At 39.9% G+C, this 288358-nt stretch overlaps 9 protein-coding genes and 1 long non-coding RNA gene across 15 annotated transcripts in view; 6 read left to right on the top strand and 4 right to left on the bottom strand.

Moving 5' to 3' along the window:
• Positions 1-51101: 51101 nt before the first annotated feature.
• On the bottom strand, positions 51102-158375 carry LOC125901636 (uncharacterized). The gene is made up of 3 exons (XR_007451003.1): positions 158254-158375; positions 157090-157221; positions 51102-51298 (listed from the first exon to the last, which is right to left on the bottom strand). It is a non-coding gene; the product is annotated as an uncharacterized LOC125901636 (long non-coding RNA).
• Positions 158376-167141: 8766 nt separating this feature from the next.
• cdcp2 (CUB domain containing protein 2) lies at positions 167142-173072 on the top strand. The gene is made up of 6 exons (XM_049598075.1): positions 167142-167208; positions 167466-167813; positions 168747-169088; positions 171995-172348; positions 172446-172624; positions 172767-173072. The coding sequence occupies exons 1-6, from the start codon at positions 167142-167144 to the stop codon at positions 173070-173072; spliced, it is 1596 nt and encodes a 531-aa protein (XP_049454032.1).
• Positions 173073-173130: 58 nt separating this feature from the next.
• Positions 173131-176576, bottom strand: tceanc2 (transcription elongation factor A (SII) N-terminal and central domain containing 2). Its single transcript, XM_049597384.1, has 4 exons — positions 176173-176576; positions 175947-176088; positions 173892-174085; positions 173131-173640 (listed from the first exon to the last, which is right to left on the bottom strand). Exons 1-4 carry the CDS (start codon positions 176269-176271, stop codon positions 173452-173454), a joined length of 624 nt encoding a protein of 207 aa, XP_049453341.1. The 5' UTR covers positions 176272-176576; the 3' UTR covers positions 173131-173451.
• A 1152-nt stretch (positions 176577-177728) lies between these two features.
• On the top strand, positions 177729-181929 carry tmem59 (transmembrane protein 59). Its single transcript, XM_049597380.1, has 8 exons — positions 177729-177956; positions 178194-178299; positions 178544-178638; positions 178722-178874; positions 178993-179065; positions 179946-180066; positions 180197-180314; positions 181191-181929. Exons 1-8 carry the CDS (start codon positions 177801-177803, stop codon positions 181341-181343), a joined length of 975 nt encoding a protein of 324 aa, XP_049453337.1. The 5' UTR covers positions 177729-177800; the 3' UTR covers positions 181344-181929.
• Positions 181930-185365: 3436 nt separating this feature from the next.
• On the bottom strand, positions 185366-187725 carry lrrc42 (leucine rich repeat containing 42). Of its 2 annotated transcripts, none has more exons than XM_049597379.1 (7): positions 186971-187725; positions 186741-186872; positions 186535-186653; positions 186345-186430; positions 186151-186264; positions 185931-186015; positions 185366-185827 (listed from the first exon to the last, which is right to left on the bottom strand). In XM_049597379.1, the coding sequence occupies exons 1-7, from the start codon at positions 187357-187359 to the stop codon at positions 185529-185531; spliced, it is 1224 nt and encodes a 407-aa protein (XP_049453336.1). In that variant the 5' UTR covers positions 187360-187725; the 3' UTR covers positions 185366-185528. The 2 variants fall into 2 exon arrangements, with proteins under 2 accessions (XP_049453336.1, XP_049453335.1); XM_049597378.1 differs by having other exon boundaries at positions 186535-186656; positions 186971-187722.
• Positions 187726-187874: 149 nt separating this feature from the next.
• Positions 187875-193731, top strand: yipf1 (Yip1 domain family, member 1). Of its 2 annotated transcripts, none has more exons than XM_049597381.1 (10): positions 187875-187923; positions 188271-188395; positions 188603-188760; positions 188876-188956; positions 189087-189174; positions 189351-189467; positions 189560-189726; positions 190644-190826; positions 191524-191630; positions 193016-193731. In XM_049597381.1, the coding sequence occupies exons 2-9, from the start codon at positions 188362-188364 to the stop codon at positions 191608-191610; spliced, it is 915 nt and encodes a 304-aa protein (XP_049453338.1). In that variant the 5' UTR covers positions 187875-187923; positions 188271-188361; the 3' UTR covers positions 191611-191630; positions 193016-193731. The 2 variants fall into 2 exon arrangements, with proteins under 2 accessions (XP_049453338.1, XP_049453339.1); XM_049597382.1 differs by having other exon boundaries at positions 187921-187966.
• Positions 193732-194267: 536 nt separating this feature from the next.
• On the top strand, positions 194268-195981 carry zgc:113691 (uncharacterized protein LOC503529 homolog). The gene has a single exon (XM_049597383.1). It carries the CDS (start codon positions 195053-195055, stop codon positions 195809-195811), a length of 759 nt encoding a protein of 252 aa, XP_049453340.1. The 5' UTR covers positions 194268-195052; the 3' UTR covers positions 195812-195981.
• Positions 195982-196159: 178 nt separating this feature from the next.
• ndc1 (NDC1 transmembrane nucleoporin) lies at positions 196160-206202 on the top strand. 2 transcript variants are annotated; one of them, XM_049597377.1, is made up of 18 exons: positions 196270-196365; positions 197530-197650; positions 197736-197837; positions 198614-198788; positions 198873-199008; positions 199214-199322; positions 199968-200019; positions 200120-200252; positions 200758-200850; positions 200937-201018; positions 201161-201322; positions 201404-201661; positions 202603-202715; positions 203308-203358; positions 203913-203976; positions 204071-204171; positions 205002-205162; positions 205267-206202. In XM_049597377.1, the coding sequence occupies exons 1-18, from the start codon at positions 196327-196329 to the stop codon at positions 205328-205330; spliced, it is 2016 nt and encodes a 671-aa protein (XP_049453334.1). In that variant the 5' UTR covers positions 196270-196326; the 3' UTR covers positions 205331-206202. The 2 variants fall into 2 exon arrangements, with proteins under 2 accessions (XP_049453333.1, XP_049453334.1); XM_049597376.1 differs by lacking the exon at positions 203308-203358 and having other exon boundaries at positions 196160-196365; positions 205267-206201.
• Positions 206203-209564: 3362 nt separating this feature from the next.
• Positions 209565-218769, bottom strand: dcaf8 (DDB1 and CUL4 associated factor 8). Its single transcript, XM_049598158.1, has 13 exons — positions 218515-218769; positions 217924-217997; positions 217716-217811; positions 216750-217387; positions 216479-216619; positions 216246-216340; positions 215802-215912; positions 214737-214867; positions 214054-214161; positions 213643-213773; positions 213209-213328; positions 212723-212839; positions 209565-211742 (listed from the first exon to the last, which is right to left on the bottom strand). Exons 2-13 carry the CDS (start codon positions 217958-217960, stop codon positions 211635-211637), a joined length of 1833 nt encoding a protein of 610 aa, XP_049454115.1. The 5' UTR covers positions 217961-217997; positions 218515-218769; the 3' UTR covers positions 209565-211634.
• Positions 218770-220707: 1938 nt separating this feature from the next.
• LOC125902404 (guanine nucleotide exchange factor VAV3-like) overlaps positions 220708-288358 on the top strand; it is a 69308-nt gene continuing 1657 nt past the window's right edge. The window contains exons 1-27 of one of the 3 annotated variants that reach the window (XM_049598713.1): positions 220708-221452; positions 226746-226862; positions 237095-237153; positions 237892-237957; positions 238512-238629; positions 240348-240440; positions 240901-240969; positions 241050-241153; positions 241769-241868; positions 242360-242455; positions 245943-246011; positions 246933-247019; positions 249184-249269; positions 249384-249516; positions 254306-254415; positions 259411-259512; positions 260055-260146; positions 260969-260991; positions 262714-262738; positions 266058-266188; positions 270333-270398; positions 270646-270680; positions 270831-270947; positions 276716-276803; positions 277338-277467; positions 285328-285381; positions 288094-288242. In XM_049598713.1, coding sequence (XP_049454670.1) covers positions 221249-221452; positions 226746-226862; positions 237095-237153; positions 237892-237957; positions 238512-238629; positions 240348-240440; positions 240901-240969; positions 241050-241153; positions 241769-241868; positions 242360-242455; positions 245943-246011; positions 246933-247019; positions 249184-249269; positions 249384-249516; positions 254306-254415; positions 259411-259512; positions 260055-260146; positions 260969-260991; positions 262714-262738; positions 266058-266188; positions 270333-270398; positions 270646-270680; positions 270831-270947; positions 276716-276803; positions 277338-277467; positions 285328-285381; positions 288094-288242 — 2523 coding nt within the window. In that variant the 5' untranslated portion in view covers positions 220708-221248. The remainder of the gene's footprint in view (positions 221453-226745; positions 226863-237094; positions 237154-237891; positions 237958-238511; positions 238630-240347; positions 240441-240900; positions 240970-241049; positions 241154-241768; positions 241869-242359; positions 242456-245942; positions 246012-246932; positions 247020-249183; positions 249270-249383; positions 249517-254305; positions 254416-259410; positions 259513-260054; positions 260147-260968; positions 260992-262713; positions 262739-266057; positions 266189-270332; positions 270399-270645; positions 270681-270830; positions 270948-276715; positions 276804-277337; positions 277468-285327; positions 285382-288093; positions 288243-288358) is intronic. The other 2 variants (XM_049598714.1, XM_049598716.1) reach the window with 2 other exon arrangements.

The raw sequence follows: 288358 nt of genomic DNA on the forward strand, positions 1-288358 counted from the left end.
GTCCTAAGTCAAGACTGGCAAGTCTTAAGTCCAGTCCCAGGTCCTAAACTTTAAGTTTTGAGTCCCAAACAAAGCATAATGCACTATTCATTAAACCTAATGCTATTTTAACAACAGATTAATAACCAATTATATTATACAAAACATATATAATATATAATATTATATATTATAATAATTTCTTTTAAAATTTGCATTTATTTTAGGGCTGTCAAAATAACATGTTCATTTTGATAAATTAATCACAGAAAAAATAACGCGTAAAAAAAATGTGTGTTCAAGGTGCCCTTTGACCCGGTGTGTAATTTAAGGCCACAGTGGCTTTGTCACATGAAAGAGGCAGACGAGATGACGCTGCTTGGCCCCATGAATGGAACATTTCCATTTAAAGTACGCCAAGATGGACCTGTTTGTGCAGTAAGGAGTTTTTGTACTATTAAAGTACTTCAAGCCTGAAATATCACTTTAATGCAAAGCATTTAGCAGCAAACCAAGTTCGAGCTAGCACAGCCTCTGATGCTAGCGCTAGCAGCCAGCCTCATCAAGCCACACTCGACCAGGAGTTCAGACACAAATTAAGTAAAATTAAATGTGACTGACTGACTAACTAACTCCCTTGCAAAATGGATTCCAATGGACTGCAGACCAGTTTTGGAGGTAGAGGACAGGGGGGACAATTGTGTCCAAAATCTCTTTACTATGACACCTCTGTGAAAATTAATTTGAACTTGCATTTTTTGAATACTTTCAATAGCTACAATTGCTGTATGCAGTTAATTTAGATTAATTAAACACAGAGCTTGTAATTAATTAGATTAATTTGACAGCCCTTATTTATTTGTTAAAATATGTTTGTTAGAAGTTGCGTCTCTGTTTGTAATTTTCGACTTGCACGTTTTGCATACTTCAATTAATTTTTTTGACCACTGCAGAGTTTTGGGAAGCAAACAAAGTTATCTTTGGTATCTTTATTTCCAGCTGGTGCTCAATAATGTTACATTAGTTCTTCACAGCTCTCTCCTGCAACCTGACTGGATGTTGTTGGATTGGCACAAAGTGGATCTGAAGAATTAAGTGACATGTTGGGGATTAATAGTGTTAAAGTTAGCTGCTTCAGGAAATTAAGGAAAATTAAGTGAGTGGCACAGTTTTTAAATAACATACTTTTTAACTGAAGGTATTAAGTACTTTAAACCAAAGACTCAAGATCACTTAAAGCCATGATACATTGGCGTTGAAGTCCAAGTTGAGTTGAATGTCAAGTCTAAAGTCATCAATTTGTGACACGAATCTGACTCGAGTCCAAGTCATGTGACTCAAGTCCACAATTCTGGTTAGTCATGTGTTTGCCTGCCGAGTAACATAAAATGTGTCACTGACAGCTTCAGTGCATGTTATTCTTGATCCTTGACCAGACCTAGCCATTCAAATCCTTCAAAGCCATTGAGATCAATCCATAGGAATGTAATGCATTCTTCGGTAGGGGCTGGCAAGTGGGAGTCGCCTGTTAACCTTCACGGTCACAGAATTTAGTCATTATGGTAAAGGATGCTGGCAGCCTTAATACAAAATCATGGCAAGCTGTGAGATTCCAGTGCAAGTGTGGGTGCTTTTCAGCATGGCCCCTAATCTCCGAGGTCTATTTTGGACACCACATTGGTCCCCAAGGTCCCCTTACCCCATGTCTCTCTATCTCCATCTGACCAACTGCACACTGTCACATAATACACTGTCTGCCTTTAATTACTGTCTGGAAGTATCAGGGTTAAGGGTCACACATTCCATTGGGAGCCTCTGCGTGCATGTGCGTGCTGCATGTGTGCGTACGTGCGACTCAGATGTGTAGAATGTCCTTTGTATGACGGCTGGAGTATTGAGGGAAGTGCTGAATTCCACAGCACATTTTCCCCTTGCTCATCACGTATCGCACACCCTTGACCTGCGACTACATCAGCCCCACGGACCCATTTTAGGAGTGCAAATGGTTTGCGAGGAGCCACCGCGAAGCACCGAGAATGTGTCGGGGCTGTGATTGCAAGTGTCTAATTTAAGTATGAGACAAAATTCTGAAATGATATCGGACACAATTTAATCCGCCGTGATATGCAACCCAAACCCAAAAAAAGGTTTGTTGCCCTTGAGGTTAAAGCTCTGCTATCCCCGGGGCTCAACTTCTACTTTCCCTGACAAGAGACAAGATTAGCCAGCTGTACTAAAGACCAAACCGCTCTCGGCAAAAGCAGCTAATTTGAGCCCTTATCTAAAAATGAAAAAGGTAAAATTATTTCCACATGGAGGTAAAAGCCCTTGGCTATTGGCTTTAACAGGACAACATCTCCATAAGTGCATCCTACACTTTCACGATCTAAACTGTTTGGCCAATGCTGTATGTATACATGAGGGTAGAAACAAAGGAGGCCGGTCAGAGATATGAATAAACCCCAGCACCACACCCTGTCATTTGATTACAGATATGATGACATAAATCAGCTGGTGGCCTTTCATGCTCTGCTGTCACCAGCAAGCCATCAGTCCATCATGGCCATAAATTAATGCAAACAAACTTAGGTGCCAGGCAACAGTAATTGGGTTTGCTGTCTGTTGTTATATTTTCCTATCTGGCGAGTTGTTATGCATAATCATAAAATTCAATGACTAAACATAATAGTGTTTTCATGATGCGAAGACAGGCAAGCACAGGGGTGGATTTGAATACACTTTAGCTGAGATTTAGCAGCTCTGCCTTCGGCGCTGTGACCAGCATCATTTTTTATCGAGTTTTTATTAAATGCTCAGAGTCGCCAGCGCAATTCCACACAGGCAGAAATAACATATTGTTGAATGCTGATGCACTGCTCCCTGAAAACATAATCTAGCGACTGGACAGAAATAGGCTGTTTATCATGGGATCTGTTGACTAAACTGTCTCAGACCATTAAGCAGATCCCTGAGATACTGATTACTAGGGGGGACAAAAACATAAAATGCAAATGCTTACAATGACTGAGGTGCAGGGCCATGATGCACATCCACTCAATCAGGGAAACAATGATGCAACACTTGATGATGGAGCAAACAAAAAAGAAGAAGTCTTCACACTCAAAGAGAAGTGTTGGACATTTTCATTACAAGGCGGTGCACAACAGGACATCAATCCCTCTCATAGGTTATTCAATACAATATGCATATATACAGCTGCTGAATTATAAATGATGCACTTTAAGAGAAAGCATGAGGGCATCTATTGATTAGACCTCTTACATCTGTCATATGACCCATAGATTATCACATGATCTGCACAGATTGCCTTACTCTCAGCGCTCCTCTGGCGACACAAAAGAGCAGAGGAGCCTGTCTTCCCATGTAAAATGTGTTGATCCACTGATGAGGTGATCCTTACTGTTTATCATGTTCCCTTGACCTTGACCATGGTCAGGAGATTATGCAGCTGGTAAAGAAGCACAGGCTATTAACCAGAACAACATCAATACAAAAAGAGGGTAAAGTACTCATTATGCAGAACCAGGGATGCAGGATAATATTGGCACGTCATTGGTATCGGAAGATAAAGGCTTTAAAATGAAATATCGGCATTGGCCTTGTTTCTGCAATTACGACAGGCCGATAAGATAACAATTTAATTAAGGAACTGTTGAAATAGGAAAAATGTGCCCTAGTTATGGCTGTTGTCAGGATTGTCTCATGGAAAGCACTATCCATACCTGTTCAAGTAGGAGGAATTTTACTGGGTTTTTACATGTTTTACATTGGATTTTTCTCATTTTGCCATGTGAATGTGTACATTTTGAGTGCACCATCATGCTAAGAGTAGGCATAACTATATATGTTAATTCCACTACAGGAGAGACTTGATGTCCTGTTGAAAAAAGTGCATATATCAGTATTGGCAAGTGGCCAAAGTGAGCTGGAAAATATCAGATATTGGCAAAAATCCATGCAGGATTACCCATCTTAGAAAAATATTTATTACTGGATTATAATTATTGATAATTATAACATGCAAATGTAACATACTGATTACAGATAAACTGCTGGGTACCTTAACCTTTAATATCATATTATAATTTCTAAGTTAATCTATAGTTTTGTATAATTCTGAATCTGCACAGTAACTTGTGTTCACTTGTAAAAACATAGAGTGGGCTAAAAAGTAGAATAGATGCATCTAAAATGAGGTGGAGTACAAGTATAAGATAGTATAAAGTGGTACTTAAATAAAGTTCTTGAGAATTTCACCACTGATATAAACAAGGAAACAAGAAATGTAAGCAACTGGCATGCTGCCATTGACGATGTGTTGACTGTATATCAACAAGGAAAAAGCGGAACTTCAAAAACTAGCATTTTTAAGGAAAGATGTAATTAGACAATCTTTTTGGTCTAAATTATGTTGGTGTTTTTTTTTTTTGTTTTTTTTTTTTACTGATGATTATGAAACATCAACAACTTGTCACAGTATCTACATGCAGGAGCGGTGGTGACACCAGGAGTAGTACATCCCGTCCCCATACAGACAAGGGTGAGATGATAACAAAAAACTATTTCCTGTGAAGTCCCATCTTGCAGATACAGTACACTGTAAGGCTGCCACTTCTTTTTTTCCCCTTATCCAACCAAGGCTTAGGTACCTTCTCTCCCACTGAGTTGCCTTATCCTCCTCAAGCATCTGTTTTTGAAGCCAGGCAGCTTAAGCACAGATTAATGGAGAGTCCTAGAGTTCTCGCCGTGAGGGCACAATAAAAGAAGTCCTGGCTCGAATTTTGGCATCGGGACCTGCATCCACTGAGTCGCCATTATCAGCAACATATCTGTTAGGCTGCTGAGACAGCAAGTTTGCTAACATTGCTGCCTTGACTTATCTCAGCGTTGTACTCTGCAGTTCTTCGGGCAGCGCCGCCTTAAAATTGAGTACCCATGGGTGTTCGCTGTACGGTAACTCCAATTCCATTTGGGCCATTTGCTGCCTTCTTTTGTTTTACTGGTGTGTGATACATTGGTGTAAATGTGCTGTAATAAGATAGTTGTCTTGTACTTTCATTACCACTTTCATTATCTTCAAGAAACGCTGAAACAGCTTCTGTTGTAGATGGTGCTGTAGTATGGGCCTACTGGCATTTATTACCCAATCAATACTCACCTTAATCTAATTTAGTGGGAAGTAGTGAACTCTTTCACTTTATCCCCTCCCCCCTCTCATTGAGCCGGGCTCTGGTAAAAAGGCCTCTCATTCTCTCATTCTTTTGCCAGGCTTTTCATCCTACAGACAGATACAATGTTCCCGAAGCCCTGCAGTGACTGTTCTCACGCTTTCTCCTTCACCGCTCTGAAAAAAGGGAAAAAAGAGGGTCTTTTCCACAGCCCTTTCTCTTTCTTTCCCCTAGGACAAGAGGGTTGGAGGAGTGGTGATGAGGTGGGGGTAAGGGGTGGGGGCGGCAGCGATCCAGCCCCACCCCTCCCTCAAGTGTAGCTGCGACCCTGTGCGCCGTGCTTGCTCCCCAATCTACCCAATCGTTGCAAAACGCGCGGAATGAAACAATCCCTTTTTTAGCGAGCCAAAGTGAGCAGAGTATGACACGGTAGCTGTGACACAGTGAACGTGCGTAGACTACCAGCCATGATGTTTAATCAAAGATTAAATACACACCGCATTACATTCCCCAGCCTGGCACAATGACAGCTCCCTCATCATTCTCTGCTATTTCCAGGAAATATAGACTGCAGAGAAGCCCCCTGAGGTCAGGTCTAACTATGTTTATATCTGTTGATTATCTTTTTTTCCCTGTTGCTCTAGTTGATTTATTTACCTCCTTTTTTTCCAAATCTAATTTGAAGTTTCCTTTCATTTGTTATTTCCACTCTCTACATCACACCAGCAATCATGAGGCCATCACTGGACCACATGCTGTGCGACTACCAATTCAAACTGGTAATTCCTATGCTAATCTTGTATTAGAAGTAAAGTCATTAGGCTTAATGCATTGGAAACATTCAAATATCAAACACTAATATCTCATCTCCTCTAATCTTGTAGACTGGTTGACTTGTTGACAATTGACTAGCTAAGAGGATGCATGGTTATTAGCCTGTAACCTCAGACTTTTAATGGCTTCGACTTCTAGGGATGGATGGGCCCACTGCCATAAGTCCATGTTTGCTGTGATATTTTCCTCTGTCTGTCTGTCAGTGAGTGTGTACATAGCAGGGAGCCAGACTCAAGAGTAATAGAAGCCAGCCTGAACACCATCTATCTACCCACAATGGCTAATTTTGCTTTCAGCCCCCTCCCCCCATGCCTTTATATGTGGCAATTTGCATTCAGGACGGAAGCATGCCAAAGTCTGATTTGGTCTGATTTTCACTGATTTTGTTCCCAACCACAGCACTTAGCGGGTGCTGATTGCAGTTCAAATAACCACTGCACACTATCATTGCAAAAACTAGTTACCGTTCAGAGTAATTTTTGAAAAATGCATTGAATGACATTATGGAGCATATCCCATTTAGGTTTTTAAATAATCAAGCTCAGTCTCTAGTAACAGATTGCCCTTGCGGTTGGTGTGACTGTGAAGTGAGATTTATGGCCTAGTGAAGCTGTTGAATGAACAAATCAATAGATTTGTGTCTGATATAGTGTGTTGCATTCAGAAACACCTCCATACGCCATTGTTCTCCGTCCACCTCTAAGACAGACAATTCCTCATTGTCATTTTGCGAGACATGACATTCACAGCGCACCTTCAACAATAGGGCTTTGTGCCTTTTGTAAAGCCTGAAAACACTTTGAGGCAGCTGATTTTGATATAGATATAAACGGTCATTCCTTTACCTACTTAAAGAGTTATATTATAAACCAGTGTTGGAAGGAGCAGTCAAATCCTTTAGTTCAGCAAATGCATCAGTCTAACAATAGAGTCATACTCAATTGAAAGTAAAAGCTTTACATTGAAGATTCTGCTTCAGTGTGAAAGCATTCATGAGAGGAAAATGTACTAAAGCAACAAATGAAATATTGCTTTTGACAGTTTCTTGGAAGTCCACTTTAGGTTTGCGCTGACTGACAATAATATTGACTAGTAATTATTTAATGAATGGTGGGACAAAATGTATTTCAACTGTATAAAATCAAATCAGTTTTCCTCTTGTTAGTACTTAGTGCTGTTGCTACAAACAAAAATGGGAAAGCTAATTAGGCTTAAAAAAAAAAAAAAAAAAAAAAAGGATGAACATGATGTCAATCACTGTGAGCCATTCTCCTGCAACACATTCTCACTCCAACCCGTCACATATCGACGCTTTGGTCATGGACTTTCCACATCCACATATGACGTGAAAGGTACCCTAGGTGCGTTGGTTGTTGACGTTGTGGGACATCGCGTCAAGTTCTGCCTGTTACATGCATTGTTTTCTTTCAAGATACACTTCCGTTTTCATAGGAAACTTCACTTTTACACTTGGACTTTCGCCACCTTATCTTCCGTCCCTGTCCCACTGCGATTCCCCTAGCGCCAGCCAGTGCCATTAAACTACAACAGCAACCAGCCGCATATCATGCCGACATTGAAGGATGCCTTTTTTCATCGGTTGCTGATGCTGCAAGTCACTGTTTAAGCACCGGATTTCAACGTCTTCGGACTGAGACCGTGCTCTCCAGCTAGTTACCAGAATCAAATACTGGTGTTGTTTTTGCAAACCATGAATATGTTACATTTACACATTTTATACGTATCGTGATGTCATGTATAGGCTGACTTTGTCATCTGGAGGTGAGAAGGAGTGGTAGATGGAGTGTCTGTCTGAGACATCTCTGTGTTTACTGCCGGATTTTGCCAACCAAACCGGGTATTTTAGGCCAAAATATGACCTTTCCCTAAACAGAACATGTAATGTAATAACATGTAATATTAACAGAGCTCTTTTTTCTGACATGCTTTCCACTGTGTGGGTAGTTAATATTATGCAACTGTTTAAATTCTGAATATAAATGAAAGGAAAACTAACTGTAAATACTGTACTTAAGTCAATGTAAACACCATAAGATGTGTACCCACTGCAGTGCAGATATTTGAACATGTCTTTACATCTGGCACGTAAAGGCATCCAGATCAAAATGCACCAGAGATGAAACGAGAGCACATCCATCTGTGGCATATACTGTACACTGTATACTGTAATGGAGCAGCTGTAATGCCTCCCTGTACCAGACACCCTGCATATCCCATCTCTATTAATATGCAAACATCTGCCTCCTCTCTTTACGAGGTGTGAATTTTAAGTTTCCTCAACAGCATCTGCAAGCCAATGGTGCTCAGTTGGGGTTTGGCCCGCTAAACATTTAGCAGCTGTTGACCCTACGGATGATGGCTGTGTGGAACAGAACACCATAAGAGATCACAACAGTTACCACACTGGTCCTCTGTGTCCACTTTCACAGGAGCCTCTTTATCCATTTCTCTGTCTTAAGCAGATAGACTGCTCAATGAAGAGAGTTTCTCCCATCCACAGATGTTGTGTAAGACACATTAAGGGACCTATTAAAAACTTGATTCCAACTCAACAGTTTTAAAAAGTTGGATTTAGATGCTCCGTCTCTAGCTACTAGCTGAAACTGTTTTGTCAAGGTCAGGTATTGCTCCTAGACATAATTATGTTGTACTCTTTTCTTTCCAAGTTGATGAGCGATTGCGTTATTGACAAAAGGCCAGAGATTGTAGAAGAAAAAAGCTTTGTGGTATCTTCATTGTCAGAGCAAGCATGTAGAAAGCAATACAAAGGGGCTCTATTCATTGGCCACAGTGACAAGCTCCTGTTCTTTAGAACCCAAAGGAAAAATCAATACTGTGCGAATGTAGCCCTCTGTCCCTCCACCCATCCACCTGTCCAGCCCCCTATTCTGTCATTTCTATCTCGGTCTGGAGAGTTTTGTTTGCACTCAGACCAGCTCCACTTCTATCATCACCCCCCCACCACACACACACCACCACCACGCCAAAGGTCTGCAGTGCTCAGCCCCAGCCGTCACCCACAAATTAGACCCAACATTCAAGTGCAGTTCCATGTACTTCATATTATGGGAGCACTCCAAGCTCCCCGCGTAGATCATCAAGATGTGATGAGCATGCAAAGCATATTAGAAGGTCTGTTAACTGTCTGATTGGAGACAATTTCTGCTATTTGTTGATAAGTATTTCTTGTTTGTTGTTCCTGCTGATTAGACACCTAAATTCACGACTCTCCGGGTTTGATGATGATGAATATGATGCACTACCAGCAATTCATCCTGGAAATCTATATGCTAATTCTGCATTTGAGATGAAGTAATTTGGCCTAATGCACTGGAAAAATCCAGACTTAACCCTTTCAAGACTCTAGCTCAAGTCTGATTGAGCAAGTAGAAAGGGAGAATATGGGGAATTAAATTTAAGGTATACAAAACGTCTTGTAAAATTAGAGCCACCTTTTGTCATTCCAAGTAATGTAGGGGGTAAATTCAATAACATAAACTCAATAATCAATAATAGACAAGTCTAAAGAAAAACCTGTGGAGTGGTATGTTTAAAGAAATAAAGGCAAGTCTCAGATAAAAAAGGGAATTAATTCAGTGTTGTTGCTTTACAATTACTTGCATGGCAAATTCAGCATTATTAACTTTCTGTTGCTTCAAGTTTCTTTGTTCTTATTAATTGCAGTTAATGAAGCTTGACACTTCATACAGATGAGAATTTCACAATATAAGCCCTCCATGAAAGGGAAGGGATCCTTCATAACCACTGAAAGGCTTTTAATGTATCGAAGTATACAGCAGTGTTGCATTAACAGCAAAAAACAAATCAACACAGCAGGAGCAGAACAGACAACATGGTGGCTTCTTTCTAAAATATGTTTAAATATACGCAGGTATATCAGAAAGAAAGTCATTCATGTTTTATAAGCCTTTCTGACATAAAGGCCTGGATTGTGGTAAGTCACAGCTCAAATGCAATTTGAGAATTTACAGTATCTACAGATGGAGACAATTGCCTCCATCCCATCAAGTAAAACAGTTCAGAGTTGGTCCTTTGAAAATTAATTAGTAAGCAGCTCTGTGGGCTCCAGCTGTGAGCCACAAAATGTGCCCTTACTCCAGTAAAATCACTTTGGTTGCAGTCAGTGTCCTGGGAGTCATTTCATTATACAAGCAGGCAGGTCAATGATTTGCCCCTAGACTTGCTCAAATTCACAATCAATACTATAGAAATGTTATATGAATCACATTAAGGTTGAATTTACTCTTTGCACGGCCAATTTATAATTATCATTATCAATCCAGCCTATTCACCATTCTGTGCCATCAAAAGCTGGTGTTTTTATAGCAAGACATTGGTGGCATTTCTAGTCGTGACTGTGCCACTCAAAGCGATGTTTTTAGTGAGACACAGGCAACATTTCCCACAGCAATTATGCCTCCAAAAGCAGGTGATTTTTAACAAGACATCAATGGCATTGCTAGCGGTGACTGTGCCATCAAAAGCAAGTGTGTTTTAGCAAGACATTGGCAGCATTTCCAGCAGTGATGGTGCCATCAAAACTGGGTATTTTAAGTAAAAATGTGGTCTTTTCTAAACCATAACCATGTGATGTTGTGCCTCAGCATAACCACATATTAATCACAGTGTTTTTGAAATGTTAAGAGACGTAATGTTGAAAATATCCACTACATAATAACGTACAAATGTTACATATCCGTGGTTTGCAGAAATGTACAAGGACAACATTTATTGTGTGGACTGTGATGCATCTATCAGCTTCATTTGATTTCTTTACAATGTGACTGCATCTAAATGAATACTTTATTTTTCTCTTTGATGTGTTATCAGATCTTGTGATAGAATGAATATCAGAATCTAATGTTTAACAAAACAATCCAAACTCAAGACCCACTTGCTATATTTTCTGGAGCTTTCAACTGCATTATCTGGCCCAAATGGAGTTTGCTCAGTTGTCATGCAGATGGATATGTTGACATGCAAACTAAGGAGCTGTTATGTCAGCCATAGTTTCTTGATCTTGACCTTGAAAGTAGTAGTTTGACAAAAAAAAAAAATCTTGACTTGAGGTCCACCAGCTCGCCTTTCCTGGAATGGTTGAATTCTTTGGAAAAAAGAAGCTGACCTTGAGATGGTTTTGTTTTGTCAAACTACAATCCCCAAGATCAAGAATGGTCTTTCATGCTTAGATTTCTCAAAGAGTAAGGGAGCTTTCAGGATGGAAGCTCCACAGCAAGAAATCTGTTTTTAATAAAAGTTGCTAAATTCAGATCTTGTCATTGTGGCGACACTATATGGCGTTTGATGTCATTTCAGTGTTTATGAAACTACCTTTGAATTAATTTTACTGTGTGCGCTGATGCACTACCTTCTTGGAATACAGGAATGCCATATGAGAACAGTTTTTGCACCACAGGGTGCTTCAGTTAAATGGCGTCATATTCCTTGGTGGTTATATGACCTTGCAGAGTGATCATCACATCTAATGTTTCCCTTGGCTGCTTAAATCACTGCAGATCTACCATGTTTAACAGCTGGTAACAGACTTTGTGAGCTGTTGGCATGCTTCGGCTTTTTCATGTCCACATATAGGGAAAATAGTAAAAATAAATCTTTAGAGCATATAATGTTTTTTCACTGCACAGGAGCCCCCATGCGTTATGCCTCTGAGACAAGGTTATGTCTTTGTCTCTGAAACAAGAATATAATTAGTTTTCAAATGGCAACTCTGCCATATGTGCCAGGCTTCTGAAGCTCACAAAGCAGCTTTAGATGAGATTTTGATTCAGCTCTGTGGTTATTTTTGAGGCTGTATTTTTGTGTTGTTTAGCAACTGTTCTGTTAAGTGTCGGTCTGTGTCAGAGTTTCAACTGGTGTTTCTCCTTGCTGACGCAGTTTGTCAGTCTTTGGCAGATGATTCTGAAGCCTGTGTCCCTTGTCACATTTTGCAGTTTCCTAAATAATGTTCCTGCAATTCCAGCATTGTTTTGCCTCTCTGGGACTCTTGTTTGTTGCCACTTATCTTTGAAAACTTTGAAAACTTGAATATAAATTGGTGATGTCAGACTTTTTAAAGTCGAAAGAGACAGCCTGCTGGGTGAGGCTGACTTTGTAATTGTGATTTATTTTTCCTCCCTCTTTCAGCGTCAATGGCGATAAGAATATGATTCATGTTTCGGATATGACAGTCACTTCTGTCCTTTCTTTGACCTGCTCCATGTCTGCCTTGTAATTGTGGTGCTGGAATTTTTTTAAGAGCTTCATTCCACGTCTCAGAGGAGGCCAAGAACCACCAAGGGAGTTTCCTCCTCGAAACACCACTGATCAGAAACCACATCAGAACTCATCGAATTTCACTGAAACACAGAAAAACAGAGGGCCTAGAATTACCCTTTGAAACGTTAACAATCTGGGGACTGAAATAACCTTTCAGGAGTTCCTATTTTTGCCTTAAGTTCTGGTTTAGATTGATAGTGGGTTAGATCTCATCAGAAGAGCTGTGTTTAGTGCTAGCATTTGTGCTTGTTTATTTGGCCATATGTTTTCTAACCTCACAGAATGTCCCTTTTTGGTTCCAGTAAATAGCTTTAAACAGTAAATCCACACAAAACAAGATTTCACATGCACTAGACTATATTATTCCCCATCCTTTTCATTATATTAGTATGTTCTTCTTGCTAGTAGTCATTAACAGTCATACCAGGTTTTCTTTCTTAATGACTCTGAACATTAGTCTATCTCATCTGTTGTTTTGTTTAGGTAATGATTTGCTTGGCACGTTTTATAGCTAAACTGTCAAATTTCAGAAAGGGTACTTTCTTCTAAAGAAAAGGATCAGCGACAGAGTGCGATGAAGAGGAAAGGTCAGCAGGAGTCAATTATGCAGAGAGAAAAGTTTGTCTACAATCACCTGATGTGTGTGCTTTGAACATTAAGCCTCCGCCGTGTTCATGGGTGCAAATGTTTTTCAAAATTGTGGCAACTTGCCTTTTGATCTTACAAATTAATTAGCTGACCTCGCTGCCTCAGTCAGTCTACAGACTGTGGCACTGATGTTTAGAAGCTGCCTTAATTCAAAGATACTGAAGCTGACCACTAATGAAAAACAGTTTCATTATTTAATGTTCAGGGATGAGAACATGGACGTTAAACTAAATTCTTTCATCACTGGTGATACCATGATTGTTTGAAGGGCCAGTGTGTAATATTTGGCATGGTTTATTGTCAATCTGAATCTGAATCTGAATCTTCTACCCATTAATATGTTTATACAAGTGTATAATCGCTATAAAATAAAATTCGTTTGGTTTTCGTAGCCTTATAATTATGCTTTTATATATATATATATATATAGCAAGGGCCTTGGTTTAGAGAGGTCGCCATCTTGCGCCGCCATGTATGTAAGGCAGCCCGAGCGGACAATCTAGCCAGCCAGAGAACGCGTTTCGCATGTATAAATGAACCAACGAAGACAGCGGAAGAAAGGAAGAAGGAGGAGGAAACAGCAGAGAGTGTTAGTAGTTCGTCGATAGAGAGTAGTGAAAAGTCTTTTTAGTTATAAAGTTTGCGAATGGACCACACTTACCACGCAACAGGAGAGAATGAGCCCAAACTGTCATCTGCGAGGAAAAGAAGACGCAACTTCACTCCTTGTGATGCACTCTCTGCAGCGCTTTTTTTCCTGATGATATATCTCCCCAACGATGGTAGCAGTAGCACCGAATCCCATTCTGTGCATTCAGCATTTACCCCCTGGAGTGTTACCGGAGTTTCTGGAGTGCTCAAATAAACTGGCCTTTTTCCCGAACGCTCCTCTGGTCTCCTGCTCGTGAGGGATTCATTACAATATTGTAACATAGCTTAGATTTCTAAATAAACATTCACCTCGTCGCTAGATAGACCTACTCCTGAAAAACTCGTGTGCACGGCTTTTTGTCCCCACGTGGCCACCGTCATTTACCCGATAGGAGGGGTGAGCGAGTGAGCCCTGCAATCTAGAATTTGACCACTGATGTCACTGTTTTCAACCCATTTTACACACTGGCCCTTTAAGAGGAAATCTAGTAAAGTCTGACTGACTGTCAGTGGGAGAGGAGTGCAGATTGCTGACAAATTAGAGGTAAAAAAAACAACAGAAAGTGCCTTTGTTAGCCACCAGAACAGCTTCGATGCTCCTGGGCATAGATTTACCACGTCTCTGAACTCTACTGGAGAGATGAAACACCTTTCTTCCAAAACATATTCCATAATTTGGTATTTTGATAATGGCGTGTTCAGGGACAGGGACCTTTGTGCCTTGTGGATGACATTGCTATCTTAAAAGGGTCAATTCACAGGATAGGAATGTTTCACAATAGAAATGTTTCATCATAGGGTAGAGGTGATCACTGAGAGTAACTCTGCAGTGATCCTCCCTCAAAGGTTGCGAATGCAAGTCTCCAAAGATACATGACAATGATTCTGCAGGTCTGCGCAGGGAGAGTTGTCCATAGGTTGCAAAGACCAGACATGTGGATCTGTGAGGCTGTGTTTCATTTTAAGTATGATGATACCAGTGCCTAAACAGAATCCTTAAAGAGATACTGATACCAATAGAGTACTTAATTTGACACCCATAATGTAAATGTAGTGGCATGTAATATAGCGTGTGAGCTCAGGGACAGTTGTGGGAGTTCACCTGGCCGCACACATAACCTCCACACAGTTCCACACTATTCAGTGTCGGTGCGAATTTGTGGTGTTGAATGTTAGCCGTTGCTGCTGTATTAGCTCGTGCTAACTGGTCAGACATTGAACTGACCATTTGCCAAGGAAAGGGGCTCCAGAGACTTCAGCAATAGAGAGTTTGCTGATCTGACAGTGAGTCGGAGCGCACTGGGATCAGACCCCCGGCACAAGAAGGACTGAATGCAGGCATCATTTCGCTACTTGTTGGTACTGGGTTATTTCTAGGGCTGCCCCCTAATAGTCAACCAAACGTTAGCTGACCAGAAAGGTCATTGGTCAGCAAGATTTAATAGGTTGCTTAGTTGCAGGAAAAAAAAATAACAACAACCTGAAACTCCGTAAGGGGCTGCGTCTTGTCAAAATAAATCAAAACCTATATGAATAGACCATGTCATAATTTAACGTGAAGGGACAGACACAGGAAGTGGCCACGCTCAGCAGTCAGACAGTAGGGTTGGGTCGGTTCTCGGTCGCCGCAGAGGTCCGCCGCGGAGGTCTGCCCGGTATAAGTGGACATCCGCAAGCCCTGTGCACGCAAAGCATGACTGCGCGGACTCCGCTCCGCGCACCAGTGTCACACAAAAGACTATTTGGCATGTATTTTTCACATCACGAGGATTTTTCACGGACATTTTTACACAGAGTCCACTCCGCTTATGGTACGCCCGAGTCTGTGAGCACATGTGTCTGCCTCTTCACCAAGCGCACAGCAAGCAGGAGAGAGAGGGGGGTGGGGCGGGGACTGAGCTAGGGGGTGCGAGTGCGCATGCTCCGAGGCCTCTACTGTAGCCTGGAGTTTGTTTAATAGTGACGGGGAGTCGACATTAATGACATGTCGGGCAGGAAATCCAAAGTGTGCGATCATTTTGAGAAGGTGAAGGACAAACCCAAGGTGATATGTAAACTCATCTTCACTGGTCGACTACAAACATGATGTATCATCTGAAACATGTAAATAGCTACATGCCCATTAGCCACTCAGCACAATCATTACTGCTTTGCTGACAGTGTCATTAACAGGCGGCTTGCTTAGTGTGTGACGTGCACTTGTAGATAAAATATAGGCCTATATTAATGAAGGTTCATTAGTACGGTTTTGTATTTCTCTGTAATGTAGCACAGTGTTAACAATGTCACTGATACATTCATAAAATATACATACAACCTATTCTTTCTCAGACCTTGAACTCAAACCATTGTGTTGCCCCGCCCAAAATATATAATTTACTAATTACATTAATATCGTAAACATGCGGGCAACTCCTCAACCAATGGCCCTAAATGACAACTACTGGTCGACTAGGAAAATTCTTAGACAGGGGCAGCCCTAATTATTTCAGTCAGTACCTTTAGAAGTATTGCAGTGCCCAGCTGTGAAGCTAAAACTGTCTGGTGTTTGGTTTGAAATGGAAACGCAAAAACACAGTCTTTTTACTTATAATCTGTACAAGTATAGAAGCTACAGCTACACAAACACCTCTGAATGATCACTGTGCATGTTCACCTACATGCACCCTGGGTAAGCAGTGGATTCAAACCATGCCAGGAAGATGTCCCTACATCGGTGACGTTTCTCTACTAATCTGTTTGGGTTTTTCCTTGAATTTGTCACCCATCTGTGTGTTTTGAAAGCTATGTGTAAACAGGGTCCACCATCACTTTTGAAGAGAAAGTCATGGGCCAAATTATCATAACGAGCAATGCTCCCCACAGGCTCAGTCTGCAGCCCTGCCAAACTTGGCTCACTAGTCTTTAATTTAGTTACGACATATGGATCATCAATTTTGAATAACGATCTCACTCAGTCTAGAAACAACAGCCTGAAGTTAAACAGCGCCATCTTGTTCTCTGCTGATTGACAGCTTTCCTCTGCAAATAGCATAAACATAACAATGTCACAGACCCATTTGAAAGACATATAGCGCCCTGATAATGTTCCATTATCCTGCAGCTGTACTGAGTCCAATGAGCATTTTCCTGTTTATGCCCTCGTGTTTTCTGATTTGAGTGGATATGTGAAGTATTCTCCAGCAGAGGTAATGGGTTCTGTCAGCGCATTCTTTCTCCAGCTACTTATTACCCTCAACACACCTGCCCATCAATATCAAAGATGTCACTGGTGAACAAAAATACACCAGTGAACTTCCTCAAATGTCACTCAAACAGCTTCAATCAAAACAAGTAAATATACATTACATCCCACTTTCCACGGAAAGACTGAGGCCTACAATTTTGTGTACAGATTGCGTGGGGTGTGGGGAGATGGGGCTCAGTGCCGCTCACAGATCACACAACACTTACCCAGTCAGAAATGTAGGTGAAACATGGTGTGAGATGGAGATCTGGTGATTGCACAGAACAAGAGGCTGGTGAGGGAACATGAGAAGTTTGTAAAGCAGGCTGCTTCACTCTCAATTAATCAAAACTCTGTGACAGAAACCGATTTGAAAATAGCTCCAGCAGAGATAATGAGCATGTTAGGAAAAAATCACGTGGGAAAAGAAGAAAAGAAGATTTGTCCAGCTACAGCCCACTCGGCATTAGGGAGAAAACAGCATCAGAATGACAGTAGTGATTTCCTTTGTTGCCCTGTGATTGAGGTTGAGGGACTTCTCATTAGGTCTTATTTCATGTGTGAGCACACAGCGAATTGATTCATTGACGTAATGACCTGGAAGCCCACCAGTGGTGTTCAGGTCACTTCTACAACTGTGATTAATCAGCTGCTCTGCATAGCTTGAAAGACATTACACCGACAGATTGCATAGAACAGGAAGAGGAATTTCCTCACCAACAACAACCTAATTTTTGCAAGAATGAAAGCATGTGACTGCAGGTACAGCATGAGTCTGTGTTCAAAAAGTCCTCCTTTGCTTATTAAGTTTATCGTAACATAATGTCACAGGTAATTTGTAAGAAGTCATTAATTCTGCATAACTGCCTGCTTTGAATTGTCATGCTCTACCCTAAATGTCTCTGATAAGACCATATGCTTGCTCAAAGAATAAATGTTAACGTTAACGTCATCTTCAACAGAGCAGTTAGAGCGGGGAAGAGGGGGAAAAAAGGCTTATTGCAGAGAGCCCATCATATCAGCAGAGATTCTGCCAAGATGAACGGCTCCGTCTCAATAAATTGTATTTTTGTGTCAGACAAGCACGTGGGACCCTTGCCTAATGTAGCGTAAAAGTCTCTTTTGTGGAGCCTCCAATTCATTGTATCAGCCTGTCAGAGCTAAACTAGGGAAATTGCAGTGAACAATAGAAAGAAAAAGGAAAGAGAGGTCAGGGCGTTGAGCTTGTTCCAGGAAACAACATGTGCTCTTTCCAAAGGATGACAATCAGAGCTCGGCTGAGACAGGGCTATTTTCTCAAGATTATTCTTGAGAGATACGATCTGGAATTTATCCAACAGTGTCAGTTTTGGGAGTATCTGGACAGACTTTTAATTGAAGGTGAAATAAACTTTGTGGAGCCTTCTTGAACATTTCTATTTCTTTATTCAAAGTGTGAAACTTTTATCTTTTACAGCCTTAAAGGGTAGCTCCACACTGGGTTTTAGAAAGGGAGAAAACACAGCACACTGGGTCTATGGGTTGAAAGGTATAAAGTTGTCAGAATGCGTGAAACAAACTGGATCATACGATGTGTCACCTGACCACACAGGGAGGCAAAAGTTTTTTTGTCTGTTCCAACCGTCCACACCCAGAGGTGAGGTAAAAAGGTTACCATCATGAAGAGGAGCCTTTATGGTGTTCGTACAAATGGGGATAACAGCACATACTTTTGGACAATGTTGAGGGGCATTCTTTCCAAATGTTTCTGACAATGTTCCTTCAAAGACATTTCTGGTGTACCTTTTGGGTCTGCAGAGGTAACTGTGTTTAAAGGTATGCTATGTAGGAATTGTTGGTTACTGTCTGTGAATAGTATTGCCAGCCAAAGTGAAAGCCAACACCAGCTTTGTCCACTTGGTTGTCCCCTTGCTATATTTTCGATTTCTTGACGCTTAGCTTCCTCTTGGATGCGTGCTGCTTAAGGTCTGGCACCTGGTCGCTATATTTTGTGAGTCCTGACCTCATCTGCGGGTTGTGCCAAAAAACATCCCACACACAGCAAAAGACAAAGAAAGTAAGAAAATATACACACAGGTCAGGGTCTCTCTAGAAATACGACAGAGAAATTACTTTTGTATGAGTTGAAACAATAATTTTTAGTAAAATCCTGCATACTGTACCTTTAAAGTAAAAAAAAAAGAGAAAGGCTTGACAGAAAAGTTTAAACCCTGCAAACACCTGGCAAATCACTGCGTCAAGTGAGCTTGATTGACAGTTATGGAAAGTTACACAAATTGTCAGGTGCAGGCCCTGCAGAATTGAAACAGAAAAGGTGTGGGTAGAGGAGGTTTAAGATGCCGTTCCACCATCCGACAAGCACTTCGGTTGGAGCATACTGACACCACATTGGACATCAGAGCTGGGTGTGGTCTATTGTACTTGTGACCACATCCAGCAGTGATGTGGCACGGTACTGCAACGCTACATCAATGCAGCACAGGGTGAGGAAAAAGCATGTTGTCGCCACCAGTTGGCAGTGGAAGCAGGATTATTAGACTGAGTTCAGTCACACTTTTATACATTCATTTTTTTTATGTATCTCTAACACTTAGTCAGTCCTTGGATTAAAGCTCATACCATATATTTCACACTTCAAGCAACAGCATCTGCAGAGTGATATTGTTTAGAAGTGGTGATAAAAAAAACTTAAATCACCAACTGGACTTGTGTGAACGTGCCAAATTGAGCAAATGTGTTCTCCATATTGTCATCTACTGACCCTCAGTGAAGTCCAAGACTAAAGGCTTTATAGAAAAGATAAATAAAACTCATCTTAATGGATTTCAGACTGAGAGGCATGCCACTAACATCAAATGCAGTTTTTTCCTGATATATAATTAAATAACTTTAATCCAGGGTTCTGATACTTGTGTTGTGTCAGAAATTCAGTCGATGGCACGGCCACATTAGCTTGTTCAAAGCGATAAGCACCAAAACAAACTGAATCTTGTCCAACATGACCCCCATTACAATTCCAATTTATTTTCCCACCCACAGTCTGAATCAAATTGAACCTATTGACCAGGCAGATAGAAAAGGACTGGTAAACAAAACAAGATGTTGCACACTTCCCCCTCATTAAATACTGAGAGTCCATTGAAAATCAACAACTTATTGATGGGAACATTCTACATGTTGCCAAACAGTCGGCTTAAAGGAATTAAACTTGAATTGCTTGCTGTTGCTGAATGCATCTTTAAGTCAGTGGCTTTATGGAAACAGTCTTCCTTTTCACTGAGGATCATGGTGAAATTACGAATCCTGCAGCCTATAATATCACTATAAGCAAGTACATGGTAGCTGCAGATCCCATGCTGCTGGTATTCCTCCCTGTCCTTATTATTTGAATATAAAACCCATCAGCTTAGCTCGGCATGCAAGACAGTGTTCTTTGTTGTGGGCGATTGCCGCCATGCTTGGGACTGATACGGTTGTACGCTTTTATTTTACCCGGCACTCCAGTGGGTCCGTTGTGATTCAACAGTCATTATCAATGCCCAACACATGTCGGCCTGCCTCTAACTGTCCTAGTAGCACACTGACCACAACAGGGAACCAAGCACACTAATCCATTGTGGTCTCAAAATGGATCCTGAACAATTGCTTGGCATTTGCAGCACTCACATGAGGTTGCTAAGAGTATGTCTTATTCTGCGCTTGGAATTAACAGCGAGGACAATGAATTCATCCTGTTCTGAATGCAGGATGGATCAATCTGATGATCCTCTTCAACAGTTTAACAGGAACTACACTCCAGTGCACAGGAAAATTAAACATAGATGTAATATTAATCAGGACACATATCAAATCACTCCATATGCAATACCAAAGGGGCCTTCATCATAGAGGACTCTACATATTAATGCATCTGACACCACAGACACTGTATAGAGCTGCCCTTCACAATCCATTTGCCCTGTTCCTCTCTTTCCGTTTACACATTAGGGAGGGTGTCTAAACTGAGCCGATTATTACACAAGGAAATCAAGCCATCTGACGCGCCGATCAATGGCCGCCTTGACTGATGGGTCTCCTATCTAGATGAACGGCCCCCTAGAGGGATGCTTGCTTGCCTCACCACTGTTACAGAGACTGAGGGGATGCAACAGCGCTGACTGTCAAGGTCACCGTGCAGCCACAGTGATGACATGATGCATCAGACCAACCCGAAGGAGATTATACAGCAAGATCTGACCACAGCTTGAAGGGTATGCAAAATAAGAAAGAAAAAGACCCTCCTTCCCTTTTACAAATGTTGATATCTTATGTGTAGGACCACGCAGGGCTACACTATAACGCATGATGACTACAGTTCATTAAAAATGACACATGAGAGATCGGGCAAATGCCCTCATGGTTTCTTGAAGACCCACTGGAAGCCCTCTGGGACAGACAGCTCATTGTGATCCCCTCCAGCAGCAGCAGCAGCCAGCTGTCCCTCATTCTGGGTAGGAAGCAGATATGTGGAGACTTTGACATTGAATACAGCCTGAAGATGTTTGGATGGCCCACTGATAATGCTGGTCATCTGTTGAACCGCAACTGAGAGGTCACATGGAACTACTCACAGTGAAGTGAAGTCAGTACATGATATATAACACACTGACGTATGCTATACATGTATGCACACGGGGGCATTCAAGATGACAAATAGCCAGCAGAGAATCTCTCAGAAAATAGCTATACATTTGTCCTATTTAAATCAAAATGTGTTTGCAATGGATCATATTTATTTATTCTAGCGGTGCGGCTGTAGAGATGGCAACCCCAGCCTGCCAGTCAGTTAGTTGAGACTGAAACATCTCAACAACTACAAAAGAAAAGCAATTTATTTACACATTGTTCACATATGCAAAACATTAAATACATTTTGGTTGGAAAAAGTTATCATAGGATGTTTTTTTAAAAGCAGTGCTATCATACTGGGAAAACCTCCAACCGGTCTTAGTCAAGATGAAAATTATCTGTTCAGAATCCTGAAAAAAAAATCACAAAAGCAAATAAGAGAAGGGTGGGAAAGAAAACAAACCCCTGGATTTAATAAAATTGAAAGGTGTAATTTGAGAAGTAATACTGATGGAGAAAGTGACTCACAAAGTAAAGAATATGGGAGATGTGTTTGAGAGAAGGTGAAAATTACACCTTCGTCATCAAAACGTATCAGAAGTTAGTCACCAGCCTGTCTTTTGACTGATGGATGACTACCACCACATGTACATAGATGTGTGAAGTATCCAGCCTGTTTGTCATATCCACCCCCTCATCCTCCCTTCCCCTTTTTTCATTTTTGTTTTTCAATTTTCCTTTTTGTTTTGTTGTTTTTTCATTAAGAATGTTTACGGCAGATTTTCATGTCATGCATTGTAAACATGGCAGCAGCTCAGCAGCATATAGATAGTGGAATTTTGACGGAAAGAAAAATGTTTGAAAGAAAATAAATATCTCAACAAGTATTGAAGGGTTTGCCTGGATATTTTGTATATTCAGGGTACCCAGAGGATAAATCTAAATGACTATTTGGAGACAGTGATCCCCAACCATTTTCTCTAGCACCATCACTAGGTTGTCATTTAAAGTTTTGGTTTAAATGTCTTGACAATATGGAATGGGTTGCCATAAAATTTGGTTCAGACACTTATCTTACTCTCAGGATGAATTTTAATTTTGGTGATCCCACAGCTTTACAACTAGTGCCATCATCAGCTCCGAATACTTTACTCTGTCAAGTATTTTGGTTTATGACCAAACACCTGGAAAACTAATGACATTAAAAGCATTACCAGCAACATTATCAGCCTTAGGTGCACTGTTTTGTGCTAACTGACCCTTCGCCAAGTCCCGCCCCCAGATGCAGACTGGTCAATCATAACGCAGCATCGGGCCGGCTCAGACCAAGGTCCAGCAACAACACAGCTGTGCTCCATTGGCTCTAATGCAGTCGTTTCAGATTTCCTTCATTTTCAGGCTGGTTTTGTGGATTTCGAGCTAAATTTATATATACATTGCTTTCTTGTTCCAAAACCAAAATCAGACTCTGAAAAGTGTAGGGTTACCTAGGTAGCTACTGAAGATATAGCTTACTGAATGAATACACATGCTGCTTTTGCTTTTTAATGATTATAACAGTGAAATAAGACTTACCCTGCTGTACAGGAACAAGTGAAGGGAAGCGGGGAAACTTTGCTGATATTCAAACAGCTGTGTGTCATCATAGTGTGCACAGATGAATGTTGTTTGACTTCCCATTGAGATGCCTGCCCCTCCAGAGGCAAAGGTCTGGGCGCTGGCAGCGGCACGGGGGCAAAGCCAAACACCGTTCATCTGCACACACTGTGTTGCCACACAGCTGGTTTAATATCGGTGAAGTTTCCCTTTATATTCATTGTCTTCTGTGGCGATCAGCAGTGATGTGGTGGTTCACTTTTACACTGTGATCTGTAGCCTATAGTTCGGCTTTAGCTTCTAACTATCTTTGTCTTTTTAACCTGTTGTTGCTGCTGAGTCAGTCTGACATCCTGGATATATCCTTCAAACACAGACTGTAGACCCCTCTGTCTGCTTCTCTCTGGAGCCACTGTTTAATTTTTCCAAAAATATGATAATATTTCTTCACTGTTAGTTACAGTGTGGGCTCCATGCTTACTCTGACTGCTTGTCAGACCATCACAAAGGGGCGGGCCTTAGCGAAAGGTCAATTAGCAAATGTTATCATGCCAACCTACTAAACTAAGATGATAAACATGGTAAATATTATACAAGCTTATTATCAGCATGTTAGCACTGTCATTGTGAGCATGACATTAGCTTATAGCTCAAAGCACCGCTGTGTGTGTGCACAACCTCATTGAGTAACTTGTATGGCTGCAGATTTTTAACCCCTGTTCACACAGGGCTAGTATTACCTTGGGAACTCTATTAATTTGTAATAACTGTGAAGGTTGTCTGTGATCTTAATGCCTTGCAAATCCACCATGTCTTTAACTGGTTGAATAAAAATTCTACAGCAAATTGCCTAACACATTTTGCCAAACATACACTTTTTTTTTTTTTTTTGTTGGTCCCCCCCCCCCCCCCCCCTGTTCCCTTATTTGGAACCACTTTGGGAGCAATTTTAGATGTCTCATCTCACTACACAGCATGGAAGTGGATGTTACGCAGAGCCTTGGCATCATATCCCCAGAATAATGTCTGTAAATTTGAGTATAATATAGACTTTGATCAGGTGCAAAGGTGCAGCACAAATCACAGACGTGAAGGAGTAATTTCTGTATCACATGAGGCTGCCTGGTAATACTAGTTCTGTGTGAGTAAGGCATTCGTCTTGTTATAAAAAGCAGTGAGTAAGAAAAAAAAATGTATGTCTAACGTGAGGTTTGTAGCCAACCCCTCTCAGAAATCAGCAAACAAATCTTCCAAGCCTGGACAGAAACCTTCAAAAATGCTGAGTGCCGTTGCCTTGATCTAACTGCATGACTGACACAAGGAGTGTTAACAGGGTGGAGAAGTGAGCGCACACTGTTTGAAGAGTTATGGTTTGGGACTCCCTCCGTTCAGCTCGGTACATCTGCTGCTTAGTAATTGACACAACATGAATTATACCTTATAGGATTCCAACAAGTTCAAAGCAGCCATCTTGGTACAAAAACAGGCCCCGTTACAAATGCACGCTGACACTACAAACATCTCTGCTCTCCTTCTCCTCAGCTTTTAATATGAGTGGATCTTCACTCCCTTACAGGTGCGTGTCCTGGTTGCCAGTGCTGCGGACCATGTTTCTTTGTTTCTCTTCTCCCTTTCATTCCCCATCAAGAATAAATACAATTATCTTATAATGGGATCCCCTTTGATAAAAAGCAGTCTTCTGTCATTCTGTTGGAGGTGCCAGAGTGTTGGATGGTGAGAAACTCCAGGTTAAGTACTTTCTTTTTATCACTGCTCCTTTTTATATGCAAATCATCCTGCCCGCCCATCTATTTACTGTTGCAGGTATTCAGACAGGGCCTCAAAACGTGCCAGCCACAGACCGCAGCCTGCCATCCGGCGCCAGCATGGGACTTGAAATAGATTTGATTAGGATTCAAAAATACGCCTTTGATCTCACGTTTGTTAGGCAAATGCAGCCACATGACAATATGCTAGAGAGGATGGAATGATTCTGCTGGCGTTTACAAAATAATGGACAATCTAATTGTACTGTAATGCAGGGTGTGCGCAGTTATTAATTTGTGAGGTGCAGTGAGCCAGAAACTGGGTTCATTTGCATCCAGTTCTGACAGGTTGAGAGAGAGGCAGTGGTTTGGCTTCAAACAAATATGCTGTTGCCTATAGATAATCAGCACTCTGTTGCTGTGTGGCACAAACTCACTACCTGCTGTCAGGATGAATAGACTGTCATTGTGTCAATAAATATGAAATACGGGGCAGAGGTTTTCGATAATTAGATTTACCATTACATACTGGAATGCTCACTGCTGACTACACTTCTGTAAAATCCACAGCACTAGAAATGATTTGGTCTTTGTGACGGGAAAAAAAAGTGGCTTTCAGCTGCAGTCATCTAAATTGAGGCGAGGATGCTGTCAAGACTGAACATAGAAGGACCAATATACAAAAGTGTAATCACTCCAGCAATCTTACTGCTTCCATTACACCATCTTAAAATTTGACACTTTTGCTGTTTTCCAGTCACTTTTGAAAACGCGCAGCAGACATATCAGAAATAAGCCGTTTGTTATTTAAATGTTGAGTCATACACCCAAAAGACCTCAATGACCCAGATCACGATCAAGCTCGACATACATAATTTAAACCGTGCGGAATATGTGTGATTTGAGAATTAACCCACTTCCAAAAATACAATCATGACGTGGACAGTAATCTGTAGCATTTTATAGCTGCTGATTTTTTAAGCATGATTACGTGTTTGCACTGTGCAGAGCTCTTTTAACTTTCATTAAACTGAAGACAGCCACAGCGCAGTGACTGGACCAAATAAGCCACTCCACATTCATTATTAACTACATTACACGCCATCCTCTGATGAGCTGCAATTCTTCTTGCATGGACACAGCTGGAGGGGCTGCACAAAGATTTTTACATAGCTAACTTCATGCTAGTTGGAATGTGCAGTGAGAGTCTATTAAAAGAGGTCTTCTACATAGGTAAACACTGTGAGATTAGTAGCAGCTGGCCAACTCACATAATTAAATTGTTGTCGTAGCACAATGACAGTAGATGTTCTTTTTCCATTCTCAGTCATGGGTAAACAAGAGCCTATTTTTGCTCCTTTGGGCGTGGGCTCAGGCTGACGGAAAGCTCCCCCTTACTTTAAGCTTTTTCGGGCTGTAATTGACAACACTTGATGCTCAGGCTTTGGAAAAGACCGTGGATTTCCCTGGATTAGAGTGTGAGGGGCCAAGGCTATTCCATCCTCTGCAACTGGATTAAATCACTTGATTGGTAAGGAAGCTAAGAAGACGGCTGTGGCGGATTGCCAAGATATAACGTGCTTGCTCTGCATCCAAGGTGAAAGGTTAACCGTCCTGTCCAGAAGGGCTTCAAACCGTTTGGCCTTGACCGTGCGGGTCAGAGGATGGCAGTCATAAATCACACGCCAATGAACTACAATCAAAGTGCAGCATCAGGCCACTTCACATCCCATTTTCACTGACAGGTGAAAAAGCTTCTTCCGTTCCTGTTTTCCAAAAGGTAATATTTCTAACACAGAAAAAAAATGGGCACACAGGCAGGTCTTCTCACACAAATATGCAGTATATACAGCACACACACAAGCACACAAGATATGCTCAAATACACCCAAGCCTCTCATTTCTTAACTGTTCTCACTCAGCAGTCACACAACCCTGACTTGTTTCTTCCACTTGAGTTCACAGTGTCATATGCCCCCCCTCTCTCTCTCCCTCTGTATCTTCCTCTGCACCACAGCCTCCCTAAGGCTTGAGGCTTTGAATAGCTTGGGTGCAAAAGTGGAGTCTGCTTCAAATCTCATTTCGTGATTTATAATGCAGTGGGTCCTTTAAAGTTCTAATCCATGATTGGTTTACAACAGTATTTCCACCAGTAGTCCAATATACAATTTCTGGATCATGCACAGTGTACATAGAGTCCACACAGTGTACAATCTCCACTACAATACATGGTCTGTTATTAAAATGTTGACCATGTGGACTCAGTACTGGACACTTGGGGCTTTAAAGAACCTTATCAGTCATGACGGTGATGTCAGTTTGTCTGTTTAATAATAATATTGACTCTATTAAGGACACATAGAAATGTCCATGGTGTACTGAATAAAAACAGACACAATACACATGAAATACAATATATAACAGGAAATACACAATACATTATGCAAGCTCACTTAAAAAGACAGAAATCAGAAAACTGCACCCACAAACTAGAGCGCCAGGGGCTCCACAGTCTTGATGAAAACCTATTAGACTGAGCTCAGCTTAGGGTTGCCAAGGCTTGAATAACACTATTTTCTAAAAGAGACAGTCTGCATGTATTCATAAGATTTTGTATGATGGCCGAGCAGGTAAGCACGACATTTATAAACTTTGGCTGGCACAAGACCATCGAGTGTTAGTTAGCAGAATATCTGAAATACATCAGCATTTAGTATTAATTAGGACTGTCAAAAAATAATTAATTAGTTAATTAATCGCATTAAAAAAAAAATAATTAACACCTATTAATCATGTTCTGTCATGCCCTTTGACTCGGTGCATCTTTTAAGGCTTTATCACATGATGGGAGCAGATGAGATGACGCTGCTTGGCCCCATGAATAGAACATTTACATTTTAAAACACACCCAGATGGAACTGTTGATGGGAGTACTGTTCTCTTTAATTCTGCAGTAAGGAATTTTTGCCCCATGGGTACTTTAAGCCTGAAACATCACCTCAAAGAAAAAAAATTGGGCGGCAAACCCGGACGTTCATGCTAGCACAACCTCTGATGCTAGCACTAGCAGCCAGCCTCATCAAGTCACACTCAACCAGGTGTTCAGACGCAACCTGAGTAAGTCTACCTGTGACCGACTAACTAACTCCCTTGCAAAATGGATTACAATAGTCTGCAGACCAGTTTCAGTAGGAGAGGACAGGGGGACATTTGTGTCCAAAATCCAGCAGCTTTATTTCAACACATCTGCCAAAATCCAATTGACTTGAATTTTTTTTAAGTAGTTTCACAGCAAAAATTGATATATGTGATTAATTTAGATCATTAATCACAGAGCATGTAAATAATAAGATCGATATTTTTAATTGCTTGACAGGTGAAATGTTAGGCCAAGAGTCAACCTACAAGTCATCACAGTTTGGGATACAGGGTACAAGTTTTCTCACTGGAATCATTTCATGTTTTCAGCAAATAAAACCCTCCAAAAACCCACTTTACACTGCCTGCCAAGAACCTAACAGCAGACAAAAAAATTTAGCTACTGGCTTGTAAACACAGTGGAGCATTTAGCAGCCAGAGAGCAGATATATTTCTCTCAGGAATTGGTGGAGAACAAAACAAAGCCAAAAGAAGAGCCAGTACTGGATTTATATTCAACGGGTGAAAACAAATACGACTCCAAATGAATGCTAATGCTGCTCTGTATCTGCTGGGTTTTTAAATAGGCAGCTGTTTGCTTACAGGTTTGTCGTATCAACTTTATTGAGACAATAAGTCTGTCTTGTTTTTACAGCTAGTTTCTGCTGCCCCCCAGTAGTCAACAAGCAGTTGATGCAGGCTTAAACGATCAAAGATAAATCATTTGACTTGTATCACATAATCAACTATAATGTGTATTTGGATTCAGATCTTCAAGGTACAGATTTTCTATGAATAAAAAAACATATATATAGCAGATGTTTCAGCTTTGGCAGAGGTGTAAGCTGAGTGTTTTGGGTTTGATGTCAAGGTGAATTGTTTGAATTTATCACAAGGGTTTTTGTGTTATTAAACCATCAAGTTTTTCTGTCAAAGAATTTGAGAATCAAGCAGCTGTCTGCCCCATTCACACTCCAGCGTACATGAACAATTACCCTTTTCTGCAGAAAATGAAGCAATTGCCACCACCGCTATTGACCCTCTGTCTTTGCTATAATATTGTTCATCTGTCATGAGTTAAGGAGACACACAGTAGTGGAAATGCCAGTGAAAACCTGACAGTAAACTCCCACGATGCCTCTGAGAGCCATTTTAACATCCAAAGCTACAGCGAGAGGAAGCGATCACACGGCCTTGTTTTGGCAGTTCTTATGCAGTCATTGTCTCAGGGGTGATAAACGGCTTCCATCACAGCCACAGCCAACCACAGCCCAAACTAATTACCGGAATGGCAGGTCCTGTATTCATTGTGGGCCTTGCAACCAACCGCACATGCCCAGTTTTCTATCTGCTCCTCATTCATGAAAAGGCCATTACCACAAAGCCCTTAGAGTTAGGTGAAAGAGGAATGATGTAGTATGATGTTTTCTTTGTAACAATGGAAACATGCCACAAATTCCTGCCATGTTAAATGCAGTCTATTTCTCTTTTTTCAATCTTGTTAGCACCTGAGAGAGAGCTAGATATCACACGGGTCTGACCTGCAAGCCATCAGTGCCTATTTACGCCTCACAGAACCGACGTTAGGTGAAAATCTTCAAAGGGACTCACTGTGCCGCCACTTAGACAGATAATATGTTCCACTATAAAAGGGTCTTTCATTGACATTTAAATACCATTCCATCCCCATCATTCTGCACAATGCCGAGAAAATGCGTTTCTCTAATACCACCTCTTCTGTTGCTTGGAGTTTTCAGCCGTACCAAAATATTAGTATTAAAGCCCATACTCATGGAGTATATAACTGCTCTTTTTCCTCCTCATTTCTTGTCGAGTCAGAGGCACCGGAAGAAAGTCACATTTAACTTTATCTTCCATGGTCAATCTATTTAACACTGTAAGCAGACTGAAATGGTTGGAGTGAAAGTGTCTGGGGAAATATCAGGGGCTGGGAAGACGTCCAATGATGCTGTGATTTATGGTTTCATTACTGCATCTACTAGGAAAGATCCCTGTGTGAATCTCTGCTCTGAACATCTCTGTGCGTCATACTGCTGATTAAGATCACTCACACAAGAAAACACGTGTAGGCCAGAGACGAATATATGCCACCCATACTCTTGGGTTACTTAATCTTGCTTATTTACAGAACTTTGTAGGCCTGCTGAACTAATTACAGTAATATTACATCATGCACACAAATGGTAATGTTGAGATGGTATTAAAATAGCAAACAATGCCTTGTGATCCCAGTTAGCTTGTCAAGATTCTACTTTATGATACAGTAGTTCAAAGTCAGAGGAGAGTAAGAAGAATATGCTAACTCCACGGTGGAAAGCCATTTCTGACAGATTGCATTTTTCTACCCATAAAACATTCATGCAATGAATCACTTAAGATATCGAAATACAGGAGGGCTGGGTGCAGAGAAAAGACTTCATTGCATTCCTGTGAAAACACACTGTCATATAACTTACTTCTGGAAATGAAAGGAGTGAAGAGGAATGCATAATGCATCTGAAATGGGCTGAACAAAGGGGGATACATATCACAGGTACTCATGCAGAGCTATTAGTTTCTTATTGAAGTACAGTATGTATCACCATGCTTCCTTCAAAAGGCCAATAGATAGTGCTGTCACGCTGATATACTGACCTATAATTTGGACATCTTGTCTAGACCATGTGATGAAATAGCTGAAAGTTTCCGAATGCTGGAGAAAATATTTCACTTAGGAATTTCATTTTCATCTCTGATTCTTTGTTTCCTGTGTTTCAGGAGATGAACACATGTAGATTTAGAACGCAACTTTGCAGTTTACCTCACCTCTGTGGGGCGTTTAGGCACCTTTCAGCTCAATGTTTTGGTTTTACATCCCACAGTTTTAATGTTTTGACTCAGTTTAACCATTCTCATCAACTGATAAACCCACACAGGGCACAATCTAAAACAGCAGACAGATATTACTGGGGAACAGAGTGGAGCATTTAGCAGCTAAAAGGAAAGCAGATAAACAGGAAAGACATTCCTGGTTGGCAGAGACCAAAACAGAACTCAAAAGAGAATATTAGACTTTCTGCTAGGGGTGTAATGATCCATTGATTTGGACATACATATAAACATAACATAAACTCAATGATCAACAATCCAATATCATTGATGCAAAGTGAAAACATCAATCCATATCATCATCTTTAGGATACGCTTTTATTTTGAAAGTCTGTGTCAATGGCAAACAGCAGCAGGTAGATGGCAAACAGCCAGGAGAAAGACAATGAGGATAACATTATTTACTTGGGAATAAATTTGCAGTGATGACATAATTTAGATTTGGGAGAAAAAAGGGTCAACAGACAGAACATATGGTGTATGTAAACAATGACATTACGAGATAAAACACAACGTAGTGTTACCTGCCTGAACGGCGATCTCACTCCGTTAACTTCTTACAACAGTGACTTTAGCTGCTCTGTTTTAACAATGTTCGGAAGAAAAAACATGCATGCAGACTAATATTCAACCGAGCTGTTTGGTCGGTAGATACAGAGACTTAAACCAACAGTAAGTAAGTAAAGTAAAAACATTACATGTAATCTGTTAAGCTATAAGTAGAGGAAAAAAGTCAGCTAGCAGCTAGGCTAATTTATGTAATGTAAACATGCTTAAGCTAATAATGAGTGACTATCACAAAAACAGCTGTTTTATCTACGAAACAGTTGACAGTTATGATTGAGCTGAATTTGATGCTTTTGTTAAACAATGTTTTTGTCAATCCATGTATTTATGGCTGTTGGGAGAAGTTCGCCTGCAGGGCTTTAAGCCAGATAGACCTGAAGTTGTATGAAAAAGATCATAGTTTGGGTTAAAATGAAAAGATTTCTTTTAGAAAGGTCTTTCTGGCATAAAGTCCTGAAGGTTACCTTATCCCATGTGCTGTTTTATGTGTTAGTGGAGTCAAGTTAAAGTAAACTTACAGTTATTTACGTCATTTATGTGGTGTCTTTATCTTTTATGGCCAAAGTCAAAAAAGAAAGGGGTGATAGGTTCTTTTGTAACTGATTGTGTTATATGGGCATTCAAATGGGCCCCTAAACTGCACTGAATCAAAACTGTACCATGGCAGACTTTGTAATATCGACAAATATCATATAGTTTTCTAAAGAATTAATATGATATCATATCGTGATGAAAACTGGTGATTTACACCCCTACTTTCTGCTACCTATGTGTCAGGTGGCCAGAAACATGACTCCAATTAATGCAAGTGTAGCTTTGTGCCTTTTGGATAGCTAAATACGCAAATGTTTGCTAAGAAACTTACAGCAACTAGGATAGTCCTTGATGTATGTAGAATATGTATGGATGTTACTATGGCTTGTATGTCCCTCCTCTTTTACTAAATTCCTTTTTCAAAGTGAAACTGATTATGCTGATTGTGCTACCGCCTTGACCATGACTCCCTGGAAGAAGAGATCTTGCATCTCCATGGGGCCTTCCTGGCTAAATAAAGGATAAACAAAATGAGGTGAGAATACGTAATGCTGGGGCAGCTGGGGCACTTTGCGCAAGTTTAACTAAGCATAGGTCTTAACACTATATTTGGTCTTATTGGCTCAAACAATGGGGTATTTTACTTTGTCCATGGTCCATTGTATCAACACATAATGAGTTTGTAGTACAGCATCATACTCTGTGTTCCCAGGAAACAACTAGTGCCATGATGTCACCAACTATCTTGTTGGGAGATGGCTGTGCCCTACTGGTGAAAAAAAATTAAATACTATTTAGTTTCCTAGCAAATCTAGGTGAATATCAAGTTTGATTGCAGAGTCAAATCTCGCCTAAGGTTAAAAAAATTTAAATCTCTACTTTTAGGTTTACACAGCAGGAGGAACAATAAATATGTTTCCTCGGTAAAAGTCCAACTGAAATCACATTTAGTCATTCCTTTGTGCAGTCTAAGAAAACACTGATGTGTATGATTACTACATGCATTATGTCTTATGACAGTAATATAGCATGACACATACTGTATAATTAAATGCGTTTAAAGGTCTGGTTTAACAATCCTATACTAAAGTTAGAAGTTATTATGACCATAACAATGCTTTCTGTAACAACAATGGACAGAGTGTTACAGTTTGCTCACTGTCAGCTTCGGGTAAACTAAGGGTGTACTGATACCCAGCGGATATTCTGTGAAGCTCTGACAGAGGCAGGATATGAACATCACACTATTTGTCACCGCAGGCACTTTGTTGATCCTGACAAAGGAGTCCAGGTTCAAAACCCTGAGAGATCATGACAGACATTCAAAGTGGAAATGTAGCTGTGCAGAGGAAACAGAACCACAGCCCTGTTTGAAGAATGTCTCTCAATTAAACTGAGTAGAAAATACAGCAGTGGCTCTGCAGGACCAACAGACACCACATCCTTACAGCAAGCATCAGTTATCAGTGAACTGCATACCTCTTTATACCTGGCTTTGTGTCTAGCTGTCTCCTTCACTGACAACACAGTGCATATTCATGATGACACTGTATGCTAATGAGTTACATTGTTACTGTCACTGTGTTATTGAGTGTAGGTCACCCACGTTTTACAGTGCTCAGAGCTCAACACGCAGTCACTGCAGTTGGGGGTGTTAAAACGGAAGAAAACTGACTTGAAACGTAAAAATCTTCCCTGGGTTGTGGATGCACGTGTATAGCGGCAGTGACTCGTGACCTGTTATGCAGCTTGTGTAGACAGCTGTATTAATTAAAGTGTCAAATGAAGTGTATCTGTTCTGTCAGATGTGCATGAGACAGACAACTGAAAAAGGCAGCTGAAACGCCTCCTGTGTAGTCAAGTCTTTAACCATTAGGCCTCCGGGGCACCCACTGCACCACAATCAATTAATCAGGAGAAGAAGAAAAAAGATTAATACTTGACAAAAAAGTTGATCATTCAAGTCCTTTACCAAACTAAAATGCTAAACTTTTGTTCCAGCTTCTCAACAGTGACTTTGCTGCTTTTCTTTATGCATACATTAGGATATCTTTGGGTTTACCCTTGACTATGGTATTATTAATACTGTATAACTATACTTTTACTTGAATTTCAGTAGACAAGGAGCTGTCATACAAGTATTATCGCAGGCTGTGTCCACACTCTTCATGTGGAGAAAAGAATTATAATGTTCAGAATAGGGCTGGCCATTAATTCAATATTATCATTTGCCGACTCTCAGTGGAGTTGTGTTGTGGGAATATGATAGCATTGTGCTATCATTTCAAAATTATTGCCTTGAACATCAGTTTGGCCCATAGCACTAGTTCATAACACTGTAAAGCCGTCCATACAAAGCTGATAGACCTAGAGTATAAGCAATTGTAACCTGACTTTATTGTGATAAAATCATGTGTAAGAACAATACAATGCATTATGAAGTTACACACAGACTTCTACAATGCATAATGCATGTCTCATGTGTTATAGAGGTATTAGATTACAGATACGAGCTTCAAACAATGTGATACTGCAGTTACTTGTCTGACCGCAGCCTACGTGCCAGACAAGACTCGCACTGTGAGACACTGTCTCGACTTGTCTGGCTTGGGAGGCTATTACTGATGCCTCCATTTTTAACGAACAGCTCCACCTATGTTCCATAAGCACATTTGTAAAGCCAGGCATTTGACTAGGGCATCAGCATGTCTACATTTGTCTAAGGGTCCTTGCAATAAGTCATCATTCTTTCGATATGAGCACATCCTTTGACACAAGGTTATGTTGGTTTTCCTTCCCCCTATTTAGCCCATAGCAGTGGATCCCACAGACACCATGGATATGTGTAGGCATGCCTCACTGTGACAGCTCCATCTGGACTCACCACACGAACTTTCTAATGATCACAGAGCAGGATACCCTCTCCAGGACCACTCCTTTATTGAAGACTGACCGGTGTCTACTTTGCTATGCCTTTAACCATGTTTTTTTTTTCTTTTTTTGATATGTAACTTAATCATTTTCAGCCATGAGGGTGAGGGATGTTAGGACCAATATATCTGGGGAGTTTAGGCGTTTCATCTTAATCTCTGTGAAATGTACACGACAGGATATTTTTTCCCCAGTCTGTCTGTCTGTGAGTGTGGGCGGTGGCTGTGCGGTTTTGATTGAGATATGCGACAGTAGTGCTAGTTATGGTGGACCATTAGATGAGTGTCCTTGGGCTCCTGGGCTCTTCTCATCACTCTTGGGTAGCTGGCTGTCCCTGGGCGTTGTGAGCGGTGCAGGTCCCTGCTTGGTTCCATTACTTATGACTCTGTCAGTCTGTCAGCTCCCTCCACCTGTGCTATTCAGCCTGCTACGCTGAATGTCAGTAGAATGTGCAGCAAAAGATAACAACAGTTGTTGACAGAAAAAAAAAAATTTCAGCTGATCCGTATAAGAGTGGATTTTAGAAATTGGACCTCTGAACACAGAATCCTGTTTCCTCAGGGGTTTTTTCCTGAGTAAGTGATCCACAAAATCCCAGTGCATGGAGAGATAAAGGATGGGAGAGAAAAAAAAAAGAAACAGGGAGTGTGGCATCGGAGGTGCGGGGGGTAAGGGGAGGAGAGCAGAGTGTGACATAGGAGTGCATTTCAGCTCCACTGCCTCCCATCGTGTGCGTGTGACCGTGGAGGATCTGAAAACCTCAGCTTCGCCCCACAGCAACGGCAAGGAGAGGAATGTTCTTGGAGAGACTAAATTTAGACCCAATGTGCTGTACCATCAATCCCGATTAAGCTAACTGAGGAGCCGCACTCGTCGTGGGAAGAATATGGCTGAATGTTGAATCCAGGTTACATAAGTGTTACTTTGTGTTTGGCTCATCGTGGATTGGAAATGAAGGAACTTAAATATTTCTGAGAGCCCTGTATTATGCCTCTTTAAGTACACTATAGGGCTTTATCAGCGTTTCATGCACTAACTTAATATCTGCACGGAGAATGTCTCTAAGCTTCTTCAATATTTTCATTGTACTGAAGTAAATGGTACAGATGCCTTAAGATTCTGTTTTCTAAAGGCCCAGACACACCAAACCGACATCAAAGAACTAGCGACAGCAAAGGCCGACTGTTGTGGTTGCCTTGTCTCGGCTTAAAAGTTGCACCTGAACACACCGCAAAGATGGCACCCAAGGCCAACTAGCATATATGGTATGTTCTGTGCCTGCGTGAGGATATAACTCTCCATACTAACAGGCGGCAGTAGGCTAATAAGTCATGAAGAAAAGGAAACCGCAACACTAATAGGATGGAATCAAGGTGCTAGTTAGATAGTTAGCACACAACCTGATGTTGGAAGAACAAAGGAAATTTATTGTGCACTACCAAACAGTAACACAGACAATTACAAACCATTTCTACTGAAATACTCAATGGCTAAAAGAAGTCTTACCTAATTGTTTGTGTCGATCTCATGCCCTCTTGACTTTAGTGACTTGTTTGCTTTTCTCACCTCCGTTTCTCTTCTCATTCACTGAGTTGCATGCAAGTCAGTGTGATTTCACTCACCGATGGGCTCCACCACCTCCAGCTGAATCGTTGACTAAAACAGCCGACAATAGCCGATTAGGGGTAATGGTGTAGGACACACCGCAAAAACTAGTCTACTCACAGACAGCCCAATGTTGAGCAACCATCGGCTTGGCGAGTCATGTTATGTCATGATAACAAAAATATCTTGTAGTTGTGGTACGGATTCACATCAGCTTATGTTTACGGTGTTGATCAAAAACTAATTTCACCTCTTCTAATGTGTCTTGATGGAAGTTCAGACTTTGAGGGTTTTAAAGGTTTACAGGGACATGTTCCAAGGTGTGTTTACTTTAATTGACAGGTCTCTCAGGTTTCAGCACTCAGCCATGATAGCTGCTCTTATACCCTGTCCACTTCAGCTCTACATAATTGCCCTAATTTATTTTTTTTTTCCAAAAACAGCTCAAAAATGCAGTGGGCAATAAATCAAAACTCCAGACTTCAGAATGTCCAGACTGCATATCTATGTTGTTTAACACTCAGCATAACAATATTTCTTATCTGTTGTTTAAGACTGTGTGCAAACCCCAGATATGTACGTGTAGTAGAGTGACATTCAACCTCTGCACTACACTGTGCTTTGAAATTTCATTATCACATCATGGCTACACACAATTAAGGCTTTGACTTGTGTATTTGCTCACGTTTTACACGAGAGGAGTTGTATCTTACAACCGTTCCGTTTTGTCCCAGATAAAGATGTGTATCAGTGTGGTCACATGCGCACACACACACACACACACTCATATTCATACAAATGACTACATGTTTCACTAAGAGCTGTATTACCTTTTTACAGAGGCTTGTGTCTCAGTCTGACATTTTCATTTTCATCACCTCATACATTATGAATGAATCATAACATAAATAACAAATGTCTGACAGGCATTTAAACATGACTTGTTTCATTTGATCATGAATTAAACTGACTCAGAGCCCCTGTGAAAACTATGATAGGATTTTATACTGTATCTCCATACAAGATCCCCTCATTTTAGCTCTTCTTTACACGTTTTTGTCCTTTGGGGGTTATGTACGAACTTCAACAGATGGTAATGTGTGCCATGCAATCTGTGTTACAGTTTGTACAGTTCAAAGCATCTCCACTATTAAACTGACTATTTGCATGGACTTAAAGCTGCAGTTGGTAACTTTTATTTAAATATTTTTTGTCATATTTGCTGAAACTGTCACTGTATTCTGAAAGAAGTACATGAGACAGATAATCTGTGGGGGAAAAAAGCAAACAAACAAACAAAGTCTCTTCCTACTGTGTCCAATGACATTTGCTAGAATCTACCGCACTGCACCAGAGTCAACCAGTCAGAGCTGACGAGTCTCCAACAAAACGGCCAATCATGTCAATCTTGGCTCATGAACTGCGGTCGAACTGTTAACCTAGGTATGATTTGGCTGATCAAATATGAATCAGGATTCTGTTACTGCATTGCCTGTTTCTCACCTCATATGTTTTCAAAAAACACATTTAAGTGTACTGTTTAGCAGTGTTAGAGCCATTTCTATTAAGTCCCAATTTCCTATTATTTTTTGTGTCACTTGAATGCACCACCTGATTTGGCATCTCAGGAACCTTTAATTAAAGGCAGGTCTGCTGAAGTAAGTGTGGGGTGTGGAAGACGCCATGAAGTTACAGTCTTAAACCGCTGCATATTTGGGTAATCTTTTATTGTTTGATGAAGTAGTTTAATAGCCCATTGATTTGAATTTTGTTTTTGTAAAGGCCTATTTATTTGGGCAATGTTTGGGGATTTTTGTTTTCCTTTTTTTTTTTTTTTTTCGTAATGTGACAGTCAGGTCAGTTTATAGCATCATACTGCAACTGTCTATACATCCTGTAAATCACTCAACTCTTAAACCAATTGAAGCACTCTGCGTCATCAAATGGTAAAATTAAACCACGGACAGAGATTTTATTATGTATCTGTGGGCGGCTGTTTTTGAACTTATTTGGAAGCCACAATAAGTTGTAAAATGAGAAATTTTGTGACCCAGCTGCCATTTTGGATACAAACGACCAAAGTACCAAGTGCCAGACCAGTCTTCTTATTTTACAGCTAAACAGTACTCTAAAATATGTTTCTGAAAATAATTGAGGTGAGAAATAGACAATGCAGTGACAGAATCTTGATTCGTATTTCAACATTTTGTCATACCTAAATGTCAGAATAGGTTGATTTGCCCTGATTTAGGACCCCAAAAAGGACATACATTATCATTCTAACGATCACTGTTTTAAACATGTCCTTAACGTCTTGAAAAGTTTGCAGTTTGGTCAGATTTAGGAAAAATTGTATGATTTGGCAAATTGGCCAAATAAATGCTTTTGTCATTAACGTAACGTTATGTATGTCACGTGACATATGTCATATTATTACTGCCGTAATAAGCTTCTTGCACAGTTGACTTATGTGGTCATTTTTTCATTATGGTAAGAGTGCGCTGCCTAGTTTGACAGTCTGACCACAATTCACGAGGAGTGATTGACATGATTGACAGCTGCGTTCAAGACTCCTCAGCTCTGATTGGTTGATTTTGTTCACCTGCAGTAAGGGCCATTAGAAATAAATTAGGCAGAGGAATGTGATTTTGTCTGTCTCATTCAGGACTGTGTGAATATAGTGACAGTTTCAGCAAATATGACAAAAGTTGTTTTCATAAAAATCACCAACTACAGCTTTTACATATCAAATATTGTATGAAAATTTGAACAGTATAGGGAAACTTTGAGGATAGGTGGATAGATGTTTTGCCACAGTAAAATTCACCGTGACTATCTGAAAGATAATGAAAAAAATTATGTGACAAATTAAAACTTTATCTGCTTTAAACTTGATTTATTATTTCAAAAATAGGGCCCTCAATGCGCTTTGTCAGTTGATCCGCTATTAATACACACGAGCCATCTGGGTATTTAGAGACTGCAGCCAACTCATTTAAGATTCAACCATTCTCCTTCAATCACTCTTTACAAACAATTACCAAGTTATTAATTCACAGCGTATTGACGGCAAGTCTGCTCAACATGTAAGGGTCACCATGGCAACATGGCAGGCCAACAAAAATGGGGCTTGGAGTTCGTCCACAGTCTGAAGTATTTCTTAGTTTTCATTGTAGTGCTCCTTTTCTGTCCTCTCTTTAATCCCACACTCTTTACTAAACACTGTTGAGTTGCCTGTTGTTCCACTAATCACATTTTCATGTCAACAGGCGTGTCACACAGACATATCAAAAACAGCGTGTTAATGTGATTCTCGGTTGAGAGTGGCTCTGCTGGCATACGTAGAAAAGCCTCCCTCATTAATAGCAGAGTAAATGCCATTTGCATTAACCAAAAATTGTGATGGATTTTTCTTGTCAAACATGCATGTATTCTGTTCCAGCTTAATCAAATATTCATTCAAATGCCTTGTTCCTGAAATAGTGCAATAGTTAACGCTTCACTTAGTGGGGGGAAATACAGTATTGATTAATACCCCTTGTTTCATTTGCATGCAGCCTACTGCGTCTTGACTTGTGCAGATGTAATTTTCCTGAACTCTCTGAGCTGATGGTGGCATGATTCATCATATAAATAAATGCATCAACATTACAAACCTGTTTTCATAGAAGACATTTATAACATGAATATATTAACTGAACTTACAGTGTCACTTTTGTTTGCACTGGGCTTGTCAAATTACCTGTCTGCGTCATTCTTTATACAAGATGTGCTCTCGGTTGCGAGGGCATCCTTCATCCACAGCCACTCGAAAAATCTGAAATTAGAATCCAGCAGGGACACCTATTCTCCCAGCTCGGCAGGACCTTCTCCTCTCCCCAGTGGTATGGAGATGTGACTGTCTTATGAGGCAGATGGAAGAAGGGATACAGTAACTCTCTCCTTCCAGGTCAGGGCTGTCCCTCTGTGGAAAGAGCTCCTGCATTGTCACATTCTGACTGATGGATGTGCAGGTCAGAACAATCAGTCAAACTGAGTCCTGTGCCTGTCAAAGGCCTGAGACCTATCAGATCACTATCCATTAGTCACATCATCCTCTTGGTCTTAGCCTGTTTGGGTCAGCAATTTAGCCCACACAAGGCTTCTAGAGTCAAATAAAAGCCAAATGAATGCTGTCTGTTGTAAGAAAATCCGCAAATTTGTGGGAATAGTAAAATATAGCTTCTACATTTCATAAGACTGGAAGTATTATGCAGTGACCATGCAGTGTTTGGTACAGTTCCAGCTATATTATACTTCATTTGATATGGATATTGCAGTAGCTTTAGAGTTGTACATTTATGCACAAGAACCAGATGCCCTGTGTGTAGTGTACATAAACATTAACATGCAACACCTGTCCACAGAAGGCCTTTTTGAAAATTTAGAATAGAAAAAAGTAAAGAAAATACATCTACAAGTACACACACACACACACACACACACACACACACAAAATACATTAACAAATCCATACACTGAAAAACATCCACACAAAATATAAAATACAGGTGTGTCTATACTTGTATCACTGCTTTGTTTTTAGAGTTTTGTTCTGTGTCTGTATTTTCGTATAGTATACAGAGTATTCCCCTGGTGTTCAATGCAAGGAAATACATTTCTTTATGGATGGATAAACACTACTGCAGAAATGGCAGGAAAGTTAAAAATGTTTCTGAGTGCTGTCCAGTCTTGTGGAATATGCGTGTGGAGCAGCACAGAGACAAAAACAGGACTAATAATCCATGGTGACAAACAGTGTTGGGCAGTCACACATCACTAGTAATGTCTTACAGTAATAATACTACTTTTTCTTGTAATGAGTAGTGCCACTAATTACTAATAACATTTCAGTTAAAATATTACGGTTATCCCAGCAGCTGATAACTTGTTAAGGTTATTAAGTTATTACTCCACTACTGACTTGAACAATCACATCAGTAGGATGGAAACACTCACCTTAAGTGGCAGGAACTATTCCCACTACTTCGACTTTTCTCGTCAGGAAAGATGACAAGAAGACTACTGCTGCAAGTGGTGATACTAAAACTCTTTCAACTGCGAAAACACGTCTTCAAACCTCCAGTCTGAAACACCTACTATGGCGGCACAAGAAAATGAAGCTCCAGGAAATACAAAGGTGAGCCCTCCTTGGCCATGGAGGTTGGATGCAGCCCAACAACTAAAACTGGATTTTAATTGTGGACAGCTGCAGGCTACAAAGAACTAATGAAGCTTGTGGCTGGATACGTGGTGGATAAAATGTTGCGTCACATTTTACTCACCGTCTTTCAGACAGAGCCTTGGGAACATACCTGTCACAGGCAACGGAAAACATTTGCAAGCTGTCTAGCCTTAGCCACACTCACTGGCGATTACCCTGACATACACACAGAGGTGTACATGAGAAGAAATAAGTAATATTACTTTTGAAAAGAGTAACGAGTCAATGGAACAGTGCATACGGTCTTTCAGAAAAATCCTGCAAATGTTCAACTTTTTCAACGTAAACGAGGAAAATTCTGAACTGAAAAAATGGAAGGAGGAGTTCTGTAAACACGTTATGGATCACAAAGGTTCTCATAGGAATGAATGGACTTGTGGTTGACTGGCAAGCACACACAGAGCTATGTTGAAATCGGGCGTTAGGTGTAAGAACAACTCTTTTAGCCATGATTTAATACCTCTATCAAAACACTGAAATTGTGTAGCATTTTCAATTCAGTCAGTAGACACAGTTTGGTAGGTCTGCTCCTTTAACAGGGTAGCCTGATTGTCCAAATGAGGTTTTGCGTAATGCACTTTGACAGTTACCATTTGTTGAGGCCTGTGTGTTGACTCTTCTGGTGTACTGGTGTCATCACTTGGGTCTCTCCGGTCCTCACGTCAAAACGGATCAGCTGAAATGTAAAGCGCAAATCAAACTGGATCATTAATAGCCCAGACTTGCTAATTCTCAGTTTGACACATCATACATTCATGAAAAACTGTTCAAACCCAGCGTATTCTTCAACATGGGTATTTCATACCACAAAGCTTGAGTAGTACTCTGGGGAGATATTCTCTTTTTTTAATTTGCATCTATGCCTCTGTAAAAATTGCAAAAATATATATATAAAAAAAGACACTCAAAGAACCTTCAGGCAAACCATTATTATTTTGCCATGATTTGATTTTCCAGACAGAAACAGTAGCAAAAGCCATCTCATTACAGTACACATTTTACATTTTAAATCTGCCTCTGGCCTATAGACTAACTAGCAGCAGTGGCAGTTGTTCTGTCATCGTAGCGTGGCCATGGTATCAGCAAACCTTTAAATCAAAAACCCTAATGTGCAATAACTTCTTGCCTGTTTGAAAAGGAGGATTTGTTGCATTACAAGTTCTCTCTCCTAACTCAATAACTACATTTGAATAATAGTGTATTTCTATAGCACTGAGAAGCTGCTATGACTATTTAATTAATCAATAAGCTGTAAACTATTAAATTAAGCAGAAACTAATTTGATAATCAATTAATCAGTTAAAAAAAAGATTCCAGCTTCTTAAATGTGAATAATTTCTTTTTTTTTTTTTTAAGATTTTTTTTGGGGCATTTTTAACCCTTTAATTGATAGGACAGACAAGTGTGAAAGGGGGAGAGAGAGAGGGAGTGACATGCAGCAAAGGGCCACAGGCTGGAGTCGAACCCGTGCCGCTGCGGCAACAGCCTTGTACGTGGGGCGCCTGCTCTACCACTAAGCCACCGACGCCCCTAAATAATTTCTGGTTTCGTTACAGCCTTGTGACAGTAAACTCAATATCTTTGGGTTACGGACAAAACAATACACTTTAGGACATCTTCATGGATGTTTCATATCATTTTCTGACATGTTGTAGGCCAAACAGTTGTGTAGGCAACAGATTAATCAATGATCAAAATAATCGTTGCAGTCCTAAAACACTGCCCCAATGGCGACAGGTTACAGGTTACAACCCAGGACCTAAATGGGGCTGGGTCCAAATAATAATATTCATTCAAATCAGGTTGGGTAGAGTCCTGTCGTGTCTCTGCAGGTTTGGAGTTATTGTGTTAATATGTCTAATATCTGAATGGATTCCAGCAGATGTCCTCATAATCACTGTAGGAGTTGGTTTTTTTTGTCCTGCTCTATACCACCATGGCTGCTCATTAACTGGTGGGACATCATGCTGCTGCCAGTGCTGGTGTCCTGTCTCTTTTTGGGTCTGTCTGGGTCACCCACATTTTAAATCAGGTCTATTTGGATTCAGTCTGACTGTCCACAGTTGTCCATGGGTCCATTTTGGTTCAGGCCCAATATGTGAGGTCCTCTTTTATGTGCAAAATGTTAGAGGATGATTGCAGTCATGAATAATGGTTACCAATGTTGACTTTTTAAGAGACTGAAATGGTGGTCTTCACCATTAAAGTCAAATGCCTAGCCCCAACTCCACAGTTTATGTTTTTTCCATACTGTGAATAAGGACGGCAAAGAACTTCCTGCTTTGGCACTGAATGCACGCACTAGTTGTTTAAAGCTGCTTAAATACACAACAATGCATTTTTTTTCCCCTGGAGAGGACAGTCTCAATATTAAATATGATTTATTTCCCATAAAACATCAGACGCAGACAAAGTGTTTTTAAATTCAGTTGGCAAGAAAGAGATACTGTGTTTTGAGAAACGATGGAGTCTGCTCAGTAATAAGCTCTGAAAGTGGTATCCAGTGTTCTCTTTCAATAATAAAGTGCCTCTTGGAAAATTAAAATCTGGCACATGTAAAATGGATTTTGTTTTGATCCATATCCTTTAAAATCTACAATGCAGAGGATTAAAAAGTGAATGTAATTAGGCAGCAGTTTCTATAAAGAACACTCTGATCAGCTGTTCATTCTTTTCTGGATGCTTTTTGTTTTTTGGTAACATTTTAACATCATTTTTTAATACACTTACTCACTTATGTGTCTAATACAAAACTTATTCTGCATGTTTCATGTTTGTTTGCCCTATACAGACGGTTTAGAAGCTGCTTCTGCAGCTGTTTCTGCAAAAGTAGTAGCTTCTAACTGAAACCGTGAAATAAAGGCTAGAGAAACACCACTGACTTTCTGGCCTGCAAGGTACATGTGTACACATGTACAGTATGTTGACAGAGGGGAGTGAGGGTTAGTTTGGGAGAGCTTGTTAGTTTCCCCAGGAGGAATACAAAGTGCAACGGGACCAGTAGTACCCCTTTAGCTGTCATGGTAACATTGCTAAACTGCATCCTCCAATATATAATCCCATCTTAATCCCAGTCCCATCAAAACGTGTCCTAAAGCAACAATTACAATGCTATGATTTTTTTAATCCATGAAGATTTTACATTTACAAAACTTCCCCAGAGCTTAGAAAAAGGAGTTTTATATCCATGATGCCATCCTATGTTAAGTTTACGGGCTAAGCAGGACAGAGTGGAGCAGAAACACTGACACCCATGTACAGTGGACCCCACAACAAGGAAGCATGCATGAAAGAGAGGAGCTTTATCCCTATCTTTATTCAAGAGAGTGGTCTGTCAGTTTGAGAGCATTATTTATTGATTTCACATTCAAAAACCCTGCCCTCGCACTCAAATAGCCTCTGCTTGCACTTGGATCTACTCTGTTTCTGCTCAAACTGTGTGCTCGCACTCAGATACCATTTGCTCGCACTGATTTCCTGCTCAAGCTTCAGCTTTTCTCCTTGCGCTCAAACTGTTTCTGTTCACTTGTGGAATTTCTGCTCTCAGATTTCTGCCATGCGCTTGGATTTTTTTGTGTAACAACCCTGTCAAAATCCCCCAACCAATAGAAGAACAGATTTACTGTTGACCAATGAAATGATCCCTGCCTCCTTGTGGGCGCGCTTGCGTTAGTTTTACAGCGTCCCATCTGGGCGGGTACTCTTTAACCGGGTTCATCCACTCCCACCCTCCAGGGAAAGCCCTGTAAATGAAATGTTCTTCTCTTGCTCTCTTTACCTCTTTTGGAATAAAGGGACTGTTAATTTACACACACACACACACACACACACACACACACACATACAGTACAGGCCAAAAGTTTGGACACACCTTCTCATTCAATGCGTTTTCTTTATTTTCATGACTATTTACATTGTAGATTCTCACTGAAGGCATCAAAACTATGAATGAACACATGTGGAGTTATGTACTTAACAAAAAAGGTGAAATAACTGAAAACATGTTTTATATTCTAGTTTCTTCAAAATAGCCACCCTTTGCTCTGATTACTGCTTTGCACACTCTTGGCATTCTCTCCATGAGCTTCAAGAGGTAGTCACCTGAAATGGTTTCCACTTCACAGGTGTGCCTTATCAGGGTTAATTAGTGGAATTTCTTGCTTTATCAATGGGGTTGGGACCATCAGTTGTGTTGTGCAGAAGTCAGGTTAATACACAGCCGACAGCCCTATTGGACAACTGTTAAAATTCATATTATGGCAAGAACCAATCAGCTAACTAAAGAAAAACCAGTGGCCATCATTACTTTAAGAAATGAAGGTCAGTCAGTCCGGAAAATTGCAAAAACTTTAAATGTGTCCCCAAGTGGAGTCGCAAAAACCATCAAGCGCTACAACGAAACTGGCACACATGAGGACCGACCCAGGAAAGGAAGACCAAGAGTCACCTCTGCTTCTGAGGATAAGTTCATCCGAGTCACCAGCCTCAGAAATTGCAAGTTAACAGCAGCTCAGATCAGAGACCAGATGAATGCCACACAGAGTTCTAGCAGCAGACCCATCTCTAGAACAACTGTTAAGAGGAGACTGCGAATCAGGCCTTCATGGTCAAATAGCTGCTAGGAAACCACTGCTAAGGAGAGGCAACAAGCAGAAGAGATTTGTTTGGGCCAAGAAACACAAGGAATGGACATTAGACCAGTGGAAATCTGTGCTTTGGTCTGATGAGTCCAAATTTGAGATCTTTGGTTCCAACCGCCGTGTCTTTGTGAGACGCAGAAAAGGTGAACGGATGGATTCCACATGCCTGGTTCCCACTGTGAAGCATGGAGGAGGAGGTGTGATGGTGTGGGGGTGTTTTGCTGGTGACACTGTTGGAGATTTATTCAAAATTGAAGGCACACTGAACCAGCATGGCTACCACAGCATCCTGCAGCGACATGCCATCCCATCCGGTTTGCGTTTAGTTGGACGATCATTTATTTTTCAACAGGACAATGACCCCAAACACACCTCCAGCCTGTGTAAGGGCTATTTGACCAAGAAGGAGAGTGATGGAGTGCTGCGGCAGATGACCTGGCCTCCACAGTCACCGGACCTGAACCCAATCGAGATGGTTTGGGGTGAGCTGGACCGCAGAGTGAAGGCAAAGGGGCCAACAAGTGCTAAACACCTCTGGGAACTCCTTCAAGACTATTGGAAAACCATTTCAGGTGACTACCTCTTGAAGCTCATGGAGAGAATGCCAAGAGTGTGCAAAGCAGTAATCAGAGCAAAGGGTGGCTATTTTGAAGAAACTAGAATATAAAACATTTTTTCAGTTATTTCACCTTTTTTTGTTAAGTACATAACTCCACATGTGTTCATTCATAGTTTTGATGCCTTCAGTGAGAATCTACAATGTAAATAGTCATGAAAATAAAGAAAACGCATTGAATGAGAAGGTGTGTCCAAACTTTTGGCCTGTACTGTATATATATATATATATATATATATATGTACAGTGGTGGAAAAAAGTTTTCGGACACCCCATGCATTTGTGAAATATATAGATTGGTTACATAAAATACATAAGAAATTTTGAGTATTGGGTCATTTTGGTACCAGTGATGAAGGTCGTTCTTTTTATTAAAAGACACAATTTTTGTTGCCAAGCTTCGTGTCTATATAAAGCCAGCACATTTGAAAGTTCTTCAGACACAAAAATGGCTAAAACAAGGAACCTAACGCAGGAAACACGCCTGAAGATAAAGATTCTCAGCCAGGAAGGGTACAGCTGCCGCCAGATAGCCAGGAAGTGCAGATGCAGTCCTTCAGCAGTTGGATACACTCTGCAGAAATACAGACGAATCAACAGCTTGGAAGACAAACCAAGATCTGGGCGTCCAAGGGTTTCTTCAGCAAGAAATGATCGCATCCTGATCCGCATGTGCAGGCAAAACCGCTGAATGACATCACAGGAGCTTCAGCAGCAGTGGTCAAACCAAACTGGTGTCCAGTGTTCCACCCGCACTGTACGTGGCTGACTTTTAGATCATGGCTTAAGGTCCTACAAGGCTATCAAGAAGCCCCTGATCAATGAGAGACAAGGGTTAGCCCGGCGTCGTTGGGCCCAGGCACACAAGAACTGGACAGCCAGGAATTGGAAGAAGATTTTGTGGTCAGATGAGTCCAGTTTCCAGCTTTATCTTCCTCCTACTAATGTGAGGTGCAGAAGGCCAGGCGAAGCATTATCTCCAGCATGTACAGCACCTACTGTCAAGCATGGTGGAGGCAGTATCATGGTTTGGAGACGCATGAGTGCTGCTGGTGTTGGTCATTTCACTGTCTGTGATGGCACATTGAACTCTACCAAGTATTGTACCATTCTCGAAATCCACATGCTCCCTTCTGCGCTGTTCACTGCGCTGTGCACTGTTCCGTCGAGGTAAAAACTGGATGTTTCAACAAGATAATGCCCCTTGCCACACATCCAAGACCAGTAGAACTTGGCTGCAGGAGCACAGTATCCAGGTCTTAGAGTGGCCAGCTCAATCCCCGGACATGAGCCCCATTGAAAATCTGTGGTGGATTATCAAAAGGTCTGTTTCAAAGCATAAACCAAAGAATTTAGAAGAATTAAAAGCAGTAATTCAAGAAGAATGGGACAAGATTACCCCTCAACAGTGTGAAAGGCTCGTGGGGAACATGCCAGCCAGGATTAGAGCTCTACTACGGGCCAGTGGCAGGACTACTAAATATTAATTTGATGATGTGATGGTTTATTTATTTTTTGTTCAGTTTTGAACACATTCTCTGTTATTTGTTGACTTTGATACCGACAATGTTGAGAACTGACATATTGAAACTGTCAAGAATTTAGTTTTGTTAGTTTTTCTTGTAAACAATAAACAAAAAAATATAATTTGTATTTGTTTGTATCTGTCTAATGCAGCCACACCTTTTGAAACACAAAAAAGATTTTTCCACAAATATTTCATGATAATATTTGAGATTGTGTAAAATTTTAAGGGTGTCCGAAAACTTTTTTCCACCACTGTATATGATATTTTTAAATTGAATACTCTTTTGTTCCAGCTCATCAAACATCTCTGTTACGTCGGCTTTGGGTCGGCCCAAAGCCGTAGAATATACCCGCCCACATACGGAAGTCACCACAGAAGGCAGAATTTCATCTCCGAGGTGTTTGTTTGGAACTGAGCTCGCAGGACACAGCATCTCATCGCAGTTGGTTTCAGGTAAGCTAACTGAAATAAATTGGCAGAAAATAGCTTTGTTGTTTATTCTGTCAACGGTAAAAGAGGTTTCTGGTGAGTGACGAGGCACGACTGGGTGTATATAGCACATGTCCCCACCAGCTAACATTATCTTTCGTTAGCTGTTAGCTAGTTCAGCTTATGTTAGCTAACAGGCTACAGGCTGGTTATCGTGAGCACTCGTTTTGGGTTAAAGTGGAAGTGCCTGGAGCTGCCGCCCATGGTCCCGGGCAGGGCTCGAGACTTGGGATCCACTCACCTATGGTCCCGCCCGGGCCTGACCTCCGCGGCCTGAAGTGCGGCTTGGTGGAGCGGAGAGGAGTGCGGAGGTCAGGCCGGGAGGGCCGACACTGTGTATCCCAGAACGGGTGCTCAAGTGTGGGTAAGAGGAATGGAGAGGACCACGGAGGTCAAATAGTGAAATTTAAGGATGCCATCAGTATGTTGTTAATGTGATTGAAACTGACCCGGTGGCTACAGGTAATCGCACAGTTTTGAAACCGCTGTTTTTCCGAGATGAAGGACTGATTGTTGAGCTGCTGTTAACAGTTAATGGAGTTAACGCTGGATCCCGTTACTTAACCGTTTCAACAATAAATTAAGGAGAGTGACGGACCCAAAGCTTTCAATCTGGCTTAAATACAGCTGAAATGCTAACAAAAAAAAATAAAAAATACAGTGGTGAAGTTGTTGGATTTTTTTTTTTTTTTTTTTGAAGTTACGTGCTCATCGTCTTTTCTGTCGGACTGGCCATCAGATATTGTTTGTGGAAATTTGAAAATAAAGTTTGTCAAATTGACTTTTGTCTCTTCATTGTGCGCACTTACACACGAAATATGGTAACAGTCAAGCTAGTTTTGAATGTTAGCATTGATTTCTTACATTGAATGGTGAAATATTTGTAGTTTGAAAAGTCCGACCTAAATGAATAAAGGTCGTAGATAACGAAGCATATGAATACGTTTGAACATTGCATGGTGGTCATTTTCGATTAAAGGCCGACGTCTCAGCGACGTTTTGGCAATGAGCCAACATTCTCCCTGCTATGTGTTAACGATCTAAACTTGATACATCGGGCCAACATCGGCCAGATGTGCTATCTGGGGTGAGTGCTGATACAGAGTATAACATCACTGGGACATGTAACAGTAAAATCACTCCGCTCACAGGTGTTATAAATATAAATACAACCGTTAATTAACCAACTGTCACACTCGTTACATTGAGGCAAACTGACACTATAGCGTTACACCAAGAAGATGGATATTTTCCCCAAATTACATTTGAATTAAATTAAGAGTGGTCGTCAGGAGAGGACGAGGAAAAGGAAAGCCAGGACTCCAGCCGTGCCAATATCCAGGTTTGAACTGGACGAAGTTACACAGCTGCAGATCAATGTAAATACAAAGTAGCTTGTGAGTTCCTGGCATGTGTGCTGCGTTTCCTTGTCAACAGACCGGGGGAACTGTTTTGTTTTTTTTCGCGGAGCTACATAATATAATTAAATCATTTATTTCATCACCTTTTGTTAACATTTCCTTAAGAGGGTGGGAGTGGATGAACCCAGTTAAAGAGTACCCGCCTGGACGGGACGCTGTAAAACTAACGCGAGCGCACCCACAAGGAGGCAGGGATCATTTCATTGGTCAACAGTAAATCTGGCATTCTATTGGTTGGGGGATTTTGACAGGGTTGTTACACAAAAATATCCAAGCGCATGGCAGAAATCTGAGAGCAGAAATTCCACAAGCGCACAGAAACAGCACGAGGAGAAAAGCCGAAGCTCGAGCAGGAAATCTGTGCGAGCAAATGGTGTCTGAGTGCATGCACACAGTTTGAGCAGAAACAGAGTAGATCCAAGTGCAAGCAGAGGCTATTTGAGTGCGAGGGCAGGGTTTTTGAATGTGAAATCAATAAATAATGCTCTCAAACTGACAGACCACTCTCTTGAATAAAGATAGGGATAAAGCTCCATATACATGCTGAGGGGCTAACTTTCATTGAAATGTCTTGTCGCCATCTTAAGGTCTGGCACCAAGTTCATATATTACAGTGGCAACCAGGGGTGGGGGAAAAAATCAATACAGCACAGTGATACTGGCAATACTGTATCGGTAAAGGGACAAAGTATTGATCTTTTATTATATAGCTTACATCATTCGTTTTTGCAAGTACACATTTTAATACAATGGCACTAGAATAATAAAATCAATTGCATTTTCGATCCACTAGATGGTGCTGATATTTTTTTTCCTGGTGAGGTCAGCAGAGGTCTCAGTCAGCAGCATTTGGCAGGAAGTTCTTCAAAACAAAGATGGAGACATTGGAGAAAGAAATCAGAAACACGCCCTTGGCGTTTAAAGCCTCTGGAAACCCAAATCCACAATAGCCTTCTAACTATGTAATTTAGGGTCTTATGTACATAATATTAAACATGTAAAAACAATTAGAAATCAGTTTCCATCCAAATTCGAAATATCTGTCTTTAAGTTTTTGTACATTCTTGAAATTGGGTTTGATTTGGCCTTGGTTATCTCTGAGATTTATTACGCAATAAATTCCAAACCAATATAAATCATCTGTCAGTTGTCTCATCCTGCCCCCCAGTGGCAACAAAACCTTTCTGCTCCAGCTAAATCTGCCTCTTTGAGTCAGAGCCAACAAACAGCTTTCTAGTCTGATGTTTAGAAAATACAGATTGTAAACTGGCTGAACCACTCGGCTGCGACCCAGCGGAGGCTCTGCCTCCGGCGCGCTCCCAGCAGCACTCGAATCAGGTTGATCGGCTCCAGAGCCTGGACAATCCGAGCCTTTGCAGCTCGTGGAGCTGCAGGAAGAGGTGGCTTGTGAGCAGCCGGGCTTGCCCCCTGGGCCCGGTGCCGGTGTCGGCTCACGGGAAGGGGACGTAATGTGCACCCTTCCTCATCCCTAACCCCAACCTCAAGCAGTTAGCTTTGCTACGCATAAACATATCCCCAGTTGCGGAGGTGACGCTTCGGGAAACAACACAATTTTAGCCAGAGAGGAACATTATTTGAGGCGGGCAAATACTTCTACACAACACCAGAGAGACGGCTGGCTGGCACCGGTCTCTCCCGCTTTGAGGGTCGGTGTGTGTGTCAGAGTAAAGACATATTTAATCTATTTAGACTGGATGTGTTTGAATGAAAAAGGCTATTATCAGAAAAACGGAGCAGATTTATGTTTTCAATGAAAACGTATCTCAATGAAGAAAGGCAAAGCGCTAGCCTCCCGTTGTCATTCATCTCAGCTAACATCGCATGTAAAAGTTATGCTAACTATTCTACGAAGTAACATTAATATGAATCACAAAATATTTTGGAACTTACCATTCAGTGACCACCTGAAAGGAATCATTTTCAGCTGGCAGGGCTTCTGCTTCGTCCTCTGAATCATCAGAGGGCTCAAACATGACTTTGATATAATATATGCATTTTTACTATTTCAAGTTGTGTTTCCAAAGGCTTTAAATCAAATATCTGGACTAATTTTTCATTTTTTAACACCGGAGGAAAGAGGGACTTGGATATAACACATGCGATTTGCAAGCAGTGTGATATGAGAGTACTCCAGGAATACCACGAATATGAGGTCTCACCTCACACAACACCATTCAGAGATAACGTTAGCCGCTGATGGCCAAGCTGACGCTAAACCAGCTCTGCCTAAAAGTCAACCAACACTGGACACACTTAGCTTGACAAACTACTATGCAACTCTGAAAGAGCGAAGAAAATAACAGTCCATCACCAACTTCATGTGCAAAGATCTGAGGATTTTGTTACATCTAAAAACAATGGAACTCAGGTATGTGACTCCATGCCAACATTTTTTCACTAACACAGCTGTACCCAAGCTCTACCAAGAAGTGAAGCATGAAGTTGAGGAATCTTTGAGTGCAGCAGGAAGGGTAGCATTAACTTGTGACTCCTGGGCTTCAAGGTCAGTGGATTCAGATGTTACTATATAGGCATGATATCTCACAGAGAACTGCCAACTGCTGTCTCACGTTCTCCTAACTAGAGCAGTACACAAAAGTCACACCAGAGCAAACACTGCAGACCTCCTGCAAAATGCAGCACAAGAATGGGGGATTGTGTTTGTAACAGACAACACATCTAACATGGGTGTTGCCATTCAGTTAGCAGGATACCTGTGTGTGAAGTGTTTCATTCACGCTTAATCTGGGCTCGCACAGGGCGTTAAATCTGCCAACAGTTCAGTGTGTCAGGTATATGTATTTCTGACAGGTTTTATGACAGTGTTGGTAAGTCTGTCTGCTTTTAATCACACTTTGCTGCAATAAAAATGTTTAAAGTCAAACATGAAAATTGATGTTGACAAAGTTTTCCTTTGGAGAACTAATTTGCATTTGGAAAAAAAGGTAATAAATCACAATATATCACAATATATTGTATTGTGATAATATCACATCGTGAGTCCTCTGGCGATTCCCACCCCTAGTGGAAACATCCCATACTTATCACAGCTATGGATCAAATTGATCATAAATTGATATAAGTAGATGCTTATTTTAACCAATTTTCCCTTTCTTTACTTTTCATGTAGATTACCATCTAATTGTAATTTGTATATTTATAACATGAATATAAAGTAATGAAACAGCTTCCCTATTTGCTGAATTTTAATAACTGTTTGAAAATGCACTCCAGCTGTTTCATTATGAAGGCATTACGTGACAGGGCATTATCAATCCACATGATGAGGGTGGCTGTAACCACAGGTGCATTCGCTGTGCACTCTCTTTTTCCATTTCCATCACTCAGCCGTGGCTGTTTGTCTGAGCAGACTGAGGAACACCAAGTTTTGCTGCTGCATCTCATTGGCTCATTTTTGGCAGTTTGTCATAAGCTTTGAGGAGACTTCATTTTTCAGTTTTCAATGTGCACGCAGCAACAGCCTCAGGTAGCCAGCTGGAAGCAGACGGGTTACCGCAGGGCAAAGTATCATGGGAATAAAGTTGAGGGGAAAAAAAAAAAAAAGAACTGCCTCAGTTTTCTTCTTTTTCCATATGTTGTCACATACGAAAAGACCCATAAAGAACACTGTAAGATAACTACTTGATTACTATTAGCTAATTATTTAAACAGCATTTGTATAAGAATAATTCAGTCCCAAGCTTTTTGATCCATATAAGCAGTTTCCACTTTACATCCATTCACATTTCTGCTGAATGCAAAGGGCAGTGCTATTGAATGCCAGTGGTGGTAATTTGCTGTAATAGCATTTTGCCAGCAGAATAAAAGAGGAGGCCCTTATGCATATGTAAACAATGCCAAGTTTCAAAGCATTAATTAATAGAATACATTCAATATAGTATTTGTTGAGCCTTCCGGATGCACAGAAGGCATTTGGGTGAGAATTATTGAATGTAAATAAAACCATGTTTGTTTACAATGAGAACTCCACAGGGTACCTTTAAATAAATAAACCTAGATATTCCTTTGAAGAATGTGACACTTGGAGCAGTGTGATTAAAAATAAATCCATATTCTATTGTTGTGTTTCTAATCTGGGGATATAATCATTATTTATTTAAAAAAAAAACAGAGGGGAGACATTACCTTGTCGCCTGTGGAAACCCTACTAAGGTTTTATAGACGAAGGTTATTAACTCTAATGCTTTTACTAAAAAAAACAGTATATATTTGTTCTTAATATACTCATCAGGTTAGATTTTACCCGTAAAAGTCAATACATAGACAGCATAGGGTTTGGGGATAAAACCGTTTAATTATACCCTTTTTCAAATTGTATTTTGCAACCAATTAGGCTCACCTACTATTCTTGAATGCAAATTTAAAACAACTTCTCATTAACCAGTTTAATGATAATTTCTAGGGGGTCATGAGGCCAACACTCCTGATCTCACAGTGAATATAAATACCAGTGAGGGGGGCTAATCAATGATAAATTAATGCATAAACGACTTGATTGCTCATTTCCAGTCTGGAGGCTACATTTCATCCTGGCGTACTGTATGTCTTTGACAATAAAAGGCTATCTATTACCCCCACACGTGCTGCCACCCTAACCAACACACACACACACACACACACACACACACACACACACACACACACACACCCCTGCTGTTTCATCTAGGGATGTTTCTCTGCTGATAGACCAAATAAGTTATGTTCCATTGTATGATGCAGCATCCCAGAGGCTGCTAGTCAAGGTTATTGATCAACACTCACCTCCATAATTGCATTGCCGTCTATTTAATTTGCTGTTAAGCTCCTCATTAATTACCCTGCTTTTCATCTGGGCATAGCTATTAATCTCTTAGTCTTTGATCTGTTTAATATGCCTTGTGGACTAGACTTGACATCTTCTAGAGTCGTCTGAGCGCATTCGGAAGTCCACTGACTTGCTTTGATGGACTAAAGAAAGAGAAACGTACTCAAGCAGAATGCAAAGGAGAACCAGTTGTGTATATTTGGAGAAAAAAGAGAATACTTCTGATTGAGAGATCTTTGAACTCTAACAGCAGAGAATGCCCCAGTGTTTATCTGTAAACTGGCATTTACTAAACAAAGTCACAAGAGCGTGGAATTCATCTAAAATTGAGATTTTCTTTGAGATGTTTCACACTTGAAGGAAGAAGGAAATGTAAAAAAATTAGTCTGGTCTGTGTCCAACCTTTCTTGTGCCAAATCTGAAAGCATCTACACATCATTTTGAAAACTAATCTTGAGTGCCTTATCCACGGTGAAAACTGACTTTCAAACTCAATCTCCCCAGCAATCAATCTTACCCTGGCAGGATAAGTCTGTCGAAACTAGGAGCCGTGACTATGAAGAAAGTAACATTTCAATTTCTCTCTTCAACTCTTAGTGGCACCCAGCATATGTTAGCCTTGGCACTGGATGGAACCATTACGAATGGGCGACAGGGGTGTTCTTGTAGAAGGAAATGGAGGAATGAAATATTTCATCTGAGCTCTCTCAAACAGGTAGATAAGAAAAAAAGATCTTTAGGGGTTGCAGTGGCCCTCAGTTTACAAGAGGAGTTTGTGATTGAACATTCTGCTTTACGTTACCTGGAACTACTAAGAAAAGAATTAAAAGTAATACTGGTTTAAATGAATGGCTCTGAACATGTTATCTCATCTGTTGCTTGATAAAAGAAAGTACTTCACAATGTTCAGCATCTCCCAGTTCTGATTCATGATGCCTCAGGCCACCAGAAAATCAAAAAAATCTGATGACAGTGTCATGCTAACCTGAGTCCTGACAGCAGCTCCATGATGAGTTACTCAGTCATGTCTTAATAGTTTCTGGAAAAGAAGGGGAGGCTTTCATCAGAGCCACACTGGAATACCTTAGAGGGGCAACTTTAAGACCAACTTAAAAGTCATCTCCCAGTGCTGTTCTGCAACTTTCATGGCCAAGTCTTTAATGGTCATCTCACAGAGGAAGACGTAAATCTTTTTGAGCAATACCAAGGTGCTCCTGATAAAGACCGTGGATTTTAATCAACTGGGAAAACAGGTGCCAAATTAGAAGATTAGATGTTAATGTTATCAAATTATGCTTCTTTTAAACGTTTTTTTAAAAAGTGGTTGATTAGTGGTCAAAGCTGTCAACATTAAATTTTAGTGCTTAAATTTTCTCCATGTTTGCTGCTCTGCATGCCGCTGCTTTTTGATGCCATCTGTCATGTCACGTTGTCTGTCAGTTTACTAATTGTCTTGCATCATTGTTGCTCTTTGTGCATGGCTTTTTATAATGTGCTTATTGTCTATGTCCTGCTTGCTTGTGGCCTGTCAGTTTGTTCATGTGTTATGTGTAATCAATTGTTGATGTTGGTGCTGCTACTCAGTGTTGTTTTTTGTCTGTTGCAACTGTTTGCTGTTTGAGCTGAGTCTCTGTTAGCATGCATGTGTATGTATGAATTTTTGCATTGTTCTTTGTATTTTAATTCTTATTCAGATTTAGTTTTCTTATTCTTTAATGTATTATTTGTATGTGTGTAACTCAATCTTTTATATTCTTTTAGGGTGACTATTCAACATCAGTCCAGGGACAGCAGATGTAAAATAGCCTTTTGGCTAATTCTGGCATGTTTACTTTTTTTTTTTTTTAAATTTAAAAAAAATGTTTTATTAATGTGCATTGTCCCTGATCTCTAAACCTTAAATAAAAAAAATAATGTCAATAATAGATTGTCTGACATCGTCACACAAAATAACAAATTAAAGTTAGTCTGAAACCTCTCTGTTCATTTTCAGTTTCCACAGGGAGTTATCAATGCCCATAGATCAAAATGCCTTTGGACTCAATTGGACAGGCCAACAATCACCCATAGAGTTATGTGATGGACAAATGTGAACAAACTACAGAGATGAGCTATGATGGCTTTGGAAAAAGTACAACAGCAGAAAGTTCCACATCAGCTTTCGCCATCTTGGTTGTTTTTGCAAATGCCTCAGTGGAGCTCCGCTTTACTAAGCTAGATTTATGTTCGCCATATTGTCACTGGCATAAGGGTGCATGAGCCAAAATGATGTCATCACATTTTTTGCACAAGTTATCAGTCATCCAATTACAGTTGTAATTGGCCCAAAGCCAACCAATTCAGATATATATCTGCCTTAATAGGAGGGGGACCAGATGCATCTGCCAAAGCAAATAAAACATGAGGTTCCCATGATAGACCAAATCACCATGACATCATAGTGACACTGCCAGACAGACAAATGGCAACTGTTTTGAATGGTGCAGACATGGGAAATCGGCAGACTTGTTTATTTCTGTTTAAATACACACAATTACAAATGGTGGTCTGACTAGGAATGGGCAGCACAAGCAAAAACACTATTCGAAAATCATGGCAACTATTCGACAATTTTTCCAATAATCACCCAAATCAAACTAGCTGGTAGCCCATCTCACACCGCTGCAGCAATCCTATACTGCCCTCGTGTGGTTAGGAGCTGAATTGCCAAATGTCAAATAAAGGGGGTAAATAAGATGGCGAATAGTAATAGTCGCATTAAAAAAAAAAAAAGATTTTTCAAAATAAAACGACTATTCTAAAATTCGAAAATCATGACCCATCCCTAGGTCTGACCTATCTGATGTTTCTGCTGTTCTTATTTTATATACTGTGCTGCTTTGCTAGCATATTTGATAAACCAAATCTACCAGCACGGAAGCAAAGCGATGTACTGCTGTGGACGGGCCCTGCAGCAAAAATGTATTTTAGCCATGATAAAAAAAAAAAAAATGGAGTCTGGCTTTAAGGTAATGGCTTCCATTTCCTGTTCGAAAGGGCTTTCTGACAACAAGGTAAGCGGTGAAAATCTTCTGAAGCGTATACTGATATTGATTATTTTTGGAGTGTGGACCTTTTTTAGGTGGCTTAAAACTAACTAAATGAGGCAGCATCTGCTCAGCACCGTTTCATTTAAAGGGGCAAAAAAGTGAAATCGTTTCACCGCTAGGTTCGCTGTTGTGCACTGCCTGTATACCAAAACAAAGTGTGTCATGAGCCATTCCTCCCTCTACCACTGCTCTCCACCCCCCACCCCACTCGCCTCGTCTGTGCAGCCGAGCACCGCAGCTTCTCCACGGACTATTACATCCAGACGGTCCCAGTGTTTCTTCCGCAGGCTCCACTTCACTCAGCTTCACTCAGCTGCCCAATATACCCGCTGCTAACGGGGCTAACGTTAGCTGGGAAGCTAGTGGAGGCTAACTGGCTGTGCTGGCAGCTGAGTGAAGTGGAGCCTTAGGAGGAAGCACCGGTTAGCCCCAGTTTCACTACAGGCAGATTCACTCGCCACAGGGGCGAGGAAATAAAACCTAAACAGCCAACTTAGTTTAGCAGTTAGTGATGTCTTTCACTCACTCTCAGTCTCTGCTGTGTTTAGCTATTTCCCTGCTTTCCTGTTAGCGTTAGCACTACTCGGCTGCCACGCTAACAGACATTAACCCATGCTACGATTGTAACATTAAATTTAATTAAGTCGACATAGCGACATGTGCCTAACGTTACTGTAACACTAATTAAAACAGACATTTGACTTTATGTTGTTACTTAATGTTACCTGTCCAGGAGAAGAAGAGCTAGCTCTGAGTCAAACTGTAGCCCCTTTAGCTCTCACAGTGCTCGCCACCCTGGAAATGCAAGGCCAATGTTAATCCGAGTTCTGTCCCTTTCCGACAACTTCTTCGCCAACAACCATTGTTTCTTAAGAGGTAATGTCGGATCCTGGTCGTCTTCAGGTGGACGTTTTGTTCCGCTCTCCGCCATTTCACTTCGAAAATACGCGCTGCCATTGCTCACTGGCTGTAGCCTTTAATAGGGAGGGAGGGCCAAGGGCTCCGAGAGGGGGTGGGGGGGGAGGGGATTCAAATGAACGTACATGAATGCGCAGCCGGACCGGCTTGTAAACAAGGGGCTAGACATCAACACAGAGAGAGAGTGTGTGAGGTCATGCTATACTTCAGATGAAATTACACCTCTAGTTCTTCAAATAGCAATTTTTTAATTCCTTCAATCTAGAAATGATGAATTTCGCTTATTGCTCCTTTAAAGTAAGAGGGGATTTTCTACCTCCTGCAAGTTGTTGTAAACAAACACTGCAATTCGGTCCAGAAATATTCTGCTTTCTAATTACAAACAAATAATCAATTACGACTTCAGTGAAAGAGACCAGAATATATGCTGTTGCCTCGTGCCTACGACCGAATCACAGCCGTGACGATATCACATTGCAACATCACGAGCTCGAGTGTGATATTGCTTTTATACAACAGTTGAACAGTTAAATAAGCAAGGCTGATTAAGAAATGTTGAAAAATGAGGACAAAATAGATAATTTAAGCATTTTATTTGTCTTACGCCAACAAAAATAGTTCCCTCAGGACTCCGCTGTCACCGTTGCTATGTAACGCAGACATGGTGCGCCAGGCACTTATTCTTTGTACACATTTATCTGCATGTTTCCATTAATTGTGCAGCCGGTTAAATAAGTCTCTGATGACTGCATGGTGGACTGTGGCTTCACAGGCACAGCCAACTCTGCCTTCTGATCTGACAGTATGTTGCTTTTCTCCAAGTCATTGAGCTCCGCTGATGAAACACTGACAAACCTGGATGTGTGCTCAGATGGATTCAGCTTCTCCTCTCCCTCATCTTCCTCTGATGACCATTCATAGTTCAATTCAAAACTTATTTTAGGAAATAAATCCATATTTTTGGCTGTTTGACAGTGGATGAATGAATTAGCCTACAGCGCAACTGCTGACCTAACTGACACTAACCGTCAGTTTTGATTTGATTGTTGATTGCAATCAGCTGTGAGGCGGAGTGATACATACACAGTGAAATAACCGTGATGTTGTACTCCAATATCATCACGGTTTTACTGTCTCTCGACCAATCAGATTGCAGGGCCAGAACTAACTGTTGTATAATGTGCATTGTGACACAATTAATGGATTACAAATTTGATAAATAATTAATTATTGAAGTCATTTATTAATAAAAAAAAAAAGCCAAACAATTTGCTGGCCAGTTTTTCCGAAATGTAAGGATTTCCTGTAATCTTATGGACTAAACCATTATTCCAGAGATCAGCTGATGATACACAGTCACAAAATGCATCCTAAAGATGTATTATATATTGTAAGTAATCACAATCTACAAAGGATGCTATGCACCCAGGCATGTAGCTTTTACAAGGAATTGCTGTGTAAGGCTGAATTGTTAACTCTGGTTGGCTATCCTTGGTGATCAGCCAAATGTCAAAAGAAGCAAGAGAAAACCCCTTCCAGTATATCCATCTCAAAGGAGTGACAAAAATCAATGGGTGAGATGCTTATCAGGAGCATGTTAATAATTAATTGCAAGCCCATGGCAGGTGTATAATTGATCAAGGGGCGATAAGTTGTGGTGATAAATATTTCAAGGGTGGCTGTGAGAGAAAGCAGGAGCCCTCACTTGTCAACAGACCCAAAGCGTTCTCAACAGGAGACTGGTCTTATTGGGTCTCCCCAATTGTGCAGTCATTTTCTCTGAATGCCTGTGTGCTGATAGTGCTCCCAGAGATGATGGAGACGGCTCCCATGGTGAAGATCAAAGGGCTGGAACATGCACAGGCTAGCTTACAGTGTATTGTTAAGGTCTATGGATCAACTCTGACATCCCAAGGGCCAGACCCTTGGAATTGGTTGGGCTACAGGGGGGGGTTGCTTCAAGTGGACACACTGGTAAGAGATAGCAGTCATTTGTAAGGATTGGGGATTGTGACACTACTACTCACCGACTGTATTGTCTGTTCTGTGTAGGGAATTCATAACCAGTAAGAAATGGATATACTACCTCTGTGATCTACCAAGGCCATACTGAGGTAGAAAAAAAACACTCAATATTGTTTTTATAATGCTGCATTATGAGACTCTGGACCACTGGGGGACAGAAACACTAAAGCCCCTTGCCATTGGTAAAGTGCCATGCCTTCTCCTTGCATGTCTTGCAATACTGTCAAGGGACTCTGAAAGACCACTTTTCCTCTGCATGTGCGACATAGTCACCAGTAAGATAGCATTACTGTCAGCCCTGAATTTATGGATAAAAGTGATTCCTATATAGATTGAAAGCTTCGATCCTCTTTCACCTCTGACCATACTCAACATCACTATTGGTGGTCATCTTTTATCAAAAGTTTGCTTTGGTCCAACTGTAACTAAACCTAACAGCAGTGCTGGAGTGTACACCTGTACATCACTGCAGCAAAGTGAGACATTCAACCTCTTCTGTCCAATAAACAAACAAATTTCAGGAGGGTTACATTACTATTTAATATCTGTTTGAATCTTATTGGAATCATTTTTTCCAAGTTAGCAAGGCTGGGGCTTGCTGTAGCACTAAAAGCTAAGTCATAACTGACTGTAAGAGTGTAACTGATAACAGCAATACTTATTTTCATAATGATCTCAACAAGAAAACTGTATGTTGATCAGTCACATCACAGCTGATACCCGATTCACTTAATTAGACCAGTATCAACACCAGCACCAGTATCGATCTGGTGTTTAGTGCATCCCTATCTAACAGGTCCAGAATTTTAGACCCAGATCTAAAGCAGAGGAGAGAAAAGCCTGAAAAATCCAACATGTATCAATGTATCAACATGTATCAACCCAACTAAGGTTACAATGTGGGTTTTATAGAAACTAAGACGGCATTGAAGATTTCTTGTCTTGCAAAGCTGCTCACAGGGCGCCTAAAAAACAGATCACCTCTATTAAATGTAATATATTTTATAGCTTAATAGTTCTGATAATAGAGGCTGATCAAATGTATTGGTCTGAAATGAACTTTTAAGTAACTGAAATCCAGCCAATTTGGTTGCATATCATATTAATAAAAATAGTAACTTTAAATTGACATTCCTTAATTGATGATCTATTACTTTGCCAATTTTTAACTGGCTTTGTATCATATGTGTGATGAACTGTGGTAAACTTCCCCCCATCTAACCATCACCCTGATCTCCCTGTGCATTTCTCAGTATAAATCCAATTTTTGCTGACTATAGAGCTATTGCTCAAACTACAGATTTTTATTCCGCATTTTTGTATGCCCGCCACCACGGACACACAGAGTAAAAGAGCGGATTGAACTTAGATCAAACGCCTAAGCAGTGCTGATCAAATAAACCAATATTGTGTTATTGTATCTACTAATTTAGTGCACTGTTTGGCTGTAGTATGAGAATTTGTGAACAAGAACCTGGTGCTATACAGTTTCCTGTATGGTAAAAGTGGTTGCTAAAGGAAATGACATCAAACAGTAAACTAAGCAGTGCTAATTAAATATGAACCAACACTGTTACTGCTTTGCCTGTTTCTCAGCTTAAAGGTTTTCAGAAAGATATTCTAGCTTATTCTAACTAATTAGAGATTGTTTTTTAATTGTTAGTTCACAATTCCACAATTCATAATTTCCCCTCGGGGATCAATAAAGTATTTCTGACTCTGAGTCTGATTAACAGCCGGTTGCCATATTATTTCCTGGGTCAAAACGGCCAAGTTGCATTATGTCACCCCACAGCAGTAGCGTTTACTGGTTTGGTGCGGTACAGTGCACTCTGGTAGGTGTAGGTTTTCTACCTTTTGAGCAAAAGCAAATGCCACAGCCCTTTTCCTCTGTTTTCTCTGATCAAGTAGGACTAATGTCAAAACCACCTTTCTACTGCATAGAAACCCCAGATTTATGAAAAGATTATCTTTCCAGCAGTGAAATACTTCTTTAATTGATGATCTATTAAGTGTGAAGAAAACACATGAAGTCATAGTTACTTGATCATTTGTTAATTGTGAGCAGCGGGACTTTGCGATGCAGCCTGCATTAATTTTTGCAATAAATCATCATGAGTCATGCATTAGCTAAGCATAACTTAAGTATATGATTTGTACCCTTATTAAAAAGTTACCAATTACTCTGCAGCATCCTGAGGCAAAATCAAGTTGTGCTTCTTACAGAATAAAAGAGAGCAATCTGTACTGTACACAAGAAAAACTGATTACCGATCACAGAATGTCAAATATATCACACAATAAACACACATATGGTCTTTTCAGAACAGAACTGACATGATGGCTGTCATTTGTTGGTTTCCACTGCCCTTAATCAGTGCCAAAAAGATACATGACATGTCTCATAACAGATGATTTATTGCCAATAGACAGTGCAATGTGGTGTGAATGTTGAGAGGCAAATTAAAAAAATAAGCTTCATAGCACCTGTGAAAGCCTGTGTTTTATGTGGGAGTGCATAAATATTTATTTTTATTGAATTAAATTTAACACCTTAATCTATCGCCAGTGCTCATCAACTACAAAAACTATGAATATTCATCAGAGTACATCTCGAGCGAACAGAATTTAATTCATAAAGTTGTTTCTGAAATTTCCATTTTGATTAGTTCACACCGAACTAAACAGGGAAAACAGCAGCAGAAATGTAATTCGTTAAGGTGGAGATGAAATTAAATGAATATCATATCAAGGCAAGAAAGTGAACAGTACATTTGAGAAGTATTTTCTAAACACAGTTCATTTGGGGGAGAAAAGACAGCTTTTAAAATTTAAAAAGTAATTACATAATATGACATTATATAACCAGTTAGGTTAATATATTTGTAACTAATAATTTTGTCAAAGAAAATGTATCTTTTTTTGTCCTAAAATGACAATAAAATTCCTAACTTATGTCCTGACCTGAGACCTAATGTTTCATATAGCACCATGCTGACCTGTGATGGAACAAACTAATCCCTCATTGTTATTGGATTTACAAAGACACCACTTTCAATTTCAACTGGAGCATTCATTGAATGAATCATCCTTCATGAATTAAACAAATATAAAACAAACACTCATAATTAGGAGCCTGAATAACCATAGATTGAACCTGAATGTCTCCTTAATGTTTGTTTTTTAATCAGAATACATTAACAATGTTCAGCTTTCTTTAGTTTGAAATCTCTGTGGGGGATGGGAGCGTCAAATAAAATAGCAGAGGGGATTCTTTTTCTCTGGGAGACAAACAAAACTTTAAAAAAAAAAAAAAAAAAAGGCAACCCAGATGTTACACAAGCCGAGTTATCTTATTTGGTTCATGCGTTCTAAAAAGGACTTTTTGGCTGGTAATGAAGCACAGGATGAGTAAAAGCCGTTTTTCCAAACAAAATCTATCTCTCTTTGCACAGGCTTTGTTAATGGATGCTTTGACTCTCACATAGTCTTTTTAAGAGCACGTCTTTGGGGAGGTTTTGAATATCTTCAGAAAAGCCAAGGTCACCTACATATAATAAACACAATGCAGCTTTCAATTTTGAGAAGAAAATGTTTATCTTTTACTAGTCTGTCTATTATATTTAGAATATAGCTCAGAAGTCTGTACTATCCAGTGCAGTCACACCAGCTCCTCATCAGAAAATCGCCTAGTAAAGTCAAGTTCAGGGTATTCATGTTACATGTCAATAGTTTAAAATGCCTCAGGAATAAAAAGAAAGGATGCTGACTATGTAAGAAGAGGAGAACCTTGGGAATCAAGTGCAGTATATAATTCTTTATGGCACTTATTCTTTATGAAACATTGCCTCAAATCAAACATAATGGAAAACGATTAAAATTAAGATGAAATTCTACCCACATTCACATGCTCTGATTAATCACTTCCATATATTCACAACGCTCCAAGTGTGAAAATCTTTTAGATATAACTAAAACCTGCACTGCTTTCAGATACCACTGGATTAATTTCATATTCTAATCTGTGGAGTTGAGCATCAAGGCTAAGAATCACTGGCTGTCTCCAGCTCTCTGCCCACATTTGAATGACCCCCCACTGTGTAAGAGAGGATTAAACTGTAATATGAATCCTTTATTCTCCCTTTAGTCAATTCAACTCAATTATGCCCAACCTGGGCAAATTTTTTTTATGTTATAATATAATTGAGAGATCATAACTCAGCTGGAAGACGCAGATGGAGATTGTGAAGTACCTGACCTTACCTGATGCCTATTGACAGAGCTCCCTTTTTAAGATTGAATTATGGCTTTGCCATTTGTGCCTTGGATCCCATTTTCTAGAGCCATGGGCCATATGTTAATGGATGATTTTAATTAAATATTTCCAAGTTTAAACTTTTTAAAGACTTTAAATGACTTCAGCTATGCAGCTACAGGCAGAGTAATATTTTTTACTGCTGTTGGTGGGATATCTGAACCGCTGGCATCCTTCTGGGCAGGGGAATCAATATCTATCTAATGGGGGCACGTAATACGATAATATTGGGCAATTATCGGTGCAGGGGTATGATTAGTATCATCGTTTTTAACCTCTCAGCTTTCAGCAGAAAAAAAAAAAATCTGGCATCTCACTGAATATTTTCAAGGGTGCGCCACAGAAATGCAAGAGAAAAACTCATTTGACTCATCACAACATCTCGCTCACTCTCTGCCCCTGGATTTGATGCTGTAATTAAAACCTGAGAGCACCTTGTGCAGCTCACTTACTACAATGGCACACCTGAATATTGTTATCATTGTGATGCTGGTAAAATTCATATTGGCATGACTTCAAATCTTACTAGATTTTTGAGGCAGATACAGATGTTAATATTTAAGAATAATAAAACAATAAAATGGTCAGTATTTGTTCTTGCTTTTTTTAACACTAGGCTGATATATAAAATCGAAATATATTTAACAGATAAATATACAGATCTATTTACAAAGCGAACTTGGTAACTTTTTTGATTTCATCCATTTCAGGACTTCTTGTCTATGATGACTGACAGGTTAAAGGAATATTTTGCCATTTTTCAACCAACTGTGTATCATAAAAATGTGAGTAGTATGTGTAAATACATAGTGGTAAACTTCCCTCAATCTTACACTTTGCACTTCTGCATATTTGTATTTGTATGTTTTTAGACACATATTTTAGCTTACCATTTAACTCTTAAATGAAACTGTTTATTACCAGCTGGTAGTGTTTCCTGTGTCACAACTGCCAAGCTCGCACTATGTGATCCACCACTGGGAATGTTTATTGGTCCAGTGCAGCACCATGCATTCTGCTAGTCATAAGTTTTTCACCTCTTAAGCAAAAGTGAATCCCACAGCCCTTTTCCTCTGTTGTCTCTGCTCATGTAGCACCAATTTTAAAAACATATTTGTGTCTTTCTACTGCATAGACAGCGCCATTTTAAAAACGAATATCTTTCCAGCAGTGAAATAGTTTTTCAAGCATTCAGGTACACCTTTGATTTTGAAAATACTAATTTGACAAAACTTTACTGATAATGATGTACCCCAGGGTTCTGTGTTAGGTCCACTGCTATTCTCGATTTATATCAATAGTTTTGGTCAAAACGTGATTGGTGCCAATTTTTTAGGCCGATGACACAGTGATATATTGTGCTGGCTCATCCATCACAGAGGCTGTGGCCAAATTGCAGGCTGTCTTTTGTGTTATCCAGATTCAGCTTTCACAACTAAAGCTGGTTTAAAATGCTATCCACCTTATTTTCAAACACAGAAGTAAATAGTGATCAACTTCCGTTTTTTTTGTGCGTGACTTCGGGTCAGCCGCTTTCCCTCATGCTTTCCCTTACCGGAGCTAACGGTGCAAGCTATTTTTTTTCCATTTTCAGTTGTTTATGTTAGTCAATCAGTTAGTTAGTTAGTCTGTGTATTTTGTATAGATAACTGTGCCCACGTTTCCGTTATAACGGAAATTTATTCCCTCTAAATGCGAATAAATCGCACGTCAATCATAAACTATGAACCAAAAAAGCACAATCTATCCCGAGTGAGACAAACTGCTTGATCCCTGTCTCCAGTGTACCAGCAGAGAACCTGCAGAACCGAATCAGCGAAAAAACACACCAGGCTAAGCCTCTCTACCTGAGCAGCTGAAGCTGCGGCTCGCACCCTTGACACACAGATGGTGCTTCTGCATGCCAGCCAAACGTGTGCGCAACTGTGAGAAATAAATATGTGAGGTGTACACTGCTTCTCTATCTTTTTTTCCCTTTTCTTTCTTTCTTTCTTTCTTTCTGTCAGCGACATACAATCCTAATACAGGACGGGTTGTTTTTATTGACTGAGTTGATCATTAAGCCATAGTGATGCGCGGATCGGCTCTGATAGCACCCGAATCAGCATGTACGCATCAACCATCCAGCCGTTACAACATGATTGAGCTGGCAAAGCAGTTTTGTGTTGCTATGTGTGATATTTATTCAGTTTTGGGAAATCACGATGTCTAGAAAGCATTAGTAGCTGCAGCTGACAGGGACAGCTAACGTTAACACTAGCAGCAAAGCTAACATCAGGATCGTCATCCGTTAAAAGCCTCCCGTTGTCGGATACGACATGAAACTACTCCAATTAGCTCAATCATGTTGTAACTAAGACATCCACTGGAGAAAATATTTTTTTCACAGGCCACTTTGTGAGTTTAGTGAGTTATTACAGACACGGGTAACAGCTAACGGTTAGCCCAGCTAATCTACGATAACCATGTTATTAATTACACACAGAGAAAATACTAATGTTTGTTCAGTCATTGTGTTTATAGACTTTACAAACATCAGATTGGTCTAAACGGTGATATAGTGATGTGAAAAATGTGATATATACATATATATAGCTAAACTCAGCAAGGTAAACAACAAGGCGATTCCCATTTACACAGTGGTAAGAGTGCTGGACAGGAAGTGTCGCACAAAAAAACAGAAGCTGGCTGCATTCTGTTTTGCCTCCGTGTTTCCGTGAAAAATAAGGTGGATATAAAACTCAGGTAATGCATTTCTCAAATGCTAGGAAGAAGCCTGTGAATACTCCTGATGTTATCACTGCTCAGGAAAAGAAGTTAGAGGTTATCAGTTGTTACGAGTATCTCGGTATTTGGCTTGATAACTCCCTTTCTTTAAAACCTCAGGTAGATAGTCTTAAAAAGCTGAGGCTGAAGTTAGGGCTGTCTTTCAGAAACAAGTCCTGTTTCTTCTTTGAGGCGAGAAAAAGACTGGTTGCTGCTATGCTTTTACCAGTTTTGGGGGGGCTTTTATTTAGTATGGTTTACTGGTACAGTAGAAAGCTCTCGAAATGCTAGTAAAACATGCTGAGTTTAAATTGTTTTGTCACACTGAATTTAAACTTAAAACCGCATGGAGATCAAATATCCATGAAAACAGTAGATAAAATATTTCTTTCTGCAATTTACCGTTTCCCAATTTCTTGTTTTTTTTATAACAGCAACAATACATGCTGACACATACAGTATTACCCAACATGGACTGATAATACTTGGAATAAGAAGGCTAACAATGACTCTGAATGCAATACATATATGTCAAAAACAACATGACCTTGTAGACGGCTAACATTATGGTGCACTGATAAAATAAAAAGAAGCAGAGGTATCCATAAACCTTGCACTCATCTTCTCACTGCAGATGGCCACCTAAACACATAAAGGGCCACCTATTTTGTGTGCTCTCATAAACCTCTCTCTGACATTCCCCTTGTGGATGACATCCAAGCACACAATATCACTCAGTGCCTCTGTATCCTGTTGGGCTGAGATGACTGATAACTATCTCCAATTTCCTCAGGGCTTCTCAGATCTTTTCTTGGATTGGCCATGATTGGATAAGTGGTGGAGAATATGATCAACAGTCTCTCTTTACCAATAATGCCTTGCAGTGAAATAAAGTCTCACAGGTAGGACCTCTCGACTGAGATAAACCTTGGCCATAAAAGGTTCTCTCATCGGGTAATTAATCTTGCAGGGGGTGGTTAAATTTCATACTAGTGCTTAGGTTCAAAAGCCAGAATCCACTGCGATTACTGACCTCAGCAGTTTTTGTACGGCAGTGGCGCTTTTGCTGTCTTTGTCAAATATGGTAGCTGAGTCTGGTGCAATAAAGAAAGGACACTGACAATGTTCGGAAAGAGAAATGGGGAATAAGTTGTTTTGCTGACCCAAAGGCTTCTATGGTTTTCAACAGACGGAGAAAAAAGTTTCACTGTTTTCCTCTCATCGACAGTCATTGAACATCATGCTGGGAATGAAGCTGTGCTGTGCTCCAGACATTTTTGCAGTTGCCTTTCATTCATTATTCACTGCAGTTATAAAAGTGTAAAATGACTGCTCCTTGCCAATAACAATCTCCCCACCAGTTTTCACACACTCGCACTTATTCTTTCACCTCTCTCCGACCCGAGTTCAACTGTCTACTCTGAAATAGCTTCAGCACCACGCTGTGTTAGAAGTGCAAAATTTTCTATGTGGCATATCACTGGAGGTGTCTGGTGCCACTTAAACGTTCACACCCTCTCTCAATGTCATGGTACACTTCATCCAACTCCCAGCTAAGGGACAAGCCAACGGGTCACAGCAAAATTGTCCTTCTGTTTATCTAGCCATTGTGCTACCACTGTGCAGCCCTGAACCGTGGGCACACTGTGGAGCTGCAGAGCAAAACAAAGTCACTCATCTGAAGGGTTATTGTTGTGTCAACTTTGCTGAATGCCTGCCAACCTACTATCAAAGTCCTTTATCTGCCTGAAAGAAAAATACCTCTCTGTCCAAACACAAACAGAACATTTTACCATTAGATCATCCAATTAAACTGATTAATTGATGTATTTGACAATTTGTTTCCTGCCATTGCAGATGTTTGCCCGTTGCTATCCCGCCTGCTCAGTGTTTTTGTATTACACAAATCATATCAAACTGAGTACTTGATAACTATTACTTTGAAAAGTGCTGTATAAATACATTTTATTTACATTCGTCTGCCTCGTATAGCACACATGCATGTAACACTACATTACAGGTCTGAGTGATATGTTTCTAACCTTTATTAGGATATCATTAAGAAGGTTTTCCAATATTGATATTCACTAAATAAAGCAGGTGTATGCAAAATCATATATATATATATAAATATAAGTGACAAGAAATTGCAGTACACAAATGTTAATAGGTTTGTCATGATTTAGAAACTGTTGTCATTATGTATTTTGTCCACCGCACCTTTTTTTTCTTTAAATGTGCTAAGTCCTGCCCAGTACAGTTCTTGGCAACAAATATTTTAAATGTTCCTATGTATACAAAAAAATAAAATATAGGTCAATACACTGTCACTGGCTCTCCTGAATATTGATATCTGTGTCTAGGGAATCTGATCTAGTCTACTAATTTGACACACTGGATCAGTATGCAGACACTGACCTTAGCTAGTGTATTTTTTTGCCATAATGTGACCAATCTTAATAAATTATAGATTATTTCCCGATGTAATTATACAATTCAGTGGTTCTGCTGTCAGATACATACATTCTGTCACCACAGGCTGCCAACTACTACCACTCTTAAGAGCCTCCTGTTACCTTTACTTAAAATGAATTCTGAGAGTTCCATGCTGGGAGATATAAAAATTTTGATACCTGAGCTGAGGTAATAGAATCTGTATCCAGAGAGGAAAAAGTTGGATTGTACATACCTATCATTATCAGGCTCAAAAATCCAGTTACAGAGTTTTTCCACTGGTCTGCATTACATCAGCCGTAGTCTTTGTGTCTGAAAAAACTTCTGTAATAGTTTTATTTACTGCTTCGATGCTTGTTTGGAATTATTTATATCTGTAGGGCTGATAACACGGCCGCACAGCCCTTATTAAGTAAATCCTACCTAACTTAATAAACAATTTTGTTCTGGCATTTTTAAAAGACTAGTTGTGGACCTCGAAAAATGACAGGCAGAATGAAAAGAGAACAAACAAAGAAGAAAATAGTTGAAGCTGCAGTGCTAAAAGGTGGCAAAAAGGCTTATAGTGAGGTTGCAGATAATGCACAGCGGACCCCTCATTCCAGGTAATACAACACACAACTGGACCGGCTTTCCACAGAGGGGAATCCATCCATCTCCGGCCATCAATTATTCATTTCGCTCGCTCTCTCTCTCCAGCACAGTTACAAGACAAAAGCTTTCTCTTGGAATTGCGGCTGAAATAGGAGAAAAGCTCTTCCCCTCAGTCTGACAGCCTCTAACAAAACATGTGTAGATGTTCCTTAGTAACAGACTCAATATAGTAGGGACATGACTGGCTGAGATTTTACCCCAATAGATTAAACAACTATTAATCAAACAAATAACATGAAAAGAAAATAAGAGAAATACGCAACTTTATACAGTGCATGTAATAATAGAAAGTTCAACATACCCTATAGCTTTACATCAGCAACAGAAAGCCAAGAGCTTAAAATGTAAAGCCCATGCAAATGTCTCAGAATAGATGAGCAGATACAGCCCGCAGTGGGCGGATATTATTCATGAGTGATAATGACTTCTCGTGCTTATCGTGTCAAGTCTGCAAAGTATGGATTTATGTTATCATATGCATCACACCAATCAAGCATAAATAACAATGCACCACATTATATACAGTAAGCGCCAAGTGTCAAATATACAATAGGCTCATATTTGATTGTCCTTCATTCTCAGCTGTCGAACGCCACTGGTCATTACAGAGACGTGACTGAACCCCTCATCAGGCTGATCCAGTTGTCGCTGTAGATGTAATTAACACAGTCTTGCTGGACCCGTAATCCTTAATTATTTGCCAGTGAACTAGATGATACTCGTTTATTGTTGTTATGGGAGAGCTGTTGAGTCCAATCAGAGGATCAAGAAATCGCTGATAATCAGTCTGGGCAAGAAATAAAGTTAATTCCTAATTTAATTGGCATTTCAGACAGAAAAGAATTAATCCATATTAGCTTATTTCATACTGGGGAACTTTATGAAGGTTATTCAAGGTCAATATCTTCCAGGGATGTGCCATGCCTCCAACTGCTTTCATGGGCTTAACTGCCCTTTCAATTAAAATCCCCTCATTAGAGCTGATAGGAGATCTCTGACAGGACTGTTTACACTGTTGTAGGTGGAACTAGCCGTGATGGCTTCCTGCTTTCTGGACAATAAAGAAGAGGGCAAAGGTTGGAATCCAGAGCAATAACAGATATCAGCACACCATCCTTCCACAACTATCAAATAATACAACCTCTATTATCAGTAAAGACCATCAATACTGGACAGTTCTGAAAAAACGAAGATTACATTCTTAATCTCTGCATTTTTTCCTCAATTAATTGATAGATCATTTAGGAACAGATTTTTGGACATATCATGTCTTACTTATTCAAGCATCACAGGTAACCATTGCAGGCAAGTAGTATATATGTGATCTTGTGCAGAGGTAAGTGTTGTGTAGGAATATTGTTACTAGAGTGAGTTAAGTCAGTCTACATTTTGTAAAAAGCAAGTGTAAGTATGAAGTAACATGACTGTATGTATTGTAGTTTATTAAAGATCTGTAACATTAGAAATGTGGACTTTTACATATAAAGGCTTCACTCATTTTCACAAAAACAAATTAAAAATGAATATAAGAAATTAGATAAAATGTTCGTAGTAGTTAAGACCTCACAAATTCAAATTTAAGACTATTTAATGACTTAAGGCCTTACTGTTTATTTAAGACTTATTAAGGACCTGTAGAAACCCTGATTAACTAATCATTGCAGATCCAGCTCAATGGCAAATATTTATTTTTAGTCCAATACCAAGGTTTATAAAAGTTTCACATTCTACAATATCTATAAATGAAAACAACAGTATGGTAAAGGTAAGGAAAACATTCCGAGTTAGGGCACATAAACTTTGGTTAAAGTATGGTTAAAGTTTGACAACTGAAACAACTGGTTAAAGTACTAATGTTGCTTTCAAGGAGTCACTGCCTTAAAGCTACAGTAAATCATTTTATAAAAAATAACCCTTGTCGTATTTGCTTAAATTTTCACTATATCCTGAGAGTAGTACAGGAGAAGGATAATCTGTAAAAAAGAATCATGCTCCTCTGGCTCCTCTGAGTACTCCGATGGCATTTGTAAGCATCCACTGCGCCTGAATGAAAATAACCAATCAGAGCCAGAAGGAGGTTCTAATTTGTTGTTCAGATATCGATTCTAGCTTTAGAAAAAAAATCTGATTTCCTACAATGCTTGATCAGGTATTGTCAAGTATACAAGTCTATGCACCGATCCAATAGCAAATAACTTACACTATGAATAAACTTTATAGTAGTTTCAGACCCGGATGAAGCAGCAGAAATCAGGTCTTTTGCTACTCTAAAACAGTAGCCTACACACAGGGCCGTCGCAACCGGACAGGCAAACTAGGCAATTGCCTAGGGCCCCGAGCTGGAAGGGGGCCCCCGGAGACGGCTGATGTTGGTCCATATTAATGACAATATGATGGAACCCCTATAGACACTGCAACAACGACATCACGTTGGAATCCCCCCTAATGGGGCCCCCTACTAGCTGCTGCTTGCGAGTGGCTAAGTAGGGTGACCAGATGTCCCGCATTGTGCGGGACTGCACAGCCTTTCTGTCTCTTTTCACGCGTCACGCAAATTGAGACCATGTCCCGCATGATTGGTTGCCATCCGTGCTAGCATTGTTGGAGTACCGTAGTACTACAGTACCTCACGGTACCACTACTGTGGGATAAGTTCAAAGTCCAATCGCAAGAGGGTGAGTGTCCATGTGCCGTCCAATAACGGCACGCGCTGGCCACCTGGCACTCAATATGCTGCTGCAGGTTTGTATCCAGTGACATTTCAGGTATTAGCTGAGCTACTGAGTATCTTTAAGCAGTGAAAGTTATTATTTATTTCTTTTTACTTGTAGATTAGATTTGTTTATATATGCTACAGTGATTTGTTTTCCACAGAGCTCTACGGTGCGAGCATTTTACTCACATTTGCGACTAAAAATAGTTTTGCCCAAGCAAAACAAATCATTCAGGAGCACGCTGTGCGAGTACAGATTTCAACCAGCAGCAGAAACGAAAGGCGAATCCTGCCGGTTGTGGGTTGAACGGGGGTCACAGACGCCGTATTCCTGTCAAATACGGCGCAAGATAAGGGCTTACCAGCGACAGAGAGGTCCGGCTCCAGGTCCAATAATTTCCTCTTTGTTGATTTCATGACTGCCCAAAAGTACCTGGACAGCCGAGCCGTGGCAGCACACAGGTATGTGATGTGTCAGAGGAGAAACACATTCACATTCACACTTCTGTCTTTGTGGCAGGTAACGGCCCACAAACCTCACTGCACTTTAGGGACTGTTCTTTACTTGTGAAGGGACTGTTCTTTCCTGTCCTCCAAGGTGCCTCTTGCCTGGGGCCCCTAGAGTGTCTTGAAACAGCCCTGCCTACACAGTAAGTTGTGCTGTGGAGTCACTGGCAACTACTCTTTTAGTGCGGTGAAGAAGAGTTTCTTTCTGGCAAATATTGGAACATTAGCCATTAACAAAATATCAGCATTTTGGCAATATTTTACACAGGATTAAAAAAAGTTCTACGGCATGCATTCTCAGTATGCTCAGTATTTGGTCATGTTTTACACAGGGTTTAACCTGAGTCATACCATATAACAAGCACAACAGGATAGCAATCATTTCACATCCATACAGGGTTTTTAGTATAAAGCTGCAATGTATTTACTTAATACAGTGTTATCAGATGAGTACTCTGCCAATATTTAAGTTCCGGTATCAGAATTGGTACCAGGAAGGTAATATGGTTCTGAAACATCTCTTGTCTCTATGACAGGATCAATCACTGCTGGTGCACATGCTGTGCGGTGTCCCTCCCCCACGCATATTCTTACTAAATCAAGCTCAGTATCTTCTGCATGCAGCTTCAGGAGGAGCTTTAGAAAAACACAATGGCTGAGAGACAACCACCAGCAATGATAAAACTGTCCATCTGTCCTTTGCCAACAACAGCATTCATGGCAAGGACAAGTTAACAAAGGAAGGCTTCTGTGAAAGTGGAAGCAAGCTTTAAGTTTTCATCTGTTTACTTGTCTTGGCCATGAACGCTGTTGCTGTTAGTGCAGCGTGTGTGCAAGCAGTAATTGATCTTCATGGCTCTGATTGGATGTTTTTGTTCAGGTGGAACCTGATTTTTCACAGATTATCTGTTTTATGTACTACTGCAAGAATATTGTGACAGTTACAGCGAATATGACAAAAAGTTACCTACTGTAGGTTTAAAGACAAAAGTCAGGGAACCAAAGTCTCAGTGCACAGTTAACAACACAGATTACATGAAAGTCTGCCTTCAGCCTTACTCTACAAGATGAGCACTGACACGAATCTGTGACTTTATTTAGGTATACAGTAATTCGTACTGCTCAGAGCTTGGTATACGCCATATACTTGCATATAAGCACCACTGCACCTCTAAGAGACCCTTTCTTCTGCATTTGCACTGAATTACGGCATCGGACATGAAACGGGACGTACAAAATTGTACAATTTAGACATATTTCCTTGGGATAAATGAGCTGGATAGCAATACCATCACCCTCCCTTTTGTATTTATTATCAATTCTTTAAAATCTCTGTTTCTGTCACTATCATTCTTACACTGCCTTCTCTTTCCAGTTTCCAGGGAGGTCTACCAATGAAAAGCTAGAATGAAAACAGGAGACAGAACAAAAATGCTTTCCTAACTCAATGTGAGAATCCTAGCAACAAGGCGGTTATCACTTAAGCCATCTTATGCTCTGAAGTCTCACTGAGAACGGGGGGCTGTTAATTCTGCACTTACATTAGTTGAGGAACATTAATCCCGATGGATTTACACGCAGTAGCCATCACTTGTGGTTTGTCCTTTATGTGACAATAAATCTACCCACCCTACACATTGCTTATTGCCCTTGATGAGACTTTAAGAAAAACCTAAAAGATTTTTTTTGTGTGTTGAATGTGCTTTGGATTTGAAAATGTGTTAATCAGCTCCGGATTGACAGGTTTTTTCTCCATAGCCTGACCTTCTGAATATAAGGCTTATACATGTACAGTCACTCAGATGAATGCTAGAGAGGTATATTTCAGGACTCATCAACACATCTCTCGGATCCAGGTTAGAGGATCACACTTGCTGTAGACCCCCCGCCCACTTCAATTAGTGACCTCCACAGGCTTCTCCGAGCAGAGTGCTGGGATTCTCTTCAAATCCACATGATCAAAATGTATGATTAATGCTTGCTGTCCATCCCAGCTAAGGCTAATCATCCAAAGATTCACACAGCCATTAATACCTCTCCAAATACATGATGGAAAAGCTGCTTTAAGCAGCATTTTATGATACCTGCTACAGCAATCTTTGCACTCCATATTAGCATGGAAAGGATGCTATGAAGCACAGTGATTCATTAAGAACACAGCCAGCAACATCTAATGTAATGGACCTTAAATCTTTAGGACGCCTTTATAGCATCTTTGCAGCTATATGAATAAATTAAAGGCAAAGAGGAACTACAGAGAGAAGTCAGTTAAGTTGTGATATATGTAAATCAGATTTAAAATTGGATGTTATAGATGCATCACCATTTTCGAAAAGTGGCCACATTTGGCACAGAAAATTAAGTACAAAGATGCTGTTCGTTAGTATTGAGTTACAGCTCTGAAGGATCTGTGATTACAGTCCTCATTTTACACTGGGGGCCTCAAGCTCCATATCAATTGGTGGAAGAACAGCATGGCCTTCAGAACACTTCAACTAATCACCCATCTGTGGCCATTGTCTACCAGAACCATATGTGACTGTGATGTCTGTTTATTATAATGAGGATGAAGATAAGTAGCATTTGATTACTTCCTCACAAACTGCGCAGTGTGAAGTACTGTATGTGCCCAGACACTTGCAGATCATTCTGTGCACAGATACAGAAATTGCAGCCACTCTTCACCGACAATATTCAGAAACTGAAATTAGGAATTTTTGAATGCCAGGAATTCATTACTGCTATCTTTGTTCCATCGTGTAGCTACAATACTGACACAGAAAGAACAAGAAATCCCGTTTCACTATCTGGTTTTGCTACAGAAGTGATTAGATCACTTGATACCGTCATTCCACTGCTTCTATTTTCTCCACCATAGGACCTTCCCCAGGGGAATACACAACCATAATGGTTTTCGAGAAATATTATCGACCTGGCCTGATGCTGAAGGTGGCTACTACTGTAATGATGCCCTTGCCTTGTGTGTAGATGAGGAACAACTTAGAAATGTGAAAGTGCTGCATTTGAAAGTAGTTTAGTGTTTCATCGAGATTTAAGATATGTCTGTTCAGAAATGAACACCCAGAAAAATCTTTTTCCAAGAAACTACACAGAAAAAATTCTGGATCTTGTGTGCACTTTCAGATTATATTAAACACATTAAATAAGAGTAGTGTCACATTATTTGTGTCTTCCTCTATTGTATATTGAGGTTATGTTTTGAGTTCACACAGTTGTGGTGTGTTAGAGGCATTATTGTATACTTAAACTATGATGGAAGAGTGGAAACAAGACTTACACAATGATAGATTTTTGATAAATAATCATCAGTAGCTTGGATATAATGACTTAGTGGGTATAGGTAAATAATAAAACAGCTATTAACAGTCTGATAAGTTCAGAAATTACATCAAGTTACTGTAATGCAGGGTTTGAAACCAGGAAAACACAATATTTACAATCTACTATCTTCTATTCAAAACAAACCAACAGAGAATTATCACCAAACGCTGCAGCTTTACATAGTTTTTTCACTCTTCTACCTCATAATTTGGGTTAAATAGCAGACAAAGTTTGGTAACAAGCTTGTAGCAAGCTAAATAACCCATTTTTTTAAATGCTACCAAAACACAGCTAAAATGACGGTAAATGTTGCACTTAATTCATGGCCACTAATACACTTATTATAAAGGAATGCTAATGTTAAAGTACACAATTGTTTGGTAACATGTTGGCTAAAACCTGTAAAGGGTGGTAAATTGTCAGACTGTGTCTGTAGGCTTGTTGTGGAGTTTTTCTGCCTCCAACTGGCCAAACAAATAAAAGCAATAATGCATCGTTAACTTTTTCTGTAGTACTTTTAAGATGTCACTTACCTCTTTCATGTTGGTGCTAAATGGTTGAAAATTTAGTAATTAATTTTGTGCAATATGAAAAGAAGTGGATATAACATCAAGATAGCTGAAAAAGTATTTGTGAATTGTTTAAAAGGAAAGGCAACATCCAACATAATTAGAAATTGTTCTGCTTTTTGATCATTTCGTCCCTGAACCTAAGTACTTTTAAAGCTACAGAATTTGTTATTAAAAAGACTTCATCACGGAGCTCTTTGTTATATATTCTCGTGTAAGTGTCAGCAGTTACTGAGCTTGATGAACATTAGAGGGGTACTTGAAGAAATTCCACTGTGATTTGTACACCACTTAGTGCCCTGCTACATAAAGAGGTCTATGCACTGTAATAGGCTATTGGGACCTAGAAAGCCAATTACATAAAACCGAATCAAGAAGTCACTGTACTTACTAGACCTCTCTTGCAATTATGATTTCCATTCATTCTCTTGCATGATGTCCAACTAAATGTAATGTACATTGCAACATAATGTATACTGAAAGCATTATGAGGCGAGCCTGCTATACACAATGGATGTCACTGAGAGCTAAAATGCTTTCCTTCATCACTGGAAGCCCAAGTGATGACAGATCTCCGAAGAAACAAACCTTCATATTCTTCTCGATCTGATTAAAAAAGAATGCTCCCATTGTCACTGTCAAGCTTAGAGGATACCCATTAAGGATATCCATTGAGGCCTGTTTTCATTTCATTGAGCAGATGCTTTTATCGGGAGAGACTTAACAGTTAGGGCACAAAGAGAGGTCTTATATGTCAGCCATTTTAAGGCACACAAGACACTGAGTGTCAGACAAAAAAGCGGAAAAAATTATATTTATCCTTATTTTTTTTTTCAAAATGCATTACTTATCTACAATCACTTTGAGCACACACTTCCCTGAATCCCATTGTTCTTCTTCCTCTGAGATGGCCATTGACTTGTTTTTCATGGAACAGTAAAATGTGGGTCTATTCAGCAGCCACAAAGGTGACATGATGGCAGATCAGTCTTTGTTAAGGACCAGCACAGTGTGAAATTAAGTGTTGTTGTTGTATGCAATAGCATCTATTAGTGTTTATGCCTGCTAACCTCTGTTAGCTTATCGGGGCATCATAAACATTCTCATTTTCCAACAGATGCTTTAATAATATACCAGCATGAATATGCAAGGACTGATATTACACACTGCAATTACTTAGTGTAGCATATTACAAATGAGCACTGACTGACCACATGATGTGTTATGTTAGTAAATTACAACAGCACATGTCAGCTGTGGGCCAAATAGGCCTTGGGAAAGCAAAGCAATTGGTAAACATAAAGGTGAAGGGTTCTTTAACATGTTCTTTCCAGAGGAAACCCTGTAATCTCTAAGCTCTAGATCATGATGATTTAACAGACTTAATTCTGTCTTAAAATGACTCATTAGCCAATTACAACCTATACTAATCAGTGCTAATTACATCCCATACTGTAAGTGGTAATATCTAGAATTCTCTACGAGGCATTCAAAAAAACCATGCAGTAATTCTTGCATGTGCTGAAAGAATCTCTTGGGAGTCAGAACAACATGTTTTCTACCTTATGGTAATGGTACAGCAATAAACAAGAAACAACAACAGTCAAAGCGTGTTTTATTCTGATCTGTGAGCTGTGAACTGTGATCAGTGACAGAAAAAGACGCAGAGATTCTTTTAAGATGAGCCAGCTGGATCACAGCGTCTTTGCAAATCTTTTGGAAACTTCAGGCTCTGCTCATTATGTTGTAAATAATCACAGCGGCAGCTAAAGCGGTAGTTTGTGTCCATGCAAGCTCGGCACATCACATCCTTTTCATCTGGGGACTTCATATAGTCTCCTGCAATGATAAAGAGGGATAAAAAGATGGTTTGTGGGTGCATACTGAGGTCTCCTTAGCTCAGCTGGTGAAGCCGTCTTAGCTCCTGCCATAAATATTATACCCAAATAAAAAAAAAGGCTTAACGTCAATAGAAAAAGAAGGTGCACAATGTGCTGCATGGTGATGGGAGAATAGACCCCAAAGTACTGGCCTCTAACTACTGTCAGCTATCACATCTTGCGGTACATGAAAGGGTAATAATAATAATAATAATAATAACACTTTAGTAACTAATCAAGACAAATCTAATACATTAACACATCATTAGAGAATGATTAAAGCCTTGAGTCTAAAACCAATGGCATTTTTGCCAAAGTGGTGTTATTCATTTCTATAGGAACGGAAACAAGAAACTGCTTTAATCAATAAATTGCTCTCCTTTCAATGACTATCTTCCTGGAGTTGTTATGTTAGATTGAGCTCACCTTGATTCTTTGATTTTCTCCTTTCCGAGTTGTAGCTTCTGGCTTTCGTGGTCCTTAAATGTAAGCGTCATCAGAGTTTTCCTCTCACATCCACACTACTTGAACAGTAAATGTGCTGACTGAATTGTTACTCGTACAGTCGAACGGAGGGGATAATTGCGGTCTATTGGGCAGTGACCACTGGGGGACAGGAAGACTCCAAAACGATCTCTCAGCAACAATCCTTTAGCTTATCAAGTTGTTATGGCTAATTGCACATCCAGGAGAAACAGAGCATCGTGGCCATCCCGTTGACGAGCACTTTCGCACTACCTGTCGAATACATTGAATCCACGTCCAATATGGTATATTCCACAAGCCTGAGAATGTATTTTCTCAATCACTCAATTAAACCTATAATGAGTGTTTAGCAGTCCAGCAGCATAGTGCTGCAGAGAATGGTGGTGATTATCAGTGGGACTGCAGCCCCGTCGCCAGAGGACATTGTATTTTTCTGCGAAATATGAATGTTACATTTGTATGTTTCATACTTATACAAACGTCTCTAACCTGGCGTATTACATGTACATGAGCAGTTTCTCTTTATGAGGAGGAGGGAATGGTGAATGATGAAATAACTAGGTGACACCACTGTTTGAGACCAACCATGTTTCAGACCACACATCCTGACATTCTCAGTGATGTTTGTGTGTAAAACAACCAGGTATTTAAAAGGAAAAACATGATCTTTTCCAAACCATTACCAAGTGTTTTTTTGTGTCTAAACCTAACCGCACCTTGACCGCAGCTTTGTCGCAACAAAAAGCTGAAAATTTAAATTTAAAGAAATGTAAAGGTTCAACGTATTCGCCACCTATGAAATGTACAAACACAACATATCCATGGTTTGCAGATCTGTACAATGCCAGCATTTATTCTGATATTTTAATTCAGCTTAAGAACCACTGATGTGACCTCAAGTGCTTTAAATGGTCCATGTAGGTTACCATTTGTTACATAAAAGAACATGACTTTTATAATTGAGTGAATCAGGAAAATATTGAAAGTGTTGAAAGGTGCTTCAGTCACTGCACTGTGGAAAGCTTGTATCACAAAGGTCAAAATAGCACTGAATACATAATACATTTCTGTGTAATAGAAAAAGTAGCTACACATATTTTTATGTAGGGGTATCCATCCATCCATCCATCCATCCAATTTTCATCTACTTATCCAGGGCAGGCTTGTGGCGGCAGAAGGCCAAGCAAAGCACCCCAGACGTCCCTCTCCCCAGCAATACTTTCCAGCTCCTCCTGGGGGACCCTAAGGCGTTCTCAGGCCAGATGGGATGTGTAATCCCTAGCATGTCCTGGGTCTTCCCCGAGGCCTCCTACCAATGGGACATGCCCCGAACACTTCTAAAGGGAGGCACCCAGGTGGCATCCTGATCAGATGCCTGAACCCCCTTAACCAACCCCTTTCGACGCGAAGAAGCAGCAGCTCTACTCCGAGCTCCCTCCGGATGTCCGAGCTCCTTACCCTATCTCAAAGTGGTCACAGTGAAGGGACCAGACTCAGTGATTCAAGAAGCACTTCACGCGATATGGGGACACCGGAGGCCTTACCAGAGCAAGACCCAGAGGGGAGCCTGCCAACGTCTGGTGGGCAGACCTTGGGCCATAGAGCCTGGTCAGGCCAGTGTCAAAAATTAGCAAGGGCCACGGGCCATTTGGCCCGCAATTTATCCAAGAATGCCCCCAAAAGCCATGTTCCGGGGGCCAAAATTGCCCCCAAGTTTTCGAAACAACTATATGTATTTATATTTTTAACGGTATTACAATCTGACATTAAAGTATAATTTTATTTTCATTAAATTAATTTACCGTCACATCTACAACTCATTTTCCAGACATAATCAACGAGATTGCACTGATTACGTGAGAGTAATCTGATAGAGAAGGGGGGGGGGGGGGGGGCTTTGCTGTACCATAAGTATAAATTAACCATTTCTTGGGTGATCTGTGTCTACACAATGACAAATTAATGAAAAATTAAGGTAGAATGAATGTTAAATTTTAAATTAACTTACTTCCAGGACTGCATCTAAGGAATTTATAGTAATGGGCTTGGGCTTTTTAACAGTAAAAGTAACTGTAATGTGGTGAAACATTAGTACTGCTATCAGTAGATTAATGGTTACATCATCACATTTAAACTGGTTGAATTATAGGAAATCTGAGTGATATTTTGCAACCATAACTTTATGTAACCCATTATTTGTTTCATTTATAGTGGTTTCTACTGAAGAGTGAAGACACTATCTTAGTTGGTTTTGCTTTTCATGTGCTTATTGTTAGAACATAATTACAATTTTTTGATGGCCCCCAAACATTTTGAAAATGCCCCCATTTTTTAGACTGTGGGGGCCAAAATTGCCCCCAAAATATTTTGTTAATTTCATACCCTGGGTCAGGCTCAGGTCGAATAAATAACCAGGAGCCGTTGCCTTGTAGGCCCATCACCTGCAGGGACAGGAATCAGGGTTTGGTGCATTGTGTGCCGAGCAGCAGGCAGGGGTGGGGCCCCAGGCGTGCTGATCCCCGGCGTCGCAGACTGGCTCTAGGATATAGTGGTATGCGCACAAAAAAACACACTAAATAGGAAGAAGAGAAGAAGACAGAGTTGAGAAAGCTCACTAGCTTCAAGAATTTGAACAAAGGATGGCAGCTGCAGAAAAGATTGACACGGCATTAAATAAATCCCCCGTGTTATAATCAGTTATATGTAAATAGTGTGTATGTTCAGTCAACAAAATAACAATGACGGGCCATCTGTGCCACACATTTATTTTATCTAGCAAGTAACATTACAAACATGTTAGCACACATACAAATGCTGTAACCGATATATTTTTCCGCAGCATAAGCTATGAAATAGATGAATAATCCATAATGAGGCCATGTTTCACAGTCAGGCCTCCTTAAAAGCATTTCTTATGTTCCAAGTTCTTCACACAAATAAAAGAGAGAAAACTCATATTTTTATGAATTTTATTGGGTCAGTGTTCATTGTAAACAATGTTTTTTTGGACTATAAGTTCCAGAGACCTCTGCTGTGAACCTGGTGCAGGTTTGTTTTTCCAATCCTATCATAAAAAGTATGGCTATATTTGTATTTGATGACAGCCTCTGCCACTGCTGCTAGGTAAGGGCCATAGTCACCTCACCTCTCAGTGTGTGTGCGAGTAAGCTGGCAACAACAGGTGAAACTAGCTAAGTCAGGAAAGGCACTTGAAAATTATACTTGAGACATTCAAGAAGCAGGTAAGGGCGATACTGTTGCACTGTGCTTCAAGTGAGGGATCAGAGTGCTGGTGAACCACAGAGATCCCTCATGTAAAGAAAAAGAGAAGGAAAAACATACTGAAATAGAGGCTTTATAAAGGAACATGTAGGAGAAAACCTGAGAGCCCTCTGAGGGCTTGAAGTGTGGCAATCCACAGAGAAATAATGCCTCAAAATGAAAATACTATATACACACAGAACACATCTAGACACACTTATAAATATATACACAGCTTCACATAAAACTTTGAATGTGTGTAAGGTGGAGATCACACAAACTGCGGCTAACACTCACGCTGCAGTACTGACAAGTGCCAGTACCCATAAATCATACATACATCAAAACATCAGTGCTGATTTGTATTGTTAGTGGCCGATATGCTTTAGTTTTGGTGCAGTCGTATGTTTGACTATGCCCAGCCACCTGACAGGGTATAGTTACAACATTTTTGACAGTGATGTCTGTCATAACTGTGTCACAGTCTCGCAGGCAAACACACTCAGACTTGCAGACTTGTCCAAACAGACAGAAATACCAGCGGGGCGTGGTTGCATCAGACAGTAAAAGTCCTATTCATTTTTCCAAGAGACAGTCTTATGTGACTAGTCGTTCAAGCATTTATAACATTTTAATGGACTCTCCCACTTGAAGCAAGAGTGCAAAACATCAGCAGCTGAACTCAACAACATATTCTATTGGAAAAGTTTAAAGGGTACAATACTGTGTACATAACAATTTTAAAGAAAAGTCAACTCAAGCTTCCAAGGACAACTGAGGTTAAACAAAATATATCTAATCATCAACTTAAAATTCTGATGCCTACACCCATTATGGTGGGTTAAAGCAAGATGGATACATAACATTCCTTCTGTCATTCATATTCCATAACCACCTATCCTATCCTGCTGGGGGTTTTGGGGGGGCTGGAGGGTATCCCAGCTGGGCAAGAGGCGGTGTACACCCTGGACAGGTCGCATAGAGACAGACAAATGGTAAATGGTAAACAAACCTGCACTTATGTAGCGCCTTTTTCTAGTCATCCGCCCACTCACTTTTTACACAAGTCACATTCACCCATTCACACATACACTGGTGGCCGAGGCTACCATACAAGGTGCCACCTGCTACTCAGTCTTTAACACACATACATACCGATGGAACAGCCATCAGGAGAAATTTGAGGTTTTGTATCTTGCTCAAGGATACTTCGACATGTAGGCTGGAGGAGCCAGGGATCGAACCGCCTATCTTCCACCGCTCTACCTCTGTGCCACAGGCGCCCTGACAACCACTCACATTCATATTCACATCTATGGCCAGTTTAGAGCCACCAATTAACCTGCATGTCTTTGGACTGTGGGGTACCTGGAGAAAACCCACGCTGACATAGGGAGAACATGTAAACTGCGCACAGAAGGGCTCCCTCTTGCTGTGAGGTGACAATGCTAACCACTGCACCACCATCCCACCAGATACATAACAACTGGATTAATCTAGCCATTTGAATCAGTTCAGTGTTGGGTTTTTATTCAGTGTGGAATAAATTACATTGTGTTTACCTAATTGCAATGACAAACAAAAAAATGCAAGCACTTCTGAAATTTCAGAAGTATGGACCCACGTTCCCCTTCTTGATCAAGCCCAAAAGCTTTGATGGACATGAACAGGATTCATCTCTGATGGACCGGCTGGATACACAGGTTGTGGTAATGCAGCTGATTGAGCTGAAAAGTTCAACACTGTGGGTGAAAAAGTTTGCAGAGCTATGGGAACAGCTGAAAACCGCAGCTGTGCGTAATCACAAAACTTGCATCTTCACCTGCTGGATATCTCTACAGGAGAAGTTTGGCTGTCTCAGGAACATTGCATTGGCTCTGCTGACACTCCTCTGACCTTCATATCTCTGTGAGCAGATTATTCGCACATGAAGAGCGTGCTCTCTCTCCCCACCACAGCCATTTGACAACTGACCACTCCGAGGCTTGTATGCAACCTAAAGTGACTGAGTATGATCCACAGATAATGGAGCTCAGCAAAGAAAAGCGGGGCCAGAGATCACAGTGAACAGTAGGCATCTGTTTATTTGTAACATAAATGGCTTTGCATAATGGAGCTCTTAGTCCCAGTCTCTATTTTTCATCTCAGATGTGGATGTTTTCATAAGGATGGCAGGAGGATTCTTCAATAGTGCTTATATTTCTGTTTGTTACACCAAGTTCACCTTTTTTGACATTTACTGCCCCTTCGACACTTAGTAGGCTAAGGGAGGGAATGTCATTGAAAGCACTATGCTGAAACTGGAAGTGTACATATAATTCGTAACCGCACGGGGTAAAAAACATGACATCTACTGGTTAAGATTATGGCTGATGAACAAGATTAATGATCTCAACTCAGCTGTGGGTGTGTTTATAAGGACCCCCTCCTGAAACTATTGTCATTTTGAGTCCACTGTGGATCTGTACCATTAGCACGCTGGCGTATGCCTAAGGGGCACCAAGACAGCAGAGTCTGCAAACCATTCGACAGTTAGCAGAGCTAAATTTGAGCGGCAAGAGTGCCATTTAGGTCACCACAACCACATGGCTCATACAAACACAATCGCATCAAAGGACACTGATAACACAGATAACTGATTAATTTAATTCAGGCTTAATTAAAATAATATTGTGAACATTTCAACCCATGCAGGCAATTATATGGCTACCATGGCTTTTACCCTGTGGGCTGACACTATTGTTTGTTTTGTCAGCTGACAGTGACCTGGTTGCTTCCACTGGCTGACAGATTACACTCCATTTAAAACAGCTTTCCAAGCCTTCGCCGTTACATGCTAAGCAGTGCACCAACGCACTGAAATGGAGCGGAACCACTGATGCATAGTCATGACAACATACCCGTTTTGCCAGGGCTTTGAGAGTGGAGCAGAGTGAAGTAAAACAAATTACGGTATTAGGAAGACATGTCGACTTCGAACAGCCTCGAGAGCAGCATCTGTCTTGTCTTAAGCGCCCGCCATTGTTGCTCAGTGTTTCCAATGCACCACTTGACAACACTTAAGAACAGCTTGACCACAGTGTTAGTCCCACCCATGACACTGATCGGTCAATCGATCATCCCCCATGCTCATGTGAAACATGTGCTCATTGGTTGTTTTTTAACTTTAACCATGAACCCTCTGTTTCATGTCACAGTGCCAGTTCAGAATTAGTCAACTCAAACTTAATGGAGTGGATGGATGCACTGTCCCTATTAAATAAATAAAATAAATAAATAAAAATACAACATGCTGTGTAGGCTAATGTCTAGAGTTGAGTTGAATTCTGGTTTAGCTGGTCTGGTGCAGTGTTTGAACCAGTTTGATTTTATGCAAACTGCCCTAACTGACATTTGTCATTGTGACACTTTCTGGCAAAATAAAAAGTAACCTACATCAGCAACCTGTGCTGAAGATGTCATGGCACTAAATCCAGTTCATATTGCATTGGCAATAAGTAACATGACTACAGGATTAATATAATATTATGTTAGTTTATAAACGGATTAACAGAGACAACAGTGCCGATAGTTAAGAAAGATCAACAGGGCAAGTTAGTAGTCTTTGCCATGTTGGTTTAAAGTTATCTGAAGTGTCTTTCAGTCAATAAAATATGGAGTTATATTTTGTAGGAACGACAAGACAGCTTACTTTATTAATGCAACGCCATCAGACTTTTAACTTTTACTTTTGTTAACTTTAATTTACACCCACACCACAACTCTCTTTTTATTGGATATTGTTCCCAGTTCTGATATATTTCCACTTTATTTGTACACAGCTGACACTTCAGTGGACGTCCACATCAGCACCAGCTGTTGCTGGAAGATTAACTTCAAAGGTTCTATACATCTTCAAGGATCTCTTTTGTTTGTGAGGAGAAAACAAAAACACACCGCTTATCCCACTGTGTTACCAGCAAGTGTCTGTCCACAGCATGCAGACTATGGAATGAATTCTTATCGGTGGTGGTGCAGTCTGGTCTCCATGCAGCACCGACACTGTGTCTAGATGAAAGATGTGTTTTGATGAGGGCTGTATAAGAATTTAATGAAGCAAGATGGGAGTGAGCCTGAAGCTATGGACGCCTATTGATGTGAGATGTTTTAAGGGGATTCCTCCTCCTTTGCTTTTATGAGTTGCATACCTTTTATGGGATACTGCAGAGCCTCTGTACATGTATTGCAAATGGTATTTCATGATTTGTTTTTCAAAGGACTGCACTCTTGTGGAGCTGCCTGCGACCCTGACTTGAACTGCTTCATAGCCATCATTTGACCTAAAAGACCACGTCACAGATAACAATGATCTAAAAATATCTTTGTCAGATAACACCGTTGCACCTTAGCGAAATCCCCCGATTCATCTTTAGTTGAAAAGCGAGAAGGATTCAAAGGCACGCCTGGGGCAACACACATCTGAAGTAAAGGAAAATTAGCTTCTCCAGCTACCCTTTGATAATGGGACACCCCATTGTAAGTCTTGGTATCTTATTGTATTTATTAGTTGCTTTATCAGATCTTTGATGGTCTCAGTTCAAACTGGGAAGAGCAAGAATCCTCCTCCGGGGTGAATGTGTGTGTTGAATGGAGTAATATCTTTGTCTAATGTCCATTCACTTCCTAGCAGTCTTCTCTACATAGCCCCTTAATGTTTCTGTCTGTATACAGCAGGCATCCTCTCCAGTGTTCCAGTAACAGGTCTCCAAGAGGTCAATTAACGGTAATGAGGCAATAATGTGGTTTACTCCAAACCTAATTAGATTTCGCTTAGCCAATGGGCTCTCAGATGTCCCATGTAAGAGGCTAAACTATGCATATCATTTACTGTGTGTTTCGTTTCATTTCACTTCACTTGGACTTAAAGTGGTTCTCATAGAGGCAGCAGTAACACCCACCCATCAAAGATACAATTGTTTGCCTTTTAAGTCTCCATCATCTTATTCCAGTTACTGTGAATGTTCACAAATCCCTTTAGTCTATGCTCTCTTGTGTCTCCAACATCCGATTGTACATGCCGCCTCCTGATTTTTTCTTTGCAATCAGACATTAACAGTCAGATATTAAATATGAAAGAAATTCAAACAAAGACTGCAGGAAGATGTTAACATCTTTGTAAGTTTAATGTTAATGCGGTGTTTTTAAACATTTTTGAACTTATTTTGGCAGCTACAGAGACCCGAACTGTGTGGGAGGAGGAAGCACAGAAATAACCAGGATTACGACAAAGGTGTGAATCACTGTTATTACTCCAGATCCGGTCCAGCTGGGACAAGAACACAAAGTCAAGAGCCCCGTTCTGGTGGTTTGATTCAAATAAATGAAGAGGTAGGCAGAAAAGTGGTGCTTTAATGCAAATTCGATCAGATGAAATATTACACACTCAAATCTTAAGTGGCCTTTGAGGTCAATTGACTGGCTGCTGAGTCGAAACGTGGCAGGGGTGGTGTCCATATTTCACACGCCATTCCACCGCACGGAGCTTATAAGTTATCACACGCGGGGAGAATAGCTTAGCTCCGACCCTGTGGCCCTCAGCAGCGGTGTAACACAGACTGCATCCGTCACGTTACAGAGCAGGAGTGAGCTCTTTTCTTGGCAATTTGTACCACAAAGACTCACAGTTATAGGGAATTACGGGGGCCTTGCAGTTTCACAGTGAACATTAACAATAAAAGAGCTGATGAATAAAGATATTAAACCAAATTCAATCTGAGCTTAATATCTCATTTAGAGCTAATATCATATGTAGGAAATGACATGGTTTGGGTTCACAGAGTGCAGAGTGAAAAATCTGCCCAAAGTCGATGCTGCAGCTGAACTATTTCCTTTATTGTTGATTAGTTGCCTCTTAACTTCCTTGGAGTGATTTCCTCCTAACAGATGAAAGGACAATTTCCATGTTAAGTGGATTGCTTCTCTCAATTGTGTCTGTGGAGGCAGAATTTCTATATGTGCACATGTGTGAGCGAGGGGGCTTTTCGACAACTCAGATCCGATAAGGTTTTGCGCCAGCTTCCATCTATTGGATTTCTCTCACTCCTAATGTAATTCTTCCAACTGTACTGTGTTAAACACGGGCCCAACAATTACATTATTCTAACTGCATTAGGAGATAAAAATAGACTACTGTAATCCATGTGCATTGTTTATTAAAATACATATGTATGTTTTGGTTTGTTTGGAATATCCTCTGAAAGCAAACAGATTGCTTGGTGCATCTGTGCATAATTTGATTCTTGTCATATCAAAACTTTTAGACGAATGCCGCATCCTCTCTATGCTCTCTATGGTGACAGCAAATTGAAGAATATCAATTCATTTTTCTTTTTTTCCTATTAAGGTTTTCCATCTGCTCCAGCAAAGTCATAAAAGTATTAACATTCCTGGAAGTGACAAGTGAAAAAAAAAATGGCTATTAGTTTTGGCGGAGGTACAAAGGAGAAGGAGGGGAGAGGAACTTAAAATGAGACGTCTGTAGCATTAAAAAGATCCACTGTTTAATGCATGGGCCGTGTTTGTCTTTTTTTCCACTTAAGAAGCCTACAGTTGAGAACCAGAGAGCTATTTTCTCTTACTTATTACAGAAACATTGCTACAGCTTTTCAAAAGTGGACTGTGGAGAACACGTTTGGCCTTAATCTTCAACTTGGACTTCACGCCATTTCATCAGGATAAACTGATGCAAGTTAGTATCCCCTCTCTCCAGCTCTTCCCAGGGGACACTGTGTTTTCTTTATCTCCCACTCTCGATCTGGCGAGAATAGCTGTAATCCCAACCATGTCACCCATATTCTATATAACTATCCCTGGGGCTGTAACGAACTGCACCAGCCTCCCAAATCCCATAACAGATGTCAGGGGAAACAAACTATTCACTCATACTGACAGGTTTATCTGTCTCGATTGCAACCTGTCAAAAAAAGCCAATACTTCGGGGCTTGAGCATGAGTTGTTGTCTTACTTCTCTCTAAGTCAAATTTGTAATGATAATGAATGGGCTACAGACAGATATAAGAGAAAGTTGAAAGACACTGCCTTAAGCAAGGGAGTCAGTGTCCCAAATGGACGAGCTATGTATTGATACCCTTAATGAATGTGGTATATGGTGTTCCAACTTAATCTTTCCATATAAAATGTATATTTTCTTACTATTATACATTTCTTAAAACTTTAAATGATCTTTACGTTCAAGGGCATGCATCAAAAAAGTTTCTGAGCAAAGACAGTTTAACTTTTGACCTTTGAACTTTGGCCCAAGCACGCCCTCCCTGACAAAGTCACTACTCTCCAAGCAGAGCTACTGACACAAAGAGCATAATTCATACATATTGAGCCTAGAGGCAACTAATCAGTGTTCAGAGCGGGTGTAACTCTGCCTCATGCACATCAGGCGCTTTCCACTGAAACATTTCCCAGAGGAGAGCGGCAGCACTCTGACTGTCAGTCACAGCCTTACTGTACTATTACGGCAACATAGTTATAAAACAGAAACAGATAAATCTGAAGGGCCGATATATCACATTCATTAGTTATTCCATGTTAAAAAAAATAAATAAATAAATATCTCCCTCGGGGAATGCATTAGTCACGACAACACAAACACGCCGGGGTACGACTTTATATTTCTTACACGTGGATATCACCAAGTTAGTAATGTATTCCATAGCTTTCCTGGTGCTCCTCATTTGCATTTTGCATCTAATTAGAAAGAAGTCATCACTCAATAGAGGCCGCTCTGCTGATCCAGAATCATAACAAGCAACGTGTTAAGCATAAAACATGATTATTGTGGCTCGTCATGAATGTGCTACTCCAGTTTATTCTATGCACCCAATTAACTTTGGCACTTCAGGCATGAACATTCTGCAAATAGCAATTTTTATTTTAGGACTGATGAGAATGTACACAGATTGCATCTTTTCCTGCTGATAAGACTGACAGGAAGCGCAGGCCTTTCTTGATTTAGAGTTCGGTGGGTGGCAAAGCAATGTACCATATATGGACATGCAGCGGCATTGATATGCATCCACAGTTATGTAGCTGTGATGTTAAGTCGATAAATGCTGGGTGTTAAGATCCAATTTTAAGCAAAATTGACAAACCCACAAATTAGTTGATGATCCTCTCTTACTCAAAGGACCACTACAAGCATTTTAAAGACCAAACAGTCTTCCACGCTGCAAGTTTCTGCTTATCATTATATCATTACAAAGAACAAAGCTCCTCTTATTTTCCTTATTTGACATGACTAAACCCCTCCGATAACTGTAGATAAGTTTGTACGTACAGTATGTGTTCTATTAACAAAGAGGAAGGACATAATAATAATCCAAAGTCATACTCCAAACATCATTTAATTCCTTGAAGCCCTGTGTGTGTACAAAATGCTGCATTTCTATCATAGGACATGTTTTGCTTCTCACAGCAAATGGATGAGAGAGTGAGAGAAACCAGTCTACCATCAGTCTGTGACTCTTAAATGTGGAAATATCTCATTTAACTGTTAATCGTTTTTGTCAAAGGTAACACCCACCAATTATCCTTGAAATATCAATTTTAAAGTCTTTGGCGTTGCTTTGTTTAAATTAATTAGTGCAAACTCACAAATTGCTGCAACACTAAATTAGGTTTTAATTTGTTAGACTTTCCAACAATCGAAGTCGCTAAACAAATGCAACCTGTGACAAGGGTCTGCAAGTGAACTATTTTTCTGAGAGGTCTAAATCATCTATTCATGGTGATGTCAAGCAAAGTTCATTTTATTTCTATTCTGCTTTGCACAACAGAATAAGGCAACATTTGTTCAGTCACAGATTTAATTAAACTTATTTTTTTAACTAAAACAAACAAGCGCACTATTCTTATTTTAGAGATGCTGCTTTGTCAAATTTTAAAATATTCTAGGAAAATAAGATGACTGAATTGTGCGGTGGAATCATAACTGGGACCAAAACCAAGACAGATGTGGAAATAAAACCAAAACACCCCTAAGCACTACAGCTACATAAAACTAGAGGAGAAACTTGCAAACTGTGTTAGGATTTATCAGATAACTGTTATGGAGTCAGAAGAGCCTCGGTAAATGGATAGTTCAAACTGCATTTCCCCATCATCACATAGCCACAGGTACTAAGAAATATCCTGCTTAAGAAGAATTACAGATAACTATGTTGAATTTTCGACTTGAACAGAAGGACTCTGGTGTATGGAGTAAATAGAAAATATAATCAATGTTTTTACAATGGGCTTTTCTCAGCAGTGCAATAAAGACAGTCCTAACATATCTCTTAATTCTTTATCTCCTTCACAAACAAAGAAGCTTCTGTGCAGTGTTAACCGCAGGAGTCTGGCAGAGCATAATACAGCCTGAGCAGAGAAAAACAAAGATAAAGTGGCCATCAGAAAATATGGCATATAATTGGCAGGTGATGTACTGTGCTCTGGAGACTGCAGTCAGTTGAAGCATGAATCTTCCCTCAAACAACCTGTCAACAACTTCTCCACCTTGATAGTTATTCACTCTAATGCACTGTTGACATTATCACACTTTTTTATGGACTCTGTTGAGCGTTCTGAATATAAGACGTTGAAATCTGTGTCATTATTTATCTATGATTTGAGAATTGTTAATCTTCATTATTCAGTAAAACACTGATGTTGCCTCTGTTAGATTTGCTATCAGAGGCCTAAAATGCTTTTAGGCCAGTATTATCTGTCTGCTACAGATAAATGGGATCATTTAATGGTGCAGTTGCTTTACATTACTTTCAGCGTGCTTGCAAAGGTTTGACACAGGCAATTTATATATGCATATGAGAAACAGCAATTTTTTACATTCAGTGTTTATGGAGAAAACAAGTCTGTAATGCATGTGATTCAAACATAGAGCTAATTACTTCAGCACTCACTTCAGGACTACTAGCATCGAGCCATGAATATAGAGTTTATGCCTTTATTAAGCCCTTTTCAGATAGGAGTTGTGCAAATTTACAGGAAAACCCAATCAGTCTTCTTGCAGCATTGGCAGTATAAAAACAAATTCGGGGAGTGCAGCAAAATGCCACCTTCCTACTTTTGTTTATACAGAATGCGCGTTTTTCGGGGCAATGGGGGGCGTGAGCAAGTAACAAAACGTGTAGCTCAGCGTGTGACGTAAACAGTGACATGGGCGGGAAGCCGTGCCTGTCAGTCCTTCGGCGACCCTCTCATAAGTCGGCCCGTTCTTCACCGTGCCCGTCATTTGACGGTTAATGGCCTCTTTGTCTGCGAGGGCAAGGAGGGCGCGCAATCCTGTGTTTCCCCAGTTACTTATCTTTACGTCTGTCAGGTTTGCGTTTCCCTCTTGCTACTAGCTGCTCGCTAATTCCTGCTATCAGCTGTTTCCTGTTTATCCACCGCCAGTGGGTCACACATGCAGCGTCATCAACAGCTCCTCCCACAAGTCTTCAACAGCCCCTCCCGTTGCGGAAGGCCGTCTCGTTATTTTTAAACCAAAAAGGTTCCGCCAATATGACTACCCTACGAGGCGGAAAATTGGGCACCTCGGATCAACTCGTCAATCCAGCTCTGTGTGTCTAAACACTAGCAGTTTGCCGGCAAAACGGCCCAACATCCGCGGAAAATCTGGCAGTGTAAGAGGGGCTTTAGTTTGGGGCATATCAAAGTTAAAAAGGAGAACACCGACTGACTTCAACCCATACAGGGTCTCACTCAGGGCTCAACCAAGAGGCAACCTCCAGGGCTGAAAAACGAAGCCAATATGAAGTGCCAAAAACTGCAGTACCTTGAATGGCCACTTGAGACTGGCTCCAGAAGCGAGTCAATCTGCAAAGCCAAGCACGTTAAAATGCCCAACTTCACAGCAGAAATAAACATGTTTACAGTCTGGGACAAAAAACAGTTTTGGTCTCTAGAGCTGGTTTGTCCCTTTATGACAATTGTCCGGGTGTGAATTTTTATATAACTCACCTGTTCAGGTTTTATTAATACTTAAAGTCACGCATAATTAAGGGCAGGCCACTTTGACTGACAGGCTGTCTGCAAGGAGTCACCACAGTCTATGAGTCAGGTCCACCCGTCGTGCCTCCCTTTCATCCAAATTTGGTCACTTCTGGCTCCAAAAGACCAAGATGGCAACAGGCAAAATGCATAAAGTCACGGTAGCTACATCCATCATTTTAAATCTCCTAAAAATTACATTTATGTATGCTGCTTAGTGGTTTTGCCTATGATGTGTTTGGGGAAACATATTTGCTGCATTGATTATGTTTACTGACAAAATCTTTTACAGTGAAAGTACTATGATCTTGTATTGCTCAGATGTTGAACAAAGTGCAGGGACTTTGACACCAGAGACCACACAGACAGTAAATGTACTGTCTTGTTATAGCATTGATATATTCATTGAAGTTGCAGCTACATTTAGCATGAAAAATGGTGACTTTGAAGATACATTTGTTTAAAACACTTTCTTATTATGTTAATAAAAAACAGTCTGAGCAGCATTACATTTCTTTTGAACCATTATTTGCTGTTGCAAGTTAGTAAACGATAAATACATGTTTTAAGAGACGAAAACATGGGAATTTATTATGCAGTTGGGGAAATGGGATTTGATGCCGAGAGAGTGTTGGCCGACACCAAGAATATGGTAAACTGAATACTCCGCTCATATGACATCCCTTATTTTACCCTATAGCTTAAGAAACCACCAGAGCTTATTATTTTTAATTAGCGCCACCTCTTTAGTCTGTTGGATGTACAGCAGAGAAATGTGGTACAAATTTATGAACCAACCATTCACGCTGCAGATAAACATTAATGTTTACTGTTCTCAGTAGAGGCCAGAGTGTTTGAACCAAGCAGCTTCAGATATCTAAAACTTCAGCTGTGTACATTAAATATTCTCCTTTAGAGAAAAGACTTTGTACTGGCATTGAACAATCATGTGAGGAGAAGAAATGCAACAACAAACATTTCTTCACCAATGGTGGCCTCAATGGTGTAAATCACAAGTTTCATCATGTTATGATATTAAATCGATTCTGTGGACAACAGTGTTTGCTGCAGGGTTCATGTTGGCTGGCATGTGCTGGCTCTTTGCCGGTATACAGTGCAGCTGTCAAGCAGACAAATATATCAACTGCCAAAATGTCTGGTGCAAAATATGTCAAATGAGTAAATACCTTAATTAACAGCATATCAAATAGGCTATTACTGTGTGACCTATAAGATATGTTGCAAACTTAAATATTACACCCAATATCCATTCCAGTGTTTCTCCTATATTCATTCTGCTGTGGAGCACTGCAGTGAGTCCATGGACAAGGCAAGTGTCTGCATTTTGTTCACATCTCTGTGATAACAGCAGGACAGACGACTGTCCGTTATCTAAACTGCTAAAGTCAGTCAAACAGGTGAAGTGAAGATAACACTGTCAGTGGCTACCAGTTATGTCACATTAACGTGCTGACGGATTCAGTGTCTTTGTGTTTACAGCCGAGCTATAGACCAGAGAATATTTGGTTAAAACAGATCAGTGATGCTGTTTTGCCCTTGTTGTTCTCAGTGAAGTTTGCTGAAAGTGATGTAATGTAGGATTTTGTGAGGAGTGAGCACAGTTTGAATGGTTAAAAAAGAAGCTCTACTTGAACGGCAATGGTGAGACGGCAGTGCCATGGGAATTTCAAAGTAAAGGCATGTCTTAAAGATGACGAAATGTATCGATATTTTCACTTTAGCCCCATTTCCACCAAACACTTCTGTTATGGTACCTTTGGAACTAAAATTAACCCGTCAGACATGGTACCTAGACCCTAGCTTTTCCACCGCAAACAGTACTCTTAAATGTGGGCGGGGTTGTTGTCATGAGGTTATTTTTCTCTCAGACTCCAGCCGCTGTAAGAGGCAGCAAAACATCCTTACATTTATAGTTACAGTTTACTAATGAAACTCTCCATGGTATGAACAGTGGTTACATGAGCCTCAAAACCAGCCACAACTCAGCCCTGAGCAGAGTGACCATCCGCTACTGACCAATCAACGGACTGCAGTGTTCACAGCTCCACCTTTCAGTACCAGATCTGTGTGCTAGGTACCCCAAAAAGAAGGGTGACCAAAAATGGGGAGGGTATGGAATGGTCCCATTGGTACCATCCACAACTTTTTACAGTGGAAACGGAAAAAAACGTACCAAAGTGAACTGCACTTTACTGTACTGCTCGGTGGAAACGGGGCTTTTGCGTCAATGATAGTGGATCGCTGGTCACTGAATCGATATAAAGATCAAGATTAATGTATTGTTGCACTCGTAAGCCTCACTAAACCAGAATTCAATGCGGCCACAGGACAGGATGTACATGCAGCACAGAAAGTGAGATTAAAAAAACCATCCTGCTGTTACTTTATCACTGATGTTCCCTCTCCACTTAAACAAACCCAGATCTAAAATCATGCCTGGTCTGTGGGCTGTCAAATCCTAATTGTAGCAGGGTTGAGTTAATTGGTCACACCAAAAACTATAAAACAAACTTTCTTTCTTAATGCACCTAAAATATGAATGTCACAGTGTATTTAGATATATGTATACTACTTGTGCATAGGCAAGAGTCCAAGGATGAGTTATTTCTCTATTAAGGTTGCATTTGCATGTTAAACTAACCTGTGTGCTGCAGGCAAAGAGCACACTAAAACTTTTCCCCTGAATATTATGGGAAGCAGTACAGAAAATTGTATTCACAGCAGCACATTAATCAGATCTTATTTAACGGTAATTTAGTCATAGCAGAGGTGTTATTTACTGCATATATTTGTTTAAATATTTTCAACCCCACACACAGACAAAGGAGCCCTTTTACAATAACTATAAATGTCTCCCAGTGCATAAAACCTGTTGGGCATTTCCTCATTACTTTCAATTAAGTTAGCTTGTACATCACTGCATTTGTTCAGGCTATATGCATCCCCATAGGAGAGTGTTAAATCAGACAATCTTCTTGGTTATTCATTTTCATTCGAATGACCTCGCTTTCCATGAAGAGAGCAGTCTAAATTGGAAAGCGCCTCATTTTGGCCTCAAACTTCCATTCAGCTGAGAAGGGAAGAGACAGGAATTAATTTGCAGTGAGTGAATGGGTTTTGACAGGGGGCTATTTCACCAGTCAGTGTCAGTGTTATCCTGGCTGTGCAATAATGCAATAAGGAAAACAATCAAACAGTGAGCTGCAAAACATCTGACCTCGGATTCTGTTTTGATATAGAATATAATTGCTTTGTGCAGAGGACTTACACTGGCCTCTGTGTTCTGCTGATTTCTTAAAATAAGTTAGACTGAAGCGCAGAGCCAGAAGCATGGTTATTTTCATACCGCCTTTGTTCTGCGAGATCAGTCAGAATGTCTCCAACATGGAGAGCTAGTCCCTTTGAAACACCCGGATAAACCTTCATCTTCACATTGTTTCCCACTTCTCTCTTGCTTCCGCTTCACTTTTTCCACAGTAACCCAAGAATTTTATAAAAGCTCAGAGAAAGAGAGTGCATGTCATCTAGTCTCTGCAGTGAGCTGTTTTTGCTCTTTTCAGGAATCATTATTATTCCATGTGTTGGAAAATATATATACTAATAGCTGTAATGATGCTGCATCAGTAAATCCATTTATGGGTTGATCAGACAAAATTAAATACACAAACATCTGCAGAGTTCAGTGGCATTTTACGGAATCCAGAATCAAATCTAGTTATAAATTCTGAATCCTTTTAAATCTTCACCTAACATCATTTGCATGTGACTAAATAACTACAACACAAACATTCAGTTCAAATCTGTAAACACCTTGGCAAAAAGTCAGATCAAGACTGAGAGGGCAGTGGTGGTCTAGTAAGCTTGAAAGTTAAAGAAGAGATGGAGCAGCTTTAACAAGAACAAAGCTGTAAATCAGGTAGGATAAAGCTTTTTTTATCTGATTATTTCACAGTGGTTTTGTTCTCAAGCATAACCAAAAGTGGTCCAAAAGTGGGTCACAGGTCCATTCTGAATGGAGCACAAGTGACTCACGAACATGTCAAGTTTGTTCATTTTGAAGTACAGTGAATTTCCATTTCCTGCTGTAGAGTGAGTAACTAACAGAGACAGGAAAACTAGCTCGACGACATGGCCAAACACAAGTATGACACTGAATATATTAAACTGTGTGGACCTTGAACTAATGACTAAGGAGAAATCTTGACCCTGTGGCTGCATCAGGTGGGAACCACTGTTCTAAAGCACAAATAAACACACCCACTCCTCACATAACTCTGCAGGAAGGTGCTGCCTAGCCAGACTTTCTCTGGGTTCAGCTTAAGCCCATGCTCCATCCTGTTAGCTTGGCTTCTCTGCTCTACGTGTGTGTGGGGGGCCCAAAATGACACAGACCTACAGCTCACACCCACAGAGCAGAGGAGAGAAATGGAGACAGTGGTGTAGCCTGATCGCTATGTTTTTACAGAGTCCTGACCTCGCGCTGATATTGGTTGGGAGCTACACACCACTACTCAAAAGTTGGCACCCAGAAACATCCTGAACAGACCAAAATAAGAAGAAAATAAAAAAATACAGGCAGAGGGCAGAGTCTCTGTAGATACAGACCACACCACACACTGTTAGTGGGTCATAAGTGATGACCGAGAAGGACAACTTTTATGTGAGTCTATATATTGTTTTTTTGTTGTTTTTTTTAAAATCCTGCATAGTATGCCTTTAATTTTGCATAACTAATATTCAGACCTTGAAAATGAGATGAGCAGCAGAAGATATAAAACATTGATTGCTGACTGATTTTCATTTAGGAAATAACTGCTGTAACATCCTAACATACTTTTTTAAATTTGATCTAAATCATGGCACCCCTGATTCTAGAAAAGAGTTGCCATTCTGTTGAACAGCAAAACCACAGCTCACTGTAGTGTTTGCAGAGTAATGTTATAGAATGATGTGTCTTTCCAATCGCAAATACAGTCAGGAGCTTGGAGAGAGCACATGAGCCAAGACACAAAGTTTCAGTGTAGCTGTTATGGAATTAACATTAATTAACTTGGGTTGATATAATTAACCGTCAGTGACATTGGTCCTTTTAACTGGCGAATGCAACGGTCAGGGTCGGCTATAAAACAAAAGCCTGATAAGGTTCCCTGCGTATTTTCAACAGTGCTAATAAAAATAACAAGGGAGGTTTGATAAGAGATTTGCTGGCACTGAAGCCTAACAAACATGGGTATTTTGCAGACCAGGGACCGGATCTAAATTAAACCAGCTATCAGAACCCAACCCCAGTATGTATGTTTACCTCTTGTTAGGTTTTAAACACTGAGATATGAGCATTACTTGTATATTTTTCAGTATAATGGGCAACACTGACGATAGAAATATACATAACGTCTGACTGACTAATTGACCGCATAATCATTTTACCATGACAATAAGAAAAGACTGACACCCTTCATGTCAAAGAGGGAAATAATTAAGTTTTCACGGTGTCTAGTCGTCATTAGACAAGCACTTCTAATGCAAAATAAATTTCCAAGGCTCAGAGACGCTGCAGAAACAGTGGGTCTAAAAGTGGATTATACTCAGTCTGTCTCTGTCCCAAGCATTTCCTCTCTTAATCCAATCATGTCCCAATTACAAAAACCCAAGATGAAGTCAGGGAAAGACAGAAGAAGAACACTATAAATGTAAACTTAGTTTTCTGGCGCCATTTTTGATAGATGAGTTTATGACATCTGTTTTGTGGCGTATTTACACAGATGTCAAAAGGAGCCAAGAGGGCAACCCAAGTAAATTTCATCAGGGCAATGGAAAACATCATGAATTTGCTTCTGACCATCTCCCAGAAGAGACAAGGAAAGTCATGAACTGGAAAGATATTCTTCTGCAGAAGAAAAAACATGGACCAGCTAATGTAAAATTGCAAAATATAGTGAATCCTATAACAATGTTTGAATTGCCAGATGGCTCTGTGCACCCCTGATGGAAAACAAAGCTTTCTCATCTGGGATGCAGGGATCATTTACTGGTTTACAATATTGTTGTCTTAAATGCAGCTCTAAACCATTAACTCCTACTTAATTTCATTTTCTTAAAGGAAAAGTTATATTGCTTTTTGGAGGATCCCTTGATCCAAAAAGTCATTAGCTTTTATGGGGCCTGATAGAGACGCCATTTGAATTGTTCTTTATGCTTTGGTCACAGGAAATGTTCTTCCACATAATAACTCAGAATTTATTTAGATTTTTTTTAGTAGGTATTCCTGCTCCAAGCAAAAATGATCCCTCAGTCTAAGTGCTTATCTTTGTACATATTGTACAACTGACTATCAAACAACTTTGTGAGACAGCCTCGTCTAACATCTTGTCAATAGTAGTCACGCTCAACATGGACACATTTAGTGTCAGGGGTAATCTTTATTTGAATGTGAGGCTTTCAACCTGTCTAGTTTACTGAAAGGTTTCAAATATATTTTATCCAGAGAGTACTACTACTCAAAAGAAAAAAAGACCTTCAACTGGAAAGTGAGATTGACCAGAGCCTTTGAGAATGAACAAAGTGCACATCTATCATTTTGTATATCAGGACAATTTAGAGTGAATACGCCGCTAATTTCACCAATTAATCAGTCAACCAATCGACCAAAACACATTCAGTTTTCAGATATGTGAAAAGCGGTCAAGCTTCACTTTAGAATTTCAAGAAATTATTTATTACATCTCAAACACCTAATTATACAGAGTATTGACAACTGTAGAAGGTAACCCGCTAAATATGTTTTCATGGTACTAATTTGCATTGCCAAACATATTTTGGAGGATGAGTCCAGGGTGGGTGGTTTATGACTTGCGTCCAGAGTGTAGCAAGGTTTCAGCTACAAAAACACTAAGACTAGGGAGAGATTGTGATTTTGATTAAATATTGAAATTGTCATTGAGTGCCGTGTTGTACTTCAACTCAGAATTGACTGTGTAAATATTTAAGCAAAACATTTCCTGTTTTCTAAGCTTAACCGAGTGCTTTAAGTTGTGTAAATGTAACCACAAGGACACAGATACTGTAGGGAAAACAAACAGAACACATTGATAGTTAATGTTTTGTAGATACTTACTGAATGAATATATACAGAATGCCATTTATATGGATATGTAGTGTGGAGATATATCAAATATAAGCGCTGATTTGAAAATGTAATGGTGGCATAATTTTTCTTACAAAACATACTTGCTGACATAACTCAGTTGCATATGAATGTGAGTTTTTTAAGACAGTGTTGTAGTGTAGGGCAGTAATTTTATCTCTTCACTGCATTTCATTGTAAACCATAAATAAAAAATTAATTATTTATCAACTATTTATTTCAGCTTTAGATATAATGACTAAATACTCAACTTTTATATTGAAGATGAATCACAAACACTTTACTTTACAGTTGCACTGTGAGGTTCTATCACTGTGTACCTGAATAATATTTGTCCTCGTTCTGTGTGACAACTTAAGCTGTCTATTTATCTTTTGAACAATGGCGCCAAGGCATACTCATATATAGTTATTGTACTTGACAAATAGAGTTACACTGACGCTAATTATTCAGTGTGGGCGCCCAGTTCTTGAGGCTGATATATTTTGCCAAAACTTGTGAAGCACTATGGCCTTGTTGTACATCTGAACCATTATTCCTCACAAATTAAGTTGTGAAAGACAGGAAGACTTTGGTTTATGTGCCTGAGGCCTCTTGTTGACCTGAATCATGAAATCATTCTGCTGCAGCAACAACGGTAAACTGTGTGTGTGTGTGTGTGTGTGTGTGTGTGTGTGTGTGTGTGTGTGCATGTCAGAGTGTGTGTGTGTGAGATGCTTAAAAAGGAGCCCTGGGTAGCACAGAATGTAGGTCAGTAATTACGGTTAGCTCAGTTGAGCAACACTGTTAATCTGTATGTCACTGTTAATCTGCTGTTGTCTATATATGGATGTTGCTTCATCGCACCTGAAGGCACAACAATTACTCTTTTCCTTTACCTTTAAATTGGGTCATTAAGCACAACAGGATGCGTGTGAAATATTTCTACAGCTTTGGACTCATGTAAATGTCATAGCTGTGATAAAGGCTTGTCACATTCATGTAAAATTTAAAACAGGCATTTTTGGAGATATAGCTGGGGCTAGTTTTGACAGCAGCATCACTAATTAGACTAATTATATGACTTCATTAGTGTGTGAGACAGCATCTTTCCAAAGTGACAATGGGTAATCAGATTTAGAGCTCACATCTCTGACAGTTCACCGTTCACTCACCTACACTCATCCCGCCCCCTTTTGTCTTTGACATCACCTCTTTAAAGATTCATAAGCCAGGGTAATTTACATAAAAGTTAAAGCGTCTGATTAGTCGTATTACAACCCACTCTGACCGGCATGAGCCCTGCAGGGACTGGAGGATTGGCCAAGGTTACAGCTGAGGCATGTGCTCAACAGCACGTGATGGGACCCACCATGACGCCAGGCATAGGAGAGATTATGAATTTCTTTGAGGGCAGAGCCGCTCTACACTGTTTTACAGTCTCTTTTACCTTCATGTTTACCCTGATTATTGATGTTACTATGTGGGGACCATTCCATAACAATAATTATCCTGACACCCATTACACAGAATTAATTACACAATCGATTCACAAAAGGAATATTCCTATTTGTGACACTCAGCTATTTTGCATGAATAACAAAAGACTGCGGGCTTGTTCCCCACAATACACACAAAGCTATTTTGTTCTCTCTCTTTGTTTGTGTACGGAAATGAGTGACCATGATGCAATGCTGGAACAATTTCAATGTTTTCATGCACATAAAAAGGCATAAAAACATTGAAATTGAAACTATTCATTGCAATTCAATTGGGGTCATTAAGTCAAAATTTGCATTTAAATAGCAACATTAAAACATTACACAGTATTGCTGAATAATGCACTCATACTAGGGCATCATAATTAATGTGTGTTTCCAAGGAAACCTAAGAAACCTAATTGCTCACAGGGTGGTCTCATTATAGCAGCAACACAATGCCACAAGTCTGGTTGACCAGAGCACAGAAACTGAAGGTGGCTGCTAGGAATGCAATCAAAATCAAAAGTCAGATTCTACAACAGATCTCTTTACGTTTTACAGCATTTCCATTTGTCCATTCTCTTTGAATGTCTTGTCATTGCCTCTCACTGTGCAGGCTCACCTGTCATTTTGAAATAATTGTGTACTTTAAACGTGAGGTGTGTGCTGATGAATTTTGCAGAGGACACTCGAGCCAAATCCTGCCAAGGCAGCATCCCTAAGGCTGGGCAGAAATGCATCACAACTTATAATAACTGCCACTGCTTGTTTCCCCAGACATGCCAGCAGCAGTCCACACCATGTTCTACTTGGTTTAAGAGAAATCCTCTGCAGGCCAATACAGACCTCTTTTATAAAAGACAGAGAAATATAGCCTTCTTTCACAGGTAAGGCCCTGAGGCATTCTAGCATGCATGTCTTGATAAGGAAAATAGTCATGCTTGACTGTAGGTTATGGGTTTGAGAGGTTTATCAGGGCAACACAAGGTCTTTTTTGTGGATGATGCAATAAAATCAACACATAAAATAATATTCAATGTAAAAATACCAGAGACAGCTAGATAAATCTTTTATTTCTACAACCTGCTTTAAAAAGGAATATAAAACATACCACTAATATTGCATTTTCAAGCCAATGTACTTTAGCAAGGGCAACAGAGCGCCAATTTGTCCGTCATCCCCTCCATTAGCTGCAGTAATGCAGGCTATTATGTGCAAGGGGGCAAATTGGAAGGGATATGGTGCTTATGGGAGAACTAGGTGGCTCCATTGCAGTAGCGGTGACATTTTGTTGTTTGTTTTGCAGGATGGAGCAAGAGGTGAGGAAGGTAGCCATATGGTGGGTATTTATCAGCCGATGGCTGCCAGAGTGATTGAATGTGAGCTGAAGGTGAAGCAGCAGACAGCTGAGAGGGAGAGCAGGGCCTGAGGCCTGGGGTCTGGTACCAGGTTGTTCATCATCTCCCTTAAAGGAAGGTCAACAGTCCAATGAATCACACCCACCACCAAACTTACAGCTTGTTCTCTGTCAGTTTTACTGCGTTTCACTGCAGTTCTTAGTGTTCATATGGAACCCAAACCACTCCATGTGTCCCTGCATGAGATTCTGTAGAAGAGACTGAAGGAAACCAAGATGCCAAGGTCTTTTAACTGCAATATTCTCAGACGTCATCGCAAATGGCTGCTGGCGACAGTGAAGCCAGCAACAGTACAATATGAGTCATTTTGTGTTATGAAAGACACATAACAGCAAGAACAATAGCAGGATCAGAAGCATCAAGTCTGTTCTAGGATTTGCAATGACGTTACCAGTACAGACACAAATAATACAGTACATATGTGGTACAAAGACAATGGAGCCCTTCCATGAACACTCCAGCATGGTCAAAGGGCAACTATCCATTCAGCTAAGCACCCCAGTGGGAAACCTGCAAATCCCAAGGGGTATAAAGTTTTTATATGAATGGCTCAACCTTATTCATCAAGACCTCACAGACCTCATGGGAGGAACACACTTGAGACAAGGATTTGTCCCAGATTACTGTGGACTATATGCAAAATATGACAAGGGCACTCATGTTTGAAGAAAAGTAATCCTCCTCCATGTGCACCAGTGAGGAGAAACACATGTGATATGAATTTTCTCTCTCTAGGAGATACTAAAGTCTTACAACTTGGTTCAAATTATGAAAAATACAGAAGTTAATTCCCATTTTGACTGACTCATCTCATTGTTGAGAACACCCAAGGCAGATCTGGGCATCCCAGGGGGTCAGTGAATGAAGTGCATCCAGTTAGTACTGCAGAGCCAGCAGTTTAGACAGTGCAAGTGTGACAGATTAAAGACATAAAACTTAAGCATATGCAACAATGGTAAAGAGAAACTGATCTACTCTATAGTGTTTTTCTGCATAGAGAATTACAAGATACCCCTTCCCCGTCGTATGTCATACCGCCTCCAGCTCTTGACAAAACTCTGACGGGTGTCATCATGAAAAACACCATTTCTTAACGAGCGTTGCACTTAGTGGATTTGTGTCATTTGTAACTGCAATTGTGGCGATGTGGTGGTGCTGTATCGTAATCAGCGCAGTGCACCGGGACAGGCACTGCCAAAACTGCCAAAGAGGAAGAAAAGAGCTGTCTGTTTTGGACGGCAGCAAAGCGGGGGCAGCCTGGTGCGCCACAGTGTTTCTGCTGGTAACGCCTTTGCTACCACAACAACATAAAATAACACTAGAGAAAACAAAACTCCTTTCCCCTGCTGTTCGTTGATAATTTTATATCGCCAGTTGGAGTTTATAAATGCCGCTACAAACGGCAGTCAGACTCTACGTTCCTAAACATTCCTCCATATGGAGTACATCTTTATGTGTCTGAACGCTGTCCTGTGCTGAGACGTAGACATTGGAAATAAAACAGTTTTTTAATCAACTTATTTCCCACTTTATTCGTCCAAAAGTTCAAATAGTCAAACATAATATTTGTTCATCACAATACCCAACAACTTGACTGCCACATATACTGATAAAGCAAATAATTAAACAAATATTATACAAATATAATTAAAAAAAAAAAATGTTCTAAATGCTTCACATCTTCATTTGTTTTAATAGTATTTTGCCAGCAGAATCAAATTGGTTTACAAGATAGTCAGTAGAGATGTACCGATACAACTTTTTCCTTCCCAATACTGATTTCGATCCCTGAACCTTAGGTATCTGCCGATACCGAGTACCGATCCGATACCAGTGCGTAAAATAAAAATGGATGGGAATAAATTGTTGTATGTCTCAACTCCTAAAACTCTATGTAAAATATTAAGAAATAAATATATAATAGTAGAATGAATGCCATAAAACTTTTTTTTATTATTATTATTATCCAGTGTTGACACAGATCAAGACACAGGTTAAAGTGCAGCCACACAATTTGGTAAAAAAGACATTTTGAAGGCTACAGTAGAATGCTTTTTAAACTCTGCTCCATTTCCGTTTCGTTTGCCTAGCGTGCGTATGCGTAATGACGTGAGGCATTACGTGGCATCGGATTGGTCATAGGCTGTACTCGCCAATACCCGATACCGCATTTTAGGCAGTATCGGAGGCATTTCCGATACTGGTATCGGTATCGGTACAACTCTTATATTCAGTATATCAGTATGTGTGGTCATGTTCTAGTCCCAAGCATAGTTTAACCACGTCATGTGGTCTGCTACTTCAGTACACAAAAATTGCAGATCAACACTTGATATCTGGGAATTCACATCATAGATACAACTAACTATATAATAATTTGGCCACAATTCCTTAATTATTGTAGGGTTTTTTTTCCATTTATATAATTATTAGATCTCATAAAATACATTGCTTGTAAAAAGTGTTTGCTTGAGCCAGTTGACGGCCCAGTACATATAAATATGTGTGCACATGATGACGATGGTGCCACCTCCACCTCATTTTGAGCCAGGGGGCAAGCTTTGTGGCTAGAAAATGAAGCCTACAGGAAGTGCCAAAAACTGCAGTTCCTCTAATGGCCACTTGAGGTTGACTTCAGAGGCAAGTCAATCCCCATTAACACCCATGTTAAAATGCCTGACATTACAGCAGAAATAAACATATTTACAGTCTGGTATAAAAAACAGTTTTGGTCTTTATAGCTTATTTTAACATTCATGACAACTGTACAGTGGGGTAGATTTTTATATAACTCACCTGTTTATATCATATAAAGGCTTAAAGTTACACATGTTTAAGGGTGGGGCCGCTAAAGTGGCAGGCTGTCTGTGAGGCGTAGCTACAGTCTATTCTGCTTTCTTTCTTTTTATTTACACATCTGAAAAAATGAAAAGATGCAGTACATAATTTGCAAAGGAATGTGAAGGAGAATTGTCTAAGACCCTCAAGGAGCTTGATAAGTGGTCTTCTCCAGGCAGCATATTACAGAAAATAATTACAGCAATGTTATACACACTATTTGTAGGTATCTGTCAATAATTTTAGACATGATAAAACAATATCATGAAGACAGTTTAGCATAGTACTTGACAACAATGCATTCCTAAAACACCCATATTAAGGTCTACACCTCGCTCATCCATAGTTCTACCTTTTCATCCAAATATTGTCAATTCTAGCTGAAAAAATGAAGATAGCATGGCCAAATTGCTGAATGGTGACATCGCGGTAGCTACATCCATTATTTTATACAGTTTATAAAATCAACACAAGACTCTAGTCCAGTTAGCGATGGTAATGCAATGGGTTGGTTTGCCATTAGCAGCCAATAAGCAAGAAGGAAGAACAAAAAGACGAATTAGAAGGTCAAAAGAAAAGACTAAAATGAACCTGAGCAGACAATTTATTCCCACCCACGTCTTATTTTGGATCACGCTGGCTTTACATATACACACACACACACATATATGTATATATATATATATATATATATATATGTACACACACATTCAGATTTTGTTGACATAAAGAGATATTGAGCATGGATATTAGCTGTCTCTATTTGTCCTGGACGGAAATATCCCAGGGAGCCAAAAGCTTGTCAAACAAAAATGAACATGACAATTGTTGCCTGTCATCCCCACTCTGTCCCCTCTCTTTGCCTCTCCACTCGCCACTTGTACACAATCTAATAAAAGTAGGAATGTCATAAAACGAAAATATTATTCTAAAAACAGGACGCATTGATACGGAGCGGCATCATTTTCACTTCACTTCGTATGACACTATCACAGTTGCACAGAAGGCTTGTTTCATAGCAGGTGGTAAATACTGCAGCTCCCCTCCCGAGCAGCTCAGCCATCAACCCCTGAGGGCGCAACAAGAAGACTCACACTTTATAAGTATAGCACACATACACATCACTTTATCTGGCACACCTTGGTGTTTACACCAACATTGCTCCTCCAGATTCCTGTGTGACTAAAGCTTAAGTACAAATAATGCAGAGATGAAATGTGCGGTTACTGTTCAAGTAAATGTTAGAAGTGGCAAGACGTGTGGTTCAAGTGACCTTGAATATGATAGCTGATGCGTCATTTCCAGCGATTCAGAAACAACCCAAAGTTGCAAGAAATAGCTGCCCTCTGGACATGCAATTACCAACATTCTCGTCAGTGCTGTGGGCTAAATGCAATGCTGATTAGAGATGAAGGAAGAAAAGCAAGACTCAAGGCTGGTTACACACACACAGGAGGAACCAGGTATGCAAATACCAGCTCTGTACAACAATGGTGTGCAAAGGAGCATCTCCAAACAAACAACTCATCAAGGCTCGGAGTGGATCAAAAGACAGCAGGAGATCACTGTTGGCTTCCAGCTAAGACTTTGAGGAGGATACATGAGCACTAACCCTTTCTAAATGAAGAGCAGTAAAAGGCCACCTGTCCCGATAATTATAGTAAATATCTAGGTAATCATGGCAGGGTCAGTATGTAGAGTCAACAACATAAATCCATATATCCACTAGGTCTTAGCCAAATAACAGGATCTGGAAGCCAAGTTGCGACTGGAAGGGGGGGGAAAAAACACAGAGAACACAGGCTGCTGTGTCTTTGTAGCTGCATATTCATGTGCTGGTGTGAAGCTCTGGACATCCAAAACTTCAGTGTCAGCATCTCTTCTACATTGTGAGAAAACTCAAACCCAGAACACAAGCAATAAGTAAACACCATTTCCATCAAAAAGACTACATTTGCCAGCTTTTCATACATTAAAAAGAGCTGGCTGTCAAGTTTTGTAAGTTGGAGGTTCCCACAGCACTTGAACGCACTACAGCACGAGTGTCAGCTATGCACACAGAGCAGCCTGCAGCGAACTTTCTCAAGCAAATCTGAGAAGGCATGCAAAAACACAGGTACTGTATGGTGCTTGAACATCATTATAAAAGATGCAAGAGTAAGGGAGAGGAAGCAGTAAATTCATCATTCTGTAGCTAAAAGCTTAGCAGCACCAGGAGATGGGACTTAACAGAAGTAAAGGGAGCAAAGGAAAACTAAGTGCTAAATATGTCTAGTAAGTGCCATGTTCAGCTCGGCTCATACATTAGGGATAAATGCAATGTATCACTCCAGATGTTTGCCCCTTGTATTTGTACAGTTGTTGTTTTTGGAAACAAGTGTGATGCACACAGTTGATATTTGGGTTTTGTGTGGCTTCAGGTGTGGGTGTTTTCTCTGTTAGGCACTTAAATTGAGATGAGTGCAAACAAAAACATGATTTTACTAGAAATGCATATTGCTGTTTTCACACTTGGGCCGTATCACTGTATTACAGTACACCATGATATTTAGAAACCCCTATGGTATCATTTTTAATACTGTCAACAATACAGACTTCACCTTATTATTAAATTCAGACATAAAGGCTATATTAAGGATGTATTGTATGTAGTGCACTGCATGCGCCACCAGGGGTCAGATGAGAAATGACTGCGAGTAGTGGGGATGACGTTATAGAACTGTCAACAGCTGGCAGAGACACAGCAGGGCAAAAACAACTTATCTTCACATCTAACTCAGTGAATTAAGGGTTTATTTTGACCAAGCCAGAGCTGGTGATTGTTGGAATAGTTGACTATAGATAACTAACAAGACTATCCAAGTTTTGGGTGAGTTTTATTTTGTTTCTGTGGAGTTTGAATGAATTGTGTTTTATGATAAGGTTACAAGGCCATTAAGCAAACATTAGTCTTCATTTGGTAGAAGAGCGACACTTGAATTCAGAAGGTGTACGGTTGCGTTTCTCTGTTTGATAGGGACAATAGGTGTCAGTATGTATGTATGGGAAAATTAGCTCCATACACTGATACTGTTATATCCTCCTGAGACCTCAGCTTCTGTTTGCTATGCATTTTAATGTCTCTGTATGTCTCAGAAGGATCTGGTAAGTATAGAAAAATAAAATTAACAGTGTTCAACATAACATTTTTTCCCCCACTGGACCCCCTGGGCCAGTAGTTCAGAGTTTCACTGGCCACTTGTATATTCTTACTGGCCCAAATAAAAAACAGAGAGCGAGAGAAAAAAATGTCTATAAAACTTCACCAAATTTAATTTCATTCCATTTAACTCCATTATACCTCACTGTGGTGCGTGATGGTATACAGCAGTCCTCACAGAAGCTGATGTATGATGTCACAGCCTCTGTGTACTCATCCAGACTATTGATGGCGGACCTGAAAACACCCCAATCAGTAGTGTCCAAACATGCGTGGAGATCCTCTACAGCATCACAATATTCACCTCTCTCGCTCTACCTCTGCCATTTTCCGCACGCTGTTTTTGAAATCTTCCATGATTACCTGCCCCTCGCATTATTCGTACTTTACCTACTTTTTTTTTTTTTTTTTTTTTTTTTTAAGATTTTTTTGGGGCATTTTGCCTTTATTGGACAGGACAGGTAAGTGTGAAAGGGGGAGAGAGAGAGGGGATGACATGCAGCAAAAGGGCCACGGGCTGGATTCGAACCCGGGCCGCCGCAGCAACAGCCTTGTGTCTACCACTAAGCCACCGACACCCCGTAGTTCACCTACTTGACTGGCTCGTGGAGTGAAAAGAGGAGAGGAGGGGAGTGGAGGGGGCGGTATTGCACATGCGTGGCTTCTGTAGAAGACAAAATAACATCTTTACCCTCGATTTCATTAATTTTGGAATTGCTTGACCTCAAAATCGTAATCGCAATCACCAGACGATTAATTGCACAGCCTTAATACCTCCCATGCCTAATCAACAATTAGCTGATTAATCAATAACTCAGTCAACACAAACTCAATTGACAAAACATTTGATAGCTGTTTGAGTCCTTTATCATGCAGAAATTACAATAAAATATTCTAGTTCCAGCTTTGCAATTGTCATTATTTGCTGCTTTTCTCGGTTTCATATTCTTGGACTGAACAGGATAAAATAATGTGAAGTGGGCAGTGACAGATCAGCCCCCATATCTCAACACAAAAGTGCACCTTTGGGACAAAATGGGATGTTAAAGGGGCTCGATGCAAAATTCACAGTGTATGAATTCTCTGGACACAGTTCTCAACATAGAGGTGGCAGAGCCGTAAACAGCATTAAACAACAGAAACAGAGCTGAAAGAGCTAAAGGTGTAAGGAGGGAATTGGAGGGTGGCACTAGGCTTCTGCGACAATGGCGTCCAGTTATCAGTGGTATCCACCATATAAGTGCAATGGAAAGCTGCGGCGATAAGCGCGTCAGTAGGATATCCACATGCACTAACATAAATGCATGGCTGGACCAGCTTACCACATCGAACCACAGAGGAACTCAAATTACAACACTCACAGAGGAAGCGCGACTTCATTCTCCACTCAGAACACCATTACCATTACTACTATCTTTAAATAACAAATAGTGGATTGTTGCTATATTAATGCTCTGAATGTCGCACTCAGAACCTTAAACACTCCAAAAAAAGTGAAGTCAGAATAGACCAGTATCCCTGTGCAGTGTTTTTAGCACTTTGCAGAGTCAATGACTTGAAGAATTCAAAGTGTTTTGGTGGCAAAAAGATCCAATTTGGTGCTGGTTAGGTGTCCTCAATAAAGAGGCTATGGGGTGTAAAATGTTTTGTGCTTTCTGCCTAAATACTGAGCTATGTTCTAGGGATCAGTGCTTTGTTCCACAGAAAGGAAATTACTCTCTTCACTCTGTTGGGTATATGCAAAGTCTCTGTCTCTCTTTCTCTCACACACGCTCACTGGCAGGTTATTGATTCCCAACCTCCCATTGTGTTGCATAGTGAAGCTGACACCTAACTCACAGCACAGATTATGCAAAAGTCGCTGCAAATGGTGAGAGAAAGAGAGGGATAACACAAAGAGACAACTGCAAGCTCCTCTTCCCTGTACTGACCCTCCTTCAGTGATTACCACTGAATACGGTAAATTATTTAAAGATTATTTTATTTGTTTTTAAAAGCACTACAAGGGCTGCCACCAGTTTAACCCTCCGGTTTCCAAAGCCCCTACTCCATCTCTAGAAACCTCACCTATTGAACAATTACTGTTCTTCATGCCACACTTAAGTCTGAGTATTTTTTACTGTTGAATAGTATGCTCCTCTATGAAATCTTTTCCATCCATGGATAATTTCATCAGTAACATCTCTACAGACCCATTTTTCTTCCTAACATTTGTGAATATTACTGTGTTATATAATATCTATGTAATATGCATACTAAAGCTAGACTGATAAATTGGCAGTGCTGATATGTCAGCTGATATTAGTCTGCCTATAGGTTAGATGATATCTAACAAGAAATGTCATACAGAAATACAAAATAAGTGTTTGAGGTAGTGGAGAAACAGTGTCACCATTGTATAGTTTGTCCACTAGAGAGCACATGCAAATTCATTTTTTAATTGCAATCCAATTAGTGTGTTGCTCAGTACACATCAAGGTCACAGTTCCTTAAACAAATTCAAACATATAATATGTAACATATCCACATTAAAATGAATAAAAACTACTAGACCATGCTTAAACCAAGAGAATTCTATAGTTTTATTCAAGGTAACGATGCGTTTAATTCAGTCGCATAACGTCGATAGCGTCATACTGTCGTTACCCCCTTCTAGGGTCGTAGCTAGTTGGTAAGCCAAGGTTTGCAGCACTCTTGCAAGCTGCTTCAAAAATGTTCTTGTGTTGCTGTTGTAGGGTTTGACAATGCTGTGGTTAAGGTCTGGTTAGGTTTAGGCACAAAAATCACTTGAGGTTAGGGAAACGTAATGGTCTGGGTTAAAATGATCACTTGAAACATGGAACATGAGACCTTGGGGGAGTTTTTCCAAACTTTGGGTTAACATCTAAATCACCCACTAGTTGGTCTAATTTCCAAGGAAACACATGCCATTTTTCAACACAGTCACTCAACAGAGACCTAATTTAATGATATGATGTTTCAATACTGATCTAGCTCAGTATGATATGCTGTTATGACAAGTGGCTCATGCCAGTCATCAAGCTAATGCCGTAAGCTAATGTGTTCTTTAACATTATAACCTCACAACAACACTCTCATAAATTTATTTTTAGTATGATTTTTTCAACCACCAATAGCAGCCCTATGCTACCCCATGATTAAATTAACGTTGCATTAGATAATGTTATTTGAGGCTATTTCATTAAAATGAAAAGACAGAGAATCAGTCCCTAAAATAGGGACTAAAAATTGTGGCATCTTCATGTGATTTTTTGCGGGAAATTGCGGCAAATGACAAAAATTGCAGCTAATGACAAAAGGAGAAAAAAAATGTCATTGTTTTTTTAATTACTACCTGCAAAAAAATAAGTCATGTAATCACTTGCTATAATAATCATACTGAATATTACAAAAATAGCTGCAAATGTTTTTATAGTTCTCTTCTTTAGTTTTATTTAATTAGTTTCAAAACATGGACTCCAATAATGTTACAAAAAATCCTGAGTGAATATTGTAGCCAGACAATGTGACTGTAAAACAACATGTAAGCTACATCTTCTGTAAACATAACATTTTAATACATTCAAAACATATTTTATGCATTTAAACAGTTCAAATTTTTATGTCAATACAGAGCGTTTCTCCTTACTGCAATGCCATTAGCGCATTTGATGATGCAGCTGATGACACTTCAAATGACGTCGCATGCGGGACAACTTCCTGTCGGCCGTAAAAAATACAGAGAAACGCAGACTATTATTGAACCCTAAAATATCAATAAAAGTCAAATTCAAATTCAAAAGCAATGTTTGCCTCAAAACTACACAATTTGATGGGCTATAATAATCATTATATTTTTACATTTATTGCGAACTATTTATTTTCATTTTGCATCTTTTATTTAATTTATTTATATATCTATATATTTTGGACAATTTTGTTGATTGTATTTCCCCTTACTTCTACAACTGCTCTATAAAAGCACCTTAGCCAACATTTGTGTTTAATATGTAAAATAAAACTGAAATTTGTCAATGTTAGCTTATAATGAGATCTCACACTAAGTGGCTGTGCTACCAGCATAGACAGCAGGACCTCATCGCATGACGGAGGCTATAAACCAGACAAGACTGAGACCAGGATAAGGTGAAATGAAGTGGACAAACACATAGGGTGAAGGGCAGGAGTGATACACAAAAGCTTTACACGTACAGCAAGCCCATGTGCTGCCTCTACCGTTGCCTGCATACACAATAACATACACCATCCGGGCAGTGGCTACAAGGTACATCAAATGTAATGAGGTATAATTCAAGCATAACTGAAAATAGAAGAATATTCTAGGCTCAGTGTTCCTGTGCCAGGAAAATGTCAGGTACACAGTAGATACCTTGCCATGCCATACATTCCTTCACTCAGTTGAATAAGCACAGAGACGCTTAAGGGTGACAGCATGCATAGTTAAGTTGCAGTCGAAACGACACGCTTGACAGCGCGCTGTATATATTCACACAGGGAATGCACGCTTCCCCACGTCTGTCTGTTTTTTCATGCATGGATCAACGAAGACCAGCATATCAGAACAATGGGGAATGTTAAAGGACATTACATATAGCCTTTACATGTAAGCTCATCATTGTTTGCAATAGCACACTTGCTTGAAAGCATCTAAATAGCAATGCATTCAAGTGTAGAAAAAGAAGAGTAGGTGTCCGGCTGGAAAAAAAAAAGGGCAGTACAGAAGTAATTTAGCTATTACATCAGACTGCTTATAAGAGCAGAGCCTTGAAATAAGCCAAGCATCCATCGGTTCAAGAGCAGGGCACACTTATAGGGAGCATTTGAGGAGAATTCAATTTAATGTGAAATATTCAACTTTTAGTAAAAAATACATAATTGGTGGTGTGAAGGTGAATCACATGAGTTACTGATGAAGTTAAGCAAATTCCCTCGTTAGTTTTAAGAACAGAAACTTAATGTTTCTGACAGTAAAATCATCTGGATTTATACCACATTTCTTTTCCAAAATATTGTGTTATCAAGTGATAACATTTGATTCCCTCAGTTACAGTCTGTAGTAAGGCTGGGTTAGGCCTGAATAAGGACACGTCTGCCCAAAAAGAATCATCTCCCTCATTTATTTCTGCATGTGTGGCTGGATCTGATGATTCGCAGTCCAAGTGTTCAAATTCCTGCCTGTCTGAAATGTAGACTGGCCTCAGGGTGTATGCCTACTATTCACCAACACACACAGGGGGGCTATGGGAACACTGGTAGCACAGAGCACAATGACAGTGTAGAAACCGGAGCCTACCACTGAAACCAGTCCACAAATAGAATGAGACTGCAGGTGAGATATTGCCCCCTAGTGGTTTGTTTGGCAAGAGCAGGGACTTCCAAGAGAGTTGAGTGACAGTGAAGCTGAGAGGTAGACATTCAACAGCCATATTCACTAAAGCGGTACACTGTGAATCATGAGCGTTTCACAAAATTACCATTCATTTCTGTCCACTATGTAAGCATAACATCCGAGACAAAACACAACACCTTATAAATCGTGCAAATTCAGAATTTGAATCCTTACTGTGGCTAAAACAAAGCAGGGCAACACAAGATAAAGCGGTGGGAACATGAAACATGCTTACACATCCAAAAAGATGAAAATTAGTACATAAAACCATACACTGGAGGAAGGAGAGGATTTTCTCCTTCTGTGCCGGTAGAGAATGTGCAGCTGTTCAGGTACTGTGCCAACAACACGCCAAGGTTGACTCACTTCCAGAAGCTGCTGTGTAGAATCATCCAGAGACTAGGGGAGTCACCGGTGCTGGAGCTGACTGGCGCACTGTGCTGATTTCTTTATGAAATCCTAATAATGGTTCATAGATGGAAGGATTAAATATATCCCCAACTCTAGCCCTGTGATATCAAAGAGCAGGCGGTATTACGAGGGTATGTGTTCATCTTAAAGTTTCTTTTATCCTGAATTTTCTGACTTGATTTTAGGATTTCAGTCAGTGTCACTTTGATCAGCTGCACCTATTTGTTAGCACAATCAAAACATCACGGTCAAAGATACAGTGATGGAGCCCTACGTGCAGGGAGGGATGAAGGTAATAGAATTGTGCGAAATGTTTCCCAGTACAAAGTAACTCAATCAAGTGTCAGGACTACATCAGATGATAAAATATAAAAGGAAAAAAAGAGCAATCACAGAAACAAAAAAAAAACATCAAAAAAACAGAAAGTCCTCTTTCTATTAAATTCATTGTATATAGTGCACATCATGTGCCACCTGGGGTGAGTCTCTGGTCTCCACTAATAGAAGCAGGCAGTGTCTGACAGACACCTCAACTCCCAGTGGTGGAGGGATAAATAACAGCCAGCTAACAACGGCAGAGATAGGCCGTGGGGAAAAACTGCATGGAGTTGGTGATTGTTGGAACAACAGACTAAACAACTGGATGACTAATAAAAGTAACCAAGACGTTTTGGTAGAGTTTTATCTCATTTCTGTCAAGTTCAAATTAAGTGTGTTTGTGGGCTAAGTTAACCACACAATTAAGCCAATCTTTGTTCCATGCCCACAAGAAAGCTGAATTCAAAAAGTGTAGAGTTGTATTTCTCTGTTTAATAAAGAAAATAAGTGCGAGAACATAACTTTGATTGTCATTTTGTGAGTTTCTGTTGGTATTTATTGGTCTGAAAAAGCTACAGGTGCTTTTACACCTGCCCTGTTTGGTTCAATTCAATTAAACTCATGTTTCTTTGCCCCCTAATTGCGGTTCGTTTGGCTAGGTGTGAACATAGTAATCATACTAGAGTGCGTACCAAAACAACCGGGCTGAGACCTTCTTGAAGAGGTGGTCTTGGTCCGGTTAAGGTGCATTTGTGGCGAGAACGTGCTCCAATCTCGATCCAAACCAACTGCAGTCACATTGTGCATTGTTTGGGTTAAACAAGCATGAGCATGCTACAGTCCTGGAGGATTATTAATGTGCTCCTCCTCCTGTACTGCCTTAATATGCACATTCAGCACATCCAATGCATCAAAACATTGTTTGCTAGTTGGAGCCGTGCCTCGTTTTCAAACTGTATGGTTCGCCTAAAATGAACAATGACAGCAATGTAGTCCACGATGACCAGCGCTAAAATCAACCTGCGTAGTTGTCCCTCCATTGTGACATTAGACAGTGTCACATTTATCTTGCAAGTGTACTCTTCTTCAACAATTTGTTTATTTCCTGTTTTTTCCCACATTGAAATTCTGAACAAATCAAGAGCAGCTTTCTCGCACAGGCATTTTATCTGGTCTGCTTGTAAATGCTGCCATGAGAACACGAACCAACTCTAGGAAATTATGCAGCTTTGTAACAAAATTAGTCCCAGAATTAAACCAAAGCAAGACAACTCTAGGTCTGATAGCACCCTAAGACAGCAGTGAACCTCGACAGTTGATGGTTGGGGGTATGAACAATTAGATACTGCCTAAGCTTAGAACCTACAATTAAAAACAAAAGTCAGGTGACTAATAAGACTACAGATTCAGTCTTTCTAACAGCAGAAGCTTAACAATGCAAGTTGAATTGGATTTTGCTATTCAATAAGAATATTCGACTGCCCGTTCTTTGGGGTGTTGAGGTTGACAGCGCCATTAGCATAGGCTAAAATAGTAAACAATCCAAGTTAGCCTCCAAGACAAGGTGTGCTAACTACATGACAGATTGGTAATTTTCCAACATTTTTTGCTAACACTAAACAAACAAAAAGGCAGACTATGTCATATTAAGTTGCTGTGAGCTGTGAATTCACCACTTCTAAGCAGAGGATAGAAAAAAAAACTTAGGGTCTATCTATCTTAGGGTTATCTTAGGGTCTGAATGGGCAAAGCCTCTCTTCCTCCAGGAAGCTGCCTGTGTCTAAAGCCTAGTTCACATTACACGATTTTCACCCTGATTTTGCGTTGCGGAGAGTATCGTAATCTTTTGAGTGTTCATACCTGGCGACATGTGTTTCTGTCAGCGGGAGTCTCGCCAACTGTGTTACAACCTGTGTGCACACCACAAGATTTCTCCACCAAGCCCTTGCCGACAGAGCCCCAGATAACACGGTGATGTCACCAAACTATGAGACGACACATCGTAAAAGCATGGATATTCTTCCCAGTATTGAATCAGATCTGCCTCCAAGACCTGGGTCCAAACACAACGCGCTCCCTGTGATCCTGTGGATGTTGTTGCTTGCCAGCTTGTCAGTGTTGCCAGATCTTGGGAGAGAAACAAGCAACCAGGGCTATGGAAACAAGCCCAAAAGAAGCGACTATCATGCGTTTAAATAACTTATTAGATGGATATATATATGTATAGAGGGAGAAAGGTGACGTTTAGAGAGCAAGCCCAAATAAGCCACTCCACTTTAGAAACAAGCCCAAAGTCGCAGCTAATAAGCGGACCTGGCAAGTGGCAACCCTGCGTCTTGTCCTCCTCACATTTCTTCCGTCCTCCTGCGTGCTGACGTGGGACGTATCCTGCCTCTCATTGGCTGATGCTCTTTGTCAGTTGTGTCACACTTCTACAGTTTTCTAGCATGCCAGATATACAGTCCCAGTCACAGACGAGGGGGCAACTTGCTCGTAGGCTTGTTCACACGTGAGGACTCGTCATGGCAGACTATCTGCCGACTCACCTCCGACCCAAGGTAGCTCTCAAGATCGTCTGCGACGTCAAAATCTCGGTGAAAATCGTGTAATGTGAACTAGGCTTAACTCAGACTGCGCTCACTCTGCAGCTAAGGTCCACAAAAATTACACTGCACGCTGACTGACAAAAAAAAAAAAAAAATACTTGACTTGAAGAATCTTAGTTGACTGAGGGGGCTCCGACTCAATTAAAATTTAAATTAAGTCCGCAACAATACAAATTTTCGACCTTTAGGGGAACGTAAAATTAATTAATTGTATTATTTAGGTAATAATATAATATTTCTTTTAACCAGACTTTTAAGAAGAAAAAGACAAACTATATGGGCCTTGTCTGATTTGCTTTTGTTTGTTAAGTGTCTGGAAAGGGCATCTGTTTATTTGTCACTTTTCGTTTCTAAAGAAGCAATAGTGGGAAAAATGGAAATTGTAAATGCTCACATGCTTGTCAGATCTAATTAGGGTGTGACAACAAACCAGCCCAGTGTCGCCCAGTCCTGTAAAGCCATCCATTTTGTTGCTAAGTTACGTTCCTCATCATCTGAGCGACAACAAAATTACAAGTGACAATTGTCGTGATCCCCTGGAAACTCTAAGATCAACTGATAATTAGATGGTTCTTCACAAGCAAGGAACAAACACCATAGTAACATCAGGCATAATTGCTCTGTGTCTTATGTTGAGGATTCATTAAAGCTGGCTGCCTCTGCTGCCACTGTGTTGATGGGTTCACTCTGTCATCACAAGAATATTCCCCATTATATACCGAAACCAGCCACACAGACAGTAATTGGAAACACAAGGGTCTTGTGGCACTGTCTGAGGTTTCATTGACAAACAAAAAAAAGGTTCCAAAGACACGAGCATGGTGCACTGCATGTCTTTAAGTTAACTCCACAGCATCCTCTGCTTAAAAAAAGTATGTGAACTTGAAATAAAATAGTTCACAAAACCTTTGATAGCAGAAATGTTGAGGCTTCTTCAGTACAGAGGGCACAATTGAATAAAAATAGGTTCTTCAAAGTGCTTTAGCTCAACGGCTGTTTGTGTAATGTAGCATGAATAGTACAAATTGCTACAGAGGCCTGTCTCTTATCCTCTCTATATTCTGCTGGTGCTTCTCTGAGCAGTCAAGGTCCTTTAACACATATTCTCTTAGACAGTAAATGGTGAACATCCTCGCTCACGTCGCCTATTCATTCCCCCAAATATCCACCTACTGTAGCATTTGTCCTTAAAATGGCTTTTTTTTAGTCAAACATCAGCCACAGCGGCGTCAATTAATCTTTTTTTTTTTTTTTTAGCTAAAATACATGTTGGCTCTGGACAGGGAAGACAACATTTTGCGTGAAACAAGAAAAAATGGTTTTAAAGAATTTCATGAAAAATGTGTGCTATTACTGCCTGAAAAAACAGACAGAAGCATATATACAGTGTGTAGTGAGAAGAGACAGAGAGATTGAGTGGGAGACAAAGTAAGGGATTAAGCTGTAAAATAGCAGCCAGGTGAGTTTTCACACTGTCATGCCTGGCATGCTACAACAAGTGTTAATAGTAATACGTGGCTTACATTCACAGTTCTTCAACACTTTTAATTCCTACATAAACTCAAAACATATATATACAAATTCATTTCTTGGAGGAGTACAAATTGTCATATTAAAAGAAAAAGACTAACTGCAGTGTAGAGCTGGGCAATATAAGATATTGTAATGTGAGGCCATATGAGGCCAATAGACACTGTAATATCCTAAGTGTTTTCTTTTACTAGCTTTAAGGGCTGCATTACAGTAAACTTATATAATTTTCTGAACTCATCCGACTGTTCTAGCCTTTCTATTATTAGCCTTTACCATTGGTGGACAGTAACAAAAGTCATTTTACTCAAGTACCATACTTAAATACAGTTTTTGAGTGACTATATTTTTTGGAAAGTTACTACTTTGACTCCACTGCATTTGAAAGACAAATATTGTAGTTTTGACTTGACTACATCTCTATGAAGGCTCTCGTTACTTGTTACTTTTACTTTGATGTCGGCGGATGATTTTTTATTTTATTTTCCGTAGTCCAGAAATTGTGATCATGCAGTTCTGCATGTGATCTGTTAGTCAATGTTGTGTTGTTGTACCTCTACCTTGCACTTGGGCTACTCAGATTGGGCAACTCATCGGTAGAGACAGGTAGAGAGGAGAGGTCCGCAGCAGGTGGTTGTATGTGGTTATGTGGTGTTACTTTGGCTACAGCAGCAGATGGAGATGAAGATTCCCCGCATGATCAACCATGGCTATAGCTCAAGTCCATGTTTGAATGTTTGAGATAAACAATCATTCGTATTGTTTTAAATGTTTGCTCTGTTTACGGTGCAAAAATTCTACAAGAATTCACCATCCAACCTGAGAAAGCATGTTAAGGTGAATGAATATTTTCAAGAAAGTTGTCTATGCTTGTAGCCTAATAGTTGCAGATTTTGTGCTATGTTTGGTCAAATGACTGTTTTTGGATTTGCCCAAGATGTCTTTCACTGTTAGTTTTCTTAGCGTTTCTACTTTAGCTGTGGATTCACGTAAGGCCTGGTGTTGTGTGTGTGTGTGTGTGTACAACAAGGTGTTGATATTTTTTTAAAAGTACTTTGAATACTTAAGATCTTTTTTACAAGCAAGTGCTCCAGTTCCTAAACTTAAGTAATAACTTGACTCAACAACTTTCACTTGTATTAGAGTAATATTTGACCAGGGGAATCTAAACTTTGATTAAAGTAGTAGAGTTGTGTACTTTGTCCCCTACTGGCTTTTACCCACCTAATCATTATATCCACATTACTGATGATGATTTATCAAAAATCTCATGGTGTAAATATTTTGTGAAAGCACCAACAGTCATCACTACAGTATCAATATTTGGTCAAAACTATTGATTCTCTCCATATCGCCCTGCCCTACTGTGGTGTAGCCTATTCTATATTTACCTCATGTCAACAAATCCCAAGAAAAAAATCAAAGCACACAATCAACTGATCCTACCAACAAGTAGCCTATTTCTTGAGCAGCTTAAACATGAATACTGTTCTATGCCTCTTCTAAAGATCTCCAATGTTGTCCAAAAACCTAAGAGTAACAGGTGTAACATGTTAACCATCTAAGTATAGTGTGTGCTAGTGTTGGCACAATACTTGGCACAATGTCTAACTTCGATCCATTACCTTCAAAAAAAGTTTCAAATATAGAAAAATCTATATCTTCAACAACACTACTCTGCATGCCAATATTTGCTGATTAGCACCACACAGAACAGAGGGTGAGTGTAGTTTCATTGGTTTTTCAACAATTTTTGTTATAATTTTTACCATTATCATTATTATTATTATCATTATTATTATTATTACTCTGTTTTTAAAGGGCCAGTGTGTAATATTTGGAATGGTTTATTGTCAATCTGAATCTGAATCTTCTACCCATTAATATGTTTATGCAAGTGTATGATCGCTATAAAATAAAATTTGTTTGGTTTTCATAGCCTTATAATTATGCTTTTATATATATATATATAGCAAAGGCCTTGCTTTAGAGAGGTCGTCATCTTGCGCCGCCATGTATGTAAGGCAGCCCGAGCGGACAATCCAGCCAGCCAGAGAACGCGTTTCGTGTGTATAAATGAACCAACGAAGACAGCGGAAGGAAGGAAGAAGGAGGAAGAAACAGCAGAGTGTTAGTAGTTCGTTGATAGAGAGTAGTGAAAAGTTTTTTTAGTCATAAAGTTTGCGAATGGACCACACTTACCAAAGGAGAGAATGAACCCGAACCGTCATCTGCGAGGAAAAGAAGACGCAACTTCACTCCTTGTGATGCACTCTCTGCGGCGCTTTTCCTCCTGATGATATATCTCCCCGGCGATGGTAGCAGTAGCACCAAATCCCATTCTGTGCATTCAGCCTCTCGTCTCGCCCGCTCAGCATCAAACACATGGAGTTCCTCATCTGTATGCTCCAGCTCAAACAGGTATGGCTCTGGGTCTGTGTCCGATACAAGAAACTCTTCAAAATCGTGTTCAAAGTCGTCCATTGCAGCTACTATATTCCGGAGGTATCGCTAGGCTAAATAAACAGCTGAGCTCTGTTTACCGGCTACGCTGTCAGCCAGTGTGCGGGCTGGAGATTGAGCAGAGAGGGGAGGGGGGTCCCCACTCGGTATGGTAAACGAGTATGTGTGTAAAGTTATGAAGTGTGTCTGTTACGCTAGAAGAGTCAGAGTTTGGGACGGAGTGGAGTGTTACCGGAGTTTCTGGAGTGCTCAAATAAACTGGCCTTTTTCCCAAACGCTCCTCTGGTCTCCTGCTCGTGAGGGATTCATTACAATATAGTAACATGGCTTAGATTTCTAACTAAACATTCACCTCGTCGCTAGATAGACCTACTCCTGAAAAAGTCGTGCGCGAGGCTTTTTGTCCCTACGAGGCAACCGTCATTTACCCGACGGGAGGGGTGAGCGAGTGAGCCCTGCAATCTAGAATTGGACCACTAATGTCACTGTTTTCAACCCATTTTGCACACTGGCCCTTTAATATATAAATTGATGTAACTGACAGATTGTTTTTCAGTGTAATCATATTCTTATGATTTCATGTGAAAAATAAATTGGTTATGATATTTAGTCATTAACCAAATTATTGCACACATTAAAAGTTTGACCTGATGAAAGCACCAGATGAAGAGTCAAAGGATCACCAAAGTTATTACAATTCATCCTGATGAGGATAATGACGGTCTGTACAAAATTTCACAGCAATCCAGCTCATGTGGCTAAACACCGCTGCACTGGGTGACATGATCCTCCGTTACGTTGATGAACATGGACACTGTAGTTTATTTTGGGTCAATGGCACATTCGCCATTGTACTGCTGGGAAAACACACTATAGCATTAAGTTTATTAATCGACAGCTAAAAATAGTCCTCAACAAATGTACGATTTACTGGTGTTTGACCAACCTTTGCTAGAAATCTAGGAGGTGCTTTATTCTTTAATATATACATATATAGATATAATTGTGACCTGTTTTTAAAGATTTTTGACTTAGGGCTGAGTTGAACAGACAGGGTAGGGAAGTCAGAAAGCAGTGACAACGAGTAACATGTTGTTGGTTTTGGTCTTTTCATGGGATTTGTTGACAATTGGAAAATATACCACCAGCTTTATCACTTTACATATGCAATGTAAAAACGGTATCTATGAAAATCTGCTGCTGCTGAGTACCAATTTAATCACAGATAAAGACCCTTTTAAATTCCCTCAGAAAAGATGCTGAGGTTGCATGCTCTTCTCCGGCTATACCTTGAATTACACCCATACGGACACTTTTATAATTTACACTTCTATATGCCAGTGCACCTGAGAGCCTCCACAGAATAAGCATCAAGACTGATCTAACAGCACAGAGGTGCTGTGTATCAGAGAAAAACACAGAGCGTGTACAACACAACAGCTGTCCTATAGGATCAACTAGAATTACAATGTGTGCTCACCACTGGGTAAAACAGCATCCATCTCCAGTGGATACAAATCTGCTGCTTTGAAAATATGCAGGGGAAAGGAAAAACGATCCAATTTGTGTGAGCTGTTAAGGATAACCTCTAATTCAGTGTTTCCTTCAATATCCAGAATGTAAAATGCAAATGAAAAAAGAAAGAATAATAAATGGCGCATGATAAGCAGGGGAAATTGCTGATAAAGAGAAAATTGTTACAGAGACTAATGTGCTTGAGAGCTGGCCAGTTATTTTGTACGCCACCGTCTCATCTCTTTAGACGACCATTTGCTATTTTGATTGATGCGTGAGAGCATCGGCAGCCGGAGTTGAAGGAAAGAGGAATGGAGTCGGTGAAACGGCACAGCAGCTGGACACAAGTATGATTCACAATTCCCTGCTCTTCCTGGAAACCCTGGGCTGATGGACTGCTGATGAGTGGTGGATGTTGTGGTGGATGAGTGGAGGACAGAGAGAACCCACTGAGAGGTCAATAGTTCTGCGCTGACCTGTGAAGAACTCCATTATACCTCGATCACATCTCTGACTTGCTTCTTTTTTCCAACTGGTGAAGCCAGCCAATACTGAGCAGTAACAATATCATTGTTGCCAACTGGACTACAGTCCTGATTCAATCACAACCCTGTACAGAAATATATCACACAGTCTTTCAGCAAAAGTTTGCAAGCACTTTGGCTGCAATATAGGCTGCAATTTAATGGCACTTCGGTCAATACTCTGCCCCTCTATTTGATCCCAAAACCTGAGATCACCTCAAAAACACAATGCCTCAAAGAGTGGCACATCTTTTGACAGCACATCTACACTATTGTAAGGCTGATTTATATTATCTGTTATATACAAGCAGATGGCTGCCCCCTCACTTTCAATGAAACAAAAAAAGGAGAGAACATAGCTGATTGAATTCCATTACATAACACCTTTGTCTGTTGTTGAGAGAAGCAATCTGTTATTGCTGAAGCTATGCTTTGTCACTGCCATTACAGCCAAACAATTACATGCCTGATTGTATTCACTTTGCCCTTACACACACCCACTGCAATTCTTTATGCTCTTACAACTGACTGAAATGCTTTGCATAATACATCTGCTAAGTTGCATTATTCCATTTAGAAGCAGGAGGACTATAAAAACTTGCAGGAAATACATAATATTAAATGTGAAAAGTAGCTTTGATATCTTCTCTGGCACAGGGTGTGTCCCAGCAGGAGGAAAAATATGGAAATATTTCCAGGTATTAAGATACTTAAAAGTAGCGAGAATTACTGCCTTGTTGTTGTACGACTGCCAACCAGTCGATTTGCAGTTCACGTGTGTTCAGACCCATATTTGTAGTGAAGACTTTGAAGGAATTTATAGGTCCAGTGTGTAGGATTTAGGGGAATATATTGGCAGAGTATATAATATTCATAACTAGGTTTTCTTTGTATAATCAATTGAAGCTAAGAATCGTTGTGTTTTTGTTACTGTAGAATGAGCCATTTCCATTGACATACAACGCAGGTCTTCTTCAATGGAGTCTGCTATACTATATCAACAGTATCCCAGAACAGAAAAATCAAACACTGCTGCCATTCGTGATTTTGCATTTTTTTGTTGTTTGCCACCATAGTCCTCAAACACGCTTCGCACACAAGAGAAGTTTCAGTTGGTTGCAATCTGCAACCTCACCACTAGATACCACTAAATCCTACAAACTAGACCCTTAATGATATGTATTAAAGAGGCAACAGATAGGATTTGGGGGTTTTTTTTAGCTTGGCGCCACCTAGCGTCAGTTGTGTTGCGTCGTACTGTCGCAACGACCAAATTGACCGTGGGGATCAGAGAAAATCAATAAAACGTAGGCTGTAAAGCCACCGGTATACCTCTCTGTATATGCAGAATGAAAAGGTGTGCAGACACTCTACTAAATAAATGAGTAAAGAGACCGAGCAACAATTATCAGGCTTATCTTTAGAAAAAACAAATAGTAATGCAAATAATTATACCAGATTGCACAGTACCAGTACAAACAACTCACAGTAAATTATACCAATACGTACAGTATTGTACGTATTGGTATACGTACAAACAACAGTAGACACAGTGGAATTATACCAATATGCACATGTAAACAGTCCCAATTCTAGAATAAATGGTACTGTATGGAAACGATGCGGCCAGTTGGAGCTCAAATTGAATCAGAAGCAAAGTTCAGTGTTCACTTAGCTGGGCGTAACTTAGCTGGGCAATGTCCGTTGATAGCTGCCTCCGTGAGAAGAGAACAGAAGGAAGGGAGGGGGTATCACTGTCCGAGGGCTGCCGTAGAATGGCAACGAGGATGTCAGTCGACCAACACTCGCTACCCAGTCCCTGGTTGCAGCGATTTGCGATGCTGGCCAGCTAGGAATTAACTAGCAGCCAGTACAATACAGTCCTCTCTCGTCTAGCTAACATTTAGCCGTGTTACTTACTGATCCATTAGAAAGAAAGCTAGCTGGACATCGGTTTTGAAGCTTCTTTGATCACGGAGCTCCTTCCATCTCTTGAACGCCTGACTGAGGCTTACTCTTGTTTTTGCTCTTCTTTGCCTACTCAGACAGACGAGCTTGTTTTCTTTTGCTAGGCCGTTTTTCACTTGTCTCCAAACTTTGTCCGTCTGCCATTGTGCTCGTGACTCAACTATCTCATGCCCAACTCCTCATAAAGGACCGACTCCAGTCCCTGATTGGCTGAGCAACCAATTTCGCAATACATGATGTGTTTCCTGCCGTAAAGCAGATTTTTTTCTGCAAAATTTTGGCACCGGTGGCAGAAGCTTATTGCACAGCCACTAAGTTTTCATGACTATTTACATTGTAGATTCTCACTGAAGGCATCAAAACTATGAATGAACGCATGTGGAGTTATGTACTTAACAAAAAAGGTGAAATAACTGAAAACATGTTTTATATTCTAGTTTCTTCAAAATAGCCACCCTTTGCTCTGATTACTGCTTTGCACACTCTTGGCATTCTCTCGATGAGCTGTGCAATTTTTACAGAAAATTACAGAGGACTGATGGAGAGCTTCGTCACATAGTGCAATGACAGTCACCTAAAGGTCAGTATCAGTAAAACCAATGACATGGTGGTGGACTACCAGAGGAACAGGACAGAACACAAAGTTGTAGCCATCACAGTAGACAAATGCTTTAAAAATGGATGTTGTTGAAAATAAGCTACAGAAATGTAGATGCCTCACACACATCTTCAACCCAGTACCACACATCTATACAATCACCAGAGTTTCAAATTGGGCACCCAAGATTAGTGTCACCAATTTAGTATCCTATCAAATGTCTCACCTCCTGTTCCTGAGATATGACACTGAATAACAGCCACAGTGAAGCTGACCTTTGACATTTTGAATATAAAATGTCATCACTTCATCTTTTTATTCTATTGGACATTTGTGTCAAATTTGGTTCTAACTAGTGTATGAATTCTTGAGTTATGGCAAAAAAGTGTTTGGTGAGGTCACCATGACCTTTGGCTACCAAATTCTAATCAGAATTTGCACTCATATTTGTGTCAAAGTGTCAATTGTGCCAAATTTTAAAAACTTTCCTCAAGGTGTTCTTGAAACACTACATTCACGAGAATGGTACAGAAGGACGGACAACCCTGAAAACATAGTACCTCCATCCATGGATTACAAGTCAAGATATTGCACTGAAATTCTTATTAAAGTAAAACTTAATCAGCAAAATATATTTCTGCATTAAGTGTGAAAGTACTCCTTATGCAGAGGTCCCTTTTCATTGTATATCACGGGATTTTATCATTGATGCATTACCAACCATTTTGAAATACTTTATATAGTATGCTGTTGCTTTATTTAATCAAAAACTGTTCCTCATGTTTTCTGTGTTTTAGAGAAAAACTTAAATTTGGAATGTAATTACAGCCAACAGCTGCTGAGTAAGTATAATATAACATTAAATGACTGCGTACTTGTTTAATTTCCACTACTGTGCCAGGGCTTGTTGAAATCAATATCACTTTTAGAATATTTTCCTATATATTGTGACTTTGCAAATGTATGCAAAAATCACATTTAAATGTTCTACTTTTACTTTAGACAAAAATGTTAACAAGTGATTCAAACTGTAATCATTTTCTTGGAATCATTTATTTGCACATGAGAAATTCTATAACACAATATGTTCATGTATTCAGTATCTACATATTGGCCAGTCTAAACCCAAAATATGATTCTGTGGTATCATAATCCCATTCAGATGTGGAGCAGGTCATTATGACCAGTCACATTTATTTAAAGGCTTTGAGCCACACGACAACAGAGGCAGGACAGTCTGTCCTGCAACACATCTTGTTCCTTATCTGGCAGAATAACAACAGAGACTCCTCTTGAAAATAAAGGTATGTAGAACACATGGCTATTTTTTAATATTCCCAACAGCACACACAAATCAAAAGTCACCACAATTATCATAACATGAACCTTTCTAAATAGGAAATTAGAAACACTAAACTGATCCAGAGGCATCTCTACAGCTACATGGTGTGAGAAAATAGTGATTCATGGTGTTGTATTTGGTTATAGGGAGATGAGCCCATGGTAATGAATGAGCCTTAAGGAGGGCTTGGCCCCCATGATTAATCTTAAAAAACTGGGCTGCAGAGAAATGCAGAGTCACTCTATTAACACAAAAGAAGACATCCATTCGGTTACACTTTGTTGAACTCACCTAAGAAAAATGCAGATTGCTTCAAAGCAATTATACGATTCCAGTATGCCATTATATGGTCCTATGGGAACAAATGAGAAAACAAAACTACTTTTAAAAAAAAAACATGAAAGATGGATAACAGGCGGAGGACACAGCCTATCTGATTCAATTAGGATTCAGAGCATTTTCTCTGAAGACTGAGGGGAAAAGTAATGAAAATCTGGACTAGAGTAAATGGTGCCACTACTGAAAATGTTTGACTAGGCACCGAGCTGTCATAGCTGCCAAAGCAATGGTGCTTATGGTTTATGTCACAAGGCGATTGATACCACCATCATTACACACCTAAGCTTCTTTTGATGAAACAGCTATCTTGGAAAATGTGTCTTCTTCCTGACACACTGTGCAGGCTTTTTTCAAGTCTCCCCACTCTGAGCACGATGAGAAATCACAGACAAGACTATGACAACTTTCTTAAAGCTGTGAGACAAGAGCATCAGTCGCATTTTCCCCTCATTCGTTTTCACCGAGCGAGGCTCGGAAAACTTTGAAGACCTTCTGAGGAATTCTTGAGGTGCTGCAGAGGAGGTTTCAGTTTTCAGGAAAGAGTGAATTTCTTGCATAATTCCCAATCCACTCAGACAGCTGTTATCAGTTTTTTCAATTCATTCATTTTTCTGTCTAGGATGCAATCCCGTGATGGGTCTTTGACTGTGCAGTTCTATAAAAGCTTTTTTTCCTTTTACTCATCAAGTGTTTTGATTTCACAAAATCAAAGTGTGAAGTGTTGGGAAATGTTACTTTTCAAATGTAAAATATAATATCTGAGACTTCCTTGTGGCAATCACAAGGCCTAATGCAGTACTTACTTTATTCAATAGCAGCTCCTGTGAAGTATGCCTCAAAGTAAGTGTAAGAAAAGCAATCACTTTTGATGAAAACTCTGCTACAGTGACAAGTCCTTTGATGGCTGCAAAGCTCAATTTATGATAAGCACAGTGTGCACCATTTTCCATAGGAACTTTTGCACTGTAGCTTCAATTGTGTTGACCACTGCATGCAGTACATAGCCCAAACAGGGCCCTTTTACAGTGGCAGTAGTACATGGCTTCATACAGTAGATAGTATATTTTAAACCTTTTTTTTAATATTCTATGATTGATTGTCATTTTTTTTCCTTTGACAGCTATAAAAGGTATTTGCATTCTGTAATTGTCTGACTATGTTGTCATTACTGACAGACCACAGGGAGATTCACTGGAGACAATGCACGTACATACTTAAGCTGTTGTGGTAGACAAAAGCCAATAAAAGCACACATTTCACATAATACAATAAAACAGTGGTGGACAGCCACTTATCTCATCATAATTTTCTCATATTGCACAGTAAGGATAGACCGATATGGATTTTTTAGGGCCGATGCTGATACCAATTTTTTCCATCACCCTTAGCCGATGACCGATAATGGACTGCCGATTTTCTTGAGCCGATATTTGGGACCGATACTGCTTTTGCTCCCGCAATTTGCATCAAAAAAATGACACAATGATAACAAATATTACAGGTCTCAAGTTTAAAATAAGAAACATTTATTGAACAGTAAAAAATACTAGAACAAGATGGAAAGTTGAGGTAGAACAGGTAGAATATTATTATTATTATTATTATTATTATTATACATTCAAATAAAAAAAAGAGTTCAGTGCTCTTAAATCTTCCAGTAATGTCTTTATAAAATAAACAAATATTTAAGCTGAAGCATAAATAAAACAACAACTACTGTACACAGTAGGATTCACTGCATGTGCGCTGCAGGGTCTTCCAGCAACACAGAGCTGCCCGTGGATGCCTGTCTGTAAATCATGCCAGGGAAAAATAAATCCGCGAACCCACATGCGTATCGGCCAATGCCGATACAAGTAAAAAACTCAAATATCGGCCCGATATATCGGCCGGCCGATGTATCGGTCTATCCTTATTGCACAGTAGTAGACACAGCAGCCCTTAAGCTTAAGGGAATACTTAACCCCCTACATGATCGTTTGCATATCAATTACTCACCTTGTGTTATGACAAATTTGTGAAGAAAACTTGCCTCCAATGAACGAAGAATCAGAAAATTCTTGATGAATTGAAGTCATGGAATTTGATGTTAAATAACTGCAAAATATGTATTAAAAAACAATTTCCAAACTCTCACACCAGTTGTGCTGTTATGTTGCTGAATGCTCAGTGTTTCCCAAACATATGTATTTTCCCTAAAACCATCGTATTTTAAACTGAAGTCAAAGTTATCTACCTGTAAGCTCTCTGTGATGCCAAACTCCACTGACAAAAATGTACTAATTTTAAGTTGCTGAGCAAAGGAGCTGCCAATCTATCTATTTGCTGCCTCAATCAGTTAGTGTTTAAAGGGTTAGTTAAGATTAATCCAGTGTTTTGATATAGCTTAGTTGTTGTAAATGCTAACACATTCTCACCCTGACCTTGTCACATATCGACGTTTGGTCATGGACTTTCCATGTCCAGATACGACGTGAAAGGTACTAGTGTTGCACAGTATACTGGTACCAAGGTAGACCGCGGTACTTAAACACCACGGTACATATGATACCCATAGCGTTGGAGTACCGTAGTACTACGGTACCTCACGGTACCACTACTGTGGGATAAGTTCAAAGTCCAATCGCAAAAGGGTGAGTGTCCATGCGGCGTCCAATAACGACGTGCACTGGCCAATAACGGCGCAAGCAAGAAAAACATTTTCTTACAAATTCCATGTAACACAGGGTAAATAATTGATACACAAATGGTCATTTGTGGAATGAAGTATTCTTTTAACATATGGAAAGGAAAAAGCTAGACACATATAAGAACAATAAAATAACTAAAAGCCACTGAGCTACACAAGCTAGTGAAATAATTTATATATCATGTGTCTTGTACGATAATACCTTGTGAAAGCACTCATATGTAGTCAGTTTACTTACTGAATAAAATGTAATGTCTTTAAATTGTTATGATCAGAAAAATATATCATAGTATCTGTGCTATTTTCATTTGTCATATGAAATACATCTGGTGAAAATAAGGAAACTACTGGGCTCAGCCCCAGATGTCTGACTGACCAAACTAATATTCAGAGTCAGTGTTTGTGTGAATGATACAGCTTGGCAGGAATCTCTTAACACATTTGTTGATATTTTGAAATGCGCTGATGCAAGTAAGCACGGTGTGTCGGATGCACTGAGACATCAACAACGTTAGTCAACATTTTGTTTTCTTAAATAAATCCCTTGATCATTTGTCTGTAATTATCGTTTCACTACGCTGGATAATTGCTTGAGTTTAATTCATTTCTAAGTATTCCAGCTTCAGTGCCTTCAGTTTTTCATTTTTCCCCTCACCAGAGCTACAGTGCATCTGTCACCAGTTTTGTTTTAGTCCACTTGGTCTGCACCGGGGACTGACAGTGAATTAGGGTAGAGAGAGACGAGCTCAGGGTGGAAATTGGTACAATTACTTTCATCTTTTCAGAGGATGCCACAGTGAAAGGTGCTCCCTGGGGAATTAATCACCCCAGTGTTTGAGCATCTTACCTGTTTAATAACCAATTTAATCACTTCCTCCCAAGGTTCAACACTCCTAAAAAGATACAAGCGGTTGATTTTTATTAACACACTGTGCTTCCATTAAAGGCCAATTAGGAGCCATGAATCAGTTGTGTGCTTGTGTGTCTGCTGTAATTCGTTTGTTGTAAATAAAATGAGATAGGGCTATTGAGAGTAACTCTACATAGCTTTACTCTGATTAGCAGTATAATTTATTACAATAACAGACACATAAGAACAAGGCAAGGCTGCTAAACTAACATATTACACATCAATGGTATCAATAAAATCCGCCATCTTTAATTTTTACATTTCTTCAGTTCCTGTATATGATTCACAAACTACTTATCCTCAAGTGGCTTGAAAGGCTTAACATTCAAACCAGGAACCACGTTTAAAAAAAAAGCCCTTCTCAAGGTCGATGGCGCACTTACAACAACCCTAATTGAGAATTTGATCTAGTCGCTCTAAGGGGTGGACAAAGTGCTGCTGTGAATGTTAAAGATGAGCTATCAGGATTTGATCAGAAGTAATCAAAATGCTGCCCTACTTTTAGGTTGCTTCCTTCTTTACCACCAAACTGTGCAGCAGACGTGCGTTTCTGTAGGATTTGTATTCTATACAACTGCCAGACTTTCTTAAGCACAGCAAACACACGGACCGCTTCTGGTATATCAGCAGAGATAGAAATAAATCACAAAATATATTTTCAGACATCTGGACAGCAAAGCAATAGCATAGCAACAACTGTCTGATGAAAGGAGGCTGCTATCCTCTTCGGAACCCAGCCAGAATACAAGTAAGCTGTGATGATCTATACATGCGACTGTAAACTAAACAGCGCAGAATGATTTACATCAAATAAATGTGCTTACTGACCTCGTTTAAAAGTCTGAAATGAAAAACACTATAAACAATCCCAAGTAATCTAATCAAACATAATCCCACACCAAGAAAACACAGCTGTATGGTTTTAAAATGAGTGGGCATTCATGCACAATTAAGAGCATCTACTGGATAAGAACAAGAATTAAAGGCTACAGTCATGCAAGTGACTCTGTGAGGCAGTGCTGTGAGCTAAATGCTCATGTCAGCATCAAGCCCCAGAAACAGAGCTGGGCTTTGAAGACACTTTGACATAGTGGCCAAACTGTGTAATTACAACTTCTGGGTCCGCCACATGGTGCCCTTGGGCCCAAAGAGACATACTGTAAAAAAAAAAAAAAGATGTCTGTAAATAAGCTTTTTTGGTTTTCTTTTTAAGTTACATTAACATCCCAGTACTAACACTCACTAACAGCCAAATCTAGAGTTTTTTTCCTCCTGTCATGTCGAGTGAGGATAGAATGGAGCATGAGATGGATCGGTGGGTCGGTGCAGCTTCCAAGCCGAGCTGGAAAGCAAAGCTTTAGATTTACTGGTCCATCTACATCCCAACCCTCACCTATGGTCATGAACTCTGGGTAGTGACCGAAAGAATGAGATCGCGGATACAAGCGGTGTAAATGAGTTTCCTCCGTGGGGTGGCTGGGCTCAGCTTTAGAGATAGGGTGAGGAGCTCAGACATCTGGAGGAAGCTCGGAGTAGAGCCGCTGCTCCTCCTTGTCAAAAGGAGTCAGTTAAGGTGGTTCGGGCATCTGATCAGGATGCCTCCTGGGGTGCTTTGCTCAGCCTGCTGCCCCCGCGACCCGGCCCAGGATAAGTGGATGAAAATGGATGGTCAGACGGATGTGAGTAAGCCTGGGACAAAGTGATTGGGAGGCAGAATTAAGGAAAACGCTACCACCCTTTTTCTACTGGCTTACAAACGTGAAAGATCCGTACAATTTAATCCCCGGAAGTCGAAGTTTTGGCCTCCAACTCTGTATCCACTTCTCTTTATATATCCATGGTCAGCAAGCTAACATGCTCACAACAAAAATACTAACATGCCGATGTTAAGCAGGTAATGTTTACCACATTAACCCTCTCGGTTTAGTGTTTCAACATACTAACATTAACAAATTAGCAATAAACAAAACGTGGCTGAGGTTGAGGAAAATGTTGAATCCATCCAATAGTTGCTGAGGTATTTCAGTCTAAACAAAAAGGTGTACAAACTGAACAAGAGACCACACCTGACATTGAGATTCCCTGAGCCATGTCACTAGCATGAGGCCATTGACAGTCACCATTTATGAAGAACTATTTATGAGCCATCTAGTATAGTGCTTAAGGGAAACGAGTCATACTGCAAGCAAAGGCTCAGTGATAAATCTTCTTTTTTTCTTCCAATTACAATTATGGCTTGTAAAGACTATGAAAACAAGCCAATCAACATAAAATGATTATTGTTCCGCATTCTGTTTGGCAATGATGCTCTCATTTTGTCTTGTGTCATAAATCCAGGGCACCCCTTTTCTTTACAGAGGTGTGCTTATTGTTGTTAATTTGGCAACTTTTTCCAGCAACAATTTCCAGACCCTCTTAGTGACCTAATTTCTAAAAACCAACAGGTATCAAAATTAGCGTCTTATTCAGACCATCAAGAAATGAGTGATAAATATATTCAAATATATATTGTAATTCATGCCCATAAATGCTACTCAGTGTGATCACAGTCTGTTGCTTTTCTGCCAACAGCATTGAGCATCCACTTGCACCACCTTTTATATTATTAATTTTATCTATTTTTCTCTCTTTGCATTTAAAGTTTTGTTTCTTTTTAAAGTTCAATAAATGCATTTTCCCAAAGTCAATGGCAATTGTGATATTCACCATAATAGCTTTTACATTTAAGTATACAATGAAAAGGCAAGTGTAAAGAATACTGAATACTGTAATTCACTCTTGATAATATGTTATAGCCATGCCCCCGCTATGCAAGATTTCACTTACAGAAGCACACCTGAATTATTGGAGTTATATGAGAACAATGATTCTGCAGCATAAAGCTCTTAGTGGCAGCTTGTTTTCAGGGAAACAAACTCTTTGCAGAAAATAACGCCACTCTGCTCTGATTTAAGGCAGACACATTGAATATTTCATTGCAGCTTCAAAATGAACTTGTGTTGTGAGTGGCTTTGATGTAAACTTGCCGTTTCAGCCAGTGGTGGCTTGTTTGACAGGCAGCAGTCACACAGAGACGAAAACAGCCTAAAGTTGAGCAGGAGAAATGTGCCCCTCTTCTACAAGCTGGCAGAGTGGTAATGATTAGCTCTCTAGCAGGATTCTCCTAAGGCAAGTGATTACGACACGCTCTGCAAACTATGACACCTCTTACCTGGAGCCCAAACAAAGACAGCATCCCTAAAATATTTCTAGAGCGCTGCTAAGAAGAGTTTGAGCTGAAATGCTGTTTTTGCCCTCTCCCTGCCATAGTTTGTGTTTATTATTCAGGTTGAGAACTTGGGGGGAAATTGGTTTTGCTAATGAAAATTACTTCCTGCAAAAACAAATGAACTGTAAATGCCAGCCACAAAGAGTTGCGTACTTTTTTTTCATGTGCTGGGTGCTTGAGTTGGATGAGAGCTGTTGAGTATGAATCATTTTTCTCAGTGTTTCGCTCTGTTTTGCCCCTTACCCGGGTTGTGAGCAGCGCTAAGCCTCCATGAGAGGAATAACCTGAAATGGAGGAACACTTCAATGTCGCCCTTTCCTCCTCTCCTCCACGAGTGATTATACAATTGATTTTTTTTCCACCAGTGGTTCCCGCTATAGGAGCTGTAATAACAATTTATCTTGGATCCTTGTTCCATTACAGCAGAGCTGCAGTGAAACCAGAGGAAAAGTGCTGTGTTTTATGATTTATGGAGGCTATTTGACCTGTGCTTATTAGAGGGATCTACTGAACGTGATGCAGACTTCGGAAATAGACTATGAGCTTTGCTCTGCGATGGGAGTGTGAACATGGCTTTCGGAGAAGATGGAATGGGTGTCCCAGCTGATTGAAAAACAAACAAGACCCAGTCTGTGCAGTGATGTTTAAATATACAGCTTATATGTCAGCTCTGCTGCCACATTTCAACTCTCTACTTTTTACCGTCTGATTTCAATCTTTAGAGGTCAATAAGAAGAAAGGCTCAGCCTTAATCCCTCTGACTGTCATTCCCAAAAAAGGATTTAAGAATAAAAGTTTTACATCATCACCAGTGAATCCCACATTACAGCCCCAGTTGTCTGGTATAATTTGGCATGGATGGAGAGAAGTAGGTGAGTGAAAAAGTGAGATGCTTATCATCACGTGTCCTTACCCTGGCGCTAGTTTTTGTTCGAGTGATGCCTGAAGGAACACGCCGTGGCCGTAAGGGGCCCCTGGCTATTCATCATTGATTGGCGTTTATGGAGCAGTTTAAGCATGGTGGCTACCTCCCTGCCTCCCTCCGCCAAATCCAGGTCTCTCTCCTGTGGCTAGTGATAATATTTAACTGCTGACCTTATCTGCTTTCTCCCACATCTCCTCTCCGCCAGCGAATGGGGAGCATGTTAATGTCTGACACAGCTCTACATGTAGCATGCTAATCCATCTGTGGCCTTGCCTGATTAAAGATGAATATCAGTGGGATGGTAAACACAGGCATGCCCCAGGCAGCTTCACCGATGACTACATCTGCACAGGACCATGTAAACGGTTACACTCCAACCAGCATATAATATTACAGATCTTGGGGCCAGATGAATAAATCAAAGGCCCCCATTAATAGCAAGTAAACATGCTGCCAACTTTTATTGTCAGGTATGTAAACCGCTGAATTCTCATGTCTCCATAAATTGTTTGGCACCAAGAAAATATCATTCTCATCCCATCCACAACGATTTTTACATAATGTTGATGACTGGAGTATCACACGCTGCTTTGGTTTTTAAAATGTCATTTCACACCCAACCTAATTATTGATAAGGCATAAATGAAAAAGGCAACATAGATAGAATCACAAATGCTGGGGCTGAATGTATTGCGGTAAATAGCTCAAGTTGATGTTTGAGTAAAATGATGTCTATTAGGACAGCACAAATATAGGAGGATTGCAAAGTGTCTGTTAAATGAAATAAACCATAAAACACATATCAGTTATGTGACAGAAACATTTAAAAGAAAACAAGCCATAAATCATAGGAATATGTAGTATGAATATAAACTCTGAGGAAACCATTACAGCAGGCTGGTAAATATAATGTAGCTGAAAGTGCCATTTTATCCCATATTATGATCGTATATGTAAATGTAAATGTTATAAAAATGATTTGTATATGCTGTACATAATTGCGACAGAAGGTTACCAGGCCTAATTAAAAGTGTAAAGGTTTTTATTACAGTAACAGCAGCCCAAGGCAGTATATAATCTTCTTTTACTACATTATTATGAATGTTATTTCGGACTTAAATCCCCTGGTTATCAAAGACTCCAATATCTCACATTCTATTGAGAGGTTTGCACAAAAAGATGTGTACGCATGTCTTTTTGTGGATCAACATAATCACTAAAACGCCCTTTTATAATTATTCTAACACTAGCTAAAAAGAAGTATTTGATTCAGTATTTCCAGTTGAAGGAGATGGATGCTTACAAGCTAATAAAAATGTTAACAGATCAAAGTGAGTCTTGCTTTCATGATAATTGGATATTTTTTTCAAAGGGAGAAGTGCTATATCTTTGTCTGGGATAACACTATTTGTTCCCAGAGCACCCATAGGTCCCCTTTACATGCTGTTACAAATGTCTTTAGCTGACAAAGATAGAAAATGTGCCGCCTTCAGCTGATCAATAGTGGACCACCTGAGAGTTGGGCCCTTTCTCTGTAGGCAGAGTTGTCACCATTAGCTGGACGAAGAGCAAGAAGTTGGAAAAGAAATGATAATGCCGGGAGACAGGCTGCACGGAATACCTTTGAAAACAGAAGAGGGCGAAAACTGTGAACGGTTCTGTGAAAATGATGGTTTACTTTTACTTTATAAATATTATCAGAAGCAATCATTATCTCTGTAGTGCCAGGAGGGAGAGCGCAGTGCTCTGCTGGCATCATATCAGCTGTAGTTCTCTTCTCAGACAAGCCATTGGTTGGCTAGACAGGAGAAACACACTCAGATAGACTACTGATGAATCTGGGGAGTTGTTTGCCATCATCTATATGACTAGTTTTAGCTGATGCCATCATCTCCCCCAGCTAAACATCATATTTTAGGAAGCATAAGGGTCAGGTATTAAATCTGAGAAGCAGACTTCTGGAATCATACACTGAATACTACAGCCTGTACCTTAAATACTGCATGTTATGGATATGACATTGTATATTTGACGTGCAAGTAAGCTCAATTCACCATGGGAGCGATTCAGTCTAAATAAATAACTACATAAATAGTGTTTCTGTGAGACATTTGCACTCGAAATAAAATCATTTTCTCTACTAAGTTTGCAAATACTCTGTCAAGGGTAGTTTACTCATCTTACATTCAAGGGCAAAACATTTTGACTGACATCTCAAAGCAGGCACAGATGCTGCAGTTCGGGAATTCTTCCAAGGGAACATGTAAAAAGTTCTTCACCACCAATTACCATTGCTGATTTTAAAGGAAGCAAATAGTAAGAAACAGAGCTGCCTTCCAGTGATAAAATTCTTACTCCGAAAGTAGGGTTGTTTAGTTTCAGTGTTTAGTGTATTTAATCAAAAACCCTGAAGTTTCTGGTTTTCTTCCCATTTTGTTATATTACCAATACGATATCTGACTGAACACATGTAAATAATTAAAACCAGTGGCCTAGCGTTATCCTATAGGATCTTAACATCATGTGCAAGAGTCAAATGCTTCTTAACACTGAGGAGATTGTTCAAAGAAAAAACTGGAATGGCTTAAAACACCTTCAGAACCAGCTCATCATATATCATGAACTGAGCACAGCTGTCCCATTAATCAGGTTTTAAACATTATTTTATCAGGCAAAAGATAGTTGGAAATAGTAATATTTCATTTCTAGTAGGCACACATCAACAAGGTGAGAGGGATGTATTATATTCAGCTTTATTTATGTGTCATGGACACTGCACATTAATCAATGTTAGAATGTAAATGTGCCAGAGTTAGCTAATATTCATTCATTGTCAATGACAGTCTCTTTCCAGACTGTTAAAATGACTCCACCTGCAAAGATGAAGTCTCACATATTAATTGCAGTGAAATGAGCAGATAGGAATGCAGAGTTTCTCTCAAGTAAGTAAGCAACATTAGGGAGCTTCACTTCGTAATTAAACTTGTAGTTTAACTTACTCAAGCTATACTTCTTTACACCCCGAGGGATTTTTGTCTCTGCATTTGTTCCATCCTAACCCAGAGTTAACTACATTTTACTCTACTGCTTTTGGCAGTGATAGTTCCCAGTACATTGGTGTTTTTGAAGGGGATTGCATTTTTTGGTTTTGGATGGCAGTACTGGTACAGTATCTGTGTGGGTGGGCACAAAAGTTCATAAAATCAGTTCAGTTCCAACGGCCAGGCAGACTGTTTACCAGCTGGGGTACTGGTGTTGTTCGCCATCACGTTGTCCCATCTGTGGTTTGAGCTGAGCACTCTGTACATTATCCCATGTAGTGCTTAAAATCATGGGGTAACATACAGAGGTCAGAGGACTGCTCATTGCTATGTGTTCTGACAGTCTGGTTCCTTGCCAAGACCACAACTGGATCCAAATATAGACAGCTAACGGCAGCTAACCTCCCCACCTTTGTACATGTGTGACAAGCACAGCTAATGTCAGATGGCTATGCTGACTACTTTCCACTTTCTGGGTGGAAGTTATTAAGCCTAGTTTACTAGCTTTATATTTCCTCTTTCAAAAAGTGAGAAGAATTCAAATTTCAGTTCAATTAAATAATCTTTCTAAAATAAATAAGATGTTTCTTAATGAGGGTGGCTTTGTGGCTGCCCATCTCTTAGTATAAAGTAACTGTGAGCCCCTAAAATGGTACTTTTACAACTTCCCCTCTACTACGTCCTCTCCATTAATCTAAAAGCAGTCACCCTCCAGATACCAGCTGGCATCTGGAACATGCCCTTCTGTTGGTGTTGGCAACCAAACCAGCAGGCTTTTGCTGTTAATTAGCCTCTCCACCACTAGGCCAATGAGAAGCATCCATGGCACAGCATTTACGCACTCAGAGCAAGAGATCACACCGGACCATTTTCATTTTATATTTCAGACCCTCCATTGCCACGAACACGCGCGTCAAAACCACCAGATGCCAATATCTTCTGCTTCAGTTTGGGAGAAGAGGAAGGGGAGCATCACATTAGCATAAATCTGGATTACTATGCATGACTGTCACTTCAAAGATAATCAAACAAATTAGAAAATTCTTCAAGTGTTCACGAATGTTGGAATGAGTCACACATAATCCACTTTGCTTTTATTTATTATTTTTTTGTTTTTTAGCCACTCAAGAGCATTTCGCATGCTTATGCAACTTAGAGCAGGGTGCTTATACAGGGCAGCAGCTGCAGGACACACTGGGACAGCGAAAATATATAATGAAGAGGGAGCAACAGAGGACAGAGGGAAAAGGCAAACACAGACTAAAGTCTAGACATGGTAATGGGTACGGTCAAAAGCCAATAATCAATACACTCCCACTGCCTAGTAATCATTATTAGCACCTCCAGATAGAACTCACACACAGACTGCCTTAAGAAGAAGAAAGAGGCAGTTTCAGACATCTTGTCCTAAATACGTTTGCTCCTTGATCAGTACGCACATTTGGTTAAGCTAAAGGTCAGTTAAATACCGTGACACCAGTCAGTACACAAACACTGCTGAAGCAATAGTTTGATTAATATACTAAATTGATTTTTTTTTTTCTGAACAATCATTAAATGTTCATGTCCTTTACAATGATTCAGTACAGAGAAATGCAGCATCACATCTTCACATTTGAAAAACTGGAACAAGAAAATGATTTTGGCATTTATCCATTGTAAATGACTTAATGGACACCTATAATGCTTTATCCATATTTTCTCTAAAATATAGTGTTACAGTGACAAATGTTCATATTAAACATTGTCAAAGCATCAAATACTACTACTTTCAAGACAAGGTGATGTCAGCTTGAGTCAGATTTCTTTAGGGCACGCACACATATCTATTGTTTTCAATGTAGACACACAGAGGGCACGCTCAAAAGCGCCATTGCGCCATGCAAGCGTTCCCAAGTGCGTATTTTTCAGGGCGCGATAGCTGCACCCTGACATAAACAGAATTCAACTTTTGGAATGCAGCAGTGCACCACATGTCATGTGAAAGGCACAACCAATCACAGACAGCAGGTATCATTCCCTTCTTCGTAAATATCATTCTGTGGTAAATATGGAGTACAAGATAGTGCAGGGCTACCCAGAGCTAAAACTGTCCCATGAAAAAAGTTAAGGCCTAATAAACACTTACAAAACAATACCTGGAAGAAGCTCAGCTCAGACTTTGGGTTGTCTGGTGAGTAGGCTATGATACAGTGCAGGTTATAGTCACTTAGCAACCTCAGACGTAATCTGCTTCCACCCTCTTTAAAGTTGGCACAGAGTAGGCACAACTGCAGCATCAAACGCACAAACTCGCCCATGTTTTCCAGGCAGTTAAAGACACAGCATGCGTCCACACCCTGATATGGTCATCTGCTCCAGGGACGATACTGCAAGTATTTTGATCACGTAGCCTATACTGCTAATAATAGCTAAATGCCAACGTCAGGGAAACACGTAATCTTTGTTGTTGATGTCGTTCAGTTCTCCCAATTTTGGATCATATTCCCGTTGGAACATGTCCAGTTGTACAGATTTAGATTTAGAAGATTTTACTGGTGATGTTTTATGATACAAAATGCTGCTACACTCCCTTCGAGTCATTTCTCTCGCTGCAATGACAATGCAGAGATGCTGAAAATGCAGATACTTAAGACACGTAAACTCTGACCAATCAGAGCAGACTGGGCAAAACTGCTGAAATAGTGTCTCAGACAGAGGATGAATATAGGTGTTCCAGCACAGACAGTACAAAGTACTTTTTGAACATGTGAGAATTTGGTGCCTTTCTCCATTTTATATTATTATTATTGTAAATTAAATACTTTTGGGTTTTGGGCTGTTGTAATAAAACAAACATGACGTTGCCTCTCAAAATATGGTAAATAGTGATAAGCATTTTTTTCTCTGACATTTTAGATGAAACAACCTACCAGTGAATCAAAAAAATGATCAATAATGAAAAAAAAAAATCAGAAATTTATTACAGACAGTGGTAGCCTGGTAAAAAAAAAAAAAGTATGAAAAATGGGTTTCAGTTAACATTTCTAGCTAGGAATAACTGGGCGGGAAAAGTTATTGCTGATCCTTTAATCAATAACAGTTAACTGCTTGCTCCGCTGCCCCAATAAAGCTGCTCACTCTACTGTACAACACAGAACTGCTGGGATCTCTGTAGGTGCACATGTAAGTTTAACAGTTAAACCTTGTCTAACAACTTCCCTCTGACTGTTGCTGTAGTCAACTTTTTTCCGATTAAATGTTTACCATTTATGAAAATCAAGAACAAAAACTTCCATCCCCCAACACTGTAAACTACTGACATCATATCTAAGAGTCGTGGGCCTCATCAAACCGCCATAAAGTTTAATAAAGCACAGTGAAATGTGATTTTCACATGGTGCCATTCATTTCCATAAGCCCTGCCTTTACTACCCTCCCGTGTCGCCTCGGTGTCTCAGTGGGGTTGTAGAAAGTGGGGCTCGCGCAGGAGCGGAACACTTTCACAGCTCCATTTTCATTTAGTATCATTAGAAATTCAATTCCCAGCAAATGACTTTTTAGAATTTCACAGCAGTCCCTTAAGATGTTCTTGCATGACCCACTTTTGTCTCAAGCAGCACAGGCCTCTCTCTATTGCCACAGTTCAAAATGTACATGCATATTCCTAAATTCCATCTCCCAGTCCCAGTGTTCTTGTTTAAGTGTGGGTTTTGGAGATGGCTTGCTGGGCCTTCTGGGGTCACTGCAGGGGAAACTGGTCATTTGTTTTAAAACTCCCAGGGTGATTCAGGATTACTGTAGCAGCTGGCTATTTTCAGCTTGTATGGCATCTGCAACCTATGTGGCTGTGTCAAATATGCCTCTGTGGCTAGACACAGAGCGAGAGAATATTAACAATGACACTGTAATGCAGTACATTTCCCCCGGGGGCCAGGTTATACCTATTCCACTGTGATTTTATTTTTTTTCTGAAATATCTCTAATCCTGCTTATACTGAGGTTGATTCATTGAGATCACAGGGTGATTTTCACCAGTGTGTCAACATAAATTCCTCTCTGGTTCTGTTGATTGCTGACTTCAGGTGCAAACACACCGTACATCAACAGCTAAGCATGCTGAGATTATGTTCTGTGATCTGCCCCATCTGTTAAAAGGCCGATGACGATAACAGCAGATCTGTCTCGGCTCCACTTTGGAGTTAAGTAGGAAGTGGGTACAGCTGACACTTGTAACTTTAACCGTGAAATGAACACACTCACTTTTCTGTCTGTGCAAACAAGGCTTAATAAAGGTGATGGGCTATGAATGTGGTGCTCCACCTTTTTCAATTTCCTGCTTCACTGAGCATCCTATGGAAGCAAGGTACCACCTATCCCCAGGAAGTATCCCGACAAAGTGACATCACACGTCTAGTAATGCGACACATATGAAATGAGTAGAAATAGTGATTTTACACAAGGGAATTTGGGACACTGACCAAAAGCAAATTAAATCATGTCAAAAAAGCAGATATGGGCCATCAGCTAAAAAGAAAGTTGACGAGTAGGACCCCAGAGGAAAGATCGCACTCCAGGACATTAAGTGAGTGATGATTCTAACAGAAATCGCTCTATTCAGGTCAATGACACTGTTACCCTTTGAAAGTTTCAGCCTAATGGAGCTAATGAATGCTCTACCATTGAGTTTATGAAGCATACATCCTTGAAGTGACGTCCACTGCCCCCAAGTTGATCTTAAACATCATCCATTGTAAGCCTGCTGGCTCTGACAGGTGGTCCTGTATTGGGGAGCAGGTGACCCCTCCCCCTCTTCCCTCGACGCTGTCAGTCACATTGACATAGGTGACATCAGGAGCAGATCCTGCCATGATGGAAAGGGCATCTGCACAGCATGTACATCTTTTAATAGCCTCTACATAGATCAGACAGGCAGATAGAGACATGCAAATTTACCCACTTTTGACTGAGTACACACCGGGTGAGATACAGGGCCCCTCACTGGTCTGAAAACACACACTCCACACAGCAGTAATTTATGAGCACAAGGTGCTCTCCTGAGAAAAGGGGACAAATAGTTTCTACTTGATGAGGAGATGTGAGAAAAGTACCTCTGGTGGCAGATCGCAATGTCCTCAAATCATTTCTTGTGACTTGAAAAATAATTCCACTTCATTTCAACTGAGCCTATTTCTTGTAGCTTTAGCAACCATTTCTATTGCTAATAATAAAATTGTACTCAAAAGTAATTGCTGAAATTTAGGAACACAGCATTATAACCAGGGCTGCAATTAACAATCCATTTAATTTTGATTAACATGTTGAATTCTCAAATAATCACTGAAAATTGATGTGCACAGTTTTCCAGATCCCATGCTGCTGGCTCATCTTCAAATTGCTTGTTTTGTCAAACTAAGATGCAAAACCCCAAATTATTTAATCTTCATCAAGGGGCAATCTGTGGCATTAAAAATGAAGCCAATGCAGAAGTGCCAAAAACTGCAGTTCCACTAATGGCCAGTTGAGGTTGACTCCAAAAGCCAGTCAGTTCCCAAAGCCTCCCATGTCAAAATGCCCAACTTAACAGCAGAAATAAACATGTTTACAGCCTGGTAAAAACAAGAAAGGTTTCGATTCATGACGACTGTAGATGGGTGAATTTTTGTGTAACTCATCTATTTAAATTTTATTAAGGCTACAACTTATACATAATTAAGGCTGTGGCCACTTTGAGTGACAGGCTGTCTCTGAATAGTGTCCTCAGACTCACAGTCAGACCCATCCCTCGCTTCTCCACAGCTCTATCCTCTCTGCCAATTATGTCACTTCTGGCTCCAAAAATTCTAGATGGCAGCAGCCAAAATGCCGAACTCAAGGCTTTAAGACAGGTATCTACAAAGCAGTTTGAAATCACAGGGGCTTGGGCCATTGTTTTTAAACAGTATTTGCTTAAAATGATGCAAGACAAAGAAAAACAGCATATCCTCACATTTGGAAACTAGAACTATCAAATGGCTGGTGTTTTTGCTTAAAACTGAAAAGTCACTGCAGGTTATTTTTCTATCAATTGATTAATATCACCACAAGTCAGACAGGGCATGAACAGTCAAATGATCTAACAGGTTGTACACAAGCAAAAGGTTTAACAAAATGATCTAAACCAGAGGTGTCAAACTTACAGCCTACAGGCCAGCACTGGCCGACCAAAGGATTCAAAGCTGCCCACTAGATGACTCTTCACACCTTATACTTTGGTGAAAGATATACGTTGCCAGGTTTTAATAATAACTTACAAAATGAGTAGCCTTTAACCTGTTATCTCATTAGCTTCCACTTTAATTTGGTCTGGTGATGCCAGTATGCCCAGACAGGCGTGGAAATATATGGAAAAATGCACATGTAATGGCAGTGAGAAATAGACTGACTGAAGGTGGAAAACTGAGACACACTGTTGATATGTATGTGGCCCACGATCTACAATGAATTTGACACCCCTGAATTCTAAACCACTTTATTTGAGGGTAAAAGAATAGGTTAGTGCAACCATAATGTAAGCAATGTCACCTGTGATGGATGTTTACAACAGTAGGGGTGATAATTTTACCATTTGCCTGTATTTGATCTTCTGAATAAGTTTGTTTGTTATAACCTGGAGATTTGTTCAAGAAATGTATCTAATCATCTGACTTGTGTCTCTTGCTCTGTCAGACTTCTGCTCAACGACATGGGTGCATTCCTAGATCTCAGATACTGTCAGAAATGATGGGGAAAACTACAAAAATAACACCCAAGATAAAACAAAACAGAATTATCCTTTAAAATATTGGGGTATGCTCCACTTTTTCTGTTGGATTGGATGCCTTACAGTGTAGAGTACCCACACAGAAACAGAGATAGTGCACTCTAGTAAAGATGGATTGTGAACATGCTGAATCTTTCACAACCTCGCTCTGAAAATAACAGCATGCTTTGAGGAAATGTGAAATGGCTGATGTGTTGGAAAGCTCAAGAAGAGATACTGTGCAAGTCTGCAACGCAGAACAAAATGGTCTCCCCAGAGTAACACTAGAAACAACAGCAATCACTTCCTCCTCTTGTTCTTCCTGTCATCATACTTCAGATCTGCCAGTGTTGAAAACATGCTGTGGGCTGTAATGGATGTCTTCTCATCATTGTCTCTGCGCTAATTGAAATAGAATCTGTGGGTAGATAGGTCCATTTGGTCAGGCTCGGCTTTTAACTGCAGTTAATGCACAGAGCTATTTGTCTGAGCATATGCTCGAGTCGAAATATAGTCACTGACTCAAGGGAGAAGTTACGTTGCTTCAGTCATGGACAGTGAATATTCTCCTTGAAAACAACTGCTAATAGCTTCCTCTCTTAAGGGATTTTCACATTTGTTCTAACTACATTGCCAGAGGTGACAAAAACCCACAACGTTTAATGTTTAAGAAAAGTTCTGTTGTGTTTTCACCAGAACTAGAGGTCAGAAATAACAGATTTTTGAGTTGTTTAACCATGAAATGACAAACGGGTCTGATTAAATATTTTTTTGCCTTACGGTAATGCGAAATTTGTCTCAAACATATTTCATCAAGTATTTGATGAATACAGCAAGACTGATTCCAGCAGCTCAGATTAGTGAAATGTGATAATGGGAAGCAATGAGTCTAGCCCTAGAGAGCATTTTTTCCCCATCGTGTAGAAAAACACCACAATTAATAAATAATAGATGGTGTCATGTATAAAAGATTATTTGTGCATTATTCACTACTAATAATAGTTTTGATATTCCAGAGGTCCGATGTTTGTCGAGCGCAAATAACAAATCCAGCTGATAAATTTCTATGAATATTTCATAAGTGCTGAGCTGTGTCAATTATTCATGTTTATTGTAATGACGGCTTGACACCAAAACCCGGACAGAGTATGTGGAGTTCTTCCAGGTGTCATGAAGTTAAAACAAAGACTAAACCATCTGTTTATTTACAGATGTACAACAAAAGCAGCTTTAGCAAAGCAAAGACAGATCTGTCATAACCCTATGAGGAGACAATATGATAACAGAAAACATTTTTAGGCCTTGAATTTAAAGACAGTGGATCCCAACCTTTTCTATCACTGAGTGAACTAATGACCCCTAAGTGACATATTCTATGGATATTTCATTTTATATTCACTGCATAAAAATAATAGTATCGAACAGCTGATAAACTGTACAATTAACCCAAATTGCGAACGCAATAACTGCAGCAAGTTTGTGTAAAAGGAGCATTTTGCATTAATTTGAAGCAGAGTTTTCCTGATATTTTTAGCAAATGTTTATACGATTCTCTCTGCATTATGTTTTTTTTTTTCTTTAACAATCACACATACTTAATAGGATTCATGTTTGACAAACTCAGCGTTTTTCTCTCCCTGATGCTTGGCCATTGTTTTGTAAGCTGTTTGGTTGCTATAACTACCACTTGTCCAACACAGGACAAGGCTATTTAGGTAAGAGTGGAGGCTCTGTGAATAGCCTATAGCTTGTGTTCAGGTCTTTACTGAGCCCTGATCCTGTGAGATTTTTTTCTGAGTTTATATCTTGAACAAAATACAAATACAAATAGCCATTTCATTTGGTTTTCTTCTCAAAATGAATGAAATGAGATGTAGGCCTACTGTATATGTGCATTTATTTATTTCAAAAGTACTAGAGGACTGGTCAGAACCAGTGTTGTAGAACTATAGTCCCCAAAATGCACCATTTACTCCTGTTCGAGTGACATTTGCTGAAACTACAGTGTCCAGCAGTTTTGGAAAATTTCTGAGCATCCATCTAAAATGAAACTATAAATGTGTGTCCTGTTTTTAAAGTATTTTTATTCTCAGTAGAAACAAATGGACTTGGATCTGAGTACCACAGACAGGGTAGGAAAGTCTGAAAATACTGAGAGACAAACTAAGGCATTGTTGGTTTTGGTCTTTCATTGGATTTGCTGACAATACAGAAATAGAGAATAACACCAGCTTTATCCTTTAAGGACCTCCACAGATCAACTCCTAAACCCAAATGACCAGGACGACATCCACTGGGGATTTATGTAAAAATCATACACTAAAAAGGCAAATGCTCTCGATAGAAAAGGGCTGTAAAAAATAAATGAGGTTCATGACACCCTAATTTTCACTTTTTAGTCCCCAGCAGATGTAGTCTCTGGACCAATTCCTCCCTGTGTCACAATCAAGCCACAAAGGACCACCTGAGAAAACACTTGCAAACCAAGAGCATCCACACCAGCTGCCCCGGTGGCAAGTTGATGAAATGGTAACATGATATAGTGAAACATCATCCACACATAAGCTAAAACACATTTCCATATTCCATTCCTGGAGAAAAAAAAAACACATTTGAATGAGATATAATATAAGATGTAGAGCAGGGAATGGAATAATCTAAGCGCAGTGACCATACAACCTTTCGAAAATAATAAGGTGACTGGAGTTGTAGGTAGGCAGGGAGGGAGATTTGCGAGATTTTATCACATGAGGGCAAAGGCATATTAATCATAGTCTGGGAACACATGAGCACAACGGTAAGGAAAGAACTCAGGAAAGGTTAATGTGTGGAAACGGGTGTAATAATGTGCGGCGTTGGAATACTAAAACGGTGCATTCAATATGCAGCAAAGCATTCACCGCACTTTGTCACATGTCACTGTACATAAGGAAATGCTATGCATATGATGCTAGCAAAAAAAATATAATGGAAAAAATGTATCTGCCAAACAGCATAAATTCAACAATAAAAACAGAATTGTTTGTGTGTGGGAAGCTCAGCTCGTTAAGGCTGTCAGTTTGAATATGACTCAGCCTTTCCTGCATGTCACCCCTTTTCTCTTGTATTTCCTGCATATCTGTATGGACAAATAATCTCAAACATCATCTTAATTTTCATCAACAACCCACACCTCCTTGGGCAAATAATCCATCACAGAACCTCCTCAGACGCAGAGAGAAGACAATGTGTTAACTATTTTCAGCTCCATTTCTGACTCATTTCTGACCTTGGTAATGACAATAAAGAGCCACTGTGGAAGGAACAAAAGCAAAGCTGGCACAAAGTAAATCCAAACTTGAGTGATTCGGCTCAGCTTCTTTTTGACAGTCCAGCGGGCTACAAGCTTTACATCTCTGTTTCAAATGCAAAATCAAAGAGACTGTGTACTCATCAGCAGGCTACAGAGCCGGCGATCTTCCTCATTGTCTCGCGGCATGGATGTCTTGGCAGCTGGCCCTGGTACTCGTGGTGCCATTGCTTTCCACTAATGAATGCAGACAAGAATTCAAAGGCCATATTGAAAAGTAGCAACATAACTCAAGCCTACATTTTTCAAGAAGTTCAATTTCGCTGACAGCACTAAAAAAGACTGAAAACACTGAGGGGAGCAGGAAGAGAGATCATGTGGGAAAAGTATGTTTTCATCAGAGAGACCATATCAGCGTCTGATCTCTGACCAATTCATGCTTTTCACTGCTTTTCATTTTAATAGCACCTACTAAGCCATCTTCACATGATCAAAACTGTTTAACATGAATGTTGAGATTTGATTCTGTTTGATCAGTGGACTTTCCAGTTGCCGGTTTTCATTGCATTTGAAAAGAGAAAAATTCATCCACTTTTATGTTGTTTCAGTTAGCTCATAAGTGGGATCATAAGGGGACTGGACCTTGACTGTCACAGCTCTCACAATAACTGCTCAAATCCTTCCAAACAAGCAGGTTTGCGGCATTTCAACCGACACACTGGCTCAAATGTAACCACTTAGCGGCTCTAAACCATCTGAATCAGGGGAGCTTGTGCAGTCTGTCAGTCAGGGTTCAGAACCGTTCCGCATGAAATAACCTATTCTTCAAATTCATTCAAGAACCGCCCTATTATCTAAACTGCCCTCTTTTCAAAAACATTATTCTTACTCAGAGACATGGTACATTTGCAAACAAATCTGAAAATCAAATGATTTTCGACATTTGCTGAGCTCACCATCAATGCAAATCTGAGCCTCACGACATCAGCATGGAAATTTCCCTTTTCTCCGGTGAAAAGGTGTTGTAATAAGCATGTCACTGGTTCAGAACAACAATCCTAGCCTTCCAACTCAGTATTGTGCAACATCAATCAGGACTGTGGGTACTAATGGAGCTTCAGCGGCCATCAGAGAAGGGCAGCCTACTGATAGATGAGGGAACACGGCACAAACACCCCCATGTACACACAGAAATACACAAACAGACTTCCATCAGTCTGCATGCAAGTAATGATAATGTCTTATGAGAGGCACTGACAATCTACCCACAACACTGAGATTTGTAGATATGAACAGCACAGGAGTAATAAAATATGAGAACCAGCAAACAATATCGTCTTGCTGTTTTATTACACTGAAAACATTCTTTAGGAGGGAGACTATTTAATTAGACCCCTATTAATCACAGTAATTGGCCATTCCGCATCCCAGGAGTGCAACTGGCCAATAGCTGTTAACCTTCTGTCTCTATCGCTGCTGTTGTCCCCCAAACTATTAATATACTGGTGGGCATCATTTCCAAATGACTCCTGGGAAGAATTTTCATTGGTTCTCAATAAGGGGTTGATTATCTCCAACTGTTTATTCATGCGAGGTGGATTATTCCGAGAGTACTTTGAATTGGTATCTCATACAAACACACACGTTTTGTTTTGCTGTGAACACGAGCAAGTATCTCGTGGATTACACTTTTCTTGCTGAACAAAGCCACGTCTAATATTAAAGCCAGAAATGTCACAGAATAATTAGGTCGCTCTGTGTTTTTACCACCTTGTTTTGTCAGATTACTGCGACATTATGTAAACTGTTCAGATGGAACACCAGTGGCGTGGCCTTTTTAAGCACTGTGCCTGGTGGAATTGGTTTTCATATTGTTGTGCAATGCAAGACTTCACATTATTTGCAACTAAATATAGTGTAAATGTTGAATGAGGGGAACAGTGTAAGTATTCTGCATGTGCCCAGTCTGTACATACAGCTGGTGCCCCCCACAGACCGGGAAATGACTGGTACACAAGACCATCTGTCAGGAAGCAATGAGCAGATTCAGACCCAAAAGGCCACCAAGGCCAAAAGGGTCAACAGTAGGGAGGGAAACTGTGGCCAGAGACAGGGCTTAGTCGTATTCAGACGGTGACAACAAGTACACTGAAAGACTATATTGCGGACCATGTTGTGCTTTTAGGTTGAGCTCAAATGAGCCAAATGTGATATCATTCCGGTCGACAAGCCAAAGAGGTTTTAAATCTTTGACCTTGTATCACAGGTTCTCAGTATGCTGTATTCTACTTGCATGTCAGTGGGATATTGGCATTGAGTACATATTAAGCAGAAAACACACCTTAGTAATGGCACTTATAGAAACAGTGAGTATTTGTGGGAACACACGTCCTTTTAACCTTTTTATTTTTCAACATGGACAACATGCTTTTGTGTCTAAGTTAATGGAAAATAACATTTTAAAAAAAAAAAAAAAAAAAAAAAAAATTGGTCCAGTATTGAGCGAGAGCAGCAGCCAGTCCACTATGTAAACACTCAAGGCATGTTCGTACCGTCAATTTGTGTCCACTGAAAGTACTTGGCTTTGCCACAGACATGCTCAGATCATTACTGTAAGTGTCTGACAAGACTATTCAAAGACTCCCGACTGGTCGACCTTTTTGTTAAAGAGTAAGATCAAACCCGACCACTAAAGTCAAGCCCGCCAGACTCCATTTAAATAAAAAGGTTAACTATGTCACTAAAACATGATGTTCGTCTATCTGGGGTTGCAGCGATGTACCAGTTTCAAGGTATACCATGATATTGAAGTTGATGATTATCATACCATGTACATTTGCTTATCTATGATATTGAAAAAATTGCAACTGGACGGAGAATGTCCCCTTTATTTTGGTTATTTTCAAAGGGGAGACCTTTTTTACACATACGTTCATTAAGTTTCAAGTATAGTAATAAAACATTCGACTAACAATAAGACTTCCATTTTCATTCCTCTAAGGGTCATTCTGACTGACAATAATATAAATTCTGTAATACCATGATACCATGAAGCCACAGTATCTTCTGAGACGGTTATCGTTCCGTGAAAATCTCGTGCAGTTGCACCTCTAATAACATCATAGCCTTAATGGCTCTAGAGGACTAATATTAGCGTACGTTTAATTAATAATACTTTTGGTAAATGTTACAGTATCTCTTATGTAATCTTAAAAACTGCATTGCCAGCAGCATTTACTGGCTGGGGGAAACGACTGTTTTCCTTCTTTCTGACCACGCCCCCTATCACTAGACACCAACTGTATCATTGAGGTCTGGTTATGTTTTGGTGCAAAATGACTTGGTTAGGTTGAGGCCAACACCATTACTTGGTTCTGAAACCAATGTTAACTGTCAACAGGAAACATCAATGAACAACACTGTTTTGTTGACCCATCCAACCACCCTAACGTTCTCCATATACGGACTTTGTGGCTCTATAACAATGCCATACTATATCCTCCTTTACTCCTGGTGAAAAAGAGAGATAAAACATGCAGCTGCAAGATTTTGTTACTTGTGTATAGCCTTGTGTGTTTTGGGGATCAATACGTTAAACTGAAAGATTATAGGATCCACCTCAAATATACAAAGCAAAGTGACACAAGTAGCACACTAATTCTGACATTTTCAAGTCACTGCCCTCATATTTGTCATCAAGTAAGTGAGCTGTTTTTGCATCACTGATTCCTGTCCCCATCCACTTCATCATTGCATTCCTTTAATTACTTGTGTGAATATTCATGCAAGATCATAGCAAGAGCAATCTTCTGATATAGTTGATGCATTATGAGTCAGATGTTTAGTACCCAGTGAGTAAAGGGTACTAAAACAGCTTAATCAAGTGCTCTTGCTAAGGGCCATAATTGTACTCTGTTTATGTGGCAGGGTGCTCCCATCCCCTTTTCCTGCTATCTGGAGTATTTACACTGCAGCATCACTATGCGAGTGATTAATTAAAATGCTGTCATTTTTGCCCAAAACAACACAGCCGTCTAGACGGCTCAGTTGGAATTGATTTATGGAGCTCAGCTTCTGATGCTATACTTTTGTGTGTTAGCTCTATGATAAACTGAGATATATATTATCATTATACAGAAACACTTCACTTGTCACAGATGAAAGTACATCTCAAACTGTGCCTTTCAAAAATAATTTGCACAATTAGCAAAGCTGAACTGATTAATACTGAATTCACTGATGCAAACAAACAGCATAAGCCAATACCAGAAACTTGTCTGGTGTCTGTGTATTAAAAGGCTCATCAATCAGTTTGAAGAGGGTATCAGGTTCCAACTTTGTGTTCTGGCTTAAGTAGGGCAGTTGTCATTTTGTTTACAACAGATTATGCTTCTGAGGAAAAGTAATAGATTTCAGACAGTCTGGTGGCAGAGTTGAACTTGTTACTCCCCACAAACATGCACCACTATAGCACAGATTGGGGGAGTGATGATAATGTACACCAAAAAATACATCAGCCCAAAGCCAGCTATTGTAAGGAATGTGTGAGATAAATTTTCTACCAGTTGCATAAACCTATTGCTTTGAGTTTAATTACACTAGTTTGCTAATGTAAAGCATGTGGACAAAATGTTACTGACTACCTGCTTTATGTATGACAGAAGCCTTGCTGTGAGCAAGGAAAAAAAACAAAAAAAAACATTTAAAGCCAATGTATAATTTTACACTCTACTAGAGATCTGGTTTGAAGTAAGCAAATGGGAAACAAGAATAAAGAATGGCAGCAACTTTTCTAAACCCATCAATCCGTTGCACATGCAGCAGTAGGCTGTCGGAAAACACAGCCCCATTATTTCTTTCAGTGAGACCACTGCATTGACACACCGCAGTGTGCCCATGCAAAGGGCTCCAGCAGGAAAACAAAGTGTCGCCTGGCAAAAAAGAAAAACATGCCGTCATCTGGCAACTCACAATGCTGGCCAATTAAATACATGGAAGCCTGGTAAATTACTTTGAAATCTGATTTGGGAAATTCTACGATTTACCTTTCAATCATTGCAACAGAAAAAATAAAACAATTGTCGCCATGATGATTTTTCAGAGTCATAAAATCTTTCCTCGTAGTGATATAAACTTCTGTGCGCTGTTCTGGCGTCTGGTTAGCCCTCAGACTCACATATCTTTTACTCAGACCAGCCTTCCCTCATCGTATTTTATCATCTTGCAGCTAACCTGCAGCAACATGATGTTTTCAGTGTGAATGCTTGACACTTCAGCTATGCAGCAGAGCTGTTATCTTGAGCATGTAAAAATCACAGAGATTCATAGATAAAGAGGAGGCAATTTCTGCTATAAAATGTTACTTGGCATTGATCAACAGTACAACAATCCCACCTCTGTGTTACAAAAGCTTCACACGCAGCCAACATTACAGTGAAATAATTGTGTGAAGAGCCTGTGTGCAAGGCAACAGTCATGTTTACAACCATACAGCAGCATAATCTGAGTCTGTATCAGGGACCCAGGTATACATTTTAGGATGATGCAATGGAAAACAACTTGCACAACCTATCCAAGTTATTCCTCACACAACAGCAGCATGAGACTTCATTATAAGCATGCCAAACAAAGACGATTAAAAGAAATATGCTTAGGCATATCATTATTGATCACAACTGCACACAGATAGCAGCAACATGGTAAGAATTCATGACACACTATACGTTAGCAGTGTTGCTGGCTGGACTGAACAGAAACAAGACTTTGGCTCAAGATGTATTAGCACAAACATCAAGCACTTACCTTAGCTTGGCATTTATTTTTGAAGAGTCAACTTCAGAGTCCCACAGCAACGACAGGAAAACCACACTGGAAGCACATCTTTGAGACAGCTGAGGAGTTGACCACCAACAACGATTTCTTGATTAAGCCGTCCTAAAAGTAACATTATCAGACAGTTAGCAGGCTAGCTTTATTATTGACAGTTATATGAGGGCAGGGTTGCCACCTTCAATGTGAAAAAATAGGGGACATCTTCCTAGTGGCCCCATGTCCAGGGGACACAAATTAAGAGGGGCATCTGGGTGTCCTCCTCCAGGACCATTTAGGTGTCAGACACTGTTTTTATGTACCAATTTGTGGGGATTTTTTTATGCATCATGTTCAAAGTCTTGCTACTCTCAACATGAAAGTAAAGGAAAAGGAGTCTATTACAGTTAACAGCTGCATCAGTTATATTAAGGACTAAAACATCAGATTATAGATATGGGCAAAATGTTTAAACTATTTGGTAAATTTGAAAGAAACAAGGCAGGGCAGGCTAAGTTAAACCTTTGAAGACCTTTTTTAAGAAGCCTCATCACCATTTCGAGTTCTAACTGATTACATCAGAGACATATTTTAATTTACCTTTACTATAGGACATTGACTGAAAGATAGCACTACTACTATAAAGTCTACACCATAACTCCTTGGACCACTGTATGCATGCAACATAATTCAGATAGACAGGGTGGGAATAACTGGATAAGGTGGACATGGAACATACAGTGGGAGATGTACTTCAGAGTTTAACCTTGTTTGTAGGTTTGCCAATATTAGTCAACAATTACAATTGTCAGAAAAGTTATTTTTGGCCATTTGGGGGCAGCAGAAGCAAGCTGTGAACATAACATTGACATAGCCATATCTTTTAAGTTGATATGGCTAACTTTTACTTTTGCTAACTTTGGCTAACAGTTGCGTGTTTACATATTCAGCAGTTAGTGTAGTGGTGACACATTTATTTAATAAGGTAAGTCCAGTATTCATTCATCTCCATTTATGGTCTCTAACAAGTCCTTAAGAAAACCGTTAGCTCGTTAGCTACTAAATGCGTCACCATTTTTACCAGCTAGCTAGCTGCTAATTGAGTCTGTTAGCCGTTAAGTGCTGGACAGGTAGTTAACAGTCGGGAAAAACACCTACCTGCTGCGGTAGACAACGACTGCTGTTAGAGTAGTGATAGTGAGCCAAAATAGTAAAGTTGTGGGCTGGACAGCTAACCTTAAAAACCTCCTCAACTCGCGCTATACGCACACAAACACGACCGAAAGCGACGCTTCTTTGATTTCTTCCGTTTGTGCGCATGCCTCCTCTCGCGTGCTGTTCTGAGCGAGTGACCTTCACTTAATACTGTGCCTGAACGGCTAACGTGTAAAGACTGTGTGGAGCAGAGAGGAGCGACATATTCAGGCGATAATTAAAATGTCAATCATAATTTTCAAAGACCGCCATATTGCAAAGGTGCGTCTAAAACACGTCATCTTCAGGTGTTTGAACTTACTGCGACCTCACTTCTCCCAATTTCTGTCTATATTATTATTTTGTTGACCTCCATGGTAGCCTCCACTGCCCAAAAAGCATCAAACGCCAAAGAAACTGAAAAATAAAATGAGCCATCAAAAGTAGCAAGAGGAGTGGAAATAATAAATCAGTGAGGGCTGCTCACTTACAAGGCTACTGATGCACTCAGATGTAACATGGTTTATAATATCAGTTGCACCTGTGCTTTTCTGTTTTTAAACCTGCTGCTTTAGAAATGATGTTTATTCACAACCAGGATTCCAAAAACTAAGGGAAGCTGTGTAAAATGTAAATTGTGGTGGTGGTTTGCAAATCCTTTTTTACTTGTATTTAATTTAGAATAGTACTAAGACAAGATATTCAACATTCAATCTGATAACCTTTATTGTTTTTGGCAAATATATTTTTATATTTCCAAAAATGTTCGGGACAAGGGCATGTTGTGTGTTACAACTACTTTCTTTGTAACACTCAGCAAGCATTTGGGAGCTGAGGCGGTCATTGTTGAAGTTTTGACAGTGAAATTATTTCCCATTCTCGCTTGTTATATGGCTTCAGTTGCCCAACAGTCTGGGGTCTCCATTGTTGTGTTCTGCCCTTCATAACACAGCACACATTTTCAATAGGAGACAAGTCTGGATTGCAGGCAGGTCAGTCTAGTGCCCACACTCTTTTACTACAAAGCCTCACTGTTGTAACATGTGCAGAATGTAGCTTGGCTTTGTCTTGCTGGAATAAATAGGGACGTCCCTGAAAAAGACATGGTCTGGATGGCAGCATATGTTGCTCTAAAACCTGCATGTACCTTTCAGTATTCATGGTGCCCTCACAGTTGTGCAAGTCACCACACATCCTCATACTATCACAGATGCTGAATGGTCCTAATCCTCTTTAGCCTAGAGGACACAATGTCCATGATTTCCAAATACAATCTCAAATGTAGACTCATCAGACCACAGCAAACTTTTCCACTTTGTGTCAGTCCATCTCAGATGAGCTTGGGCCCAGAGAAGTTGGTTTCTGGTTGTTGCTGATTTATGGCTTTCACTCTGCATGGTAGAGTCTTAACTTGCATTTGTAGATGCAGTGACGAACTGTGTTCACCGAGAATAGTTTCCCAAAGTGTTCCCAAGCCCATGTAGTGATATCCTTTATACAGTCATGTCTGTTTTTAATGCAGTGCAGCCTGAGGGGTCGAAGGTCACGGATGTTAAATGCTGGTTTTCAGCCTTACCCCTAATGTGTAGACATTTCTGCAGATTTTCTGAATCTTTGACTTTGTTGATCTTCTCTTTAATCTTTATTGATTGAACCCGTTTACCTGTGAAATGTTCTGAACAGAGTATTCCACAACTTTCCCAGTCTTTTGTTGCCACTGTCCCGACTTTTTTGGAAGCCGTTGCAGGCATCACATTCAGAATGAGTGTATATTCACAAAATAACAAAGTTTATCAATTTAAACATTTAATATCTTGTCATGGAGCCATATTCAAATGACTAAAGGTTGAAAATCGTTGCATTCTGTTTTTAATTCATGTTTTACACATCATCCCAACTTTTTTGGAATCAGGGTTGAACTACTTATTAGCTTTGTCAATAGGTTTTTACCAGAAACATTATCAGAGGTCATCATGGTGGTAGTCCTGTTGTCAGTTTCAGGTAAAGAAAGAATTTTGGTTTAAGTTTAGATAAAGATGGGGCGTTGGTGAGCTAGTGGGTAGAGCAGGTGCCCCACGTACAAGGCTGTTGCCACAGTGGCCCGGGCTCAAATCCAGCCTGTGGCCCTCCGCTGCAATAAACTTAACTTCTTGGAGATAAGGCTTCCTGATTGGTGGTAAAGTCTGTCAGGCTCGACTGTATTTGTTTTACGTTCCATTTTAATAATACTATTTAGTGATGGAGTCTGATAATCTTTAATAGCCCTTTGTCTGTATCCGGGACTGTCCATTGAGAGTGTCCGTCATTACTTGTAAATGTATTGTATTAGGTAATCCAAATTCATTTCTCAAAAGTGTATGTTTTTTTTCTCTTTGTAACAGTTGTAATAACTTGAATTAAAATGTCCAAACAACACCAATCTTTGAAAGAATTTCTCGTTGCTGCAGCTGTGACAACCAATTAGTGTTACATACAGTATGTGTTAAAAGAAAGATTATTTTATACATTTCGGGGGAAAAAAGGCATTCCAATTAAAACAGCTAAATCTTCTATTTAAGCCTCCGAGCACTGACTTAACAGTATCTCATTACTTACATTTTACTTTGTTTCTGTGGTCATTTTTTCTGTGATGCTCTTGGTATATCTCCACTCTGTATGCAATTAAATTTGTATAAATAACAAAACAACCAGCAACATAACAAATGCCACCTCATCCAGTGTAGCGGAGAGAAGGTAGCAGAAGTAGAAGTTGTCAAGGGAAGTCGGTTTCTCTCTCCTTTCTGTTGCTTAACCTAGATAACGGATTTCATTGCCCTCATAACTATAGAGGGAGGCTTAGCTCATTATGGCCCATAATCCAATCTGTGAGCTCCCTGAATTGGAGGTGCAATGACATATCAATATTGTCCTTGGTGGAAAGAGAGGGTGGGAAATGTTACAAAGTGGCGCAGAGAAAATGTTCACAAATTCACTGCAAGGGAGAGAAAACAACATTTCTGGCTGTAAGTGAGCACCGCCTGGGAATATACCAGGTGCAAGGTTGTAGCAATGTTTCCTCTGTGTTCATCCAGTTTGGCTGGTCCACTCCTGCGTTTAAAAAAAATACCACCACTTCTAATAGAAATGCAATTATGATGTTGAATTCTCTGAATGTCATTAAGTAAAGCTCAGTTTTTAGAAATGAGCTTTTAGTGCAATGTGCACTCAAAGTCGAGCCAAAAATCTAACCAGCTGAAATGCAAAATATATGGATGAAACACTGTGTTGTTGTGTACATCAAAACAGCAAACAGCATAAACTCTGCCAGGGTTATCCTTAGGCTCTTCTCTGCAGAGACACACCATGCATTAAAAGTATTAAAAGACAAATCATGCAAACCAAGACACCACATAACCCTGAGTACACTTTAAGATGGCATGGAGATGTTCTGCCAAGCTGCAGGCGGTGTCAGAAACACTAACTTTTTATTGTCCTGTGACATATATGCTTATATATTCATCTCATTTCCCCCTGACTGTCAGGAGCTTTGGAGAACATTCATCAGAGGGAGCAGTTACCGGCAACACTCCCTGTGTCGCCTGAATCTCACATAATCTTTCTTGATGTGGGAAAAGATGTTTTGTAAGGAGATTACGTTTTATTAAAAAAATTCCCAGACAAATATCAACATTCGCATCATTTGGGTTTTTGCTGTTTGGATCAAAAGATGCCAGATGCCATAGCTGTCAAGTACCCCCGCCCACAACATACACAAACACACATAGACACTCTTCTCACCTGCCAGCCAGTAAATCCCATCCACCTATGATTCAGGGTGTTAATAATGGATTTTGTTATACTGCTGAATATAAATAACTGAAACAAAAACATTCACTTTATGTATTTTTGCACCAGAATCATTCAATTAAACTCAAAGAACTATCCCAGGTCAAAAGGCTGCATTTGTTTGACTGACGTTCCCCTTTATTCTGCTGAAATTCTCTAATAGTTTCAACCTCATTTGTTTTTCGAGTATTTACTTACTAATAGGTGATTTAATTGCTCTAAACAAACGATATCTTCCCGAAACACATTTCAGCACTGCCCAGTGCCCACATCCTTGAACAATGACAAGCTTTCAGAGAGGACAGAATTAAAATTCAAAGGCAAGGCGGTTCATTTTAGTTCCAGGAACCGCTGTGTGAAAAACACTTGACTGATTTTAATCACATTCTTATTTATTTCAGCTTAGAGCTCAGCATGACTTTTTAAAAGCCAGTGGTGATTTTTCACTGAGTTTCCATAGTGCAACAGCACCATCTAGCAGGTCCCTGCAGGTATTAGCTTTGCTCTCCGAAGTCATTAGCTATTCACTCTAAAAGCCTGGCCTTCACAGCACCGCTGGAATAGCAAGCATTTATTTGCAGAATAGGTTTTTTACTAAGAGTGCTTTATCTCCTTGTCTGTTATACACTCCACTGAGTCAGGATTATTGTTGCTTACATGTGTCTGCACTGTTCGGTTATAAGACTGCCAAACTAGGAGGAATGAGTCAGGGGATGTGATTGGCATTTGGCAAACACAACTAAATCTCTGTCTGAGAGTCATTGCAGCATTTTTCTCACAGACAGAAAGTAGAGTATAAACAGAATTTGCATTTAAAAAAGCTTGCATCTTTGAGAGGGTGACCTTGCTTAGGAGTCACAATGCAATGACTTCTGTCTATGGTTCAGCTAGTTTGTAATGAAACATTTAAGTACACTATTAGATGGAATAATAGAGCAAAGGTAGACTCAAAGAATATTTTTAATTATGAGAATACTGGGCACAATTCTGTAAACTCAATTTTATGTCATAGAGCTCTACTTTATAATGAATTACATTTACTGGACAGCTGCAAATAGGAACAAAAAAATAGCTTTGTTTTACTGCAAAACATATGATGAATTAATTAGGCACACAGTATGATGCACCGTTAAAAATGTAGATAGACGAGAATGTAGGATGTAATTTTCTCCCGCCCAAATACAAGCTGCAGGTGTGACCCTCAGCGGTAACAGAAACAGCAGAGACAGGAACTGTTTCTCTCAGCGGGTGCTTTTCTTTTTGATTACGTTAAAATGCAAATGCTTGAAGACTTTTACTTAGGTCAAATTTAAATGCAAGATGACTGCTGATAATGGAGCATTAGAGTGGTGTTGATACTTCAAGGAACAGCGGGAGATACATTGTAGGAGAGTTAGATGAGAAGGTTGATATCACTTTGGCTGTTAAATATGAACTACCGTGAGGGTGGTATCAATTCTCTATGGCTGACTATTTGGAGGAATTTGGTGACAAACCTATCACAATGCAGGGGTTATGATTCAGTACATTGCGATATATTGAAATACTGTAAGCAAGGTGATATATTGTGATTTTTTTACAATCACATTTAAGGAAAAATGTCATACACACATGTCAACACACCACCATACACCTTTTATGCAATTAGAACAGTGAGATCTGTAACATACAGCACTACCTTCTGTGGAGTCTGAGCAAAGGAATTAACATTTGTCTGTGTCAGTAAAAAATGAAAGTGTTTGAACGATTCCCCAAGTTAACATATTAAGAAAAATTTGAAAAATTAAAAAAAAAAAAACCCCAAACAAAACAGTGTTTTTGATAATTAACAAAGTGTCACAAGACATCATATCAAGTGTATCAAAATTTTCTTACACCCCAGCGATCTCTGTATGTAACATTCAGTATGGAAGCGAGTGAATATATTTTCCAAACTGTCAAACTATTCCTTTATGTGAAGGATATGAGGATATATTCCATGTTGGGACAAAAAATTTCAACTCAAGGTCCACTTCCTAGCATTTTCTGGAACTTTCAGCCACATCTCATGGTCTTCTCTCACCTGAGACAATTTTTCTTTTGTAATCAAGTATTTTGCAGAGGTAGGACCACGTCATTGTTTTGGAAGTCACAAGTACGTCTCAAATCTTTGCACTCAAGTCCAAAACCTTGAGTTTCGAGTCCCAAACAAGTCGCAATCCATCCATCCATTTTCATCTGCTTATCCGGGGCCAGGTTGCGCCAAGCAAAGCGCCCCAGACGCCCCTCTCCCCAGCAACACTTTCCAGCACCTCCTGGGGGACCCCATGTGTTCCAGGGGTAGCTGAGATATGTAATCTCTCCAGTGTATCCTGGGTCTACCCTGGGGCCTCCTACCAGTCACAATGCCCTTTTTAATAATGATGTAAGAACGTTAGCTAAGCATTAGCTCGCTATGTTAATATTAACTTGGACTTACTATTCTTTGTGCAACTTCAAACGTTAAACAAAGTTGGAGGTTGTTGCGTTCCCGTCTGTAATTTTTGACCCATACGTTTTTTTGGGGCGTTTTTTGTCATTTACTTTTTATTGAGTTTTCATTTAAGGTATTCATACAAACGAAAAGAGACCCACCCCAACAAGGAGGAGGAGAAAACAATAAACTAAACAGCATAAGAACAAAACATCCTGGGGATGATCTGGAGGGTCTGAGTTTTGTATATCTGGCATTGTACTTAAATGTTCGTGTGCACTTATATCTTTTGTTTCTTAGAATTACATTTTACATTCTCAAGTCTACATTCAAGAGAGAGAGGAGGAAGGAACAGCAAAATGGAATTAAAATGAATTTACATATTCACAAACACTCTTTGCATAGATATATTATACAAAGTCAGGCCTTATAGTTGACACATGAGCAAGCCATTTGAACCAATATTCTTCAAAGATATCTACTTGATTTCTTAGTTTGAATGTAATTCTTTCCATTGTGTATATGTTATAAACTATATCAATCCACTCATTCACAGTTGGCACTTCCGTTTTCAGCCGCTTTTTAGTTAAGGCTTTTTTACAGGCAACCAATAACACTCGAATCAGATAGTTATCTGGCTTTGCCCAGCAAAGTTCTTCTACATCACCAAGGTACATGGTTTTGAAATTGAGTTTGACCTTCTTCTTAAAGGCTGCTTCCAGGACACCGTGGACAGCTCTCCAAAATGGAGCCACAGAGGGGCAATTCCAAAAAATATAAAGTGGTTAGCTGCTACATTGCCACATGATCTCCAGCAAGCTGTCTGATTAGAATACCCAGTCTTTTGTAGAGAAGAAACGAGACATGTTCTTCCAACTAAATTCTCTCCAGAAGAGAGAACTTGTCGTTTGCCATTGCTGTTTGCAGATCCTGTTCCATTCTTCCTGTGTTATTGTAATATTGCCCTCTGCTTCCCATCTTGCTTTGACAGCCAAAGTGTTGTCTCCTTTAAGATTTTGTAAAGCTACATATAATTTAGATATTATTTTTTGATATTTGGCATTTCTATAGGCCTTTTGAAAAATGTCAAGTATTTCATGTCCCATTTGAATTTGGTTATCCTTTAGAAATTTCTTTCCAATAAAGTCTCTGATTTGTAGATATCTGAAATGGTCCTGATTTTGAAGCTTGAAATTGTCTTTCAGGTCCTGGAAGCTTGAAACCTCGCCCTGATTTAGAAGTGTACAATACGCAGTAAGCCCATTTTTTGTCCAGCATTTGAATCTGGTATCATATGTGCCCAGTCTAAATACTGGGTCATAAGCAAACCATTTAAAAATTTCAACTCTGCCTTTCAATTGGTGCCTGCTTATTATACTATTCCATGTTTTTAAAGCACTCGTTATCCAGGGATTATTGGGATCTGTAAGATGGTTGGCTGCTAATGAAGGACATCCGACTAACATATTGATTGTGACCCGTACATTTTGCATTCTGCAGTTTGTTTTTTGTTGATGATCTTTGCTATAATTTTTTCCAGCTGGCGCTCAGTAATGTAATCTCAGTTCTTCATGGTTCTCTCCTGCAGCTTGATTGGGTACTGTCAGATTGGTTCAAACAAAGTGGATTAGGGGTATAACAATCAGTGTTGACGTTACTTGAATCAGAACACAAAGGGAAATCAAAGGATCCGTGGCACTTTTTACATAGCATACTTGTTCGTCTTTGAGTTTGGGATGAGGCATCAGGTATTTTAAAGTCAAAAGGCTCAACTCCAAGCGAAGTCAATTTTGTCAAGTTGAGACTTGTCATTAAAATTGTAACTCAAGTCTGACTCCATCTGTAACTCTAAGATTGAGTCACTGTGCTAAAAAACATTTCAGTAGCAGGTATTATCATAGCAGCAAAGCATGCGATGCAACCATCCAATAAAGTGAGATATTTATCATTTTATTCGTATCCCAGACACATCAAACACACCTGTGCATTCCTTTATAGACTCACAGTCCCAATCAAAGTTAAGATGTTGATGTCTTTGTGTCGTGCTTAAGCTGCTTTTACAAAAGAAAACCAAAGTCTACACAGTGCCCCTTACTCCACAACATCAATAGTTGTGGGATCTTCTCTCCCTCACGGTGCTCTAATGAAGCCATTTATATTAGTGACAAATGTGATCATCCTCCTCTCTTTCTTCCTGTCTCTTTTATCAACTCCACTTGCAGCTGTTGTTCAATGTGTGTGTGTGTGTGTGTGTGTGTGAGAGAGAGAGAGAGAGAAAGAGAGAGAGAGAGAAAAAGACCATCATTAAAAATGTATAGCATCTCTCCAAACAGTGTCCTGACAAGCCGCTCATGCTCATTGGATATCGGTCATTAAAATTTAGCGAAGAGGCCAAAGCATGGCCTACATAGGTGTCAGGTTTCTTATTCAGGCTGTGGATGAATTTTTCAAAGTCCTATTACCTCCACAGGCACTACTGCTGATGTCTCAAGGCTACACGCTCTGACACTGCCGTTGTTTGTCTCTGCTGGTACTGTAGCTAAGGCGTGACAAAAGCCGAATCAACAATAACAACATGAGTCTCAGGGTGGCTATACTGATTCATTTACTACTGCTTGTTGACAAGGCTGATTCTAAAAAAGGTGAGTCGCTATATGTTATCTTGATGGAGCAAAGCTTAAATTTGATGGAAGTGCTTTATCTTGCAGGTACTGTATATACAGAGGAAGTTGGGCCTCGATTGTTCAGTGTCACCTTGTAATGCATTTTCAGAGGTTGTAGAAACAAAAAGTCAAATGAATAAGTAAGCGAGAGAGGAGCCCAAGGAAAGAGCCATTTATTTTATTCAGTATCTTTTCCCTTGAGCTGAAATTAAACTGTCCTTTTTTGTAATTATAAGGTGTCAAATGTGGAGGGATCCTCTCTGCACCGTCAGGCAATATCTCCAGCCCAAACTTCCCAGGTCTGTATCCCTACAACATTGACTGCTCCTGGCTAATTGTAGTGGCAGAGGGCTCCTCCGTCCTCCTCACCTTTCACCACTTTGAGCTGGAGTACCATGCCAACTGTGCTTACGACTACATCAAGATCTACAATGGCATATCTGAGGATGAGGGGAACCTCCTTGGGACATTTTGTGGTGACATCTCCCCTCCACAGTTCACCTCATCTTGGAATGTCATGTCCATCATCTTCCATTCAGACCGCCATGTGGCCTACAGGGGCTTCAGTGTTGGCTACAGAAAAGGTAAGTCATTATATTTGATGCAACGTGACAGGGGTCAGTGGGCTAACTGTCCACAATTTGAGTTGATTTTTTTCTGGTACTACCATAAGTCAAGGCTTTTAGCTAGAACTTCTTGACCTTAAAATCACAGGAGAGCAATTTAATCTCAGACAAAGGGTCTGCAGACATGCTTGTAGCTCTGTGAAGCTGTACTAAGACACAGTGCTGCTTTGTATTTACTGTAAACATGGGACATGATTTTTGGTGTTTGAGGTGTTCTGGTTTCCATCTGTAGACCGAGAGGTATTGATGATTCACGTTTGAATGGCAGGTAAACAGTCCAGGTGAGGCAGAACAAACTGTTTCGGCTATTATTTGATGGCGAGTTAGCTTCATTTTTCCTTATTTTTCTTAAATTCATTGCAGTCATAGGCAGATTTACAGAATGTCTATCTGTATTAACCGAGATGGAAATTGTCAGACAGTGGCCGATGGGTCTGGAGACTGAATAGCACTTCAGACAAAGTACATCTGAGGCTGATGATGTCATTACTTTTTTTTAAAACAGGCATTTAGTCATAAAGCAAAGTCTTGGACACAATGAAAATTTGACCTGATGATGGTGCTAGGTGAGAGGTTTAAAGCAATCCATCAACAACATGTCAACACTTGTTGAGATATTCCTGTGAAACAAAAATGTCAACCTCATGGTGGCACAAGTGGAAAGTCAGGGAATCACCAAAGTCATCATGGGTTCATCCTCTGGAGACAATAAATGCCTGTGCAAAACTTAATGGCAATCCATCCAGTAGTTACTATGATATCTTAGTCTGGACTGAAGTAGTGGACCAACCAACGGCCCAGTAATGCCACATGCATGGCTAAAACTGTCACTGTCACTGTACATTGTCCTCTTTACAAACCTCTCTAGAGTTTGCTTTCTATCCTTTCTAGATATGTGTGGCGGAGTCCTAACCGGTCTCTCAGGTGTAATCTCCAGTCCAGGCTACCCTCAGGAGTACAGCAACAATGCCGACTGCTCTTGGGCCATCCACGTGTCCAACACCAGTGTGGTCACCTTGGTCTTCTTGGACTTCCAGCTGGAAAACAACGAGGGATGTAATTTTGACTTTGTTGCCCTGTTTGATGGCCCGACAGTCACCCACCGCCACCTGGGCAAATACTGCGGGGCGGACAAACCTCCTAACATTGTCACCACCTCCAACCATCTTCTGGTAGTCTTCAAGTCTGATTTCAACATTGGTGGACGTGGGTTCAAGGCGTACTATTACTCAGGTAGGAAAGTTTAATGTGATTAGTTTTATTCCAAATATAAACTGTAAACAACAGAATGGGATATGAAGTGTTTTTAGTATTTGACCCCCTTGATTTTGTGTGGGGTTTTTTTGGTGTAATTGCAGGAATTGGGAATGAAAAAATGACAGTTATAAACATGACATACTATTACCCTGTCAGACTGTCAGGTTTACATAATGCAACTTTTATTTGCAGAAATCCTATTCATTTGCCCATTGAGAGCAAAAAAGCTATCATAGAATCCAAGGAAGAAGGAAAAATAACACATCACATCATAGTGGAAGTTTGAAACAAGGCACATGAAAGACCCAGAACGTGACACAAAAGATCCTGTCACCCGATGAAATGAAAATTGAACACCTCTGCTACAATGCAAAGCACTGTCTCTGAGCAGAGCAGAGCTCATCGCCCATCTCACACCATCTCTGCCACGAACAAGGAAAAAAGTCCCCAAAGTAAAAGTCCTTGAGGGTTCTGGCTGAAGCCCAGACTTGAATCCAATTGAAACTCTGCAGAATAACTTTTAGACAGCTGTTCACAGCCTGTCCCCATCTGACCTTGTCAAGCATAAACTAATTGGCAAGTAGATAAAAAACCCAGAACACTATTGTAAAAGATGCTGCCACAGATCGCTTACTGCCCACTTTAATTCACTGTATCAATAATCTTCACGTATTTAACATTTGTAAAAATTGGCTAAATAAACAGCATTTTCTCCCTATTCTTTTTTTAAGTTGTATGGAGTAGGTCATCTGTTCCAGAAGATGTAAGTCTTTAACAGTATTAATAAAGTGACTAGCAGTGGGGCCGTTTTTCTAGAGCTAGTATTTTGTAATGGCCTTTTTACTTGCTGCCATCAAGATCTTCAGTAGACAGGTCATCTTCACTTAGTCCTTTGGGAAGGTGTCCAAGACAAAGGGACGTGATTGCTGTACTAAAACTAAAGTGTTTGTTTATTGTTGCTACTTCTTTCCAGAAAGTCTGGATAGAAGGACAAGACCCAAAACACATGGGCATGGCCAACCATGATTTCTCCACACTCCCTCCAGCAGCACAGCTGGGTGTCAGTTTGTTTAGACTTCTGTTTGGGTGTGATGAAAAAGCAAATCGGGTTTGTCCAGCAGAAGTCTTTCCAAGTCTGAGAGTTAGTGGAGGTCGACTATGGTTTAATCTATTTTTAATTCAGATGACACCACTTAAAGGACTTTTTAAACTTCTATTTAAGGTCCAGTGTGAATTTTTTATGGGAATGCATTGGCAGAAATGAAACATGATAAGTATGGTTTCTTTCGGGTATAAGAAAATAAGAATTGTCATGTTTTCATTACCTGAGAATGAAACGCTTATATCTGCATACGAAGAATCCTTGTCCATGGAGTCTGCCATGTTGCACCACAATGTTTCTACAGTGGCCCAGAACAGACAAACCAAACATGGCTCTAGAAAGGTAATTTGTGTTTTTGCGTCGGCCACTGTAGTTGGCAGCCTTGTCAAGATGAGAGCATCAGAAAAACACATATGTTTCAATGTGGAACTGCTTGGAGAGAAAGAGACCTCTGTGAATACTATGGCTCCTGGTAAAAAAATAAACCTCCTGAACATCTGTATGTTATCAGAGAAAAAAGTGAGCACACATAAGCAGGCGCTGGGTTAGCGGATCGTCTGCAACGAGCTGAACAACATCAGAGAAACACTGATCTTAAATGTGAAACTAAACTATTTTATTCAGTGTTTTATCAGTTTGAATCACCTGGTCTGTTTGTATTGTAATCAGGAGTTCACTTTAGGCACATGGCAGACGGTTTAGCTGGATGCCATCTGCAATCCTCACTGATAGATGCCACTAAATCCTACACTGTTTCTCTAAAAGAATAGCTGTTTTTTGTTGTTGGTGGTGTTGTTGGTTTGTTTGTTTGCTAATGCAGGATTTATAGTTTGAATCGACACCGTACCTACGGCATTGGATCTGCGTCAACATATAGCCTACGCTGTACCCTATGCTGTTGCCTGACTTGCACCTCCACAGAAATGTAACCACATGTCACAGCGACGCAGACCTCCTGCCTGTTTTTGAAGCTGAAACCATTTCCCTCAGCGGAAACAAAACTTTTATTTACTTTAATTTCAGAGATAAGAAACAATAAATTGTGAAGACAATAAAGCCTCCCCGAAAATAGCATTTTAAGTCTTGTGTGTAATTTATCCTTCAGGGATTTATACTGGCCTCATATGAGCATCTCTGCTTGTTGCTAGGCTAATTTATGCAATGTAAAATGCCATAGGCTTGTGCTAATAAAGTTAGCATGCTGTATTTGTTTGGAAAACATGTTAAGTTTAAGACAGGTGTTTTGTCGATGAACCAAGAGTTAGATGAAAAGGTTAACTTTCTGCTTTCATGCGAAACAGCTAACCTGGCCCAGTTTGAAGGCAATGAAATCCGACCACATCTAATGCTCGCTACTACATTACATCTCTTTTTGTTGAATCCTTGTAAAAATCAAAGTTTAAAAAATAAAACAAAAACAAAAACTATTTGCCATTTCACAATTTCTATGGGTGGTGCAGTGAACAGGCTAGCTTTATCCTTGTTTCAAGTGTTTATGCTAAGCTAACCAGCTGCAGGCTACAGCTTCATACTTACTATATACAAATAATGAATGAATGAATGAATGAATAAGCAAGCACTTTTCCCAAAATATGGAACTATTCCTTCAAACTATGAAGGAGTTTTCTTGTTTGCCAATGACATGTGTGCTGTAAACATAAATCTTGACTTCTCTATGGCTCGCTTGTGTCAAACAGTGGATGCAGCCTCCTGCAGTGTCAATACTGAGCTAAACTTACTGTGGTGAACTAATGTGTATCGTCTGAACAACTCTTAACAGGTGAATGCCAGCAGGTCCTGTCAGCTGTAAGTGGCAACTTCAGCAGCCCGCATTTCCCAAACATCTACCCAAACAATATTAACTGCCACTGGAGCATCACTCTAGCAGCTGGGTACCGCATCAAACTCTTTTTCCCTGTCATGGACTTGGAGGATCGCAACAGTCTGTCAGATGAGTGTGACTATGACTCTGTCGCAGTTTATGACGGGGCCAGTCAGACAGATACCCTGCTGGGACGCTGGTGTGGCAGGGAGCAACCTCCCTTTCTCGTCTCTAAGGGCAACAAGTTGCTGGTGGTCCTCAGCACAGACAGAAACGAGGCTCATAGAGGGTTTGCTGCTTCTTATCTTGGAGGTATGCAGGCATCGGATTCATTTTCAGAGACTATCAATACCTAAAGTGCATCATATTTATCTCTATGAACAACTGTCTTATTCCCCTGCAATCCCAGTGGTGCCTGTAAACGTCAGCTGCACAAGGTCAGAGTTCACCATACTGATACCCCAGCAGTCCTTACCTCAGCTGGACCGTGAGAGCATCTACTTGGGAGACCCCACCTGTGCCGCCCAGCTGACAGCCACCTCATACAAGATACTTGCTCAGTTTGTCAACTGTGGCACTGCAGGCCAGGTGACTATCCACACTCTCACATCACCTGCTGCTCCACCATAAGAGGCAGTGATTTACCACACTAAAGCTGTTAAATGCATCGATTTGAGACAAACATTTGTGGCCTGCTTCTATTAATACCATAACTTCTGATCCCTTACAGAAACATCGGAACATTACCGTGCTGGTAAACAAACTCTACATTGATTTCTCTGATGGGAAGCAGCAGAATGTGCAGGAATATAAAGTGCAGTGCGATGCCCTGCGGAAGATAGCATCAGTGTCCATCATTTCAGCGGAGGAGCGGCGTCTGGAGGAGCAGGCCCAGCAAACTGATAATGACAGTAATGACAATGCAGGGGGTCCAGAAGCTGTGCCTCACGACCTGAGCGATATCGTCTTCATTAGCATCTGTGTTCTGGCTGTTATCCTAATGGTGATAGCTATTGTTTGGCTGGTGCTGCTTTAGTTATATATATATGTAAATATGATCTTATCCAACAGAGGAAGGACTCAAACGCTGCAGCTGTCTTGTTTTTCAATTGTATTTTGTATAAAAATTCTCACCAACATTATAAAAACAGCACCTATCAAATAAAAAATGCTGATTCATTATCATGATCATCAACAATAAGTTACATATTCTCAACTGTGATTTACATGCATTTGTAAAACAGTGTAAGGCTGCTGATGTGCCACAAAAATGCAAAGTATTTTGTATCTCCTTTACAGAAAAATAAAAAAATACAAAGAAAATGTGTATTCATCATAAAACCATGACATATTTCAAGTAAAACAACCAGAAATCTTCAATATGCAGTGGGAAGCTCAGCGTAATTCATCATCAGTCACTTCTTGTATTTAGAAACCAGCTGGTTGACTGATATTGTGCTGTCCTTCACTTGTGTTCTAACATCAGGGTTGTGTTTGAAGGCAAACACCAGCGCTCTAACAGTCCGTCTGTATGAACTGCTGACTAACCGGGAGCTCTGGTGAAACACTTCTCTCTCGATGTTGTCTATAAGACCAGAGTCCTCCTGTAGGTCAGATAAGAAAAGAGAAAGAACACACATACATAAGCAAACAGACATACACAAATGAAAATATGACTCATGCTGGAGTTTATACATTCATAAAATGCACCACATACTGTAGCCTCACCATCTATTTATATTACCAAAACATCCAAACAAATGTAATGTAAATGTAATGCAAAATGTAAATTAGAAGTGGGATAAACAGAGTGAGAACACATTTCGTTAGACTTCACCAAGAGGCTCTTTCTTACCTTGACCTCGAGGGCCTCAGACATTAGTCTTCTAGCGTTGCTCCTGAGTCCTTCAGATTGTTTGTCAGAGCGCACTTCAATAGACGGCTTATTGGAATTCTCCTCAATGAACGTCCTCCAGTCAGTGTAAACCTTTGCTGCCATTGAGCTCACCTCAGGGTCCAGATGCTTCCGCATTTTGTTGACAGTGTGACCTTAGGAAGAGAGAGAGAGCTTTTGATTGTGTTGAACGGATTTGACAAAGGGCCTGGCATGTATGAGGGAAACAAAATTTTGAAAGTGTTTGCTCTTTTGAGCATTGGCATTGCCAAAACAGGGGGTCGCCGGCCCTGCCACTGGGGGCCCCTCACAAAAATAATCAAAATGTGTAGTGTTTAAACCTAAGTTGGCTTGTTCCCAGAAGTGTTTTGCTCCTTAGAATCCATGTACTCTTCAAATTAAGCTGTATGTTTAGGAAGGAAAAGGACAACCAGCCTATTTGAAGAACAATGAATCTCCTAACAAATGTATACTGATACATACCTCATTAAAACAGAATTGCTGTGGTTTCATTCTGGAGGCGCCACTGCTTTTAGTTAATAATGCTGCTGTAACAATGCTGTGAAAGACTACTCTGGACCTTGCAACCTATGAACTGTTCATTAAGTGTGTTTAAATTGGTTGGTTGCAATCTATGCTAAATCGTGAGCACAAATACAACAAAGCTGGGGCTGTCTGCATTAACGCGTAAAATCAGGATGCAATTAAGGTCTGAACTAACATCAGGTTTTTTGTTTTTTATCACATTAATTGTGTGCCTTTCTTCTGTACCTTCTATGCACCCTGCAGTGGTCCTCTCCACTGCTCTTTGGATTGGCTTCTTTCACTTTAAAAATGAATCTAATGGAATTAAAATATCACCTAAGTACTTCAAGTTTGAGCTACCACCCAGGAGCTGAGCATACAGGTGCAGCTAATCACATGGTTGTAAGGGGGCAACCGCAACGCCAAAGCTGGTAAAGCACTGTTTTGGAGTGTGTGAATTGCCACAGACCTGTGGATGAATCTAAGGGTGTTTTCACACATAGTCCTTTTTAAATTAACCAAACCCAGCCCTCTCAATGTGCACCAAAAAAATGGACCAACAGAAAAGCGACTCAGTTCTCTTTCTGGTTCTGCTCTGAAGAGGCCTCATTCCTCTTTCTGGTCACACTGCAGCATATATAATATATATTGATGTAAAAAAAAATTTACTTTGACGTGGCACTGCAGTGCGATAATGAAGCCCCTCACTGTCACGTGAACTTAAAATTGGAGGAAAAGCTATGTGTTTCTGTGCTGTAGACTGTGTGATGTATTCTACCTTTTACATCTGCAGACGTGCTGTATCTTCCATGTACCAAACTACTCCTCAGCGTCCCAGTGCAACAGCATGTGATCTAGAGGGCTAAATACAATGGCAAAGAGCAAAGCGAACCGGGAGCGCTTTGTGTTTACAAGGCACAGATTAAGTGAGCTGCACTATGGACTTGAAGCGAATCGTACTCAGGCCCTTCCAGAGGTGGTCTGAGTTTAGTTCGCTTCAGCGGGGTCTGAGCTCTCTTTGAGTGTTCACATATGTGCAAAAAATGCTGAGTCACTGCTCTGAGTCTGTTGAGAGGGCTGAAAAGAGCCAAGTGTGAAAACACCCTAAATCAAAGAGGTTTACTACACTGCTTGCTTAATGGGTGGCAACTGACTGCAGACCAGTCAACATGGTGGAAGGCTTGGGTCTCAGGGAGGTCCTCAGGTTGGCATGTTGTGACCAGTCATATTCCTTACTATCACTGGGAACAATAGTTTTAAGCTTACAGGACCTGAATGACTTGGAGAAAGAAACTAAACTGTAACTCATGAAAAGTGTAAAGTAAATTTATTTGCATTCATTTGATTCCCAATCAAGACAACTTTCTTGAACTATACAATAAGTGTTTATGCTTTCAGCATCAATAGTGCACGTGTCAGTGGTCTACACAGCTATATATCAAAGAGCAAACTGTGAAATAACATCTTAAGATGCAGTTCTCTTCAGTCTACCTATCTTAGTGGACTTGAGCACCTCCCTGGATGGGATCTTCTTGCTCAGCTCTGTCAGGGCAGTCAGCAGGTTGTCTTTGCTCTGGTCTGGCAGCTCCAACATGGACTTGTAGCGCATGATGTCCTCAATCACAACCACCCTCTGTAACAAACACACGGGTTATGATTGACTTCAGTATATCTGCTACACAGTAACACTGACTTTCACATGTAGGACTCAACTCACCCGTAAAGATTCAATTGTAGTTTGTTTGTAAACCTTTTCGGTGCTTTTAGGTTTTGTAGGTGTTTCCCCCTTTGGAAGACGCACTACAAACTTGTCCATCTTCAAACACAATGTAGTAATAGACGTTTTATCTAAAAAAGGCAGTTGCCTATAACTGAGTTCAGATCAGGAGGGTCCAGAGACAACCAGTGCTAACTGCTGTTAGCAGTTAGCTAACCGGTTAACGTTACCTAACTATAACTTCCGTTTTTAATTCAATACATTAAACGCATTGCTAGCTTGGTTCACCTCATTCGTTCATTATCCACTAATCAATAGTTGCCTTAATGACCTTAACTGTGACAGGTAACATTTAAGCTAGCTGCAGCTGAGTGGCTAAATAAGTGGTAAACAGTAGCGGCTAATGTTGCCTTCAGGTGCTGTCGGACATAATGAATCAACAAGGTGGGAAATAAGGAAATTGTATGGAAGCTGTGGAAGTACACGATACAAAATGCATAACTAAACAATCTATCAATAAATACAGAAAAATAAATAATCATAAACTAAAAGCGATAAGCATTCCATTATTCTTTTCCTCTCTAAAAATAAATTTTTTATTTGAGTTTATCCAGTTCTTTCCCCAAAAGTCCGTCTTCATTTTACTGAGCAATTTTAAGCTGTGACAATATTTCATAATGTCAGTTGTACAACAGTTCTCATTGAATGAAATCTTACTTTATATCTCTATTTTTTTTGCTACTGGGATTAAAGGTCCAACAGTTCTTTGTAAAAATGTTTTAACTTTACAATAAATACAGCAGTACTCTGTGCAGTTATTCAGCTGTGCAATATCCCTCAGTATCCTAATGTATTTTTACCAGCATCACTCATGAATGTATATTTAACATATAGCCTAATGTACATATTATATTTCTTATTCTCATTCTATTTGTGTATATGTTGTGTTGTACATTGAAGCACAATGCACACACTTTTTTTACACAAATTACTCAGTATATCTCATATTTTTTTTAAATATTTTACACATGAGTGTGACCATTTAAGCATAATACACATATTTTTATTCTTATATCTTTTCATACTTATTATTGTTATACTACTTATTTCTGTTTTCTGTAATTCTCCATGCCTGACATCAGAGCAACGTTTCAATTAAGTATTCTGATTTTTGTATAACTTTTATTGACTCTTTACATTTTTTTATGGATATGCAATACAGTGCAAATATTGTCTGCTCAACTCAGTAGAATAATATTCTGTATTTTGCAACTGCATAAACTATTTCTAAACAACATACCCACGAAATCCAAATATACACAAAATCAGGGGGAAAGACAACAGAATTAAGCAAGCATATGACCCCAAAGAAAATAAATTATAATTAACATATAGCACAAACCTGTATGCATTAAATTGCGCATAAAAATGTGTCATAGGAACCTAAAAGTGTTAACATAACTTATTTCAATAGGGGCCTCGCCTACTTAAATTCCTTTACGGGTTGCACCTAAACGCCTCAAAACATTTACGAATAGTCTCGCGTGAGTCAGCGTTCCCGCGAGACAAGAAGACGATTAAGGAGGAGGAAGAAGAGCGTGTTGTTTGTTTAGGTTTTCGCAGACAAAATGGGGACCTTCTCCTCCTTTGTCCAAGTGTTGGGACTGTTCGTCCTGCTCGCGTGCTCACTGGCATCTTCAGACGTGTTCGACAGCGTGTTGGGGAACACAGCATCCTGCCATAAGTCATGTGAAATGACATACAGTTTGCACACGTATCCGCGGGTGAGTACTCATCTCGACGGGGGAAAGTAATGTCTGCTCACGTTAGCTAACGATTGGGAACTTGACGAAGGAAAAACGGGCTTGTAGTGTTGAATTTGTCACTCACAGCGACTTCTGTTTAATGAAATGTTGTTTGCAAAGGAGAGTTTATGACTAATGTGAAAGTTAAAATGCGTCATCTTTCAGGGTTGTTATTTGTCGAGGAGGAATCAACTGGTCCTGTGGTTTGTTTTGCAGGAGGAGGAACTCTACGCCTGTCAGAGAGGTTGCCGTCTATTCTCCATTTGTCAGTTTGTTCGTGACAACGAAGACCTAAATCAGACCAAATCTGATTGTGAATCGAGTAAGCCATGCACCGAGCCTTTGACCTATATAATTAACCAGTGCACACAGCCCAGGCCTCTATGATATCACTGTATCCGTGTAATCACCTTCTGTAAAGCTATAAACAGTTGTCCCTGCACACAGTCAGCCCTGTATATTTACACACACACCCAGCTTCATAATAAGTGGACATGCTTTAAACGCCTCATTGTAACCCTGTTTTACCATCTGCTCCCTTCTCACCACCTCAAAACTTCTGTCAGCCTGTCGTGAAGCCTACAGCCATGCTGATGAGCAGTATGCATGCAACCTGGGCTGTCAGAATCAGCTGCCTTTTGCTGAGCAGCGGCACGAGCAGGTATAAGTATGCATCAATCACTTAGTGGTCTGTTGATGCACAAATCAAACAGTGCACTCACTCGGTATCACTCTTCTCTTAAGTTGGAGGCCATGATGCCTAGGATTCACCTGCTGTACCCCCTGACTCTGGTCAGAGGGTTCTGGGAGGATGTAATGAGTCAGGCCCACAGCTTCATCACCTCCTCATGGACGTTCTACCTCCAGGCTGATGATGGCAAAGTTGTCATTTTCCAGGTATTGCAGGGAGCGGGAGGAAATATCAGGCGATCTAATTCAATAATCTGTATGCAAACAACAGAGTTCATCCTGTGTAAAGATAATGAAGAGCACAATTTTGTCTTCTGTTTAACAGACTGAACCACAGGTCAAGTTTTTCACACAGTTTGAAGTGGAAAAAGACGTTAAAGAAGAGCCACAGAAGAGCTGTAAGTCCACTGTTTAATTTTCTTAAAATAAAGGTTGCTCGACTTTTCTTATGGTCAGGAAATCTTATGAAATACAAAACAAAATGACAATGCAAGTATCTTATTACTATTTTTTTTTTTGTCCAGATGCTAAACTAAATATACCAAAACACACACCCATTTGTTCTCTCTTAATATTAAGATAAGAATTTACCACTGCTTTGTTTTCATTTAAATATCCTGTCCCCAGTTCTCCTCCTGTAGAACGTCGTGTATATCGCCATATCTTGTTACTGTTTCTCTAAGAGCCGTCTGTATAGTCAGAGTCTGATTTAGTGTATGCCTCTGTGCCGCAGACCTCAATTGTTGCCCCCCAAAACACATAAATGAGCCGCACAGTTGCACTGAATGACATGTTCCTTCATTGGCACTATGGGTTATCTCCAGCCAATCCCACGTACATCATCCTGCTGCCATAAATACTCACTACCCCGCACAATATGTGTTAATCCACAGCTGACAGTAGTCCTCAAAAAATGCATTAGTCTTGTTTAAGTAAAGTTTGCTGAAAGAACTACAGTGTCCAGCTGTTTGAGAAAAAAGCAATTCGACAATCTGACAAGCAGTTCATAGGGAGTATACTGGCCTCGTAAGTGCCACAGACAGTAGTACAAGGGACAATATTGAGAGATAAACCAGCATATTGTTGGTTTTAGTCTTTTTGTTGACAAGAAGAAATAAAGAATAATGCCAGCCTTTCCTTCACACTCTGTGTTCTTAAAAATGGCGACATCAAGGCTATATTTCACACTCAATCCATAAATCTTTTACAGCCCTGAGGGAAGTACACAGATAAAAAATTGTGTCAGTGTCAAGTAACTTATTATATCTCCTTTTCAAGTCCCCGGTTTGAGCCCGGTTTACAAAGAATACCACCGCACTTTAATCCAAGAGAGGGACAGAGACATGACTGGAGACCGCAGCTACGACGATGAATACAACCTCTTCAGCTGTCTTTCAAGGTTGGTTAGCAAACATTTGTATAAGTTGTCGAGGGAGTTGAAATTGTTGAACCTCCTTCGCAGAGCATGACATTAACAGTAGCAGACACACACACACACAAGCTTAATATGTTTGTACTTTTCTCCTCAGGAACCCTTGGCTACCAGGGTGGATCCTAACCACAACTCTGATCCTGTCTGTGCTGGTGCTGATCTGGATCTGCTGCGCCACCGTGGCAACTGCTGTAGACCAGTATGTACCTGCTGAGGTACGTTCTGTGCTCTCCTTTTTTATTTTAAGACTCCTGTCACCTGGATTAACATAACAAGGTCAATCTAGGTAAAGGTTTGTTTTGTGTAATTACAGGGTGCTGTAGTTTTGTTTCTGTGCTCCCTATGATTGATAGCTTTTTTTTTTTTTTTTTTTTTTGAGGTAATTGCTGATTATGTTTGTGGCCTGAAGAGATTAAAAGATTAGTTTGACATTTATGGAAATGCACATGTCCACTTTCTTGCTGGGACATGGATGAGAACATATATATACCCCTCTAATGTCTGTAGTGTGAGTATGTAGCTGGAGCATGCAGCTGGTTAGCTTAGCTTAGCATAAAGACTGGAAATGGGACGAAACAAGAGTTAGCCTGGCTCTGTCCAAAGGTAACAAACTCTGCTGACCAGCATCTCTAAAGCTCACAAATAAACACAGTGTGTGTGTTACACGTCTAATCTGTACAAAAAACGGAAGTGTAAAAACAACAAACAATTATCAGACTATTTCTTAGCATGATTAGCAACTCTCCTAGCGTTGCATAGCAGCTATCGGCTTTACACTTCCATTTTTGTGCATATCAAATAAACAAGATAAAACCTCCAGGCAGAGGCAGGCTAGCTGTTTTCCTGTTTCTGAATATGGCTTCATATTTCCCGCACAGACGTGAAAGCAGCATTGATCTTTTCATCCAACTCTCAGCAAGAAAACACAGAGGCATATTACTGTATTTTCCAAAATGTTTTCTTCTTTCCATATGGTTTCAGTTATATTGCAGGTTGTGATTATCTTTAATTTGAGTGCCATTTATTTCGACAGTGTCAAAAATGTCTCAAGCCAAAACAGTATTTCAACAGTTTCCCTATTTTTCCCTCAGAAATTGAGCATCTATGGTGACAGGGAGTACGTAAAGGAACAGAAGCTGACCCCATACCCAGCGTCCTCCCTGCTGATCATAACCTCCAAAGGGCTGGAAGAAGAGGCCGGGCCGCTCCCTTCCAAAGTCGACCTGGGCCAGTCCAACATCTAGAAGCCAAAGCTGTAGCAGAGAAGGGATTTCCTCTTTTATGAATAATCTTAAATTGATTTTTATCCTCTGGCACAAGACCTGCGCTTCTCTAAAACAGAAGTAACTACTCGCAGAACATTTTGTATTACTGATATAATGTCTCGTCTCCCTTTGACGCTTTTAAAATTGGAGTCATGAAAAGGTTTTTTTTCTGTATATTGGTATAATTGAGGCATTATAGTGTAGTGATGGTGGTGAAAGTAAAATATGTTCTGGGATATTTTTTTTTTCCAGTTTGGATGTGTGCATTAGATCCCTGTTGGTGTGCTTATTTTATTGAGTAATGGCTAAATGATCTTTTTGTGACTTGAAGTGATGCAGGTTTCAACCCATCCCCTCAACTTTTGGTAAAATAGATTGTGCTAATATCGCAGACTCTCCCTGTTTGTTCTCATGTTTTTACTGCCGTGATTCACAGATGATTTGTTGAGTTTTACAATAAAATTCTTTGCTCTTATGCTTAATTAAAAATGACGGTACACACGGTAGGTCTTTCCTGCTTCACTGTTCTCATACTGATGGATCAGATTAAATACAATGGAGTGAAGTTGTTGACGTGGGTGTGACTTTTTTCAATCATATACCGCAGCTAACTTGAGGTCTATCAGTAAACATTTAAAAAATGGTTGTACACACGTCTACATCAAACTCAGCATAGTACGACACAGTGTTTTCAGGTTACAATGCTATGAACATGGGGCATAGTGCTTCCTCTTTTTTTTTTGTAACACATTCTGCTGGACATAAAAAGCTGTGGTGACCATTTCCTGTGAAAATGATTTAAACTTAGCGATGCAGAGTGTTTTTTTTCTCCACTCAGCAGCCAGTTGTTAAAGCAAGACTGCAGGGAATAGCTCTACTTCCCTGTGTGGTGACAGGGCTTATCACCACTGTAATTCAAGGGTGTCAGACTCATGTCAGTTCCTGGGCCGGACAAGTAAATCCACTGCATAATGATCTATAAATAACATCTCACAAATTTTCCTTTTCTTTCAGCGTAAAGAACATTCTGAAAATGTTGATCCAATTACGAGACGTCCAAGCAGATTGCAAGCATTTAATGGCTTCTCTTTTTTCACTGACGAAGCAAAATATTTAATATGTTGGGTTTGGTGAAAATGTGTTTTGCTTGACTGAATCCGATTGAAATTTTATTTTGTTAAAGATCTGGAATGCATCTCGTCAATTTATTTATACACAAATAGTGGTACTATGTGTAAAGTGTCAAAAGTTATCCTGGAAAATGCAAAGAGTCAGATGCAGGATGACGAGCAGGAGTTGAACTCTCAACCCTGGCCTTACATTACAAGTAACAGAAGATTGGGAGGTATAGTTGGGAATCAACAAGTAGCACAGGATAAAGCATTTCAACTTTTAAACCACAACAGTTCACAAAAGATGGGCAGAACTTGTATCATCTATCCAGGTGCAGGTAGTTTCCTGACTCTTCAACCCTCCCCTCTGGGCTATTAAGTAAAACAGGATAAGCCACTAGCAGAGGGCAGAGAGAGGGTGGTCACTTAACTTAAAATACTCACATAACTGTGGGTGATACAATCCTGAAAAAAGAAACACTCATAAACCTGCTGGTTTCTGTCCGAGGCTTTAGTGAATTTGTTCAGAAAGGATACTCAACCACTTAAAGTTTTTTTGAAGTTTGGAATGGTAAATGACCTGAAATGTAGTTTTATTGTAATAAGCCACTCCCCCTTCAAGCAATAATCAACTTTTATGCATCGGCTGAGTGAGTCATGACCCTAGATGGTGCTAACCAAATTTCACATGAATCTCTGTAGCTGACTATGAGATCTAAACTTTTTCCTTTTGTGGTGCCCCCTACAGAGCATCCACGCGTATGCACAAGTTTACTTACAGGCACTTAAGCTGTCTTTGCCTTTATTAGGTAGGACAGCTTGAGAGTAGAAGGGAGAGAGAGAGAGAGGAGATGACATACAACAATGGGACATGGGTTGGAATTGAGCCCACAGCCACTGTGGCAAGGACAGAGCCCTTGTACATGGGTCGCCCGCTCTACCAGGTGAGCTACTGGGCATCAGTGATGTCTGTGGATAATCCAAAATTTTGGGTCAACTGGATCAAGGGTCTGGGACGTGTTTGCAAAAGTGTGATTTAGAAAAAAAAATTGAGAAAAAGTTGCGAAATTTGACATTTTGAGAGCAGAAAGCAAAGATGCAGGAAGGGTCAGTTCTGGCCAACAGGCTGTATGTTTAACACCCCTGCTCAAATTTCAGTAACCAGGTGGTGAAGAGTCTGAGAGCTTGCATTAATGAATCATCACACGACTTGTTTTCTACTGGAACCTAACATTACTATATTAGTATATTATTTTAAGCATTATGTGCTCCTCTTCTCAGGTTTTCAGCATACCCAGCCATTTTCCTAGCATATTATTGCTTATGTGTGAATACCCACAGAACTGTCTCTTTGTATTTGATGATTTAAATGACTGTGTGTTGACTGCTCTGAGGTGACATGTCATGCAGCAATTACACAGTACATAAAAGGTTTAATTCATGGCTGAATTAGCCTGCTGATTAACCTTGTCCAGAGTCAAAAATTAGCCGACGGTCCCCTATTAACCTTTCCCTCTTTTCCCCCCACTCTCTGTGCTATGTAGAGTTTTTCTGTGAGTACCACCTCGCCTCCAGATTTGCTGTGTGGTAATTTGATTTACAGCGGAACTGCACCGATTTTACACATCACAGTCTGTTTACAGGACTTGGGAAGTACTATTGCAGAAGTGAAAAAGAACTTGTACAAAGCCTTTTGTGGCTTTAGTTGGAGCTGTGCGGGGTCTGATAAAATCTTTGCAAATGAAAAAAATCTGAGGGTATGGAGAGAGAAAGGAATGAGTTTACCAGACGCTGCAGCAGGCCGAGACTACATTAGCAGCTACAAGCATAACACACTTGACTCTCAGGCTGAATGTTAGAGTTCAACTTGCATTGTGGGTCATGTAGAAATCAAGTTCTGACAAAAAATAATGTGTGGAATAAATAAGACTACACGAATTGACAACATACCAGTGCGATGATAAATCTGTGCTGAATTTATTTTTAACAAAATAATTTACAAATACACAAACCATGAACACAAACCTTGCACAGGGACCTTCTTCAAAGCGGTGCCATAAAATTCAATAATACAGCAACTCCTTTAAGGTCCTTACCATGTCCGTTGGCGTTGAGTTTCAGTGCTGCATATTCCCAAACAAATTCTCAATCAGACTAGCATGGAACTGGATCACACACTGCAAGCACGGCAGGACAACTGTCTGCTGTGCCCAGTTAGTAATTCAGTATTGATGTAATTTGCCTACAACACTGCCATATATGGTCTGATGAGCACACTTGTCTAACTAGAATTACCGCCTTGTGGTTCTAAGTCTCTGCTAACAAGTCAAGTTGCAGTTACAGTTTACATCCATGTCTGTGAAAATGTGGATGCTTCATATACAGTACATCTTTCCCTCGGCAGCACAGATGATCTACACAATCAGTACAGTTTCAAGATGGACACTGAAGATTAGTGTCACCAATTCAGTATTTGACCTAATGTCTTCCCTTCTGTTTCTGAGATACGATGTTGAGTAATGGCCAGAAGTGCAGAACATTATGTCACAGCACAGTTGACCTTTAACCCTTGGATATAAAATGTCATCACTTCATTATTTCATCCTATTAGATATATCTGTCAACTGTTTATGTTGTGGCCAAACCATGTTTTGTGAGGTCACAGTGACCGTTAACCACCAAAATTCAATCAGTTCTTGAGCTGAAGTGGACGTTTGTGCTAAATTTGTTTGTGCGAAATTATCTCAAGGTGTTGTTGCATTCACGGGAATAGGACGGAGGGATGGGCGGACCTACAACCCAAAAGCATAATGCCTATAGTCATAGAGAAGGCAAAAAAATCAGCTAGGTTTTGTTACTAATCAGCAAAATGTCAGGCAAGGCAGTGAACACAAACAAAATACTAAACTTTATTTATAAAAATATACAAACAGCACCTGTATCCAAGAAACAGACTTCACAGTTCAACAGTGTGAATCATCCTGGAAACTGTTCTTTTTCACTTGAGCCTAAAGGTCAGTGGTATCTGAGGAATGCTATATAGTCGCATTCTTTAATAGCTGTTCAACAAGTCAATGTCCTCTGCAGTAAGAGCTGATGATGAGGGCTGACGTTTCGCTGGAGGACTTTGATGTGAACTGTCACGCCTTTCCGACTGACGCTGCCTTTTTTTAATATTGTGCCACGAAGGCACTGCTTGATGATGTGTTGTGGAAGGAGTCTGCTTTTCTGGTTTGTGATCGTTTGGTGCAGGTCTGAAGAAATGCAGTATCTCTCTCTTGGCCTCGTCCTCGTTGTCACACACCAAGGGTGCTGCGTTCAGTACTTCTCTGACAAACTTCTGCCTGCCGACTAGAGAACAAAACACTTTCAAGTCTATCTCAGATGATTTGTTATAATCTCGACTTTTAGACACAGCTAATTACAATGTGAATGCATTGTACGATGAACTTACAAAAGCGAAGTGCCGATGTTCTGGATTCATCAATTTTCTTCTGTTTTGGCATTTGTGAGCCGTTTGTTTCCCACTGGTTCACAACCTGAAAATGAATCATTGCATTTCTTAATGAGATGTCAAACAGCCCTACATCTGCAACAGTTAGCCTGTAATTAAAGAACACTGCTTGCCCTAGAGAGACATATGTTTACTTTTATCAACGTCTGAAAATATTTACCTGCTCGGCCCAACCTGCTGTTTTACATCTTGAGTGATCAAAGGTGTCCAGTGGTTTCTCGGAATAAATGAGCCCCAACAGGTCCCATATGGCTGTCTTCAACCCTGTGCCAAGCTGGAGGTATAAATTACATTTAGAAGTCAGCATCACAATAGGCTGCAGCCAAGTGTTGCACACAACCGTAACTGTCGTACCTTCAAACTGGTCCCAGATACATCAAGATTTTCAAGTTTGGGGAGGCATGTGAGATATCTTAGAGCCCTCGCTGAGATAGGGTTATCTGTGCAAGAAAGAGAGTAATCAATCAACATGTTAATGATGGATATCAACTTCATTCATTCATTCATTCATCAATTTCTTTAATGTGAAGGTTTTGATACTAACAGGAAACATCAAGGAACTGTAGACAGTCCAGTCCCTTCCTCAGCATCCGGATAGGTGCAGTCAATCTTTGTAGGCCGGCATCTGACAGACTGTTGCCACCAATGAAAAGCTGAATCAGGCTGCTGAAGAAGGAAAGCAGAAGTGTTAGTGACAACACTTCTGAAATTCTCACATCATGTCTTTGGGACTGAGAAATCAGGTATTACCTTGCCAATGAGCTGGATGTTAGATGCTGGAATATCTCATGATCATCCCCCAGTCTGCAGCCAAACAGATCCAGAGACTTCAAACTATGAAATGTTTTTATCTCATCCATCCTCTCGTGCAAGAGTGGAAATCTGAAAAGAAAGGGACAATAGATGCTGTTGCTGTCTCTGGGAAATGAAACTGGAAGGAAGGAAGGAAGGAAGGAAGGAGATATGCTGATATAACTTACCTGTTTCTCAGACAGAGGGATCCCAGCACCATCTCCCCATATGCATCGCTGAATAACTGCAAAGCTTTTGGAGAAATGTCTGCGTTTAAAAATACACGATTCTCCTCTGCTGCTGCAAAAAGTCTGTCACCTATCTGCTCAGGGAAACCCACCAGAGAGTCCACGTGTTGAATGTTGTCAGCTACAAATAACAGAGTGATGTCAAAGAGAGATTTTGTGGTGTATCTCAGACTTCCCTCCGCATTGTAGGTGAATATGAAGTGCTCTTTTCTCAGCACAAACCGATTTGTCCTTCTGCATGACACCACTGGCTTTAGCTGTGCCAGGACTATGCCACGGACACGACGAAGGTTGCCTCTCTCTCGGACATAAATGGTGCTATTGTCCATAGTAAGGTCACACTTGCTCTTTTCACATGAGAATGATAAAACTTTTAAATACAAGTTTAGTAAGCTAGCCGGCTAAACACCTGAAGCACTGCAAAAACTCAATGTAGCTTGCTAGCTAGCTAATCCATAGTCATTGACTGAGTTAAAATCAAAACCAAAACGAACCCTAAGCCTTGAGCAAGACTCTCTTATTATCTGCTATCGTGTCTCATCGTATTCGTTTTATAACGCTAAATTATTCGGCACTTTGCCCAGTTTTACAAGGGTTTTCATTTCCTTATTGTAGCCTACCGTGCAAGTTGTCACAGTTGTAGTTTTGCTAGCTAACTTCAAAATAAAAGGCTATCGCTATCAGAAACTCGCTTATAACCCCCAAAATACCAAATAAGAGGAAAAACCGTAACCTAAATAAACTTCTTAAAAGATAATATGTAATAAACTATGATATAGTCATATATATGTAAAATTCAAACTGTTAAAACCCTTACTTTGAAAGTATTTAGTAACAGGAAGAAGTCTTGTTTACATGACCAGCATATCCTGTTCCGGCCGATGCTAATCCAGGTGAGAGAGTGAGATGATTTTATCACTTTTAATAGATAATTTGGTAAGCATTTGATGTTTTAAAAAGATAACTAACAATTTGCAGTGTGATTTTAAAAAAAATCGAGGCTTTTACGATTTTTCCCAGTCGTAGAGTCACTATAGGCAGTTAGCAACGGAAGCTAACGTTAGCTATTTAGTTGTTGATGTGTCAAGATTGGACTTGGTAACGTTAGCTAACTTAAGCTAACAAACGTTGCTACTTTTGTTCCTGTATTGCTCATAGTTTACAGCGTTTGAAACTAGCATACGTGGAAGGAATAATAAGGCATAGGAGCTTGAACATCACATGTTTGTCTTCTCCACAGCTTTCTATAATTACGTTGTTGTGAGAGTGCTACATTAAGTTGTCGACAAGTTTATCAGAGGAGCCCCGTCACGGAGAGTGTATCCGTGTAAATGGCGTCCACAAATGATCCATTCCAATTTCAAGGTGAGAGTCCTCCTCAGTCTTTTACTCAATGAAATTGCGTCATTGATGTTTTGCTGCAGTTTATTGGGTTATTTCTCTCAGGCATCTGGAAACGCACATCTGTCAGAAATCTCCCTGTGCTGCATTGGTAGCAACAATGATAGTTGACTTAAAAAAATGTTCAAATGTTGGATTAAAATTTTCCATTTATCCATGCCTTGCAATTAGAATTTGAAGAAGCTGGCAATCTGTTAGAAGCCAACAGAGACGCAATCACAATTAGCATTGAAGATGAGGATACCAAACCTGAGAGGCAGAGCAAAGCTGCTGGGTACACTCCTGGCGGTGATGACGAGGACCCACTTGCCAGTGATGACAAGGAAGAGGTCTGTGAGACACTTACACTTTTTTTATGAATTACTGTGAAACATTAAATGTTGTTGCATCAAATACTTATTTGACTAATTTTGCTTTTCTCCATTTTCTTCTTTTCAATCGAAGCTTCTCTCTGGGCAGAAGAAAAATGTCCCTTTCTGGACGTTTGAGTACTACCAAAGATTTTTTGACATCGAAACCCATCACGTAATATATTTCTAACTTATTTTAATGACTTTTATGAACTGTGACATTTTGTCTTGTAACATGGAGTAGTTCAGAACACATGTAGCTTTGATGAGCTTATATACGTAATGGTTATTAACATCTCTTTCAGGTAAGGGAAAGAATCATTGGATCAATGCTGCCATGGCCTGGAAAGAACTTCATCCATGTCTACCTACGTAGAAATCCTGATCTTTATGGTTAGCACAAAAATAGTTTAACATTTATGTCCTAATTAGAGGTCATGAGATGACATCTTTTGGGTTCCTGTTCTGTACTGTCGCCTAAATTGTGTAATATTTGCAATGAGTATAGTTTAAAGAAACCAAAGCTGCACACAAGCTGAAGTACTAATGCTTGAAATTTGTGCTTTCAGGACCATTCTGGATCTGTACCACCCTTGTGTTTGCAATCGCCATCAGTGGAAACATTTCCAACTTCCTGGTGCACTTAGGCAAACCAAACTATAAGTACACCCCAGAGTTTCAAAAAGGTAACTTCTGTTATTCTTTGGTATTCATGGCTCACTTGTTGAGGTTGAATGCAAGAGGAGTCTTTTATTTTTGAATTGTCTGTGTTTTCTAGTGACCATAGCAGCAACAGCGATCTTCAGCTATGCTTGGTTTGTGCCGCTCGCCCTGTGGGGGTTCCTGCTGTGGAGAAACAACAAGATCATGAACTTAGTGTCATACTCCTTTATGGAGATCGTCTGCGTGTATGGATATTCCCTCGCGATCTACATACCGGCAGTGGTAAGACTTAAAACGCTATGCAGCATTGCCAGTTACGTATTGCTTTCACGCTCATCAGTGAACGTGAAAGTAATAAGCCAACCACAGATTCACACTTGTTCGGTGTTTTGCCTCCCTACATTTGCATTTTTTTCAGCGCTGTGTCTCTATGATGCCTGCTGTTTATGGTCTGGCAGCTGGTCGCTACCTTTGCATAAAGTCCTGAGTGTACTGTCACACTTGTTAGTCGGATCAGTTCATAGTTGGATTTGGTCTTTTCATTGGATTTGTTGACAACAAGAAAAAGTATAGGAGACTTACGTTCAACATTTGATAACATTGACAATAATGGAATATTTGAATACAGCATGTGATTACAGGTCTAGTGTGTAGGAATTATTGGCATCAAGTCATGAGGTTACAGAACTGAAACTTCCCCCATGTGCCAAGCATGTAGGAGAACTACAGTGGCTGACACAGAAAATGCCAGTGGCCCTATCTAGAGCCAGTGTTTGGTTTGTCGTTTTTGGGCTAGTGTAGAACAACACGGTGTATTCCGTGAAAGAGGACCCGCTCTGTATCTAGATACAAATAGGTCATTCTAAGGTAACGGAAACTCAAAAGAGTTCTTTGTTTTAGGTGATTATAAACTATTGAAAACATTGTTAGGAATACTATATACCATTTCTGACAATAGATGCCCCTAAATTCTACACACTGGACCTTTAATTTTTCAATATATCATGTAAATTTATTTTAGAACACTGTATTGAATGACTGCATATCATAGAAAATAATGTTACCTTTCATCATAATGTAATGCGGCTGCTACACATTACATAAATTCAGTACATAAATACATTTATAGCATTGATTGTGTGTAATATTTCTGACAAAATGAGACATATTATATAATGCACTGTTGTTTCCTACTTAAGGTCCTATGGATTCTCCCATATGAATGGCTGAGGTGGTGCTCTATCGTCATGGCTCTCTGCCTCTCCGGCTCAGTTCTAGTGATGACTTTCTGGCCTGCAGTCAGGGATGACCACCCTAAAGTTATGATAGGAATCATGTCAGCTATTGTTGTGCTCAACGCCCTGCTCGCTGTTGGCTGTAAGGTAAGGTTGCACACTATAGTTATGAAATTACTGTTAAGGTTAATTACAAATTTGAGCGATATGGAAAATAAATCTGTCAGGGGAAATGAGATACAACATTCATTGTCCTGCTTTGGCAAACTACAATGTCATTAATCCAATTGAATCAAGCTGCCTGTCCATGTTGGTGTAGATAACAACAATGACTGACTCACTCTCATTTGTCCTCAATGATCTCAGTAGCATGGCCAAGCTTTGACCCAACTTGTCTGTGTCAATCTCAGACACTACACTACACGGACATTTTTGCGTGTCTCGCCCTGTGTGTTTCTGGGAAATGACTATACCTGACAGTGTCAAGTTCACTCCCTCTGGGGAGACTGTCTTCATTGGAAACTGTGACCGCATTGGCTAACTGGTGTGAGAACGGGCCGTTAGTGCACTTCTTAATGTGAATGCTGTCAGGGGCACAGAGGTATCATATGTCTGGTCACATTCATGTAATTAGTCTACAAGTAAGCCGTGTCTGAAGGCTGAGCAAGATGAATGGATTGCAGGAGTCCATGCATATATTCTCTCCTGTTACACTGGACATTTGCAGCACACTTACTCACAGACACCCTGGCTTTAGATTATGATTGATCAGTAGTTTCTCTTAATACTGTAATTGCCTCTTTACTGGGTTGATACACTCTCCTTTTCTTGTTCGGTTTTTCAGGCCTATTTCTTTAGCAAACCAGAGCCGGCGCTACCAGCTGAAACGCCTGCTGCAACAGTGGTGGTGAAGGCCACGTCTTCGTCATGAAAGCCTTTCATTGTCTAAAGGTAAACAATAGTGACACAGAAGCTTTTTAAGCCATGATCCCACTGTACAAATACACTAATAACCTGATACGTTTAAGCCATACAGGGTAACTTCCCACAGTCATGAAATTCCTGGAAAAGTTATGGAGCAAGACAGACTGGTTTGGAGTTAACAAAATGAAAAAAAAAAACGAATCTACATTGTTTTGGCTGTTACTTAAAATATGTTCATAAATATCTCAAAACATGTTTAAAGTTACATGAAATACATTCCTTGTATTACTAATTTAAAATCAAGTGCTGCGCCACGTGACCACATTGAAACGTCACCAGTATCACATTATACACATAGACCAGACTGGCATTGTGTCATCGCCAAGGCCACACCTTCCTTTATGGGTGAAAGATACATGCTGTCACATAAGGAGGGGAACAGGAAAATGCTGAGAAGCTTTTGTGTAGTGGGTGAACCAGGCTTTCACACTGAGATTTGAGGCACACATTACACATAATATTCACTTTTGTTGTGCTAAATTGTGAAATGATGCTGGTGACAGTTAATGTTGATGGACTGCTAATGTTAGCTTGAGTCAGAGTCATACAGTATAGCAGCCTTTGTTGGTTATTCACACACAACACTCAGCCTAATGATACCTGGTGATTCAGTCTAATATATTTGATAAATCACCGGGTATCATCGTGATCTGGACACCTATACATGTGTGAAGATGTCTGGATAAGCAATATCCGGCCAGTTATTAGTTAAGTCCATAAAACAAACGTTTGTTTGATGAGAAATAAATGTATGCAGCCTTGTCAAAACTATAATCCAAACACATTTTAAATTGCAGTGACATCTACAGAATCTCTTCCAGTTTTTTTATCCTTCTAAAGTGGCGTGGTTTGGACATTTTGTGAAGTACCTGTGTTTGCTGGTCTGGTCTGTTGGTACATGCAGCTAGTTGATGGCACGAATGTCTGGAGAGTAAAGCTTGCAAGTGGAATGTGGTTTTCCGGATATGCGAGTGTGCATTTAAAAATGTAAGGATGTATCATTATATGGGCCTCCCCATTTTAAACTACTGAAAAAAAGTCATGGAAATGGGGTAAAATATTATGGAAAAATCCTGGAAAAGTTTTGAAAATTCATTTTTAAAAAAAACTGTGGGAATCCTTTGTCATCATTCTCTACCTTGCACTTTCTCAGTGCTGTTTTTTATGCTCTTATTTAATTGTATCAAGTATGACCTCATACTTCTGTGGCAGTTCCACATTGTTGACCTATTTTAGTGGCTTTGGCTCGAGTGTGTGTTTTTTTGACCTGCTAGAACAGAACATCTGACACCGGACTTCCTCTACATGATTTCTCCTTCCCAAAGCAAGTGTTATTCTTTTTTAAATTGCAGGTTCTCCTGTTGCCTTATTCGAGAGAATCAGGTTGCTGTGGTGTTGAAGTCACTGGTCGTCTGGATTTCACCTGCACTCCGACATTCTGGCTCGTGACCTTAAAACCCAGTGTGCATACTCGGTTTAGCCGCGTGACCTCTGAAAATGAACACTGGTGACGTGTATGTCATTTCTAATGGGATGGGTTCTAAACTTCCTTAAGGATAAATGGGGTATGTTGTTACACAACACAGAAGATCTCTTGTAGTACAATAGTTTTATGCTTTATAATTTTCATGTTCATATATTTAGAGCAGTCTGTGCGGTAATGGTGGTGACATCTAAGGCTTTTTGTATATGCATTTTTTTATATTCAGTTCATGGGTACTGGCTAGTCTACTTTGTGTAAAGAATATTTGGTATGAGCAGAACAACAATTACAGGTGTTGGTGAGATATTGAAGGCTTGTACAGAGTTAACTGCATTAACTGATATAACCACAAGTGCCCTCAACTAATGCCAAAGACCCATTATATATGTCCAAGGCAAGTTGTGTAACTATTTTTTGATTCATTTGTTTTTATTGTGACAAAATGCATTTGATAAAATGTAAGAAATTTAATATATCCATTCTCAATGAATGTTTCATGGGAAAAAATAAAATAAGACCTGGTGGTCTTTGTGGGACCCACCTTTATTAATGAAACTATCATTAATAAAGGTATTATGACACTGATTTACAGACAATCTGGAGCCTATTTTCAAGTACAAATTAAACTCTATGAACAGATTATTTGACATTTTGGGAAATGCGTCTCTTCACTTTAGTGTGTATTAATTGTTGGAGTTTCAAGGTGCTGGTAGGATTTTGTCACCTTCACACAAAGCCAGGCTAGCTGTTTCCCCCTTTTTCCAGTCGTTATGCTAAGCTAAACTAAACTAAGCTAAGCTAACTGGCTGCTAGCTGTAGCCTCACATGAAGTTGACACAAGAGTGGTCTCAGTCTTCTCATCTAACTCTCAGCAACAAAGTAAAAAGGCCTATTTCCCAAAATGTGTAACTGTACCTTTAAATAACACTGTAATTGTTATGTTGATTTTTTCCCCCATTAAATCAAAAACATGAAAAACATACTCACAATCTAACACTTTCCTAAATCTGCAGTGTTCATCTAGTTTCCTAATAATGAGCATCTGGATTTGTCATCTATAAAAACAGCGTGTCTGCTTTAAAATTCTTGTAAAAATGTCAGTGAATCTGGAAAATCTGGAAAGTTGCATCATGTAAAAGCTGAAAATGTCAATAAACCATCTTTTTTAGGCACGACAACCTTAAATCACCCCAGCTGCCACACGTGTAGGCAACGTGACTCTGTCCCCGACAGCGTTAAAGGCTGCCAGTACTTTTCACCAGTTGGACATTTTAAATATTTAAGGGAGAGATCCTAACTGATTGGTATAACTTCAACATTTCAAAGACAACGTCTAACTCTTAAAATTGGACGTTTGGCTGCTGCTACTCTTTTCCAACTCATCCATCTCAACTGTCGTGTGGTCGAGCAAACCGATAGAATCTACAGTGTCACTGTTTGGATGCACAGATCACCTGCAGTGGAAAATGTTACTTATGTATGTAAAGCCTGCTTCTACAGGCACACAGCATGTTATCAGCACCATACATGCAGGGGGGCTTTGTTAAGTCTGTTTTGTATTTCTGTTGATTAACAAGGGCAACGTTTTTAGATTAATTAACAAAATAGAAAAAGAATTGTGTCACTTGAAACGGTGTCAAAGGGATGGCGGCGCCCTAATTAATGGTCATTCTAGCCCCAGCTTTGAGTTACACAGGAGCTGCCTGTCAAACAGATAACCCTGTTAGAGGAATGTCACCTGCCTCAGTCTCAGGCATGCATGCAGCCGCTCGTGCTTGTGAAGTGGATTTACCAACACAATGCTCACGAACTATTTGAGTAGCTTGTGAGTATTAATTTCTATTCGAAGACAATGCCTTTTTAATAGTTACTTTTTTATATTGTGATTTGGAAATCTGACCATAGGATGGCCACCTCAAATGCAAAAGGTGAAAAAGTGTCCAAATTTGAGACATTGAAACTATTGGAGAAATGCAGAAAGGAAAGAGACGATGCCTTGCACAGAGAGAACGTCCTCAGAGAGAAGCTCAGACAGTATGAGTCGAGGATGCGTTCAACTGAGGCTCTGAAACAGAAACTCAAGACCTTGACCATGGACAACAAAGAGCTGAGGAAACAAGTGAAGACTCTTCGCACTGAGATTGGACTTGAGTGCAGCCCCAAGTTCAATGGAAAGACCACAAAGGACATAATCAATGACTTGCATGAAAAGGACCGTGAGTGCATTTCCCTGGTGGAGAAGGCTGGGAAACTGAGTCTGACCATTGATGACTTGACTTCAGAGTTGGCAAATACAGTCACCTCTAAAACACTATTAGAGGATCAAGTGCAGTCACTGCAGCAAAATCTCAAGGATATGACAAATAATCAGCGCCGCTTGCTGAAGCTATGGGAAGACAAGAAGGTCCAGAGGGAGCAGCTTGCCCTCCCTGCAATAGCTCAGAAACCTGGACAGAAACCATTTGTCCATAAAGCAGTTCAAACTGAGATGTCTGTCAGTGCGTCCCAAAAGCTCCCCGTCAATGCTTTTGAGGCCAAACCATTCTCTCGGGAAAATGATAAAAAGACTGTTTTGGATAAACACAGTTTTCCAGCGTATGGAAATGGCTTTCATCATGACAAGAAAGCTTTCATGCATGATGAAAGTAAAGGAATTAAGAATTGATTCGCCTCATTGACTGACAGCCTGTAGCACTCTGCGCTGACAAAGCAGAGATACAGCAAATAATTACAGGACTAATGTGTGATATACATGTAAATATGAACAAACAAGTAAAAACTGATACAATTTAAACAATGAAAAGCTGATTAATGGCTTGTCTTGGTGCCTTGTGTAATTCAATTCTGTAACAATGCAGTTTATTTTTATGAGTTAGCTGTAACTTTTAACTGAAGCAGCTTTTAAAACATATTGTTTGTGAGCTTATTCCGTTTGACCAAGCTTGCATTGACCAGACTGTCCGAATTTATAATTTTTTTCCCCAAACAACTTCAATAAATTGAATTCATGTGGCTTTGACGCTGGCAACAGGCAAGTACACGGACACCCTTTAGCCGGGGGTCCTTCAGAGGTCCTTTGAATGCATGTGGCGCGATATGGAAAACGGTGAAAAATAGTTTGACAGCAGGAGAGCCGGAGAGATTATTGTCGTCGTTTGGCTCTCCATTTATCCAAGGAACATGTTTTCTGCAGAGCAAAGTTGTTGGTTTGTCCGCAAGGTGAGTCTGTGAACTTATTTTTTTATTTTTAAAGCAAAAAATGTATCGCGTGAGCTAGCGTGCTAACTTCAATTAGCCTGTGTGTTTATGCTAGTTTGTGTGAGCGCAGCTAACATTTGTTTTAGCATTTATTAAGCGACATAAAAACACAAAAAAGTTATTAAGCAAGAAAGGAAAGAACGGCTAAGGTTAAGAAATTTGACACGATATATAAACATATGTTATTCAGCAAAAAATACTCGAAGTAAATGAATTGACTCATTAACAAAATACCTGTTTCAAAAATACTTGTATGTAACGTTAACGTTATACAAACGTCAACTAAAAAAATATTCTCTCAAGACATGTCAATATAAGTTACAGTTGTTAATCTATTTTTTAATCAATTTTTGAAACCATTAAGAGACTTTAGTTTGAAAAAAAGGATCAAATCGAGCAGTGATACATTTTAAAAAGGGCGTCTGTACGTCCAATTGTATAGATAGATATGATTTGCTAAGCTCACAGATCATCTAATAGGATATGCAAAGTAAATATGCAATTAAATATGTCAAGATGTTCAATCTTTTAACTTTAAATGATTACAAAATCTGTCGTTTAAACATGAAAGATCAGACTCTAAGTACCTCAGAAAAAGAGAAAATGACAAAATAAAAGGCTTTAATTATAAATTTATCTACTGATTATTTTCTTGATTGGTCAATTTATTTAGCTGATGAAATGTCAGAAAATATTTTAAATGATGACTCAAAATTTAAACTTTAATTCTGGTTGTAAAAAGCACTCACTGGATAAACTTAAAATCTGGGTCCTTGTTTTCTAACCTTTTCAACCACAGGGCATTTTAACTCACATACATTAACACCATAGAAGATCAAAGGGTGAAAATTAAATGTCTTGTTATAGTCCTTACAGATGTATAATTAACTATATTTTCTTTCATTAAGATACTTCACAGATGTTGAGTGTAGGCAATGTTGCAACAGGGTTTTGAGGAGAAAATAGATCAAACTGTAGGTCTGCATAAACTTCTAATATGCCTTTTCATAACATACGGACAGATAAGCAGATGCTTTGTCAGTGTCATAATAGCTACTATTCTGTTGAGGTGAGTTGATGATTGTGTTTGTCATGCATATAGTAATGATTGACTGCTCTGTTTAGGTGGTTTGCTGGAGAGCTGTGGCCAGTATTGCTTGGGCTGTCCTGTTGTTGCCACCCATCACCGCAGTTTTTGTAATCCTCAGCAGGTTCAGCCTTCTCCACCCCATTCAGACGATATCAGGTCAGTCACCATGTTCATTGTTTGATTTAAATCATAGCTGTCAGAAGTTGTGTGATGCTCACTGTGGACTGCTTTTTACACACAGAATGTCTGTCCTTCTTAACGAGTGCAAGTGCCATCTTTTCCTTCATCCTGCTGTGTGGCGTGATCATCATGGTGGGGTTCCTAAACCTGGAGTATTATACAGGTGAGTGGGAGGACATGGTTGTTATTGTGTACCTTCTTGGCAATGACAGGGTCCTCCAGGTAGTGGTTAGCAGGCTGTCAGTTTTGCAGTGCAAAGCCGCATTAAATCAGCTCATCAGTTCAGAATTTACGTGCACAAGACGAATCAAACAACACTCCTTGAACTCGGTGTCAGGTTGGTTCATCAGATGTTTTATCAGATTGCTTTTGTCGAATGAGCTAGACTTTGCCCCTCCTCTTGACAGTTTAGCAGAGCATAGTTTGCAGTCTGCTTTACTTTCATCTCCTTTGTTTATCTTAAAAAGATTCCAAACTGCTGACATTACACGTCCTCTACAGCTTAAAGGCTCAACTGAGGGGTTAACGTCACATTGCTGTAAAATTGCAGAGTACAAGTACATGCGCATGGTATTGGACCTGATATCCGATGCTGTTATAGGTATCGGTGCATCTCTAACAAAAAGTATCTGGGGTGAATTAATCAGAAGTGACAGCTACCCGGAGAAGAAGTTAAGTGTCTGCATGCGATACAGTAGGACTAAATCATTTGATACACTGTATCATTGTTCATTAATAGAGTAATTAAAGCATTGTATGATGTTAAAAAATACCCCACTTACTTAATTTACCAGGAAATGTAAAATTTTTAGTTTATTTATAATTACATTCATGTAATGTTGCGTTGGGAACTCTGTTTAGATAGCAAAATACAAGAAATCTGACAGCTAGCACATATGTTTATGTTTGTCTTTGGTTGTTTTTTCTGTTTCTCCTCAGTCATCCCAACAATCGCATGTTCGAAAATTGCCCTGTTGGGTCAGCTGCTCCACCCTCGCCAGTGTGTCAGCTCCCTGGTCCACTGTATCATGGGAATAATTGTGGCTTGGTGTTGTGCCGTCACCATCGGGGGCAGATATGAGACGATCGGCTACCCTGTCACACAGAGTGATGGGTAAGCAGCTACCACATAAAACTATTGTGCTGAGCTTTGCGTACATGCTTCAGCCATAGTTTAATTTGCTTGATTTTATTTCAGCGCTGAAAGTCCCCCCCAGATGTGTCTGAACGAGTATCACCTCATCCTTCTGCTGGCTGGAGCCTTTGTTGGATTCTCTCACAGTCTGCTGGGTGTGATCTACAACATGAACTTTGTCTCTTTTCACCCTGTTCAGGTATGTGTTGTGAGTTTACGCATTTATCTGACTGGTGACTATTCAAAGACAAAAATCTAATGTAACACTTCTGCCAATCAACATGCAGACATGCAGGTGTCTTAAGCCCTGATAGCTCCATCTACACAGGCTGGCCCAAACTTTAGGGAAAAAAACTTGCAATAGCTGTTTGTGGTAACTGTGTTCACCCATTTGTTTTTTTCAGCAATACAAATACCTTCGCTTTAAGGGATCCCTAACTATGGTGGTGAAGTGCAGCGCTACTCAAGCACTTTACTCTGTCAGGAACTTCATTGTCATGTATTTCTTTTTGGGTAAGTTATCTCTATTTACACATAAATCTTCAGTGAGACAGTGTTGTTAAATCGTAGTACTAAATGCCAGAGGATTTAAAACTTTAATGATCTTCTCCCAAATAGGCCCCAGTTAGGTCTCTTTTACAGGCATGCCTTTATTTATTGTTAGTAATTCTACCGGAGCTCTATTTTTATTTTGCTCTTCTTATTCTACACCGAGTTGTGAGAAGTGATCAGGGTTCCAACAGTCATGGAAAGGAGGTCTAGGGAAGTCTGGGAATATTGTTATATGTAATAAAATTGTTAGAGAATTCTTTTGTGGCTAACCTTCCATGAAACATAACATAATGTCAAATCTATTTTTTGTAGCTGTCAGTGTAACGTAGCTCTGATATGCTTCTGTTTGTGACGTTTTATATACGATCACGCGAGTTTCTTCATTTTACCACCGTGTTCTGTCTCTCTTCATGTATGTCAGCTTCCTGAAATTATGTTTGAATAGAGTTTGAACCTGACTGGTTTTAAAAACGCTGGGCAAGTGGCACAAGAACATCTTTTTATCAAGGGTCCTTTAAAAGTCATGGGAAAGATCTGAAATTTTGTCCATGAAAATGCATGAGAACCCTGATTAATAGACAAAATATTTCACTTTATTTTTAACAGGATACATTCCAAAAGCATGGATTTGTAAGACTCTGAATCTCTATTTGAACAGGTCCGTATGTGTTACATATAATTAAACAAACTCACTTGGAACCACACTGTGCTGCTTCCTGGACTACAATAATGTATTTGTCTGTGATCTCCACCTCCAGCTCTGCCCACCCTCTTGACAGCATAGCTGGGCTGCTGGACCTCTCCCTGCTCTACCACCTGTGGATCAGTGCCACCTTCCTCCTCTTCACATGGCACATCACTCTGCTGCTTTTTAGGATCTTTGTCACTGAGGTATGTGTAGCAATACATGACAAAATTAATACAGTCCCTAATGTTTGAAAACCAAGGACTGCTGCAGATGTGAAATTTCCACACTTTTCCCCTTCCTTTGCTTTCTCTTTTTTCCGATCAATATTTTTTTACTTGACTTGAGCACATCTAAAAATTACAACTTATCAAAGATGAGAGTGCCAGCTGGCCATGGTGGCCACCATAAAGTTGCATGGATTCAGCCTTCTTCTGATAATTGTATCTGATTGTGGCTGTAATTAGCTTAAAAGTAGAGTGCTGTGTTGCAGACTGCCTCTGTTTGCCTTTAAATTATTTACAGACACTAGGGGGCAATGTTGTCATTGCTTTGAATGTTCAAGTATCTGAGGAGCACTGAGCACTTAACTGGATTGTAATATTCATGGTGAAAACCCCAGAAGTCATCTCTCATGATCAATTAAAATTACACTTGAGGACCGTTACTCTAAGGAAGTATGTCATCTAATAAATTTCCTTTTATTTGCAGGTGTACAGTTTTCCTGTGCAGTCGTCTTTTACGGAGGATGCCCACCAGTGTCTTCCTAAAGTTCTCACTGACAAGCAGACAATGATATTAAAGGTAGATAAATGTGATTATGTTTCTCTACTTTGTGCTCACTGATAATCAGATTTGGGTGTTGTAACTTGTCTTTTCCCAAATTTTAGTTTCTAGCTCTGCAGGACTTGGCTCTGCTGTCTCAGCACTCTCCGTCACGGCGCTGTGAGGTCTTCAGTCTGAGTCAGCCAGGTGTGTTATGTTGTCTTTGAGCTGTTTTGGATTTTTCTTGTGTGAAATAAATCTTGATGCACTTAAAACATCCAGATTGTATTTATAAGTAGCTTATAACAAAAGCCAAATGTATGTATTTTTTCATTCTTGTCTTGCCCAGGTGGCCATCCTCATAACTGGAACGCCATCAGTAAGGAGTGTCTGTCTCTGCTGACTGATCTGACCCAGCGACTCATAGCCTACCATGACACTGTTGCAACCAATGGCAGGGCCAAGTCACTGTCCACTGGGAGCGAACGGAAGACTTCATCTGAGACATCAGGTATGTCGCTATAAAACAAATAAACTTAACTGTTCATGACCAGTCCCCTTTATCCTTCCTCTTCCACTTTTTGTCTTAAAGTAGGTACAGAGGATCTGATGAGCCCGAGGCCCACTTTACTGATGAAAACTCCAGCTTCGGTCTTTGCACGCTCTATTGTTGGCGGCCCACCACAGAGCCCCCTGACAGCACCGTTCACTCCTGACCTGGACAGCCCTTTTGCTTCTCCTGCCCTGCGGCGTCTTACTGCTCCTGTGGACCAGTGCTCACCGTGGTTTGGCACAGTGCAGAGTCCACACATCATGAGGAGAGCCCCAAAACTCTGGTCCACCTCCACAGGTGAGAGGAAACTAATGGAAGACATCAGGTCACTTTAAGCTATAATTTTAGCCAGTAAGTGACGAGCGTTGCCTTGTTTGATCTGTTCTGTTTAGGTCTGAAACTAACGTCAGTATGTTCAGGCAATTTTTTAAAATATTTTTACTCTTTTATATATATTCACCTCCGATGACTGAATCTACGTCCACTAATACATGCTCATTTTAAACAGCATTGTATAATGAAAACAAATCCATGTGCACAAGTGTTTTTGCAGTGTTTCAGGAATAATCTCTGTTTATACTAACTCCTGAAAACTTAAATCACGTGATCATTCATGTACACTTGACATGCGCGTGCCTGTGTAAGCAGGAAACAGATTATCTTCTCAGTGGTTGGTTGCTTAGCTACAGAAAATACTACGGAGGAAGAGTAAACTCAGAAAGCTCTTAGCTTGGACTGACAATGAGTTGGAACTGTTACTGAAAGTAACTAAGGAGTATAAGGTGGTCAAGGCAGCGGACAACTTATATCGGGATTCATTGCAAAGCAAATACATCAACATATTAGAGCGGTACTGGGAGCATTATCCATCGCCAGAGGGGGCCGTGGTGATGGGAAAGGAGTAATGTTTCCGACACAAGATGATGAAATCATGATTGATAGGACCCTACCAGGAGTTTGAATGTGGCTGTCTGTTTCCAAGTGTCCAGACTAAACTGCAATCCCAGAGTTTACTGAAAACCTATTGTGGACATAGCCTGAACGAATCAGCAAACTTCAGCTATTACCAGAGGTGTTGAAACTTCTGACCTGGCATTATGACAACTTGTCAGTGGGTCAGGGTATCATTACATAGGTCTAGCAGTAGATAATTAGTAGATAAGTAGATCATTGATAGACATCTGCGTGTCAGGCTTTTTTGCTGGTTCCTATTTGTAATTTAGTGTCTCTCTTTGCAGATTCACAGGCCAATGGCAGTCCCCTGTCATCCCCTGCTTCAGTTCCCAGTCCTAAACAGGAACCATCCAAACCAAGTCTCCTGGCTCAGTTCCTCCAGAACAGAAAAGAACAGGTACCTCAGTCTTGTGACAATACAGAACTACAATATAGATGTTAGTATGTTTATGTTTCCAGCATTGACAAAAGGCTTTTCATACTTAACACTTTTTTAACTCGAGCTAACAATAGCAGTCATATAGAGAGGTCTGTCTCCTTTTGATTTTTGTAACTTTTCAAATCAACTATCAGACAGTCATCTCGTTCTTTACGCAGTGATCGGCAAAGCTTTGCACAGGTGTGAAAATGGAAAGAGCTCCATTTGCTCCACATTTGTTTTCTCTACTTTCCTCATTCGCAGTTCAATCACACCAATCACTTCTGTGCCGGCACCAGAGAGATGAGACAGGAGAAGTGCCAACAGAATTAAGAATATGTGTCTCATCTGTGGCCTGGTTACTGATGTCTTTTACTGATGATAAAGTAGAGGTCATACCATATGTGTTTGTTCTGATGGAGTGTACATCCATCTAAAGAGTGAGGTTATCCCAGATTTTAAGTTATCAAGGTGGTTTAAGCCCCAGGGTTAATTGTGAAAAGCCATTATTTCTACATGTGTGTCAACATACTGAAAGCAAAACAACTTTATACTTAACTGTCCCATCCAGGTTAAAAATTTCTTGGCAAAGCGGGTGCTGATAATGTATTTGTTTAACAAGGTAAGGATGTGTGGCATGTGCATGGTGTCTTCTGTAGACTTCTGAATGATGTGAGGGGCTCCCTGCATGCAGTCACCTGACAGTAGTGTTGGCAGATTATAACACCCCCCACCCTGCTGGCATCACTAATTTAACTCCTGGTTTTGGGCTTAAGTGTGCACACATTACTAATGTAGCTCTTTTCCATCCCCCTAGCTGTCACAAGAGCCTCACTAATGACTTTAAAACACTGATTTAAGGAGTTGTGTTACACATGTCATGCAAGTACCAATCAAATGTTGAGAGATCTTGTCCTTGTGATCTTATCAGAACTATGAGGTACTGATATGTTTATCACAGCTAAATATTATATATGCTTTATATCATTTCCTGTTTGTAGAAACTAGTTTGGTTAGTCGGCTTTGCTTTCTGAGGTCTATGTATATTTCCCTTGGACCATGCATGTTGTAGTGTAGTCTCACTAAAACCTATCTATCTAACAACTTCCTGATTCATCTGTCTACTGTAAATATGCAGATGTCTGTTTAGTGCATAGCTAACATGGTCTCTTACAGCTTCCAGAAGCCTCCAGTCAAGCTCTGTTTGCAGACAGCCAAGCTCACATCTGGGCTTTAGAAGGTGGGAAAGACGGTGCACAGCAGTTTTATTTAATATAAATATGACCTGTTGAGACAACATCTACATAACTATCTCCTCTAACATCCACCTCCAGGGCTGTCTTACCTTGTTCAAGCCTCTTTCTCAGAGGACCAGTTTGGGGTTGTACAGACTACATTACCCAGCATTCTCAGCTGCATGCTGTTCTTACAAGAGGTAAGCTGACGTAGTTTATTGCAGCTATCCTGAGAGCACATACACGTGGGACAGCTGTGATTAAAACCTGACTGCTATCACATTTCATTGCCCAGCTGTATTATACTGAGTGTGTGAATTGGCTTTGCTAATATAAACCTTGCACTGAACTTTGTGCCTTTAAAACAAACAGAGCGTGTGCAGTGCTTTGTGCTTGATACGATTTGAGAAAGTTAAAGGGGCCAGGTCCATAGACTCTCATTGCCAGTAGACCAGATTCATATACATACTGCTCTGTGGTAGATGTGTGTGCCTTGGTGTTTTTTCTGATGTGTCACTTATCATGTCACAGAAGGGCCGGAAAACAAGTCAGTAAACAGTAGAAAGCAACATGGAGGCCAGTGAAAATGTTCTGGTGGTTATCTCATACTTATTCAGTCTCTCTTTAAAACTCAGTGTCAACTAGATTTTAAACAGTGTTTGAGCGCTGCTTGGATGTGGAAAGACGGTATTTTGTGGTGAGGCATCACTGCATCATTCTAGAAAAGGGGCTAAAATTAGCATGTCCACCCGGGTGTCATATTTCCATCACTGTCCAGTGGGAAAGGGGGTTAAGAGGCAAACTCAGGTGTTTCAGGCAGGCAAGACTTTATCTGTGTCTGTGCAACAAACAGATATAACTGAAATGTAATTTGAAGTTAACAGACTGAATTCTCAAGTGTTTAAAAGTAAATTACTATCTTTACTTGTCACAAGAAGCAGAGGCATCAGGTAAATGGGGGAAACTGTACAGACACAGGATCATTGTGCACACACTGACAGCAGATATGTCCTGTCCTCCTTGTCTTCAGGCAGTAGATCGCCACTTCAAACTGCCTCACGCCTCCAGTAAGCCTGTCAGGTCGGCCAGCAGCATGGGAGACTCCACTTACAAAACACTGCGCTTTGCTCTCAGGGCCACTCTCAAGACTGCCATCTACAGGATAACAACCACTTTTGGAAATCACTTGAAGTAAGGCCTGTCATGAAAATGGACCATCTCAAAATCACAAGATTATGCTGAGTATATTAATTTATTATTTATATCCTTTTTTTTTTTTTTTTTTAAATCCTCAGTGCTGTTCAGATGTCTGCAGAGCACCGGAAAAGATTGCAGCAGTTTCTGGAGTACAAGGAATAACACACCTGACACTTGGCTCTTGTGTCTTCAGACTCTTATCAGTGTGATGTGTGAGTGTGTGTTTGCACATTAGCATAAGTGAAGCAACAAGTGAAAGCCCATGATAGTGCCTCTTTTAATATTTATGTCTGCACCGTGTCATGGCGGATTGTATTTGATAGGTTAGATCACATCTCCTCCATGCTTGAGGCATGGGCTTCCTGCCCAACTGACAGACTGAAGCAGGCTGGAAGCCCAACTGTTGCCTCTTGTGATTGATTTATACTGTCCTACTGTATCAATAAGCAACTTATTCCAGAAGATATATTTTATTTGTTTACAAGAAAATCACATCAACAAATTGGGATGAGTTGCAAAGGGCTATTTGTGCTGCATTTGTACTAAATTATGTACATGTTCTTTTGGTTTCACACTTCATCGACTGTCTCATGAAATTCCTATACCCTTGTGATTTCAAAACATTTTGCGTTTGGTGTGAGAAGTGAGAGAAGTAGTGTGTGTCAGAGTGATGAGAAAGAAGTTGTGTTCTCTTAAGTTTCACAGGTGTCTGAAATGTGTTGCGGAACTTCAATTTTTAGATCTGGGTTTGCTCCAAACACCAGTTCATAGAACTACGTCACTGTTACCTGTATGCATCAGTTCAGGTTCTCTGACTAGAAAATGCACTAAAGTCAGATACACAGATCAGACACCTCTGTTTGTACATGTAAGCTGTTTGTGTTTGTCAGTATTGATTATGTGAAATAAGGTTGTCTTTCATGTCAGATCAAAGATAGAGATTTGATGAGACTGGTAACAAGTGTGGGGAAAGTGTTCGCCAAAACGTAATGAGTTTAAAATCCCGCTCAGAGACCTGTTGAATAAAAACAATATGTAAATATCATTTGTAAGATTTTATTTGTCATTTCTCAGCTGAAACAGCCAATCAGAAATGAGCATCTGCTCCCAGAGGCTTTACTACTCTTGAGTCGCTTTTTACATAATAGGATAAAAATGTAATGCAAGAGGTCATGGGGATAAGAAAGTGGAGGGCATCTGACTTAACTAACAACTGATTGCTATGCTTTAAATAAGTCCCAACCTCACCTGCGTGCTGTGAGGGTACACGCCCAGAAACATCCTGGACACTAGTGGGTCATAAGTGATTAGTGAGAAAAATTACATTTGTATGAGTCCATAGCTCATCTGAATGGACTGTGGCCATTTTTAATATCATCCATTACACCTGTGCTGTTCATACTATGAGCCAAAATGTCTGCTATGAAAACAGTATTGGAATGATGCCTCTCAGGTTGCACACTGGAAACAGCCAGGAAGAAGAAGGAAGTGTGTCTGCTTGAAACATGCATTAAATACAGTGGGCCTTTCCCACAACAATTGCTGCGGGAAGGGAACAGGTGCCACTAATGATTTTAAAGTAATGTTTTATTCAAGTGTGACAGTGAGCCAGCATGCACAGTATGAGAAGCGGGAGCACATCTGTGTTCCCTAGCTCAATATCCTCTTAAGATGACTCATTACAGAACCCTTTTAAAGAGTTTTATGTTCTCAGCATTTGTTCAATGTTTGTTTCCCTGGGTCAGTATGTTGAAATCACCTGACTGGAGCTTACAGCCTATTGATATTAAACTCCTTACAACCTGCTCCCTTAAATGTGTGGGCAAGACAGCTATCTTGATTTTAGACACTGATATCTCCACATTGGTTGAATAGATTTTTTTTTTTTTTACCATTCAAACTGCATTTGAAACGTCAATATCCCTTCGTCCTTTTGGTAGTTGAACTGAGAAGCTAGCTCTTGCCAGCCTTTTACAATTCTAATTCATATCAAGAGCCACAGGACTCTGGTAACACAGGGATGTCATTAATTTTATTATTTACACCTGTGCTTTTCTGACTGCAACGTCAAAATGTATTGATTAAATGATGGCATGCCACGCATACTGTTTTGTTTTATATGCCTGTAATGATAAAATTATATCCTTCAGACCAAATTATTAAATGATTTTAAAGTTATATAGGAGATGTTACAACACAATCCATTGTTGTTTGTAAAATATTACAAAAAACTTTTACAAAATACCTAATGGTAGGACTGTTGTAAATCTACTATCTTTTAATAAAAGTTACTGCATTACAAACAAACTCATGGGCTTTTACTACACAGGAATAGCTTCAAGAGGTAGTCACCTGAAATGGTTTCCACTTCACAGGTGTGCCTTATCAGGGTTAATTAGTGGAATTTCTTGCTTTATCAATGGGGTTGGGACCATCAGTTGTGTTGTGCAAAAGTCAGGTTAATACACAGCCGACAGCCCTATTGGACAACTGTTAAAATTCATATTATGGCAAGAACCAATCAGCTAACTAAAGAAAAACCAGTGGCCATCATTACTTTAAGAAATGAAGGTCAGTCAGTCCGGAAAATTGTAAAAACTTTAAATGTGTCCCCAAGTGGAGTCGCAAAAACCATCAAGCGCTACAACGAAACTGGCACACATGAGGACCGGCCCAGGAAAGGAAGACCAAGAGTCACCTCTGCTTCTGAGGATAAGTTCATCCGAGTCACCAGCCTCAGAAATCGCAAGTTAACAGCAGCTCAGATCAGAGACCAGATGAATGCCACACAGAGTTCTAGCAGCAGACCCATCTCTAGAACAACTGTTAAGAGGAGACTGCGCGAATCAGGCCTTCATGGTCAAATAGCTGCTAGGAAACCACTGCTAAGGAGAGGCAACAAGCAGAAGAGATTTGTTTGGGCCAAGAAACACAAGGAATGGACATTAGACCAGTGGAAATCTGTGCTTTGGTCTGATGAGTCCAAATTTGAGATCTTTGGTTCCAACCGCCGTGTCTTTGTGAGACGCAGAGAAGGTGAACGGATGGATTCCACATGCCTGGTTCCCACTGTGAAGCATGGAGGAGGAGGTGTGATGGTGTGGGGGTGTTTTGCTGGTGACACTGTTGGGGATTTATTCAAAATTGAAGGCACACTGAACCAGCATGGCTACCACAGCATCCTGCAGCGACATGCCATCCCATCCGGTTTGCGTTTAGTTGGACGATCATTTATTTTTCAACAGGACAATGACCCCAAACACACCTCCAGGCTGTGTAAGGGCTATTTGACCAAGAAGGAGAGTGATGGAGCGCTGCGGCAGATGACCTGGCCTCCACAGTCACCGGACCTGAACCCAATCGAGATGGTTTGGGGTGAGCTGGACCGCAGAGTGAAGGCAAAGGGGCCAACAAGTGCTAAACACCTCTGGGAACTCCTTCAAGACTGTTGGAAAACCATTTCAGGTGACTACCTCTTGAAGCTCATGGAGAGAATGCCAAGAGTGTGCAAAGCAGTAATCAGAGCAAAGGGTGGCTATTTTGAAGAAACTAGAATATAAAACATGTTTTCAGTTATTTCACCTTTTTTTGTTAAGTACGTAACTCCACGTGTTCATTCATAGTTTTGATGCCTTCAGTGAGAATCTACAATGCTTTATCTTACACTCTGGCACCTTATTTACATTCATAATACATAAAAAAAATCCTAGTGTGAATTAAGTCATTTTCATTGTGGCCATTTGGGACCCATTTGTCCCATGGGCCATAAGCTGAGTATCACTGTTTTAAGACTCTGTTGCATGTTCCTGCAATTCTTATTTTTTTTTAATCTTTCACTTGTTAAGTCCCCTAACTCTGGGGTCCAGATTTCTCTTTAGTCATTAGTTCAAGGTCCACACAGCTTGATGTTCAGCATCATTCTTGTGTTGTGTGACCCTGTCGTCTTACTAGTTTCTGTCTTGGTTCAGTAGCTGTCCTTTAGTCACTCACTCTACAGCAAGAAAATGGCAATGAAATTTTAAGTTTTTCAAAATTAAGTGTTCTCTTTACAAACTTGACACGTTAGCAAGTCATTTGCAGTCCATTCACAATGGGCCTGCAACCGATTTTTGGATCGTGACCCACCAGTTGCGAACCACTGCCCTAAGTTAATGCAGGTGCTGTACGAGATCATCCAAGTGCCTCGTTGAAAAATTAAATACTGGCCTAGAATACTGATCACTCGCTGTAATCTAAAGACATCACTGTTAGTGTGAGCTGAGAAAACCTATTGCTCAAACTCTAGAAAGTTAATGTGGATGTTTCTGGCAGGTAGGAAATAGGGCCTCTTATGTCAATCAATAAATACGGTATGTAACAAAATGACACAGAGTGAGACAATGAAATAACAACACCATCAAGAGCACTGTCTTTTTGTTTATTGCACGAATCGTACATATTTCCAACTCAACTGGTAGAACGCAATATCAGGCAGTGGTGGACAAAAAATTGTTCATCAAACGCCTTATTATGTATACAAGATGCCAAAAATAGCCAGTGGGAAAATCTGGATAGAACTGTCTCAAATGATGGATTAAAGATCTAGAAAGGAAATACTGTTTTTTTTTTTTCTTGAACAACAGAATCAGAACTTTAATACTCGAAATGACAGCTGTTCTGTTGGTAACAGAGGGAAGTCATTCATAAAAGGAAACAAATGAAGAAAAATGGTGCCTCAAGTCAACTTTTTTTTCTCTGGATTTTAAAAGTACTTAATCCTCATATAGAATATAAACCTCTGCATCAATACCAATCAAATGTTTTGACATCTTTTTTTTGCTTTTTTTGAAGTCAAACAGCATTTGCTAAAGTTGATTTTTTTTTTTACAGTTTTAATATATATTTATATATGTACATATAAACTCAACTAACTAGAGTTCTCATAGAAAATGAGAAAAGCTGGACTTTATCGCTCTCACACAACAAATGACTGGCAAGCATATTTACCCCGCCGCCCGTGTCCCCCCTGTCCTCCTCTTTGAGCCGTTGTTAATCCAGCACCGACACAAGTTTCCTCACAAGTGGTGCGCTGGCTGCAAACACACGACCTGGTTCAGTTTTGTCTGAAAAATGTCACTGAACAATTGATTTGAGACTGTTAGCATCACAGGGGGGGATTTAAGGAACCGCATGTGGAAGTACAGTCCTTTATTACTCCAATCTCAATTGGCACTTGGGCAGTGTTTCAATTGGGATTTGATCCAGGTCGGTTCTGGCTCTTCAAAAATCACACAGTTCCCCAACAGATACCAACATGATTCCTCATCCTTTGTACATGCTAAACACCATCTACCTCAACATCAAAGGTTTCCTGTCAACGATGGGTGTCAGGATGGAGAGTGAGGGAGGAAGAAGAGGAAAGAGAAGGAGGAAAGGCTGGTGGAAGCAAAAGAAACCTCCTCTTCCTCAGTCGAAAAACTCGTAAGTGCAAAATATTTCCCCACTCAGAACAAAATAATCAATAGAAATAAACTAAACTTCACTGTGGGGGTTTTCCAATGAAAGGATAGAGCTCTTCTCCCCAAAATCACACACTCAGTGCACGTTTTTGTCTGTGTCTCAAAACTAAAGCGTCCCTGATTCAAAGTGCACTCAGCAGTGAGAGGGAGGGCGATGGAAAGAGGAGGCAAGGGAGTAGCTTGAGGGCAGCATGTAGGGTGATGCAGCATGTAGGGATTTAGTAGTCCTCGGAGAGAAAACGTGTGGAAAAAATGCAACTAGCTGCACAAGCTCAGGGCCAGAAATTAGTATGAGACTGGGGCGATGCAGAGAGGGGACACTGGGGTTTCCCTCTATGAGAAATATTTAAGGAAGTCACATTTAGGGGATGGTTTGAGGGTATGATTTTTACACCCTTCCTCCCTGCTGAACCTCCCTTCATCAGCACAGAGAGCTTGAGAGCAAGAGGTGTGTTACTAAGAGAGGGGGGATTGTGTGCTGGTGATGTATAGCTTCCTACAGGGTACCTAAAGAGGAGGTGCTTGTTGCCATACACTCACAGTACATTGTTCTGGGGCTATGCAGAGCATATAGATAATGTATGGACAAGCAGGGGGCCTCCAAGTGGTTTATAGGGATGTAAGCACTCACTAAACCTCTTTGTACATTTCTCAAAAAAAAAAAAATCAGGATTCTGGAAGTGTGTATGCAGTCTGTAGTCGTCATTTTTCACACTCAAAACTGCTGGGAAACCAGGCGTTAAGCATCTCTGTTACTCTGCTTCAAATGTATGTTTGAGTAAATGTGTGTTTTTATGTGTGTGTTTGTATGTGTGTGTGAAAAGAAGAAAAAAAAAGAAAGTCTGTGGCTCGTCAGTGTTTGGGTGTGCCAGTGTGTCAATAGTGCTTGCCTATGTGCATCAATTCAAGGGCAATAAAGTGTGTGTGTAATGTATGTATGTATGCATGTGTGTGTATGAATGCGTGGCTCAGGAGGACATGCACTGGACGTGGTCTGGGCCTCCTTCCTCTTCATCAGAGGAATCTGGAGAGCTCCAGGACTCATCTGTGTCTGCGTCTGCACCCTCACGGCGGGCCTGTATTGAGATAAAGAAAAAAAGAACAGAGAAACGTGAGAATGAGACCGTCTTGCCGACCAGGTCCTAAATGTTGGAAAGTGGCCTTTATATTTGAATCTGTATTGGAATTAGCCTGAGAACCATACTCATTTGTGAACTTATGTTTTATAGTTCCATTTCCATATGATTCGCCAAGTTTCGCTTGTATATCGTTGTCAAACCAAATTAAAAGCAGACTCTTGCCTTCACCTTATCCGTGAGTGTCTTGAATAGCTTTCCTGTTGTTTTCTTGCTAGTAGCTTAGCCCGCTAACTGGCTAATGGCTGCTACCTCGCTGGTTTGGAACAGTTGCAGTAACCATTCACACACTCAAACACCGATGGAACAACCATCAAGACCAATTTGGGGTTCAGTATTTTGCCCAAGGATGCTCCAACATACAGAGTGAAGGAGCTGGGGATCAAACTCTCGATCTTCAATTGGTGGAGGACCCGCTCTATCTCTGAGCAACAGCCACACCAATCTGTCCTCAGTGCATTTGGATGCATTTGCACCTGTGCTTTCATTCGGTCAGGTGCTATCCGATTGAAATCCAATCACCAAAACGCATTTTAATCCAAGATCTAAAGGGAGTGATATTGATGCTACCCCATCACAGCACATCTCTGCACACTGTGGTCTGTTTAAATGTGTCCGTTGTTCAGCGCTACATTATGTTTTGTTGCTCTGATGGGTTGTAGGTCTATTAAATTGCATCCAGAGACATTTTGATCTACAGCTGTTAAAAACACCCCTTGGAAATTGAAAATAAAGTAAGATGCTCTACACTAACTCATATTTGTGATCTGGTCTGGTAATATCAATCTTCACTGGAATACCAATAACATAATTTTGTGAGGCCCCACCTGCCTATTAAATGCTCTTGTCCTTTAAGCTCCACACCCTGAAACCAATTAACATCTGTTGCATCTGGTGTGTTGTTGTGTTTGCGAGCTCACCCTCGGAGGCCGTCTGTTTCTCATGTGTCTCATCAGGAACCACAGCAGCTGGGTGTCGTACTGGTCACCGTGGCGCACGCTGTCCTCATCGCGCTCCCGCTTGTTTTTCTTCATCACCTTGACAAACACAACAAGCAGGTGTGAATGTGGGGAACAGGAGCGTGCGCGCGGAGCAGACATGTCCTTGATACAAATTCCAATACTTCTCAAAGATACTCACTACAAAGTTTTTAAAAGTTAAAGAGAGGCAGCTGGATGGCTTATTGTCTCACCATAATCTATTTAACATAGCCTGTCATTTTACATGCGTTTTACATTCTGGATCTCATTTTTTTGTAGTTTCGACTAGTTTGATCATTCCTTTTAAGCTAACTTATGACAACATTTTACTCTGCACTGCCATGCAAAAACAGGAACCACAATGAATAGAATGATGGCTGAAACTATAAAAAGCAGGATGGAATAAAACAGAGAAAATCAGAATACCTCTTTTAGACCCTTGAGTCCTGTGGGACTTTCAGCTGTGGGGGCCCACAGTTTGATGTCGTGGTCCAGCCCACTGGTGGCCATACCCGGCAGATGGGGATGTGGCTCCAAACAGTTTACCTGTAGTTGTCAAAGGCAGCAAGAAAGACTGAGGTGAACAATATGAAGATGAGATTTTACAGAGAATATTCTTGGTATGGGTGTATGAGCAACAAGCTAACTCTATTGTTAAAGAAAATATACAGCCAGTACACAGTGCAAGTGTATTTTTATCACAATAAAATATTAAAAAATAGTATTTTGCTGCAACTGAATACAAATTATAGGTAATCAACACAATGAGATTACAGACGCACTGTGTTTATCAAACTTTTCCTAAGTCATCTTTGATCCCAACAAAATTATATTACTCTTTCTCTCTCTCTCTGACTCACCACTCCTCCCCTGTCTCCCTCCATAAACTGGACGATGCGAGCAGAGTGCTTGTCCCACAGGTAGATGTGTCCGCAGTCACTGCCGCTGACCACAAACTCACTGCATGGCCCGTAGAAGTTCACCCCCTTCACTGTGAGAAAGAGGTGAAGATGAAAGAGGATGAGTTATTGTGTGCTAACCAGAGTCTCCTTATAGTGCAGTGCACTGCAGGAAAGTGCAGGAAAATAATTGCCCCATAAATACACAAGAGTATTAAGGAGCTTTCATCGGCCAAATCATAACAGTCAGTCTTCAGGCAAATGCTGGTGAAGCTGGGCTATGGCAGACATGTTTGATTGTTTTTTAAAACAAAGGGCCTTAGTTTATCACTGTAATAAATCATTGCTGTTATTAGGAGCTGAATTTAACACCTGTAGCATTATTGCGGTGTCCCTTGTATCTCCTGCGATAGTCAGCACCATCACTGTGGTTAGAGTCAAACAGGTAGATGTCCTCATCGTTGTAACTGGCCAGGAGCTCTGCACAGACAGAAAGGATCACAGACACTTTGGTTTAATCCCCTTCAGTTACATAAAGGCAGAAGATGCTCTATCAGACAGAGGAGAGTCACACAAGCTCAATGAGGTTGTTGATTTCAAGATAAATATAAATTGGACATAATTAAATTCCTGTTACAGGCTCTAAACCTGACCTTACTGATGTTCTGCAGATGAGAACACACTAATGCTTTTTAGGATAGACCTCACCAATGTCACTGATATTGCATTGTGGTTGCATCAGGAAGAAGGGCAGAAGTTTGGGCATTTTAAGAAGTCAAGCAAACATCAAGTGCGGGGCTCATTATTTTCAATATTTCTAAAATATGTTCATAACAGAAAAAGAAATTAGGGGAGGATAATCAAAATTCATTCATATATATATATATATGGGATGAAGGGTTATGGGGATTGCAAGAAATTAAATCATGCCATAGAAATATAAAACAATTTTCATACAAGCTGTTTCATGTCTTTATTTTTGCTCTGTCTTTGATAGGACATTATAAGATGGTTTTTATACACTTAAAATGAATTCATTGTGCATTTCTTTTTACCTGTGCCATCGTGACTGTACACAAGGCAGGTTATGTTGGTTTTGGATTCACTGGATACCAGGTGTGAAGGACAGAACTTTTTCAGGACACCGTTGTTATCATTCTCATTGATTTTCCTCTGGTCGTAGATTCTAAAAATGGTGAGGAGAGGGGAAAGTGAGAAAAGAAAAAATAATGAAGAAGTAAAAGGGATGATTCCGATTTTTTGTGGGGTTGTATGAGGTACTTATCACTATTCAGTGTATTACATACAGTAGATGTCATCTGCCACTCCTCCAAACTGGGGGCATGCCGACACAGAAGCTAAGCAATGTTCTGCTGTGGACAGTGGGAACTCAAAACGTATTTTAGCAACCTATAAAAAGGTCCCACCTAAAACAAAAGCTTGAAACAGTTTAAGATTATAATAAATTGACAGTATTTTTAATGCTTTACCTTTTCATCAGACAGCCCGTTTCTACAGGGAAGCCGTTGGCGGCTTCAATTCCTCATCTATGCTCTCGTCAAGCCACCAGACTCCATAAACAAAAACAGTAATTTTGTCAAAGTGAACCCCAGAGCTGCTGCCTCGATCACTCAGTTAGTTTGTGTTGTTGTGTGACTTTGGTGAATCTGAACTAACCCTTTCAAACACCCAAGTCACACAATAACATAAACAAAGAAACTGACTGAGGCAGCGGTAGACCAGCAGCTCCTGTGTTCAGCAGTGTTAAATCACTGTTTTTCTCAATGGAGTCTGGCTTTGAGGAGAGCGCTGAAGCTGCTTCGGGTCCCTGTCGGAAATTGCTGTCAAACAGTAAGGTAAAGTAGTAAAGTTATTCTAAATACAGCGTACACTTAAACTGATATTGATTTTTTTAAGTGGCTAAAATACATTTTGTTGTTGTTGTTGACCCCTCCACAGCAGTACACTGCTTAGCCTCCATGTCGGACACCAACCAGGCAGGCCGACTGACATCTACTGAATGCAGTACACTGACTGAATAAACATCGAAGACACAGTAAGCAACAATATCAAATATTATCATGCTATAATCGGCACTAGAATCACAATCTGTTTCATACCTCACATACTGATCTCTTCCGCCCACAGCAAAGTGGTGTGTCTTGGCTGGGTTGACGAAAATGGTGTACAGCCCCACTTTTTTATCGCCCTCCTTCACAACCACCAGTTTACTGCCATACAGATTAAAGGGGACACAAAAGAAAAACAGGTATTAGCTCTGGCAAGGGGAAGTTTTGAAAATCATGACGACATGGGGCAAACACAGAAAAACAATGGCAAAGAGGAACATGTTTAATAGTGGGCGTTTACCAACACTGACAGGATATTACATACTAGGATACTATAGCCTAAAACGGACAGTTGTGATTGCCTTAACAGAAATCAATCATTAGCAGTGTATAATATTGTAAGTTATGTTATTTTGCTGTCCTATTGCACACGCCAGTCAGTTTAGAAGTTCAACAGACTTTAATTGTGGTCAACTTTAATATGTTTTCACTCACTTGGCAGGACGGTCAAGACGCAGGTCAATACCAAACACCACAGCATCCTCTCCAGCGGACAGAAAGGAGCAGGGGGAATCTGGCTCGAGGGCCAGCTGGAACAAAAATAGGCAGAAGAAACACACACAGACCGTACTTTATCATCAGGCAGTTGGAGTCTTATTTACCACAGCCCCAATTCATGGCACAAACACCTTATCATTTCTATTCACACATGCAGTACAAACACTCGCCTTGTGTGCTGCCCCTTTGTGCTGTGCTACCCGCTTGGTGTTCTTGCACCGCTGTGTGGCAGAGAGCTCAGCAACTCTGATCTGACCATCTCGGGCACACATGGCCAAGGTGGAGTCTCCGCTGTGAGGCAGGAACTTTGCCTATGTGGATTACGGAAAGGGAGAAGACTCATTATAATGTTCTGATGTCATTTCAATCTGCGTCTACTCATTTTTCGAGCAAGTTTTTCCTTCTCTGTTCCCAAAGGTAAAGATCTTTGTTGTCCCTTACCTGAAAGACATTGCTCTTGTGGCCACTGTCAAACTCCAGCTCAGCACGACGGATAGCCCAGTCCCAGATCACCACTCGCAGGTCATCACTGCCTGAAGCCAGGCGTGTGCCCGAGGGGTTGAAGTGCAATGTGTTGACGCAGCCTGTGTGCCTCTCCAGTCGACCCTGGAGCTCCAGCCTCTGCACGAGACCACGGGCTCCACACACGCGCCTCACAAACTGGTGTGAGTCCCTGCCAATCTCCCTGGAGCGCAGCGAGGGTATCGCCCGCCATATAGGACCACGCAGATCACGGAGCTCTGCTCCCAGCCATGCCTCCATAGCCTCATCATCGTCTTCATCATCTTTCTGTTCTTCTTCGTCCTCATCGTCATCTTCATCTGAGCTGGTGGAGTGATTGGAGCCACCGCCAGGTCTATTCCTCTTTCTTGCTGCCCTTTTCCCACCATCTTTATCCTTTGCTCTCTCCCGTCTTCCTCCCTCGCTCTCTCTTTCACCATCCTCAGTCAGGGAGTAGAGACCACTGCCATCCATGCTGTCAGTGTCCTCTTCCTCCTCTCCCTCCCTGTTTGCACCTGTCTCTACTTCTACATCTGGCATGGGCTTGTCTCCAGAGGCCTCTCCTGTTTCTTTGGGAGCTACAGAAATAGGGAAAGCCAGAGCCATGGAGGATAGGATTAAGACATCACTGTCTCACTGGGAGATTCAACAAAAGGTGTGCAAGTGCTGCAAAAAACCCACTGTAAAACTATATCAATGTTAAATCCCATCAGGGTGGAAAAACTTCAAGAAACTTAAACTCCAGCAATGTCAGGAACAGCGTAATCAAGTATCATAGCAACAAAGATGTGTGTATTTAAATATGAACAAAATTAAAAATATATTTAGGCAGATTTTCCACAATACCAAACAATGTTAGCAGCATGCACCTTTTAGGGAGTTGTTAAAACTACAAAATGGTGTTACCATCATCAGAAGATGACTGTGTCTGTCCCTCTTTGCTTCCAGACGCATCTGCCTCTTTGTGTTGATCCTCTCCTGGTTCTTTTTCCTCAGAGCCACCTAGCACAAGCAAACATGTCCTCTGATTATCTGTCAGCGCTAAGGAGCATGACAGCCGGCACAGTTATGGTCAGTATAAATAGGTAGTTATTTTCTTGCAGTGATCCTTTACCGTTAAGCACAGTGGATTTGCCGTCAGCCTCAGCCATCCTGTCTCCTTTGTCCTGCGTCGACCCGAGGGAGAACCTTGGAACAAACACAGCATTTAGGTTGTTAATGTTACAAGATAACAATGAATCAAATTAAGACAGCAGATAACTTGTATGCATAAGTAAGCAGACATCATTGTTTGCGCTCGCTAAAGTGTTGTCAACTCCCGACGCCACACTGTGTGCCGTGGGGCACAAGTTACCTGTTAGCTCCGCAGCTTCCAAACTACTAGCCAGGCTAATTTTACCACCTCTCTCCTGCTGCCTGTGACCACACAAACAAACCAACTCGCCTGGTAGCTGGCTCACAGGCCTGACTAATACCCTATTTTGCTTTGTGATGCTTTACAGTGCATTGTCCTCTGCAGTGCTCGACTACTTGACAGTGTTACAGTCGTGAGCTAATGCTAACTTGCCTGCGTGCGGCTACCGAATATCGAAACTAAATACCGCTGTCAGTCCAACTGAACAACCAAACAGCTGGTTGTCAAAAAGCGAGCAGGCAGCTAGCGTTGCTTGTAGTGGCTAACTAGCATAGCTTGCGTTAACGTTACCTCTACTCGAAGGCCCGACGAGGCGTACTTCTTAGTTTAGTCCTAATCTTTATTGCAGATTTATTCTCTCCACCTCACTACTTAGCAGTTGAGCTAAGTGCCTTGACTAGGAATTCTCTGACCGTAAATACACGACATTAGGAATGCGTGCATAAAGCTTTCGGTAAAAGATAGACTGTAAAGAAAGCTAACTGCGTTCACACAAGGTTGACTGCTCTGTTTATGTTTTGACGGTTCAGCTTCTTTTTTTTTTCTTTTTTTTTTAGTTCCATTTCCGGTGTCGTGCTTGCTTCGTTTTTTTTCTTCACCGGAAGTTCAGAGAGGAGATATATGATTATTATACATCTATGGAGGAGAAACGCAGTATAATAATGATTATAATGTCAATAATAATGACAATAATGTCAATAAGACTATTAAAAATATATTATTTATATTATGAAATTGTATTATTATTGTTGTTATTATAATAATAATAATAATGATAATAATAATAATAATAATAATAATAATGTATTACTGTCATCATTAAAATAACATTATAATGAAAATACATTATACATTACAAAATATTTTATTTGTCTATATTATATAATAATAATAATAATAATAATAATAATAATAAATTATTATCATTAAAAATTATATTAAAAATATGTTATACATTATAAAATATTGTATATGTCTATATTATATAATAATAATAATAATAATAATAATAATAATAATAAAAAATATATCCTTATATTATCTATTTTCTTTATATGTATTTAGTGTGGAGGTTAAAACATTACTTTAATTCATCTTTCAATGTATCACTTTAGAATGTAATTGACTTTTTTTTAATGCTTTTAATGTATAATTTTAGACATTATTTTCTTTATTTATTTTTCTTGGTTATAACCATAGACTGTTTGTCTATGATTATGACTCAGTAGCCCCCTGGGGGTAAAAATGAGCTGCTGGACCCCACTTCCCATTGTTGCAATGTTCACAGTGATTTAAGAATATAAAACTTGTTCTTTATATATATATATATATATATATATATATATATATATATATGTAATTTCATCCACAAATAATATAAACAGTAAAAAATGTAGCTTTAAATACAGTTGACATTAATTTATCTTTTCTTTTCTTTACTTTTATTGCTATATTTTTCCTGCCTTCTAATATTGCCAAATTGGTTCTTGTCTAACCTCAGCAATGGGACAGTTAACAACACCATACAAAACTGACACCTAATTGAATGTCAGCAAACACTATGGTGACATTAGATTAGGTGTCAACTTTGTATGGTGTTTGTGCAAGGAGTACTCATGTGTTTTACCCCAGAGTTCATTAGCCATCAATAGATGCTGACCAATTAAATATTTGTTGTTGTCCTCATTTATTTTTAGGGAAATTATCTAATACTGTAGACAGCATTAGATGTTTCCTGTAGGTGAGTATTTGCTTTGTATAAGAGTGATTTTTTAAATTAAAGCTATAAAGAGAGTAAGTTTCCCTGTTTAACATACTTACTCTTATAAAAGTCGAAGTTTATGAGTGTGTGAGGAAACATCTGGCTCTCTCACTCAGTGTAAAACAAGATGGGATCCCCCCAGCTTCCTTCCTGTGTTTATTCCATGGGCTTAATGACAGTGATCTACAGTAGAAGTCCCGTGGCAGGAGGATGTCTTTTTCCCTGTCTCTCAGATCTTTTTCTTTACGATCTGACTTAGAAACACACGCTGTATGACTATATTGACACAGAGATCACAGCTTCCCAGCGTACATGCCACAAAGAACTCAAAGCTGTTTATAATCCATGTGGAATGTCAGCTGAGAGTGGGAGACTGTGAGGGGGAAGGATTACTCTGCACACACAATTTGTCATAGAGTAAATAGAGATACACTAAATAAGTGCTAGAAATTTTATCTGGTTAACTCTCCAAAAACAGGCCAGTTGCTGCTAGTAGCCTCCCAAATGCACAGATTTTACCTTCTTATAGCCTATTTCTTTAAATTTCCTATTCTGGGGTTTGGATTGTTGGTCTTTCCTTATTTGAAGATGGGTTCTGAACATGTGATGGGCATGTTTAGAGTTTATAGAGTAATGTGAATGAGCTATGATAGTTGCTGCCAACAGTTGAAGCTCATAAATCAAGTTTAAAAATGATGTCAAAACTATATTATAGCCTCATTTTGATATGCGTTAACCTTGAAATAATTTGCATGCATAGCCTATCAAAGGTGGAAAGAACCTACGTTGATTAAACACATTTTTGTCATGTTAAAAAAAAAGAAGTGTCAAATTTAGCCTTTCCGCAGGTGCACCATATATACTGGTAACTTTTTTCCGAAGTAAAGGGAAGTGTAAAAATTATTTAAAAGCTTTTTTTAGGGCCCCCTCTGTAGAAATGGGCTATCACAGAGGAAGTAAGAGGAAGGCTAACGATTATCTTACGACCACCTCTGTGGAAATATCACAGAAGAAGGAAGGGGAAGTTCACACACACAGACACACAGACAGATAGACAGAGGGGGTTTCACGGCAGCCTCCTCCAGCTGTGCAGCGCTCAAAAGCTGCAGCAGCTCTCTCTGTCCTCCAGAGGCGATGCTGGAGTTTGGAGAGAGGAGTGGACGGCGCAGAGCGCAGCTGTCATGCAGCGCACGGGCTTAAAATAGACTCAAAGTTTTTTTACATTTGGCAATAACCTGCTGTTTTCACCTGCTGTCCGACAACATGGAGTACTGGAGGCAATGTGCGATGTGGCTGATCGGCTGCAACGTGCTGCCCGCGAACCACCGGGTGACTGCGGACACGGCGCAGGTGTTCGACCTGGCGCAAACCCTGCGGGACGGGGTGCTGCTGTGCCAGCTGCTCAACAACCTGAGGTGTCACACCATCAACCTGAAGGAGATCAATCTCAGGCCGCAGATGTCACAGGTAGACCAATCCTTTCAGAGCAACTTGTGGTTGTAATACGCGCAGAGGAACTGCAAAACTGCTGTGAAATCCAAGTTAGTGTCGTCAGAGATGAATGAGTTTTAAAAGCATGCCTTAATAGCTGCGATGTTGGATGGCAATGTAAGTTGCTTTACTGAACAATCAGGCGCCCCAGAATCCAATTTAACCCTATAGTGAAAGAAGCCAACTCATATTGCTTATGAACACTGACTATAGAATGTGTGGGTGTATGCATGAAGTAGGTAGACGTCAACAAAACAGCTGTTTTTCAAGAAATGACTAGGTGATAAGACTAAAAGCAAGTCCACATACGGCCTCTAAACACACCACCACAGAAGAAGAGTAGAATTTATGTTTGCAACAACCCAAAACACCTGCAGGGAACAACACTTTTGGATACAGACACTTAATTCCAGGGTACTTAACAGTTTGATGCAGAAGTATGGGTGGATTTTTTCACATTAGTGAAAACAGCAGTACATTGAAGTCCAGAATTTGGGAACATATAGACCCAACCTTTTATCCTCTATCACTGTGTCAATACTGACAAGTGTTTCTGCAAACATTATAGAAAATAAAGCCACAGAGTGACCTCTGACTCATTTAGATATGCGATATGGACACATCTTCATCTTCTGCTTCCTCTAAATATGATAACTAATCCAGACAGGTTTATTGCGTACCTTTCTTTAAGTCTGTATCTTTTAAACCTTAATTTAAGCAATTGAAACTCTTTTTGATTAACTGAGAGAGTGCTAAATGTCCCTCAGCCTGTGAAACCTAAATAGATGGTCCAAGGCTTGACCTCTCTTTGCCCATAATTCTTCCTTCTGCCACTGGAGAGGCCTGATAAAATCCTGGCTTTGATCCACCCATTAGTCAGGGAACTTTTACTATGTGTGCAGCAGCTGGTCGTTTGCTCACAGCTGAGTCTGAAGCCATGTGTAGTTAGCTATTTTATAAAGTCTATGGTAGTTTGTCATTAAGACTTTGATTTTTTTTTTTTTTGTGATTTTTGTGCCAGCATGCTTTTGAAGAACAGAATGTTTAATATCAAAGGCTGAAAGCAGATTTAATAAATAGCATAATGTAGTAAAAACACAAATGTGTGTAGCAACATATCGCTTTAGGTGCAAACAAACTCAGCTTGCGTCTGCTGTGGTTATGAAATACTCACTAATGATTTTCATGCCTTTTTGTAATGTGTCACTATAAGAACAAGACTTCCTGTCTACTTAGTTGTACTCACTCATTCAGGCCATATTTACGGTGATTACATCTTTATTGATTCTTCTTAAAAGTATGATACATATGAAAAATATACCCTAGTCAGACCCTGAACACGTTTGATTCCAGGTAATGTCCACCACACTGTTTGGAATCTTTACCTATTAAGATCAAAAGACCGCTTAATAAAACAGACAACGATATGAAACACACACACACGCAAAGTTGTAACATAAGTATGTCTAATAATGTGTAACCAGACTTCATTTCTTTAGTTTTTGAGAGATGAGCTTGAACATTTTTGATGTTGCTGTCATACATATGATTGAAATGCTGCGTCATCACAGATTACTTAAACATAATTTAATCTAAGACACTGTTCTTAATTCTAACGTCCACAAACTGCCATAAATAAATGAAAGCATCAAGTCATAATAACCAATTTTGCCTACAAAAATCTGCTCCCATATGAAATAAAAGCCAGTTTCTTAGCCGGGCTTGAGTTGTTCTCTGCCTTATAAACTCCAGTGTTGTGTGTGTGCTCTGTCAGTGCACGTCCACTCTTTTATGTTCTTGAGAGACAGTAAAAGCAAACCCAGGGCATAATGTGTTGAACAAGGGGTAGCCATAGCCTGCAGCTGTAGGTCGTCTGAATACGGTCGAGAGAGGCATGTGTGTGAGTGGGTTCCAGATTTTAAATGGCCCTTTCATTGTGCCCTGCTGACCAATGAATTCGAAACAGAAACAAGGGCACGAAGGTAATGGACTGGAGGACTGGAGTGCAGTGTGCTGTCGGTGAAAATGCGCCCAGAGGTGCTATTTTTATCGTGGTGTGTGTTAGGCCTCGGTGCAAATGCAAAACAAGGAGTGTGACGGTAAATTATGGATCATGAATATATGGGCACTCGATATCACCTCTGCATTTATTACATTTTTTTATAGCGAAAGTGAGACAGAAACTGCTATTTTAAAAATCATTCAAGAGAGACTTCTGCATCAAATCAAGGCTGCTAAACATCAACATATATATATATATGCACAAACCAGATAAGAAATAGTGTCAAAAGTTACAAAATAAAAGTTCAATATTTAGAGCATTATCAAATCAACAGAAACAGGATCCTAACCACTAAACACAGTATCAAGCAACTGTATTAACCCTCCGTCAATCATTTTAAACATCCTGCACCAAGGCAGAACTGCACTTTGCCTTCATATTTTTCATCAGTGAAGCCAAGGACGCAGTGTTTACTCTCTAAATAGATGTGAGGAAAGTGAATATGCAGCGGGGCTGTGACTGTAATCAGAGGTATGAGGCTGGTGGTGGGTGCAAAGCCATCATGTACATGCACTTCCTCCGCAGACAAACAGGGCCCCAGGGGGACAGTGGGGCGATTACAGGCGTCTCCATGATGAGCTGATGTGATAAGGGGGGGCCTATCTATTCTCAAGAATCTGCTCTGTTTTTACCATAAACTATCAAACATGTAGTTTCTACATCAGTCATCGGTCGACATGCAGAAGGGCAAAATATAATGTTGCACTTGTTTACTGCATCTTTACTATTTGAATGCTTTACTGGGTGTTTGTTACAGGGCTATTTGTGTGGATGGATTTGTATAACAGGCCAAAGCAGGGACCCATAAGCATAAGCACATTGTCTTCATGAACGTTTTTGACTGTACTTTTCCCACCGAGACACAGATTGTAGTAGGAAGTGACACCGAAAGAGCACATGCGTGATGGTTTCATTTCACACCGTGAAACTTTTCGTTTTCACTTTCAGTTTGCTGTTAGTGGTTCACCTTCACTTTTATAAATGCAACTTAAACTTCTCTGTGCTCACATTTTAGCGTTAATATAGGTTTATTGAGGTCAAACACAATTAAAGGTTTGGGTCTTTCAGGTGCTCAAAGCATTAATTATTATAATTATTATATATTTTATCTTAATTTTCTGTTAAGAGGAAAAATAAGAGAAGTCAGCTCCAGATGCACCATCCAAACCTGCCCTTACCCAGGTGTGCTTAATGATGAATCCCACCTGATCATAAGCAACCCACTGGCACAGGTAACGCCCCCTAAACACTATATAAGTGCAGTGTTGTGCCGTGTGCAAAGACTTTGACACATGCCCAACGGCGTGTTCCAATACCCATACTACCATACTATATAGTACGCCAGAAAAAAATTTAGTATGTCGCAATACATTGTAGGAGAAATGCATTGAGCCAACAATACCAGGATGTTCTTCTACACCCGGTTTGATTTTGCAGTATGCAAGCCAGCACGCTTTTCTGGCAATTCTGACTCACAATCCTCTGCACTGTGGACGATGCCCCACGTTGACTGAGTTTGACAGCTGTCAGGAGTCGCTATGATGGATGACATCGTATTCAAGTAACTGATGACCAGTAGAAAAGTAATACTAGGAATAGGGATTGTTTAAGTGAACAAAATAAATATTACAAACAACAATAGGACACAACTACGGAAATAACGTTAAACATAATGTTAAACTACATACATTGCAAAGCATCAATAGTTCTCCGGATTGATCTCTGTCTGCCACTCACCGCAAACGCAGTGAGTGGCATTTGTTTTATCTCCAAGGTAATGGATATAAAAGCAAGAGGGTCAAAGTTCACGGCATGTTATGAGAAAGTAGTATGTCCTGACTGTGTGCATACTGGATGCAACAGTACATACTTTTGAAGGGCAGCTGTAGTAGATACTAAAAATAAAAATAAAAAGTATGCAATTTGGAACACACCCCAAGACTTGAAGAGATGTCACCGCAAAAAAGGCTGTAAGAAGAAGAAAAACTTAAGCAGCAGTGAAATTGACGTGCTGTTAAATAACCTTAAGAAAAGTAATGTGATATTTCAGAGTGTGTGCTATGGTGTTACAGGAAAATCTGTACAGCAACGTTCAAACATGTGTGATGCTGTAAATGACATGCCAGCTGCAGTGGTGGTGGAAGTTTTCAGATGGTTTACATTAGTGAAAGTACTCACACCACACTGTAAAAATACTCTGTTAGTGGTAAAAGTCCTAAAAATGAAAGAATACTTCGCACATCTATTTTTATAACAGGTGTGTAGGAGAAGGATGAGAAGAATGAAGCTCGTAGAAAAGACTCCCACATGCTGTCTAACCTGCAAAAATAATGATTTTAATGCCACAATGTTTCAGTGACTAGACTTTCATCATCTTATTTAAGTATTAAAATCAAATAACTTGATGCAGAAAAATTTAAATCAATGTAATAAATCAAAAATACTTATAAGTTCTCTCATATTTAAAAATTAGATAAATAAATAATAATAATTGTCATGGAGTAAAACGTACAATATTTCCTTCTAAGTGTAGTGGAGTGGATGTAGAAAGTGACATGAGATTACTATACTCCAGTAAAGTAAAAGTACCTCAGGTTGTGTCAAAATGAAGTTTCTCAAATATACAACTTGTGTTTTCTTACATTGGACAAAGACTTTGTTAATTTATAATATCTATATTTTCATACATTTATGAACACTTTTTTTTTTCTTTAAATTTTGGTAAGGGTGTTCTCAGCCACTCATAAAATGTTCTCTTACCTAACTAACTGAGAAACAGGTGGCACTGTGTATGTTAGCATCAGCCACCAGTGCGTGAATGTGTGTGTGAATGAGTGAATGTGACTCGTAGTGTAAAAAGCGCTTTGTGTAGTCAGAATACTAGAGAGGTGATATACAAGTGCAGGTCTATTTACTTCAAATGAAAACTGTTGTGTGACACTGTTTCTGTGAAGAAATTTCAGGTTTGCAATAATGCAGTGCTGTGAGCGATGAGAAATCTGAGACACAGCCTTCTCAAAACCTGGGCTGTTGTAATTTGGATGAACACACCCTTTAATTTTACTTCAGGCTCAGGTGGCGGCACTCAAAGAATACTACTTTTGAATAAATGAACAATTCAATTAACCTTTTGTCCCTGCGCAGATATCCGTAAATGCTACAGACAAGTGATACTAAATTAATAGCCTTCAATGTTTTTCTTTGCAGTTCCTGTGCTTAAAGAACATCCGCAGATTCCTAATGTCTTGCAATGAGGTGTTTGGGATGAAGAAGAGTGACTTATTTGAAGCCTTCGATCTCTTCGATGTTCGAGACTTTGGAAAGGTACTGACCACATCCATCGCTCTGTTTCTCTGTCACAACACGATAAAACGCATGATGATGTTCTCCAACACACGAATTTCCTCTCTTCTGATCTCCTTTCCTCTTTTAGCTGCCTTCGTCTCTAGTTGCAATGACATATGAAAGTCTTTAAGCTTTTCAGGATATCACACCTTCACAAGCTGGTTTACAAGGAAATTAGTTTGAGTGAGCAGGTTGTCTGTAAAATTCATGACATCTATTACAGCTGAGTGATGGCGATGGTGATGCTTGTGCCGTCTGTCCTATTGATAGTGCATTTTACAGTTTCTCTTGTTTGTTCAGATTTTATAGTCAGAAGAAAGGGGCAATTGGTGACACAAACATTTAAACTGTGTTACAGTTTGCAAAACAGAGTATTGTGTTGTCAAAACTCTTCTTACGTAAAACACACACACACACACACACACACACACACACACAATGGGTTCTAAAAACAAAATGTAGAAAAATAGTAACACATCTGATTGCCTGTACATCCAGATATACATTTAGGATACTTTGAGGAATGTATGCCATGTGTCCACCCATTGCCTGGTCTTGCATTTTTCTGGTGCACTTCTGGAGGGATTGGTCAACTTCTTTTTATTGCTGTGTTATTGTGGGAGCTGGATTCTGTGTGTGTACACAGTGTTACCAGGTCAGTGGGTTTGTAGCGCGCTCCTCCTAGCTACTCAGTGGACTCTCGCTCGCAGCACAGGAGCCTGATTTAACTCAGCTGAAGAAAGCACACTGAGCAGCCTTATTCCCGCATTTCCTTACTTCAGTGCATCGGGTGCATAACTTTGCCTCGGAGCAGTATGAGCTGTCTGAGGTTGTCCATGGGGTTATCCACAGGGAAATATAATATGATTTTTTTTTAAATGTATTTACTTGGTTTTAGTCAGTGCTGAGTATATATATTTGATACTTTAGTACATCTAAAATACAGAAGATTAAGTCTGCACAAGTGTTATCAACATTTCAAATCGGTTTAATTTGGGTAAACTGCTCTCTACTAAACCACCGCTATAATATGCACAATATTTTCTTTTACTCTGTGTATCTAACTTTAACATAAGGAACCTTCCTGTGTTTGTCCTTTGCATATCTCGAGAACCATTCACTCAATCTACTTCACACTGGCAGGTGTATTACTTGGGACCCAAATACATGCACAGTCTAATGTGATGCAATTTGGATGCAATCAATATTAATAAACTTTGAATAAACAAGCAGCCGGCGATCTGTGGCTCTGTGCAGCAGTGGAGGCGGGGCTTCAGGGCTTTACAGACTAGATAAATAAAACGTCCGACTATACAGCAAATAAAAATGTTTACAGCCTGGTTAAAATCTTTTTTTTTGTTTCTGTAGCTAATTTTAACACTCATGACAACTGTACAGGGGATGAATCTTTATTTGACTCACCAAAAAACGAGATGGTGACAGCTGAAATGTTGAACTTGATGTTTCAAAATGGGAGTACACAAACTAATTGGTGATGTCAGGGTAACTACATCGCTTATTTTATACAGTCTATGTTTATAACTGCGGTGGTGCGAACTGAGTTTAGCATGTCTTCATCTACCGTAAAACTTCAATTAAAAGCCTAGTCCCTATTAAACACTTAGTCGCTTTTAGTAGCCTGGTGTAGCTACAAATTTTGACAAATAAAGGTCTGTCTCAGTTAGAGGCCTGGTCTGGCTGCCAGGCAGTTCATTCTTTTTATAGAAGTTTTTCGGATAAATAAAAGTGGGTTGTTGGCTACCTCAAATTATGTGTCCATTCCTCGATTACCCTGTCAGTTATTAATATTCTTTTAGTATGTAAGGGTCATCACATCAAAAGAATCAAAAGGATTTTTCATGAAAATTAATCCAAGTTGTGAGCATTGTTTTAACAGGATATCGTGGGGTTGTGTCATTGTGCCGGGTGCTGTAACCCTTGGGTGTTGTAACTAATATATATAAATACAATTGATTGTATTTCCCATCTTTGCTGAACATGTGTTTTATGTGAAAAGAATTAAAGGCCTGTCCCAAATATAGGCCTGTTGATTTCAGTGATTTAAGCAAATAAAAGCCTGGGCCATTCATTGAATTTTTTAAGGTACCTCCAATCTGTAAATTTGCCATAATGTTACTGACTGAAAACAATAATTAGGTTCCTGCCCATAAAAACACCACACGTTCATTAAATCAACGGTCTACTAGGTAACCACGATGTCAAAGCATGCAACTACTACGCCTATTGAATAGTATAGTTCACCAGTGTTTCTGACCACAAGCAGATGCAACTTGGGTGTGTTGGGATCAACATATATATTTTGGGAACATAATTTTAGGTCTCACACAGCGGCACCAAATATGTTGGGATCAATATATTAGGCCTCACGCAGGGCACCAAATATGTAGGGATTTAAATTTGGGCTTCACATGGAGGCACCAAATATGTTGGGATCCTGTGAATCCCAACAGGTGTGTCCTTCAGGGGCAGGTTTTAGTGATTTGGGGGCCCCAACCAAGCATCATCTTGCTTTCCTTTTTACCCTTTCCCTAAGTGGGAATTTTGGTAGGCTATTTGCATAAGTAGAAGAAGTACTCCAAACTTATTTCTATTAAGTAAAACTAGTAACTATAAATAATGCAGGTTTTAATACTGCACAGTAAAAGTCCTGTGTTCAGATTCCTCGTGAAAGTGCAGAATGAAAGAGAGGCATTATCAGTAATATACTTATATTCAATTCTAGCATATTACTTGATAGTTTAAAGAATATTCATCTAACTATACATTTCAAAATGGATTTTATTTAATTTAAAAGAGCTTAATTTGGGTAAACTCTACTAAACTACCACTATAATATCCACAACATTTTCTTTTACTTGATGATCTAGCTGTAACACAATGAACCTGTCTGTTTTTGTCTGTGTGCCCTTCACATACCTCTTACTCTTAGATACATAGAGTAAAAGAAAATATTGTGCATATTATAGTGGTAGTTTAGTCGAGAGCAGTTTACCCAAATTAAACCCTTTTGAAATGTTGTATCATATTCAATATAACATTGAGGATCAGTGTGTTTTTTCCACCATTTTAGTTCATTTTTAGTAACTCTTGGACTTATCGTACTTCTATTGTTACTCTGTTCGGCACTGGTTTTTGCTTCCACTCCTTGAAAACACTTCTATCTTGTATATTTTGCCAGATATTTAAGATTCTATTGTTCTAAAACTGGGCCCAGTGAGTGACCCTCACCCGAAGAACCCACTGGTTGTTCTGGTTGGTACTGGTTGTGAATCGTTAAAATTGTGGTTACTGTACGTAGTGTTATTGTAATTTGAAGCATTCTCTAGCACAGGAATTTCCTTAAAATAACATTTCTTTTAAATTAAATTGAATTAAACAATAATGCATCATATTTTAATTGTTATAGTTACTGAATCTGCAGTGTAACCAGTAACATGTCTCTGTCAGGTAAATGTAATTGTACAGCGTTTTCCCCTAAAGTAGAAGTAGATGTATGCTTTAAGTATCTGAGTTGCATATTCTTTGGGTGCTCTAGGGGCCTTTTCTGTGTAGTTTTGAGATACAATGAACAGCAACATAATTCAATATTTTTCATATCTTATCATCTTAATGAAGCTGTTTGGGGCCCTGGTGTATTGCTCAGGACCAAAGGGAGGGCAGTGCTGATTAGGAAGTTGTTTCAATGAGTGGTTCTCTTGAAAGCTGCGAACAGCAACACCACAGGCCGCGCTATGGGCCTGTTTTGAACAGACATTGCACTTGGAAATTCAATTCTTTTGTCATAGCAGATATTGTATCTATTTTAAATAATTTATATGGTATCACAGGTGTTTTTAGAACTCCACTTTGTTTATGTGTGAGAAAATTTGAATTACATGAATTGGTCTCCAGGCAAAATGTATCAGAAGTCCTTTAATCAGGCAAATTATACAGTATCAACATTTTTAATTCACTTCCCTGCAGAGAGCAGACAGTGGTCAGGGGCTCTCTCCATACGTGTGAGGGATTGCTGGGCTTTGCGTGCAGTTTCCCCACACAGACTCTCTTTTCTTTCAGTTCAGTGTGTTGTGTTCTAAAGAAGCTTCCAGTTAATCTGGTGGCTGATAATCCTGCAGGGGAGGTGCTGCCTGCAAATATGTACAGTACATCCAAGCCGGGCTGCATAATCTCAGTCATGTTCAAGAGTTGTCCATCAAACAAACAAGCTTCCGGAGGGAGAAGATTGTGCTGCATCATTACTTTTTTTTCCCCATTAGTAAAAATATGGGTGTCTGCAGGTTCAGCCACTGAGGTGGACTGGCTCCAGGGAGGGTTGTACGGCCGAACAAGCAAATGCTCAATCTCTTCCTTATTTTCCAGAAAACATCCAAAAGAGAACATCTCAAATCTCAGTCACTCTAATCCACTCGGTTTGAGTTGTGCCAACTCTGCCCGTAGACAGAGCATTAGTTTACTGAATATCTAATGAGAGCTCTCTAACCTACATTCCTCTGCTGAGTTACTACAGGCTTCACCCCGGGCAGCCACGCTGACTACATGCAGCAGCCTGGAGGCCAGAAATGTGTTTACTTCTTCCCTCATCATAATGATGTCAGCCCTGACTGTTGTAGCAAAATGTTTGCTTACTAAATTCAAATGAGGAGAGACGGGCATTTTATGTTTAAGGAATGACTGTTTTTTGTTTCTTTCTTAATGAATAGTCAGTGTTTTGGTACATGCACTTATTAGCTCTCTTGCTTAAAGAGACTGATTCCACTCTCATTTTCTGTACAGTAAATATGACACTGCTAGCATAGCTCTGTCTGAAGATAACAAAATCGAACTATCCTCTAAAGCTAACTAATTAAAACATATTTTGTTTTTCTCTCTCAGAGTCTCCAGTGTTTGTACAGATTAAACAAGATAGGTCTACCTTTAATTTGCTGTGTGATGAATAGTGTGTTATAATAATGTTATTATCCACACAAGTTATGTCAATTCCCAACACACTAATGTGTCTATAAAAGGACAACACAATTTATGTTACTTATAACGTATAGAGTGGTGCAGAAGGAGTCCTAAAACCCAGAAATGAGTTAGCACTTCTTCACTCTCAGTTCCCTCATCTTTAAGTCAATGGGTTTTTTGAATGGATTTCTGTTTAGATGCCTGAAATAAGGTCTGTGGTTAACACAAGCTCAAGAGATATTCACATTTTGCTCTATGACATAAGTCAGTAAATGTCCCACTCATGAATTCTGAAGCCTTTATGTGTATTAAAAAAGCCGGTAATAAGTGGCTTAATGAGACTACACAATGTCATTACAGCGAACATGGTTTACAGCCTTGTGGTGGTGACATCAAGTCATGCAACTGCTGTGTAGTCATTTATAGCCTAACGTTAGCTTTTTACTTCTGGTGATTGCACATAAACTTCAAAAATCATTAAAGTGATGATCGTTTGTGAAGATTATCTTGCTGAGCAAAACTTGTAAGTATCATAAACGTTTGTTTGCCACAGAGCTTATTTTCTGTAGTAATCCAAAATCTCAGGGGAACCAGGAGGGAACCAGGGTAATGCTAAATTTCACATCCTGTCTACAAAAAAACAAAAACAAAACAAACAAAAAAAGGTCATCTCTGATGCACTCTGGCTTTAAGTTTTAACCAGGAGCCCAGGAAAGCAGCTCAGCCTTGTTTCAATTTTTCCCAGTGGCCACTCACGGTATTGCAGTGGGAAAAAAAATCATGTGACCCAAAAAGAATTTTCCCCATGGATCACCATTATATAAGAGAGATCTGTATAACTGTTGATGGGACACCTTGACCTGCAGATAAAGTCAGTTATGACATTTCATATGTGAATTTTTTGATCCATGGAGGTTGTTAATTTGTTAAACTAGCTTAAAGCCAAGAAAAACTATTTAAATATCCATGACATTATCACAGTGTAAAGTCTATCAGCTAATTTTCAATGGAAGCTAGAAGCTTTTTTCGCTATATGTGCCAGGCAAGCAAATTTCATCGGACTGATTAGGCACCATATTGGGGTTGTTAACTAGCTAACGGTTAACTGTTGTTAACATTACTATTAGCTAAAAGCACACAGCTTAAACAGTCTTAATTTAATAAGTTTTCCTGAAAACTCCATCAACCGGAAATATATCAAACGGCTGTGTCTCATATGGTGAATCATCTTCTAAAGTATTGAATTAAAAAAAAGGGCTAACTGGCTTACTAGCTTACTCCATCTTTTGTCAAGTGCAGCTGGTTGCTAGGTAACAGGAGCGCCAACGGTGAGAGCAACTGGGGAAGCAACCAGGAAATCCTCTGCAGACCAGACCATATCATTTCGGAGACCATTCGGTTTGGCTGATGTGGTCTTCAAAGGACATGGCTGACGTAGACCATGAAGGCTGCGTCCTTCAAAGGCTGTAGCCCCTGCATTGAGACATAGCTACATTACTTTGTTACTGTAAATTACTGTAAATAAGCAGATCCCTGACTGTAGAAATGTATTGTACAATTTATTTAAAAAATCTTGGTCATCACATTAAAAATTAATCGATATAATTTTGAATGCATATAATCATTAACTTTTATTTATAATCCTATGTTTCCTCACATGCATATGGTCATAACCACAACTGCATGTTTCCATGCTGTATAATATTTCTTTAAATACACTCTTGTTTATTTTGGGTAACAAAATAACAGACTCAGACATGCCTATGTGATTTATGACATTATGGTTTGTCAGTCCTTCATTATATCTTTTTTTTTGTCTCGGTGCTTAAAGAATTAAAGCTACACTTTGTAAACAGGCCACACTCACCACTGTGGTTGGGCTTGAGCTCAGCTTGTGGCTTTGCTTCTCAAGACTTATGTGGCTTAAACTATCGGCAGGTGTGAGAACAATTTGTTTTTCAGGCAGCCTAGAGGAATTTACCGTTCAATAAAGAAAGCAAAGAAATATTTTATACGGGTTCTTAACTGATAGTCTACTTTTTCCTCCGAAAGCTGTTTTCCCGATTCAGAAACTAATTAACCTCACACAGCGTCAGCTATCACTATCAGTGTTAAATCAGTTGTGATGGGTGTGATGTGTGCGGCAGGATGAACTTAATAGTGACAAAAATTCTTCCTTTTGCAAAGATACCACAGAAATCAAGTCATTCATGTAATGTGTACTCCTAAAACACAATGCCGTTAAGACAAATTCAATAGAGATTCTGATGCAGAATCAATTTACAGCGTTTCAGTTTCTTAAATCGAGTGACTTGACGTGACTTCTAGGACCATAGTGAGTTTCAGGTGACTAGTTGTGGAATGACGATACACAACCAATTATTAGAGCTGCAAATACAAAACATCACATTTCAAATAAGTGAAATAATCTTACTTCAAAGGCAAAATGTTTGTTTTATTGCAGGAAAGACATGATTTTGGCTGCTGTAAATAACTTGTAAAGATGCAGAGGCGTTTTGCAGTTTTAAAGCTGGTCGCTCACACTACAAACAGAACTCTTTCATGTGACAAGAACACCTGGGTTCAGCCACAGCCACAGCACTCATTCACACAGGAAGAAGAGATAAGCTGCAGATAGAGAGGCTGTTCTAACAAACCTCATTAGCTAGCTTTCTTAACCATGCCGGCAAATCCAAACGCTGAAAGCAGATGCAGCGTTATTGCTAGAAACGTCTTCATGTTAAACAAAAATTGCAAAGTTAATCTGGGAGATCTCTTTTGGAGATAAAAGCATAAAATGATTAAATTTGTAATGAAACATAAAATGCAGTCGTCATAATTTTTACTTTGAGGACTTTATCATCTTCATCAAACACATCCTTCCTTTAACTGTTTCTCTGATAGCATCTACTGACTGCACTGTGACAACTGTCAATACTTTACGCCCCAAAATCGACCAAGACAAGTTGATTACAACATCCTGTGGTTCATCTGTTTGGTCAGTATGCAGACAGGAACAACACTATGGATTATTATAGCACAGATTACAGTCAGTTTATTTGTGTTAGCAGACTTCAGACACATAAATAGACACCCAATGTACTTTCTATTAACAAAAGTGAGGAAATTTTCATTTTGATATTATTTGATAGTAACGAGAAGTTTCAACATACGGATTCATTGGTGTCATAGCTGCAGTATAGATCTGTTGATCAGACTTGTCTCACTTTTTGTTCCTCTTCGCTTTCTATCTTGCACACGATCACACCCACCCCCACCACCACCGCCACACACACTCTCACACACTTGCACACACAGTCAGATGCAAAGGTGTGAGAGTCTGAGGTAGCGTGACCATTTCCTGCAGACCATGCATGTCTTTCTCTTTCTCTCGGTCTGTTCATCTTCTGGCCATCTCTTGCCGTCACTTTGAAGTTTATTTATTGGCATGATAATGATAAAGTAAAGGTTTGCCGAACACACCCTACAACATTTACAATTTAAGTATAATAATTTGGAATGTAAGGAACAAAAAATGAGAGAGAGAAAGATGAGTCAGATTTTGAAGGAGCTCAGTAAAGTTTCGTGTGTTCTTCTGGTTTTCACTCAGGCTAAATTCGCTCTGACATATTTTGCTGTGAGCATTGCAAATATTGAATTTTATGGTCAAATTCTTCCTACTTGGGAATGTGTTGTTGTTAGCTTGTTTCACATCCATGACCCACCACCACCATTGCAGCTACTACAACTTTTCAACAAAAAACAATAACAACAAAGAAATTTTTATGCACCGAATTATGGTGGAAATGTTTTTATTTATGTAAAGGAAAACACAAAATTGAGGCACCAGGTGTCGATTCAAACTATACAGATATAATGGAGTATAATGCAGTAAGGCTGCCAGGCATTCTGTCTTGCTTTGAAATATATTTTGTACTGGAGATCAGCTTGTCTCAGTTATTGTTATCCCTGCTGAGTCAGCACACATGTAGGCATGATTTACCTTTCCGTCCTTTCTAGTAACCTCTTTAAAGGTCCAGTGTGTAGAATTTAGGGACATCTATTGGCATACATGGTGTACAATATTCGTAAGTATGTTTTCATTAGTTTTAAAATCTGAAAATAAGAAACATTGTGTTTTCATTAGCTTAGAATGAGCCTTTTGTATCTAAATATGGAGAGGGTCCTCTCCCACAGAGTCCACCATGTTGTTCTACAGTAGCCCAGAACAGACAAACCTCTCTCTCTAGATAAGGCTGTTTATGGTTTTATAGTTTTGCTTTCGCCATTGTAGTTCTCTTACATGTTTGGCACACAGTGGAAGTTTCATTTCTGCTACCAGATGCCACTAAATCCTACACACTAGACCTTAAAATGTGCATGTGGCACCCATTCACTTCAACGGCACAAATGGCTGCAGGAGCATCTCTCTGGCATAAACCAGGGCACACTGAACTGAATTACTGTGACGTACTTACTTACGTTAGCTCAACAGAATCACATAAGTACTCACAGCTGTGCTAAATATACATGGGTCACATGACTAATTATCAGAGTTATTTCACTTTTCTTTTGCAATATTTTTTCTTTCACATTCTTCAAAATGATTTTTTAAAAGATGATTTTATCAGAGTACAAGAGTTACAAGAATGATATGTGATTTAACCTCACCCCATTACGTAGATGACTGAGATGAAGAATTTATAAAGAACTACTTCTGTCCCTCTACACTGTCAGACGGAAAGGGGGAATGACAGGGAATAAGTCCACATGGCTCAAGTGTATTCAATGCATGGATCCAAAATGCTTCCTTTCTGAAAAGTCGGGTGGTTAAATTACCCCCCCCTTGAATTGGGTTGTACTTCTCCGGGCATAGTAAAATCACAGTAACAATGGTTTATGTTGATGGTGTTAATTTGTTGTTTAACATTTTTTGGTGCAAGCGATGGGGACAAAATCGGCCATTTCAAAAAGTGGTGGTGACATGTTTCCAGCATCCCCAGGGTAAACGTCACCTAAGTGTTTGCTAAGTGGTAGCTAGTTGGTTGCTAAGTGTTTGTAAATGGTTTTCAAGGTTTCAGCTAGGGTTTGGTTTTTGCTTTGGTGCAATAACTTCTATTTGTGATGAACATGACATTAACATAGCAAGTATTTCTTCTCTTTCTCTAACTCTGTCTCTCTGTATGTGTCTGTCTCTCTGAGCCAATCAAAAACATGATTTAACACAACTGTTTTTTCACCAGGTTATGGACACTCTATCCAAGCTCTCCTACACATCAATAGCGCAGCAAGGAGGATTCAAGTAAGTTAGTTACATTTCATAAAGTTGTCCAAGTTCTGCTTAAAAATGCTTACACATTTTAGAAAAAGTACACTTAACTGCCACCTCATAACCTTTTTACCCACACTGCCGCCACATTAAGCCACAGCTCAGTCACTAATTTCCTGTTTTAATAGGTGTTTTCTGTGAAATGACACCATTTTTCCCCAAATGCTGATTCGTAAACAATCTGTTTTTTAAAAATACTTCAGTAAACGTAGCATTCCCACTAATAATGGCAAAATATATTAAATAAAAAATAAGATATGTTTTTATAACATTTGAATATATCAGAGAAAAATGTATTGATGAGAATACACACACCTGTGACTTTTCTACTGGCTTAAAGTTGTGTTATGTGGAGTTTTCTTTTAATGTGTTCTGTATATTTTGTTTTGCCATCTTGATCATTTTTCGGCATCCACTGAATGTGACAATGAGGGAGTTGCAGATTTCCATCTCAGTAAAATGTGGCTCCGGGCCCTGAATTGCTTGTTAACAAGCTGCACTGATAAATTAGTGGACTTGTCCAAGCTAGTTTTAACCAACTTGTGTCATTTTCCGCTGTACAAAAGCATATTGAGCTATTCTGCATTTCTGGATCCATTTCAACACATCAAAAGTTACTATCCTGCCCAAAGTGACTCATTGATTGTAGTTCCTGCTATGTGATTTTTCAGTTAAACACTGAGCCTCATGCTTCTTTGCTGTCATTCCCAGGCCATTTCCAACAGAGGAGAGCCTAAAAGACGAAGACATTTACAATAATCTGGAAGACTTGATTGAGTATGTATGAGGCTCCTCTCCACGGGGCCATTACTGGTGTTGATAGAACATGATTATTTCACTCAGTAGCAGAACCAGCTCTGCTCATCATCCAGGCTCTCCAGGGGTCTGGACACCCACATGTTTTGGTAAAAGGCTTGGCTCCGCTTCTCTGTTACTGTCAGAGGGAACAGATGAGTAATTCTGCGTGTTTTTGCTGAGTGCTTGCATACCACCCACATCTAGGTTCTGGATGGGTGCTGCTGGCAGCTTGATTGATAGGTAAAAGATGAAAGAGTAATCAAAATGTATAGAACAAAGTTTGAACAGGTTAATCTTGATTCTTCTTGCATTATTGTGCCACACTATTATTTTTATAATGATAGAAAACATATATACGTCATGCTTACGATGTACAGAAAGTGTGTTGCTTTTTGTGTGTTGCTTTTTTACCATTTAATTTAACATAGGCTATTGCTCTCTCCGTTACCCAAAAATTGTTGCCTCACAGCTTGATTAAGTAATTTGTGACCGATAACCAACACATTTAAGACATGTTAATGCGTGTGTGACAGTGAGAATGTCCCTGAGGATGAAGACGACTTGTATGCGGCGGTCTATGGGGTGGAGGAAGACTACGCTGGTGGAGAGATCTATGAAGACCTCATGAGGACTGAGCTGCATCCCCCATTGGTAATGCAATGAGTCACCACACACACACACACACACACACACACACACACACACACACACACACACACGCACACATGCACCCTCCAGGGGGTGGATGTTGTTGGACTATAACCAACAATACCCTAATTGCTACAATGTCACACTTGAACTTCTCACCTGGTACAACTGGATGAAACTCTGTTCTGTAACTCTGCATCAGGATATCTTAAAGTATGGAGGCTCTTTACTAAAATTAAATTACAAGTACATTAATGTAAAAATACTTGGTTACAAGTAAACTGCATTCAAAATTATACTCAAGTAAAGGGGCATTTGTATGATAATTTTTACTTTACGCATCCAAAGTAAAAGAACCTACAATGCAAGGTCTCTCTGCTTGGAGTGTGTTTTATTTTAAATAATATATTATTGGATAATTATTGTAGATGCATAATTGTAGCTGATCAAGGTGGATTTAATAAACAATGTTTATACGGTAGCTTAATCTGTAATAATGTATCATATTTTATAAGATCATCCAATGTTTGTATGTCAAATTTAAATCTGGAAAATAAACTAGTAAATAGAGATGTCACTAGAGATACTAGAGAAAAAATTTATTAATATGCAGTGGAGAACAAGTATAGGGTTTGATAAAGTGGACATACTCAAGTAAAGTACCAGTAGCTCAAAACAGCTATGCACAGTTGTTGAGTAAAGGTACTTGTTTTATTACCTTGGAGTGCCACATGGCTCTATATTGGTCCCATTATTACTTACACTTTCCCATTTGCTGTTACTTGTCAAATGTGCTGCAAGTGTAAACTAATGATGCATGTCATGTAAGTACATGGAAATATTCTAACATTTTTGTCTTTAACTGTTATCAGTCTTCTCAGGGGCTGCAGATGAAACTAGCCCTTTGCATTATCCCTGACAAATAGAAAAACAAAATATAGTAATTAGTTGTTACTATGTGTCAGGGTAATATCCCTGTTAATCTTCATGAGCAAGGATTCACAGTTATGAATGGGACAAGTATGAAAGACCAAATCACAGACATGCATAAACCAACTTATTTTCTTCCATAGTTATCTATGATTGACTAGCCAAAATCAAAATGAGATAACAGATACAAAAAGAGGATGATATTATTAAAGTATGCTACAAAGTTTTGTATAATTGAAAGAATGATCCATTTGGATCAATAACACTTCTAAGAATGTTACATATGGGTAATACCTGTATATCTAAGAAAAAATAATCATAACTTAACTAAGACAGTGCTACATCCACTTATGTTTACAACAGTAAGTCTTTTTAAACAAAAAATATAGATGCCATGCAAACCAGAGGGAAATTCTTCCCATTCCCTGATTTATGTTCGAAATGATTTTGTTGTTATCACTCAGACCTGCAGGGGTCGACCTCAGCTGGGATCTCAGAGTCATGTGGACCGCCCATTCATCAGCCTCCTGCTGAACCTTATTGCTGTGTGAGATACACGCAGGAGGAAGTGTGCACATGCTGCTTTAAAAAATACTGTCGTCCGTAAATAATTTGTTTTAGAAAAAGAAAAGTAAACTTATCAGAGGTTAGAAAGTTGGTGATATGATCTGAATACAGATAGTTACGATAATGTCGTTGAGTATAGTCTGAATGCACAAACTCACTTTACTGCAGATAAACAAAAGAAAAAGATTGTTGAGCAACATTTTCTAAGCTGTGCGTCTTTCTAGAAGCAGGCAGAGGTGGATGTCCGGAGCTGCTGCCTCACAGAGATAAAACAGACGGAGGAGAAATACACAGAAACCCTGGAGTCCATTGAGAAGGTACATAAACTTCCTACTTTTCTATAGAGCACTGAGATGATATATCGTCACATACAAACAAATGGTTTTCTTTGGGTAAAGCACATACATTTCTGTACAGTTTTGGTGTACATCATTGATCTGTGATCAGTAGAAAAAATTATCATGGACTAATTTGTCACAACAGGAGATGTCAAAATGATAAAATAAAAAATAATAAAATAAAATAAAATTAAATTAAATCAGTAATAAAGAAAAATAAGACAAATGTAATTTAAAGGGGGATTTCGGGGAAATTCCCAATTATCATTTCCCCAACTTGACCTGCTATCACTCTTCTCTGATATATAATCCGATGTCTGTTTACAGTTTCAGAATGTGTGATCATATTATTTATAGATTCCAGTAAAATAATCAATTGATGAAAGAAACTGAGGAGAGACGCTAATATATTTCATTAAGGTTTTGTTTCTTTCTCCAGTATTTTCTGAATCCTCTGAAGAAATTTTTCTCCGCATCTGAAATTGACAAAGTTTTTGTCAACATTCCTGTAAGTCCTGCAAGTTTCCCTTTTTGTCCCCACATTGAAATAAAATGTTCAGATACCAATGTCGTCTTTCTCTAATGCAGGATCTGGTTAAACTTCACAAAAGCCTGATGGTCGACGTGCAGGACTCCATCTTAAACAAAAATGCCTTAAATCTCTACCAGATTTTCATCAGCTACAAAGAAAGGTATCCACGAACACCATCTATTTGCATTCATCTTTAGGTTACAAAGAAAGTATGTGAGCTGCAACTGCAGGGGCATCTCCCTAAATTTCCCTCCCTTTTGTTGAGTTATCTCTCAGTGATCATGTATAGAAGGTTTCATTTAAGGTCGACTAGGTCACTGTACTTTCCCCCTTGCAATCTGCCATCAGCACACTGACACAAACATACAGACAAGCGGACGTGTATATTTAATTTACATCAGACGATTTTGAAATATGGATCCTTCCTGCACACAGGCTGGCATTTGGAAATGATAAGCATCTACATGTTGCTATGTGTATCTTAAATAGGTTCTTATTTTATGGCATTTGTTCTAATTCAGTTCTCTATAATCTACAAAATGATCTCCACATATTAGAGGAAGGATTTTCTTCTCAGACATATTACTATGTAGTAGTTGACTGTCTTGCAACAGACTCTGTGCCAGAGAATCTCTTGATACCATCTTCGTCACGAGTAACATGATAACACCATATTACGAGTTACACTTCCTAATTTTAAGTGAGCACTTTATCACTGTCTGGCTCTTGACAACCCACTGTCCAGTGGTTCCACTGTCTTTATTTTGAATTGCAGACTGCTTATTTATGGAATATACTGCAGTCAGGTGGAGATCGCCATCGCTGTTTTAGACCTCATTTGCAAAGAAAAAGAGGATGTTCGTCTAAAGCTGGAGGTGAGACACCTGAATAACCCATGTACATGCTCACCCCCATACACACAGATCCAGTTTTCCAGCGGCTCCTAGTGTTTATATTGTGCACTACACATACATTGCATTTCATTTGCATGTATCTTATTCACTCCAGCCTTTGTAAATTTGAAAAACTATGCTGTGCTTGTATAAATGAATTAAAATAGATTATTTTATGTAGTATATTTGAAATAAAAGTAATATAAGGTATGATATTTCTTTATGAGGTGTGAGCTCAGGGCATGCACTTTAAAACAGGATACAAAAATATCCCACATCCTGTTCCACATGACAATTTGGTTTTGTGACAACTTTAAAACAAACAAGAACAGATGCATGCCATGAGAAACACATTGTTTTGTCTGTTGGTTGATCCGTCTTTGTAAAAAAGTGTCATTACCACCAAAGTCATCTATGTAATGATGCATTGATGCTCATGTCGCTCTAAATGTGTGTGTATGTATTTGTTGCAGGAGTGCTCAAAGAGAGCCAACAATGGGAAGTTTACACTGAGGGACCTGCTGGTTGTCCCGATGCAGAGAGTCCTCAAGTACCATCTACTTCTTCAGGTAGGGAGGTCTGACTCCACTCGTGTAAATCAAGAGTGTCAAACTGCATGTCTGAGAGTCTCTTTGTTTTTAGAAGGGATCAGTTTATTTCAGATCAGGCCTCTCTGAGGTGTGTTAAAGGGACAGTTCCCGATAAAATCAAAAATACAACTTACCTGTAATGCTATTTATCAGTCTAGATTGTTTTGGTGTGAGTTTCTGAGTGCTGGAGATATCAGACGTAGAGATGTCTGCCTTCTCTCAAATACTATGTAACTAAATGGCTCTTGGCTTGTGGGGATATCTTTCCAGTAGTCATGACCTGGTTAATCAAAAGAATCCACAGACCTTCATCTGAGTGCTGGCCTGGTGTAACCAGTAATTTCGTCCCAACCTCAGCAGGTAGACAAGACCTTTATCTGGGTCGTTGAGATCGCCATTAATGTTTACATTCGGGCTGTCATGAACATGATCCTCTCGTCCATGAGTAGCTGCACGCTTCCTTCTACACTTTTGAGATGGACTGTCCCTTTAATCCCTAAAGTTGTCTTGTTTTGACAGATATATGCTTGTTTTTAGCAATCCACAACAAAGCACATTTATTTTATACATGTCATGGCTTTAATTAGCAGCTCATCTGGAACATTTGGGGCTCACTACCTTACTCCAGGACACCACAGTTGAGCCAGGAAAAAGTAAAAATATCGCTCAGATTTTACCTGTTTCTGAGGGGATTCCAACCTGCAGCCATCCATAAAGATATACCACATACATGCCAATTTTATTTTTCTACTTTATTCTTTAAATTACAGCGAGTTTTGCTCCTCTGAAATGACCTCTTGGAGGTTGTATCAACATCATGTTAGATAATTCAGCTTGGACTATGCCTCTCTGTCAGTAAATAAGCGGCCACTTGAGGGCGACATTCTCCACGTCTTTGCTTCATGTTTGCCTCCCATCGCAGCATCTCAGCAGATTCACACTGCAAACCCCATCTATTTTGACAAGTCATTTAGGTGTTGCATATACTCTTCATTTCTTACATCTCATAAGAGAAATGCAGTGAATGAATGACTGAAGTAACATAATTTCAGTCTGGTTCAACACATTTCAACTCAGTTTTTAAGGGGAAGATAATTTATCCCTGCATTGTTTGTCACTTGATTGTGAAATAGATTTACAAGTGAAATTATTATTACATTACTTACTGATTACACATGATTGTATCCATGTCTTGCACTGCATCTGCTTCCTAGAAACCAGACATGCAACCTTTTTAAATCCTCCAATTTCACTACCTACTGATAACTGTGTGACGCTGTCTCCCCTGGTTAGTATGAATCAGAGGTCAGACTGTAGATGGCAGGGCAGACGAGGACAATGGCCAGAGAGCTGTTTTAAATTGTTGAGGAGGGTAAAGGCCTCCATGGCAAATGGTGGTGATCCTCGGTGTTCTCAGCCGCCCCTGAGGAGAGACTTTGGGAAGTGGGTAAATAGATGGGAAGGGAAGAGGAAGGAGTGGAGTGAAGTGAGAGTGGATACAGCTGAGCAAGTAGGCAGCACTGTAGCCCCATGGAGGAAAAATTAATCTTTTAATTTGGTAATGTTATTAGAGAAGTAATGAAGGGCAAACATGCTGAAGGTGATTGCACCTACCTTTTGTATTAGATGTTAGATATGATGTAAATATTGTTGTAATTTAATTAACACCATCTTCTACTATTCACAGCACATTACACAGCAAATATTGTCAGCAGTGTTTCAGTCTGGACTAGTATAAAGTTATTTGTCTCATGTTTTCTTTGCTGTTTGACTGCCTCTGTGCAGGTTAAACTACCCAGAAATAACTGCCACGTGTTGAATAATAAAACAGACGTACATATGTGTGGGTGTCGGCAGGATGGTGTGGTCAGAACTTCCCTTTTTCCTCCCATTACTTTCTTTAAGATGACACTTGACAGTATTTGTATAAAGCTGCACAGCTTCATAAAAATGTTCTCACACATGTTTTATTAATTATTCTGTGCATTCAGACAGCAGACAGCAGACCCATTTATCTGTCTATTTAGCTTCATCTTTCACTTCATTAAAAATGAATGATTATACTGCTGAAGCACATGTGCTACATCTTTGCCTAAAATCCATTTTCTGCCCTCAAATAAGATTAATTTAAGAAAATCTTCTGAATACAAGAGTATAAATGGAGCTTTATCATTATAAAAACTACATGAAAGCTCAGTGGTGGAAGAAGTATTCAGATCCTTTACTGAAAAGAAAAAGTATAAAACCAAACTGTGAAAAACATCACAAGTACAAGTGTCTTACTGTTATATATTATATGATTGGATTGTTGTGTTACATATCGATTCTGAATATCTTAAATGGCTTCAATGCTCATTTTCAGCAGTATCAATACACTGGTACCAGCTGTGCTTTCTCATTCTCACTCTTATTGTTAATGTTCACTACAGTCATTCTGTGCTTCTTTGCTACTAACTAAGTAAAGAAAAGTCGTCATTGTCATATCATAGGCTTATTATATTTCTAAAAAAAATAAAATTTAATAGAAATTAAAAATTCCATAGATGTTAATTTTTCTCGTAGTATTGAAAATATTGATATTTTTTGTCAAATTTCCATTATCATGACAACACCATCACAACACAATCCACCAATGTGTAAGCTGCATTTTCGTGTTGTAGCTGGTTGAGGTGAAACCGATTTTACCTACTGACGATATGTATGCAAATTAAAGTTTAACCTGCAAATTAATTAATATAGCTACCAAAAAAGTACAGAAAACAATACTCTTTTCCCTCTGAAATGTTTATTTATTTAATTATTTATCATTTATTTAACCAGAAAAACCTCTAGAGATTAAACATCTCTTTTTCAAGAGTGTCGTGGCTGAAACAGGCAGCAACATAAGTTACAGACAGACAACATAGAACCAAAATACAGAATAAAAATTTAAAGCTCTAAAAAGAAGCAGTATAAAACACAAAATAAGATTACTACAAAGAAAAGCCAAAAAGAAATGAACCATAAAAACGCAAAAATATGGCACCTACACATGATTACAAGGACCAGCTATGACATTGGCATATAAAAGATTGTGTACAGAAATCCTGCAACAGTGCTTTGAAATGGCCGAGAAGGACCAGTGAGTGCAAATGTAGTGGAGAAAGCATGTAAAGTAGCATAAAATTGAAGTACCCAAGTAAAGTATAATGATTTCAATTTTGTTCTTTAAGTACGATACTTGAGTAAATGTTCTTTGTTACATTCCTATTCCTATTCAGCTTTATTTTTAGTCACCTTTTTGTCCTAGAATACGATTAGTTTAAGAAAATTGGTTGTTGTCCCATTACATGAGTACAAGAAATTAATTTAAAAGTAATCTTCATTCAGTCAGTAACCCAACTACTCATCCTAACTGTGTTTGCCTGAGTGTGCAATTATGCATGTGAACACTGTCCATCTTTTCCTCTCTGTCGTCCTCCAACAGGAGCTAGTCAAACACACTCACGATGCTGCTGACAAGAGCAACTTGAAGATTGCTCTTGATGCCATGAAAGTAAGTGCGGTGCTTATGGAAAATGGTCTGTAATCACTGTGATTTCAGCTTGTTTCCAACAGCACACTAATTTAGTGGAAACAGCCTTTCATTGGATAACAAAAAGATAAGTCATAAATCATTCATGTTTCTCTGCAACAAATGTATGAGAAATGATAAAACTTTAAATTTAGGCTACATTACATTAGTGAGCGCTTCATACTTCACTTTTCCAGTCCTGATTGGAACCTGAGGTTGATAGGCAGCTGATTTCAGGACAGAAATGCAGGAAATGCAAAGCTTTAGATAGCATGAGAGCTCATAAACGCACAAACAACACCCTACAACATGCATATATAAACTTAAAGGAATATGTAGACATTTTACAATGTTTATTAACTTTATTGCCAAGAGTTAGATGAGATGATTGATACCACTCCTATGCCTGATTGTTAGATATGAAGCTACAGCCAACAGCTGATTAGCTTAGCTTAGCATAAAGACTGGAGATAAAGAAACAGCTAGCTTGGCCCTGCCCACATACCAGCTTGCTAATTAACAATTTAAAACAGTTTTTTTTAAAAAAAAAACAAAAAAACAAAATCTATACCAGAGTCAAATGTAAAAACAACGAGTTGCACTTTTATGAAGGGTTATGTACTCGACTGTTTCCCATAAAACTGCAACTTAACATTGTTTCCAGGCTTTATGCTAAGCTAAGAAAGCCTAACCACCTCTTGGCTCCAGCTTTATATTGAACCGTCAGTAAGAAGAGTGGTATTGATATTCTCATCTGACAATCAGCAAGTGTTTTTATATTTCCCAAAATGTACACACATATAAACCCTTTCACTACCACCAGACTTCGCTAACCTAATAAAATGTGTGTACATTTCTGTGTGTGTGTGTGTGTGTGTGTGTGTGTGTGTGTGTGTTGCCCAGGACCTGGCTCAGTTTGTCAATGAGGTGAAGAGAGATAACGAGACTCTAAGGGAGATCGACCAGTACCAGAGATCTATTGAAAACCTGGTAAATTAAAATCTTTTCCTACAGCTATAAGCAGCTTAAATATCATGTTTCATTTTTTGTAGCAGTTCAATTGTGCCGTAGCCCGAGGGAATCAGCCAGTAATTCAGGAAACAACTTACTGCTCTGAGTGTAGATTTAAGGGGTTAATGCAGGTGGAAGCTAACATACTTTACTCACTACACCTGAATAAACCTAATTATAGTTCATGTCATGTCACCGTGCATTTCTGCGAGTTTCATTTTTTATTTTTTTCCAAGAATTTCCTTCTGAAGCATGATAAGATAAAATTACACTTAAACTTTACATAAAAAAAACCCCTCCCCTTAAAGGTCCCATATTATGCTCATTTGCAGGTTCACACTCATATTTTGGGTTTCTACTAGAACATATTTACGTACATTAATGTCCAAAAAACACATTATTTTTCTCATACTGTCTGTAGCTGTATTCACCCTCTGTCTGAAATGCTCCGTTTTAGCGCCTGTCTCTTTAAGCCCCCTCCCAAAAAAGCCCAGTCTGCTCTGAGTGGTCAATGTTTACGGGTCTTAGACATCTGCACTCTTGTGTCTGTGTACTATTATTGCAGCTGGGAAATGACTAACAGCACTGTAGTGGCACTATCTATCTTTATAAGGTATAGTTGTGACATCACAACGTCATTGAAGTCCTGACAGCTTGTTTAAAGACAAAGGTTTCTGAATACAGATTGTGTGCATTTCTCCATGGATTGAGCATTTTATATACTTTCACAGTATTTAAATAGCATGTATACCTGCTTTATAATAAAGAAAGACATAGAAATCAATTAGTTTAAATTAATCTGCAACAATTCTGATGATTGACAGGAAGGCAATCCAGGCACACCGGAAAAAATATAGAAAAATGAGGAGGGAACTTTTAAAAAGCCTTTATTGTAGTGGCTAAATCATTAGAAGAGCTGATGTGTTTCGCCTTCACCAGGGCTTTCAAAAGAAATTCTGATTATTAATCAATTGTGTCAGTATTCAGTGTAATAAATATTCCCTGATTCCAACTTTTCAAATATGAGGATTTGTTTCTTTCTTGCTTTTTTATTTTGAATCATTTGTGATAATAAATGTCTTTAGTCTGCTGGCCAGACAAAGAGACAAGAGATTTGAATACATCGAGGCTGTGGGAAATTTTAATAGGAACTTGGTAAAACCTTTATTTTTCACCTTCTCTTTGTTTATAAAAACAGGAAAGAAAACAAAATAGACCCAACTTAGAAAATGGATCACCAGAGTACTTATTTTCTTACTTTCCTCTCAGGGCTTGTGTAATTTTCTGACATTTTACGGAAAACAATTAATTTAGAAAATAATCAGCAAATTAATCCGTAATTAAAATAATTGTTAGCTGCAGCCTTAAACCAGTTAATGGATGAAGTTGCTCATAGCAGCTGCATCTTAATAATTATTGCCATAATTAAAATATCAAATTAAACAGCTGTTACATGTGAGACATTCTGACAGAGTGGGTTTCAAAGTGGAACACCGTAAAAAATCCCGTTCCAGGGCCGTGCAGAGCGCACCACAAGCATATCTTATGTAAGGTGAAATATATGGAACGCACCTCATACATAAGGCAAGAGAAGCCATCACAAAATGTGGTAATGAGAAAGGAGAACAGGATGAGATAAGGTGGCGAAGGAAGAAATCAGTTGACAGAACCAGTAGCAGGTTGGAACCAGCAGCAGAGGACACTGTGAGGGAGAGAGCTTGTCAGGTTATGAAGACCTTCTACTTGTCTTGATTGAACAGAATTGGCGACTCGATGTGGATGTCATTGGTGATAACAAGAGCCTGCTGAAACTGATGAGCTGATGGTGCCAGGACTTACATGGTGTTTTATTGGGAATACCATGATATGCAGTTTGGAGGGGAAAAAAAATGAAAACCAGTAATATATAGGTTGGATATCTGGGTTATATTTAAAGTAGCTGAGAGACACACATTGTGTAATAGATAGTTAATGCTGGAAATGTGTCCCCAGTGACACATTTAAACACATTAGAAGTATTTTACTATTATGCATTTAACTGGACTTGGTTACTTATTAATGCATTTATTTCCAATGCATATATGTCATCCATAATTCATCCATATTTTATATTCATTTTAACTCCCTCTTTTTTTACTTTCAGAATCAGCCTCTACGCAGCTTTGGTCGACCAAAGGGTGACGGAGAAGTGCGCATGGTCTCCAGTGTTGACAAGAGGAAACAGGACAGGTTGTTCTACTTTAACTTGAATGTCGCTTTACTGAAGCGTAACACATTTACCATACGTCTCGACAGTGTGCAAGAGCAAAGTGTTATGTAACACTCCGTCTTCTTATTTTACAGACACATCTTTCTATTTGATGTGGCTGTCATTGTGTGCAAGAGGAGAGGCGACAACTATGAGATGAAGGACATACTCGAACTCAACTACTTCAAGATCACAAACAACCCCACTACGGACAGAGAGGGTAAAAAGGTCAGTTGGCTGCATACAGACAAAGTAGTACCATACATAAGTGACGACACCAGAAATTTTCACAGGGGTGGCCAGATGGAGCCACTGTAAATCTTAGGGTGGCACACCAAAACCAAAAGCCATAACTGAATTTAAGGAACTCTAGGCGATTCATTGTTCCTCAAGTAGCCTGACTGTCCTTTTCTTGAAAACACACACACACTGATTGTGAGGAATAAAACATTTACTGTGAACAAGCCATCTCAAGTTTAGGGGAGACTCGTGGGTACCCATAGCACACATTTTCAATCATTTATCTTGAGGTGAGAGTTCACGGGAGCCTTTTGAAAATGGCCATGCCAGCTGTTCCCTCGCCAAAATTAAACCTATATTTGGAGTGTTATTGTGCCCCCTCCCCGACAAGCTTTGCTGACATGGCAGGTACCAGGGGATGCCTTACACCATGTTCACACCCTGATATGTCAATTGTCGAGCAGCCGCCTGTCAGCAGTCGCCTGGCCTTTCACACCAGAAATGCATTTCTCCATGCTGGTCAGCAAGCGATTCTGCTCCTCTGCTCTGTTTTTAATCACATATAGAGGTCTGTCCCCTTTTGCTTGTGCGTCTGTATGTGCCCTCTTGTCCTTCTTGCTCTCTGTTGAGACACAAATATGTGGAAGCAAGGGATGCATATTCTATCCGTCATCATAATTAGATCATTTATATCACATCCAGTATAACATTTATATTGTTCGGAATAGATTATCAGTGTGTTGTCTTGCCAGATTCGCTCGCAGCTTGTGGATAAAGTAGACCAGGCACTGAAACTATTGCTGCAGATTGCAAGCTGGCTGTGGAGCTTGGGGCAGCAGCATGTCCAGTGTGAAGAGCCCCATTGCTCATTGGGCAATGGGGGCAAATGATGTGGGCAGCATTCCAAGGAAAATTGGTGCACTTTGCGGTGCTTTCGTGTCCTGGGATTAGGTTGTATGGTTTCAGAAGATAACACAAAATACCACTACCTCTGTGCCCCCCCTTGGGGCACCACTGCTAAACATATGAATGAACAGATGCTGCACTTAACACTGCATTGAATATTGTCTCTCTAGCTGTATCTACATCACATTTCGATTAGTTTTAGTTTATATTCGTTCATACCAATCACTTCACACCATTAAACTACACTTCTATGTGGGAATGTTGCTACTCAACATGTTTGGCTGCAGATTTTATAGCTAAAATAAATGTTAGTAATCTAGAGTGATATTTTCCCTCTCTCTGGTGTAGGGTCAGTCACCCCTCACAGTTTATACAGTATGCTATTTTTCACCTCGTGGGAACGTTTGCAGGCCGTATTGTAGTGAGGGGACTTGTTGATGTCTTGCTGATGTATGCCCACAGATGGTGTCTTCTCACTCTGGTGCTAATTGCTAATGTGAAACTGACAGCTTGCCAGAATGGGATGGTTGTGCGTTTATTATCAAAGGGACTCCATTATCATACTCATTTACTCTATTGTGCTGTCACGATCAGTGTGTGTTGTGTGCTTGTGTGGGACATGTGTATGGCAGCAACTGGTATTTGACAAGTACAGTCATGGTCTTGGCGTGTTTTTGGGGGATTATGTGTGTGGTTGGCATTATTTCGGCTTGTATCTAGCATTATTTCGAAATTAACAATCTTGTACTGACACAAACAGTGTAATTTTGCTCGGGCGCGTCATTATTTTTATCTTCCAACATTATGTTGCACAAAAGGATGCAGACTGGTGTGAGAAATTATTTGCAGCAAGACACTGAAACACAGAAAAAGACAAATATTCACAGACATACAGATTCTGTGTACCCTACACCCACCTGAGCACACACTCACAAACACACACACTGCAGGACAGAGATGCTAATATCAGGTGATGAATGTGCGCGGTCCTCCAAGGCTGCTTATAGCTATATATCATTTTCTGCTAAATGAAACTTCAGAGTGTGGATGTGGTGCCACTGAGCACCCACACAGTCATCAATGATTTAACACTCAGCCAAGCTCTAAAACACTCAGGACTTTGCAGGGCTGGCCAATCACTGACGGGTAAACCCTACCACTTTTCCTGTTATTAGATATGACACAACAAGCTGGAGCAGATTAGGGTGGCACAAACTGAGAGGTTTGGGAATTGATTGAAAATCGTTTCCAAATATGCCCACGGGCAAGGCATTTAACGTGTAAGTGCTGCAGTGGATATTTAGTGCCCAGCGGTTGAAGAATGTGCCAAGCTGTGAATGTGTTGCTGAAGAGAAAGTGATAGTTAGGTTTACACCCAGAATGTCCGAGCACTTTTGCAACTGTGCTTTCAAGTTTTGATGCTGTTTCTAAATTTAGGATGCATTTGGAAAATAAAGATCGAACGTCGTATTTGGCTCCTCTGAAGCAGATTAGCTGACTCTGCCTCACTGTCATCACAGCATCATAGTCCTCTTTGGCCAGAACTCTGGTTAAACTTCTATTGCTGCTGCTCTTTTGACATCATTAGAAAAAAAAAACCAGCAGCCAACTCACTCTTGGTTGATCAATGAGCCTGGTGGCAACAATCTTGGCACCAGGACACATGAAATAAAGCCAGTGACGACTGATGATGGCATTAAAGTTGTTATCTGTAATGCCTGGCCGCATGCTCCAAACTGATGGGGGGCAGCATTTTACCTCCAAGCCAACCATACAAGCTCTCTTAGCTTTTTTAGTTCAATAAATAAACAAAATAAACTCACCAAATGTCAATACAGGAAATGTTTTGACACCTTTTTTTCATATCAAACAGAAAAATACCTTCTGAATTCAAGTTTCGCTTTTTCACTGAACTGAAGGCCCTGACACACCAAGTCAACAGTTGGGCGATGGTCATTGCTGAGTCACTGAGAGTCTGTTGCCCTGGTCGGTGTGGTGTGTCTCGCACTGTTGCCCCTTGTTGGCCTCCATTGGCTTTTTGGGGGTCAATTTAGCATGTTGGATTGGTGTCAGTGAAGGCAGAGCCCATATGTGAATGAAATCACTCAGATTGGCAGTTCGGCTCAGCGCACAACAAGAGAAACACAAGTGAGGAAAGTAAACAAAGAGCTAAAGTCAGGAGGAAGTGAGATCAAAACAAACTTGTTGCATAAAGTAAGATAATTTTTTATTAGCCACTGAGCTCTTTAGCAGAAACCTTTCGCGATGGTTTGTGTTATTCTTCACTGGTGCATGGTATAAATACCTTGTTCGTTTAACATTGGATTGTGTTGTTAATGTGCTAACCGGCTAACTAGCATCAACTTGGTCTTCCGGTTTCCCTTTTTGAATGACGTTTAAAGACGTCTGCTGGTGTGTTCATGAACAACTTTTTGAACGAGACATGGTGACGTGAGACGACACAGCCAGTGGGCCTTCGTCCGACTTCTCTGAAGTTGGTTTGGTGTTTCTGGACCTTTAGACTGCCTTAATTGCCTCGCTAACTAATCCTAAAACTTCATTCAAACACACCGCCTGCAGTCGTTTTGACTTGACCAGTGGACTTCATTACAAGATGATTGGCTGTTGAAACAGGTGACGAGCTTTACGTTCTAAAACCAGCAGTCAGCGATTTGACAAGCTGAGTTGCAGTTGACACCATCAGCCGGACTAAGGGAGCGATCACACTGAGATGAAACACTAGAAATATGACGCGTCTGACTGGCGTTCAAGCGCCTTTTTAGACAGGCGTTTTTTCGGCATCTTTTTAGACGCACATTTTTGTAGATGCTTTTTTAGACGCATGTAGACGCTGAAAAGTTAAAATCTTTTCAACTTTTTTGAGCGTCAGACGCCAGTAGCGCATTGAATAAGCGCTTCCAGCGTGGGCACCACTGCTAAACATATGAATGAACAGATGCTGCACTTAACACTGCATTGAATATTGTCTCTCTAGCTGTATCTACATCACATTTCGATTAGTTTTAGTTTATATTCGTTCATACCAATCACTTCACACCATTAAACTACACTTCTATGTGGGAATGTTGCTACTCAACATGTTTGGCTGCAGATTTTATAGCTAAAATAAATGTTAGTAATCTAGAGTGATATTTTCCCTCTCTCTGGTGTAGGGTCAGTCACCCCTCACAGTTTATACAGTATGCTATTTTTCACCTCGTGGGAACGTTTGCAGGCCGTATTGTAGTGAGGGGACTTGTTGATGTCTTGCTGATGTATGCCCACAGATGGTGTCTTCTCACTCTGGTGCTAATTGCTAATGTGAAACTGACAGCTTGCCAGAATGGGATGGTTGTGCGTTTATTATCAAAGGGACTCCATTATCATACTCATTTACTCTATTTCAAGCGTCTTTGAAGCGTCTCATTTCTGAACTGGACTTTACTTCTTACCATCCTGCTGATAATGTTCAGTTTTTGAATGTTTTGAACAAAAAAAAATTATCGTACACATTGCACCTTAATGGCGGTACATCAGACCATTGAATCAATCTCCAGTTACTTGTAGTTTTCTTATCTTTCCAGTATCATGTACTGTTTACACTTAAACCCACAAATACAGTATAACAACCTGCCATATGTGTCTGAGATTTATGTTACAAATATAAAGAAAAAAAATGCAAAGCCTGAAAGAGGTAACACTTAGTTACTGTGCTACCCACCATTTTATAAAGTACACACTCTGTGAGTCAATCATTACAGTGCAACTGTAGCCATGTTTCCCTTCTATTCACATTAATATGCAAATGCACATATGCATTCATGAGAAAATGCATTCAGTTTGATTGCCGTCTTCCTTCTGACCTTCACAGTGGTGCTACGGGTTCTATGTGACTCACCAGCAGGGACACGTCGGCTTTGAACTCTTTTTTAAGACCAGAGAGCTGAAGAAGAAGTGGCTGGATCAGTTTGAAATGGCCATGTAAGTACACGGACACATGAACACCGCACAGTTTGTAACCAACACAGAGGACCAGTGTGTGTGTGTGTGTGTATATCACAGAGAAAGCTAACCATGTGCTTGTATGTGTGTGGTGTTTATTTTCCTTTGTTTGCATGCATGTTATTCCAAGGCCGACAGAGGTGTTGACTCTTTCATGTGCACTGTTTGATCAGGTCTTTGCTGTAATCAAGCACACACTGCTGACAACAGTACGATAACACACACACACACGCACACACACACACACAAACCCACACGTTACACATAAACTGCTCCAAAGCGCTGCAAAACTACAAAGAAGTCACTCTGCCTCGATGGTTCTTCAAATCAGTGCTTTATGGAGGTATATCTTTTGTATTATTTTGTAACAGTGGGAGGTTTTTCTCAGGCAGATATCCTGTCTGCATCCTTTGTTGTGTTGATTCAGGAGAAGACAGTGTTGTTTTGACATTACACTCTGATTCACTGAGCAAATGCTTGTGTGTTTTGGGTGGATATGTATGAAAACAACATTCCTGATATGCATGCTGACTACCTGCTTTGGCCTTCCCGAGTACAACTTCCAGCTCTCATAGTGTACTGGATTATATTTGATGTATGGGATACACTTTCTGTAACATGTCTATGATGCATTATAAACATACTTTAATGCATTATAATCTGCTTATAGAACTGTGTAATAAGAGTTAAGCACACTTAAAGAATCACAACATATCGCTCATTGACTTTTTTTGCAAGGATCATAGTTTATTCTTCTTCTCATAGTTATAATGCATCATACTCGCTGTTGTACTGCATAATCTGTAATGCACTGTTTACATGCCTCGATAAGTAAACTAGTGCAGAATGCTGCAGCTCGTATTTAACTGGGACAAATCGTAGGTCACACATCACCGCAGTTCTCGCCTCCCTCCACTGGTTGCCTGTTAACCCCAGAATTGATTTTAAGATTCTTTTAATAACAGCTCAACATGGTTTAGCCCTCAGTTATATAGCTGAGCCTCTGACTACCTATGCTCCAAGTCGTGACCTGAAATCTTCAAGCCTACCCTCACTAGTCGTCCCTAGATAGTCCTTTGCCATCAAGGCCCTGAGGCTCTGGAATTCTCTGCCTGAGGATATTAGGCTGGCTAGCACATTACCAGTTTTTAAATCATAGCTTTAAACATATCTTATAGGAAAACTTTCCCTTTTATAGCCTGATTTGTACTTTTTGATTTTTAACTTTAACATTTTATTTTCATTTGCTCTATATTTGCCTCTGTACACACTATTTTTCTCTGCTCTTAACATTTTTAAAAATATTTTAATTGTTATATTTGTCTTATTTCATGCACTTTGTGAAGCACTTTGTAACCTTGTGTAGATAAGTGCTATACAAATAAAATTATTATTATATTAAATCATTAAACTATGGCAATAATATGATTCTAAGATATTCTAAGTATCCATTAGGTGCTTTAAGTGAAGCAATGAAATCCCAGACGTACAGGCAAATATAATACATTACAGACTTGTTATATGTCACTGTAAGTGGTCATTGTTTGTGTTAGGTAAAGGAAAAAAAAAAATCATTAAATTTATGTGAGAACAACACACGAAATACTGTTAAAGGAATTCATTTGAAGATGAGCACTCCACTTTGACAAACCTTTTTTATGATAGCTAGGTATGTAATAGGTAATAAAATTAAACTTTACCTGTAGCTGTATATTTTACTTTTATGTAAAAGTTTATTAACAACACCAACTTCTTGATAAAAAGGTGCAAACTATGCACTGGTGTTAACATTTGGTATATCTCAAACTTTAAAGGGATATTTCACTTTAGCAGAATTTGCCAAAAATTCTTACCTCGATTTAATGTCACCTACAAGTAATCGAGCAACCACTAGCGTCTCTGTCATCCGCTGTCAACACCGTCATTCCTCCTCGGTTTCAGGCTCCTCATTTACTTCCATTTATTTTGAGGACCAAGTCTAAATACAATACATGTGTTATGTTATAATATGCTTTTTGAATATTTTTGAGTGCTTATAACAATAATTATACAGTGCTAATAGAACGCAATATAACGACAACAACAATTCTATTTATGTGCCACCTTTAAAAGCAGAGTTTACACAGTGCTTTCACAAAGCAAAGCCAAAGCAAGCTACCTCAGAGGCAATATCATAATAGAGGCCAGAAATTAGGGCAAGACAAAAATTAAGGTAACACTGAACAAAAGATAAGCATAAAAACATATTAAAAAGAAGAAGACTGATGATAACCACAGATAGAGATAAAAACAATAATAGCAATAAACACAAAATAACACTAATGGTAATAACAAGGAGGCTCAAGACATTATAAAAAGATAAAACACCCTTCAAGACCACTAAGCACTTGACACCTTCTGAAAGCCTTATGTGTAATTTCTCAGATTTAAAGAAGAAGTTTCCCACCTCATCCTTCTTGGAACATTTTTTTCCCACAGATACCGAGTTTGTGTCTGAAAACAGCTTTGTGTGCCTCTGTGCATTGGGTAATGACACCAGGAGGGGTCCATTCAGAAAGTGAAAATTGTACCTGTAAAGAGGATGTGGGCTCCTGATGAAGGACTCACTTATGGGAGCACTCAGTCTAAGTGGCTTCTGGATGGTGTGTTCAATGCGAAAACGTGTTTTTGTGTCAGTCGTGTTTGTGTGCATTCCAGAAAGGCTGCTTATTTCTGCTGTTCATGTTTCCCCTCTCACATTTGAATGCATGTGGCTCAAAATTGATATTTGTCTGGGCCCTCGTCGTTCACATGAACATATTTACCGGAGGTAAAATTGCTGTTTTGAAGGAACCAAATTGCAGATTGTTTTTGTCACGACAAAGTGGTTTTATTGAGTTAATAAAGAAATGATTAGGAATGTTTTGTGTTTTAAGCACATTGAAAGAAAATTGTTCCCACTACTGAGATGCACTGTCATTACAGAACTTTGGTCTGGACTGAAATATTTCTGCAAATACCAGATGGGTTGCTATGAAATTGTGTACAAACACTCATGGTCTGTAGAGGAAGAATCCTAATGATTATGGTGATCCCCTGACTTTTCTTCTCACAACCACCATTGTGGTTTTGGGTGAAATGTCTTAACAGCTATTTCAATCAGGAGATACTCATTCTGAATGAAACTTACAAGTATGAAAAATATGAATAGTCTTTGGCATTTAGACCACATTGTGATATATATATTTTGAGAGGGGTGGTGAAGCCGTAGTCAAAACGGGAACTCCCACATGGAGTCTAGACGCTGGTAGTGGTGGTGATGAGATAAAGAAAGTGCTGAGGATATGACAAGGAGTGGACATTTTATGAGCTGGATCTGGGCTCTGGATATGATAGGTCAATGGGGTGATGGAGGGTGTTGCAATTCAGCCTAAAATGACAGCAGCAGAGAGCAAGAACAGATTTGAAGTTTGACAGTAGCAACATGATAGGCTGATCGAGATCATGGAAATATCTCAGGATAAATTACCTTAAAACTCCAATTAAACGCCCAGTCCCCTTTACTAGAGCGGTGTGGCTACACAATTAGACTAATAAAGGCCTGTCTCAATTAGAGGCCTGGTCTGGTTGCGAAGCAGTTCATTTTTATAGAAGTTCTTTGGATGTATAAAACCGGGTTGTTGGCTACCCACTTGAGCTAATGTTAGTTAGCTGTTTAGATTATGCATACAAATATAAATGTTTTAACTTTTGTCAATATGTAGATGCTACACATTGTTAGCTTGGTTAGATTCTTCACAGTTCAATTGTTCAGGTCATTTTACCGGAACCATGAGCACCAGAGAAGACCATAATTCATTCAGATTTACCGGCATGACGAAAGAACAAGTGGTGACTCTCTACCTCTGAAGCTGTCATGAAGTCAGAATATGTGTCCAGTCCCTGATTACCATATTCATAATCCTTTAGTCCGTAAGGGTCCTCAGATCAAAAGAATCAAAAGGTTTTTCATGTTGTGTCAGTATGCTGGGTGCCATTATCCTCAAGTGCCGTAAAACCAGTGGTCATAAACCCCTCTCTCTGATGCCTTGTCTGTCCAAACTAGATCAAACAAATGATTCGTCATTGATATGTTATTCAAAGCCTAATTTTTATACATTATATTGTACTGGTTAAAATAAACAATTTCATCGTATTTCCCATCTTTATTGAGCAACTGTTTTCTTTAAAAGGAATTAAAGGTCTGTCCCATACAGACGCCTGTCCCATATATAAGCCTCTAATCTGAGATTAGCGATTTAAGCGAATTATAGCCCGGGCTACCAATTTGAGTTTATGTACTGTATGTTAACTTCGAACTTCAAGTCAAAATTTATGTTTGTCCAATACTTTTATTACATTCCCGTCAGCCTCAGATGTACTTTGTGTTTAGTGCTAATTAGCAAATGTTAGCATGCTAACAGGGCATGCTCAACTAAGACTGCTAACATGGTAAACATTGTCCTTGCTTAACATCTGCATTTTAGCATAGCTTAAAGCATTGCTGAGTATGTATGATATCTTTGTTAGGGTTAGGGGTTATGATAATAAATAAGCACCCCACAAAGGACGTCATGTACTTACGGTAAAGTTACATGGGTTAGGTTTGGGAAAAGAAGCATGATGATGACATACCTTAAAATAACTCATAGTTCACTTAGTTTCACACGGTTCCAAACAACAGTCTCCTGGGGGAAAGTTCCATTTGTTTGTGACCCATCCAACCACCCCAACCTGACCCCTAAGGCAGGTTTACTCTTTACTCCAATCAGTACATTGCTCTTCCTGATTACACGGGTTAAACAGGAATTGTGGGGCAGTATTTTTCAAAGGAAAACGTATGAACAATGCATTAGAACAGCCTGCTGTGCTTTCGTACAGCATGACACAGTCACTAGCCTGGCTGTAGACTCTTATTTTCATTTAACCAGCTTTTGCTCTTACTCCCTGTCTCAGATCAAATATCCGTCCAGAGAAGGCCAACCACAACTCTCACCAGTTCAAGATGCACACCTTTGAAAGGATCACCTCCTGTAGTTTCTGTCACCTCTTGCTCAGGTAATATCCCGTCATATGAACAGACTGTTCTATTTTGGATTATTATGTGGACCTGATGAAGTCCCTGCAGATGTTTCTACAGGAGACTTCAGTCCCACAACTGAGACAGGGTGAACATGAACTGTAAGCTCACCCACTGTTCTCAGATGGCAAATCATCATGTGTTATTGCACTATTCTTTGGAAAAACACACTTTCAAATCTTTTTGATATTGACGGAATGAAAGGAACACCATGACATTTTACATTTCAGTCTTCAGCCAGTTTTCCTCAAGCACTTCTTTGAAATTAGCCTCTCACTGAACTGGAAATGGCTTATTAGCACTGGGTTTAATTGAAAGAACTAGAGACTTCAGACTTTTAGCTGTGTCAGTTTTCAGCAGACAGGATCAGTTTTATGGTTCTGGAAAGCTGAAGGACATTTCCAGTGTCATTTTTCTTATCATGAGACTGTGACAGAAGCCTGGAAATTCAAAATGTCAAGGTATTTCTCTTAAGGACGCTGTTATGCATAAAATATATACTGTGGTTTATTGTGTCCAGGGGCATCTTTAACCAGGGTTATCTCTGTCAAAAATGTGGGCTGGGGGCTCATAAGGAGTGTCTGGGCCGACTGGGAGTCTGTGGGAGAACAGGTGAGATGGGACACTTTGGTCCTTTACAACTTATCGTAAAAACCAATGGCATCATTTCCATGATATTTTCTTTGTATATTTATGTCCCTCAGAGAACATTTCCTAATTTTTTTGGTGACCTTTCCTCTAGCGCCACCACCAGGCCACATTTTCCACCTACACTCACAAAATATCAAAATTTAAAAGGCAGATTTCTTTGAAATTTACTCTGCACATTGGTGCTCCCTGAGGGAGGACCTCTTTACATTTTAGGCACTCCATGAGCTTTCCTCCAGCCCCACACACTCATACCAGATTGCCAACCTTGTACATAAAATATCTTACAGCAGGTATAACGATCAAATTTGTTATAAATATTTATGGTTCTCAAAAGATTAATCTGTCTGACTGGTGTAACCCCTTCCCTTACTTTGCGACCCTCAGGCTCAGATTTCCACTTGAACATACCTTTATTCCCCCTTTACATAAAATCAAAATCGCATTATTTGAAAACATCAAAATACACATGATGCTTTGAAGTTAAAGATAAATTATGTCCTAAAGATATTCAGCAGATGTTGCATCTTACTCCTGTGTCAAGCTTTAGCTCTTTGTCACCAGTCTGGGGCTGTAGTCCAGGTACATTACCCATCCTGAATACACAGACAGCTAAAGGCAGCTCAGGCCTTTGACAAGCCTTCTCAGCAGAAGCGCTGTGGTCTTTATGCATTCTGAGGCGTGATGAGGGCCAGCAGGGGTTGACAGTTGAGGTTGTATGTCAGAAAGCCACCACACGCTCATATTGTATTCCTCTCACTGTGTCTGTCTCTCACCTGACTGCAGATTCCGCCAAGCCGAAACCCAAGGTAAGACCTGAACTATTTCTCTTCTTTAACTTAGACACCGACACAATAAGTGAAGCATAACATAGCAGATAAGATAATATGACGCACATGTGGAGGTCTGATTGGCCAGACTCATGTGAACACACAACAGTGGGTCAGTCAGATGTCCTGCTGCTGCTCTGTGGGTTGGACATCATTTACTTTAATGGCGCATTACTTACAGTTTCTTTAGATGTAATCGATAATGGAACATATGTCATAATAAAACTATATTTAGACACTTTAAAAGTCTTCATAGTCTTATTGCTGTGGTGCACCTAAAGGAACAGTGTGTAGGATTCATAGGATTTAGTGACATCTAGTGGTGGGGACTGCAGATTGCAACCAGCTGAAATTTCTCCCATGTACCAAGCATGACACCCCATTTAGGATTCCCTCAGTATTTGTTGTTCATGAGGTTTTTACCATGAGCCAAATTATCTGCAGAGTCTACTCCTTTCCAGAGCAACCAGGCCAGATAATTAAAACCAGTAAAAACACTGAATAAAGAAGTTTCACATTAGATATCAGTGTTTTTCCAGTGCTGTTCAGTTCATTGCCGAGGGGCTGCTCACTACAGTAGCCGATGCAAAACGTCTAATGGCTCTCTTCAGACCAAATGTGTTAAAGCCAGGTTTCGGCACTTTTGGATACAGTATCTTTGGAACCAAAAGTAACCTTTTAGACATAGGTCTGCTTAGCGTTTCCACCACAAACAGTACTCTTTTGTGTGAGGCAGCAAAACATCCTTTCATTTTATAGTCACAGTTTACTAGTATACATAAAACTCTCCACGGCATGACCAATGGTTACATAAACCAGCATCAACTCAGCCAGACAGCCAGAACAGACTGCAGTGTTCACAGCTCCACATTTTAGTACCAGATCTGTGTGCTAGGTAACCCAATGGAGGGGTGACCAAAACTGGGGATGGTACAGAATGATTCCACTGGCACCATCCACACGGAAAAAAGTGTACCGAACTGTACTGCACCATACTGCTTGGTGGAAACGGGGTTTAGAAACATGGTGGACTCCTTAGACGAACACCCGCTCCCTTTGTAGATATAAACAGCTCATTCTAAGGAAACAAAAATACAGCGATCCTTATTTTCAGGTGATTAAACACTGAAGAAAACATAGTTATTCTGCCAGTATATCCCCCTTAATCCCACACACTGGACCTTTAAAGCTTCATGTAATTCACCTTTCAGAAAATGATGAGTACTTTTAATTTTTAAACCAAAATGGGCAAAATGAGTCACTTCGCAACAAATGCAAGAAATTCAAGTGTGCCTCCCAGACATTTCTGTCTCTGCAATTTGTGACAGCTAATCTAAAAAGTGAACACTCTATGATACCCTGGTGTGTTGTGGACAAAAGGATAAAAAGATCCAGTACTTATGATTTTTTTTTTATTACAATTTCCCCCCAAAAAGCAAAATCCTGAGAAAGAGAACTCCCAAATTTTACTCTTGTTGCCTGTCTTTCACTTTTAAAATGGTTAGACCACACATCTAAAGAGTAGAACACACAGTATGATTGTATTAAGAGTATGACTCATTCTTCAGGTCAGGCTGATCCTGCACAAGGACTAACAACGGCCTCTCCAAATTCCCTTTCTCTCTCTCTCTGTAATTCTTTTTTCCTCCCTTGTTTTCTTTGTTTTTCTCCGTCTTGCTTACTTTCTCTCTCCATCTACAGGAAAGCACAACACCACCAGACCCAGGTCAGTATGGCACGACCATTTCACCGCTTTTGTGAACCTGCTAAGGGCTTTACGTGGTACCTCTTAAGCCGCTTTCATCTCGGTTCTGTAACAAAACAAACACGGGCAGGATGAAAAGGAGACGGTTAGTCAGAGGCCAGAGAGAAACCTGGAGGAGATAGATGGTGGTTTAAAGCTCAACCTCAGATGTTATCATAGCCCTCACCCACCCCTCACATTTTTGATCAAATGTTACTCAACTCTTTCTTTTTTACTTTCACCCCCTGAAAAAACCCTGAAGATGTTTTCTTAGAAATGCACTGACATGATTTTCTCCTGCTCACATACAGGGTTCAAAGGAGGAAATGAGCAACAGCAGTTTCCTTCTGACAAATAGATTTGAGTAAGAATAACCAATGAATAATAGGATGCAGAGGGATCCCTTAACCAATGCACAAAAAAAAGCCTTTTTCTCACTGCGTGCCGTGATGCCTAAACCCAAGACGGCATTGAGATGAATTGGAGTGGGTGGAATCATTATGAGGACTATGGCAGGAGAAATGCTGGCAGAAAAGCACTTCCAGCACACTATATGCCTCGGCCTCAACCGCTGAGCTGTGCCTTTGTGATAAATCAATTTCCATAAGGGGCTTTATGAGAAAGACAGCCGTGCTTATTGTTCTTATTAAAAACATGAATGTGAGATATTCCATTCATTTGAGGTCACCGTCAGCTAATAGTCTCCTCGGGCTGGTTTGCAGGGGAGCCGTGGCTGTGGAAGGGAGGTGTGTCTGAGAGAGCTAGATGTGTGAGTCTGTGGAGAGTAAGTGGCTGTGTCTTTTAAGTTGGCAGGGGTGTTTAGTCTTAGCCTTAGCCGGATGCTTGTGGCTGTGTTTGTCTGCCATGCTGAGGAAAGATTGGAGCAGCACCGTACAGGAATCAAAGAGATTAATTTTTCTGCAAGAGTAAATCGCTGCTTTTTAGGATGGCGCATTCTGATGGTTTATATGGACCTCAATCAAACTGACTGTCAGGACGTCCACGTTTATGTAGGTGCTGGAGATGGATTGTGCTGAAACCTTTAGGACAATGACAGTTAGGAAAAGTGCTTTGTGTACATGATTAGCACAAGATGTAAAAATAATTATTGAAACAGACAAACTAAAAAAAATCTCACCCACCTCTCGTGATATCTAATCATTCAGATAGTTTTGGCTTTATTTGCCCATGTTTTGACACATCTGCCTGTGAGATTTCTGCTGTCAGCCCAATACAAAGCAGTTGTGATGGAAAATTTTGTTTATTGTGCTTAGAGCATTGAAAAAAATACATTTAAAGAGCAACTTAACAGCAGCCAAAAATCTTGGTTTTGCCAACCACACACTGCTGCAATGATAGAGAAGAGTACTCCAGGGTGCATCAGTACCCCGTACTTTGCTGTTGTCAGTATGAAGAAGAAGAAAAAAGCAAATGAAAAGAGAAAATGCATGAGAACATATCGTGGTGTATGTAGGTAGCAGTTGGCCCTAATGAGAATAAGAGGTGCTTGACTTTCAGTTTATTTCTGAGCACTAGAACTAACAGTGATTCTCAGAGCACTATATCTGAAACTATGAGCACTTGTAGCCAGTGCATTTACCAAGCGTGCTGAACTGAATGTATGTGCTCTGCTTTACACTCTGCTTAGTTTCTAACACACTTAATGCAAAACTATAAGCACAACTAACTGCTTTATATTCACTTTGCAATGTATGTAATAACACACTTCCAGCAAAACTTAAAATTGGTCTCTACACACTGCACTGTATAAATCTAAAGAGAACATTATAAGATTTCAGCCTTCACCTTTTCGGTCAGCAAAACTTGTTTGGTTTGTCACTGCTTCAAAAGTAATGACTTATTATATTGTTATTGTCCCTTCTTTTGCGTATTTGAGTTGCAAAAGTTCAAAAACGACCAAATCTAAACCAGTGGTTCCCAACTGGTGGGTCGCAGCCCAAAAGTAGGTCACAGGTCACCTCTGAATGGACTGCAAGGAACTAGCAAATGTGTAAAGCTTGTGTAACATGAGGGTTCGATATGTAGTGGTAGGGTCACTCTTGTTGAGAGTACACTGCAGGATGGAAACTTTACTATTCCCCACACTTCCGCAGCTTCACAACAACATTTCCCTATTACATTTCCTTGTTATGAGTCACATGTCTCTTAACTAACCAATGAGAAGCTAGAGGGACTTAGACTAAGGTAAATGTGTGTGAGGATTACTGAGGCAGATCCAGCAAATTATTTAACTGTTTTTAACAATGCTGCTGTGTATATTAACATGTTAATATATAAATAATAATTGCAAACATATATGTGTAAATAGTTACCTGTACAAACACTGTAAATGTATGTTTAGCAAATTACTGAAACACGTGAATGAACTTAACTTGTACACATTACATTTGTAAATGACACACTTTATTTCTAAGCACAGTGAATTTCTGGCACAGAGGTTTTATTTTAAATTGCTGTTCTCTGCTGTAGAGTGAGTGACTAGCAAACAACCACTTGACAGAAACAAATTAGCTCAATGACATGGCCAAATGCAAGTGTGACGTTGAATGTATTAAACTGTGTGGACCTTGAACTCATGACTACGGAGAAATCTGGACCCTGTAGCTAGACCAGTTGGGAACCACTGATCTAAACTAATCCAAACTAAACTAAATTAAACACTATTTTGCCAATTGCCTTTCCACATTGACACATGTGCAAACACTTTTAGATGATGAATTTTACTCACAAATCAGAGCTTGAGTACTATAAACACGCCATGGATAAATATTTGGACAACTGTGGAGGCCAATATTGGACAGAGAGATGTTGATGAAGTCTTATGGTCAGAACCACCCTGCACACAGGAAATGCAAAAGCCACAGGTGTTTTTCATTTATACTATCAGTGCATAGTTACAGTAAAAGTATTAATCATAATTTCAGTTATAGTACAGTAAATACTAACACCTAGTGTAACTCTACACATCTAACAGAATACTTGGAATAGGCCTATCTGATCTTTCCACTTTAGTCAGAGTCTCAGCAGCACAGCACTCTGTGATTCAAATGCCTATTTTCCCCAAGATTTTATCAGTAGCGCCGCCGCCTTTATCATTTTCAAAAAGTGTCTCTGTCGTACATGGCTGCTGTAGTTTTAATCTATTACCCAAAAGCAATGATGAGTCAGGCTACACGTGGCATTACTGCTCTTGCACCTGTTGTATGTTCTTCTATATCTGACTCTCTGATAAATGTTTAAAAAGTTGAGTATGACTGTGTTTGTATTCCCTGTCTGCTAGGTTTACCCAGGATGGTTGTGATCAGAGACTACAGTGGCATCCCCTGTCCCCAGTGCGGGCCCCCACTAAGCATTCATGCGGGGGATGTCATTGAACTGATGTTTGCCGACCTGCACAGCTCCTGGTGGCAGGTGCGTGTCACTCAGCTCATCCTTCGTTTTATCTCAACATCTGTGACTCTATGAAAAAATAACATGTCACGGCTCACCGGGTTGGCTACGTGCACGCAATGTCTTTGCAGTGTCATGGGTTTGATTCCGTGCTGCGTGTCACCCCTCCTCTCTCTCCTGCTGGGTGTTCCGCGATCTGAAAAAAGCTGTCAAAAACATATTAATGGGGTGACATCAACAATTTATCTCCCTCCGGCCATCATTGTTTATAAATCACAAATGGTATTGTGGTTGTTTTATCACATTGTGTGTCAGGTGAGCCATAAATAAGACTTTATTATGAGGTCAGCGTTAATTAGAAATATCAGACGAAGATCTGTTTGAACTCCACAGAACCCCAGTTACATTAAAAACAGGGTATGTGTCTGTTCTTTCACTCCTCGGATTGAATCACAGCCTACATCAGATGATCTAACCAATTAGTGGCTTTAGTTGATTAATTGAGTACCACAGTGAGACAATAAAACAGCAGACACTGGAGCCTCTGGTGGATGTTTTAATGGTTAGTGCACAACCTCATGTACAGGCACATTTAGCAACCATCTCACGAGGTCAGCCAAAGGTTGACAGCATTTGACCTTATCTATTTTTGAAAGGATGGGCGATTTATCTGGGGTCTTCCGGCAGCCTCCCTAGCTGTTTCTCACTCTGCTTTACGGCGGCATTAAAGCCTCATCCTCCTGTTGGTGCTGCTCCAATCAGACTGCAGTCTTTGCCAACGGCACGGCTGGGACTTGGCGCGTAGCCCGATTTCCTATGCTCCGTGTTTCTCTCTGTTGTGACAGAGCACAAGGTGGAGGGTGAGGACATGAATGCCAGGAGACTTCTTGTAAGCCGATAGAAGGGCTAGCAGAATGTCATGCTGCAGACCTGATGGCACTGCATTGTTTGCTGCCATGGAAACCATGCTTGCGGGGAGGGGATAATTAAAGGAATTAAATGATAATACACATTTGTGTCGATTCCTGTCCTGTGCATAATGATACTGCAACAACGCCACTTAAACCAATCCACCAAAACGTCACATTTCATTTAACCTATGTTTTGCAGTGGAGCGCAATTGTACTTACTTTTTCTGCAGAGGGCTGTAATGCGTATTGACAGCTGGTGGCAGTAATGAGCTGGAAAATGTATGATGCAAAAATAAAAGAGAAGATGATTAAGAAGACAACAATGTCATTTAAAGAGGACCTATTATGCTCATTTTCAGGTTCATACTTGTATTTAACATTTCACTAGAACATGTTTACATGCTTTAATGGTTTAATTTACATTGCTTTAATCAACACTTTATTTTCCTCATACTGTTTGTGCTGGAGCATCTGTGTTCACCCTCTGTCTGGGAGGGCTCTGTTTAGCCCAGTCTCCTCTCTTTAGTCGACATATCTCAGCTTCTCTGCACTGCCGTTGCAGCCAGAGGATGACTGTAACGGAGAATAACGTCATGTTTTACCATGAAAAAACACCAATAAAAGCTTCTCAACACAACGGGACATGTTTCAGAGGGAATATGTTTCAAAATCGGGGCGCAATTTACATCCTTGGCAACCAAGATTACATGTTTCCCTGGCATTAGCATGTAGCTACATGCATGTTAGCAGTGTATTTGCAGCCACGAAATGCCACGAAAGGTGCTGGAACACCTGTGCTCACCCTCTGTCTGAGATGGCACCATTTAGTGCCTGTCTCTGCCAGCCAGCATTGCCAGGTGGGAAATGTAGGATTATCGTACCAGAGACTCAAAATTATTGTATTTTGAGGAAAATTATCGTACATCCATCATAACCAAAATAACAATCCTACTGATGCACTATAGACAATTATACAACAGTTAGTTTTGACCGAGTAATTTGATTGGACAAGAGGCATTCCGTCCGTGAGTGCTGATATAGAGTATAACATCACTGGTCACTCTAGTGTTTACTTTATTTTCCATTTTCCTTGCTTCTAATTTTCCTCTTCTTCTTCTGTTTTGAATCTCATTTTTGCTCGACTTCCTGATGGGTCCTAGCGCCTCGTGGGGCGGGTACAGCTGACCATTCAGCCAATCGTGCTCATTGTTCAGAGACAAACGTCACCCGTATCACATGCTAAGCAAAGTGCGATTGGCTGGAAACATGTCACATGGGAACCGATGTTTTCAGGGCTCACAAAAAAACTCCGGCATACTGATTACAACCACACTTCCATGAAATGGTCAAATTATCGTACATTTGGCCTTTTTTGGGATCATTGATCGTACATCGTACAGTGGGCCAAATTATCGTACAAATACGATAATTATCGTACACCTGGCAACGCTGCTGCCAGCCCCCCTCCAGAGAAGCCCAGTCTGCTCTGATTGGTCAGCATTTGTGGTTCTTCCATATCTAGCGGCACATTTTACCATGGAAAGTCACCAATGAAAGCTTCTAAACACAATTGGGCATGTTCCAGTGGGAATACTTGGGGGCAATTTATGACATTGGCAACCAAGATTACATGTTTCCCTGGCATTAGCATGTAGCTACATGTAGCAGTGTACTGCTAACATACATGACTGCAACAGAGAGTAAAGCCACTTTCTACTGTGAAAAATCACCAGTAAAAGCTTCTAAAAAAGCAACATCACGAACAAGTTGACATGTTTTCCTAACAATAGCACGTAGATTGACATAACAGTGCAGGCTACTTGATGTAAACACTTGTAGCAGCGTGCCTGGAGCAGATGACCATATAAAGAAATTCAGCACACTATGACGTCATGCTGTAGCCAGAGTAGAAAAAACTGTTACAGGTGTTCAAGAGTTTTTGCTCCTTCATACATTTACCTCATTATTTGAAACTGTGGCCACATTTAATATGAACATCCGTCATTGTAACACTACAACTAAGAAACAAAATACGGAAGAGCATAATAGGTCCCCTTTAAACAATTAAAGTTAGAAAGTATGGAAAAAAGGCTTTGCAAATGTTCTCAACAAGTTTGTTAGGTCTTACGGTCACACACAATGTGTTTTGGAGGAACACAGAATCTAAAGAAAACCCAGTTTATTTACAATGAAAACTCCACAGGGTACCTTTAATCTTCAGCGTCCCCGGTGGCGCCAGAGGATGGAATTACAGAACATTGAGAATTCATATCCCCTGTTACCCAGGAGGCAATTATCCGCCATCCCACTGGCAGAACAATACAATCAATCACTGTAATTTCATTTGATCCTTTGGCTGCTGCCTGTTTATGCCAACAGAGTAATAAGTTTAATCTTTATCATACGCTTATCGAAAGCATAACAAATAGAGAGGGGCTCTCAAAAAACCTTTGATGAAATGTTATTACACAGAATGAATCATAGAGATGGGTAAAGATTCGCTTTCCAATCTAGTTACTGCCGGGGCTTGCACGGTCCCAAAAAGCATTTCATACTCTAATAAAGAGGAGTGAGGAGGAAAGCATAAACAGGGCAGGAAGCTGAATGAGGAGCTCCACATGCCCTCAACACTCACTGTTTTCTGAGATTGACTCAATGGACTTCAAATTGACCGCAAACTCAAAACTGGAAACTGGAATTAACTTGGGCTTAATGCTGACATACTTATTACCGTCGACAAGATGATGTACATGATAGAGAATGACGGTTATGAAATAAAGTGAAACATCTATGGAGGAGCATGTCTGTGTAAAAAATAGGTAATTTGTTTAAACAAAGTGGTTTATTTAGTTGGAGAAAAAAGTCTGTCTACACTATGTTTGTTGAAGGAATTAATGATTTTCATATAAAACTTGTGTTGTGCTTGAGGCAGGCTAGCTAAAATGCAATTGTTAGTCTTTAGTGCAAGCCAGAGAGCTCACGCTGTTTGGATATTCAAAGACCAGAATAAGATCCATTATTTAGTGTTAAACGAGGCTCTTGTTTTGATGCAGTACAAATCTAACTGCCGGCAGAGTTTGAACCATAATTAACTTGGGCTGCAAATTAGATGCACTGCTTGTTGTGTGCTAATTGCTGAGGATTTATTGAAGCGAGTGTGGGAGGGGAAGAGAAAAAGGAAGAGAGGGAGAGAAAGAGAGGTGTAGTTGCTCCCAGACAAATATAATGCGATTAACAGCCAGTTGCCATTGCAGGGAAAAATTCTGGCGACAAGCAAGATTGGCTTCTTTCCAAGTGATGCTGTGAGGCCTTGCCCGTGTGTAAGTGTGCATATTTTTCGTAATCAATAAGACACATTTAGTGTGATTACAATGCATTCACTGGATAATGGCTACTATTGATGTCTTGGCAAAGAAATGTAGTGCTTTTCAATTGCACTTTTTCGCTGTAGAAGAGTGATTTTAGTCATTAGATGTGGCTTGAATATCACATTACCACAAATGACCTCCACCCCTCTGTATCGACTCCATTAAAACACAAAATAACCGCAATTCTTTTCCATGCCAGGTTCCAAAACCTGTCGATTACTCTGCCCAACTCTGGTAAGCGAGGAAAACAAATGGCTGTTGATTGCTTACAATAACCACAAATCATTCTTGCTCTATTTTATTGATTGTATCGACTGTTCTCATCCTCATGTTCAGAATGATTGATTGCAGTGTAAGTGCAGTAGTTGTTCATGGGTGGTTCAGGTTTGCAGGGCCTATGGAGAGGTACCAGGCTGAGGTGGAGCTTCTGGACCGAGGAAACAGCACCTATCTGGTTCGACACAGGAGTAAAGAGTGCACTGAGTACGCCATCAGTATCAAGTAAGTGAAATGATGACTTGTTTTTCATTTATTTATGTACTAAATCTCCTACAATTTTCACTCACTTTAGTCGTCCAAGAATGCCGGTATAAACAAAACTCATGCAGTCAGCAGCAGTCTTGTGGGCAAAAACACCTTATTGTGAGAGGTGAGTGGCGAGAATCATTCAAGCAAAAAAAATGCCCACATGCAAATAACAGCTCTGTACAACACCGGTGCTGTATTTGAAAACAAGCAGCTCATCAAATGTTAAAAGTGAATGGGCCGCAGCAGAAGGAGGTCATGCTGTGTTCCACTCATTCCAATGAAAAACAAAAAGTTATAGTGACTATGTAATCATGAAGAATGAAAAAGAGTTTGCTTGGTCTGATGAGTCACAGCTGAGGGCCAGAATTAAGTTTGAAGGGTCGTTTCACCAAAACGGCAAAAAACACATTTTCTCGCTCACCTTCTAGTTGTATCAAGCAAATAGTTCTGCCCAAATTTTGTCTCAGAGCTTTCAGCCCCTAAAAATGCACATATAGAAAAAATACTTACCTTGGTCCAGACCTTGGAATCCACCCACTCCACCAAGTTGACTGATTCGTCTGGCAGTGTGACATAAAACAGCAGTTTTTCAGTTGTAATAAAACAACCAATAAGCACAGCAGTGGGACTAACAAATAGTCAGTCAGAGCAATCGGCTGGACTTCTGCCATCGTCAAGCATTGTCAAGCATTGTCAAGCGGTGCGCTGGAACTAGTGAGGAGCAGTAACAACAGCACAATTATTAAGGCTGTTCTAAATTGACATGTTTTCTCAATATTAATGAACATCGTAGGTTGTTTTACTTTGCTACGCTCTCCTCTTAAAACCCCAGCAAAACTAATATGTTGGCATGGCTACGTATCAGTGTGGACTAAAAATTCTCACTCCGTTCTCGTCACATATCACAGTTTGGTCATGGACTTTCCACATCCAGATACGACGTGAAAGGTACCCTGGGTGCGTTGGTTGTTGATATTCTGGGATGCCATGCCAAGTTCTGCCTGTTACATGCATTGTCTTCTTTCAAAATACACTTCCATTTTCACAGGAAATTTACCGTTTACATACAGTCTCTTTCGAAATAAATACACTACGTCGGTACAACACCACAAATTTATGTTTTTTTCCTTCAACAATAACGCACGTGGTTGGGTTTAGGCAACAAAGGCACTTGGTTGGGTTCAGGAAAAAATAACAGGGTTTGGCTTTCTAATCTTACGGGACATGAACACCACTGAAAGTCATTGTTTGGTGGACCAGTCCAACACCCCTCCAGCACACCCTGCTAAGACTTTCGCCGCTTTAACTTTTGTTCTTGTCCTGCCGCGTTTCCCCCGATGTTTCCAAGCAACATTAAACTATAACAGTGACCTGCCGACGTTAAAGGACAGCTCTTTCATTGGTGTCTGACGCTGCAAGTCACTGCCCAAGCACTGGATTTTGATGACTTCAGAGTGAAACTGGGTTGAAAAATGATGTTAGATTTAGGTACAGTATATTCATTGGTCCCTAGTATGGGTTAACAATACATGTGTTTGTACTGAACTGTTCGGCACACATTACAAACTGAACAATCTATTGAACTAATCCTATTACATTTGGAAATTTAAATATACAGCATTCATTTAACATTAATGGATTATGGATCACTGTTGTGCGTTTAACAACAAGGCTTTGCAGTAATCCTGTTTCTTAACGTTACATAATTCTTAAAGTTAACTATAGACGGGGCGTGGGTGGCTTAGTGGTAGAGCAGGCGCCCCATGTACAAGGCTGTTGCCGCAGCAGCCCGGGCTCGACCCCAGCCTGTGGCCCCCTGCTGCATGCCATTTTTTTTTTACTATAGACATTGTCTGAGAACTACTCAGCAGATGATGGCTACTCACGAAGTTATTATATAACCTATTAGTTAAGGTTTTTCTCTACAAACAGGTCTGTATTCAAGTGTGATTGTGCTTAGCAGTGCATTTGACCAATGTTGCCAAAGCCATATAGTCATATGTAGCCTGAAGTAGGATGTTATGTTTGCCATAACGTTAGCTAATCGCTCATTAAGAGAGAGATGGGTTCATTCCATCTGATAAAGGGCTATTTTGCATGGGTGGAATATGGTCTCAATAAAATTATAAATACAAGTCTCCTTCAAACATGGCACACTGCAGGATTTATGCAAGATTAAAATGCCTTTATTTTACATGGCAGTATTGTAATTGCTAATTAAGAAAAAGTGCTGGTTAAACCTAAACTCAAGAGGTGGACATATCAGTAAAGGGACAGTAGAGTCTTGTATTTCAATTATTCTAACTCTGTATGTGAGACAAGTGGTCAGAGGGGAGGAAACAAACCAAATTTAATAACCCATTTACGAGAAAACAGTGAATCAGCAGTTCTTGTTTATGGACACACATTGCTTCCACCTTTCAGTATGGCCCTTGAAAACTTATTTCCAGTTACTGGATAATTCCCAGACCTTGCTGTGAACAGTTTTTATTGGAACTACTTAGCACAGAAGAAATAGTCCCTGTAAAAAACACTGATAGTGAGTGAGTGATATTAAATCATCATTAAATTCTGCCTCAATTTAATTAAGGTACAGGTAGAAAAGATAGAAATACTTTAACCTTAGCAAAGAAAAACAAAACCATCTGCATACCTAGATGTAACTGATAAAATGTTTTTCTAATGTGAGTATACACCTTCCATTGTCAGTGACACAAGGTTCATCTGAACCTTACATCATACCTCAACATTGTTGCAGTTCATTTTTATCCTGATGGTCGCCACAGTCCACACATCTCTCAGCTGAGTGCAGCATGGGGAAGAGTTGGCATTGGATGATCTATTTTACCATCTATCCATTGTCTGTCTCTTCTGCTCAGACATATGTTCAAGGAGAGCCTGATAGCTTTGCATCATATTATTTGCTGCTCTTTGGCTATCAGTCTTAGAAATGTATTTCAAAAGAAGGCTAGCAACGCACTTGAATTGTAGATAAAGCATCCATCCCTTTAGGCCTCAATAAATGGCTGCTTTATCTGCAAGTTGAGTGCCTCGGTATCCCTCTTTTGAAATACAACACTGGCCATTTAACTAGCGAATATCTTTCAGGCTACATCAAAGCTTGTTCAGTCTTAAAAAAAAAAAAAAAAAAAAAAAGGACTATCGAGCCCTCCCGACCTGGCATGACGGCTCCAAGAGATTATAACGATTGAGGGTGCACTCTGAAATAGTGTTTGGATGTTAAGACTATTTAGCCAGTGACACACCATTCCAGCCCATTTGGTTTGGTGGACTCATACCGTCCCTCATTCAAAGCTTTGATGTACAGGGCCAGTTTCTGAACACTCCAATCCTAATTGCCTGTCTCACTGCTTAAGATCATTATCAGGATGGCCGTTTGAGATAATGGAGCTTTATACAGAGAGCTGCTACTAATCAACTGGAACTGTCTAGTGTCAAACACTACAGTTTGTGAGTGTGGGTGTGTTGAATGATGTTTGTGTGTGTATGTGTGTGTGTGCAGACTTTGGAGTCTATAGGAGGCAAGAAAGACTCTCCAAACAGGGCTCATCTGTCTCTATGTGTTACTTTATGCACCATATAACTCAACATACATCAATAATATATAACTTGCATATATTCATAATGTATCTGCAAATTGCAACATGATCATACAATATTCTTCTCATCCGTTATACACTGCATCAGGAGATTTACAGTGTAGATCTACCTCCAGTGTAACTTGCACATTACCATATGGGAAACATGCTGTATACTGCACTGTGCTTGCGATTGTCTTGACAGCACGTCCCCGCTGGTGCCTGCAGTATGTATGTGTGTATTTTCAAGGTTGAACAGCATCACTGTTTCACGAAGTAGTTACTGTAGCCTGTATCACTTATTTATTTAATCAGGCCTATAGCATACCCTCTCAGGTACTGTACATTATGTTTTACAGTTATACATTTAGAATAACAATAAGGGCGGCACTCCATTTAGCTTTGCTAGATTTAGATGTATGCTGACTTACCAGTGAGGCTTAATGATACTTAAATGTAACAAAGCTTTATTCAATGTTATTTATTACTTCTGTGCTTTTCCTCCCATTAGTCAAAATGTTTGCTTTGAAAAAAGGGCCCATTATATTGGTGGTGACAGCTCCAGAAACATCACAGATAAACAAAACAAAACAAAAAGGCAATGAATTAAAACATTTAGCATTGTTGTTGTCTGTTTGAGCAGCTTTTGTGTCATTTCCTCTTACTGAAAAATGAGCATTCTGTAGCAGAAAGTACATACTTTGGGGTTTAGCACATAGCTTATGGTGCTATCAACTGAATGACTGTGACATCACACTATGACAACAGTTATTTCCGGGCAAACTGAATTAATTTAAGCTAGCCATAATGTTTAAAGATATATCATTAAAAATGGTGATCCAACCTATCTCACATTTCTGCCATGCAAAGCATTAAATATAATGCTTTGCTACTGTCTTTGACGAACCAAATCTACCAGCACGGAAGCTTAACAATGTACGGCTATGGATGGAGGCCACAGCAAAACATATTTTAGCACCCAAAACAATCAGTATTAGTTTAGGCGTACGCTATATTTGGAATATTTTCACGTCTTTACCTTACACATTATCCGATGGAGGCAGTGGTAGACCAGCAACTCCAGTGTTCTGCAAAGTAAAATGACTGTTTTCGTCAATGGAATCTGGAGGCTTTGAGATAATGGCTTCAGTTGCACTTTGGAAATGGCTGTCTGACAGTAAGGTAAAGCGGGGAAGATATACTAAATATAGTGTACGCTAAAGCTTTAGTTGGGTCTTTTTTAGGTGAAAAACTAACCAATGGAGGCAGCATGCTCAGTGGCGTTTCATTTTATGTACATGACACAAGAGTTTTTTTTACCCAGAAATGATTGTAAATAAGCATCGTGATTTGGTCTATAAAAGTGGGTTTGTCTAACAGTGCTGTGGTAAGGACTCAGCCACACCTGTTGTACATCAGCCTATCACTACTGTTTGTCCACACTGCTCAAATGTTCGGAATAAAACCACAAAACTCTGATTTAACTCATAAATTGAGTTATTTTATTTAAACTATTTAAACTTAATTTTTGGGACTACTTTTCTTTTGTTGGAGACTCTTTTTTAAATAGTTTGATAGTTTTGCTTTAAGGTGCTTTATTCCAAAGCTGAATAGGTTGTTACCACACAAAATAATACATTATCCATGCAGATTCTACAAAGGCTGTCTTGGTCCAGACAGTATAATAGGCATAAACAAATAAGAACTATTTTTCACTTGTATTTGTGTTGTTAATTACTTGAACGTTTTTGCTCTTAATGCTGCTAAAATATTCCATATGAAACAACTGAAAAAGGAAAAACCACTGCTTGGTATAACTGCTTCAAACCTTCAGGTATTACTCTTCCTGTGATGAAGGGTCCTTAGCAGACACTGGTATACACAGTATGAATTCATCTTACAGAGTAAGACTGTGTAATCCTGTGATGCTTCTATTATTAACTGATATGAGTGAATTGAACCTGATTTCCACTGCAGGGAAAACCAGAGGTGTTCTTGTCAGACAAATTTGCTTGGCTCAGCTCAGTGTGGTAACCGACAGTCAGCATAGACAGACCTTCGTGATGGTTCACCATAGAGACTGGAGTGATGTGGAAGCATGTATAGTTGATTAGCAGCCCATGTCTTATTCATCCTCCACAGGTTCAACGATAAAGTGAAGCACATTAAGATTCTGACCAAGAATGGCTGCTTTTACATCGCTGAGAGCCGGCTGTTCAAGACTGTGCTGGTAAAGGATGGATTTTTGTATTTCATATTTTTATTTTTAAAGATTTTTGTGCTCTATAAAATACTGTACCACCAATGAGTATAATCATTTTGACATTATACTGCTTTTGCAGCACTCCCTAGAGATAAACCCCAGCATGAAAGTGAGAGGTTTACTGTTGTTGTACAGCGATAAAATATGTCGACTAGTGGTTTATTTCTACGTTTGTGTATGCACCCACAAAGCTACAAGAGCATGTTGTAAGCAACTGCCTGTGGTATTGTATCTCAGTCGCTAATATTAGCATGTTTCCAGTTCTGTGCTTGAAATGGGGAGATGGAAAGATATATTGCGGTTAGCTGCCCTGCTCAGGAACACGTCCTCAGTACTGGCTGCTGTTGTCTTATCAAGATCAAACAAGCAGCTTCCCCCCAACCAACATTCTCACATGTCTTTGCTTTCATTTCTATACATTTGTACAAAATACCAGCTAGATTCACCCTGGATAATCGTTGCTAAGGCTGTGTTTTGTTTTATTGTGTTTGTTTTACACAGGACTTGGTTGAGTACTACAAGCAGCATTCTCTGAAGGAGGGTTTCAGCAGTCTTGACACCACTCTGCAGTTTCCCTATAGGGAACTGTCCAATGGAAACATGCCCAAGGCCATTACCAAGGCTGGCAGTGGTGAGTCTGCCTCAAAAACACCCACTCTCCCTCCCTGAGACTGTCTGACAGAGAGAAATGCTACCAGTTCAGATCAGATCTTGATCCGGTTACAGTTGAAAGTAATTCTTAGCATTTGTTTTGACCTGTTGGAGTACCGGAGGGGTACGTTTTCTTACAATTGTTCAGTTCAGATAAAGTAAGGTGTGTTGTGTTTCCCTGGGAAGTCTACCTGCTTGTAAAGGCTCTATGTATGTCCAACAGTCAATGAAAACTCATATTTCCCGTGTCTCAAATACAAACAACAGAACTGAGGGTCAGAACAGTTTGCTGAATTCGGTCTCTCACCTGATAGATTTTGTTACTACAGACCAGCTAATGTACTGTATGTTCTCACCTCAAAGAGCTGTACAAAAACAAAGTAATGGTGACAGAGAATTTGCTTGACTATTCGACACTCAAGTTAAAAGTGTGTCCTAATACCAGAGGCAGTACTATCTTTGACATGCAAGACATGCTAGAAATATTTAGCACAGCATAATGAGCAAAATTCCCTGCGGAAAAGTGTTGGGTGAGAGACAGCAGCGGTGTTCCTTGGGAGGTGTGCCTGGTTGATCTTCTTCTGCATCATCACAATGAAGTCAAACACAACATTTTAACACATGTATAACATCATTTAGATTTGACCACATACACACGACCTTATCTCTTTATGACATGGGATCTAGAGCTTAGTCAGATGGGGTGTGGATATGAAATGTTTCCTATTTTTGTCTCTAACCAGCAGGTTGTGCTTCATGTAATTTAGTTAAGTGATGTCACATTATAACATAAAAATTTAACATCCTGTTATCCAGTTTTAATTTTTTTCCCAGGTACCAAACTATTATTTCAAATGTGATAGTATTCTGACTTGAATCATGTAAACAGCATATTCAATCTGGATACTCTGAATTAGGTCTTATATCCAAATGGAGCTTTTCCTGATTAAGACATATGGGATATGCTGGTATTATTTGTGTATTAGGAACATTTTTTGGGCCTGTATATATACACCGTGCTTTTGGAATGTGCATCTCAGTTGTTGTTTTTTTATCACAGTTTACGATGCCCAGCCTTTTCCCTGTTTTCAGTCAGCTCTGTGTGTTGTCATGGAGACCTTGTATACAAATCAACTTGCCAATAGTTTGCAAGGCTGGGGTAGAGATGCATGCCCCAAGGAAAAGCCCACATTACCGGTCAGAATGCCAAACACACCTACTTTTAAACTAATTTTAATTATAAGAGACTTTGATATCAACAGTTTTTTTCTTTGTATTTTGTTGTGCAAATATTGCTAGCTGACCTTTTCAAGAGGAATGCTGAAGGAATGGAAGAGGATGGCTGTGTTCACATGGTCAAACAAGATCGCCACCACTTTAAAGCTTTAAAATTTTTTTTACACGTTTTGGGCGCGTGAATCAACACGTGCACGGCTGTATGTAAACAGGAATATTAGTGGAATATCCGTGTTCATTAGCCACGCGAACAACCTAGTAGGGAATTGTCTTTTTTGGAATTAGGTTTGGCACAACCCGGAATAATTGTGCATGTTAACATAGTCACTGATTGTAATCTGTCATGCTTCTATTTATTCATGCTAAATAATATGATAAATTAAAGATGTTGAACCATTAAACGATGCGTTACTGTTAATGTAGAATCAGCCTTTTGCCCAGTTGTCATGAATTTAAATGTTACAGTTTCCATTTTCATCTTTAAATCTTTTTTTTCCTTAAATGAGTAAGTAAAATGAAAATAATGAAATAAATTGTCATATAAATAGATGTGGAAACAGGAATGGTGTTGATTCAGTAGAGATGGATTTTTGTTGAATATGCAATTGAACAGAACATGAAAACTAATTTTTTCCCCCCACAAAAGTCACTTAATAAAACAGGAAATTATTTTAGGTTATCTAACAGATGTTGTGCATGTTATGTGGTAGACCTTGTGCATCTGGGTCAAACTAACATTGTATAGAAATACTGTTTGACTCAAGTAAGAGAAGCTCTCTTATGGTCACAATGAAACATGCGCTCAGTGTCGTATTACTAATATACCATATAAATCTTGGCTATAAGAAGTCCGGAAGCATCTTTGATTTCAAGCAGTCAGCATTAAGAGGCATGGGTAAACGCAATCTTGTGCTTAAGTTCAACAAGTCCAGCCACTGCGTCATTACTGGCCCTCGGTGACAGAATTAGATGCTCATTCACTCTGAGGAGGCATGTGGAGGAGAAAGGTCTTGAGGAAGAAGGAGAATAGAGAAAGAGACAGGTCAGGAATGGAGAGTGCGAGTGGGAGAGGCGAAGCATGTTGTGGATAGAATGAAATGGACAGGAGATGGGGAAGAGAGGAAGAGAGCGAGAGATAGAGAGTAGGGAGAGCAGGAAGAGGTGGAAATGGCAAAAAGGGTGTCGGAAGAGAAGGCAGGCGAAAGGGAGGGAGAAAAATGGGACGGTGAGACAGACATTGATGTAAGAAAGGGAAACAGTGAGATAAATAGGAGGCTGGGAGAGAGTACAGAGAAGGAAAGTAGTGGAAAGTGAGGTAAAATGAAAGGACACAGAGCCTATATAGGAAAGAGGAATCTGTAGCTCTTTGGAGTGGAGTTAAGTCATTCAACTAAACAAGAGTTAGATGTGAAATTTGATACCACTCTCTGTCTGCGCAGTAAATATCGAGCTAATTATTCTATCTCAGCTCAGTGTAAAGACTAAACAATACGGATATAGCCAGCCTGGGCTACTAATTAACATGTTACATCTCATTTGTTTAATCCAAAACCAAAGGGTCAATGTGTGGTTTAAAGTGCTGTTGTGTTCTGAATGATTTGGCCAGGTCTAGAGACTTCAGGGGATTTCCACTCCTGGCCAGAAAAATGGTCCTGCGTGTGTCTAACCCATGTCTTTCATCCTTCAGCACGTCCTGGCTCTAGCTTTAGATTAAGCATACAGACATGAGAGTGGTATCAATCAGTCTTGGCAAGAAAGCAAATCAGAATTTTTCTTAAAATGTTGAGCCATTCCTTTGAAAATGTGATCAAATTGTGAACATTACATTCAGAGAAATTCACTTCAAGCCAGACCACCAGCTGACGCAATCCTATTCAGATTGTAATGTATTCCACATGCATTTGTGCCTAGAATTATTATTGTTTCTAACCCAGATAAGATATCCTTATAGTGACTGTGAATGAGGTAAAAAGGAGACACAGAGTACAAAGGGAAGGCGTGGGGTGAGAGAGATAGAGGAAGAGCAAAAGACAAAGGGAGTAGTGAGAGAGACAGTGAGTGAAAGAAATAGAAAGGAGCCTCGGCAGCTCACCAGGCTCGGCGGAGAGGTCCCAGTTAGGGCCTAATGCCCCAGGCAAGCACCAGGAGCCTGCTACCTCAAACGTCACACTCCGCACGCTGCTCAGCTCTGAGATGGCTTCACAATTTTCCTGACAGGACATGACATTTCACTTGGGCTGGCAGCAGAGAAAACTGTGTGACAGCCGCCTGCTGACACACACCTGGGGGATACCCCTGGTCCAACTGAGGGACTGCGTCTGTTTTCCACAAAACTGGGAAAAGTTTGCAAATATGATCAGATGTAAAAGAGCAGAAAGCAGCTGGAGGTAAACTGTCTCAACTTAAAGAGAGGTGTACATGTAAACAACCACAGCCGCCGCAACAGCAGCAGCAGAGGCAAGGAAAAACGAACGCTGGAACAAAGTCAAAGTTAGCCCTTTGTGTCTGTTCGGATGTAAAATTCTGCTACATCCTTGTCCCTCTGCCTCCTTTGGCAGCGTCGGTCTCCCAGCGCATCACGCTTCAAAGCAGCTCTGCAAGAGGTGTGTTTGTGCATCGCTGCCATTCACCGCTCTTCCTTCTGTGAGGAAGCCTTGACAGACCCGCCGTTGCCTCAGTGCATTCTGGGATAGATTATTATTGCCTTAAGTCGTCCACCCCCATAGACAGACTTAGTGTGGGCACCGCGTTCTCTGTCTGGTAAACAGCCTCCATGGAAAGACAGATGTCATGCCAAAACAAAAAACACACACACACTCACTCACACAAAATGGTTTGAATCTCAAAACAGACACCTCATAGCAAAGAAAACAGAATGCAAGGCTGAGCAAACAATCACAAGATGCACAACTATTGAAAAACCATCAAAACTCTGGAGTAATTTGTTTGGAGAAACCCCAGCCAGCATCTTTAATTAAGTCTGACTGTGTGCTTTTCGTCTGTGTATGTGCATGAATGTTAAGGATGGGAAATAATTTAAAATCATTTTCTTAGTTAACTACCAGTGTTATCAGGATATGCAGTTCTGATATCTTAAATTAATGATGATAAGGCCCAATCCCATTTCTCATTTTTACTCATAACCTGTGTTTGAGTGCCACTTTGCCCCTCGGAACAGAGTTACAAGGGACAGTGGTTGAAATCTTCCCCTGTGAAATGGAACAACTCTTCAAGACCCTGAAAGGTCATTAGTAGTCATAAATGGCGTTTACGTTAACAGACAAGACTATGGCAATAATGACAACATCACACTATTTAGCTGATGGAAATAGAAAAGCACAGACAGTGCTCTGTAGGCGTTAGCAATCTGTGCTCCCACATACCCTGCCAGTCTGTACCAAGCTGCAACCTCCAGAGTTTAAAAAGGAAGTCAACGCAGAAGTGCCACAAACTGCAGTTCCTCTAACGGCCACTTGAGGCTGACTCCAAAACAAATCAGTCCTCATAGAGGCCCATGTTAAAATGCCCAACTTTACAGCAGAAACAAACATGTTTACAGTTTGGTAATGAGCAGTTTTGGTCTCTTTAGCTAATTTCAACATTCATGACAGCTGTATAAGGGGCAAATTTTTTCATAACTCACTTGTTTACATTTCATTAAGGCTTGAAGTTAAAGTGCTTGACCAACTCAGTCTCACTCCAAAGCCATTGAAATGCAGCACTTGGGTAGTGACATCGGCATGATACTCAGCCAGTCGCACGGCGGTGTCAGCGGGAAACACGGCAGGACAAGAGCAAAAGTTAAGGTGATGAAACTCCAAGTAGGGTGGGCAGGAGGAGTGCTGGATGGGTCCAAGAAACATTGACTTTCACCCAGGATAGCGGTGTTTGCGTCCTGTAAGATTATAAAGCCAAACCCTGTTCTTTTTTTCCTAAACCTAACCACGTGCTTTTGTTGCCTAAAGCCAACTACATGCATGTGTTGTTGAAGGAAAAACAAAAGTCAATTTGCGGTGTTGTACCAACATAGTGCTTTGGTACAACACCACAAATTGCCTTGCCTTGTTTTTAAATGTATGTAAATGACGTGAAAAACAAATGAGTATTTTGACAACCAACCCACCCAGGGTACCTTGCATGTCATATGTGGACGTGGAAAGTCCATGACCAAGTGTTGATATGTGACAAGGTCTGAGTAAGAATGTGTTGGCTTGACTGACAGGCTGTCCATGAGGTGTCACCACAATCTATGAGTCAGACCCCCTTGCTCATCCAAAACAGCAATGTGTTGCTGAACTCAAGGCTTCAAAATGGCAGTCCATAAACCAGTGGGTGATGTCATGGTAGCTACCTCCATTGTTTACATGGTCTATGGCCTGCAATGATATTACAGGAGCCTTAACAAGTGCAGCAACTTTGCTGCTGAACTTAAGTTAAATTTAATGCGTCAAATGCAATCAAAGGGGGTGGAGGGGGTGACATGGAAATATGTCAAAATGTGCGACTGTTATGCACAAATCAGTAATAACAATGTAATTTTAGCTAGCTTGCTAGTTAGCTCCTGAGACATCAGCATGCTACTATAAAGAAAAGGACCGTAATCAACTGAAACAACAATTTTTAAATCTTTATTAACAAATTAAATGCATTTGTGGGTTTCTTTTGTTGCTTGTGCAGCCATGATTGATGATTTCCAGGTGGAGGTGCCTCTGAAAAACATTCATTTTGAGGGCCATGTAGCCCTTACACTTTGCCCTACCCCTCTATCCCAACAAGAATTGGGACACCCTACCTCTAGACGTGAACATGCAAAATGAAGGGGTAAGGCTAAGTGAAAGGGGCAAGGGATTGCATCTGAGTGAATAATTTGCAAAATCTCAAAATGAAATAAGAATTTATAAGAGAAATAGTGAAAATATTACAGGATATTTAGTTTGATCATACTAAAATGAAACGGCTTCAAGTATAAAATGCTCGTGCTGTTTATGGCTGTATGTGCAGTACAAGTTTATTTCTGTATCTACACATATAGCCTGTGTTTGTTTATACTGTATATATTTCCTGCAGGTCTGTGCATAGTCGTGTGGTAGTGTGGGTTGTGTGCACTCTGGTCAGACAAACAGTTGACACATATTGGCCCTGCATTTACTTATCCCTGTGGGGAAGCGGAAGAAGGCATGGAACCATATTGTTGTGATGACAGCAGGTGGTTTTCTCAGTGTGAGGGTCTGCTGGCTCAGATGGGATTTCATACCGGAGCAGAAGTTGTCGGCTCTGCGGCATGGATCGCCTTGTCAGGGCGCCGTGCTGTGCCCAGACGTATACCTACCCCCATACTGCTGCTTCGGCGTGCCCGGTCTGAAGCTCAAAAGGTTGTTATTGCTGTGTTATGCAGTATGACCTGGGGAAGATTATAGATGCTACACTACATAACCAAAGGTATGTAGAGAGCTGAACAACTGATCTTCAAAAACCACGGGCGTCTTTACGCTGCTACAACATCCTCAACTCTTCCAGGAAGGCTCTGCACAAGATTTTGAAACCTGGCTGCAGGGATTTTCTACCATTCAGCCACAAAAGCATCAGTGAGGTCAGCTGCTGCTGTCAGGCGATAAGTGGGTGTTAAGACCAAAAAACAGCCATGTGTCAATTAACACAAAGAGGCTGCCTTGGTTGGGGCATGTTGCCTCTGGTACCAGTGGGATGATTTCAAAAAATATGATCCAGGACAGTAACAGATCGTAACAGATAGATGAGTTTGAAGGCTCATCAGAATCCGTAACACTGCACAGATGTTTATGGTACTCTGGGACAGGATTTTACAACTCTGAGAAGTTATCACGGTGGCAATAATGGCAGAAGAAATACACTATTCACATTTGATTGGCCACCGCAGAGCCTTGCCGGGTAACATCCTGTTTCACTGCGACAAAAGTTGAGCCTAGTTAAGCTTTTTTTTGTTGGCGGACCCTGTCTTTTTTTACCAAAGCACTCTGCGTTTGTAAATCCACTGCTGGACTGGCCTCATTTAAAGGAATCAGCAGGCTGTGTTTTCTTGAATGCAAGGTTGGGAGTATATACAACACTGTGTTTCAAATCATCTAAAAGGTGTCGGATTGGCCTGAGGTCAGGGCTATATGCAGTAAGTTTTTCCACACCTGAAATTGGGAAAACTGTAAACTGTTATGAGAAAGTTGGAAGCACTGTTGTCCGAGATATCATTGCATGATGTAGCATTAAGACTCACCTTACCGAAGTGGGCATGTCCATATACTTTTGGACATGTTCATAAGTAAGTTAATATGTTAAAAACTCAATACCCACTTTCTGTTGGTCAGTATTATACAAAAATCATGTGCCAGGTGAAATGACAAATTTTCTGATGCTTTCACTGTTTTGCCCTCCTCTCACTCTTCTCTCCCACCCGTCCTTGCTTTCTGCTTGTTCTGTGACTTTGCCAACTTTTCCCTCACTCTCTCTCTCTCCTTTACCCTCTCTCATACTCTCTTTCTGTCAAACTTGTGTTTACTTTGCTTATCTTCTGTCTTTGCTCCCTCTACGGCCTGAACCCCCCCTTCCCATCACTCGCTCCGTTTCTCTGTAGTTCCTCTCGGCAGCTGCAGCTTTGTTCCTCCCTCCTCCTCGCCTTTCTGGTCAGGTACAGGTACAGCTTTTTTACTCTCTTTGTCTCTCCCTTGCTGTATGCCCACATTTCCAGGTTTCCAAAGACAAAACTGTCTTGTTTTCCCTGTCTCTGTTAAATAATGTAGTCTAATGATGCCGCTTTTACGTCATATTGCACAGATCGCACCGAGTTGTCATGTGGGGAAAAAACATTCACGTCAGTCTCCTGTAATTCCATTTCTGACAGCTCTGATATCTCCCACTAGGTGAAAATAACTGCAGAATTGTCAACAAACCAGTGGCAAAGAGCTGCAAAGCCATCATTTCTGGCATTTACATTTTACTAACATTATCAGTTCAGCTAATTAAAAGGAGACATACAAGTTCAAGCACAAGGTATTTATTTATCGAATGCACAACAATTACAAGCGCAGTTGTTAGCATTGACAATCTTTGGTCTGAGGCTCTTAACTAATTAAATATGTATAAACAATAGGGCTGTCAAGTGATTAAAAAAAATGAATTAATGACATACTCTGTGATTAATTAATCTTAATTAATCACATTCATCAACTTTTGCTGTGAAAGTTTTTTAAAAAATCCAGTTCAATTGAATTTTGGCAGATGTGTGTGTGTGTAGTAAAGCTGCTCAATTTTGGACACAATTGTCCTCCTGTCCTCTCCCACTGAAACTGGTCTGCAGTGTATTGCAATCCATTTTGCAGGGGAGTTTGTCAGTCACATGTAGACTTACTCAGTTTGCGTCTGAACGCCTGGTTGAGTGTGACTTGATGAGTCTAACTACTAGGGCTAGCATCAGAGGCTGTGGTAGCTCAGACCTCTGGGTTCGCTGCTTAATGCTTTGCGTTGAGGTGATATTTCAGGCCTTTAGTACTCCAATGGTACGAAAATTCCTCACTGCAGAAGCTGCAGAGGATGGTGCTCCTATCAACAGTTCCATCTGGGTGTTTCTTAAATGTAAATGCTCCATTTTTGGGGCCAAACAATGTCATTTCGTCTGTCTCCACCATGTGATGACCCACCGTGTCTAAGGGCACCAATTAATGTGATTAATCAACATAATTTTTTTTTAATGCATTATTTATTCTTTGATTAATTAATCGAAATTAATGCGTTATTTCGACAGCCCTAATAAAAATGAAATCACACAAATAAAAGCAAAATGAGAAGATAAGACTTAAGATGTAAGTGCAAGTTAAAATATAGGGATAGAATTTAACAGACATATATATGAAATAAAAAAGTATAAGTAATATAGATTTTTGGTAGACAGTAATTTCAAATGAATAAACAGACGACAATAAAATACACTTTTGTCTGTATATTTTCACTTGTTAATGAGCTGCAACAAATATGAAACACAATAAAATAAGGTAATTCACGTAATATTCATTTTTAGGTGTGACTACTTGTGGTAACCATCTTGGAATAATGAGTAAATGCTCCCAAGTCAGAATAGCAGAATGTATTTCAATTTTTTCCCCTCCTGCCATCACGGCATTAATATATACAGCATAATAGTCTATTAAGATTTCTTTATTTGTGTCTGTCTTTTTTGTACATAAGCATATATATGCTACATGCATTATGCTATACGCTGCTTATATATGCTACATGCATGCATCTATGTAGGTGTGGGCTTGGGCTTCTGGCTTCTGTGTTGGCATGATGTTCTCATGTGTGCCTGAAGGAATAGATATATTCCTTTCATCCCTCACCTGTATGTGTGTCACCTGTATTTCCACAGATAAGGTAAACAAACCCAGGCAGCTGCATATGTAGGAATAACCTTGTATAACCTGATAAGTTTCCACGTTGAACATTAACTTTTAATGAGATCAACACATGACCATGATAACCCATGACCTGTCATCTCTACTGTGCGTTCGGCACCGCAGAGCTGGGCAGCGCTATGTATTTCCCCTTGCTCACCAGCAAGCATGGTTTACTACCTCATCTGTGACTCTGTGGTGCTGTGACACTTAGTATGACTCAGGCACAAGAATGAGGGCTCTTTGCTGCCTTGTCATCATGGTAAGACAGTCATAGTAATGTCACTGTGGATAATACCTGTCAGAAAATCTGTTTCATACCATTGTAAATGGAATATAATCACAACATACCACTATTACTAAAGGTAAAGACTGAATTTGTTGAGCTGAGTTGTGATTGTCCTTGCAGTGAAAGTAGTTATTTGACTTAGCATTTTCTCATCAAAGTTTTATGAGGATTTAACAATAAGATCAGTTTGAGGTATAAAAGTTAGTCACCAAGCATCCTGGCTATTAGAATTCTTCCAAGGTGACAAGAGTAAAGGTTAAAAGAGCACCTTTTCAAAAGCCTAGGATTTCAGAATGGATTGGAGAAAGTAGCTTCAAGAGCCTGACACAGGTGAGAAGTTCTCCAAACACTGAATGGCAGTGTGCTACAGATAAGAATGTGCACTTCAAAGTAAGGGAGAATTAAAGTTTTTAAAAAAAAATAGTTAGGTTGAACTACCCAGAGGAACATCTAGAAGCCATACTTTTAGATTGGATTCTGATTAAATTGTTGTATGCAGCGTGACTCTCTGATTTAGTGAGTGCATTTGTTATTGGTGGACCAAAGAGGGCAGAGAGCAGCGTCAGACATAATATAGCTCTTGTCCATTTGTGGTCCAATAGCTGCTCTAAGAACTTAAATACGAGATTTCTCTCAATACTAAGGCAAGATCTCTCTGTCTCAGTGTTTTCTCCCAGGGTGGTGGGTATTGCAGTGGCACGCTATGACTTCTGCTCGAGAGACACACGGGAGCTCTCCCTGCTGCAGGGAGACATTATCAAGATCTATACCAAGATGTCCAATGGATGGTGGAGGGGAGAGGTTGACGGCAGGGTAGGTGTTTTGTGCCATCTGTGCTCTTATCCTATACAGTGGTAGCTAATGTACAATGTCTTATACATCTGTCTTACATATCCCTACAGTATTAATACACTGTACACTATCTGACT

This window comes from Epinephelus fuscoguttatus, linkage group LG15 (genome assembly GCF_011397635.1).
Source record: "Epinephelus fuscoguttatus linkage group LG15, E.fuscoguttatus.final_Chr_v1".
Classification (NCBI taxonomy): Eukaryota; Metazoa; Chordata; class Actinopteri; order Perciformes; family Serranidae; genus Epinephelus; species Epinephelus fuscoguttatus.

Coding starts and splice junctions, on each gene's coding strand:
- cdcp2 (XM_049598075.1), top strand. CDS start 167,142: ATGAGTCTCAGGGTGGCTATACTGATTCATTTACTACTGCTTGTTGAC. Junction 169,089..171,994: donor CAAGGCGTACTATTACTCAG/GTAGGAAAGTTT, acceptor AACTCTTAACAG/GTGAATGCCAGCAGGTCCTG. Junction 172,625..172,766: donor ACTGTGGCACTGCAGGCCAG/GTGACTATCCAC, acceptor GATCCCTTACAG/AAACATCGGAACATTACCGT.
- tceanc2 (XM_049597384.1), bottom strand. CDS start 176,271: ATGGACAAGTTTGTAGTGCGTCTTCCAAAGGGGGAAACACCTACAAAA. Junction 176,089..176,172: donor CTACAATTGAATCTTTACGG/GTGAGTTGAGTC, acceptor TGTTTGTTACAG/AGGGTGGTTGTGATTGAGGA. Junction 173,641..173,891: donor CTGAGGCCCTCGAGGTCAAG/GTAAGAAAGAGC, acceptor TCTGACCTACAG/GAGGACTCTGGTCTTATAGA.
- tmem59 (XM_049597380.1), top strand. CDS start 177,801: ATGGGGACCTTCTCCTCCTTTGTCCAAGTGTTGGGACTGTTCGTCCTG. Junction 177,957..178,193: donor GTTTGCACACGTATCCGCGG/GTGAGTACTCAT, acceptor TTTGTTTTGCAG/GAGGAGGAACTCTACGCCTG. Junction 178,300..178,543: donor CAAATCTGATTGTGAATCGA/GTAAGCCATGCA, acceptor AACTTCTGTCAG/CCTGTCGTGAAGCCTACAGC.
- lrrc42 (XM_049597378.1), bottom strand. CDS start 187,359: ATGGACAATAGCACCATTTATGTCCGAGAGAGAGGCAACCTTCGTCGT. Junction 186,873..186,970: donor TCCCTCTGTCTGAGAAACAG/GTAAGTTATATC, acceptor CTTTCTTTTCAG/ATTTCCACTCTTGCACGAGA. Junction 186,265..186,344: donor TATCTGGGACCAGTTTGAAG/GTACGACAGTTA, acceptor TTATACCTCCAG/CTTGGCACAGGGTTGAAGAC.
- yipf1 (XM_049597381.1), top strand. CDS start 188,362: ATGGCGTCCACAAATGATCCATTCCAATTTCAAG. Junction 189,175..189,350: donor TAGAAATCCTGATCTTTATG/GTTAGCACAAAA, acceptor TTGTGCTTTCAG/GACCATTCTGGATCTGTACC. Junction 189,727..190,643: donor CGATCTACATACCGGCAGTG/GTAAGACTTAAA, acceptor TTCCTACTTAAG/GTCCTATGGATTCTCCCATA.
- zgc:113691 (XM_049597383.1), top strand. CDS start 195,053: ATGGCCACCTCAAATGCAAAAGGTGAAAAAGTGTCCAAATTTGAGACA.
- ndc1 (XM_049597377.1), top strand. CDS start 196,327: ATGTTTTCTGCAGAGCAAAGTTGTTGGTTTGTCCGCAAG. Junction 200,020..200,119: donor CTGAATCTCTATTTGAACAG/GTCCGTATGTGT, acceptor CTCCACCTCCAG/CTCTGCCCACCCTCTTGACA. Junction 203,977..204,070: donor TCACATCTGGGCTTTAGAAG/GTGGGAAAGACG, acceptor ATCCACCTCCAG/GGCTGTCTTACCTTGTTCAA.
- dcaf8 (XM_049598158.1), bottom strand. CDS start 217,960: ATGGCTGAGGCTGACGGCAAATCCACTGTGCTTAACG. Junction 216,620..216,749: donor ACAAGAGCAATGTCTTTCAG/GTAAGGGACAAC, acceptor TAATCCACATAG/GCAAAGTTCCTGCCTCACAG. Junction 212,840..213,208: donor GACTCAAGGGTCTAAAAGAG/GTATTCTGATTT, acceptor GTGTTTGTCAAG/GTGATGAAGAAAAACAAGCG.